A 235,574-nucleotide genomic window follows, 5' to 3' on the forward strand; every position below is an offset into this window, starting at 1 on the left:
AGTGCAAATGTAATGTTGATAGGAGGCTATTCACGGACGCGTTGTCATCGGTGATTTATGCTCTTGGAGGCTGCGCTGTGCTGTGGGTCAGCAGGGCGAGGGGTGCGCCCGACGGCGTACCACGGACCTTTGCGAGAGAGGAATTGCAAATATTTCAATATTAATTTACAAAGAATTACTTTATAGACTTATTAAAACGACAAGTAAATTTAATTAGTACCTATTCATACGTTGTTTTTAGGGTTCCATAGTCAACTAGAAACTTTTTATATTTTTTTTATGATCACCTAATTATGTACTTTGTGTGGAGATTGAGACGTGACACCTCGGTTATTTTTTATTTAATTCACAAAGCGTCCCATTTTTATATTTACTTAAGTATGTGTATATATCACTTAGTGAAATATAAGAACATAACAATAAAAAATATTGATAACCAAATCACCGTTTAAAGAACGCCAAAGTGCGTTCGTATTGCCCGAATGCGCTGGTGCTCACGTGCTACACGCGCACCGCACGCGAGCAATCACGCGCGTATCTTTTCTTTAGGTTGCGCACATTTCGAGACGGCTATATTACATATAGTTTCTATATACCTACTACCTACATAGAAAATACACTAGGACAAACATTAAATTAGCAGACCTATTCAACGTTAAGTGACTTCTGTTGCACATAATTAACTCGCATTTGGGTGAATGGGGTTTAGAAACCCATGGTAAGGAACCCATAGCCGGAGGCCGCGCCTTTGACCCTCACAAACGACTACCTAGCTTCCCTCCGCACTTTGTTTGCGCACCGCCGCCGCGCCCACCCTCTGTAATTTCGCTAAACTAACCTAGTCTAACCTTGCTCTCTGAACTCTGTCTAACGCTTTTCGCAAATACCACACCGCTCCGCACCTACGTAGATAGTTACAGTGGAAACTAAATATCAGTTAGTTTTAAAGTAGGTACCTAATTAGTATTCCGACTTAGTAATAGTACAGAATGAGTATTCCGATGAAACATTGATTGCGCTAAGTAGGTACATACTTAAATGAGTAACGAAGCACAGACAGAATAAGGAAATACCTACGAAGAGATTCAATTTTATGACTACATAAAGAGCGTTCAGGCTGTCGGTAATGTCTTCATCGAACGCAGTCAACGTCGGGATAGGCGCCTTCCCACGCAGCGCCCGCGCTCCTCCGACACCAACGACACGACCATGTAATGTGGCTCTTATATCCTAGCTAAGGTTGCGACACATGTGTTTCTTACAAGATATCCGAAAATTTTCGGGCGAGTGACTTAAGGCCCAGTAGGTTCATGTTCTTTTTTCACTCTCACTGTGAAAGTGCTCAATAAAGTAATAAAATAGTACATTACTACAGAGGCCGGGACGAAAGGGGTTGCCGGCCGAAGACATATAGACGGCCGAGCGAAGCGAGGCTGGATAGGTCTGAGCGCGGGCAACCCCATTTCCCGCCGAGGTATGTATAGTGCTTTTCTCAAACATGCAATGAAATAAATAAAATAAAAAATCCACGAAACCCAAGTTTTATATAGAAAAAACTAAAAGTAAACTACACCCAAAATATAACCAACACGTACCTATAATCATTATCACGCGTATGTTTTACACGAGTCGTGTATTTTTACTACCCGTATATTTTCATGTATCTTTGATTTTTTCGCCTTGTATCCGCCTGACTGTCGTTTTCGTCACATAAGTTTACATAGTCTTTCATGTTGATATCATGTTTCAGATACATCGTTGCTTTGTGCATCGAGTAAATAAGTATAATTTCCACAGTGTTCGCGAATTTGTAGTTACATTCATTTAAAATATGCCACAAAACTGTTTCTAATAAACTGTACGCCATTCTTCTTAGTTTCTCAAATAATAAAATTGCCATAACCAACCATATACATACTTCGTCTTTGACTTGGCGGCAGAGGCAGCAAGTTATTTAAAATAAATTTTGCTTACGCTGCCAATTCCAACACCTACGATTACAATTAATATTCATTTCATTATTTCGTCGGAACTCATATTAAAGTAAAAAATCAACAACGCACCATAAATCCAATAAAACAGAATGACAATTTTTCAACTTTGCCTCCATAACAATTTAAAAAAAATAACTACGCGTGTTTGAGTAGACCTTTTTACCGTTAACGTTTAGATGAAATATTTTAAATGTTTTTATTTGTGTAGTTAAATTTATAATTTAAAATTATGGAATTTGGTTAATAATGTATTATTTATTAAATTCATGTTGATTTTATACAAATAAAACGGCAAATTATAGCTAACATTGATTTTTGTTTTTTTTTTTATAGGCGTAGTGGCAGAGTGTCATTACGAACCATAAAGCAAATACTGCCTCTAGTTTTTTTTTAATGGATGAATGCCACGATGCTATGTCACAAATATCTGTGAAATGAAAATTAAAAAAGAGGACTTTGCCGGCCTAGGCCTGCAAGATTTGTATGAAATTCCGTTAACGACCTTTTGTCCTAGCCGCACCTGAAACGTCATACTTCGCAGCCTATTATAAGGAACATAACATCAATATTTCATTGCATGTTTGAGAAAAAACTATATACTTAATCGCGAAGTTCCCTCAAGCATAATATTGCATTTTAAGCAAATATATAATTACCATATTATGTATTAATTTTTGTGTAATATTTATTTAAAAAAATCAAAGTTAAAATACACTTAATAAAAGGAGGAGTAGAATATTCATTGCATTACATACTTAATACCTACTTATTATTCTCATTTTCTCTTATTAAATCACGTAAGCAAATAGAAATTTCAACGTTCATTACACAGCAAACGCCGCATCTTGGAATGAAGGCAATTTGTCTCTATAGTTACTTTGAAAACTCCTAAATATCTAGGAAATCATACTTACCTGCTTAAGGTTACTTTTAATTTAACCTTTTAAGACTTACTGGGTAAGATAGTTTTAATTTTTTATTACCTTATCTCATTAAATCCTATATGTTGTTTATTTTTATTACTCTAGGGATAAGTATTTATGTAAGTACCTACTTAGAGATTGAACTGGCTATAGTTTCTGTTACAAACATATAAATATTACTTTTTTACTAATGTCTATCCGTGTGTCCTTTAGTCTGTCCGTCCGCCCGCCCGTCAACCAGTTCTTATGCCACAGCCATTTCACTCGAAAACTATACCCAAGGTATATTGTAAGGAAGTAGGTATTTTATGATATATAAAATTTAATTAATAAAAATACCGTAAACATATATCTTATCAATTATTTCTTAAATTAAGCCTACCTATCCAAAAGCGACTTGGAGGAACTGTCATACGGATCATCCACCTCTCTTTCGACGAGTCAAGTATTTCAAGTAACTATAATTAAAATAGGGATGGGCTGCCGATTATCAGCCAAAAGATGGCGTCAGTGTGCACGAATTGTGGATTTTCACCATTTCTCCCAAAATACAAAGTTTCAAAAGATGTGTTGATATGGGCGAAAACTATAAAAAAATACTAAGTACATCCAAATCGAAACATGTTTAACTCAACAGTGTCTCATTTCGTTATTATCGGAATCCAACTGCAAAATATTGCCATATAGGTTTGTACCTAGCTAAATAGTATAGACCACGTGCAGACAGTACCTTTAGGTAGAGTCTGTGCGGAAAGAGAAGAGTCGTGGGATTTGAGGGCGCGCCAGTGCTATTTTATGGTTTTTGCTATGCTGACAACACTGGTCACGTGATTATAGTACGACACTAAAGGTCATGATACTTGAATCCCTTTTGTTCCGGTTTTTTACCACGGCTTACTAAACGGAGCCTGGTGGTGGTGTCGGCTCGTCAACTCAATCCTCTGATTTAGCGCAGGTACTAGTTTTCTTTTTAAAACACACTTGTTTTTATATTTCAGATACTAAAAAGTGACTGCGATTGACAAAACTGCTAAAACTAGTTAAGAATCTGCCCAATACAACTGTAATTTTAGTACCAAACAAGATAGAGTCTCATTTATGTACTGCCTAATCTGTGCAGTCCAACAGTTATTAAAACCGGGTAGATCGGGTAGAAATTGGGCAATAGAACTGTAATTTTATCTGGGATATATTTCACCCATTGTAAACTTGACTTGTAATGTATGTGTACATTATTAATAATAAATATGAATATGAATAAAAATAGTACATAAGTAGGTAGGCCTTATTGGGATATGTCCGGTTCTCTCATCTCACGATATTTTACTTCGCCGAAAAGTCACTGCTAAATATGAAATAATAATTTCGTAACTAACAGAACCTACAAATAAAGAAATATTTGATTAGAAAAAGTTTTATTCAGAACCTAGTAAACGAACTTACAAATAAAGAAATATTTTATTAGAAAAAGTTTCATTCTTTGTAATCGAAGTCTGAATTAAAATATTCAACGTCACTTATGTTTGAGCTAGCTTCAAAACAACCAGGGACACTCATAGAACTATCTTCATCTGAACTGGATGTGCTTGAATCCGGCACGTACCTAGATTACGAATTATTGCGTATCACCTACTTAGCGGTCTTTTATTCGAGATATCGTAGGTACTTTTGCACAATCCTGAAAAAGAAATTACATAGAAATATGCATAAAATGGCAAGTATTAAGACTATTTCTAAGTTATTTTAAAGATCATGAATGACCTGCATATTTATGAAAATTAATATATTTTGAATATGTTTTGAATGAATATACTTACCGATTATGTACCGGAGACAAGTTACTTAGGGGGCTTATTAAATAGGTAATTATTTAATATTAAATACAACATCAATACCCGCGAATAGCGGAAACACGTTCCGCGACTTTTTGTAAGTCGATGGTCGGCTTTTAGCCGTTTTCTTCCCGCTGACAAAACCGAACAATGTTAAATATAATTTTCCTTGTGGTTTTATGTACGGTTTTATCGTGTTTTGAAAATATTTTATACATAAAACTTGCGGTTTTTGTTAATAAAAATATACATTGACAGAAGTTTGTTTACTTTTTACAAGACAGGTGTCAAAGGTTTGATTGCCATATAAAATTTAAAATGTTAGTTCCCGTTTCTGCCACGACTCTTCTCTTTCCGCACAGACTCTAGGTATATTATGTAGGTACTTATTCTTGTTTAAAAAAATAAAATATAAACTACATACATATTACAAAATCCAAACCGGAGGTAACCGAGACCTCCGTGACACACTCCTCTCATTAGCGGCCTTCACACTTGTTTGTTTCTGAAGTGCCTATTTATACACAGTTCTAAATTATAGGTGGCCAGTGCGCACGCGCTACCCTGCCAATCAGGATATGAGGTCCGCGCAGGAAGTGAGGCTGTATAACCGGATCGTACCCTTGCTATTCTGGCTATTTGTGCCTTGGAGGATATAGCCATACGGAAAAAACTTATCTGTAATTTTTGTACAAAACTGCCGATTTTTGTGGGGGAGGAGCACTCAAACTAAAAAAAGCGTTTTGAGGAATTAATTCCCAGCAAGCTAGAAATCATTTAAAAAACCTGAATTTCGTCCTAAATGCGTATAATCCGAATTTCCTTCATCCCAGGAGGTGTGGATAAATTTTGGGGCCTTGGAAGATACATTTTACATTCGATTGACAAAACCACTCGACGTAGAAGGAACCCACCATCATTACAATGTCACTACCAGCAATAAGGTTGTTGTGGAGACGCTGGTGTAAAAAAAATCGGATCATAACACGATTTTACCAAAAAAAGAAACTCAAAGTGGCGACCATTTTTTTACTCCTGGAATGGAGCAAACTCGGATAGCATAAAGATAGTCATATTTTTTTAATAATTATTTTTTGGTCTCATTAATATTTGTACCTACTTACAAAATTTGAAATTCGTCACTTTCATAGTTTAGGAAGAAATAAATAAAACAGTTTCGAGGTTAATCGGGTGTTTTTCACTCGGTGTTTTTTACCCCAGGGGGTAACAGAGGGATGAAACTTTGTGCAGGGTATTACCTACCTAAGGGTAGTACCTTCTCAAAAGGCATCGTTTGGTTATAGTTTCGACCCAAAAACGCTGGGGGCAATTTTTTAAAGGCTATCCTGCTATACCCTTTAAAACCAAATGAAGGTATTAAGACGATTTCCATCTTGCTGGGAAATAATTCCTGGCAAAAATCTAATTTGACTGGCGTACACGTCAAATGTATTCGCAACGTAAAAATAGCCATGTCAGATAAACGTCAGTCCATACAACGTGTATGACCACTGGCCGCCAGGGGAAAATATTCGACAGGGGAACGCCTGTTAATGGCTACTCCGTTTGGTTATATCCTCCAAGATCGGTGCATACTAGCACGTAGCCGAGGAGTAGGTACCTAAACATCGCATAGCTTTAAATGAAACTGGATAAAAAAATGACAATCGATCGATTGAGTAAAATTCCAACCATTATCCAAAAGTTCTTAAAATTCCTAACTTAAAAAAATTATTTCATCCTAGACCAGTAAAAAAATGCACTCAGAACTTGGAGCTGATAAATTGCGCCTCTCCAATTTATTTTACAAACCTTTGCTGCTGGCTCCAGTACTAGGTGCATCACAAACAGACTCTTTGAACATTTCATGAAGTGCTAAGCAGAGTCGTTAATCTGAACATGCAGTCGTTAATGTGAACATGCCAGCCAGTTTTACGACAAATAAAAAGGATTCATCTTACTAGAACATCAAAACGAGTTAGAGAGAAATGCTTTACATAGGCCATAAATGGTAGAGTTTAGGTCTGTTGAGTGTTGAAGGTATTTAAGTAATCTAATCATGTTAGAACCAGGTGTATTTTAATACATCTTGTCAATGGAACAGGAAAGTAATCACTTGCAGGTAACTTTATCTATCTATACGCTTTTGTCGCAGTTGGAAATCATCAGTAAGTATACATTTCATTGGAATCGTTTGTATTGCTTTCTGATTGCAGAAACGGGTCCCATAACGACTTGTAGCATCATACAGCTATACCGTTGTTGGCGCGGCAACGCAATGGGGCCTTGTCCCTTTGTCTCTATTACAGTTGGCTCCGACAATCGCCCTTATCTACACGTGTATCTCGTGTTAGTATCACTCTATATGGAGTCCGCAGAGTATTATCACATCAGCTTGTTCGGGCGGTCGCACGGTAAGGTCTGCCATTTGCATACAAGTAAATATCTCGATCTGGCGGCGCAGCGCGAGCAGATTACCGCCAACGCTTCCGCACTGTATTGAATTCGGTACCAACGGTCCCACTCCCATTGCCAGTTCGCGTTTACTTGTTAGTGTGATCCCGGTGATAACAATCTTGCGGCGAACACTGAACATTGCAGATCCAGGAACAGCTGTGTTGTGTGCAATTGTACGGTCACATTCGGTTATATTATATATATTTTATTTACGTGGGTGGCTTGCAGACTGCCAGTGTGAATGTAAGTAAATGGTTATCGTTCAGAAATATAAATAAATATATACCTATTTATTGATAGATCTTTCGAAACTAAAGGATGAGTTACGCTAGACCGGGCCGTGCCTGGGCCAAGGCGGCCGACATGTCATTTTCTATGACGGTTGATCGGTGATCAAGTGGTGCTTTCCATAGAAAACGACGAGGAGATAGATTGATAAGAAAACGATACAATTTCAAGTTAAAATGCTTGATGAACTGTATATTTATATTAATTACCTGTTGAAACTGTAAAATAGCAGCGTGAATTTTACAAGCTTATTTTTATTAACTTATATGTAAGTACCTATGTCTACGGTTTCTGATGAAGTTGAAAATTTGCATACATACATGCAGCCATCGTTATTAGTCTGAGCATGCAGCTATTTCGTTCCGCTGTGTAGCGTTTATCGATATATAATCTGATTAAAAATCGACTTTTCACATCCCTAAAAACGCACATACACGTTTTTACACAGCTTGAAACAAGGCCCCAACGCTGTCTGTTCTCTTTGACGGCGCAGCAACTAGTAGTATAATTTCTCTCTTCTTGCTCTTTTAAAAATGCCGTTTATCAAAAAAGGACAACTATACTGTTGACAAGATGGACTTCAAATCCAGGTGTCCCCTTTTTAGGTAGACCCAGGTTGTATATGTGTGCGTAAAAACGTATATGTGTGCTCTTTTAGGGATGTGAAAAGTCGATTTTAATCATGTTGTATATCGATAAACGCTACACAGCGGCACGCAATAGCGATTAATTGAAGCTTCAATATCTTCGTTAAACATAAACATAGCTGAAATGCTAATGGATAATGAATATATTATAAATAATAAAATAATTCAATTATTGCGGAACACATATTTTAGTAGGTATTTATGTATTTTAATTAAATATCTGAACTTTCCCTTGGTTCCTTGCTGGGGCGTGACTATAAAATTGTGATTTGATAACCACAATAAAGAATAAAAGCATTTTGTTCATTTTAGGTATCGTTAAACCTTTGAAGAAAAATTAAAATTGCAAGACATGTCGATAGTTTATCGATATGACTTTATCGACATGGCTACAGCAAGGTGGCCCACCTTGCTAATCGTACATTGTTAATTAGTGTAGTAAATAAAGGTAGTGGACCCCGCAGTAATTCCTCAGCCAGAAAAAGCTTTACAGTATGATAAAGTATCAATAAATAAAAAGTATTGTATAAATTTCCAAAGAATAATAATAATAGTATTTAAGTAAATACCTAAAGTCTTAAATCGTTAATATCTTTTTACGGAAAATTGCTCCGTTTAAACTTTCTTCTCCGGACATGTTCATGTAACGTATTGCAACAATATATGAAATATCAAAAAAAAATCCCTGCAGAAATACCAATATTAACAAAATATAATTTTTTGGCGTGGCTTGGACCGGAAAATTGCTCAGTCTAATTTTTTCACTGGAATGCCATTTTATTGCCGATTTATACATACAAATTGAAAATCTAAAAAATTTACCATGTAACTATACTTTTTTTCAGAAATTGCCTTTTTACTCGCTGTGGAAAATTTCTCTATCCATTTTATTTATTGAATTAAGTTCACAGTTTTCTTTCCATTCAACTATAAAAACATCCAAAAAAATAACGAGCGTATTCAAAACTAAACATATCGGGAGCAGTGTATAGGGAGCGGGGTGTACAAGGGATGACAGTTCTTTTGGATATTTTGGATTTAAGTATATACGTGACTACTTAGTATATATTTAAATTGAAATCAGGTTGAGAAATTTTCCACTCTCAGTTTTTTATAGTTCTAAAATACATAAACTTGGGTATGCATTTTTTTTTTGATTTTCTTACCCACTACGCCAAATTATATTCTAAGATCATATAAGAAGGAAAAAATGGCAGAGCAATTTTCCGATGAAAATGAGCGCCAAAAAAGGAATTATCGTAAAAAAAATATTCTCGTGTTTGACAAAAGTTTTAGATTTTTTTCTAGTATCACATACTGATACAAATAACTTATTTGGTAAAATAATTTTGGAAGGAGGAATTACTCGGTTCAATATATAAACAGATTTGTATTTTTACGTATAAATACCTAACTTAGGAGTGGTTTTTTTTTGGATATTTATATGTTAGTTTCGGCTCATACTATACAATAACCAAGCAAAATTTCATCGACTGAGAAATTAATGCATGGGTCTCCATACAACAACTTGCTTCGTTTACTACACTAAATCGTACACTGAACAAAAGTGGTCCCAGTGACAGAGGGCCTACCGCGAACCACGTTCGACGTGTTGCCTTTCTGTCGCACTTGTAAATTCGTACGTAAGTGTGACAGGGAGGCAACACGTCGACAGTGGTTCGCGGTAGGCCCTCAGCTCGCTTGGAAGGTATCTCTAACCAACCGAAACCACCGAAATCACCGAAACCACCAAAATGGCGATGGCGACACTTTGATTTGAAGTTGGTCGTCTTGTATGGTTGTCCCACTCCCATAGTTGTCCGTTTTTGACAAATGGCATTTTTAAAATAGCGAAGAGAGGAAAGAGATAAGACAACGTTGTATGGAGTGTAGAAGTAATCTCTACCTTCTAGTACAGTCATTATAGATTTTGACCCGTGAATAATTAGTTCTTGGATTTTTTTTTCGTAGGTCCCTCGGGGGGGTCACTGGGAGTGTAAATTCAAAAAGTAGGCTGAATCAGGCTCCTGCGTATATTCGAAAAATGGTTTTTTTCCAAAAAAAACGGTTTTTCTTCAATAACTCGGCCATTTTTGATTTTACAGTAAAACCGTAAGGACAAAAATTGTAGGAAATTTGATTCTCTACAAGTTAGTCCAGTCATTATATCCAAAAAACCGACCCTTCCCGTGAATAATCAGTTCTTGGATTTTTTTTTCGTACGTCCCTCGGGGGAATCACTGGGAGTGTAAATTCAAAAAGTAGACTGAATCAGGGTCCTGTGTATATTAGAAAAACGGTTTTTCTTGAATAACTCGGTCGTTTTTGATTTTACAGTAAAACCATGAGGACAAAAATTTTGAAAATTTGATCCCCTACAAGTTTGTTTCCCTTCATTTATGCCGTAAAGCGTGGAACATAGGAGATAATGATAATATTTCGAATTTGTCGCGTTTTTCAGGTTTAATTTCTAAAATATCGATTTTGGGGGAAAAAAGGTGGGAACCAAAATTGTTCATAATTTGATTCTCTACAAGTTTAGTCCTCTTCATTTATGTCGTAAAGTTGAAAATAAACGAGATGTTGAAAATATTTTAAATTTGTCGCTTTTTTCAAATTTTATTTCCAAACTATCGATCCTAGAAGAAAAATTGTGAGGACTAAACTTGTAGAGAATCAAATTTTCTAAAATTTTTGTCCTCACGGTTTTACTGTAAAATCAAAAATGACCGAGTTATTCAAGAAAAACCGTTTTTCGAATATACACAGGACCCTGATTCAGTCTACTTTTTGAATTTACACTCCCAGTGATTCCCCCGAGGGACGTACGAAAAAAAATCCAAGAACTGATTATTCACGGGAAGGGACGGTTTTTTGGATATAATGACTGGACTAACTTGTAGAGAATCAAATTTCCTATACTTTTTGTCCTTACGGTTTTACTGTAAAATCAAAAATGGCCGAGTTATTGAAGAAAAACCGTTTTTTTGGAAAAAAAAACCATTTTTCGAATATACGCAGGAGCCTGATTCAGCCTACTTTTTGAATTTACACTCCCAGTGACCCCCCCGAGGGACCTACGAAAAAAAAATCCAAGAACTAATTATTCACGGGTAGGGTCGGTTTTTTGGATATAATGACTGTACTATTCCATAAACGTTGGACGTTTCCTTTATTTGAAAAAAAAAATATCGCCATCTATATAACTAAACGTTAAACTTTTTTTTTATTATGGCTACACTTTATTTCTTCAGAACATCTTAAAAGTCTCGTATCCAGGGCATGAAACAAACAAAAAAACATCTAATAGAACAGATTATTTATGGCCGGATGAGTCCGGTCCACACTCGTGCGCGAATCGCGGCGCGAAGCCGCGAACGCTCGCGTTATGAAGTCGATTTCGAATCAAAGAGTAGTATAATAATATATATATGCTGTGCTTTATATAATAGCGATTTTCAAAAAAAAAATCTCGCTTCGTGTATCCCGGCCATAATACTAGAATCCGAAACCACATTAATTAATGTAAAAAAATTAAAGGTCTTGTCTATTGTCCTCCGACGTCAGCGACGTCAGTCGGCTTGACAATTCATTTCATTTAACGTTCATGTGTGTGTGACAAAAATGGTGTCCTTTTACCAGCTGTCGTTCATTTTGTATTGATAAAAATCAACACTATTGTTGACTAATTATTTCTTATATTACGCTATGGCATCTGTACTCGATTTAGTAAAACATTATCAACATGCCATAGAAAAATATCCAAACGATGAGCAGAAAGTGAGTGGCAACTGAGTATGCGTTTACAGGCTATCCTTTCCTATTTTTTTGAAAAATAAGGAAAATCCCAGTCTTCATACTGCGTAGTTATATTTTCACTTACGTCGGTTTTAACTAATATGACCTATACCGACGTAAAAAGGGCAAGCATTGAACCATTTAACAATGTTATTCCTGTATCGCGAGATTAAGTACGTAATATGGCAGTTGGACACGTAGCTTAGGGTGAGTTTTTGATTGTTCAGGTTCTGAAGTCGATCGACAAACTGTTCGGGCTGGGAGTGACGGTGCAGCACCTGCAGGAGACGGGCGTGGGTCGCACCGTGAACGCGCTACGCAAGGATCCGGGCACTGTGGGCCAGGCCGCGCGAGCTCTCGTCAACAAATGGAAATGTATGGTCGCATCTGAGGAAAGCGACCAGGAAGCCGATCAAAACAATGACAGTGAGCTCTCAAGATCCTAGCTGCATGCTTGTGTTTATTTTTCTATTTTAGATAGTATATATTTTCATAGTAACTATTTAAATTTAGTTGTCAATATTGTTATGTGTGCAGCCTGATGTTAAATACACTTTGTGTGTGTGAAAATTATTTTAATAATGAGCTTAATTATCCTGTATCAGCCACTAACTACAATGGGCATGGAAATGGAAAAGATTCTGATGACAGTGCTAGTCGGTCTAGAAGTAGGCACAATGATGACTCGGAAAGATCATATAAATCTGACGGATCCCAGATAAATGGAAATACAAGTGGAACCAAGAGGAAATATCACAGCAGTGAGGTTAGCATTATTTCTTATTACATTTTACCAGAGCCTTATTGCCTAATTAACTTGTATTAATGATGTATGTAGGCCCTCACATTTAAAGCATTTTGCAAATTGTTAAAGATTACTATTGTGCTAAACATTTTGTAGAATGTCCATCATGTATTACAAAAAAGGTATAAATAGGACAGAGTGCAAGGAAACAAGTTTATTTGCATAAGCACACTATACAACATAAGTTGAACATAATATTGCATTTGTCTACCATAAATAAGGATGCCAATTGTGTACAATTGTCTATTGTACAGTCAACGGTAAAAATATGGGTGTAGACAACTTACTCAAAAATATGTCCCATAGTTCTTAATTCACTGACATAAGAGTTATGGGACATATTTTTGAAATGATTTGTACACCCATATTTTTACCGTTGACTGTACATTATAACAACAGTCTATAATGTTTTTGCTCGCAGACAACAGAGAGGGTAATAAGAATCTTTGTAAAGTATGTACTAAAAACTATGCATCATTTTTCAATGCATCAACAGTTTCTTTTTTAATTATTTATGTGATTCCAATCCTAAACAGCTTTTTATTTTAGTTCATGTTTTGTAATCTTGTAGGAAGAAGATTATAGCACTAAAAAGTCCAAATATTCAAGCTCCAGTGAGAGTAATAGCCAGAAAAGACCAGTTAAAGTCAAGCAGGAACCATCGGAAAGTGATGATCATCATGACTCGGAAGATTCACAGAGCTCAGACAGTGAGAGTGAGATGTCTGATTCCTCAAGCGATGATAGAAATCATAGGAATACTAATCAAAAAATAAAAATAGAACCTTCTGAAAACCACAGATCTGCATCAACAAATCATTCTTTGCACAACCATAATGTGGAACCTAAAAAAGAAACATCCTCATCAAAAAAGTTATCTGATAATGAGAGACATTCTAAAAGTCATAGTTCGGACTCAAGAAATCCATCTAGCAAAACCTCGTCTAGTGAGAAGGCTCAGAGCTCACATAAACATACTAAATCCATGGACAAGGAAAGTAGTTCAGAGAAGAAACACAAATCTGATCATAGTGCTGAAAAAGATAAGAAAAGAGAAGACAGCAATTCGTCTAGTAAACATAAGACTTCCTCTGAAAAACATAGGAGTTCTTCTGAAAAGCATAGTCATTCTTCTGAAAAACAAAGAAGTTCCTCTGAAAGCCACAAGTCCAGCTCACAAAAAGAGAAGTCTGATAGAAGTAAAGAAAAACATGACAAGAATGAGAAGCGTGAAAATAAATCTGAAAAACACTCCAGCCAGTCTCATAAATCAGACAAAGAAAAACATAACTCAAGAAAGAGTTCTTCTGATAAAGAAATGCAAAAACACAAGTCAAGAGAAAGTAGTAGTAGTTCTAAGGAAAAGCATAGTTTGTCTAGCACTGAAAAAAGTAAAGATAGGAGTAGTTCTTCTAAAGAAAAATCAAGTCATAGCCATAAGAGTGAGAAAAAGTCATCACATGAGAGTAAATCCAAGAATGACAGCAAAGATAAAAACAAGGTTGATGACAGGAGTAGTGAGAAAAAGTCTAAACATAATTCAAGTTCCTCTTCATCTCACAAAAGTGAGAAGTCAAGCAGTAAAGTGGCTGTACCAAAGACAAAACCACAAACAAACAATATTGTGGATAGTGATGATGGTATTGATTGTGGATCAGGTAATCAATTTTTTTTATAAGATTATATCATTTAGTGCCCTATATTGTACCTTGGCCTACACATTGGAACATTTATCCCATTGTTTTAATATTGTCAGATTTATTGATAGTGGAAGAAGTGTAATGTCAAATATCAACTTTTAACTTTATACCCGAGTTATCACATGATGTGTGGGGCCATTCAGCATTATCTACTTCAGCTGTCAAACTTGAGGAACTGATTTTTCTTAGATATTATTATTTTCTTCTATTCATTACTCATTAGTATTAGATATTAGTTATGGACAGTTTCATCAACCATTATAAATATTTAGTTCCGAAAATTTGTTAATATAATTTATCTTTCTATCTTAAAAACTGTTATTAAATTTAAAGGTGCCAGTTTTGCTGAAGCCCTGGGCATGGCTAGTCCTGTGAAGCCAAAAAAGAAATCAGTTTCTTTAAAAGAAATGTCTTCACCCAACACATTCAATAATGATGTAAGTACGCGTTTTAACTTAAGCCGCCCCCCCCTCCCTCATCCAGCGTCTTTCGAGCGTCGGCGTCTGGTCAGCGCTATGGAAAATGACGTCGCTGTTGCGTCGACGTTGCGTCGAGCAGCGGCCATAGAATTGTAGACGCCGACGCTCGAAAGACGCCAGATGTGGGGGGGCCCTAACTCATACAGTTAATTTAGTTTAAATATTTTATTAGCATAACTACAAATAAAAAAATCGGGGTAAGGTTGAATTCGAGAAAAAAATAAATGTCTTGCTATCATTCTGGCTTACTAAACAATTACTACACATCATCAACTACTACTAAGTAGGTACTAATAAATAATAATAGGGTATTATACTGTATTTAAAATAAATTATTTTACAGCACCAAATAAATAAAGCACCAGAGAATTATTAGATAAACACAAATTGGAGTTATTTTTAAACACAAGTTCTTTTTAATAAATCGGATAGAAATATAAAAAGTATGCGAGTTGACCGTGAGGTCACGATGTAATGTTTCATATAAATTCCATATTAGCAAATCGTTTTGATTGTTCTAAAAAAAGTAACTGATTTGACTAGTAGGAAAATACCCTCTTGCACGCAATCCCCAGACGGCCTGAGCGAGGCGTAACAACGCTAAGAGGATGATGAACAGTCAGCTGAAGATTTAGTTGGCCCACCTGCTTACAAACTTCTATAGCAAGCGGACCAGCTAAATTTGTATTTAAATTTCATAAGTTTCACGTTAAATCCGTGTTTCGACAGCTAAGCCCAGCGGCGTTGCTCGCGCCGAGCGCGAAGCTAGCGCCGCTGCCGGCGCTGGAGATCTCCGCGCTGCCCGAGATCTCGCCCAACTACCGGCCGCGCCCGCCCCCCCGCCTCATGCCGCACTTCACCGACGAACACGCCATGAGCCAAGTCATATCTTCAAAGAACCAAAGGTGATTATTTAGTGCATAGATTTTTAAATCAAATCACTGACCGAAATGTACCTTTTTCAGGTTGTCTGAAATCTCTTGTTCGTTTTTTGGGCATTGAATGCATTGATTAACATTTTAGTGCAACAACGCCTCAGGATCAGGAGCGCCATCTGCTTTGGTTTTTAGTTTTTAGGGTTCCGTACCTCAACAGAAAAAAACGGAACCCTTATAGGATCACTCGTGCGTCTGTCTGTCTGTCCGTCTGTCACAGCACATTTTCTCGGAAACTACTGGACCAATTAAGTTGAAATTTGGTACACATATGTGAAATAGTGACCCAAAGATGGACATATTTTTTATAATATTAAAATACATACAAAAAAAGCCAAAAACTGACCATGACCCCCCTCCCTCCTTTATCTCCGAAACTACTGGGTCTAAAATTTTGAAAATATACACAAAATAGTTCTTTACCTAGATGACAGGAAACCTATTAGAAATGTGCAGTCAAGCGTGAGTCGGACTTAAGTACGGAACCGTAATAGAAACGCGAGTCTGACTCGCACTTGGCCGGTTCTTTTTTCTCGTCTCTAATAGCCACCCCCGTAGCTGTGCTTAATCATGGCACATGTCTCCTATTCTGACTGACACAAGAGTATTCTTCAATATGGTGACGGAGGAAAGCGCGGAATTGATATGTCTTCAAAACCATGTAGTCAATATACTTTTGCGTCTTAACCGTTATGTTTGTTTACAGAACTAAAGTGTACTCCGGAAACAAAGTTATAGGAAAAATTCCCACACTTTACGAGCTCTGTGTCCATGTCCTCCAAGAGCACATAGATGGTGAGTACTTCTCAGTTGACGAATGATTCGTAAAAACTTGAAAACAATTATTTAATTAATTATATAGGTATTGCATCACCTGATCGACAATGACGTCCTCGCGAGGGTGCGAAAATAACTGGGCAATCAATAGTTTATTTTTAAGAACATGGTACAATATTGGTTGGGGTTAGGAGGTGAAAGTCAGCATACTCTGCCGAAAGTACACTGTGGCTCTGAACTTATGTTAGTAATTAGCGAGTTTTGGTTGTCAATGTTGTCATCTGTCAATTTTTTATCGTGTGTTCCCAGCACTCGAGTTCACCGGAGGCGTGCCATACGAGATACTGAAGCCCATCGTCGACAAAGCCACACCGCAGCAGCTGTTCATGCTGGAGTACCACAACCCCTACCTCACCGAGGACACCGACCATTTGTGGAAGGCTTTCTGCGAGAAACACTTCCGTAACAAGAAAAGACAAGAGATGGAAGCGTGGAGAGAGATGTACATGGTCTGTATGATACAATTGATACAACTTGAAATTGTTCTTGCTTTCATGCATTTCCATGTTGTTCCGAATCCGGCGGTTCCATGCCAGGTCGGCCCTGTCGTCTTTTAATGTCGTCCAACATCTGGCTCGTGGCTTACCGACATTTCGGCTTCACATTCGGGAACTCCATAAAATGAACTACAGCCCTATCAGTCGTCATCCATGTTACCTAGATGTTACCAAAGCATTATTATTAGTAGGAAAGCTTTTTTAATAGCTATAAGTGTCCCACTGCTGGGCATAGGCCTCCTCTTTCTTTCCCGCCATTTGGTCCTATCCAATGCACACTCGCCAGAAAATGTCTAAGGCCTAAAAAAATCGTACCTGAATTTGAGAGCTGAAGAAGATGTCGCTGTTAGGCGAAAGTAATACTAGTCTGGCAAATAAGAGTAGAATGCAAAATAGTATACTCATGTCTCTTTTTGGAATAATTGCATAAACAAAGATATTTTAAGTTTTTAGTCCGTAGCGGCAACATACTTGCCATCATACTTAAAACAAAAACGCATCTCTATTGTAAGAATTACGGTTCGAAATCGAATGACTAGAAAGGAATGTCAAATGGTTAAAGTGTTAACTGACGTCCAATTTGCTTTACAGAGATGTCAAGAGGAGCAGGAAGATAAACTCAAGTCTCTAACCGCCAATATCAGAATGACTCAAGAAGCCAAGAAGGCGCCCATCAAGCAAACTAAGATGGCGTACGTGGATTCCGTAGTGAAACCGCCGCGCAATATTGCTAGGAAACAGGTATATTTGAAATCTAATATATGTGTTTTGCTTATAAAGTAATAGATAAACTTCTTAACTCGCGGGCGCTGTTGCTCCCGTGCTAAGCCTACTTTAATAAATATTGCTTTTACAGATTAAGCGTAATAAAAAGAAATTGTTTGCTGCTAATGTTTTTTAAATTATTACTTGGATATTTCTAATTTGAACGGAACGAGGTTTGTTCCATCCGTTTGGGTTTTATTAATGAAACTGGTAAACAATAAAAGTTATCGTTAAGTAGAATTGAAAATAATATTAGGAACAATTTAAGCTCAATCAAAATTGTGCTTAAACCATTTTTTTTACAACAAATGGATAATAATGATTTCTAACGTAGTACTCTTAACGTAACGGCATACCTACGGCATCTCCTACCTAGGGTTTTTCTTGTTTTAAAGCTGTTTAAAAAAGATATGCCCCGGGCTTCAGACTACGCTCGCGGGCATCCGGTCCGCGCATATTTAGTCCGGCAGTTCTGTAATATAGGTAACATTGTGCGTGTGTGGTGTGCAGGCGCAGCACGGCACGGCGTTCGCGGCGTCGGCGAGCCCGGCGGCGCGCGTGGCGGCGCTGGCGGCCGCGCCCAACGTGCTGCGCGGCGGCGCGCGCGCCGGCCCGGCGCCCGTGCTGCCGGCGGGCGCACAGCTCAAGCCCAAGAAGGCGCCGCTCATGGCCAAGGCGCTGCAGTTCATGCGCGGCCGCAAGCGATGAGCGCGCCCGCCCCCCGTCCGTGCGACTCATGCTCCCGCCCGGGGGCCGATCGACTTTTCTTTTGGCGCTTCGCCGCGGTTCGTTCTTAAAACTGTAATTTTGTAAGGTTCCTCTTCGGCGAAATATAGTAAAACCTCCTTAATACTGTGACTCTCATAATTTCCGATTTCGACCGGTTCCCACGGGAGCCGGTCGAATTATTGGTCACGACTTGTTTTAATATTACGCTTTCCCGCTTAAAACGCACATTTCGAGTGATCCCTCCGTAGTTCTCTTAGGCGGGTTGTACTATGTGTGGATCGATGGTATGTTTTGGAGCATATTATTTATAGACTTTCTCAGATGCGTGTTTAACAAGAAAAGTCGACCGTTCCGTAAACATTATGTCTATTTATTATAATTCTAAGTAAATTTCGAACTCTTTTTTTCCCTCGGCATTCATTTGTAAAAATCATTTGCATCACTGTGAACCAAAGATTCATTTATTGTATAGCATGTATAAAGATCTAAGACCAATTCGCGCTCCTAGCTTTACTACTGATGTAGATGAACTTTTCAGCCGCGTACATTATAGAGTAACTATGGTTTTCATAAGATTTAGTACCACCGAATATATAGCGCCGTACAATGGCCTCATCTTCGGCCGTCAAACTTAGGGCACGGTTTGTTCTTAGACTTTACACATCTTAAGGTGGTATTTGCGTCTCACATTTTGCTTAGTGAAAAGTGAGACGCAATGCACATTTGACAAGTGGAATACCACCCTTATACAACCAATGAAACTTTGCTATCAATTTTCTCCTTGCTGTGAACGAAAATGGCCTCTAATATAGAAGGATGCTATTTTCCCTCGAATCTAAAGCTACTCTTAAACTAGCCCACGGAGACCATACCGATTTAAAAAAAATATATGCAAGTATTTATGCAATTTAGACGCTCCACCTGTTTGCAGATTGTTGTACAAGAAACAATGCAACATAAAATATTTTTTTTGTTATTGGCAACTCTTTCCGTGACATCACCAATATACTGCGAAACGTTACATATATTTGAATTAAAAAAAAATTAAAGGGTAAATGTTGGCTCCGTCAGTCTGTTTCGAGTTAGCACTAGTTATCTTGTACGCGTCGAATTATTGTTCCTTAGTGAAACCAAAAATAAGCAGTGTACGTACAAGTTTTTTTTAAATTGAACAAGTAGGTACCTACCTTAAATTAAGGTAATTATTAATAGTTTTATTTTCTTCCGAACGATTATGTAATGTAAGCTTCATTTTTGGATTTGCTTGTCTCCATCCCCTATAGCGTCATTAATTAAGTAGATCAGTGCCCTGTTTATCAAAAGCTTGTAACTTGTAATATAAGTGGAAGTCCCTTTTTGACAGCTTTTGTTAGAAAGGGACTTCCACTTGTATTACAAGTTACAGGCATTTGATAAACAGGGCACAGGGACCCGTTTCTCAAAAGCTTGTAACTTGTAATACAAGTGGAAGTCACTTTCTAACAAAAGCTGTCAAAAAGTGACCTCCGCTTGCATTAAAAGTTAAAAACTTTTGAGAAACAGGCGCCTGACATAAAAATATTTCATTAAATAATGCATTTTAGTTATCCTTATCAATCTTGTGTATCTTAGCAACGGGTTCTTAAGGTTATGGCAGAGTCTAGTAAATAAAGGAGACTGACAACCCCTATCGAGAATCTTAGGCATTGAAGGCGGGGCCAAATATTATTATGCTAAAATAGAAAATGTAACTAGCGCCACCTACATTATTGAGGCACGCGAGCAACGCGGTGATGTATGAAGGGTCTTGAATATTTAGTAGTCTCTGGCCATGACAAGCAAACCTTATGGTAAGAAACTAAACCAGCATCTTTATTACCTATATTTATATTCTAAGGATTTTAAGTAGATATAACATTTTAAAAATGTTTTTGTGTTATTTTATTAGGACAAAAGGTTTGTCTTTGGTATAAAAATCAAATGGAATATCTAACTAAAACATAGGTACCAAATGAATAGGGTTGCTGTGATATGTTTTCAAGAAAACATAAAATGTTGTGATGTAGGCCCATATATTTGATTTATTATCAATGCTGCACATGGGGTATATAGACCTAACTATCTAATCACTGTTATGTTGGACATGAACTACAAGCAAAAAGTAGACAACAAATATCAGTAGTGATAATTAGTGGTAGATCGTTTTATCTGTAGACCCCATAACATTTATTGCAGGTAAGTAGGTATTTAAGGTAGTAAAATAAACTAAAACTCGTAGACAATTTCTGTCGGCCCAACTATAAGTCATCACAATTCTAATTTGTTGAATTCTATTATTAAATCCTAATTGATTTAAATACTACTTAGTTATATATAACCTAGTTACAACAGCAGTTACGAGAATTAATGTCATTGTAAATGTTGCATATTTGTATCAAACATGTGCCTAGCATGAAACTGTCTGTCTACTGTAAATATTTCAATATTTATGTAAATAATTTTATCTGATTGCGAACTTGTGTAACAATTGACAGTTAGAAATAGCACAGTTACCTAATAAACCTATTGGGCAAAGTAATGTTAAAAAACAGCTCCTGATATTTTATAAATGACCAAACATACCCATTGCCTTAAGTTGAGTTCTTTTTTTACATTTTAAAAATAATTGAAGATTATACATATTTAAGAAAAACATTTTCAATTTTATAGAACTGAGGCTTCTTTGGTTTTCTAATGCTATTTGCATACGTACTTACATGAGCCGTGCGATAATTGCATTTATACTTTTTAACTTCAATTGAATTACAAACAGTTGAGGATACTTCAATATTATACAGGGTGTTTGGTACATCGTTTGCCAAATTAAAACGGCAGATAGGTTGAGTCATTTGCTATCTTCTCAGGCCTATACATTTTTAATTTGGTGCAAAAAAAAATGTTCACTTCTATGACAGTTTTTCGTAAATTTCAAATTTTTACTTGCGTAGTAGTAAAAAAAACCATGGCCAATTTTGTTTTTCTAGGCCTGAGAAGATAGCAAATGACTCAAGCTATCTGCCGTTTTAATTTGGAAAACGATGTACCAAACACCCTGTATATATTTACTTTTAATTAGATATGAATAAATACCACTATTGTAATTCATGTTTAAGCGCCACTTGCACCATCCCACTAACCCGGGGTTAACCGGTTAAACCGTTAATCCAGTGTCAAATTGTACTGGTAACCATGGTAACTCCAGGTTTAACTGGTTAACCCCCGGGTTAGTGAGTGGAACAAGTGGCCCTTAGTGACATATATACGAAAACTTCTTTGGAACCAAGGGTGGTTGCAAAATTGTTGAAAATATTCCGCATTACAAACTGTCTTCTACATTGTATGTACATTGTACAGTCAACTACAAAGAGATGTAAGTATCCATTATTTTTTTCACTTTATTACAAAGCAGTTAGGTGAAAAAGTGGATACTTACATCTCTTTGTAGTCGACTCTACCATATCCCATTGATTTATGAAAATGCCATTATAAATTAAGGTAATTATACTAAATGAATTTGAATGCCATGCTTTCTCTTTACTACTGTTCCATTACAGCAAAAAAAATAATTAGTTTAGTTAAATTATTTTATTAATTATATAATATATATATAAATCTCCTAGATAGGTATAACAACAGCAGATGCTTACGACTGTAGCTACTTATTTTTTGAAACACAATTTCAGTTCTTTTAAAACTATGTGTCAGATGAGAAAAAGGCTATGATGATTAAACCACATTACGTTTTTACAGACTGCAAGAAAGTGACAGCCACAATAACAAACAATATAAAAGCTTAAAAGTTGGCTGCTGCTATTTATTTTCGTGTTTGTTTGTAGGTATCAATATGAGACATACCTACATGATCTAGAGTCTGTTCGGAAAGAGAATTAAGAGTCGTGGAACTCGACTCTTCTCTTTCCGCACAGACTACCCAATGACAGATCTTACAATATAATTGGATGTTCCGACTAGGCCATACTGCTGAGGTGTAATAATATTATGATCTTGAACGACATCTCACTCATTATGCATCTCTTTCTTCAGGTGTTCTTTTTAAAATAGCTAAAACTGCAATTCCAGCATGATGTCCTTTATGGTAATGTTTTGCACTATATCAGTTACCTAGATGGAACATCCAGTTTGAATGTAGGTTTGCTGTGTCCAACAATACAGTGACACTAAAGGCTTTGTCACTACCAGAGTTCGATCAATTTATCATAAAAATAAATATAGTATGGAACATGATACAATTTTTTTTACAATTTGAACTGCAATTTTTGAGTACTTATAATCTGGAAATTTTATAAAGATACTACATAATATGAGTTTAATAAATCTTGTCCTATATTGAGATATAAATGGTTTTTGATGGTTTTGCGATGATTTGACCGATCACTGGTCACTACAGCAGGGCAGTAGCGGTGCTTGGCTCTACAAACTACAGTCAACCATGCACCTTTATCCCATACAGTGCAAGCAGGACGAGAGCGTGATACTCGCGCGACGGTCTGTGCTACCGCCCCGCTGCATGATAAAGATTAGATTTGAAAAAAAAAATACAAAACAGGAAAAATACATAACTGATATGAGATGTGGATTATCTCCAATGCTGCCCCCTATAGTTCATGCACACTCCCTATTATTAAGTTAAGTGTTCCGTGAACAAAGTTTTGTACGGAACACTAAAAAACCTACATAAAAACAGTATATCTTACAATAGTATGCTTTTGTCAATATAGGACCACATCTATATTTCTAAATTTTGATTTTAGCTGCTTTTCATAATCAGTCATTACAATATGTGGACATTGGTACAAAGCCAGAAATTTAAGATTTTTATAATATTCCGAAATGATATCCACTATTACTGGTGTAATATTTTTTATCCTAGAAAGACTAAGACTTTCCAGCTTTATGAAAATGTTGCTGCCCAATGTTTTCAGTAGTGCTAATTCAGTAAAGTTAGTGTTATTCCATATTTGTAAATGTTGTATTGTCCTCAGGTTGGAAAGTGCTAACAAACCAACATCGGTAAGGTTCTCACATCTTATTATTGCCAGGTCCTTGAGAGCTGGACACTGTGCCAGCAGGGCGAGGCATTTATCATCCACTGCGTCACCTCCATATATGTGAAATGTGACCAGCATATTTTGTTTGGATATTATTAACTTTTTTATATAATCTACATCCATATCTTTAATTTTCTCTATCAATATATGACTTAAATGATCACAATTCAATAAAGTATCACAATTAAATGGGTTTAATCCAAAGTCTGATAGGGCTAAATAATTTAACTCCTTAAAGTAATCATATTTCACTATCAAGTCATCCTTGCTGGTCATCAGTAAAGAATTCCTTAAATTTAGTTTTTTAAGATTTGGCCATCTCAAAATATCCTCTTCAAATTCTTTTGTAACTCGGCACATCACTAATTCCAGTGAAGTAATATAGTCACAGTTAGCTGTAATGGATTTTATAGTGGCATAGCTGTATACATACTGCAATTTTAAGCAATATATATACTTGCCGTGGGTTGATATGATTTCCAGATTGCGCTCACTTACTTCACTTTGGCCAGGCTTCCCTGAATAAACAATGACAATATGTCTCCACAACGATGCATCTCGAGACAATTTTCTCCAACGCTTGCATACATTCTCACAGGTCAGTATTGATTCCAGTGGAAGGTTTTTAAAGATTAATATTATAATTTCATCCGGTAGATGCTCAATTAAGTCATAGTTGTTTTCGTCTCCAGACACCATCCTGCTGTGTTCCGACGATGTTAACTAAAACAAGTAAAAGATAAGTAAGATAACACAATATTTAGATTAGCACAATAATAAAATTTAACTATTTTCTCACATTAAATCATTTCAAGTAAGTAGTTTTATTTTGGTTGAATCGTACAGACAGCACAAGACAGTAAATCTTTTGCGCGTTGCGCGATCTCTTTGTTTAAACAGACAAGTCATTTGTTTGTCTAATTTTGGCCAAATGCGTAGAATACATGTATGAACTTTAATTTCTAAGTTATTTTGAGAAATTCTTTAATGATACGATTCACTCAAACGTCACAACAAAATAAACAAGTATAACTGATATAGTATAACTTTTTTTATCAATTAAACGTCAGAGTGTATGTGAAAGAGATGAACTTATACGGTTGCCGTTAATTAACAAGGGATGCAAATATGTAGCAAATTACGCGGGCACCTTGACGAAGCGGTCCGAAATGTACTTTTATTTACGCGTTAGCGCATCAATATTTTTATTATGTTAGGCCCCGTTCGCACGGCAGCTTTTTCAACGCGCGTTAAAAAAGCGTTTGAATGACGCAAATGGATAACCATGTATTTATGTATTCACACGAAGGCGGTTTTTAAGCGCGGCGCTTTTTTATCGAGCACTGTTCGATTTTCGGCGTTGAGCGTTGGCGTCAAATTGAATAGAGCATACGGAACTCCGTGTATCTGTTCTCACAAGCGTTAAAAAAGCGCCGGCGCTGCTGTCAGTTGGCTGTCAACTGTCAATTTTTGGTGTCAATCGTCAAGATTATTATTAGTTTCACCTTAAAAATGTCAACTTATGCTTACAAATTCCTGAAATATTCAAGCTATATTCAAATAATACATCGTAAAAGCAAATAAAGTATGGCTTTGCTGAGATGCGTACGTGGCAGTACGACTTACAAGTGATTTTTAAGCGTTCATATGAACACAAATATTGGAAACGGTAAAAAAGCGCCAACGTCGGGTTTTAACGCAACGCTTTTTAAGCTGTCGTGCGAATGGGGCCTTATGGTTAATGGACTGATTAAATTTTCAATTATTAATTTAGATTTATAATGACATATTATTGAGGCCATGTTTTATATATTCATCAAGTTTATTTCATATAAGCTATAAAGCGTTGTTTTTTCAACATGTAAGTATTTTTATTTTTTCACTACTACGTATGCTTACGCAACGTCCAACGCGTCTCGTCGCTTTTTCGATCGTTATTTGAAGCGAGACAAAAAATCCGCATCAAAGCTCTTCACTCAAGGGCCCAACCTTTTCTGTTCTCTTTCACGACGCAGCAACTAGTATCATTTCTCTCTCCTCGCTCTTTTAAAATGCCGTTTGTCAAAAAAGGACAACCATACTGTTGACAAGGTGGACTTCAAATCAAGTGTTGCCTTTCTTGATGCGCCCAGGCTGTGTATGTGTGCGTAAAAGCGTATATGTGTGCTCTTTTAGGGATGTGAAAAGTCGATATTAATCATGTTATATATCGATAAACGCTACACAGCGGAACGAAATAGCGATTAATTGAAGCTTCAATATCTTCGTTAAACATAAACATAATTGAAATGCTAATAGATAATGAATATATTATAATATAATTCAATTATTGCGGAACACCTATTTTAGGAGGTATTTATGTATTTTAATTAAATATCGGAACTTTCCCTTGGTTCCCTGCTGGGGCGTGACTATAAAATTGTGATCTGATAACCACAATAAAGAATAAAAGCGTTTTTGGTCATTTTATGTATCGTTAAGCCTTTGAAGTCAAATTAAAATTGCAAGAAATGTCGATAGTTTATCGATATGACTTTATCGACATGGCTACAGCAACGTGGGCCACATTGTTAATCGTACACTAAACAAAAGTGGCAACAGTGACAGCTCGCTGAGGCTCCGTCTTTATATATTATTAAGTCTATGTCTTCACTACCTGCGGCAGCCGGCAAGTCCTTGTTTTTTTATCGTCTGCGACTAAGTTCATTCAATTCAGTGGTCGAATCCGTCGGGGCGGGTCGTCACTGTAACAAGTAACATCACACCATATTTTTGTGTATTTTAACATTTTAAAAGGCGACCTAACCCGACTTTAGTACTTAATAAAATCAGTCAAAATGTTACACCTTAAAAATATTGCTAAATCCGTAGCTCCGCCTTTAAAAAATGAAGCAGCCAACATGGTCAGAATCGTGCCTGCCGCTGCGAACGTTCTCTGCTGCCGAACTTACGCCAGCCATGAAATACCTGAGAGGCTTAAGGATGTTCCTACAAGTGCAAATCCGAGGTTCTTTGACATGGTGGAGTATTTCTTCCATAGGGCCTGTCAGGTAGTTGAAGACAAATTAGTAGAAGACATGAAATCAAGAGTTCCCGTCGAAGAGAAGAAGAAGAAAGTGTCTGGTATCCTGAAACTGATGCAACCCTGTGACCACATTTTGGAACTCCAGTTCCCCCTAAGGCGTGACTCTGGAGACTATGAAATGATCAAAGGTTACCGTGCTCAGCATTCCTCCCACAGAACGCCCACTAAAGGAGGTAAGTGCCCTTAACATTATATTTTTTTATTAAAATCGCATATGTACATCATAAGAGTAATTATTTGTGCCACAGTTTGTTAAATCCGATAATAGTGGAAATGTATTTATAGCTCAAGAGACACGTGATGTTGCCGGCTGCCGTAATGTTACGTAGGTTTCTAGCGAAATTTACTGGGAGTGAAATAAATTAACATTACTTACTTACCTAAGCTTTTTTCAATTTGTGCTTTATCTGTATTTGGTAAAATGTATCTAAATTTAATTAGGTGGAAATCCATCTAAAATAGAGATAGATAACTTAATCTTAGATGATTGATACACAAAGAAGTAGGTAGATAGATGTCCTATCTACTACACATGTGCTAGTTGTTTAGTCCAACTGTTAGATGTAATTTTCTTAATTACTATTATTCGCACAGTTTACGACAAATAAAAAACAAAAGAGTCGTACATATTTAATTTTGCGAGTGCTAGTGCTAAACTTTTAGGTTAGTTGCTATTGCTAGCTAGCCAATCTAGCCATGTCATGTCTAACCAAGAAATAATAAACTGTCTAACAATAGGTAATTAAACCAGCATGAAAGGAATTATAAATTAGGTAACAATTTTCAGGAAACAATCGATATAGGTAAACAGGATCTTGTAGGTAGGGTGGGGAAATTCCCTAGTTCAGTCAGCAGCAGAAGTTGCTAAGCGGGCCAGGTGTTCAAAATGGTCTTAACGTGACTTTATTGTTAAGAGAATAAGAGCGTGTCAATTTAATTTTTAACTACTCGCCCATTTAGCAACTTTTGCTGCTGACTGTACGTACTCGTTAACATCGTTAAAATGTGATTTGATGTGATTTTTAAGTCTAGAAAGGTCCTATTACTATATAAATACTGAATGATGAAACCAGCCAAGAGCGTGTCAGACCACGCATAATGAAGGGTTCGTCCGTACATGCGTGTATTACGAAAGAAACCGGCCTAGTGCGAGTCGGACTCGCGTTCCAAGGGTTCCGTACATTAAGTCCGACTCACGCTTGACTGGACATTTCTAATAGTTTTTTTTGTCATCTATAGGTAAAGAACTATTTTGTGTATTTTTTTCAAAATTTTAGGCCCAGTAGTTGCAAAAATTTTAGAGCACAGAAAACTGTGTTGCGGAAAAAAGGGGAGGGGGGATGGTAATTTATTGGCTATTTTCTTAATAAACTTCTAACCTATTGTTTTTTAAATTATAGAAAAAATATATTTGAAATTCTCAAAATGAGCACTTTCAATATTATAGTTTGAAAAACTTTATTTTTTATCTTTCTCATTTACCCCCCAAAAGTGGCCCCTATGTTTAAATTGTTTAAAATTCAATGTTTACATTACATGTTCGTCTTTGGGTCACTAATTTACATAAGTGTACCAAATTTCAACTTAATTGGTCCAGTAGTTTCCGAGAAAATAGGCTGTGACAGACGGACAAACAGACGCACGAGTGATCCTATAAGGATTCCGTTTTTTCCTTTTGAGGCACGGAACCCTAAAAAACAACTGGCGGCGCTTTCGCCCTTTTATTATGGGAAGTGTTTTGGAGAAAAGTCGAAAACGGATCTAAAGGGGGCCACAGATTACTTACCAGGACCCCTATTCGACAAGCGACGTTTGACGTATCGTGTTGATCTCCCGTTGATCTGGGAAAAATCATAAGTTCTCGAATACGTACAATGTCAAAATTTGACATTAACAATCCACAGTTAGGGTGACAAGCAAACCAAACCGAACCACCCTTAGTTTAGAGTTGAGTTTTGGTTGTACCAAATGATATTATCCACCGTTGATGGAATCAACACTCAGTATGCAATAAAATCAACTGTTGATTTGACGTGGATGCGAAATCTGACAGTTGTACGTGTCGAATTTGGCCCCAGTTCGCCAGACGATATCAGCCTGTCTGTCAGTAGTTCGGAGCTGTCTCATCGATTGTCAAGTTTTGAATCGTAGGTATCTCCTTCTTTTGCACTACAGATAGAATTATAAGACATTCGGTTCTTCAATCGTTTATCTTCATTTTCGTCTACCGGATTTTGAAGGAAATGAATACCTACTTATTTGTGTTTTTTTTTTAAACATTGTCAAAAAAACTCTTTTTTCGTAACTATTCTAGATTGCTGTGAAGAATCTTACATATACGAAATCTACATATTTGAGTTCGTCTTGGGCGTCTCGAAAAACGTGTCTAGGAATTTAATTTTAAACGAATTAAGTAATGAACCCGAAAGTTATGGCTACAAAACCAGTTTTTTTTTAATTGTTCACTTTAATGCCAAATATCTCGAAAACAATGAACTTTCAAGTAAATATGGGGTACTATATTGCTTAAAGCCGTTGCTGTTAATATGATAATTAATAAGCTACAAGAAACATTAGAATACGAAGGGATTCAGATAATAAGCCATTAAAAAAATATAAATTAAATTAAAATAGGTAGGTATTTTCCGTTGAAAGTATTTCTTAAGTAAGTAGGTAGGTACCTAGACCTAATATTCCTTTTTTTAGACGAAGTCAACTAATAATATTGTTAACAGGCCAGAATCGGCGAAATTTTATCCGTAAAAAATAATGCGGAGCGGAAGAGATGTCAGATCTAAAAGTTCTCCCTTCTTCGGTCGTGTTTAAAATTGAATCGCCACTCGTTGCGTTGAATATATCACAAACTTGTTAGACCCGGGGGCCTACCGCGAAAACCAAAGTTTGGAAATTGCGGGGATCTTTCTTTTACTCCAATGAAGGCGTAATTAGAGTGACTGAGAAAGATGCCTGCAATTTGCAAACCCGGACCCGGGTATGTCCTTAAACTACGACCAAGACCACCGGAGGACGGGCAGCAGCGTCCCTTGAGTGCGGTGGAGATACTGCGATCGCCAACCCGCATGCCAAGCGTGGCGATTACGGCATTCACCCCCCATGAAAAAGTCACATAAACCACGGCCCCGAGGTTCCGGCGACCCCCGGTGCCCTGGTTATGGTAGCGGCCAGGGTATTAGCGGGGTCAGGGGTGCTAAGAATCTCCGGCAAAGGTCCGGCTACCACCATCGACGGCTCCTGGCCCTGGCAACATATAATACGCTTACACTGCGGACCGACGAAAAGATAGTGGAACTGGAGGAAGGATTGAGCAAGTTGCGCTGGGATATCATAGGGTTATCTGAAGTCCGAAGATAGGGGGAGGACACGATAACGCTGAAGTCCGGCAACTTGCTTTATTTCCGGAGGGCGACCAACAGTCCCAGGGAGGTGTCGGGTTCATCGTCCACAAGTCTCTCGTGAACAACGTAGTGAAGATCGAGAGTGTGTGGGCCAGGGTGGCGTACCTTATACTCAGAGTATCCAAGAGGTACTCGTTGAAGGTCATACAGGTGTATGCGCCGACTTCGACACACTTCGACGACGAGGTGGAGGCTATTATGAGGATATTTCGAAAGCCATGCATAGCTTCAAAACCTACTTCACCGTTGTCATGGGGGACTTCAACGCGAAACTGGGTAAGAGAGATGGTGAAGAGGTGAGAGTGGGACAATTTGGAGTTGGAATTCGGAACCACCGGGGCCACCTACTGGCTGGTTTCTTGGAGCAGGAGGGACTCTACATGATGAACTCCTTTTTCAAGAAACGCGAGCACAGAAAGTGGACCTGGATGAATCCCGACGGTGCAACTAAAAACGAGATTGACTTCATCATGTCGACAAAGAAGCATATATTCAATGATGTATCTATGATCAATCCATCACACAACAATCCATCTTCCACACACCGGCAATGTGTGGAAGAGTATTTTCATATGATCTCGTTTCTGGTGACACTGCCACACCCGCATTTGCGTGCAGGGTTAGCTTGGTTCGGTTCTGTGCAAAGGGACTTGAGGTACCTATAAATGTTTGCTATTGTAACGTAGTACATTTTTCTAAATTTGAAATAAATATTTTGGGTCGATTGATAATTAAAAGAAAAATACCTCTTCTTATTTCAACGTTTTTAACGGTGTCCAAAACAAACCTCATTGATTGCATTTCTATGCATAATCTGTTGCATTCAGATGCACCTCTCGATGCTTATCTGTTGTCGGGGTTGTCATATGACTAAAAATAATTAAAACTTGAGATATTTATGTTGTCACTCCAGGAAAACTTTGTATGAAGTAGGTAGGATTTATAAGATAAAAAACAATTTCGATTTAAAACAAAACATAGAAATTACAGACTTACAAAGTGGCTCTGGAATGAAACAATATTAGATTAAATGGTAAAAATATATTTCTTAGGCTCAGGAGTGATGTTGTCTAAATAATTCAGACAGAATTTTCGTGGGATTTGTGTCTTCAAGGGACTGCCACCCTACCTTTTGTTAATAGGGCTCTCAGGGACTCCATATTGGAGATCATTCGAGAATGATAGGCACATTTGATTTGGGAACCCCTCTGGGGACACTCGCTCGCAAGAGCCCAATTTGTGGGAAGACCACACTTTCGGCATGGTGGTCTGAAAGATGGAAACGGCTTGAGTCCTTCGGAAGCTCCACTGAGTGAGTAGAAATTAAATTTCGTGGTGATCAACTCCACAATGGCGCGAGACGTTGTGGGTTTGTTGTTAACCAGATTGTGGTTCTTTGCAGAGAGACTCCTGCTCGAGGGAAGGGAGCGCTCCGCCAGAAGGCTTAGCAGCTACCAGTGCGGTGAGCCAAATTTCCAATGGTTTCATCTCTTTTCTAGCGGCCATAAAGGGCGTAGGCTAATATAACCTTTTCTCGGTTTTCAGGAGCCGGGATTTATTCATTTATTTATTCATTCATTTATTTCATTCGTTGAGTAATTTATCTCAAAAAGCTTCAAAATCCTAGAAGTCAATTTCGTTTTGGAGACCTCCTGGAGCGAGGAATTTAAGCACGCCATCTGCCTCTGCCACGTCACTTTGGTACCACGTGCGCGGCCCCTGAGCTCTACGTCACAGCTCAGCATCTAGCTTCACCGGGGAAAGCAGCCTGTCACCCCGCTGCATCTGAGGAACGTTTAAATTCTGAGGTCGGTCCTTTCCATGATTTAATTTAGTAGGGCATCAGCGCCAGCTGCAAAGTTTAGAGTAAATTTAGAATTTTGAGCAACCACTAAAGTAAGATAAAGACATTGGAAAATCCTGGTACATAGTATTTAGTATAAAAATAAATTAGTTCTTAAAATAAGTAGAATTCTGTGTGAAGCTTTATTCTGGACCTGTTAAGCGGCCCAGCTGTCCACTGAGCTAAGTTCTAAAATTAGGTGTCGTCAAATCAAGTTAAAGGTTCACACAGGACTCGCAGGTTAGGATTAAATCACAAACTTACCACTGGCAAGATCTTAGGTTTAATAAAGTTTCTATAATATAATTTGTGTTCGCTTTTTCATCTCCCAAATTAGGTTCCTATAGCAAGCAATTTTAGACACCACATTTTTACTAAGTATTTAATTTCATTTTTTTGTGCTAACGTGCTATAGCTTTCTTTGAACAAGCCGGAGCTTTGCAATTTATTTAACCCCTTTAAAATAGCACGTTTCACTGGCGCCCTGGGAATAAACTTGCTAAAGGAATCTTGTGAAATTTCATGTACCAGGAAAGTTGTGAAATATTTACTGTGTTACTCACCTTTTTGTTTAGTGTTGGTTGCTCTTTATTCATTAAATAGTCTTTAGATATAATAATTTGAAGATTTGATTGCAATTTTGCTGGTTTGCTGCAATTTATTTGATGTTTTTTGGAAGAGAAAGTGACAAGCAGTTTTTTGATTTTTGAGGTTATTGCCAACCGTAAAAAATAACGTGGTTTTGTACTTTGCACCAAGTACATGCTAGGAAATTTCACTCATTTTAGATATTAAGATTTAATTTCAACATTTGTTTTGAATTTGTGTCGTTTTAAGCGTAAAATTGAAATTTAAAAAGGTTTTTGTGCATTGTTTTGTAGTACGGACTTATTACAAAGATATTCGAATTTGAGAAATAACAATTAATTTGGAGTACTTGCTTACATTTCCCTTAAATTTCTTTAGTGTCAGCTCATTGTTACACATTTAAAGAAAACGACATTGGATTTTGTTGGAAATATTACTTTCTTGGAAGTTTGTGGTATTGTTTGGAACCAATTTCATAGTAGCTTTCACTTTGCAAATTTAAAAAGAAAGTTGACGTTTGAAAGTGTACACCTGTCAGTTAGAAAGTATTTTCGGTAGAAAAAATACTTTACTCATTAAGGATTATTTTGTAGATTAAAGTGGTTTTAAGAAAATAGTACACTATTTAATATTATTTAATCTTATTAGAAAACAACATAGTGATACAGTCATACATACAATACATATTGTTAATACCAGAATTTTCAATACAGTAGTTTATACACTAGTTAAAAATGGAGCGCAGCATTCAATTTCACAGTCTTTTGAAGGATGAGTTGATTTATGAGGTTCAAATTCGGTCGGAAACTCCTGCAACCACGGTTGACGCTTTGAGAAAGCAACTTAGGTCTCTTATTTTAGAAGCGCCTAGCGAGGACATCGTGGAGACTGAACTGTCAGCGGAGTCGGAGCTAGGCATTGTCTCGGAGAAAGTGATCGATTTGGCTTCTATTGTTGACAAATATTGTGAGACAAAGGAGAGGTATTCTTTAAGTCGCGCTAAAGCCCTCGGCTACCATATTTATCACCGTCTGGCTAGGGTTCAGCCGGAACGCAACCAGACATTGCTAGAACTGAAGACTAGTTTGCAATCCAAGCTTGAGAGTTTATTGGCGAAGATTGAGGGGCCAGGTTCAAGTCCAGCAGCACCCAGCGGCAGCGCAGAGGTTTCAAATCCAAATCCTTTGGTCTCCGGCAATAATTCTGAAATGTTAACAAGCGGTATTAGGGAAATGCAGGTTCAGTGCTCTAGTGATTTGAATATTTCAAAATGGCAGGTTAAATTTAATGGTTTAACAGACCCGCGCTCATTTTTGGAGCGTGTGGAAGAGCTTAAGGAAGCAAACGGGGTTTCAGATGCCAAACTATTTAGGGCGGCACCACATTTATTTGTAGACTCGGCATTGTTGTGGTTCAGAGGTGTCAAGGGTTCGGTTTCAAGTTGGCAGGATTTAAAGTTACTTTTGTTGGATGAGTTTGTCCCCGGTGACTATGATTTTAGGCTGAGACAGGAAATTCAAGCTAGAACGCAGGGGGAAAACGAACCCATCCACTTATATTTTGCGGTAATGTCTGGCATGTTTGCTAGGTTGAAATCAGACTTACCGGAGGAGGCGAAACTGGACATCTTGTTGCACAACATTCGCCCACATTTTACTCAGCAGTTGGCATTGGTAGATATTAGTTCGGTCGCCGAACTGAAGGCTTATTGTCGCAAGGTTGAGTTTTCACAGCAAAGGGCGAAATTATTTGTAGAACCGCCAAAGGTCAGCGAGCATACACTTTGTCGTGATCATGTTTATAAAGGCTCCAGTGCCAAGCAACCTCAGGTGAATGCCATCGCTGCTAAACAAAGCTCAAGCTTCGCGACCAAGTCGGATAGTTCCTTTTCACAGCGAAAACAGCAACCAAGGTTTTCGGACGCGAAGTTTTCGAAACCACATCGTGGAGTTTGTTACAAATGTGGTAAACCGGATCATAATTTTAGATTGTGTAAAGAAAAGCCTAAATTAAATTCGTATAGCTGTTTTGGCTGTGGCAAAGCAAACACAATCAGATCGGAATGTGAAATCTGTCAAAAGGGTAACGTTACAAAACCAATGCAACAACAGTCAAAAAACGCCTAAGGTTGAATCGTAGCAAGTGTCAATCGAATCGATTAAAGTTTAAATCGATTGAACAAAATAAAAATGCTAGTTCGATTGCTACGATTCTGTTTGCTCCAAATAAAGATGATATTAGACCATATTTGAAATTTAAAGCGAATGATTTTGAGATTTATGGATTGGCCGATAGCGGTTCAGCATTGTCAGTTTTAGGGAACAATGCACATTTAGATTTTGTCAAATTTGGTTTTACATTTCAGGAAGCGTACTCTAGTTCGTGTAGGGTCGCAAATGGAGTAAATTGCGAGTCGATTGGGTACATTTTTGTCCCGGTTACCTTTGAAAATACTACCAAAGTAATAAAGTTTGTAGTAATACCCTCGATCGTGAATTACGTTATTTTAGGGTATGATTTTTGGAAAGCTTTTGATTTATTGCCTGAATGTTTGAAAAATGCGGAACACATGACTCCACCTGAAAATTATTTTAGTTGTAACGGTTTAAGTGCAGAACAAGTACACACGATTCGGTCTTACGAGCATTTAACTGCGGCCGAGAGGGAACTCGCGGACACCGTCGTAGGGAAATTTAAAAACATTTCGTTCGAGGAGAAGGGGCTTGGCAGAACCAGCTTGACGGAGCATGTTATCGATACTGGTGATGCCACGCCCATTAAAACGAAACAGTACCCGTTATCGCCGGAAAAACGCGCTGCTTTAGCCTCCGAGTTGGACCGTATGTTAAAATTGGACGTAGTTACACCCTGTGAGAGTCCGTGGAATAACCCGGCTCTTTTAGTTAGGAAACCTAACGGTGATTGGCGATTTTGCTTAGATTGCAGGAAATTAAATGCGGTCACAAAGGGAGATTCGTATTCCATTCCGTATATACCCCAGATTTTGGATAGTTTGAAGGAAGCGAAATATCTGACCTCGATCGATTTAAGTTCCTCATTCTGGCAGATCCCGTTAGCTGAAACCTCACAGGAGAAGACAAGTTTTTGCGTGCCCGGTCGTGGAATGTTTAAGTTCAAGGTCATGCCTTTTGGTCTCTGCGGCGCATCGGCGCGTCAGCAGAGGCTGATGGACAGCCTTATTGATCACAATTTGACAGGTGACATCGAAACCGGTTTAGCTTTTTGTTACATCGATGACATCGTGATTTGCTCATCAGATTTTCAGACGCACTTGCTTTTGCTAAATCGTGTGTTGGCGAAGTTGGAAAAGGCGAATTTGACAATTAATTTCGAGAAATCTAAGTTTTTCAGGCAGTCCATAAAATACCTCGGTTACGTCGTGGACGAGTTCGGGTTGCGTACTGATCCTGACAAGGTTTCTGCCGTTCTAAACTTCCCCACACCCACAAATGCGCGTGACGTAAGGGCATTCTTAGGAACGTGTTCCTGGTATCGACGGTTTATCCGAAATTTCGCATCGATAGCCGCTCCTTTGAATAAACTTACGTCACAGGGCAAGAAGGCGCCACCTTTCGAGTGGTCTGCGGAAGCAGAGGAAGCATTTAAAATTTTGAAGAACGCTCTAGTGACGGCACCCATTTTGGCGGTACCGGATTTTAAAAAAGAATTTTCAGTACATTGTGATGCGTCTTCATACGGAATCGGTGGAATGCTTTCCCACAGTGTTGGCCGTAATGGTTAATTCTAATTAACAATTAATCAATTGCATTAACCATTGATTCCGCAATTAATCAATTGCATTACGCATCAATTTAATTAAAGTTAGTTAGAATTGAATCTTGAGACGTTTAATTACATTGATTGTCAATCAAATTGCCTATTTAATGGCATTAAAGTTTCAAAAAAATAATTAGAATTGCTCTCAATTGCATTAACGTTTAATGGAATTAAATATTTTTTTCATAAACTAATAATTAATGTTAATTTTGCTTGAAACTATTAAATGGGAATACACCCATTATTGGTGTATTTTTATTTGTCCCTGTGATGTGTGAGTTGGAGACAAATGGGAAACGGGGACAAATGGGATTTATTCATTTGTATGAAGCGCTTATTCCATCTGCTCCAGGCGGGAACAAATGGGAAAGTATCGGATAATGATGTGTTCCCATTTGTCCCCACACCAATAAAGTGGGGAAAAATGGGAATAATTTATATGCAAACTGCACATATATTTCCTATATGTTCCCCGTGGGGACAAATGGGAATACACCCATTATTGTTAGTTATAATGGGTGCTCATAAAATTAATAAAATTAATAAAATTAATAAAATTAATAAAATTAGTAACATTAATAAAATTAATAAAATTAATAAAATTAATAAAATTAATAAAATTAATAAAAGTAATAAAATTAATAAAATTAATAAAATTAATAAAATTAATAAATAAACAAAATTAATAAAATAAATAAAATAAACAAAATAAACAAAATAAATGGTGACGCGGGCCGTACTTTGTTAATATTTATGACTTTATGAGACATTGTCGTTTGTCACTATTACATACAAAATAGCCAAGGCGGCACTCGGGCCGCAAGTGATAGGTTCACGAGCCGCATGCGGCCCGCGGGCCGCAGTTTGCCGACCGCTGGACTAGACCTTTGATCCCTTGGACGTCTTTATAAAATTACGATATTTATTCTTGTTAATTGTTAATTATCAATCACATGTTTAATTTTCATTAAAAATTGTTTTAGTTTTTAATGGTTTGTAAAGCAATAACCATTAATTCTTTTTAATTGTTAGTGGTTCGTAATAAATTAACATTAATGCAAATTGATGTTCAATGCAATTGATAATTCATTTTCCTTCAATGGTTAATGGCTAATGGCAATTAACCTTTTCAATGGTTAATTTTTAATGGTCAATTGCATTAACGTTCGGCCAACACTGCTTTCCCAGACCATCCAGGGGGTTGAGCATCCGATCGCATACGTTAGCCGCGCCCTAAACAAAAGTGAGCGAAATTACAGCGCCACTGAAAGGGAGGCTCTTGCGGTCATATTTTCAGTGGAGAAATTTCAGGCATATTTAGGCTCGCGTAAGTTTAAAGTGATCACGGATCACGCGTCACTCAAATGGTTCATGAATCTTGAAAACCCGTCAGGGAGGTTAGCTCGTTGGGGTTGCAGACTGTCTCAATTCGACTTTGAGATTGAGCACAGAAAGGGATCGCTTAACGTTGTGCCTGACGCACTGTCAAGACTCATGCAAGTAGATGCAATAAACGTGACAAATGATGACGTTGAGCCAGATGAATGGTATGATAAGATCTTCAATGGCTGTAGATCTTTTCCCGCAAATTTTCCAAATTTTTGTTTAAAAGACGGGAAACTTTTTAGACTTTCAAAGTCAAAGTATAATTTGTTGCGAGAGTTCGATTGGAAGGAAGTGGTGAAGAAGTGTGATCGTAAGAGAGTTTTGCAGCAAAATCATTGCGAAGCAACTGCTGCGCATTTAGGTGTTTTTAAAACTCATCGCCGGTTGGCGTTGACCTACTTTTGGCCCGGTATGTATAAGGATGTAGTCGAGTTCGTAAAAGCGTGCGATGTTTGTGCAGCGTACAAGCACTCGCAGAAACCGACTGCAGGCCTCATGGGACAGCCAAAGGTATGTCGACGACCATGGTTGGTAGTTAGTATAGATCTCGTCGGTCCACTGCCGCGCTCTCGCGCAGGTTATACATTTTTATTTGTTGTTACATGTTGCTTTTCTAAACACACACTGCTATTTCCACTTCGCCGCGCTACAAGCGCTTTGGTGGCGAAGCATTTTGAAAACCATGTCATTTTGGAACATGGCGTGCCTGAAACCGTGATTGCAGACAATGGAACGCAATTCACGGGATCAGAGTTCAAGCAGTTATTGAAACGTTACAACGTACCTAACATTTTTTATGGCCCGCGCTATACTCCGCAGGTAAATTTAGTCGAGCGTTATAATAAAGTAGTGATGACCGCCGTAGTGTCTTACGTAAAGGACAATCACCGTACATGGGACGAAAAGCTGCACCAAATCAGGTTTGCGATAAACAGTGCAGTAAGTGAGACCACCGGGTATTCTCCTTTCTTTTTAGTGCACGCTAGGGAACCCGTCATTAACGGCTCGTTTTATAAAGATACTGGGCCGCTAGCCAAGGTTACAATCGCTATCGCTTCGACAACGAAAAGCTTAATGTCTCTCTGTCACTCTTCTGTATAAGTGCGACAGTGACAGTTGCGTTTCGATCGCTACGGAGCGTTAGCGATTGGCAGGTTGGCTACGCGGTCTGATAAACAGTACGATGTGGGTATGCCTAGAGAGGAGTATGCAGGCGAATTTGGTTGTATGAGAGACATTTTTGAGCAGGTTAGGTTACGTATGCTGCAAGCACATGAAACAAATGCCAAATATTACAATTTGAGACGCCGAGAGGCGAAGTTTTCAGTAGGGGATATTGTTCACAAGCGTACTTATACACAAAGTGACGCCTCTAAGTTTGTTATGTCAAAACTCGCACCTAAGTATGAACCGTGCAGAGTTAAAAAGGTTTTATCTCCTTTAGTTTATGAGCTTGAAAGGCTGGATGGTCACCCAATTGGGTCGTGGCATATTAAAGATTTTAAGTAGGAAATGGAAGTTAGGTTTTGAGGTGGAAGTTATCTCTGGACGCAAGACCCCGAGTCTCTTTAGGCTTGTCGTCTTGCCACCAGAGTTGACAACCACTATCACCTACCTCTCATAACATAACAAAAACGGTTGAGATCGTTAGTAGTGTTAAATATTCGGTAAATATTTAATTCACGAATTTTGTTCGGAACGTGGCGAACAGTAAAACTGTTACGTTATTATTTTTGCATGGGCGATGAATGGTTGAATCTGTTAGTGCGTGATGTATGTGCGGTGCGATCGAAGCTGTGCTCAGTCTCAGAGCGATTTGGACTATAGGACTTAGTATGGTTTTAGAGTTTGGAAGAGTTATCCTTGGACGCACGATCCCTCGTCTTGTACCAGTCGTCGTGCCGCCAAGGACGACAAACCACTCACCTGCTAAGTACCTCTCAACCCCAACATTGGAGCTATCTTTAATATGACCATATGGTAACGCATTGTTACACTTTGTCCGGTACTTACCATACCCGACAAATATCGAAATAGTACTTTATTTTGTTTTTTTAACTTAGCGTTTTTTTTTAATTCACGTGTCGTTAGGCGTAAGTCATAATGATTTTTTTATAGTACTATTTCGCATGTTGCCGTACCTCGGTTTTTTTATTTAGGTATACCGTAATTTTTTGGGGGTGTTGTGCAACATGATTTGGGACGTTTCGTTTCCTCCGACAAGTCAGTCGGGGACAAATTTTTTAGGTAGAGATTAAAACTCAATTTAGCAACTTTGATGGTTTGAAACTTAGATTTTGTTGGATTGTTTTCCGGTTTGGATTTATGGTTGTTGGAGTCGGGTGATGGTTTATTGCCCAGACTTCATCATTTTGCCCGGACAAGGAGAGTTTATACTGATGAATGCTGAATATCGGTCCTGGCGGTTGGAATTGGCTTTCTCAGTACAACTGCAAGCTTTTTCCGCGTTGTGCTGAGAAGGCCAACGGTTTGTTCACTGGTTAGTAAGGTATAACGGAGGTTTTTTTCTATGTGTTGCGCAGATGGCCGCATAGTTTTTTTTTCACCTTCCGTATGTTAACGTGGGTTCGAGAATTTATATTTTGTCGTTTGTTTTTAGATTCGGTTGATCCATGTTTGGGGAAACGGTAGATTATTTTTAAGATATATAGAATAGAGTCCTTAGACTCCTATAGACAAAATCTCGAAGCCGCGTTAGATTTTTGTTCAATTTGATTAGCTTGTTTATTAGGTTAGTTTTCTTGCCTTTGGTGTGTTGTTGGTCTGGTCCAATAAACTTATTTGTAGGATCCGAATCGCTGAGGACAGCGAGCGGTTCACCTACGTTGAACCTTAAAATCGGGGAGGGGGGTATTGTAACGTAGTACATTTTTCTAAATTTGAAATAAATATTTTGGGTCGATTGATAATTAAAAGAAAAATACCTCTTCTTATTTCAACGTTTTTAACGGTGTCCAAAACAAACCTCATTGATTGCATTTCTATGCATAATCTGTTGCATTCAGATGCACCTCTCGATGCTTATCTGTTGTCGGGGTTGTCATATGACTAAAAATAATTAAAACTTGAGATATTTATGTTGTCACTCCAGGAAAACTTTGTATGAAGTAGGTAGGATTTATAAGATAAAAAACAATTTCGATTTAAAACAAAACATAGAAATTACAGACTTACAAAGTGGCTCTGGAATGAAACAATATTAGATTAAATGGTAAAAATATATTTCTTAGGCTCAGGAGTGATGTTGTCTAAATAATTCAGACAGAATTTTCGTGGGATTTGTGTCTTCAAGGGACTGCCACCCTACCTTTTGTTAATAGGGCTCTCAGGGACTCCATATTGGAGATCATTCGAGAATGATAGGCACATTTGATTTGGGAACCCCTCTGGGGACACTCGCTCGCAAGAGCCCAATTTGTGGGAAGATCACACTTTCGGCATGGTGGTCTGAAAGATGGAAACGGCTTGAGTCCTTCGGAAGCTCCACTGAGTGAGTAGAAATTAAATTTCGTGGTGATCAACTCCACAATGGCGCGAGACGTTGTGGGTTTGTTGTTAACCAGATTGTGGTTCTTTGCAGAGAGACTCCTGCTCGAGGGAAGGGAGCGCTCCGCCAGAAGGCTTAGCAGCTACCAGTGCGGTGAGCCAAATTTCCAATGGTTTCATCTCTTTTCTAGCGGCCATAAAGGGCGTAGGCTAATATAACCTTTTCTCGGTTTTCAGGAGCCGGGATTTATTCATTTATTTATTCATTCATTTATTTCATTCGTTGAGTAATTTATCTCAAAAAGCTTCAAAATCCTAGAAGTCAATTTCGTTTTGGAGACCTCCTGGAGCGAGGAATTTAAGCACGCCATCTGCCTCTGCCACGTCACTTTGGTACCACGTGCGCGGCCCCTGAGCTCTACGTCACAGCTCAGCATCTAGCTTCACCGGGGAAAGCAGCCTGTCACCCCGCTGCATCTGAGGAACGTTTAAATTCTGAGGTCGGTCCTTTCCATGATTTAATTTAGTAGGGCATCAGCGCCAGCTGCAAAGTTTAGAGTAAATTTAGAATTTTGAGCAACCACTAAAGTAAGATAAAGACATTGGAAAATCCTGGTACATAGTATTTAGTATAAAAATAAATTAGTTCTTAAAATAAGTAGAATTCTGTGTGAAGCTTTATTCTGGACCTGTTAAGCGGCCCAGCTGTCCACTGAGCTAAGTTCTAAAATTAGGTGTCGTCAAATCAAGTTAAAGGTTCACACAGGACTCGCAGGTTAGGATTAAATCACAAACTTACCACTGGCAAGATCTTAGGTTTAATAAAGTTTCTATAATATAATTTGTGTTCGCTTTTTCATCTCCCAAATTAGGTTCCTATAGCAAGCAATTTTAGACACCACATTTTTACTAAGTATTTAATTTCATTTTTTTGTGCTAACGTGCTATAGCTTTCTTTGAACAAGCCGGAGCTTTGCAATTTATTTAACCCCTTTAAAATAGCACGTTTCACTATCACGTAGGTTCGGATCTTCGGAGATACGTAAATCAATCAACACACCACCTAAAATCAGTACCTAAGTACGTCAACACATCACCTGGATAACATATGAACGTATCTGTACCTAAGTAGTTTTCAGTAGGCTAATAATGATATATGTGATAATGATAAGTAATTCGACCGCGTTACCAAGCCCGCGACATGGGGGCTTGGCTCTGACGCGCCAACCGAAAACGCTTATGTAACAAGAAAATACAATTTCACGTCATTACACTTATATAATTTGAAGGTCGCGCTAGATAATCACTAGAGCAAACTGAACATGAGATGAATTTGTGTAATGTAGGTAGTAGGTACTGTAGGTACCTAACTACTCCGGGCGGTCACGTTTCACTATCGGAGTCATGAAATGTTGACAACATCTTGAAGATGTTTTTCAGATGATATTTTTATTGATAGAAATAAATGGATATCAGAAATATCTGCGATTTCGATGTCGATGTCTGCGATCTACGATGGATATCAGAAATATCTGCACCTTTCGCATATACCTAACTTTGATTATGGTTTAGGTACTACATATTTGTTTTCGCGTTTTCTTGTTTAGTAAACAAATGCAAACCACAAAGAATCTATTGTCATTTACCGATTTCAAAACACCCCGAGTTTTTTTTAATACAACGTCGGTGGCAATCAAGCATACGACCCGGCTGATGGTAAGCAGTCACCGTAACCTATGGACGACTGCAACTCCAGATGTGTTATATGCGTGTTGCCGACTCTTTAAAAAGCTGTAGACTTCTTGATGAACCTCTCTCCCGACGCTCCCAAAACAGCTCCTAAAATCATACGTTGGTTGGTACACTTCACTTGGTATTGGTAGGTACCCATACATGGAAGGATTGTAAATACATATTTTAAGATACTCAATTTCTTAGTTTTGCCACAGATTATAATATGTAGGTCTTTTTTACTAACGGGCAGTTAATAAATAGGTAAGCTTATTGTCACTCGCTACGTTTGCACGTGGGTAGGGTTGCCATCCGTCCGGGTTTCCCCGGATTTGTCCTAGTTTAGAGGGCGTCCGGGGAGCGTCCGGGCGGGGTTTCATTTGTAGTCCGGGTTTAAAAATTTCAAGTGTTCGACCGCCGCCGGGCGACGCAACAAGGCCGCCGCGCCGTGCCGCGTCGCGTCGCGATCAACCGACGAACCGACTCGCTACCGTCCCTTACCCCCACCCCACCCCTCACGTCGCAGTTGCCACGATTCGCACTTCGACTTCGCCGATTACAGAAGATTACAGCTGCATTGATTTTTACAAATTCCTTTTAAAAAGGGAAGATATACTAAAAGCTATCGGAAAAAGTGACAAATACAAAAAACCTGAAAAGTAAAAAAAAGTCAAGAGGCTGAGGAAAACGCTTTAAAGTATTTAATTAAAAATATATACGTGCAATAATTTCTTTTACATTTACGTTGTTAGAGATTATTAGTTACGTAAAAGAAATTTAAAATATGGCTGTTGATTAAAGTTTTAAGGTGATATTAGTATATTACAAGAGTTATTTAGAAAAATAAAAAATGCAAGACTGAAAACAACACTGAGTCTCTGTTTAAGTCTAAGAAGATTTTTTTATGTTTGGTTATTTTATATGTTGTTTTAAGAAATAAATAACCTTAAAACTTTTAAAAGGTTTAGGTTTTGTTTGCGTAAGATTTAAGAACACTAAACTAAAATTTCAAATATGTTAAGGGACTTTTTTGTTGTTAACTTATGGCTGCTGATGAAAACTTTAGAGAATTATTATTGAGTTAAAACTTCAAGATTTGTAAGATTTTTTTGTAAAAAAAAAATAAGTAGAAAGTGGGTAAATATTTTAATAAGGTTTGGTTTTTATAACAGAGTAAGTAACTATAATAATTTGTGTTATTTAAGTATAAAAAACCAAACTGACTATTAAAACAATTTGTGACAAACTGTAAGAAGATTTTATTATGTTACTTTTAAAATGATGATAAAAGATGATTAGACTTAATTTTAATGCCTTTAAAAATAAATAAAAAGTTGATTTATGACATTTTAAACCATTTTTTATTATATTGATTAAGTTTTAAAAAAAACTGTTGAAATGTCCGGGTTCTGGGCTCCAAAATCCGGGGTTTTTACACGTCTTGTCCTGGTTGCTAAATTTTAGAGATGGCAACCCTACACGTGGGTAAAATATATCCATTCACTCACCCGCGCAGTAGATATTTTTATCTTCTAGGAATTTAGTGAAACGATTATAATTTCATACGTTTTCATAAAATTTAGGACGCCTGATATTGGACAATACCATATGTTATATTGTATTGCGAACGCTTATCATTCCGTCTGAACGTATGTTTTGACATTCCTGTAGCTTTTGTATTGTATTACAGTGCATTTAGTAACGCATTTAGTATCATATTAAGTTAAACGCAGGGTCCCGTACTTCAACCTGCGTAGTTTCTTTTAAACAAGTCTATAAATAGTTGTTAGTATACACATAATTCACATGTAATATTTGGTTCAATTATTTAACAAAGCTCTTCCTGTCGTCATTCACGCTGGTAATTTCGAGTAATTACCCAAACGTAGCAGGCCACGGGTGATAATACTAGCAATCTAAATGGCAAGGACCTGTGGTTTAGTGTAACAGTGTATGTTTTAGAATTTTAGTTATTATACAATACTCTTTATAGCATGTAATGTAACACCTCAATAGGTACATACAAAAAAATAAAATAGCAATTTTCTTGTATTACATACTTCGTGATCGTGACGTCACGATCACGTTCGATTTAGTAAGAGACGGGGCGTTTTTTGTGTTGATCAGGTTTTAACTGCCGTTTCTGAATTGCGTTAATGTAATGGGTCCCATATAGACATTTCATCCTCACAAATGGATACTTATGTTAGGGAATCGACTGTACCATAAAAAAAACTTGTCAACTAGCTTATTATGGGATAGCAGGATTCTAGGACAAATAAACATTGATTTTTAAAACTATACTCATCCAGAATTAGGTAGAGTAAACTGACTTTAATAAGTAACTGAATTATTGCTGATTCTGGCAGGTTCTCGTAAAAAAAAATAGATAATGGTAGATTAGGTAGTAGAGCTAATCAGGTGAACTTTTCGATTTGGGCAGGTGAAATGAAAAAGCTCATCAATATGATCTCATTAAATGAGAGGAGTAGAGACTGTGCGGAAAGAGAAGAGTCGTAAAATGTATTGGTTCCTTTATATTCCACGACTCTTATCTTTCCACACAGACTGTACTCGTATGCATATAGAACCATTAGAACCGTGGAGTAACATTAACTTGAATCCATAAAAAGCAGGAATATTAAAATTTACCACAAAATGATGTTGTTGAAATGATGGTGTTGTTGTGTTGTCGTATAAATATTCCAGCGACACGTGTAGATAGAACGAGTAAACAACGTCACAAACTCATGCACCTTCACGCTCCGCGATTGTTGTCCTAGATAAATTGGTTGTTCAATACTTAGCTATAGAATTTCGAATTTAGCAAGAACCCTAAATGGTATAACAATCCCGTGTGGTGACTGTAGGTACATAATCAGGCGTGGCTCACTCCGCGATTTCGTCGCTTTGCAACAGGTAGCTAAAAGTACATCCGTTCCACACCAATTTTGGTCATGGCCATGACCCGCGCGTGGCGCTGTCGCCACCTAGCGGACATATCTGTCCTGATCGTAACAGACGCCCTTTGTTAGAGAATGAGTCTTCTGTACCTAGTACTATTATTTATTCTGTGATATTAATATAAATGATGTCACCCGCAGGTATTCGATTCTCAACGGATGTGACCAGGGACGAAGTGAAGGCGCTGTCCGCGCTGATGACCTTCAAGTGCGCCTGCGTCGACGTGCCCTTCGGCGGCGCCAAGGCCGGCATCAAGATCAACCCTAAGGAGTACTCCGAGCACGAGCTCGAGAAGATCACCCGCCGCTTCACGCTAGAACTGGCCAAGAAGGGATTCATTGGTGAGTTCACTTCAGTCACCGTCGTGACCTTCGTATGTTTCACGGCCGCGGCGCAATAGGCGAACTGGTTGGTTGGTGGTGGTGGTTGGTGGTTGGTGGTGTGGTGGTGGGTATGATAGTATGACGCACGATAGTTTCAATTAAATTTGATAATGAGGTTCGGGACGGAGTGCAATGACCTGTACGGTTAGTCGCATTTTTACGACACTGGGTTTGAATCTTCATTGTAGAATACTGGTCAATAATAATACAACCAAACGACTACATAATGGCCATTGGCCAGCTTTCTTTCCTTATGGAAACGCACCAGGGTCGGTTCGACAGTATTTGGAGTGGCACCGACTTCGAACATATCAGTTGCTTTGCTAGCGCATATAAAAGGGATAATATATTTTTGTACCTTTTTGAAGTCTGTTTTTTTTATTATTAATTGAACTCTGTACATCATATCTTTACGGTGGTCTTCCCTTACGGAGCTTGCTCCTACAATGTTATACTAAAGAGTACAAATTAGGTTACAAATAATAATTTTCGATTCCTTCTTAAAAAAAATAATTTATGGTTTTTCCAGATAAAGTTAATTAAATAAATAAATCATTTACATTCAATAAAGTGTATAGGTATACCACCAGACAAGAAGTTAACAATGTACAGTCGCCATCAGATACATCGGAGCGGCTAAGGCGCTCACAAATATCTGAACACGCCTCTATTGTCAGTGCGTTAGAGTGCGTGTTCAGATATTGTGAACTCCTTGGCCGCTCCCATATATCTGCTGGCGACTGTATTGGAATAGGTCAAGTCGGCATAACCGGCACACCTACTGTTGGAAACATGCCAAGTGTGCTCCCACCCATGATCGATTATAGCTTTTGAAACTTTCAAACAACTACTTTTCTCTCGAGCTCAGTTTTTGCAGATTCCTCTGAACTCTGAATGATTAGAATTCAGGAATTAGATATGTATTTGTACAGGGTAAAATTATACAGGGTGAACAATTCAAACCGTGCCGTTTATTAGGGGGAATCCGAGTCAACAAGATATACTTTTTTGTAAATTATATTTATTTAAGATACTTAACTGGAAGAGATCCCTCAAAGGGATAAGTTCGCCTTTGTAATTCTTACTAATTGTATGTTATTTTTAATATGTCTTTTTGTACAATAAAGAGTTTACTACTACTACTTAAGCGGGCGGGAATAGAACCCAGTAATTTCTGACATATTTTCAAATCAGATGTTTACAATTTACATTTACGTAGTTTGTTTTGAACTGACTGTTTAGCACGCTAGTCATGTAATTGCTAGATAACATAAGGAACGCTAAGCTAGTTATTGATTCAGGTCAGTGACCTAGATTACCTAGGTTGAAAGTCAACAGTCTAGCAAATTGCATAATGGTTCTAGACTGATGTTCGTATTGTAACCGGACTGTTACAAGCACTGAGGAGAACCAGCATAAGTGGGTCTCCAATGTCATGGTTCTTAAATTTCTTAATACTTTAAAGTTATTGTAATGGGGTTATTATTGTTACATATATCCTCGCTGGACTCTTTTGCTATCTAGATGCTAAGAGGGACTGGGAAACGACAATAATAATATGTGACGATGGGATTTATAGGCCCGTGAAATCCAAAAGGAAATATGTGACGATCCATAGGTATTAAAGACGCTTCGATAACATTGCGGTGCTACGCGACGTCAGCGTCAACCGCCTTATGATATCTTTACCCGTGGAACGTATCTACACATGTATCTTTCTTTGTCGTTCTTAATAGAAAGTGTCTTGAAAATAATAGATTTAATAAACCTTAAATGCTTTGTGAAGTCGTCTTCGCCGAGAGCAAGCGTGTCTCACTCCGCAATTTCGTCGCTTTGCTACAGGTAGCTAAAAGTACATCCGTTCGACCCCAATTTTAGCGGCCATATCTGTCCTGATCGTAATAACAGACGCGTTTTGTTAGAGAGTGAGTTTTCTGTATCTTTTACTATTATTTATTCTGTGCCGAGAGGTGATTTCAATGTTAAGTATTACGCTACCCCAATTATGTGCAAGACGTGAATGGCACATTAATAAGGTATTATTTGGTATGCCAATATAACTAGCCTCGAGTCAAGCATGTCATTCAGTGGCAAAATATTTGCAAAACATGTAGTCAGAGCTAGTGCTAATGCTGTCAACTGGCAGGCGCGGATCCACCGTTGTGGGCACGGTGGGCATGCCCACAACCCACAACCCTAATAGGGTGCCCGATTGTTTCCCCGAGTAGAATTACGCCGATTTTTGTTTCGCAGACGCTTTGGCAGAGGAACATTTGGTAGAATTTCATTAGGTAAATATAAATACGCAGAGTAGGTAGTCAGTTGATCGATAGGTAAGCAGATTTACTTATCGTAGAATGATCGTTGAGTTTGGTAAAAGTTAAAATCTGAAACACGGTAGGTACCTATATACCTATGAAGGTACTCAGTTAAATAGAACTACCTGTTATAAGTATTTAGTATCAGCTGACAACTCAAATTATTAGTGATACAGAATATAAACAGCATTTTTTTTTTATTGTTAACTTATGGAGTCTTAAATTTAAATTTTAAACGTGCCATGCCAGCTTTTAATTGACTTTGACTGTCATAGGAGTTTTAGAGCGCAGGTCTATATGGGCATGGAAAGGGCTCCATAGACCTTACAAAAAATCGCATGCCATTTTTGGTAAAATTCCGACTACTTAAGTGTAGGGGCAAGTGCTCTACATGTAGACATTTTCCAGATTTTGGCCTTATTTTGTTCATAAATCATAAACTATTGACAATGTCATAAACTTATTTATTTCTTTTGAATAATTATTATATAGTCTATAATTGCAGACTAGTTTTCCCACGTTAGCTAAATAGGAACCATAGATATAAAATAAATGTTAAAATTGATATTTTTGTCCATAGGTACAACTACTGTTTGTATAGGCAGGGTTTGTACCTATGCACAATATTTTTGGTACAACTTTTCAGCAATTATTATGGACTTGATATTGTCTCCAGGGTCTACAAAGACCTCGAAATCATCGTTTAGTATGCAAAGCTTTAGACGAATAAAGCTTGATTTTTCGTTAGTCAGGGTGTCCTAACTTCGCTTCACTTCGGAGTTTTAGGCCCAGATGAAGATTGATACCCGGCCTTTTTGCGATATTGTTAACAAAAAATTCACAATTTTTTGTTAACAATATCGCAAAAAGGCCTATTTTCACAATTTGCGATATTGTTAACAGAAAATTTCGCGCTCGCTGCGCTCGCGTTTCTTTTTTGGTTCTTTAGATGACCCTGTATCTACATATTAGCTTGACTAGTAAATGAATAGAGAAAGACCAAGAAAAGTCTGCAATGATTTTGATAGGCATACGCAGTGCAAGTGCTAATTATAAGTCATAATTTCATAGAAGTTTTGAAGATTAAAATAACACTTGCTCTGCGAGTGCTATCAAAATTGTTATTGTATATAAATTAAAAACGCAAACTTATTTCCCTGTACTGAATATTGTGTGTGCAGAATTGACTGTAAGGGGCCCCGTGCCTCGCACTGCCTAGGGCCACATGCTTAATCCGGCCCTGGCTGCGTCCCTTGTAGTGGCCGGCGTTGGCCCATCGTGTAGAGGAGCCATAAGCAAATGCATTTTTTTAAGTTCACGATGGTAGTCTATCTATCGTTAGTAGTTCTTTAAATACCGGCAGTGTCCACAGGCAAAACCGTCCACAATACTTATATGTAGTGTGATCGAGTGCCACTTGCCAAAAACTTAAAAAAAAGTTATATAACGTTACTCGACTGAAGGTTGCTTGATGAAAAGATTACTCTACCAAATTGGTCTGCTATTAATTTATGTACACAGAAGGGATCTGAATGATATGTGAATCAAGAGTCTACCAGAAGTTAGTCGACCAAAAGTTACATCTACGAATAATTGACTCTGCGAAACCATTTTCGGCGAAACGTTGCAAGCGAATCGACAATTTGCTAAAAATTGATCGGAGAATTATTAGGCTAGGTACCCCAGCTGAATACAGAGCCCCAATTATTTGCAAGATTATATATTTACTAACAGGGGCAATTATTTCTAGCTTAGTTTTTAGCTTTTTAGCGTAGTAATCTATCTAAGTGTGTATAAGTAGACTGAAATAAATCGCTTGCGATCCCTCTGCGAATTTATTGGTCGGGGATCATCAGGTACCCTCGACTCGCACTTGGCTGTTTTTGGAGTGGCTGTGACCACAACCCTTTTTGAGGGCTGGATCCGCGCCTGTCAACTGGTCAACACAACAGATAACTAAATTAACACTGATTTATGATTTTCAGATTTATTGTTATTTGTTATACCAGTGGCAAAGCGCCCATATATATGTATTTAACTGCGTATTGAAAAACGGGTCAAGACCCGGATACGTGGAAAGGGAGACCTTTGCCCAGCAGTGGCACACTAGGCTCGTATAAATAAATAAATAAAAATGATTTTGCAATTGATTTTACAAGCTATTAAAAATAATAACTAGCTCCTTGCTTGACTCCTTATTCCCACTGAAGGAAATAATTAGGTTATCAGTTAAAATGCCTAAATATTAATTCGAATAGCTTTGATAAACTGACAAGTTTATCTTGACCGATCACTCGACCTTTACGTTTTTGCTTGGTAGGTAACCGCGATATCAGATAGTAAAAAATAAAAATAGACAAATATGCCCACGAGCATACGATAAAGCCATTATCACATTCACTGCCAAGAACACGTATGTGTGTTCATTTTGTACTGGAAATGGGGCGCCCGACACCGAAACTTAATTTACATATCCGCTATCAATTTATTCTGCGGTATGATGGAACCTGTTATCAGCGTGATAAAGCTGATGTCACTTTAACATTACGCTGTCACGTAGTCCACTACGTCACTGCGACCATGATAAATGTTCTGGTGAGCGCATGGTAATAACTGTGTAACTAGGCAAGGTACAGTTGACCCACATTGCCATATTTATATTTCACGAGACCTACCTATTTATTAATCAGTTATAATTATCGACTCCCGCAGGGCCTGGTGTGGACGTGCCCGCCCCCGACATGGGTACCGGCGAGCGCGAGATGTCGTGGATCGCCGACACATACGCCAAGACCATCGGCTACCAGGACATCAACGCGCACGCCTGCGTCACCGGCAAACCCATCAACCAGGTCGGTACTGCTTGACGGACACCGAGAGCGCAATGTCGTGCATCGCCGACAGCTAAGGATCTTCTTCCTCGTCGAAACCTCATGACTAAGGGTCGTGACCGCCATAAGTCGCTTTATCTTAGATTGCTCCTAGCTCGTTGAAGATAGTCAAAGTTAGCCCAGTTTACAAGGGGAAGGGATTGAAAGAGGAAATAAAAAAACTTTCGTCCCATATCACTAGTACCGGCTCTATCGAAAGTTGCTGAGCTAGGCCTTTGTAATAGGTTGATGGATTACTTTGAAACTAATAAGTTACTTCACGATCGCCAGTATGCGTACCGCCACGGCAGGTCTACGGTAGATGCTGCTCGTGCGGTTTATCAGCGTGTCCTTCAGTATATTGACCAAAAGAAAATGGTTGCAGCAGTTTTTTGTGACTTGTCACGTGCGTTTGATTTAGTTGATCACGGATTATTATTACATAAGTTGCAAAGGTACGGTGTACAAGGTAGTCTTCTAAATTTTATTAAATCGTTTTTGAAGGGCAGGGAACAGGTTGTGTCCGTTGATGGGGGGGCAACTAAATCTGAGATGGGGACCCTTGATGACTGTTCTGTCCCTCAGGGTTCAGCGGTTGGAAATTTCCTTTTCTTGGTGATGATTAACGACCTCATTAGTTTATTTCAAGATGGCGATTTTATAATGTTTGCTGATGATGGATGTGCCATCATTACTGGTGATACATTCGATGAACTAAAAGAGAACATTTTATATACATTAGTAAAATTGACAAGTTGGTTCCAAGTAAATGGGTTTTTGATTAACTTAAACAAGACATCTATAATGCATTTCTGGCTAAGAGGACTATATCCGACCCCCCTTGGCATAACGGTAAATAATACTACACTGCCACAGGTGCAGAACACGCGGTTTCTTGGTTTTGTATTTGACTGTGGCTTGAAATGGGACAAACATATTGATGCACTTACCAGTAGACTTACTAAAGCGTCGTTTGCACTGTCTCGGCTTGCTCCTGCACTATCATGTAAGAATCTCCGTATGGCATATTATGCGTATGTGAACTCAATATTAGCGTACGGTATTGACCTTTGGGGGCTGGCAGCCGATAGGGATAGAGTATTTTTGCTACAAAAGAGGGCTGTTAGAATGTTGTCTGGGGTGCCGCCATTTACTCCGACTAAAGAATATTTCCGCGAATTAAAAATTCTAACGGTGCCCTCGTTATATATTTTTGAAGTGGCAAAGTACATGTATAAACACAAAAGTGAATATGTGATGCGTCGACCTGAACAAAGGAGAACTGATAGGGACATTAAGTCTGTCTTTGTTAGGCTTGCGAAAACATCCAACTCATTGGGGGTAGTTGGAATTAAAATCTTTAACAGCCTGAGCCGTGAGATTAAAGAGGCGGCTTCTTATGACCTGTTTGTTGAGAAGTTGAAAGCCTATTTAATTGATAAGGCATTTTTTACGGTTAAGGAATTCTACAGTAAATTTAACATTAAATAATTTCGTAAATAATGACATTTGTAATGTATAAGTTTTAATGATTTCTTCTTCTTTCCTTGATCTGGTTATGTGTGTTTATTTTGGTGTTAGTGTTTTGTAATAGTTGATAGTTTAGTTTTAGTTGTATATTTTGTAGTTCTATTGTGATTTTGTTTGACATGTGTTATTTTGACATTAAAGAAATTGAATTTGAATTTGCTCTCCAACCTGGCCGATCTTCTGCCTTCCGCATAGAGCCCTGGAACTTGACGCGTGTGACTTCCTCAATAACATCAAACCTAAACTAAGGATACTTGGCCCGAAATGGGACTGCCTATAAGTGATGAATGAGGATAGTAATTGACGTAGCTCAGTCCCTTTTACGTCGCCTTCTGTTGATGTCTTGAGACAAATGATCCCAGAACTTTGTTCATTCATTCATTCAGATCCCGGGACTATGAATGAATAATGAATTTTTTTTCGTCAGTACATTATCGTTTTCTTTGTCACTCAGTTATTGAAAATAAGTAAATCTTCTTTTCATGAAATAAAACTATTTAAACAGACAAGGAAATATGAAATTTTCTTTTGTCAAGTCTAGAATATTGATAAAGTTTCAGTTTCAAAATGGCTATTTTTGATCTCACAGGGAGGTATCCATGGCAGAGTGTCGGCCACGGGCAGGGGCGTGTTCCACGGACTCGAGAACTTCATCAACGAGGCCAACTACATGAGCATGATCGGTAAGTTATCGTGTTTTATCATACCGCTAGGCTAGAGCCTTGATCATTTCTTGTCATCAAATAATTTTCTTATTCCGATAAAAGGGAACAGGGATTCTTGAAACGGGTACCAGGTATCCTACCTTGTTGACTTAATGAGTTCCATTTTATTCTATCTTTTTTAGGTCTCTCTGATCTGAATGAATTAAAATTAATGGGATTTTTGTAGATGTTTCAGATGTGTGTTTGGGCATGTAAGGGTTTTCAATTATGAAAATTGAAGCTTTTACTAGATGCCATGAGAAAATTAGCAAGAATTACCCCAACATGACATTACATTATCATTATAGGCGGCATGCAAATAAAGAATTTACTTTACTTTTTTTTTTATTTTATTTATTTACACAAAAGGTACATGCTCATAAACAAAATTTACAATATCGCCAAACTGTAACCAGTTTGTTGGCGAATGAAGCGCTCACTTAACTAATCGAATCATGCACCTAAACAAAACAATTAGTAACTTAAACAATAGGTAATCCTTATTATAATATAAAAAACTAACATGCATAGATGCCTAACAAGTCTTCACATTGTTTCAAAGTTTAATTTTCTAAAAGGTATGTTTTTAATCTCTTTTTGAGGATCGGCTTACTTAACCTAGGTTTACCTCTTAACCACCCTATTTCGTTAAACAGCCTAGGCACTAAATATTTATTTAACCTTTTCCCATAATAATTAACCGCCGCAGGCTGTATTAACTTCCCTTCGCGTACCCTCCTCGTGTTGTATTTATTAAATGCTGGCCGTTTATACTCATCTAAGTAATAGTTTTCTAAAGCAATCAGGTATTTAATTTTTTTTTGTACAGGTAAAATTTTACAAAGTGGGAATAACTCGTTATAATCATTACACATATTTTTTATTTTACTGTCAACTAAATATTTAACTAATCTTATTTGCAAATTTTCTACATCGTTTATATAAGTACTAAAGGTGCGGCCGTACACACTTAAACCGTAATTAATTATGGAATCCGCTAACGCATAGTAAACCACTAATAACACATTTTTACTCACCACTTTTTTCAGTTGATACATTTTTCCCAAGACTATTCGTAGTTTCTTACAAAGTTCTTCTATGTGAAATTTAAAATTGAAGTTATAGTCCACCAGCAGCCCCAAGTGTTTACATCGGTCAACATATTCTAAAAATGAACACTCACAGTCTAATTTGTTCCTATGCAAACAGTCATAAGTATGTCCTACAATGCCAATTTGTGTATAATCCACTTTTTTTGCTATGCTGTTATACGGAGAGTGTATATGTAGGCACTTCGTTTTTTTTATATTGATTATGATACCGTTGTCATGTGCCCATTTTAGTATATTTTCAAAATCATACTGCAACTGACAGCGAGCCTCGTTAATATTTTTTGATGAATAAAATAGGCACATGTCATCGGCATATACAAACACCTTGCATTTCTGCACTACATTAACGACACTGTTTACAAACATTATGTAACCGACCGGCCCGTACACCGAGCCAGTCGGCACACCGAGCGTCACACTCGCCTCCGCGCCTTTTGTACCCGCAATCGCAGTTTGAATTGATCTATTGTTTAGGTAATTTTTAAACCACATGTTTGTGGGTCCACCTATGCCACATTCCGCCATAGCTTGTAACAAAACCTCGTGGTCCAAGGTATCAAATGCCTTTTTATAATCAATAAAAAGGCATAATACCTGTTCCCCACTATTTAAGCTATTGTTAATCACCTCCGAGAAGTGTGTCAAGGCCGTGGTTGTACTTCGGCCTCTCCTAAACCCATGCTGGTGGTCAGTTATTATATTATGCCGCTCCAAAAACGTACTAACTTGGCCGACAATCACTTTTTCGACGATTTTGTTAATAATAGACAATATAGCAATCGGTCTGTAATTTGTATACTCATAATGGCTACCAGATTTATAAATCGGTCGTATAATGGGTTTTTTTAACATTTCAGGATATAACCCTGATGATAAGCTTAAATTAACAAAGTTTGCTAGTACAGGGCTAATTTTACTTTTTATACACTTTAAGTCTTGTACTCTAATGTTATCCAAGCCTGGTGATTTCTTGGAATTTAAACTGTCAATTATTTTTTCAATATCATGCGATGTGATTTTTACATATCTGAATGAAACGTCGTTCTTGGTTACATACGATTGTCTATCTAAGAACTTAATATTACACACATGCTTAATATTTAAAATTTCTTTAGTAAATGTTTTCGCAAATTCACAACAAATATTGTATACATTTTCTTTTTTCCCTAGGTATTTTATTATTGTACTATCCAGGCATCCCTTTTCCCGTCCCAACCAGTTATTTATACATGCCCATATTTTTCTGTAGTCCCCTTTACAATTTGTGATCTCCGAATTTCTGTAATTATTTTTAGCTGTATTAATTAATTTATTTAATCTATTACGAAATTTAGTGTACTCGAGCCTTTTAGTCATATTACGAGGCGACATTTTCCATGCCCGAAACAACATATCCCTTTGTACTATCATTTTATACAAATCTCGGGTCACCCATGGTTGAGTTTCCCGTTTATGGTTAACCGATTTCTCCTGTTTACATTGATCATAAATATTATTAAACACCTTATACATATTTTGATACAACATTAGTGGACACATAATACTTAGCAATTGCGACCAGTCGTACGTATTAAGTTTATCGCGCACCAACTTATCATTTATTACTAATTTACGTCCATAGCACGTTTTATCATAGTTTATATTATTAATCTTCAAATTTAATGTAATACCTACAATGTGGTGGTCCGATATGCTACTCTCGATAACAAACGCCGACGCAGGCGCAATGTGCAAGCCGTGGCCACGCTGTCCCGCTCGCACCCACAGGTGGTCGATGCATGACTCATCCGCCCGTTCTTCAACTATCGCTTGCCGCGTTATCTCAGTATCTGGTATTGCAGATAAGAGGCCCAGTTCACACAACGTGTTTTTATAGCTGGATACATAAGAATGAATTCTCGGTCTAAGAACATCAATATTCGTGTCACCAATAATAATTAAACCATCAGTGCTCGGAATCTCTCGTAGAATTAATCTTAGTTGATCTAAAAATAGGTTTTTATTATTTTGAGGCGGCCGGTATAATGCAATAATATGCAATGTTTTGCTGTTAGAAATCAACTTTCCTTGTAATCCTTCAAACGCAGTGGCTTTTAAAATTTCGATTTGATTCGATTCGATTTTACTTTGGTACTACACTGTAAGCTTAATTGTAATTGAATAAATAATATAATGACCCATTTTCACAAAGCAGATGCTTTCGTAAAATCTATTGCCTACGGATCTTGGTTCCTTTTGGGTGTAACCATGACCCCTATTCGACAAGCGACGTTTGACGTATCGTGATGATCTCCCGTTGATGTGGGAAAAATCATAAGTTCTCGAATACGTACAATGTCAAAATTTGACATTAACAATCCACAGTTAGGGTGACAAGCAAACCAAACCGAACCACCCTTAGTTTAGAGTTGAGTTTTGGTTGTACCAAATGATATTATCCACCGTTGATGGAATCATGATTCAGTATGCGATAAAATCAATTGTTGATTTGACGTGGATGCGAAATCTGACAGTTGTACATGTTGAATTTGGCCCCATGATAATCCATCACTTCATTCAGTCACGTATTTTAATTCCGTATCACGTATTTAATAACATTTACTAATAAGGTAATATATCCATTCAATCTAGTTGATATGGCGATAAGTTACCAATCAGGAGCAGTCATGCCCTAATTACTAGCAGTATGTTATCACGTCATCGACGTCATCGAATCGGGGCGATTATAGTTCGTAGATTATCTCTGTTTATGATTTTTTTTTCATGTTTTTGTTTCATGTTCATGTTTTTTTTTTAATCAATGTAAATAATTTACTTGTGTGTCGTTGGCGTAATACGTGTCGCCATTCAATTTTAGATTAAGTCAGGTCCCCACAGAAAACCAGCGCCACGGTCTGCCGCGGCATCATGCTGAGTGGGGATCCTATTTTAGCGTCCTAATCTGTTTTATGTCTGCATACTTTTCTTTTTTTTACATGTACTATGTTGTGACGTTAAAATAAATGTATTTCTTCTTCTTCTTCTTCTTCTGTTTACGATCTCACATGTGGCACTCATAAATTAACTACCTACCTACGAAAAATACTCTACTACATGGGTAACCGGTTAAACCTGGCATTACCATGGTTACCAGTACAATTAGACACTAGGTTAATGGTTTAACCGCTTAATCCCGGGTTAATAGAATGGTGCAAGTGGGCCTTAGGAGCATAAAACGATGTGACAAAAGCGATATGTATAACAAGGATCAGAACCGGTTTTTTTGCAATAACTGAAATAATCATATATTTCCAATTATTTTATGCTCGAAATGTTATGTAGGACTCAGTTGTGTTTTTAGGTAAAAACTTCGTATTGTTAGATTACCCAATTAGAAATGAAATAATTAACAAAGAACGAAAAAATACAGTTTTTTGTTCCCATACGAAAAATACCGGTATTCGATCCCTGATATGAAGACCGCCTAAGCAAGCATGAGCTGTGATTGTCGCAGGCACGACCCCCGGCTGGGGCGGCAAGACGTTCATCGTGCAGGGCTTCGGTAACGTGGGCCTGCACACCTGCCGCTACCTGGTGCGCGCCGGCGCCACCTGCATCGGCATCATCGAGCACGACGGCTCCATCTACAACCCCGACGGTATCGACCCCAAGGTACTGACCGGCCTGTCACTACTGCCATGGCAGACATCATTATCATAATTTTTTGTCACCCAATGCGATTTAATTACCCTGATATATTGTCATAATCTAAAAAGTTAGACAATAGTTACTTGTTTTACTAGGGGGGCAAAGTTGTTGTTGAACCGCTCGTGCTAATGTTGATACCCGAGCAAGCGAAAGATTCCAAAATTCGAAAAATGGAATATTGAGCGTTGCGAGGGTTTCAAAGCACGAGGGTTAAACAAAATTTGCCCCCGAGTGAAACACAAAATTTTTCAACACACCAACCCGAAGCAAATTTTAAATGTAAAATTTTAAACAAAATCAAGCCAAATCAAATCCAAATGAATGTTATTAAATATTTATCATCCCAAATCATCATTTAAAAGTCAATTCAATCAGCAAACATAAGAAAACAACTCAAAATTGGCATTTGCTTACTTTGCCTCACATGTGAATAAAATGCAACTTTGCTATCAGTTTTTGAAGTGCAAAGTAAGCCTTTCCGAGCTGGTGTGGCGAAAATCATTTTAAATACGATTACTTACAACTGTGTGTATAAAACAGATTAACCGTCATACAAACAGACCATTTATTTAAAAAATTTCGTCATTGGCCCTTGAGAGCTAGAATGTTCGGAAAATTATAAGGTATATTAGCTAAACAGACATATATAGCTACATAGGCTTAACAAATAGATGATTGGAATGCTCTGCAAAGGCCGAAGCGTATTGTTCTACGTATGCATTACGTAATTGTTTAATTTTCACTTGTTTGTGAAATGATAAAGCACCTTGTTATCTCAGGAGTATGGTATTCATATCAGTTTAGGCATATCAGATATTCATATCAGTTTTTAATATTCACGGTCAAGTAAATAGCACTGATTGTATCGCCGAACTAAAAATAAAAGGCTTGAAAAGGAAAATTGTAGGTACTAGTAACTACTAGTAGCTACTTGTACCTAACTCTTAATTTTTATGGTTCCGTACCCAAAGGGTAAAACGGGACCCTATTACTAAGACTGCTGTCCGTCCGTCCGTCCGTCCGTCTGTCACCAGGCTGTATCTCACGAACCGTGATAGCTAGACAGTTGAAATTTTCACAGATGATGTATTTCTGTTGCCGCTATAACAACAAATACTAAAAACAGAATAAAATAAAGATTTAAGTGGGGCTCCCATACAACAAACGTGATTTTTTACCGAAGTTAAGCAACGTCGGGCGAGGTCAGTACTTGGATAGGTGACCGTTTTATTTTGCCTTTTTTTGCATTATGGTACGGAGCCCTTCGTGCGCGAGTCGGACTCGCACTTGTTAAGTCTAATTTTACAGACGCCGTTAGATATATCGAAACGGTGAAGGTGCTCAAGAATATCTGAACTATTCTGAATATGAATTTTAACGTTTTGATAACAGAGCCTTTTGTTCCCTACTTCCTCATTTAACATACTATTTTGTTCATTCATACTTTTTATATCACACAGAATATGACATAAATTTCTCGATTAATGTTATTCGTCAAACTAGGTTATGAGGGATGCGAGTAGGTAAAAATAGATATCAAACATTATACGCTCGAAAACTGCCGTAAATCAAATAAATATAATCGAATTTGTCTATGACTTAGTAACAAATATAAATTGAACGTACCGGAACAAAACTTGTAGTGTAGTTTTGGACATCATATTCATCCCTTATTTCAACTACACAGGCCGCGTAGCCAAGATGCCGATCGCTTACGCTTCGTAGCGATCGAAACGCAACTGTCACTGTCGCACTAATATGGAGGTGTGATAGAGAGACATAATGGTTTTCGTTGTCGAAGCGATAGCGATTGTAACCTTGGCTAGGCCGGCAGGTATAATAGTTTGCATTGAAACAAAAGTACACTGGCGTTCAAAAGTGCATGGACTTGTTTCAACCGTAATATCAAAAAGAATAGATAGTATAGAGAGGTCCTGTCATTGTCAATTTTGTAGTCACGGTACATTTACTGCCATCTATCGACACACAATTAAAACTTAAAATAAAATTGAAAATGTATAAAATAATCAAAATATGTTTACGGATAAAAGATTCTTAATTTTTATTGTTCCATACTGACCCATGTTCTTTCACTGATATGTGTTAAAATTGTTAAATACCAAACGGTGTCGTTAACGCCATCTAGCCGAGAATAGGCCAAAGGTAATGGCGCCATCTATTCGAGAATGACTTTTCCTTGGCCGTCCGAGTCACGTTTTTTTCTTAGACTTTATTTATCTTATACGGAGTTATATATATCTCTGGTAATATTAAGGCATTACGGTCGACATCTATCCATGCACTTTTGAACGCCACTTGTACATGACACAAAGTGAAACATATGTCATTCACAGGCCCTGGAGGACTACAGGATCGACAACGGCACGGTGGTGGGCTTCCCCGGCGCCAAGCCGTACGAGGGCGAGGGTCTGCTGTACGAGAAGTGCGACATCCTGGTGCCCGCCGCCGTCGAGCAGGTCATCCACAAGGAGAACGCGCACAAGATACAGGCCAAGGTACGCACACTACTCACTGTTGTACACCTTATCCGGTTGCAATAAGGTTGCAAATCGCTTACGAATAATAAGGGCATAACACAGTCTATCCTTACACGCAGGTCTTACGTATTTGGCCTTCACGGTCATAATTTATTTTTATACTTGGTTTAAACACCAAAGGTACTTAGTAATACATACAGCACATACCTACCTACCTAGCAATGATAATATACATATACATAGTCATCATCATTAATAATTATGTTTACTTTGTATAATTCTGTATCTCTATATTATCTCCTAAGAATATTGCTATTTATTTATTTATTTATTTATATTTATTGGTTCACCAACAATTGTTTACACTTTGTAAAGTATAACTACAAACGTTTTAACTATTATCGCTTAGCGTAACAATTACTTAAAGGTAAACACCACATGCATTGAATAAAGTAAGATAATTGCATTTACGTTACATACCTAATATACCGTTTACAATAATAATGCAGGCATTAACTATTTACTATTGATTATTAAGTATACATATAATATATAACATTGAGTGGATATCACTAGCTTATGATATTATTTTTGCTAAGCAGGAGCGAACAGATTTTTTAAAGTGATGCGCAGAGTCAAAGTGTATATCCATTACATGGCTACAACTATTTATTACCTTGCATAATCTTGGGACAGGTGAGTTACTGCCGTGGACCGTCCGTCGGAGCGGGGGGCACAGGGGTGTTATCGGATTACGGGGTATTCTCTTTGGAGCACGGAAGTGCAGAAGGCCAAGAAGTTGCGGACAGTCTATGTCATTATTCAATAATTTATACAAAAACATAGCATCCGCAATGCTTCTGCGTAGCGATAATGACTCAAGTTTAAAAAGTTTTAATCTTTGGGCATAAGAAACGGCTGTTTTGGCTTTGCCATCTGCAAAAGTCAGGTGTCGCAAGAACCGCTTTTGAACCCGCTCCAGTCTTAAAGAGTGAGTAGCATAGTGTGGGCGCCACACTACACTACGATATACTATAGCTATTGGAATGCTCACAACTGAAACACTAGTGTTGCATCTATTTCCGGAATGTGGCAAACGAATTGTCCCTTGTCACAGGGCGGACACGCCATACATCAATAATCATTTGCGTTTATATGTGTGCGCGGCACGTCTGTACACGCGTCATTGTGTATGTGTGGGTAAGTCGCTTTAAGGCCCATTTACATGGTTCGAGTTTCTCGCCCCGACCGTGCGATTATCGTAGCACGAGGAAAAATATAGTATCATGTAAACTATACGTACGATATCGCACAAGACCGAGCGATAATCGCCTCGCCCTTGATGATTGGATGTCTCCGTGTAAACAAAATTTGAATGCGAGAATCGTACTTCGAGTTCATGAGCTATGCAGTCGCTATCATGAGTGTTTTAATCTTTATTTTATTTTCATTTTGGACCAAACTCTTTAATTGCCACCTCATGCAAATATGAATAAAGTGCTGCTTCTCTTGCATCCTTGTCTTTGTAATTGATGTCTTCCTGGTTTCATATTTAAGCATTCGTAGTTTTTATACATCTGAAATAACCTTACGTATGTTGAAGTTCCAAATGTGTACGTTTTTTTGGGAAATTTCAAATGTTTTATTAATTGCCATAACTCAGAACAAAGTTTTTCTTTTCAAAATGCTGTTGTCTCCCGCTAACTTTATTTTTCTTAAAGTCAACGCCATTACATTTTAGCTAAGAGCCATAATAAAATAAATGTAACTTAAATTATATTAAAATTAAAAATAATGTGAGTAATAAGTAATATAATTACAAATATTGACAGTATGGTGGTAATCATTAGTAAATAATCACGTAAGTTGACAGGTAAAACTCGTATGAAAATCGGTTCGCACCGATTCCTGCGATACTCGCACGTACGTGAAAAAATGTCATACGAGAACCAGTTTAGACAAGTCGAGAAATCGTATGCGAATATCTCCCTAGAACGCAGCTCCCCGTGTAAACTATTTCGCCTGGCGATAATCTCCGTTCGAGTATCGCATGACATAATCGTAGGCGAGTTTTTATTTCTCGCATGAGTGTAAACGTTTTTATACGATAATCGCCTGACGATTATTGCATACGATAATGTCATACGATTTCTCGCCCCAAAACGTGCGAGAAACTCGCACCATGTAAATGGGCCTTTACTGAGAGGACGCCATAAGTCCGCCAGATTCAAGTCGCGGCCAGTCGCGGGGCGAGGTAATATGAGTCGGGGCGGGGCGGTGCGTGGCCGTTCTGTATGATAATACTATTACTTATTCTGTGCCTTTGTGTATGCGCAGATCATCGCGGAGGCCGCCAACGGGCCGACGACGCCCGCCGCCGACAAGATCCTGATCGACCGCAACATCCTGGTGATCCCCGACCTGTACATCAACGCGGGCGGTGTCACCGTCTCCTTCTTCGAGTGGCTCAAGAACCTCAACCACGTCTCGTACGGCCGCCTCACCTTCAAGTATGAGCGCGAGTCCAACTACCACCTGTTGGGTAAGTTCAACCGATCTTCCAGACTTACACTTATACTGAAACTGGTAACAACGATAGGCCGCAGACTTGTTGATTTCTTCAATGTAAACAAGTACTGAACCGCGTCCATTCATCTAAGTTTTCCCATTCGCCATTAATGAGTTTTAGATTTTAGTCTATCGATTGATAGTGACTACTAATTTGCGTCTAATTTTAGCATAAAGCTCCAATCACAATGTTACTTTAAACACTGTCAAATGATCAATGACCTAAAGCAGCCATTCTCAAAGTGTGTTCCGCGGAACCCTAGGGTTCCGCAAAGCCTCTGTTGGGGTTCCGCGACAATACTTCTAATAATAAGAAAAAAACAATAGTTATATCTAGTCGACAGTGACGAACGAAAATATTTAATTTGGGGTTCCGTCAAATATTTTGCTTTCCAAAAGGGTTCCGTCACCTAAAAAGTTTGAGAACCGCTGACCTAAAGAAAGCTCAAGTCATTGACACGACGATCTAGAACCAAAGAGTACGTCACAGACGTAGACGTACGGCAGAGTACGTAGGGCAAAGATTGACGAAAGGCGACCCCAAATAAAATGGGATGTGGCTAGGCAAAGAAAGAGATTGCCCGATTCGAACTATAAGATACTTCAATTAATAGATCTAGAAACCATATGGATTAGATGTGTCAGTGTCAAAAGTAATGTTTTTGTTTGAAAAACGTCACATTTGACCCTGACATCCATATCGTTTCTAGATCTATTAACTGACGTATCTTAAAGTTCAAATCGGGCCGAGACTTTAAACATTGTCCGTTTTACAGCTCATACGTTGTTAGCGTGTCGTTGTAATTCACAATAACAAAGTTCATTTTGTTTTTAGCTTTGGCGCTCCCTCTTTAGCCTCTCTGAGTGTCGCACTGCTAGGCAAAGGCTCTGCCCTGGTTTTCCATAACTCGCGCGATGACATCTATCAATATTAAAAAACTTATTGAATGCTTTCAGAGTCCGTCCAAGAGTCGCTGGAGAGGCGCTTCGGTCGCGTGGGCGGGCGCATCCCCGTGACGCCGTCCGAGTCCTTCCAGAAGAAGATCGCCGGCGCCTCCGAGAAGGACATCGTGCACTCCGGCCTCGACTACACCATGGAGCGCTCCGCGAGGGTAAATACCACTCCCTGCTCGATTTAGGGCCACCCCACATCTGGCGTCTTTCGAGCGCCGGCGTCTACAATTCTATGGCCGCTGCTCGACGCAACGTCGACGCAACTGCGCAGCGACGTCATTTTCCATAGCGCTGACCAGACGCCGACGCTCGAGGGACGCTAGATGTGGGGTGGCCCTTTACGCTTCAAAGTCGAATTGAATAGAATTGGACCACGCTAAGTTTTTTAGCCAAGGGCTCTGTCAAATATGAAGCTAAAGTATTTTTGAAACTCGAAGGTACGGGTGATTTCCATATAATTAATTACCTAAAAAAAAGAAATCTTAGTAAAAAAAAGTGTATTTTTCACTGCTAATTCAAATACATACAAGAATCTAATTGATCTTAATTATTCTAGAAAGAAAAATTAACTACCTAAAGGATCTTCTTCCTTGTTCCCTCAATGCTGAGGATCGCGACCACATGCAACATGTCTCCATTGATTGCGGTATAATCCAGGTGGACTGCACCTAAAAGATACATTGCAATGGCTCGCTTGCTAACTCGCCACCCCTAATTACTGTTAACTGAAAAAGCATTTAACTTTTATAACCGAGTTAAATCTGACTGGGTTTGCGCGCCCTTATAAACGTTAAAACTGGTATTTACCATTTACGGTTTCGCAGGCTATCATGAAGACGGCGATGAAGTTCAACCTGGGCCTGGACCTGCGGACGGCCGCGTACGCCAACTCTATCGAGAAGATCTTCACCACATACGCCGACGCCGGCCTCGCTTTCTAAACGCGCTCTAAATTACCAAGTATTTTGTGCATTTTTAGATCCTCTAGCTCCTATGCACTTAAGTGTACCTATAACTATTAAGACATTATATTCACAGTATTTTTATCTTTAACCCTTTGACCGCTAAACCTTCGTGCATTCCACCAAGGTTCACGATGTCGCGCCGCGCGCGAAAGGCATGGCGTTCAAAGGGTTAATGGAGTCATGGGTTTTTTACGTTAATCTAAGTGAATCTTTGTTAAACATTTAAGTGAAAATCTAATTTTCTTATTGTATTGTCATGAATTTTCGAAATAAAATATTGTTTTATGTTATGTGTCTCATTGTTTAATTTATTATTTATTTAAGCATTTAATAACCCTCATAATAATGTTAATTCAAACTGTACACTGCAGGCAAACTGTAATTACAGTTTTGCAGGGATCTGTATAGTTTTAAGCTCTGTACGGTGTATTAATAAATAATAATAAATAAATAAAAAAAATTGTGTTGTAGTTGATTGAACAAGAAAAGGACTTAAAAAACCTTTAGCACACAAAACGTTAGAACCTAAAAACATCGTCCGAACTCAAACTTGTACTTGGCGGTTTTTAGTGTTCCGTACAAAACTTTGTTCACGGAACACTTATTATTTTATGTAGACCGCTCAAATATCATCATAAATCTAAAATTGGAAATTGACGCCAATTCTTTTCGGATCAGATCGGTTGATTTGGTTATCCCGTCTGGACTGGCCTAAAATCGTCACTATACAAATTAGTTAATAGAACAGTATGTGGTTCATACATTTAAAGCCGTAACAGACTACCGCACCGCGACCTTGGTATGGTCAAAATATCCCTTTCTCCATCTAACTTAGGCCTCATCCCCACAAACCCGCGTTGAAAAAGCGCTTGAATCTGTCCGCACTCCAAATTCGATTTTACGGCCAAGGCTTAGAGTCGAAAATCCAACAACGCTTAATAAAAAGCGCCACCGCCGTCGTGTGAATAAATACATATTTGTGTTATTTAACGCGCGTTGTAAAAGCGCCAGTGGGAATGAGGCCTTATAGCCACAGTAGTGACCACCTTAAAGTTGCTAACACACTATCGCACCGCACCAAGGTCATTGTGGGACGCACCCATAAGTAAAAGGGAGAAAGCGATATCTCTTTCTCCCTCTTACTTATGGGTGCGTCCCACAATGACCTTGGTGCGGTGCGATAGTGTGTTAGCAACTTAAGCCCCCTCCTGACTATGCGCGTGAATCGCGGGCGAAGCCGCGAACGCGAGTGTGGAGTCGATTTCGTTGTCTGCGAAAATCGACTCCACACTCGCATTCGCGGCTTCGCCCGCGATTCACGCGCATAGTCTGGAGGGGGCTTCAGAGAACCTACCGCGAACCACGCTCGACGTGTTGCGTCCCAATCACACTTACGTACCAATTTAGAAGTTCGACAGAGAGGCAACACTTCAAACGTGGTTCGCGGTAGGTCCTCTGTGTCTTAATAGATTTAAAACCGTACCCATTATAACGTAGTGATTTAATTATTCTCTTTGGCCGTACCTTGGTGCGGTACGGTAGTGTGTTAAGGCTATAATGTACAGAAATTTTCGAACGCAGCCAATTACGTGTATTCGTTTAGCACGAACTGTCAGTCACGCAAGTTCATCATAGACGACGTCTAGTGTTTTCCCTTCAGGAAATTTACCGATTATTCATAAAATGTTAAGTAAATTTATATTCCTTAGCGTCTTAGCTACATTATATAATGGAATCGACTCCAAGAGTGTTGAGCTTACTTTCGAATTGCCGGATAATGCCGTAGAATGTTTTTATGAGCATATAGAAAACAATACATCTGCATCCTTGGAGTATCAGGTAATAAGCTACAAATTATGCCTTACAATACAGTTTATTTCTTTAAATTTAATATTTGTAATGGCTTGTTACAAGTTTATCAATATCATTTTATTCGCATGCCATTCACACAGTTATTGTTGACAATCTAACCTCTTGACATTTTTAAATACTAATGGAGTAATTAGAAGACCACTGGTAAACTGTCCATTACAATTTTCCGGTTGACTCACTTCAGTATAATATTTCAGGTTATCACAGGTGGCCAGTATGATGTGGATGTCAAGGTGGAAGGACCCAATAAGCAAATAATTTATCAGCAGCAGAAGATGCAGTATGACTCTCATCCTTTTACAGCTACTCAAACTGGTATATTCTTAGTTAATGTAAATGATATTCAAAGTAGTAATAAAATGGAAATATTAAATTTTAGGTAGGAATAGTTGGCAAGCTGAATGCCAAATATTCAGCAAAGTGGCTGAATAGCAAATAGTTGCCGAATTTTCTTGGCATCTCTAAATATTATTGTGAATGTTTACAAATAGGCTTGCATCACTAGGGTGTTGCACAATGTGTGTTTATGTATTGTGTGAAATAAATATCCTGTTTCAGGTGTATATAAGGTGTGCTTTAGCAATGAGTTTAGTACATTCTCTCACAAGCTTGTGTACATGGAACTGAATGTTGGCCCTGAGCAGCCCCTGCCTGGTATTGGTGAACATGCTACGGTACTTACTCAGGTAATATTACTTTTACCTGCTACTTACATGGTTTAGCATTATATTTGCACAACTGTGACAACTAGCTGAATATATGTATACCTAGTAATGTGATACCAATATTTCATTTAGCATTTGAGGTTAATTAAGTATTTATTAAGACTGATAATCTCCATTGAACAGCACCTGCCGTCTCTCTTGTAGATGGCATTACATATATTTATTTTTAACATTTTTATTTTAGCATTGTCCTGCAACTGCTATGTATTGTGGTTACTAATATACCACTAGTAGTAGTAAGTTTCCAAAATTGTAAAGTTTCAGAACCATTTCCAACTTTTTGGAAACTGTGCAACTTGCACATGTGTAATTATGGTTCAACTGTACCATATTGTACCATAGATATTTCTCTGCTCCATGCAAGACAATTACATAGAGATTTTTGGAATAAGAAATTAATATAATGTCTCTTTCTTACAGCTTGAAGCATCTGCTGAAGAAATTCACTCTGGATTGAACAAAATTATTGACCACCAAACTCACCACAGACTAAGAGAGGCTCAGAGCCGTAAGAGGGCAGAGGACCTTAATGAAAGGGTGTTTAACTGGTCTATGATTGAAACTGTGGCCATTGTAATAGTTACATTTGGGCAAGTCGTGATTCTGAAGAATTTCTTCAGTGATAGACCTACTCTATACAACCGATTGTAAATTTAGTAATACCTAGTTTATTTATTAATATATTGTGATTTGGTTAATTTTGTTTCATTTGAACCCGCATCATTTAAAAACAAAAAAGAATAATATACGAAATTTATTTACATTACATAGTAGAAATTTATAGTGTTACAAATATATGGATAACAATAACAATCATCAGCCTGCTTAGAGTAAATAAGATGCTGGTATCTGTCATGATTATTTTACAACGAAAATAAGATGTGTTTACTACCACTAATGAGATAAAATTGCATTAATCAAATATGAAATACCATAACATAAGCAAGGTAAACATACTGGTGCTCGATGTGGTCCCAGTACATGTCATCTTGAAACTTAAGTCATTGTCAATAGAGGTGACAGCAAGGTGTCATCTATTGGGCATTAGCATGTCAAGCACTAGTATGTTTACCTTATGTACACATGTTACTGTCAATCTTTGTAACCGCACTGGCATTTTAGAAAATAAGCCTAGAATTTGAGTACTGGAGTAGTGAAGCCACATTTACTGAGTTTTGGCAGTGACAGTGGCACTTGATTATTGTAATAGCAAAAGATATAGTGATATTGTTGCTTCACTTAACACTTTGACTACCGAGAACCCGCCTGGTAGGCACTCGCAATGTTTGCTTAGATGCCGGACAACCCGCCCAGCGGGTTGTTTTGTATGCAGATATAGATGACCGGTTTCTGGGGTAGTGCGCCAAGCTGCGAAAGTGTTAACAGGTGCTCTAGGTTTTATTGTTCTAATACGGCCATGACAATAAACTGAAATATCATTCTTATCAACAACTAACAATCTGCTCAGCTTTTTTAGCCTTTTCCCCAAAAACATCACAATATACATGCTATACTGCCAGTGGTAAAAAATAGGTTAGTAAAACAAACTACAACTAGAGGTGTACAACTTTGTATGGTTATTCTAGTTAGAAGGATAAGATAAGATATTCCTTTTAAGTCGGTAACAAAATGAAGTACCTAATTAACTTATGTTGTAAATTAAAACAGTACTAATAAAGCAAATACTCCATTGACTAAAGCACAAGGGTATGCTATTAGTGGCCTCTGCTCAGCATCTCCAGACATGGTCACAAACAACCTGCTTGCAGATAAGGCGGACCAAATTACAGCCACAGCTGACAGGGTAAGCCCTATTGTTCCCTCTAAGGAAATGAATATACCCAACCCTGCCAGCACAACCATAGGTAACATACAGTAACCCAGCACACTGGCAACACTTAGTAATGTAAATACACCCTCAGAACGGCTCATCAGTGAAAGCAAAGAATACATCAATATAACAGACATTACAGAGAGACCATAAACATAACCAAAGTGAGCTTTATTTCCTGATAAAAATAGACACACAGCCAATGCTAAACAAAATGTTATTGGCCCAGCGATATCTGTGTCTCTTAACAAGAAATTGGCATCATCAGCTTTTGATTGTCCGTGGAATGGATTCATGACAGCCAGAGTTTTCTCTAATATCCTATCAGGATATATTTCTAGCTCGTCAAGCAGAGGTGGCTCATCAAAGTCAGTGGTTTCCGTTGCTGGCTCGCCAGGTATTGGTGCAGGTTGGAACATATTTGGGTTGTAGTATTGGTTGTTGTTTGGAGGATATGCATTCTGTCCTGCTTGGTCAAATGAGAAATCTTGGTGGTCCGTTGGAAAACTCTGAAAGTCTAAACATGTCATATTTTTATCTGTTCAACACAATTAAATACTGAAATTAATTTATCTGGCCCTATACTTACCCAACGTTTGAGCTTGATCGCCAAAAGCATTGGAGGCATTGAAAGAGTAATTCTGGCTGTTATTTTGGCCCTGCCAGGAGTAATCATTTGGATTGTTGTAGTTAGCCATACCTTAAAATTAAATTAAGTAATGAAACGTACAAAACTGTTTCTAATCGGTGCGAAAGCACAGCAGCAAAAATGCACAAATGTTTTTTTTTTTTTTTTTTTTTTTTTTTTTTTTTTTTTTTTTTCTGGCTTACTCCCTGCAATTTTGCACAGGGTGAATTTGCCAATGTCGGTGTTGACTTTCACACGTGAGGAGAATGTTCGGTATAATAATTTTGCATTTTTGGGAGGATGTAGTTGGGGAAACCTAAAAACAAATAATTGTTATGAACATCACAGACAAACACATGACGAATACAACGATTAGCAAAAAAGCGGGAAGCGGATGACAGAACGTTAGTAGTGCCAACATGAAGGAAGTGGAAGAGAAGAAAACGATATATATATGTAGATAGAAATAGAGAGTATAGAATAAAACGAGTATAGATTGACATGAATTATACGCATTAAATTAGAAAAGATAAGACAATATTTAGAGTTTTATGTTATTTGTTTGTAAATATTTAATTAGAATAGAAGTTAGCTTAGTATCCATGTGGCAAAGAAGCGAGCTAAAGCATATAGGTCGCGGAACATTATCGGGTAATACATCGTACAGCGAGTAGCTACATTTTGTACAAGCAAAGAAGAAGAACAAATCTTCTTTGCACAAATGTTGTACAAATATGAGTTGTCAATTATTTGTCAGTGTCAACATGACATATCACTAGTTTACAAAGAAAGCTATTAGGAGTATCCCACACCATCTCAAATTAAAAGCCGTAACACACTACCGCACCGCGCTGCAGACATAAGTATAATAAGAGCAAAATAAATTTACACTGATTGATTGTATAATTTTGATAATTTTCTTTTACTACAAGACCTTAGCAAATTATACACCTAAACCTCCATTAAGCATCACTCTATTGATAGGTGAAAACCGCATGAAAATCCAATCAGTAGCTTTTGAGTTTATCGCGAACATACATACAAACAGACAGACGCGGCGGGTGACTTTGTTTTTAACCTAAAGTTAAGACCTGTAACTAACCCTTTTTCTGCAAATAAATATGAATCTGATGTAGTGATAATGATAAGGGTCAATGCAAGGGCCGAAATTTCGTTTCGTCCCCTCCGCCTCTCTACAGCTCATGCGTATTCAAGCCTCCTGCAATCCTCTCTCCAAAGAGGTGTTACATGCGCGTTGCCGGTCTTTTAAGGCCCCTGTACATATTGGGCCAGTCTGGGGGACGCATTTATGCGTTAGAGGGAGCAAGTGATATTGCTATCTCATTCTACCGCATGGCTACGTCCCTTGGACTTGGCCTGTGTTGGCCCAATGTGCACAGGGGTCTTTAGAAACCTGTACACTTAGTTTTGAAGAGCCTAGCCTAGCCTGAAAATTCATTTAACAGCCGGAGCGTTCGCGGAAATTTCCTCTGAAACCGAGCGAGGTGTTCCAGGGTGCGAGTATGACCACAGACGGCGAGCGGTGTGGTGGAAGAAACTGTCCGTGGACAACATATCAAACAGTTTTTCTGAGAACAACCTGAGGGCTTACCGCGAACCACGTTCGACGTGTTGCCTCTCTGTCGCACTTGTAAATTAGTACGTAAGTGTGGCAGGGAGGCAACACGTCGAAAGTGATTCGCGGTAGGCCCTCTGAGCCTTCTGTGGCAATCTCTTCTTAAAATGCATGGTGCAATTATCTGGTCGCATGAAATATTTTCACTGCTGCCACATTCACTACAAGTGACTTAGAAATAAATGCAAAGTACCTACAAAAGAATTGAATTAGTAGAAAATGTAGAAATAGAAAAAAGAAAAACCGTTTATGGCATATTTTTAATTCCATTAAATATTATTTATAGTCATTGATGGATCTATTAAATATTACACCTGGAATGATTTGTTTTGTGGAATATTGTACAATTTTAAGTTTTTTTAATTAATACTGCACTATAACTGGAAATTTTATAGGTATAAAAATGGTGTTCGTTTATCACATAACTTATACATATTAAAAAAGCTATAAATGTTACAAAAAGGTAGAATAATATCAATGGCATTGTGCTGTTTGGAATCAAGCTTCCGATAAATGAGTACAAATCAAGGGCACAAGCTTTTTATATAATTTAATGCGTGAATGTAGAGGTGTCAGTCCATTATGATGAAAGTAAAACAATATGCTCAGGTACTATTCACAAAAATCAACTCTTACCAACAAATGTAAAAGTTATGACACCAAATAATTATTTAATACTCTTAAATAATATTTCAATAACAAATTCAACATAACAACATGGAACATAAATTATTAGAAAATATAATAATAGTCACCACTAAATAGAGGTCGGCAGAGCAAACGAACCATGCTACATAGGGACTCGCAAATATAAATTTGTACGTAAGGTTACCCAGCGCAGTATGATGCATTTACTGTGCCACTCAGATATACATTTAAGTGATATAAAATAACATCTCTACTCGAAAGCGACAATCAATTGGAACTTTAATACTGTTTGTTAAGATTGCTTTGCAGACGTAGTTTCGAGTAGGATGTATTTGATCGAAGACACAAGGCAGTGTTAGGCGAATACTGTCCCTTCCACTCAGTCCCTCCTCATGTCCCCTCGTGTCACCAACACTATGCAAACTATCTTAACACTCAAGACACTAAGTATCTCCGACACTCCAAGTACGTTTAATCTTAAGTAAATAATCAGATATATCATAAATTACATTGTCGTCATATACAATCTATGTTTGTACATGCAGTATACCTACATCGGTATACAGATCTCGTAATCGTAACTCTTATTTTATGAACACACTACTTTATGGAGATTACGAACGAACATAACTCACCACGTTACTCATAATATATTCTACCGCGTCATCTTTCAAAAGTAAAATAATCATAATAATATACATATATCACAGATACCTAGCGAAGATAATTCTCGATTAAATCTTCCATCTTTGAGGTATTACAAATTGTAGACAATTTAATTTGTATAAAATATGACAAATAAATTAAAAAAGCACAATCTCAAAACTCCTAATCGTTCGGTGTTACGAAAATTTCATATTAAAATCTCGCACGACGGGTAACCGTCAAGGTGTAGGGCACGGACGGCGCCACCTCCATCGTCGGGTGCTTGTTTAGACTTGAAAGTAATCGCTGACGTGGTCGGTGCCGGGGCCGGCGGGCTGCTGCTGCTGGTGGTGCTGGTGGTGCTGCTGCTGGTGGTGCTGGTGGTGCTGCTGCTGGTGGTGCTGGTGCTGCTGCTGCTGGTGGTCGCGCGGCGCGATGCGCTCGTAGCCGGCGCCCGAGTCCGAGCGCTCCACCTGGGCGCCCCCCGCCGCGTTATTTACCTCCTCGTACGGCGGTTCCTTTTTAGACAACTCGAAATACTTAACGCTCTCGTAGTTCGGATCCTTCTTGGACCTCATCGAGTCGCTTTTGGAGGCTTTCGACCGCACGGATTCGTATTTCGGGTCCTTGAGTCTCAGCGATTCGTAGTCGGGGTCCCTCGTCCGCACGTCGTCGTAGTTGGGGTCCTTCGGGCGGACGGACTCGTAGTTGGGGTCGGACTCGCTGCCGCTGCCCTTGTAGAGCGGGTCGTGCGGCATGGACTCGTAGGTGGACTCGACGAGGTCGCCGTTGTTGTTGGGCCAGTCGGCGTACTTGCCGGGCCGCTTGTTGACGGTGGAGTAGGTGGGCGCGATGGTGGCGTAGGGCGGCGTCGGCGGCTGGTTGCGGAGCACCTCGTAGTTGGGCTCGGAGTCCGAGGCGCCGTTGTCCATCTTGGAGATGTGCTCGTACCCGGCGTCGCTGCCGACCAGGCTGTCGGGACCGCCGTCGGAGACGTGGTTCGACTTGCCGAGCATGTTGTTATTGGCGAAGTTGGAATTGGGCGCGGATTTGTTAACGTCTTTTACCGTCTCGTAGCCGGGGTCCTGGTTCTGGGACACCTTGCGCTCCTTGTGCGCGATGGTCTCGTAGCCGTGGTTGGCCTTGTTCCTGTCGATGGTCTCGTAGCCGGGGTCGTCGGCGCGGTAGTGCGGCGCGCGCGGCTCGGCGTGGTCGTGGCGGGGCTCGTCGTGGAGTTTCCCCTTGGCCTTCTTCACGACCTTGGCGTACATGTCGTCGAGGTTGCGCGCGGGGCTGCCGCGGGGGTCGGGCGGGTCGGGCCGCTCGATGTCGATCTCCTTGGCGACGAGCGGCCGGATGAGGTCGCCGGAGCTGAAGCGGTGCTTGTCGACGGGGTAGTTGCAGCCGTAGAAGTCGGACGAGCTGACGCAGCTGTTGTTTCGCTGGTGCTTCTCGTTGAGGCTCCGGCGGAGCTTGTCGTTGTTGAAGAGATCACCTGGAGACAGAGGAAACTACTATGAAGCCTTAATAAACATTCTTTGCACAGATCGAATCTGAAGTACCGACCGTATTTTTCCGACCACGAAGTATTTTTACTTCAGATTCGATCGGTGAAATCCGTTTTTGATCAGGTAAAATAGGATTTTATAGGTTATTGATCGGAATAATTTCGTATTAATTGACTGACCGGTGCTAGAGATGCGTTGGTGCTTGGCTTGGGGATGGGCGGTGGCGGAGGCGGTGGCGGTGGCGGAGGCGGCCGGCGGAGGCGGCAGCGGGGAGTTGGCCTGGCGCTTCTCCGGCTTGGGCGAGCCCAGCGCGCCCGTCGAGTTCGAGCACGACGACGATGAAGCTGTAAAAGCATTACACTTTGAGTATTCTAGTAGTTTGTAAATCACAATTTTGAACGATGAATCTATCCAACAAATGATACACATAGTTGATTAATTAAAAGCAAAGAGCATACCTTGTCTCGAATGAGTCCCGTTAGACGAGGATGCGCCTATCTCAGGCGGCGCACTTCTTCTAAAAATAGTAAAAAAAGTAAGGTATATAATATATATATATATGAAAATGATAAAAAAATATTTTATCTACATATAAATATTAATGTCATGTCAAAAAATTCAAAAAGTATCGCCATCTACTCGAGAGTAATCCAAATGTATGACGCCATCGCTCGAAAAGATGGCACCATACGTTTTGCCTATCCTCGAGTAGATGGCGATACTTTTTGACATTTAACAAATTGAACACATATCAGTGAAAAAATAAGAATTAAAGTCAACTGGCGTTCTATAAGTTTTACCTAATCATTTGTGTCGAAAGATGGCGGTAAATGTACTGATTGCATAATTTACTTTGACAATGTTCCTCTAGTTTAAATTCTCTTTAGTAGAGCCAAGCTTCTAACTCCACACGCCCTAATATCACAAACCCTACCTTAAACAAAATACGTGGCTTGGCCGTTTCGTTACTACAATAACTATTTTATAACAGAAAAGTAATGAACATCCTTTACCTTCCGCCCATATGAAACGGCCAAGCCATATATTTTGACTAAGCATATATTAATGTAAAAGGAATACGAACTTCTTATACGGTAGTCGCAATCCGCATCCATGGGAAAGCGCTGCATCTCACAGTGCCGTTTTATACTGGAGCAGTCCACGGGCTGTCCCGTACAAACGCATTTTATTTCCTGTGTTGCGACTTTTTTTTCGGCATTTAAAGTAGTCAATTATTTTTCTGTGCATAATTTTGACCATTTGTCATAGAAAAGGAAACTCTTGTACCTGCAAATCTTCAGAAATTCGCGTTTGTACGGGACAAATGGTAGACAATTTCATGGAATGCTCCTACTGTAGTTACATTATCGAGGGTGTAATCCGTGTAATTTTATAATGGAATAGTCGCTTTTGCTTTGTTTCGTTCCATTTTTATACAACGCAATATCAACTCTATTTCCTACACTATAGGTTCAAATTTTTGTGCCAAATTTTGGTTTTTTCAATATATGGCTGGGCCTAAGTGTAAGGCCTGAGTGGACGCTCGAAGCGGAGCGTTCGGCGGGGCGTGCAGCGTGGCGTCGGGCTCACATGTGATTTGAGCAGCGTGCACTAAGGCCGCTCCTATACGTTTGCATTTTGTTTAACATGCACGCCGCACGGCCCGCCCCGCTGCACGCTCAACTCGAGCGTCCACTCAGGCCTTACACTTAGGCCCAATTGCACCATTCCACTAACCCGGGGTTAATCGGTTAAACCTGGCGTTACCATGGTTACCAGTACAATTTGACATCAGGTTAACGGTTTAACTGATTAATCCCGGGTTAGCGGAATGGTGCAAGTGGGCCTTAGGAGGTTAAGCAGTTTGATGTGAATAGAAAATGGGTGAGCGTAGTAGGTGAGTAGGCGGTAGTTATCAGCAGTGAGTACCTGGCGTGGTGGTCGTCGGGCGGGCCCCGCGCGGAGCGGCGGCGCGGCTCGGGGATCTGCGCGTACGTGTCGGAGCCCGACCCCGCCGCCGCCTCCTCGATGGCCGCGTACATCTCGTCTGCACACAAACTGCACTCTGACACCGTATTCAGATTAGAGCAGCGGTCGGCAACCTTTTAGCAGCCAAGGGCCACATAGTACTAAACGATGTTGACACGGGCCGCATTTTGTTAATATGTATGACTTTATTTTTTTTACTCGTTTGTTAATATTACATGCAAAATAGCCAGGGAGGCTGCCGGCCGCTGGATTAGAGGTAGGCTCCGATGAAACTTTTTACACATGCGGTATGTTAAACATTCAGATGAAATAAAATCCCACGCATATATATTCGCATTGCGATTGGAGATTAATAGAAACTATATTGTCCACATTTACTTTCACATAAGGTGGGATTATTTTTAACGATTAAAAGAATCGGCTTTACAAAATAGTTTAATATGCCAAATTGCCAACGTTTGTAATATATGTATTTAGTGTTTATAATATATAAAGAGTTCGCTCCAAACCGTCCCATCGTCCCGAGATATCGAGGAACACACAGTAGATTAGTTTACCTGAGTCGTCGGACACGGTGGCGTAGTGCGGCGCGGCGGGGGGGTGCGCGGGCGCGGCGCTCTGCGCGCGGATGTTGCTGAGCGGCTCGCGCACAGAGATGCTCGTGTAGCCCTCTGCGGAGGACGGCTATATTAAGCGAACTCAAAACGGAGCAATGTAATGTTTTGTAAGGTTCCGTAATACAGGCGCGTTTCCGGGCGGGACGTGAGCGTTTTATATGTAAAAACGGCGCGCCCCGTTCATACCCCGCCGGGAAAACGCGCCTGTGTGACGAAGCCTTTATGGGTACTAGGCGACGATGCATATAAAAAATACAATATTAATATATGCGGCGTCTTCGAACACTATACTGCATAGCAAATGGATTGCTGCGCATTTTATGTATTTATGACACTACGTGCGTGCGTACTAAGCACTAGTGCTACGACAACTCACTGGCCGAGTCGGTGGAGTCGCCGCTGAAGTGCTGGTTCTGGCGCGGCGACGGCGGCGTGATGTACGGCAGCTCGTGGCTGGACGGCAGCGCGCCGCTGATCGCCACGCGCGCCGATATCACTACCGAATCTGCAATCGTACATAAGGTAATGCAAGTTTTACTATACCATCAGTGATCGGGAGCAGTTGTTTCTTATTTCTGCAAGAGAACATGGTTGTTTTCGCCCGTGACTGCTAAATTTGAGTTCCGAACAAGCGAAAGTGTTTAAAATAAACCCTAAACAAAATAAAACTTAAGTTCGCTCTAGATCCATATTAGCAAAGTTGTGCGAGGTGATTAGGTAGGTCAAACTGAACAACTTTTTCTATGGGACCAAAAATGATCCTGTATTTCTTTGTTTTAAATATAAATGATACCTATGCCAGTAACAACAAAATGTTCGTCGATAAATCGCGAGCATTAATAACTCTGACCTATACTACGAATCAGACCGTCTAGCATGAGTTACATTCTCGAGCGCGAGTCCATACTTAATGAAGTCGCGCGCGAGAACTCATGCAGCTCAGGTATGTTTATATGATTGGCCAGACTAAATAAGTGTAGACATCCTATCCATGTTTATATTGTTGATTGTAATTGGAATATCGAATGCATTTGCAGCATTCCATACATGCTAGAATGAGTAATAAAATACAATTAGATATATGTAATACATAATTCAAACCGGTACCTGGTCCAGACTGGTTCGCATCTCTCTCGTCTATTGCTATCTCATCCTCCCGGTTGTCAGGTGTTATTTCCACAGTACTGTAATGAAAACAAAAACAATTAGGCAAGTGTTTAATTTACACTTTTATTTCACGAATTAATCACTTTTATAAATACCCCCGACTTCGCCAACAGAAAAATAATTTATAAATATTATGAAATCTCATGTCAGGAGAAAATTTTACAAAAATGCTCCCGTCAGAAACCCCTTCTTATTCGTTACACTCTTGACAGAGTGATCGTGGCCATTATGTAAACTTTTCTGTGGCCGACACACGGGCTTTGATTTGTCAAAAACCAACGGCAAACTAAAACGACGAAAGTTCAAAATAAATAAAAACACATATTTGACGTGCAAGCTGACGCGATACCATTCAGCGAGTGACTGAATGAATGAAAGCATGTGCTTTGTTACCTAATCAAGCAAGCGCGTAGATAACACTCACATATTATGATTGTCATTCTGTAGCTTAGCGTATGCATGCTCGTACGGATGTTCTCGGCTTGTTGACGGTTCTGCGGCGGCCTTGTTTCCTGGAAGTAAATAATCGACACATTATCTCTTTATCGAAACAATTAAGCAGATTAGCCTGGGATAATAGATGTCTACAACTTGGCTATCAGCTGTGGAACTAATCGATATGGTGGCGGCGCTTTAATGTGCGTCAAATTAATTACAACTAAGCGCTATACAAAGGTAAGACTGAATGTTGTTAGGATGGGCCACTTAGAGATCATATTTTAACAAAGAGGCATACAAATTATGAACATAATAACTCTTAATAATTTTATTTGCAATTCGGGTTTTCTGGCAATTTGAAAATTGTTCGACGCGAGTTATTCACATTTTTCACAAGAAATGTTTCGTGTTATAATTTTATGCGATTAACATTGTGGGCTCAGAAAACAAAAAAGTTACAAAAGCCTTCTGTTATATTTTTATAATGAAGCCTGGATCTCGTGCTACCATTTGCAGTTAGTTTTACAAATTTAAACTTTTTCGTACTTCTTCAACATTTGAATAAATGGCACATCATTAGATAAGTCCTTAATAGAAACTCTGAGGTTTCTAACTGCGCCCACTAACTTTTCAACTGCGTGTACAAAAATTTGAACAAATTCAAGGAAATGTGACTTAATAAATATATTAGTTTACAGTGCTTTTTTATATCCATCGTAAGTACATAGAACAATATAAACTTATCGTACGGAACCCTCCGTTATGCATGACACGCACTTTGCTCATTTTAATCATAAAATATCAAGAAAATATATTGAAGAAAAAGGCGGTAGTACCAGCATCCAAGTTGACGGTGGCGTATATCTCGGAGGCGGTGTCTCCACTGTCGTGGCGGCCGACGGGTTGAGGGATCTCGGGCAGGCTGCGCTGGCTGTTCTGCGTCGACGCCCTGCCCACACGCAACACGTCAGCATACAGGAAAAACAAAATTGTAGAAAGGCTAAACTTTATGTCACTAAAGGCGGCCAATTGAAAAAAAAAGTGAAGGTTCAACCTACAGCGCCTACAACTTTTTTAGTGAAAGCAATGATTAGTAAAGTTAAAACTTTTAAAGAGAAGTGCTAGCCATAGATTTAAAAAGCTTTATGTAGTTAGGTTACATACATGAGATTCATAAGCATAAAATTCTAGGATCTAACCAGATGTTACCTATTTTGGAGTATTGGAAGTAATGCCACCTTTAAAACAAAGTTTTGTACGGAACACTAAAAATGTGTTTGACGACCCCTGAACCCTAAACTAAAGTTGACTAAAGCAACTACAGGCTGTGTGATTGACAGACGGTTTTTCTTACATTTTATTTTCCACCATAACCCGTTAGGGTAACGAAGTATAAATTCAATAATATACTTGTAATATGTACATGCTATGACCATTCTGATACGGTAAAAAAAAATATAAAAACTATCGTCAATCGCAAACTAGAGGTGAATCTAAGGTATACAGACGCCATCGGAGCGGCCGAGGTGCACTCTAACGCCTTGACAACAGGAGCGTATTGAGATATAAGCACCTTTGGCCGCTCCAATTTATCTGATGGCGACTGTAGGGGAGACCAAGGTAAGTTGTGACATCGTCGATTTTTTGGAATCTATTAACTAGAAACTAGGTCTCAACAGTGTGCGTTTGTTAGCTCGTAACATGAACTAACAAACGCGCGCTATTGCGACCTAGTTTCTAGTTAATAGATTCCAAGAAATCGACGATGTTCCAACTCTCCTCTGTCACAACTCACCTCGGTCTCCCCTACATGCGTGTACGTTAAATAAACGTTAGTTAAAAAAATATAACAGAAGTATTTAGATTCGCAAATAAACAAAAATATGATTAGATATACTACTAGAAAGTAGTAAAAGTACAAAAATTACAAAGCCAACATCGATCGGGTGAGTTCCGTAATCGCTTTTACACAATATAGGTACCTAATAAGTAAATTATCATATGCACAGTCATCACTTATAGGTATTTAGTATATCCAATTATTAGACTTATTCGAGGTGTCGTCAAATGGGGTAGGTAATTTTAAGTCGAATTCTACTACAGGCGGTCACAATACGTTAATTATTAAAAATTTATAACTTTTTGGTTAAAACCTTACTTGCGGAAAGTGTTGTACCTGAGAATGAATTAAACACTTAAAAAATGTTAAATTGCGCTTACATTTCCTACTACGTTTTCCCCACGGAACTTTTGCCTCATTTAGAGTCTGTTCGGAAAGAGGAGGGGTCGTGGAATGTATTGGGCCCCATACATTCCACGACTCTTCGCTTTCCGAACAGACTCTAACGATACATTATATTTTAGTTCTGTTTCGTTAAATAAAACTATAATTTTAATCGTAAACATTGTAGGGTCAGTTAGGTTGCAGAAACACCGAAAGAGAAGCGCCCATTTGGGTCATTAACATATTATTGCAGGTGACTGTACCTTATTCCTTAGATCACTCATTACATCATCAAGCACATAAAACAATTTTTTATTGACCAATATCCATGCACATTCAACTGTTATATTAATAAATGTAAGTACCTATGCGAGTTACATTGTTATCAAGTGTTAATGAAACATGCGAAAAATATACTAAACAGGAAAGAGGTAAACCATAAATAAAAATGGTTACAATATTAGCTCGTGCAGCTCAAAGTACTAATGTACCTATAGATAGTACCATTAACGAATGCACGACCCACTTCTTGTCTTTCTGTGTTAATTTCAATACATATTTAGAATGGAAAGACAAGAAGAGAGGAGCGTCGGGGTATTTCTTCTTGTTTACCGACAAATATATGTAATTTGTTAAGAGGTCTGAGAAAGTGTATTTCCACATTTTCCTTTGCGTTGTTGCCACTGGTAGCTTTTAGGGCCAAACTTTTAGGGCTAAAAACGCCAGATGTGGGGGGCCAGATGGGCCCTTAGCGTGTTGGTAATGTTGGTAGTGACTACTACATATAGGACCACTTATCTAAGGCAGTTGGTAGAGAAGTTGCGCTGTGATTTTATAGTAGATTGTAGCTGATTTTTGTGAATAAACCTGGTTTATCAATTACATCTTTTTAATTAACCCCTTACTGCATATAATAAAAAATATTTGTTAATATTTGAACTTTAATAGCTGTGATTAGAGTTAAATATCATATCCGCCATAAATGACTTCATATGCGGTAAGGGGTTTACATAATACAGATCAGCTTCCTGCAGCCAAGCCTTCTACCAGTTTGTAACTGACAGTAATAACTTCTTACCAGTCGCCTCAGTTAAACGGTAGACCTATGGAAGTAGGCACCTACCTACCTAATGGGTTTTTTCTATCAGTAACCAGTGCTGACAACATTGCAACGAAAAAGCACCAAGCGATTAAAGCTAAGAAGTAATTCAATTCCAAATTAATGGGAAATCTATATCTATAATCTAATTGTAGGCTTTTTATCAGACAATCCAGGCCATACTTAATTAATCGCATTACATTCTGTGATTTTTTAGCATATAGTTCGTTTTTTTTAGCATTAGAAATAGGTAAACAATCTTGATGTGTCTTTTAATTGAAAAACACATTTTAAGAATAAGTTACGGCAAATATGTAACAATTATTAATCTAATACGATCATTTATATTCTTCTGCTTTCAGAAGTAATAGTTACTGATTTTTAAAAAGCGTTTTTCTATTAAAAGACGTGTCAAGATCGCTTACCTTCTTTAAAGTTCTTTCTAATGCTAAAAAAAACGAACTATAGTTACAGGCCGATATCTTATTTGCGCGCAGGTATAGGTATTACATAAACGTTAAATTCTAGATACTAGGTTTTAGTATTATGTGTTATAACTGTTATAAGCATTTTATCGTTACATTTTGACCATGATTTAATTCGACTGAACAATGTTCAACTGGATAGGTACATGAATTTACATGATTTAATTTCCCAAACAAAAAAAAATGCATTTCCTCATTTTATCTAAGATACATTGATTAATTTTAGATAGTGATAAGTGGATATTTATTTACGGATTATCGTAAATAATCCATTTTTAAAGCATCAAGTTTAGATAATACCTATTGATATACTATAATAGATTTGGTATTTTAATAAGTACCTAATCTTGCGAATATAGGCAATTGCAAACTATGGAAAGACTAGAGTGTCGTCAACTCAGTGGCGGATTTGCAGTCATTGCCACCCTAGGCCCCAGGCCCTGTGTCTCAAAAATATTTTAACACTTCAATTTCAATGACAAAATAACTTGCATTAAAATTTATTTTTCACCTCAGCAGCTCGAACAAGGGTACTTTGCTTCTTAAAAACAGTGAGCAAAATGCGCTTTTGCTCACTGAGTCATTTTGTCATTCAAGTGACCTTTATAGTCAAATGTCATTTCAACATGCAGGGTCTAATACAAGTTCGATATACTTGGGTTCTATTATCTCTGTCCCTCTAGGTATGTTCTCACTGCTTAGGGTGAAAAATTTTGTGTACTACATGAGATCAAAGTTATTTACATCTCGTGCGCTTTTGAATCCCTTACTACGCTCAAGATTCTAAATTAGATTCACTCGCTACGCTCGTGAATCTATTATAGAATCTTTCGCTTGCACGGGACTCAAAATAAGCACTCGAAGAAATATCAAACTTTGATCACTTGTTGTACAAATAACTATTACCATTTTAACTTTTCAAGTGGGAACATGTAGCTATCCAGTCAAACATGTTACAGCAAAATGATGGAACCTATGATTTTAGTAGATTAGTAGCCCTTTCTCTAGTTTTGAGGGCATGCTGGAAAAACACAAACGACTAAAAGATGTGCTAACGTGCTACGTAAGAAATAATCGTGCCTCGTGCGTGCGTTACTTTATACGAGTATTTACTCTAGGACCAAAGAAGGCTATGAGCCGGTATGGTTTGCGCCCTGGGCGCGAAATCATAAATAGGACAGTGCTAGATGGAGTTGCTACGCCGCCGTATGTTTTGTGGTACATTATGTGCTTGACAAATGTTGGAGTCAAAATTCAAATTCGAGACCCATATCATATCACCCATAGCACCACAAAATTTATGGAGTCGTTTTAGCACCATCTAGTGAGACGTTTTAGAAACTAAACAATTATTTCCTTTATTTAGGTCACTAGTGTAGTGACACTGCGAATTGCAAAATCGCGGTGAAATTCAGTCAGCGGAGACCATTTCGCACAAACATTTTTGGCTCGTTTTCGCGATTCGCAGCACCAGTGTACTGAAGGCATTAGCACATCAATTAGTTCAGTTGTGTGTTGAAAAGGGACCAACCGCTTTATAGACGCGGGCGTCGTGGGTGCCGGCGAAGGGGCCTCCTCGTCAAAACGGATTTTGACTACACCGGCAGTACCAACCAACTCACTTCTGTTAAAAACAATATTTTGCTCATTTTTAAGGGAACTTCCTTTAGGAAGCTAACTTGACTGATCTATTAAAGAAAATATATCTTAAATTTACTTAATTACTAACACATAATTAAATTACTAAAACCAAAAATTAACTATTTTGCAACCACAGATCTCTCTGCAGTATGGGAGAATATAGAAATAAATGCAGCTTCTACGATCTCACACAGTTGCAATGTGTGTTTTAGGTTGGTTTCCACATATTCAATTTCTTGGTCCAATGTGTATTTGCATCTCACATTTTGTTTTAAGAAAGATTGTAGTCCGGGAGCCGGCTGCATGAAACAAACCTCATCAAAAAATAGAATATACCTACCCTGTAGAGGTACCTGACATTTAGTAGATTCCAACGCACTTGGTCGGCCTAGGCTTAACCTGGCAGATTTTGTACAAATGGCAAAAACGTTGGACAAAAATTCATCAAAAAAAACCTCATCGAAAAATAGAATGAAACTTGTATGGTAGGATACCTGACCTTGAGGACAGTAAAAAAAAAGTGGTCGGCCTCACCTTAGCCTGGCAGTTTTTGCAGTCCGACCAGATTTATTGGGTCACGTGAGAGCTACAATTTACCTCATCGAAAAATAGAATGAAACAAACGGATTATAATAGCTAAAATAAGCCTGTCGACGTATGTCTTGGTCGGCCTCACCTTAACCTGGCAGTTTTTGCAGTCCGACCAGATTTATAAAAAAATCATCAAAAATATTTTATCGAAAAATCGTATGAAACTTGTATGGTACGATAGCTGCCTTTTAGAACAGTAAAAAAAAAAGTGGTCCGCCAAATCCTGTGTTGGCAGGTTCCTGTGTCCGACCAATTTTGTGGTACCACGTAAGAGCTACAATTTACCTCATCGAAAAATAGAATGAAACAAACGGATTATAATAGCTAAAATAAGCCTGTTGACGTATGTCTTGGTCGGCCTCACCTTAACCTGGCAGTTTTTGCGGTCCGACCAAATATATAAAAAAAAATTCAAAATTTTTTTATCGAAAAATCGTATGAACCTTGTATGGTACGATAGCTGCCTTTGAGAACAGTAAAAAAAAAATGGTCGGCCAAATCCTGTGTTGGCAGGTTCCTGTGTCCGACCAATTTTGTGGTACCACGTGAGAGCTACAATTTACCTCATCGAAAAATAGAATGAAACAAACGGATTATAATAGCTTAAATAAGCCTGTTGACGTATGTCTTGGTCGGCCTCACCTTAACCTGGCAGTTTTTGCAGTCCGACCAAATTTATGAAAAAATCATCAAAATTTTTTTATCGAAAAATCGTATGAAACTTGTATGGTACGATAGCTGCCTTTGAGGACAGTAAAAAAAAAGTGGTCGGCCAAATCCTGTGTTGGCAGGTTCCTGTGTCCGACCAATTTTGTGGTACCACGTAAGAGCTACAATTTACCTCATCGAAAAATAGAATGAAACAAACGGATTATAATAGCTAAAATAAGCCTGTTGACGTATGTCTTGGTCGGCCTCACCTTAACCTGGCAGTTTTTGCAGTCCGACCAAATTTATAAAAAAATCATCAAATTTTTTTTATCGAAAAATCGTATGGAACTTGTATGGTACGATAGCTGCCTTTGAGGACAGTAAAAAAAAAGTGATCGGCCAAATCCTGTGTTGGCAGGTTCCTGTGTCCGACCAATTTTGTGGTACCACGTGAGAGCTACAATTTACCTCATCGAAAAATAGAATGAAACAAACGGATTATAATAGATAAAATAAGCCTGTTGACGTATGTCTTGGTCGGCCTTACCTTAACCTGGCAGTTTTTGCAGTCCGACCAAATTTATGAAAAAATCATCAAAAAATTTATATCGAAAAATCGTATGAAACTTGTATGGTACGATAGCTGCCTTTGAGGACAGTAAAAAAAAAATGGTCGGCCAAATCCTGTGTTGGCAGGTTCCTGTCTCCGACCAATTTTGTGGTACCACGTGAGAGTTACAATTTACCACATCGAAAAATAGAATGAAACAAACGGATTATAATAGCTAAAATAACCCTGTTGACGTATGGCTTGTTACGGGCGGCTTTCATAAATTCAATGTGGCAGTGTGCGGCAGAATCCACTTGCATCAAATTTGATGCAACACATTGTGGCTGGACATTAAGAGATGAAATGTATAAGATCAAATGGTTTGAAGGACACATAACGCCTTTGCGAGTCGAAGAAATAACAATAAGATAATCACTTAATATATGTGAGGTTATCTTGTGTATTTTTATTTATTTATATTTATTGAGAAGTTCAACAGCGTTTACATTAAATAATATACAAAAAACATGAGAACATATAGCATAGCCAATAACAGAACTTCCTGTAATTTATACATAATAAAAAATCATCTGTGGGTAGACTTGTAAGACTTGTAGACTGTAGACTACCTCCTCAAAATACTTTCTTTAGTCGCTGCAACTATCATCTGCAAAGATGCTGTGGCCAATCATGATGATGACAGGGAATATGGAATAGTGTGGTGTGACGAGTTCGGCGCGTGGGAGCGCGGAGCCCTAACTGTGATAGCAATCCAACGCAGTCTAGATGCCCGTTGAGAACATCGTGAAGGAACATTTTACCATTTATTTAAATTTTGGAAGGATCACGTGCAGTTTTTCCTCTTATATTACAAGTGTCCGATTGAAAACTAAGCTTTGGTGTATACCTGGATCACCTGCACGTACAAGAAGGCGTTTCATATACGCCCGCCCATCAGATAGGTACACAAAGTCATGATGCGTATGGAATACAGCATGTGTGGTCCTATTCTAGCTGTCACGTGGTATCACAAATTTGGTCGGACTGCAAAAACTGCCAGGCTACGGTGAGGCCGACCAAGCCATACGTCAACAGGTTTATTTTAGGTATTATAATCCGTTTGTTTCATTCTATTTTTCGATGAGGTAAATTGTAGCTCTCACGTGGTACCACAAAATTGGTCGGACACAGGAACCTGCCAACACAGGATTTGGCCAACCACTTTTTTATTACTGTCCTCAAAGGCAGCTATCGTACCATACAAGTTTCACACGATTTTTCGATAAAATTTTTTTGATGATTTTTTTATAAATTTGGCCTGACTGCAAAAACTGCCAGGTTAAGGTGAGGCCGACCAAGACATACGTCAACAGGCTTATTTAAGCTATTATAATCCGTTTGTTTCATTCTATTTTTCGATGAGGTAAATTGTAGCTCTCACGTGGTACCACAAAATTGGTCGGACAGAGGAACCTGCCAACACAGGATTTGGCCGACCACTTTTTTTTTACTGTCCTCAAAGGCAGCTATCGTACCATACAAGTTTCATACGATATTTCGATAAAAAATTTTTGATGTTTTTTTTATAAATTTGGTCGGACTGCAAAAACTGCCAGGTTAAGGTGAGGCCGACCAAGAAATACGTCAACAGGCTTATTTTAGCTATTATTATCCGTTTGTTTCATTCTATTTTTCGTTGAGGTAAATTGTAGCTCTCACGTGGTACCACAAAATTGGTCGGACACAGGAACCTGCCAACAAAGGATTTGGCCGGCCACTTTTTTTTTACTGTCCTCAAAGGCAGCTATCTTACCATACAAGTTTCATACGATTTTTCGATAAAAATTTTTTGATGTTTTTTTTATAAATTTGGTCGGACTGCAAAAACTGCCAGGTTAAGGTGAGGCCGACCAAGACATACGTCAACAGGCTTATTTTAGCTATTATAATCCGTTTATTTCATTCTATTTTTCGATGAGGTAAATTGTAGCTCTTACGTGGTACCACAAAATTGGTCGGACACAGGAACCTGCCAACACAGGATTTGGCCGACCACTTTTATTTTTACTGTTCTCAAAGGCAGCTATCGTACCATACAAGTTTCATACGATTTTTCGATAAAAAATTTTTGATGATTTTTTTATAAATCTGGTCGGACTGCAAAAACTGCCAGGTTAAGGTGAGGCCGACCAAGACATACGTCGACAGGCTTATTTTAGCTATTATAATCCGTTTGTTTCATTCTATTTTTCGATGAGGTAAATTGTAGCTCTCACGTGACCCAATAAATCTGGTCGGACTGCAAAAACTGCCAGGCTAAGGTGAGGCCGACCACTTTTTTTTTACTGTCCTCAAGTTCAGGTATCCTACCATACAAGTTTCATTCTATTTTTCGATGAGGTTTTTTTTGATGAATTTTTGTCCAACGTTTTTGCCATTTGTACAAAATCTGCCAGGTTAAGCCTAGGCCGACCAAGTGCGTTGGAATCTACTAAATGTCAGGTACCTCTACAGGGTAGGTATATTCTATTTTTTGATGAGGTTTGTTTCATGCAGCCGGCTCCCGGACTATTGTCACTCTCAGAGTTAGACGCAATGCACATTGGACGAAGAAATTGGCCAGGTGGAATATCACCTTTTGTCACCAGGCCTTTAATTTTGGTCTTGAATTGAACTTGGTTTCTTCAGTTATATATCTCTTTACACACTATATTTGAAATTTTACTATGTGCCAAAATTTATATACATTTAAATGGATTTTGGGTGTATATGTTCACTTAAATTCCTTTGGGCATCAAGAGGTTAAATATAGAACAATATTATAAACTAATATGCTTATACGTCTATAATATTTCCTGACAAAAATCCTACCATATATTTCAACAACTCATTACAGAAACAAGAGTATTTACTCATGTCCTGTCCTGCTGTGACATTGTTACTGGTTTCTGTCTGACATGTAAATTAAAATCACCATAGGGTCATTCCATAATAAACGCTACCAAGGGTTCAAAAATTAAAATTGGTTTAAGAAGTCAACACTAACCTATTTCCATAGAAAACATGCCAAACCTTCATGTCAGAAAAAATACCCGAAAAAAAACCATTTTTTACATGTTTTCCATGTACTTGATCGCAACGTTTTAAATGATAGGCGTAAAACTAAATTTATACAGCGATATTGGCAAGACTAATTAAAAAGAAAATAACTGTAAACTGTTACAAATTTCTCGCAGTTATTTCAGGTAAAATATCGTAATTTTATAATTTGTCTTTAAAAATATAAAAAAGCATGGATTAATTGGTTTTTAGAAGAGTATTCTAGACTGTGGTCTCAAAGTAACACCCGAAACGAAAAAGAGATAAAAGTATGTGTAACTTTTCCCGTAATTAACTACAGCCAAACATGTTTTGCCAAAGAAAGGCTATGATGTGAACCTATTCAAATGTGTAATAATTATTGTTTTAGCGTCTGCTTTAGTCGTATGTTTTAAAGTTTGAAGTTGTGTAACACCCGAAACGTGGTGACCGTCCGCCTGTCCGTCCCCGGCTTTTCTCCGTGGTGGTTAGTGCTAGAAAGCTGCAATTTGGCATGGATACAAAAATCAATCATGGCGACAAAGTAGTAACACAAAAATTCAAAATAAAATTTTTTTTAAAGTAGCTCCAGTACAAAATATTTTTTATTTTTTTCGCCTTTAATCCTGTGGTGTGGGGTGTCGTTGGATAGATCTTTCAAAATGAATAAGTGTCACCATCGACCATTTTTTGATTAAGTGAATATTTTCGGAAATATTCGAATCGAAAGAAAAATAATTATGATATCTTCGAGAAACAATTTTTATTGTTAAGATTAATGTATTTAATACTAATTCAGCATCTATTACTTATGATTTTAATCGAATTTATTTAAAATACAATAATTTCAATAAAATGAGCCATAATTTCGTATAAATCTGTCGTAATTTCGTACTCGTAACACCCGAAACGAACCATGAGTAACACCCGAAACAGGTAATTTATTTTATTAAAATTAAACAAAAAGTGATACTAAGTGTTACTTCAGTGTTTCAGTAGACTATACTAACTATTACTACTTGACATAAATAAAACTGGAGGTTACTTGACAAAATTCGCTAAAATATGCATTTTGGTACTGATGGTCAGAAGGTATAGGCCAATTCGCGTAACGGCCGAAACAGCTACTTTTTAGTGATTCTCTCGTTATTGGTCTTCTACTTTAATTATGTGTGTACAGGAAAAGAAAATATTATTAAAGTGGTAGATGAATCAATAGTTATACCTCGTAGTTCCTGTTACAATATCAATTAAAACCTTATTTTATGAGTTCAAGTGTAACACCCGAAACGGTGGAATGACCCCATAATAATAAAATGGTGAGTGCCATGAAGGCTCTAATATCAGTCCAAGGTTGTTGTCACTACAGAAACATGAATAGAAAGAATGTTTATTGTTTGTATTGTTGTTTACCATAACATTATTGAACTTCTTATAAGAAATGTATGAAAGGTAAGGAAAGATGAATAGGATCAATGTATAACAGTAAACTTACTTCTGATTGGAATTCTTGCATCCACAAACACATGCGGAGAGTGCAGTAACGAGACTGACGAGCACTCCCACACTAAGCGCTATCTCAATTAAAGTATACATAACCAGAGTTTCTCAATCTATCAAACACGACTACGAGACGAGATGCCATCCATTCCCGGCGTCTGTTAAGTCACTCCCTTAAAAAGACACACTTCGTATGCATAACTTTCTTCCATTTGAGTAAAATGCATAGGAATGTAGGACACTAGAGTTAGCGACCACATAAACTTTAACCAAGCGATGAGAAAACGTCACTGTTTATGAAATACCCTAGCCCATAACTCCGACCGATATCAATGAAAAACATTTATAAAATGTTGCATTTAAAAGATCTTTGAAAACAAAAATTAATGCGTAAACACGTCTTCACGGGTGTAAATGTAAAGTAAGTAAATGTCATAAATATTGACCAGTGACCACAGATTCCTTACATGTTGAGTGACAATCTAAGTCAATGTGAATCAAGGCCTATTGACTTCCTTGGAATGACGTGACCCTTCATAATTGTACATGTGTGCTCCGTTTCTAGAGCTGTATTGCCAGTAATTACCATAAAAATATTTTACTACAGCAACATTGCTAGAACTGGCTATGTCTATACGATTTCTAGGAACAAATCCAATTATTTTATCAAATATATTTTGATTTGTATTTTATGAAGTAGTCAAAGTCATATGTAAATTATTATTTATTTTTTGAAATATGTAAATTATTATCTATTTCAGTTTGTCTTTGTCTATGTTCATAAAATCTATGAAGGGTAGACGTGCCTCTACCCTCCTTGATAAAATTTAAAAAAAAAACTTTGTCAATAGGCATCAATAGGCCTCTTTGATAGGCCTTGATTTGAGTCTGGCCGGTAAGAACATAGACAAGACAAAAGTCTGTAATGTCAATGCTGTCATTTAAGTCATTTAACGCCAAAAATATAAATTTTCATATAAAACGATTTATTCACTTGAAATATATTTATTTACCTATTAATTTAAAAATAAAAACTATTCATATGTACGAGCAACATATCTAAATGCGTCTTCGCACAGACTTAGTTAAATTTAAACCGTCGTCGCTCTTCCTTCCTTGCTGTATTATGTATCCGGCAATGGCGACTTCATCAACAATTCTTATCCGGATTATGAAAAGCCCTAATGTGTGTGTGGAAACCGTTGTAGTAAACCAGAAACAGCGATAATTTCAAGGTAAGAAATATATCAATCTTTAAATAAAAATGAGCGTACTAATTACCAAATTCAAATATAATAATTTAATCTTACTATCCCCGTAAGTCCCGCGGACGCTATATCGCGTCCGAAATTATAATCTAAATTCATCATAGATGTAAAACCTCTCATTGTTTACGAGTAAGCTGGTAAATTTAGACCTTAGGAATTAGCGACGGTAGTAATTAGGAAGTTAGATTATATTGTTTAATTTGTGACTATTTTGTTTTAGAAAGTGAATCATGGCTTGAGCGTGAGATAATAATATAATCCTGGCCCGTCATATGATTTCTTGGAAAAAGCTCAAAGGGCACGTATCTGCTGCATATACAGACTAGTTTTCCGGTGACCAAGAACGCTGCGTGGAGCTGTGGAGCAGAAATGTCCGATAACCGGATAGATGTAATAACAACTTGTAACCATTTGCCATATCAATGTATGTATTCATATGTATTGCTCCTAACATATATACACTAATCATAATAGGAATGAAAATATTTATATCTTAATAATACGTAACTTTTTGTAACCTTTTATATTTGACGAATTTTTAAATATAGTACCTAATCATTATCTTATAACGTATTTCTTTATTTATTTGTGATATGCTAATTTAAGAGCCCAACAACGTGCACACTAGCACCACTGCTAAAATAAATAATCGTGATTATTTAAGTTAAATTTAAATTTTACAGGTATTTAAAAAAGTGGCCGCTACTGACTGTATTGTGTATTTAAGTACCTTTTGAATACATCAAACTAGTTTTTATGTTGCTGGATTCGTCAATCTATGAGCTCAAAACAAAAACGGCCGCTTTAGTTTTGACGAATCCAGTAACATAAAAATTAGTTTAATGTATTCAGCAGTGGCGCTAGTGTGCACGTTGATGGGCTCTTAAAAACCTGACCCCAACAAAAAATAAAATAATACAAAAAGAAATTCCCTCTCCGGGATTCGAACCCAGGACCATTAGCTTCCTGAACTGGATTACTGCCAATACCCGCTAGGGGCGCTAGGCTAAACGGGTTGTCAATTCTAATTACAATGGTATCCTACCGAGCGCTAGTAGTATAAACGAACTTTTGAAGGGGACATTTTTTTGTATGGAGTTAGAGTCTGTGCGGAAAGAGAAGAGTCGTGGCAGAAACGGGAACTAACATTTTAAATTTTATATGGCAATCAAACCTTTGACACCTGTCTTGTAAAAAGTAAACAAACTTCTGTCAATGTATATTTTTATTAACAAAAACCGCAAGTTTTATGTATAAAATATTTTCAAAACACGATAAAACCGTACATAAAACCACAAGGAAAATTATATTTAACATTGTTCGGTTTTGTCAGCGGGAAGAAAACGGCTAAAAGCCGACTATCGACTTACAAAAAATCGCGGTACGTGTTTCCGCTATTCGCGGGTATTAATGTTGTATTTAATATTAAATAATTACCTATTTAATAAGCCCCCTAAGTAACTTGTCGCCGGTACATAATCGGTGAGTATATTCATTCAAAATATATTAATTTTCATAAATATGCAGGTCATTCATGATCTTTAAAATAACTGACAAATAGGCTTGATACTTTCCATTTTATGCATATTTATATGTAATTTCTTTTTCAGGATTGTGTAAAAGTACCTACGGTATCTCGAATAAAAGACCGCTAAGTAGGTGATATGCAAGAATTCGTAATCTACGTGCCGGATTCTAGCACATCCAGTTCAGATGAAGATAGTTCTATGAGTGTCCCTGGTTGTTTTGAAGCTAGCTCAAACATAAGTGACATTGAATATTTTAATTCAGACTTCGATTACAAAGAATAAAACTTTTTCTAATAAAATATTTCTTTATTTGTAAGTTCGTTTACTAGGTTCTGAATAAAACTTTTTCTAATAAAATATTTCTTTATTTGTAGGTTCTTTTAGTTACGAAATTATATTTCATATTTAGCAGTGACTTTTCGGCGAAGTAAAATATCGTGAGATGAGAGAACCGGACATATCCCAATAAGGCCTACCTACTTATGCACTATTTTTATTCATATTCATATTTATTATTAATAATGTACACATACACATTACAAGTCAAGTTTACAATGGGTGAAATATATCCCAGATAAAATTACAGTTCTATTGCCCAATTTCTACCCGATCTACCCGGTTTTAATAACTGTTGGACTGCACAGATTAGGCAGTACATAAATGAGACTTCGTATCTTGTTTGGTACTAAAATTACAGTTGTATTGGGCAGATTCTTAACTAGTTTTAGCAGTTTTGTCAATCGCAGTCACTTTTTAGTATCTGCGATATAAAAACAAGTGTTTTAAAAAGAAAACTAGTGCCTGCGCTAAATCAGAGGATTGAGTTGACGAGCCGACACCACCACCAGGCTCCGTTTAGTAAGCCGTGGTAAAAAACCGGAACAAAAGGGATTCAAGTATCATGCCTTTAGTGTCGTACTATAATCACGTGACCAGTGTTGTCAGCATAGCAAAAACCATAAAATAGCACTGGCGCGCCCTCAAATCCCACGACTCTTCTCTTTCCGCACAGACTCTATCGTTCTTCTCCTAGTGAGTATTATATTCTTTGATGTGAATTAAGAGAAGTATAGATTTAAATTACTAATTTATTGGAGCATTTAATTTACAATAATTTGGTCGATATTTAAGAAGTGAAAAGAATAATATTGTTATTTATAAATGTTAACAGCTCATAGCGTCAACGTTTTTAGATAATACCCAAATAGCGTAGATACTGTAAATTTAGACGACCGTTTTGTTATTACCCCAAGTTATATAAATTTGCGGAGCCATGTTCAGAATTTTTACATGAATTTTATTTATCAAATTTTTGCATGAATATAGTTATAAAATAATATTATAATTGTTGATATAAAAGGATTTGTCATATTATTTGTATTTTTAAAATCGAATGGTTTCATTTCCCCTAAAATGTATATTTGGGGTTTAACAGATGATAACATCTGAAATCTGAACACACCCTAAATATTGTTTGATGTTTTTTGAAACGCTGTCAATCAATCTGTTCTAGCGAGCGTTGTGACCGTTGATTTTACTTTACTTTTGTTATTCGTTAGCAAAAACGCATAAAATACTACATTTTCTGAAATTAGTGATGTTTTAATTGATCGGCAATATTTGACGATAAAACTAAATGTTCGGATGCTATGAAAATTGAACATTCGTCAAAATAACCTAGTACGCCGGTATGGAGTGTAAAAGTGAAATTTTCTCCAAAAGACTGGTAACAGCAGTGCTATGGAATCTCGGACTCCAAATATTTCTGGCTGTTGTGTTGGTGTTTTTTATTCAGGTGGATATTCTACATCCACTTTCTTGGTTCACATCGACCTTCAATGACATATTTGGATGGAAAATGAGCCTGAATATTGCGCTGCTTGGATTGGTTTCGTTTTTTCAAGCATACATTTATGGCAGCTACTACATGGTCCCTTTGCCTAAGTACTTCACCAGGTTTTCAATGTTTTTGAATTTGTTCACAACCCAAAATGCCATATTCAGCATTTTGTATGCATTAAGTGGTTACTTTACAATGAGCCTGTATTCATCTCTCGCTAAAAGCAACTTTAATGTTCTGAAAAAGAAATGTGAACATTATGATGGCCAATGTCTCATGGAGCAAAGTCTGTTTTTACAGTTTGGCGGGATGTGGATGGGTCTGTATTATTTCTTAAATGCACATATTTTCAGTACGCCCATGCTAATGTTTCCACATGTGTATCAAAATAAATTCCAACAGTTAAAACAAGCTATTGGAAGAATATTGTCTATGGGTTTTAAGAATTCTGTAATGCCTGTTGTGTATTTCTGCTTGTTTTATTACTTGTGGGGCCACAAGCCCCGGAGTGTTGTTTCTGATGTCTACAGCCTGTATTTGGAAGATCCTCCATTGGATAATATATTCAATTTGATAAGATCTAGCATTTGGATTGGACTCTGGTTCTACACCAGTTTGTTTTTCATCTCAGTGTATACCATGAGAACCATCTTTAACATAGTGCTGACAGAACCAATGAAGTTTCAAATTGAATCAGAAACTGGTCTGACCCTGTATGCTGCCTTAGCTCAGAGGACACAATTTACTGGATATTTAGGGGCTCAAGACTTGAAGATAGTGTCTCAGATGGACTCTACAAGAAGAATGCAGCTCTTTACACTGTCACAGCCAGGAGGCCATCCAAGAAATTGGAATCATATCTTAGAAACTTCTCTAAACATAATTAATAGCTTTACAAAGGAATTGGAAAATATTAATAGTGATGGGAAACCAACTGAGGTCGGCAACTCACAAAAGAATATGAACATCACACCCCCTTCAGGACCACTTTATTCTGGAAATTTAAGAAACTTGGCACAAACTCCTGATATGCCAAAAGATTATAATTATAATCTTAATAAAAATAAAGTTCAAGAGATGACATTTGCAAAAGCTCTTAAAGAAGAGTTCCATGGTTTGCTACAGAGGATCTGCCAGAAGCCAGGAATCAGTTACTTCTTTGGGGAGCTCACAGACACTAAACTTAAATTCCTGCTAATGCAGGCTCAGCCAGTGATGTGGACGTGCGAGGGGCTGGCATTCATAGTGGCGGCATCCTTAAAGGAGGATAAGTATGGCGTGGTGCAGAATGACTTGCCAATTGTGATTACAGCTTTAATAAATCTCAAGATCAATTTAGACAAGTTAACTAAGCTAGGACTGGTGCCAAAGAAACACATCCTGAATGATGTGTTTGCTATCAAAATGAAGTCTGCTCTCATGACTTCAGTTAAAAGGAGTATATATAAAATAGTTATCACTTTTTCGAAGTATTTCCATGAAATACCTATAGATCCTGATATTCAAATTGCTGTTCAACCATTCTTATTATGTAAAGAACCCTGAGTGTTGTAGAACATTTTATCTTTTTACTGATAATGATTAATGTTTAGAATTGCTGGGTTTTTTTAGTTAAGTATGTGGCAATTAACTATTTGTGTACTTTACTGAAATACTGTCAAGCAAGAGTGTCACCAGCCAATAGTTGATATTGCATAGTATTTCTCCTACCTAGGGCTTGCCCGGGGGGAGAGACATGTACAGTCATACATTTAGTTACCTGTACCAAGGCCTGTACCCTTCAAGAAACACTTCAAATAATTTCAAGATAATTAATAAAAAAAGATTGTGTTTTGAACATATTATTTATTAAATCTTCTACAACATCAATAGACAACAGATAATTATTATCAAACATAATATAACTACAACATCTATGAATTCGCTCAGGTAGTTAAAAATTAGATGTTGTTTATATGTTGGTACTTAAAACAGATGTATTTCTTTGCTTTGATCATAGACTTGTCAAACAGTCAATGAAACTCATGTGTCATTAATTATTGAGCTTAACTTAGGTTTTGGTTTCATCAAATGGAAAGTTCTAAGATTCAAACACTTTATTTTTATGTGATATTGATGAATTTCAAGTTGAAACATCTGTTTCTAAGGCTAATTTTCTAATCAGTATGTTTAACTAGTTCACATTTATTGCTTCAATTCATCTTTTAATAAGACACCTTCCTTGAGAATATTAGTTTAAAATATAAATGTAAGTGTTTGATGTAAGGCTAGCATGATTAATTAAATTATTGAACAAATTTGTGCTTTTGTTACTTTCTGCTATGCTTACAAGTTACACTATCCTATTTTCGTAAATCCTCATATACTCGATGAACAAGTTCTCATTGGTAGTTAAAAATCTTTAAAATACTGTTAAGACTTACTTAAAAGTCTGTATGTTCATCAAAATTAATCTTTATATAATAATTTTGTCTGCTTGCAATAACAGAAGGGTGCACTTGTTTTTAGATTTTTGTTATTCAGTTTCTGCATGTACTCACTGTGCAGGAACTGCCTTTGCACTCCTCCCGATGACCATGAATCACTTAGGCAGAGCCATTGAAATTATGTTAGATAGATGCTCAACAAAATTGGCACCCCAGTCTATTGTCAACAACTACCCACCTATTTATATTTAGAGACATAATAAGTCATGCTTACATGGTGTGTCTGACCATGGGGCTTTAAATCCAGGGCTTGATTTTACTCGCTAAACTGAGCTACTTTTACTATGGGACCAACCCTAAAATCGGGGAAAATGTTTTGGCTTTTCCATAGAAAACGTCGACATCTGATCAGCCAAAATGTATGAAAAAGTAAAATTTTTTTTTGGGATTTCTGGGTTGGTGCCATAATAAAAGTAGCTCAGTTTAGCGAGTAGAATCGAGCTCTGGATTTAAAGCCCCATGGTCAAACATACCCTGTATACCTTTCAAGTACTAAACATGTTAATGTATTTAAAAAAGAAACTACAATGACAAATTTAGATTAACATAAATTGACAAATATTTGTTATTACAACTTGAATGATTATTTATAGCAGTAAAGTCATGTTCAGCTCAATTATTTTACCTTTGTTTGCCCTCTCAAAATTAACTTTGATAGTAATAATTATCGCATAAGCATGTTATATTTTATTATTTTACGTTATATTAAAAAATCATGTTCTTGGCGTTATGTGTATGCTGTAGGTATATTTATTTTTATTCTAGATTGCGTTAGTTGGCAGTGTCATTATTACACACGAATTATATTTTCATTAGGTACATTTCGTCTTATGTCCTCATATACGAATTTTATGTCTCCTTCAAATACCCAACTGTAGCAATATTTTTATTTCAAGACCTAAATAACTAACTTGGTGAAGTAGTCCAGTAACCTCATACCTTATTCCAGATTCGTTCTTTGTAAATGCCAAGTGATGATGGAAATTTCCATCGCGATTCAAAGAAGGGTTAAATTAAAACGTTTCCCAAGTTATCGAAGTCTTACAAAGACGTTCTGTGGTAGCCAAAGACCTAAGAATCTTCGAAACGACCCTTGGCCGTCGGGTCAGTTTGTCGCAAACTTCGCTTGCTTTCGCTGCGTGATCGGCTCTGCGGAACTCCAGTCTGTAGGTGTGGTGATTACAGCAGCGTGTCCTCGTCGCGCAGCTCGCTGCTGAGCAGGAGCGAGCGCTGGCTGGCCGCGCCCAGTAGCGCCGTGCGCTCGGCGGACGACGTGCCCGACTCGCTTATAGATGCTGGGAAATTATTCATTAGAAATTTATTTTAAAAATAAAATTTGGCTGAATAGCAACTATTTATGTTCCAATAATACCCTTTTTTCTAAATTAAATAAGTACCAAAATTAAACAGTAACAAAAGAAAAAAAAATTGTATTGACGTTCCCAATCCCACATCGCCTCACAAAACATTATTAAAATAAATGAGTATAATATACCTACATAAAGTGAGCGCTGGTGGCCTAAGCAGCGGTAAGAGCGTGCGACTTTCAATCCGGAGGAGGTAGAAACCCTGGCTCGTAGCAATGATTTTTTCGGAACTTATGTACGAAATATCATTTGATATTTACCAGTCGCTTTTCGGTGAAGGAACATCGTGAGGAAACCGGACAAATCCCGATAAGATCTGGTTTACCCTCTGGGTATCAAGGTTGATGGCAGCCGCTTTTGTAACAATTATTAGTGCCTACGCCAATTTTTGGGATTAGTTGCCATTAAGCGGACCCCAGGCTCCCATGAGCCGTGGCAAAATCCCGGGACAACACGAGGAAGATGATGATGATTTGATCTCTCATCTAACCTAGCTTAGTAATATCATGCGTCTTAGAGAAAAAAAAAACATATTCAACACCCCATGCATACAAGTCAAATTGTAGATATAGTTGAAATTTTATAAACTGACCTGAAATAATTAACTTGAAGTAATATTTTGGTTTTAATTGACATGAAATAGTTAATAACAAAAAATGCATACAAATAGCTGACATATTATTTAACTCATAAAGTTGTAATTGCAATTAGGTACTTAACGGCTTTAAAGGTTTGTCATTACAGGAGTAATTTTATTTAATAACATTTTTACAACTTTATAACAAATCACTAAAACTTATAAATAAAAAATTTGCCCTAAGTCATGGTCCGTAGGTAGGGTGCCCAGAAGGCTAGCCGCATTGCCCCGCTGGATGGCAATGCTGATCCTTTGGGCAAAATATAGGCCAGCCCTCTGGTCACCGGAGGCCTCTATGAGGCGCTTTGATAACTCCCCATAGAGGCGACGCGCGCTAGGTCCCCACGGCCCCAAGGTTTCCACACCAAACGCCGCAAATATATAGCTACTACCTAGTGTGACATATTTGACGGCTTTAAATGTATGGCTTTCAATTCAAAGTCCATGTGTCACTGTTGAATGTCCTATGCTATTGCGATTTCAACCTCGTGACTTAGAGAAGATTTTTGTATGGATTTTTGTTACTTTCTTAACCGACTTCCAAATCCCAAAGGAGGAGGTTATCAATTCGGTTGTATGTTTTTTATTTTTTTTATTTTTTATGTTTGTTATTTCATATCTCCGTCATTACTGGACCGATTTTGAAAATTATTTTTTTGATTGAATGTATATGCATACACATTGGTCCCGTTTCTGTCAAAACCCAGTTCTGATGATGGGTTCCATGAGGAATCGAGGGAACTCCTCAAATGTTAAAGGCATACATATAGTGATTTTTGGGTTTTTATCATCAAATCAAGCATATACATCCAAAAGAGTGACATTTGATGAAGTGGAACTGCTGATGATGATCAGAACGGAACTCCTCAACGATGCATAGTTCACGGTTTGCGATTTGTCCTCTTCGTTATGTTTGTTAAGCAAGTTCAGTTTTTAATGCACATTTTTGTCAAGCTCGAGTTCTGATGATGGGATCCATGAGGAATCGAAAGAACTCCTCAAATCTTAAAGGCATGCGTATAGAGATTTTTGTATTTACATCAGAAAATTAAGCATTTTCATTAAAAACTGTCGCATTTGATGAAGTGGAACTGCTGATGATGATCAGAACAGAACTCTTCAACGACGCATAGTTCACGTTTCGAGATTTTTCCTATTCGTTATGTTTGTTAAGCAAGTTAAGTTTTTAATGCACATTTTTGTCAAGCTCGAGTTCTGATGATGGGATCCATAAGGAATCGATGGAACTCCTCAAATATTAAAGGCATGCGTATAGAGATTTTTGTATTTACATCAGAAAATTAAGCATTTTCATTAAAAACTGTCGCATTTGAAGAAGTGGAACTGCTGATGATGATCAGAACAGAACTCTTCAACGACGCATAGTTCACGTTTCGAGATTTTTCCTCTTCGTTATGTTTGTTAAGCAAGTTAAGTTTTTAATGCACATTTTTGTCAAGCTCGAGTTCTGATGATGGGATCCATAAGGAATCGAGGGAACTCCTCAAATATTAAAGGCATGCGTATAGAGATTTTAGTATTTACATCAGAAAATTAAGCATTTTCATTAAAAACTGTCGCATTTGATGAAGTGGAACTGCTGATGATGATCAGAACAGAACTCTTCAACGACGCATAGTTCACGTTTGGCGATTTTTCCTCTTCGTTATGTTTGTTAAGCAAGTTAAGTTTTTAAGCCACATTTTTGTCAAGCTCGAGTTCTGATGATGGGATCCATAAGGAATCGAGGGAACTCCTCAAATATTAAAGGCATACGCATAGATTTTTTTGTATTTTGAAAGAAAGAAAGAAAAGAAAGAAAATACATTTATTTAACGCCACAACATATTACATCTAGAAAACAAAGACATACAAATAGTAGAAGAGCCGGCCGCAAATTTTCTAACCGACTTGATACCACGATGAAATACACAATGGGAAACCATAAAAGTGATGCTAAGTCCGAATTCGATAGTCTGCCACGGCGGAACTTGCCGAAAGTACGAAAAAGAAGGCCACTTCCGGTGCGAAAAAAGGGGGCTGATTTAACCCATCTGATACCGAAATAATAATTATGGCAGCAGTTAGAAATTTACATGTAGACACATAAAAGCGAAGTCTGCCAGTATTTTTTTAGCCGGAAGTGCTTGGCAGACGCTCTCAAAGGTGGCCAACGGGACCCCTAATTTAACCCATCTGATACCACCATGAAACCAATTCCAGTCGGTAGGTATGAACCCTCATGTCAGGAATATATAAGTCTGCCAAGGCTATTCCTGCCGAAACACCTTGGCAGACGAGATTATGTAAGCAAGGTCGGCATCGGTTACCCTACACTAACCCATCTGATACCACCATGAAACCAATTCCAGTCAGTAGGTACGAACCCCCATTTTAGGAATATATAAGTCTGCCAAGGTTTTTCCTGCCGAAACACCTTGGCAGACGAGATTATAAGCAAGATGACCATCGGTTACCGTACACTAACCCATCTGATACCGCCATGAAACCAATTCCAGTCGGTAGGTATGAACCCTCATTTCAGGAATATATAAGTCTGCCAAGGCTTTTCCTGCCGTAACACCATGGCAGACGAGATTATGTAAGCAAGGTCGGCATCGGTTACCCTACACTAACCCATCTGATACCACCATGAAACCAATTCCAGTCGGTAGGTATTAACCCCCATTTTAGAAATATATAAGTCTGCCAAGGTTTTTCCTGCCGAAACACCTTGGCAGACGAGATTATAAGCAAGATGACCATCGGTTACCGTACACTAACCCATCTGATACCACCATGAAACCAATTCTAGTCGGTAGGTATGAACCCTCATTTCAGGAATTTATAAGTCTGCCAAGGCCTTTCCTGCCGAAACACCTTGACAGACGAGATTATGTAAGCAGCATCCGCATCCGAGGGATCCGTATTTTGGAATTATACAGATTACGGGCATTATTAATAGCTGTAGGCTTATTTATTACTTTATGATTATACATATTTGTATATTATTTTGTTATTAATAAAATATATTTATAATTTATTAAACCTAAACTTAATACATTGGGAATTCATTACCTGCTTACGGCAGTAGTAGGGATTAGTGGGTGAGTTCTGGCTCACTGAGCCAGGCCAACAGTCCCTCCCCCTTTTTTCCCTTGTTGAGGCCCTGCAACCTTGCCTTGAACCCAAACTAATGTCATTGTAGCTCGAATCTAACCTAATCTATTTTTATTGCTTTTAAAATATTTCAATTATCTACTTTTGCAAAGTTAAATGTTGTAATCTCTATTTCGCAAAATAGAATTTTAATGTGACTTTAATGTATGTGCAGTCTACTTAGTAATTGGGTTTAAAGATATAAAAACACACATTTTATTTCCTATCCTAAGTATCCTATCCTAAGTTTATTCAAATAATATTCTGAACATATATAGTAACATCATTACTTATTCTGTGTACAGTGGAGAAAACGAATGAAATCATGCAATTTGATTTTGATATTTTTAAATAAAGAGTAACCAAACAGTATTTTCCACAGTTGTTGGTAATGATACCATCTCTTACAATTTCTCTTCATGAACATTTTATGATACCTAACCTTCCAGTTTTCGCCCGAATTAATCAAAAAATTCACCAACACCATTTACACCAACCAAATAGAAAACGGGTCCGTGTCCGAATTCGCGATCTCGAGTCCGGGTCCGCGTCCGGGTCCAGGTTCAGGTAGAAGTCGAATTCAAAATCTTGCTTGTTTTGCCAGTGGGGTAACTTGCTTAACAATCAATTAGAAAAAGACAAGTCGTCGAGGAGTTCCGTTCTGATCACCATCAGCAATACCACTTCATCAAATGCCACTGTTCTTAATGTAAATCCTTGTTTGCCTGATGAAAATACAAAATTCACTATACAATGCCATTCAGATTTGTAGAGTTCCCTCGATTCCTTATGGATCCCATCATTAGAACTTGAGCTTGACGAAAATGTGACTTAAAAACCTAACGTGCTTAACAAACATAACGAAGAGGACAAATCCCCAAACATGAGCTATGCGTCGTTGAAGAGTTCCATTCTGATCATCATCAGCAGTTTCACTTCATCAAATGTCACAATTTTGAATGTAAAAGCTTGGTTTGTTTATAAAAACACCAGTATCACTATATGTTAGGATGGTTCAAAAAACATTTTTTTCTCCTAAGGGGCCCTTATTTAGTTTCGTAATTTATCTCAACTACAAGGGGGTGCTTCACCACGTTAAAATTTTGTGTTGTTTGAAACCCAAAAAATAGAGTATTTATTATTCAGAATTTTATTTAAATATCTGGTTTCACACTATTTGCACATGTGATGTATAAGTTTTGAAGTAGAAAAACATTTTCTTTCAAAATAATATCTTTTAAATCACACTTTCAAATAATGTGAAAACGACTACTTACATAAAAATCTAAAAAATAGTAACTTATTTTTTTTGGATTTCATACAATTTGAAAAATTTCTAAGTGTTTGAGCACCCCCTTGTAGTTAAGATAAGATTACAAACTTGGTGTATTTTGTCAACATAATAAATGTAACAAAATAAGGGGGTGCCGCTTCTTCTAGCTAGAGTTTGAATTTTTCCCATACAAACGTGAACCACCCTACTACTATATGCAGCACAACGTCCGGAGTGGCGCAGGCTGGTGCATGACAAAGTGCGCGATTACGAGAAGCAACGTAAAGTTGACCTCGACACTAAACGCGATGATCTGAAAGCGCGCCAGCCTGCTTCCATTCACTACCACTATGTGGCTGGTGTTCTCACGTGCCCTTAATGTGCGCGGAGGTTCACCTCCAAGATCGGCTATGTCAGCCATATTCGGGCGCACGAGCGCCGAGCTAACTAGGAGTCGAAGTGGTCGCCATGGTCGAAATCGGCCGGAAGGATCATCATCATCATTTCATTCACCTAGAAGATTTGAAGAGTGCCCTCGATTCGTCCTTAATCTCACCATCAGAACTGGGTTTTGACAAAGACGGAACCAATCTGTATGTATATACTTACAAGTTACAACTCAACTAAAAAAAGAATTTTCAAAATCGATCCCGAAATGACGGAGATATCAAACATTAAAAAAACCGAATTAATACCTCCTTTTTAGGGTTCCGTAGCCAAATGGCAAAAAACGGAACTCTTATAGATTCGTCATGTATGTCTGTGCGTCTGTCCGTCCGTATGTCACAGCCACTTTTTTCCGAAACTATAAGAACTGTTGAAACTTGGTAAGTAGATGTATTCTGTGAAACGCATCAAGATTTTAACACAAAAATAGAAAAAAAAACAATAAATTTTGGGGGTCCCCCATACTTAGAACTGAAACTTAAAATTTCATTTTCATTAAACCCATACGTGTGGGGTATCTATGGATAGGTCTTGAAAACAAAAATGATATTGAGGTTTGTAATATAATTTTTTTCTAAACTGAATAGTTTGCGCGAGAGACACTTCCAAAGTGGTAAATTGTGTGCACCCCCCCCCCCCCTCCCTTCAACTTCTAAAATAAGAGAATGACAAAACTAAAAAATATATATGATGTACATTATCATGCAAACTTCCACCGAAAATTGGTTTGAACGAGATCTAGTAGGTAGTTTTTTTTTAATCGTCATAAATCGTAAACCGCAATTTTGTTATGTTACTTGCTGCTACGGAACCCTTCATGGGCGAGTCCGACTCACACTTGGCCGCTTTTTGGGTTTGCTTTATTATTGAAGTGAAAACTTCTTTAGCGGCGCTGAGCACTTTTTAAGGTGGGGAAAAAAATGATAAACTCGAGTCGAGACAGCGTAACGCGTAACACGCTGACGTCATGGGTGACGGACAATGTGATGAACATTGTTATCTCAGCCATAAGACGTCCGCTGCTGAACATAGGCCTCCCCCTTGGACCTCCATTCGTACCGGTTGGAAGCGACCCGCATCCAGCGTCTTCCGGCGGCCTTAACAAGGTCGTCCGTCCATCTTGTGGGTGGACGCCCTACGCTGCGCTTGCTAGTCCGTGGTCTCCACTCGAGCACTTTTCGACCCCATCGGCCATCTTCTCTGCGCGCAATGTGGCCTGCCCATTGCCACTTCAGCTTGCTAATCCGGTGGGCTATGTCGGTAACTTTAGTTCGTCTACGGATCTCCTCATTTCTGATTCGATCACGGAGAGAAACTCCGAGCATAGCCCTCTCATAGCTCGTTGAGCGACTTTGAATTTTGAGATGAGGCCGATAGTGAAAAACTACGTTTCGGAGCCGTAAGTCATCACTGATAACACACATTGATTAAAGACTTTCGTCTTGAGGCACTGAGGTATGTCGGACAAAAAGACATTACGTAGTTTCCCGAACGCTGCCCTACCGAGTTGGATTCGGCGGTTAACCTCCTTCTCGAAGTTGGACCTACCTAATTGGACTACTTGTCCTAGGCAGATGTACGAGTCAACAACTTCGAGTACCGAGTTCCCAACAGAGACTGGGATGGGCACAACATTGGCATTTGACATAAGTTTCGTCTTGTCCATGTTCATTTTCAAGCCCACCCGTTGTGAAACTCGGGTGAGGTCATCGACCATCATGCTGAGTTCCTCCATCGACTTTGCCATGACTACGATATCGTCGGCAAACCAAAGGTGAGTGATGTATTCGCCGTTGATGTTGATGCCAAGTCCTTGCCATTCCAGGTGCTTGAAGGCGTCTTCCATTACGGCAGTATACAGTTTCGGAGAGATAATATCTCCCTGCCTTACACCTCTTTGCAATAGAATCGCCTTCGCACTCTGCTCCTGACTCGGACCGACATGGTGGCGTAACTATACAAACACTTCAACACTTCGATGTACCGATAGTCAATATTGCATCGCTGAAGAGACTCAAGCAGTCTAGAGGCTAGTTTAGATCTCGTTCAAACCAATTTTCGGTGGAAGTTTGCATGATAATGTACATCATATATATTTTTTAGTTTTGTCGGTGTACTGCCATCTCGCCGAAATATTTTTCGCCTAATTTCACTTCCCAACCAACTTATTGCAGTACTTTTAGTTGGCAAACCAATGCTTAGCATATTATTATTTAGCATAATTTTTATTTGACTACAATTTTATTTAGCAGATGTTCATTTTACCACGATTTATTTAGAAAAATAGTCACTAAGCAAATGTTTTATTATACCTAACTATTTATTGTTACATAACGTTTGCCAAAATTGAAACTTCGCATACTTTTTATTTGATCACAATTTTATTTAGTAGATGTTCATTTTACCAAAATTCTTTAAGACAAATAGTCACTGAGCAAATGTTTCAACTTAGCTAACTCTTAATTGTCAAAAAACGTTTGCTTTATTTATACTTACTTTTCATAATATATTTTGATGGCTATTTGACCTGTTGGTGGCTTTTTTTTTAACAAACGTATCTACATATTTCCATGGACGGGTGCCACTACGCTAATAGATTTGATGACTGTACCAACATGTTTTAGGTTAGATTACTGCAATCCTCAAGAAAACGAACTGTTGCCAGAAAAGTGGGTTAGGTTAGGTTAGAACTGCGACCCCACGAAAACAAACTGTTGCCTCAAAGGTGGGTTAGGTTAGAACTGCGACCCCCGAGAAAACGAACTGTTGCCAGAAAAGTGGGTTAGGTTACGTTAGAACTGCGATCCCACGAAAACAAACTGTTGCCAGAAAAGTGGGTTAGGTTAGGTTAGAACTGCGACCCCACGAAAACAAACTGTTACCTGAAAGGTGGGTTAGGTTAGGTTAGAACTGCGACCCCCGAGAAAACGAACTGTTGCCAGAAAAGTGGGTTAGGTTAGGTTAGAACTGCGACCCCACGAAAACAAACTGTTGCCTGAAAGGTGGGTTAGGTTAGAACTGCGACCCCCAAGAAAACGAACTGTTGCCAGAAAAGTGGGTTAGGTTAGGTTAGAACTGCAACCTCGAAGAAAACGAACTGTTGCCAGAAAAGTGGCTTAGGTTAGGTTAGAACTGCGTCCCCACGAAAACAAACTGTTGCCTGAAAGGTGGGTTAGGTTAGATTAGAACTGCGACCCCCAAGAAAACGAACTGATGGCAGAAAAGTGGGTTAGGTTAGGTTAGAACTGCGACCCTACGAAAACAAACTGTTGCCTGAAAGGTGGGTTAGGTTAGGTTAGAACTGCCACCCCCAAGAAAACGAACTGTTGCCAGAAAAGTGGGTTAGGTTAGATTAGAACTGCAACCCCCAAGAAAACGAACTGTTGCCAGAAAAGTGGGTTAGGTTAGGTTAGAACAGCAACCCCCAAGAAAACGAGCTGTTGCCAGAAAAGTGGGTTAGGTTAGGTCAGAACTGCGACCCCACGAAAACAAACTGTTGCCTGAAAGGTGGGTTAGGTTAGGTTAGAACTGCGACCCCCAAGAAAACGAACTGTTGCCAGAAAAGTGGGTTAGGTTAGGTAAGAATTGCGACCCCACGAAAACAAACTGTTGCCAGAAATGTAGTAAACAAAATTACTACCTCCATCATTGAACTGCACATCTCGAAAAAACTACCTACGTAACGAAATAAAATGCTACTGTAATTTGTACCATGAGTAGTTGAGTACTATATTATTAGGGTATTTAGTAGTATGCATCACAATATTAGGCGAAAAATAATTTATGCCTATCAATACATTCGACATAACAATAAAAGACATTTTGAAACATGACCAACTAAATATTTTGCCATACAATAATATTGTAAATAATCATTTGCGACATGTTATATATGCGAAACATTGGTTTGCCATCTGATAGTTTTGCCAAATGATACTATGGGAAAAATAGTTTGGGAAGTGATAATTTGCCATACAATTTTCGGCCACATATTAGTAAACCAGTTTTGTCATTCTCTTATTTTAGAAATTAAGGGGGGGGGGGGGGTGCACACAATTTACCACTTTGGAAGTGTCTATCGGTATTAATTCGGTTTTTTTTAATGTTTGATATCTCCGTCATTTCGGGATCGATTTTGAAAATTGTTTTTTTAGTTGAGTTGTAACTTGTAAGTATATACATACAGATTGGTTCCGTCTTTGTCAAAACCCAGTTCTGATGGTGAGATTAAGGACGAATCGAGGGCACTCTTCAAATCTTGTAGGTATACATATAGTAGGGTGGTTCACGTTTGTATGGGAAAAATTCAAACTCTAGCTAGAAGAAGCGGCACCCCCTTATTTTGTTACACTTATTATGTTGACAAAATACACCAAGTTTGTAATCTTATCTTAACTACAAGGGGGCGCTCAAACACTTAGAAATTTTCAAATTGTATGAAATCCAAAAAAATTAAGTTATAATTTTTTAGATTTTTTATGTAAGTAGTAGTTTTCACATTATTTGAAAGTGTGATTTAAAAGATATTAGTTTGAAAGAAAATGTTTTTCTACTTCAAAACTTATACATCACATGTGCAAATAGTGTGAAACCAGATATTTAAATAAAATTTTGAATAATACTCTTTTTTTTGGGTTTCAAACAACATACAAAATTTCAACGTGGTGAAGCACCCCCTTGTAGTTGAGATAAATTACGAAACTTGGTGTATTTTATCAACATAATAAGTGTAACTAAATAAGGGGGTGCCCCTTAGGAAAAAAAATGTTTTTTGAACCACCCTAACATATAGTGATACTGGTGTTTTTATAAACAAACCAAGCTTTTACATTCAAAATTGTGACATTTGATGAAGTGAAACTGCTGATGATGATCAGAATGGAACTCTTCAACGACGCATAGCTCATGTTTGGGGATTTGTCCTCTTCGTTATGTTTGTTAAGCACGTTAGGTTTTTAAGTCATATTTTCGTCAAGCTCAAGTTCTAATGACGGGATCCATAAGGAATCGAGGGAACTCTACAAATCTGAATGGCATTGTATTTTCATCAGGCAAACAAGGATTTACATTAAGAACAGTGGCATTTGATGAAGTGGTATTGCTGGTGGTGATCAGAACGGAACTCCTCGACGACTTGTCTTTTTCTAATTGATTGTTAAGCAAGTTACCCCACTGGCAAAACAAGCAAGATTTTGAATTCGACTTCTACCTGAACCTGGACCCGGACGCGGACCCGGACTCGAGATCGCGAATTCGGACACGGACCCGTTTTCTATTTGGTTGGTGTAAATGGTGTTGGTGAATTTTTTGATTAATTCGGGCGAAAACTGGAAGGTTAGGTATCATAAAATGTTCATGAAGAGAAATTGTAAGAGATGGTATCATTACCAACAACTGTGGAAAATACTGTTTGGTTACTCTTTATTTAAAAATAGCAAAATCAAATTGCATGATTTCATTCGTTTTCTCCACTGTACACAGAATAAGTAATGATGTTACTATATATGTTCAGAATATTATTTGAATAAACTTAGGATAGGATACTTAGGATAGGAAATAAAATGTGTGTTTTTATATCTTTAAACCCAATTACTAAGTAGACTGCACATACATTAAAGTCACATTAAAATTCTATTTTGCGAAAAAGAGATTACAACATTTAACTTTGCAAAAGTAGATAATTGAAATATTTTAAAAGCAATAAAAATAGATTAGGTTAGATTCGAGCTACAATGACATTAGTTTGGGTTCAAGGCAAGGTAGCAGGGCCTCAACAAGGGAAAAAAGGGGGAGGGACTGTTGGCCTGGCCCAGTGAGCCAGAACTCACCCACTAATCCCTACTACTGCCGTAAGCAGGTAATGAATTCCCAATGTATTAAGTTTAGGTTTAATAAATTATAAATATATTTTAATAATAACATAATAATATACAAATATGTATAATCATAAAGTAATAAATAAGCCTACAGCTATTAATAATGTCCGTAATCTGTATAATTCCAAAATACGGATCCCTCGGATGCGGATGCTGCTTACATAATCTCATCTGTCAAGGTGTTTCGGCAGGAAAGGCCTTGGCAGACTTATAAATTCCTGAAATGAGGGTTCATACCTACCGACTAGAATTGGTTTCATGGTGGTATCAGATGGGTTAGTGTACGGTAACCGATGGTCATCTTGCTTATAATCTCGTCTGCCAAGGTGTTTCGGCAGGAAAAACCTTGGCAGACTTATATATTTCTAAAATGGGGGTTCATACCTACCGACTGGAATTGGTTTCATGGTGGTATCAGATGGGTTAGTGTAGGGTAACCGATGCCGACCTTGCTTACATAATCTCGTCTGCCATGGTGTTACGGCAGGAAAAGCCTTGGCAGACTTATATATTCCTGAAATGAGGGTTCATACCTACCGACTGGAATTGGTTTCATGGCGGTATCAGATGGGTTAGTGTACGGTAACCGATGGTCATCTTGCTTATAATCTCGTCTGCCAAGGTGTTTCGGCAGGAAAAACCTTGGCAGACTTATATATTCCTAAAATGGGGGTTCGTACCTACTGACTGGAATTGGTTTCATGGTGGTATCAGATGGGTTAGTGTAGGGTAACCGATGCCGACCTTGCTTACATAATCTCGTCTGCCAAGGTGTTTCGGCAGGAATAGCCTTGGCAGACTTATATATTCCTGACATGAGGGTTCATACCTACCGACTGGAATTGGTTTCATGGTGGTATCAGATGGGTTAAATTAGGGGTCCCGTTGGCCACCTTTGAGAGCGTCTGCCAAGCACTTCCGGCTAAAAAAATACTGGCAGACTTCGCTTTTATGTGTCTACATGTAAATTTCTAACTGCTGCCATAATTATTATTTCGGTATCAAATGGGTTAAATCAGCCCCCTTTTTTCGCACCGGAAGTGGCCTTCTTTTTCGTACTTTCGGCAAGTTCCGCCGTGGCAGACTATCGAATTCGGACTTAGCATCACTTTTATGGTTTCCCATTGTGTATTTCATCGTGGTATCAAGTCGGTTAGAAAATTTGCGGCCGGCTCTTCTACTAAAACATAAAAAACATTGGACGCTAAAATAGGACCCCACTCAGCATAATGCCGCGGCAATCCGTGGCGCTGGTTTTCAGTGGGGACCTGACTTAAAACTATGAGACGACAACACATACGCCAGCGACACACAAAAAACAGACATAAAAAAGAGAGAGACACTAAAATTTATACATACTGAACAACAACGAAAGAAAAGGAAAACAAAAAAAAAGAAAAAACATACTAATAACATATAAAAAAAAAAACCACACTGAATTATACAATATACATCAAATTTAAAAATATTAAAAATAAAAAGAAAAACTGTAACCTAAAAACTTAAAAACTACCCACAAACAAATTATAGTTATTTTAATAGAATGACGGTATCAAACCGCAAAACAGTCTAAACTAAACTACATACGTCTCCAGAGAGATAAAGTGGTTAAAGTGGTTAACGTCTACGTTTGTTACTTATATTGCAGTGATGTTTCAATTTGTGTTTGTAATAAGTGAGAACGACATTTTGACTTGAAGCCACTCAACGACTTCAGCGAACGGATTTTCATCATAAAATCAAGCATTTACATTAAAAACTGTCGCATTTGATGAAATGGAACTGCTGATGATGACCAGAATAGAACTCTTCAACAACGCATAGTACACATTTGGTGATTACGAATTTCGATTTTGACTTGGACTGGGTCCCGGACTCGGACCCAGAACCGGACTCATACCCGGATCCGGTTCGGACCCGGACCCGGACCTGGACTCGAACCCGGACTCGGACCCGGACTCGGACCCGGACTCAGACCCGGACTCGGACCCGGACCTTGACCCGGAAAACCACTAGGATACCTTAACTAAATAAACCACTATGATTACCTACCATAAAATGTGTAAGTATATAAGTATGATGATGCCAATCTTACTAGCCCCTCCCGCTTAAACCCCCGTACACCGCACCGCATGGGCCGTTAAGTGGGTTAGGTTAGGTTTGAACTGCGATCCTCACAGAACTGAACTGCTATCAGAGAAGTGGGTTAGGTTAGGCTAGAACTACGACCCTTACAGAAGCGAAATGCTAGTAAAAAAGTGGGTGGTTTTACCTCCTTTTCTACATAGTGTACCATCTACAATAATCTTTCACCGGCCCCCATAGAAGTCGGTTTTTTTTTCTTAAAAATTATATTATATTATATATTATTAGCGGTAGGTAGCCTTAACAGAAAATAATGCCATTGTTCACAAGATAACCAGCACTCAAGTGCTAAACGGTCAGTTTATAAAATTTCAACTACAAATGAAAGAAAGTAAGAAATGCGAAACATTATTAATAGCAATAAATAGGTAGAGACCAAATATGTATGTGTGTAAAAAACTAAAAAATAGATAATGTGAGTTAAACGTTTGTACTACAGGTCTGCTATTTTCTCCAGATCTGTTAGGCAATAGTCATAATCATAGAGATAGGAATACGAAGAACTTCAAAAAGGTGCAATTTATTATTGGTACACTAATTGGCACCATTATGTGTGTATTCTTATTTCGTATATTATGGTGCAGTTAAGTATCCAAAAAATACGTCAAAAAATTACTTGTGGGTATCGCCTGTCCGCTTTTTTGAGATCAAGTGCGCTATAGTAAATCTATGACGAACTTGATCTTAGAAATCGGACAGGCATCTTGACACCGACACTGTCATCAGTGACATAAACACAGGGTCCCAAGGTGCGTTACTTGGTGCGTTAGCAGCTTAAATTCTTTTAAAATCGACTCTGCAACGTGATGCATAACGGCCGGCGCATGAAACCGAATGGTATAAGTATGGCAGAGAAGATATCATCATCATTAAATAAGCGGCATTTTTTAAAGTTGTGGCCTCTATCTCGACGTACCCATACACCATGGGTCCATATTGGGTCGCATAATATGTAATTGATTGTCCTAATGGAATGTTACGCATAAAACTCATTTTGCATAATTGTTATTGTGCTGGAAATATTAACATTTCTGAAAATTATAACACAAACCTAACCTAACCTACCCTATTCTACACAACCTATGCAAAATATTTTCGAAAATACTTTGTTTCTGCTGGAGAAAAAATATGCGAAAAGAGATTTATGCGTAACATTACATTATGACAATCAATTATTATGCGATGAGATAGGATCCCATACACCATACAAGTCTGGCTTGGAAGGAGGAGACAGTGTGCAGCGGTACGACGGCGGGTATGAGGTATACATACGAAGGCGTGTTTACCGTCGGGGCTGGCCTCGGGCGTGGCCGTGCGCTGCGACGGCGGCTCGGGCGACGCCAGCGCCGCGCGCGCCGCCGCCGACCCGCCCGGCGACTCCGTCATCGACGCCTGCAGGCTGTAGCTCTCTCTGTCATACCATAAAACCAATGTTACACCCGGAAAATTTAGGCGTTTTAGCAGAACACATTTTAATATTAATTGAATTTAAAGAAAAATGTTATTGACCCTGCCATAACTACATGAAATACACTCAATCGTCACAACGGTAAAGTAAGAATTCGCCTGTAGATATTCTGAGGTGCATTGATGGCGGTCTGACAAGTAGCCGCGGTCAACATCGAATGAAGACTACACTCTATTTACATTTTATATTGAAATCTCATTATCCGTGCTGATGACGGTGGCCAATACTGTGAATTAGATTATAACGATTATAACATTAAGGTGTAATCTCGGCTGCATCCAGAGTTGGAGGTCAGCGAGATCTCGCGTCCGTGTCGATGGCGGCTATAAGTAGCGACGTCTAACATTGTGACTTAGACTCTAACATTATCGTAATAAGGCGTTAACTCGCCTGTATCCCGATGTGGAGGAGGTCTGCGAGATCTCACTGTCGTACGATGTGTCCGTATTGATGGCGGTGGGGGCCAACAGCGGCGGCCAGGCGCGCCGCGCTGGCGTGCTCTCGGGACCCGGGGATGAGCAATCATCGGACTCCAGGCGTGAGTTCTGCTGCTGTGAACAACACACAGAATGTACTGCGAGATACTTTAAGCAGTAATTTAAAGCAGCCTACAAAAGCTTACAGCTGTCAATCCTACTGCGGCAATAATGCCAATCACTTATGTAAGTACACACACACAAAAGTAAACAATTTGTGCATTTTCGGGTAGTTATAACATTTATTGGTTAACCGACCAATTACAAAACCGCCTGGATCAGTCACCGAACAACCTGACTTTCACCTGCATTATTTGATCGTGTAATGTGTACTTCTACCCTCAACTGGCTAAAGCAGCCATTTGAGGGTAGATCTTGTTTACTTTTATTTAAATACCTAAAGATACAGAGTATAGTGCAACCACTTATGCTGTCGCCGAATCAACGCATGATGTTGCCAGGCAACCAACACTGTTTTCATGCAGCGAAAATCCTAGTGTCCAAAATACGTGGCAGCATAGTATTATCTTTTAAAGTAGCGTTCTGGCAACAGTCGTGGCAGCGTCTTGTGTCATCAATTACACCTAGATATAGGAGACAGCGTCGTGTTTAGTAAGTACAAGAAACCTCAGGCTGGGAAAACCTGTATCTGACTGTGCCAGACAGTGTAAGTACCAACAGGGAGAGATGGCGGGAGATCATGCGAAGAGCTGTGTCCGCCTATAATAACGATGCGGACGCCTCAACGTGACGAACTGCAACACGACCGCTCAAAGAGTCAAGAGCAAAACGACAGAGAAGAAGAAAGAGATAGGAGAAAGTGTGGTGTATAGTCTGCAGAACAAACCTCGGGCTTGGCGTGCCGGCTGCGGCGGAACTTGAAGGTCTTCTTGGAGGGCCCGTGCGCGCGCTGCAGGCGCGGCCGGTCGTCGTCGTGCTCGCCGCTGCGGTCGCCCGACCACTCGCCGGGGGACAGCGGGGAGAGCGGGGTTTGGGAGGTCTCACCTGGAAATTAAATATTAGTGACTATGCTTTTAAAACTACAAAACGTAAAAGGGACGTTTCGGCATAGGAGCACAAAGTGGTTAAATTATTGCAACATAATTATGGTGTTTTGGAGAAGAGAAGTACGATTCTTAATTTTTTATTTTATTTGTTGGAATCAGGCTTTAACGCATGGAGCAAATAGTCTGTTGTAGATGGTAGGTATCAATACTCGAGAACTAATTATATTTAACACCGGGAATCTTAGTTCAGGGATTTGTAAACCACTTCTCTCTATATAAATTCTTAGTCTTTAAGAAAAATCACTGTACTATACTTTTCTCAATAAATTTATTGTATTTGTGCCAATTTCTGCTCTCTTTCATGGCATTGAACGGTAATTAAATTTGGCACAAACATTGCTATTTATGCCCTGCCATGCCTCTTCTGAAATGCGCACTTGATTGATTTCGGCTGTACGCACTCGTCGAGAGCCTCTCGCCGAGGGTTTCGGCACCGCTCCGATCAAATTAGAAAAACGCGAGACGAGAAGGGAACAGCATGTACACACTCGTTCTCAGCCTGTCTCGGGGTCTCTCGAATGTGTACAGCCCGCATGCAAATTAACCTAAGTATTTAAGCGTATATGTATGTAGCTTACCGGTGGTGAGTTTAAACTCGACGGAAGAGACGAAACGCAGTTTAGTCTGTGTAGTGCTATATGATGGCGTGCTGGCCGTTTTGGTATCGCTGCCGTACGTCGATGACCCTGCCAATCATTAAGGTTGTTCATGAACAATATGCTCATGTGTATTATTTTCTTCATGGATTTTTAGTACAGTCGCCATCAGATATATCGGAGCGGCCAAGATGCTCACAAATATCTAAACACGCCTCTATTGTCAAGGCGTTAGAGTGCGTGTTCAGATATTGTGAACACCTTGGCCGCTCCGATATATCTGATGGCGACTGTACAAGCTATAGTTAGTTCAATCCTGAGCTCAGACTTTTAGACAGAATTGAAAAACATGGCATAATTCAGGGCCCTCGGGGGTCAGTAAACTATGTAAACTTTTTAGAAGAGTAATCCGAAGTACAGGAGACATGAAAGAGTAGAGATTAAATAAAATGGAACTATAAATTTTTCATACAAAATTGTTGCCATGTTTAAGCAGTTTACGTCAAAAATGTGACGAAGAAAGTGGCGCCCACACTAAATTTTTAAGTAAAGTAAATATTATTTTAATTGGTGGTTATGATGTTTTGTTTAATTGTAATACTTTTTGTATGCATGTGCCTAGATTCAAGATTTCACACACAATGTAATATTGTCATTGAATAAAAATGATGATGATGAGTACGTGGAGGTACCTATGTTGGAATAACTATTGCCGTTGTCGGCGCGCGTACTCGGCAGGTCGAAGCCGACCAGGTGCTGGCTCGTCGTGGAGCTGCTCGACACCGACTCTGCAATGAAGCTCAGGTTAATCCTCCTTCAATAAAGACCATTTAACCTTTTGAACGCCACAGACGGCAATTGACGTCAACGCAAAATCGTGACAACGACGCCAAATATGGCATTTGACGTCGATCGTTTTTTGATGAAAATGTACCGAAAACCACTCCACTGGCATTATTCACAAAACAAAATTTTACCCCCGTGGCGTCAGTGGCAAGGCACCGTTTGCACAGTTAACTGGCAATTTGTAAACCTTTTTGCAAAGACATGGTCCAACAATGGACAGTTGAGCGATGTGGCCGAGCTATGTTCATGTAAAGCAGTCCTATAATTCGTTACAAAAGCTAAAGCGTTTTTCAATGAAAAGACACTGAATGAATCATGATAGTTCAAAAGTTTCAAAACATGAAAATCGGTTAAAACTAGAATGATAGGGGGACGGATCAAGGTAGTTTTTTATTTGGTTGGTAATAAATGTTTTAAGTAGGTTCCTACCTGAAAATTTAATAAACACATTGTTCATATTTATTTAACTACTTACCTAAAGAAATACATTATAGACACATCATGTGTTATACGCGTGTTTTCTTTTTACTTATGACAAGAGATTTATTTCTCGAGTTCTCGAGGCATTGAATATTTTTTTCCCGTCTCGACTTAGGACAAATTTCTCGAGATTTCTCGCCTCGGGAATTCTCGAGCAGAAACCCTAGTTCTGGTGGTTTTTTGGTGACGGAACCTTTTGGAAAGAGGAATATTTTACGGAGCCCCAATTAAAAAAAATCGTTCATCACTATTGTACTGTAGATCAGATATAAGTATAGAAGACTGGATTTTTTTTTCGTTTTAATTCTCGCGGAGTCCCCTTAGGCCCACTTGCACCATCCCGCTAACCCGGGGTTAAGCGGTTTAACCGTCAACCCAGTGTCAAATTGTACTGGTTCTCCAGGTTTAACCGATTCACCCAGGGTTAGTGGGATGGTGCAAGTGGGCCTTAGAACTTTGAGAATGGGTGGTGTATAGTTACCCCGTGGCGCGGAGAGCGGCGCGGAGGGGTGGTCGGGGGTGCGCGGCAGGCCGGAGCGGCCCACCAGCATGGAGATGAGCGAGGGCCGGTGCTGCGCCGCCTTGTCGCCCGTGCGACCGAACACCTCCGACGCGCGCTTGCCGCCCGCGCTTATGTTCTCCGCTATTTGTTCTGAAAATATAATAAACGGTATCGATAAGCAAGATTTCGATTGAGTAAGTTAGAAATATATGTATTACAATTAAAACTCGCTCGGCTATGACCGTTGCGGGTGGCTAATAAAACTGAAACGAAAGATACATATCAAAAGCAATAGTTGAACGAAGGAACTGCATGTGCCGCTCGTTGTGTACAGACCAGGCTCGAAACCGGTATTGAAATACCTGTTAATATCGTTCCCAAACCGTTATATTATTTCGTTCATTAAAAAACCGGTTAATTGCTGGAACGGCAGTTAAAAAATTACGTTCTCTCCTAACCGGTAAGAAGAGGGAACTAAATTTTATGGTTAGCAAGGAACGATAAAATACCGATTACTCTTGGCTTTCGGTCTCTCGGTTCAGACTCTCGGTTAAAGTCGTTGTCTTACTCGCTCTATCTCGCTTTGATATTTTCAATTTAACCGGTTAATTTCGTCCCACAAAAACGGAAGACGAACGAATTTGGCATAAATCAGTATCTCGGTAGAACAATTCTTTAACCGGTAATCGCAAACGGAAACGAAATCATTTTCGTTCCCAAGTGCATAAATGAAACCGGTTTCAAAAGTAAACCGGTTTCTGATCCCTGGTACAGACTACAGTACTGACCGAACTTGCAGTGGTCGTGCTTGTCGCGCAGCGTGCGCAGGTCGCGCGCCAGCTCGGCCAGCAGCGCGCCGCGCGCGCGGGCGGCCGGCAGCTTCAGCCCGCGCACGCGCTCGCGCACCACGAACTGCATGTGCCGCTCGTTGTCGCCGATGGGCGGCTGGGATAGCTGCAAGTATGGGAATGATCTGAATTAGAGCAGTTCCACAATCATTTATTAAGTACATGTCGTCAGCGCACGTATTGGCAATACTTAATAAAGTTTGTGATGTCAACTATGAAACTACTTATACTTTACGATAGGTACACACAACGTAACAAAAACGAATACTATTTCTTCTATTTACAACAAAAATTTAACGCACACGGTACCTTGTGCACGATGAACGGCAGCAGCAGCACGAACAGCGGCGTACGGTAGGTGACGACGTGCTCGAGGAAGTCCCACAGGTGCGCCGCGGCCTCGTTCCGGCGGCCTAAGTCTCGCATGGCGCGTGCGATTCGGCCCCACTCCGAGCAGAGCTCCGAGGTAAAGCATGCGCACAGCACTTTTAGGGCTGCAATATTAATAAGGGAGGGTTAAACGCAGCACAACAAAAACATATATATTTGAAGCAGAAAATATTCAATTTTATTTGCGATCAGTCGTCGAGTGATCTATGAATAATCGAATTGATAGTGACCAATAGTGACGAAGAAAACGATAACATAAAAGTAGTGCGCGCGGCGTAATTGTCGGTGCAAAAAATGAATGGTTTGTTGGGCGCGATAAGTGAAATAGACCATACGTTAAATTAATCGAATTTAAACTGTTGTGAGACATACTAACATTGAATAACTTTACTTGCGCGACATGCTGCTCGCACTGTTAGTCGAATTGATAGTGACCAATAGTGACGAAGAAAACGATAACATAAAAGTAGTGCGCGCGGCGTAATTGTCGGTGCAAAAAATGAATGGTTTGTTGGGCGCGATAAGTGAAATAGACCATACGTTAAATTAATCGAATTTAAACTGTTGTGAGACATACTAACATTGAATAACTTTACTTGCGCGACATGCTGCTCGCACTGTTAGTGCTTGAGAAAGGAGACCTAGGCTCTCCGAAACATGTCGCGCGAGTGACTAAAAACAAGTGAGTCTAAACCGTAAAATTATTCAAATACGTTAAATTGATGTTAGTTAAGAATCACCTAGAAAGGCGATCTTGTAGAGCTGGTGCGACAGCTTGGTGGTGTTGCGCGTGTCCCGGCTGCCGGTGAAGGTGAGCGAGTTGGCGCGCGCCTCGGCCGCGTTGAGCTTGGCGTTGACGGCCGCCAGCTGGCCCGGCGCCGCGGGCGGGCACAGCGCGCTCAGCACCACCGACACGATGTACGAGACATCCGACTGCCGCAGCGGGGGTACGTCTGCGCAAAGAGGAATATCTAGTCTGTCAAGCCATTTCCATTAAACTGCAAAACGTAATTCAAGACCAAAAAAAGTAAGACAATGTTGCCACTGCAACAATTCGTTTGTAAAATAGTAAATTCATTTTGATAAATAATCACGCCAAGCTAATTTATTCATTAGTCCTTTATTCCTACGATTTATAAAAGTACTTTCTTTTACTTATTTTTACAAGACGCGCTAGTAAAAAGTGGCAACATTTCTTACTTTTTTTGGTCTTGAATTACGTTTTGCAGTTTAATTGAAAAAAAAAGCGGCAAATGAAAAAAACATAGGCGCGAAGTGTTATAGTCACATAGAAAATTTTAATTACGCGCCTTTTTCTACTGACAAAGTTGTTTGACAGACTATACACCGTGTTTTTTTTTGATTTCGGTTAATTTCAGGGGTGCATTCCTGAGCTTAAATCAAGTAACTTTCTCAAAGACACCGATATTCTAATTAACTCCATTTCGGAGATAATCAATAATTTATTTTTTCCTATAAGGCCTCTACAAGCGTGTACACTTGCCTTAGGGCCGGTTTACATATTGATTAGTGTTTAGAATGAGTTCATGCATTTGCTACTAAACTTAAGTAAAATCTCGGTCGATCGATGTTCGAAATGACATTGATATGTCACAGATTTCAATTGTTTGGTTGAGTTAAATGTAATGCCCGTGTTGCAACAACGCTATATGCTACATTTAATTACTTTTTAAACGGATTTTTTTTTTTCAAAAAAGCAAAAAAAAGATTTTTTTTTCAAAAATAACTATGCCATTTAGTTCTCTTAAACGTACTTAACTATACCCCGAAGTTAACGGAATTCAATAAAAACACGGTGTATATTGGGCTTTTCCGCTTCCATTCGTTTAATCCTGCTCCCTATCAGCAACCAAACCTCATAAACATACGTCGGACTCCAGCGGGCATTTTCGTGGCATGTCAGAATGATAGGTAAGGTGCGCAAATCAATCAATTCACTTTCGAGTATTTGTACTTAGTATTTTGTACCTAGTATTTCTAATGTGAAATTCCAAATATCATAGCAACTAACTGCGTTATTAATAAACGTACTTGGACTACACATAAGTCAAAATGGCGAAAAAGTTCGTTTGGCTTTATCCGTCACTCAGACAATTGCAGCTGTGAGAAAGGAACAAAACAAATGAGTTAACTGGGCATGTCAAGTTCTATAAACACGGCTCTAAGGCTGTACGTTAGTTAGGTGTTTATTTTTTTTATATCCTTTAAATTTTAAATAAAAATAAGATTGAATAGTCTGATAATGATAACGGGTAACTAATTAATTTAAGTATGTTACAAATACTAGGTACATTATAATACTCGTAAGTTAAGATTTTTTTGTAAACCTTACCTTGCCCTCAAACTGCCCCCTATAGTCCGACGTTTGCTCATAAAGGTTTCGCCTGCGATAGGTCTTGTAAAACCTAAAGGGTGGTATTCCACCTGTCCAATTTCTTTGTCTAATGTGTATTTGCGTCTCACATTTTTTCGCATTATTTTGCTTAGTGAGAGAGTGAGATGCAATGCACATTGGACCAAGAAATTGGACAGGTGGAATTTTCTTCTTCATGAGCTTCGTCATGATTGTCATGATTTCATGAACCCACAGACAAAACATCCTCCAGACTGAGCATAGTCGCGCTACCCCCTCTGCCACGCATACGGTAATTTTACTCCATGTTCGAGTCGAAAGTGTCTTTGTGTGACGTCCGTGTCTTTGAACGGACCAATAATGGCACGGGATTTCGCTCACCTCGTCCCGCGCACCCCCGCATGTTTGGCATCATCGGTTGCATGAAATAATTGCTCTAAACTCGGTCTAGAGGATTCCTAGTCTATGCATGAACCTTTCGCAACGCGCAGACTCACATGTACAATCCACCATTGTAATTTGATTACCTTTCCGCCCGCTTCCCACTCGTAAACAAAGAGGCATAAATAGATTCATTAGCATGTTTTCAGTCTTCTCCGCTGACTGGAAAATAGCGCTGCCCCCGCACATTTGCTCCAACGAGTAGCTGTCCTTGAAGAGAAATAGCAGGATGAGGTAGAACAACTTTTAGAATATAACCTCTAGCCGCCCAGAGACCTGTAAAAAGGTCTCCTGTTCCAATCTAATTTGAACTTTGTGTTGACAAAATAAAATTTCATTTTGCTTGGCAAGGTTTGACGTATGGGGCGGCTAGAGGATAATATAATACTCTTTATTGCACACCTCACACAGTTTACAATATATGTACAGAATCAAATAGATAAAGACAATTTGCGAATTTTATGTGAGTATCAAACAATCTCATAATAACATAATATATTAACTCTCAATAAAATCGGATAAATATTAAATTAATGGATTTAAAAAAAATCTAAATCCGTATCTGAAGAACCGTACTTATGGCTAGAGTCTGTTCGGAAATAGAAGAGTCGTGGAATGCGTTGGGCCTCATACATTCCACGACTCTTCTCTTTCCGCACAGACTTTAACGTTTAACGTGGAAGAAAAACACATATTTAGACGAAGTCATTTGCGGACAGTGTTTTCCACCATTACATTTTTAGATTCCGTATACACTAGGGTGACGAATGTACGCGTTTGGTTATAACATTTTACAATTTTGAATTGTTTAATCCTACCAAATCTATCATCTTGTTGCTAAAAATGAATCTCACTCCAGTATTGATGACTTGAAGCGCTATAAGTCGCACGACAGTGCTGCAGAAGTGCGGCGGCGGCGGCTGCGACATCAGCGCCGCGGTCGCGGACGACAAGTTTTCGCCGCTGTTGTTTTCCGATACTATTAGAGCCTGCAACGGAAATACCGCCCTAGTTCGTTAAGGTACAAAGACGATCTTTATGATATTTTTATTTAACCTATAGCGGGTAGCTTTATTAAAATTGTATTCTACCATATACCTATGTACTCGTATGTTCAGCAAAGTAATTAGCTTAGCAACCCTGCATACAAACATGTTTGCAGGGGTAACCTAATAGTTTTGCTGACTTTACAGGTAAGGATTTACAATTTCAAGATATTCTTTATAAGGCGTAAGATTTTCATAAAATAATGTTTAAAACTGGGCTTAAATAAAGTTTGACTTACTTGAACAGTGTTAAGTAAAGTCTTAACTTGCTGCCAATGCATGACGTACGGACAGCGTATCATAGTTTCGTATACACCTTTGAGTAGTACCGCTGCAGAGTCCCAGTCAGTGTTGCGCTGAAATATACAATACAATACAGTTCAATGAACAAGTTAGGAAACTATAATATATTAGCCAAACTTACTACACTTGCACTCTAGACTTACTCTTATGCTAGGCTTCTTAGCGATCTTAAGGAAGACCTTATCCAGGCGCCTTAGGATCATAATAAGAGCGGGACGTAGGGCGTCATCAGCCCAATCCGCTGCCGGCAGCACCTACAACACAGACACATTTAAGTTTTGGTCGCCATTTGATGCCTACACTGCGTTTAGGGACACATAAGTATGAGTGTTTCCCCACATCTTTCAGCGCGGAATCGGCAATAGCCGATAGAAAAAAGTTTTATATCTGCGCAATAGAGATATATGATATATGTGGGGAAACGCTTAGAAAGAAGACAGCAATATTTCTATAGGAGGCAAACTAGCAGACGGATTACCTGATGGTAAGCGATTACCGCCGCCCATGGACACCCACAACACCAGAAGGGTTGCAAGCGTGTTGCCGGCGTTTAAGATGGGAGTACGCTCTTTTCTTGAAGGGGTCGTATCGGTTACCTTGGTAGTTGAGAGTTGTGGAGTTCATTTCAGAGTTTGGCTGTGCGAGGCAGGAAGTTACTGGAGAAACGCACAGTTGAGGACTGCTAACCATCCACGTGGTGAAGAGGTAATGTTGTCGCTAATTTTCTATATACTAGTATACCTCCGTCGAGCTTTTAACTTGTAAAAGCGGTGTGGACAGCTCTGGGTTGATGATAATAATGGAAATTAATGAATATATCTCACCTGCGTCATATAGCGGTGCAGACCGCGGCAGCCCATTGATTCAGGGTCATACGGCGACACCTTCAGCAGCGAGTGCGCGATCTCTGCCAGCCGCTGTTAATGTTAAAGAGAATTACTTCAGCGCAGATCAGAAGTATTCCAAAGATTTAAGTACGTATTTTACTTGCCAATAAATCAACAAAATACCCAATTTGTCAAACACAGAGTTACAAGAAGAAAAAGAAGAAGAACCTTAGACCAGACCATTTTGACGTCGAATCTCCACACTTATGCGACTTGATATGTCAAGTCGTTGTTCCTAATTGGTGAAATGTGGAATCGAGCCATAAAGAAGACGAATTGTACGATAGAATGACTGGACTCACGGCATGTGACTTGCAGTCGAGCAGCTCGACCGGTTTGCCCTCGCTGCCGCCGCTGCCCTTGGAGCCGTTGAGGTCGAGTAGACGCGTCGTCGCGCGACCGATGAAGTCCCCAACCAGCGACAGCAAAACATCTCGCGGACGACGGTATTCTGCCCGTATTAACTGCAAATAACCAACAAGCTGCGTAGTTACGCAGTGCAGTGTTTTCATCCCACGCTAATGACCTTCGATCTGAATCCCTTAGTTTTCTAATGTTTTTCGTAGCTTATCATATTAACAGCAACGGCTTTAATGAATATAGTATCCATATTTACTTCAAAGTTCATTGTCTTCGAGATATTTGACATCAAAGTTGAACAATTTTAGGCTAAAAAACTGGTTTCTGACCATAATTTTTGTGTTAATTAGTTTAAAATTAAAACGACACGTTTTTCGAGACGTCAAAGACGAACCCAAATATGTAGATTTCGTTCATATAAGATTTTTCAGAGCAAACTTAGATACGAAAAAAGTGGTTTTTAGACAATTAAAAAAAAAAACATAAAAAAATGAGTATTCATTTCTTTCAAAATCCGATAGACAAAAACGGAGATAAAAGATTGAAGAACCGATAACCGTTTGTCTTATAATTGTATCTGTAGTGCAAAAAAAGGAGATACCATTCAAAACTTGTCAAAAGTTTATGAAAACCTCGGGTAGCCCCTTAATAAGGTCGCGTAATACGCTTAACTCTTTCAGCTTGGTGTAAATTTTGCTAGGCAGATTTTTTTATAAAGTAATACAGTCTGGCATAGTGCGTAGCTTTCAAATAGAGCCTGATGGCTAATCCTATTGTCTATTGTTTAAGTAAAACCGCAGGTACTATTTACCTGCAAAAAAGGGTCTTCATTATTCTATTTGGCACCTGACCACGGGCTAGTCCAACGCTCACAAAACCAGTGTAGGTGCGCTCTCCGATAACGCGCCTTTGTTACGCATCTCGATGACACATTTTAGACTGGTTCTGTAGCGTTCGACTCGCCGGTACTCAGTAACCGAAGTACGTATTTTTTATGCAGGTGGTTGTGTGGCACGTGGCACGAGCGGTTTTACTTAACAATAGACAATAGGATTAGCCATCGGGCTCTATTTGAAAGCTACACACTATACCTCCGAGTCCTCGGCGCCGGTGTACTCGGGCGCGGGCTGCGCGCGCGAGTGGTCGCTGACGTAGCGCGAGTGCGACTCGTCCTCGAGCCCGTCCAGCCCCTTGAACTGCGACGTGGGCGCCGTGCGCACCCCGCGCTGCGACGAGCCCTTGTGCTCGGGCGACGTGCGGTACGGCCCGTTGTACGACCTGATATCGTCAAACATGATAAACCGTCATAGCCAGTAATTTGGCTACTTTGATCTTGCCCACAATTTCCCTTTGGGGTAAGATCGTATGCTAGGAATCCTCTAGACCGAGTTTAGAGCAATTATTTCATGCACCCGATGATGCCGAAAATGCGGGGGTGCGCGGGACGAGGTGACCGAAGTCCCGTGCCGTGATTGGTCCGTTCAAAGACACGGACGTCACACAAAGACACTTTCGACTCAAACATGGAGTAAAATTACCGTATGCGTGGCAGAGGGGGTAGCGCGACTATGCTCAGTCTGGAGGATGTTTTGTCTGTGTCGTATCCACTTTTTTGAACATGATTATGCAAGTCCTTTAATTAATTTGTGACCAGAAACGGAAATAGTAGGTGCAATTTTCCAATCTTCCATTTGTTTTCAATACAAACTTCGGAGTAAATAAAAACGGAAAGTTCTAATTTCCAAGTGTAATTTAAGTCAGGAAATTCTTTGAGACACTTACTTTGACAATCCTTCGCAGTTATTGACGAGAGTCTTGATAGCAATCGCCAGTTGTTGTATGATCTCCTTCTCAGTCTTTCCTTCTCTATTGTACGTTGGTAATTGAATCTGTTTCACGTAGCATGGCAATATCGCTTCCAGTATTATCTGAGGAAATTATACATTATGAAACTATAAAATGATGTACAGTGTGGGCCAAAAGTATAGAAACAAGCTATATGACAGTAAAAACATGTGATTTTCATGCGATGGATTTTTATTGGATTACGGATTATTATGTGATGGATTCTCATTGAGAAATTACAATTAGAAAAACAAACAAAAAATTAGTAAAGTTTTATGTCTGTCACTATGTTTTTGATAAGATTTCTATCGCTTCCCTTCTACAGATAAGTACCTACTGAAAATAATCGGTTTGTATTGCAAATATTTAACACATTCAGGGCCAAGAACCCGACCGACAGTCGGGTTCTTGGCCCTGTTCGCTCCATACGGCAAATACGTGGCTACGCGCTACGAGCGTAACCCGTAGGACTTAGTGGCAATGAATGTGTTAAAAGAGAGGAGGCCAATATAATTTTATTGCCTAAGTTACTTTTGCCTACTCAAATTAGAGTATCAGAAATGACTTACAAGCATCTGATAGCCCCGCATACTCTCCGAGGAGTATGACACGACCATGACACACAGACTGATGCAGTCCAGCACGTTGACCATCTCGTCTTCGTCCCGGTAGCAGAAGTCGATGGGCTTGAGCGGCTTCTCCTCTTTGATCAGTTCGGCGATGTGCAGCGGGTCGGGGGACGGCGTCTCTAGGCTTAGCAGCAAGTTGAAGAGACAGCTCGATTGTACCTGCGAGTCAAATGTACCAGATATTAATGTACTTGAAAAGATTTTTTAATTTGAAATGTTATGCTTATGAAAATTGAGGTTTTGTATCTCTGCGTCTTTTGCAATATGACCACGGAATTTGATTTCTGTGCCTTGTCGTAACTTGCCACAGTGACAATAAAATGAGATTACTGGCGGAAAATTTCTTAAGTGTTTCTATTTTTTTTAAACTAGCAAAGTTTGTCTGATGTGATATAAAGCGATGAATAAGAAAAATTGTATCATAGCAACGTGTTAAAATTAAAGAGGCCCTTGGAGCAGGATGTTATATTTAATTACATATTTTTGTTTACGTAATAGTAGGTTGAGAAACGTAAAAAGGCTGGAACTATGACGAGAAAGACGAGGACAAAATCGAAGAAAAAATAGCAACAAACAACAATGTGTAAAGGAAGAGATTGTCTTAATTGGGGCCGTGCGCGTTGGAGGGCCTGCCATCTTGTGGCCTGAATCGGAAACATACTGGACATTGACACTTCAAGCCCAAGCAAGTGCTGCCCTCCACAGTTCATGTACGCTCCCTATAACAATAAGTAACAATAGTGTTTTCGTATTGCGTGTAATTAAGTACCTTACTGGCATCACCATAAGCTGATTCCTCGTCAGTATCCAATATGGCGGACACGGAGCCGAACATCTGCAGGATGAACGGCTTCCTGTTCAGCAAGTAGAACTGCTTCACAGCGTACTCTATCGTTGTGGTCACTAGCTTGTTCGTTTGGTAATTTGAATAGATCTGGAGCAGTGTCGGCATGATGAGAAGGTAACTGAAAAATAATAACAGTAGAGGTTCAGCTTTTGAAAATCGGCAGTTACTAAGTCTCTGAGATATAGGGTAATTCGCCAGTAACTGGCCGCCCTAAACTAAAAATGAATTCTATTCACCTATAAATAGAGTTCATTTTAGTATAAGGTGGCCAGTTGTTGAGATCTAATACTAAAATAAATTGTTTATAGGTGAATAGAATTCATTTTTAGTTTAGGGCGGTCAGTTACTGGGTTATTTCATGAGATGTTATCTAGAATTTAGATCATTCAGTTAATAACATTAGGATTTTTAATACGGTAATATTCTGTGCCTCGGCTAGTCTGTGGCCATGAGTAAGCCCATTCATTATATATATAAAAAAAATTAGGTTTGCATGTCCGATAAAAACAAAATGGGTACCAATCTTGTATCTATGGTAAGAAGCTTTTAACGAAGTTGCGGTGCGCGGGCGGTAGCATCAACACCACATACGCTACTTATTATTATAACGCGTGTTAAAATGTCGCAAATCGACTGTGAAACGCTAAAAACATTAATTGCAAGTGCACTTAAACCTTTAGAACAAAAAATTTGTGATTTACATAAGATAATAGACAGTTTAAACAGTGAAATAAAATCCGTTGTTCAAACCAAAAAAATTGAGAGTGCAGCCAAGGTAGGCAACAAAAGTGATTCGGTTATTACGTCTGCGCCGTCGACCCCGATGTCGACAAGCAATGCGTCAACACCGACCAGCCGTCCCGCTCCCGCATCCACACATGCACCACAGCGGGCACAGCGACCGGCGGCTGCACAAACGAGACAGCGAATTGCAGCGCAGGCTAAACTGCCCATACGGGCGAAGCGTAATAACCAACCAGCGAAACATGGACCGCAGCAAACAATGACCGCCGATATCATTACAACGGCTTCAAATCATGATACGGCAAACAAATCAACAGATAAACCGCTGAAACCGACCATCGATTTACAAGCTAATTCGGCAGAACCCCCAAAAGTACTACTGCCTATTGACAAATCAGCTGATGATGATTTTGAGCCCGTCCAAAGCCGCCATCAACGCCGCAAAATTCGAAAATCAACGATTATGATTAAAGGAACCGCGACTGACTCATCCATCACAGGGGTTGAGGTTTATAAATTCCTACATGGATGTTATTTTAAAAAGGATACGACGCCTGAGAGTCTTAAACGCCATCTAAATAGCATTCATGACGGTGCCCAGTATAAGGTAGAACAAATAAAATCCAAACGAGACAGTTATAACTCCTTCAAAATTGGTATTCCCGTTGCAGTCTACGATCGTTTCCTTTCGTCGTCTGTGTGGCCTATAAACACCAACATTTCTGAATGGCGGCCCTTTCTCCGCTATAGGGAGACCCAGTCTCCCACCGACGACGACACCACCGGCCAAATCAGACGCTTGCAAAAAGAGGGTGAATATATTACACCTGAACATAAATAGATTAGCCAATAAAACATGCAGGTTAGAAAGCGAACTCCAGCTCCAGGAAAAAATTGACATATTGTGCCTATCTGAGCATTGGCTCGAGTCGAGCCAAATATCCTCGGTAAATATACTCAATTATCAGCTCCTCGCGGGTGGGAGGAGGTGTCTGCATATATACTGCCACTGACATACTGACCTTAGAGCGCCGCGAAGTGACTGACCTCTCCGTAGAAATGCATTTTGAGACATGTGCAGTTGAGTGTATCGGCCTTGACCTAATTATTATATGTATATATAGACCGCCTAGTGGTGACATCACGATGTTCTTAAATAAGTTAAATCTATTGTTAAATTTTATTGCTATTCAAAATAATAATGTAATCATAGTAGGCGACATTAATATTGACATATTAACTAATTGTAACATTACTAAACAGTTGTTAGATACTATTAAAATCTGTGGGTTTAGAAATCTTATAAATAAACCGACTAGGATTACAGAGACATCTAAAAAATGTATTGATCATGCATATTCCAATATAATTAAGTCTGACATAAATAAAATAATGTGTAATGAAATGTATTTGTCTGATCATTTGTCTTTAATTATTAGTATTAATATTAATAACCGAACCCAATCGAATTGCCATGTATTAAAGCGAAAGTTTTCACATTGTAACAAACATGACTTCATGCGAAGTCTTGATTTCCAAAATTGGGATGACATCCTAAGTAAGAGTACCTACCCAGGTGAAAAGATAAAATCTATTATAAATGTTTTGAAGCATTATTTCGATGTTCATTTCCCAATTAAGTATCATCCGGTTAAAAAAACCAACGAGGTCTGGGTCAATGACACCGTAAAAATACAAAGAAATAACATTCATAAACTTAAGGTAAAACTAAGTTTTAACCCCTATGATACTGAGTCACTTTCTAGCCTTCAAAGACTAGAATGCTCGTACTGGTCCCTTATAAAAAATATACGTAGGAGTTATATAAACAGACAAATTTCAAACTGCGATCGTGATATGTCACGTAGTGTTTGGCGCATAATATCGAATGAGACGTGCGGGGGTTCCAGGAGCGGGAACAGAGCAATCGACATACTTGTTAGCAAGTCTGCAGGCGACTGCCAGGACGCGCGTGCCGTCAACCGCCACGCTGCTAAACAGGTACTATCTAGATGCGAACGTAAATAATACGAGACCGTGCACTCCCACTGCCCTAGAATATCTCCACAGCTATTTAGACAACCCACCCCCGCCTCTGGTTTTTACTCCATTCACCCTTCATGAGATGATTAATGCCTGCAAACATATAAAACGTAAAACTTCTAAAGATATAAATGACATGACAACGTATATTCTGGATTGTTTGCCGCCTATTGTTATATCCCTATTTTTGTCCGTATTTAATGACTGCGTTAAATTTGGTGTATATCCAGATATCTTAAAATTGATAAAGGTACAGCCGGTGTACAAGGGTAAGGGCGAACTGCACTCGCCCAAGTCTTACAGACCAATATCACTGGTACCGGTCATCTCTAAAGTATTTGAGCGGTTGCTTAGCAACAAACTTATGCAACATATTACTGGTAACAGGTTATTAAATCGTCAGCAGTACGCCTATCAGCCCGGTCGGTCGACAATAGATGCCGCTAGAGACATTGTGATGCGAGTGTTGGGGCATCTGGAAGACGCGCGGCAGGTTGCTGCGATCTTCTGCGATCTGTCGCGCGCCTTCGAGATGATAGACCATTCCCTTCTTATCAGAAAGCTTGCCGTTTATGGTGTTACTGGTAACTTTCTGGATACAATCTCATCCTTTTTAAATAATCGAAAGCAATGTACTTACGTCCTGAACGCGAAGTCAGAAATGGAGTCGATTGGTAACTGTGCAGTCCCTCAGGGATCGATCGCCGGGAATAACCTATTCTTGATCCTCGTCAACGACATCACGACCGCTTGCCCAGGTCAGGAGTATGTCATGTTTGCCGACGACACTTGTATTATTGTCAATGCTAACGATTTTGAGAGCTTAAAATCTAAACTCTGCAATGTCATAAGTCAAATGGTAAGATGGTTCTCCGCCAATGGCATGCTATTAAATTTAGAGAAAACTAGTATAGTGCATTTCCAATTAAAAAAAACTAACAAACCTAATCTCAATATTGTGCTAAATAACACCGAAATTCCGCAAGTTGATTCCGCGAGGTACCTAGGATTCCAAATTGACTCCGGACTGACTTGGGCCCCACATATACAGACAACATGTGACAAATTAGCCTCCGCGTGTTACGCATTGTCCAGAATAGCACCCAGTCTGTCTGCTGAAAACCTAAAAACGGCATACTACGGGTATTTCCACTCGATTTTATTGCAGGGTGTGGATCTTTGGGGCATGGCTGCTGAGCGCGACCGAATATTCAGGATGCAAAAACGCGCCCTGCGTATAATCGATGGAAAACCTGTAGACTACCCAGCACAGAGTTTGTTTAAAAAACATAAGATACTCACTTTACCGTGCATATATATACTCACGGCATGCATGCATGTAAGATTGAACATAGATATGTATAAATCTAACACTCATGCCAGTGGGTCTCAAATGCGCAGGCGACCCAGGTTAATTGCTCCTAGACGCCGACTCGCCAAATCGCGACGGTCACTCAGTATCATGGGGCCAAATATTTATAATGCAGTACCGAATGAGATACAAGACTCAAAAACAGATTTAATATTTAAAAAGAAACTTAAGATGTTACTTTTAGATGAAGCTTATTACAGCATCGATGAATTTACTAAGTAGTATACGGTAAGATCATTGACCCAGCGCTGTACCAAATATTATATTAACTATATTGTAAATTGTATACACATATGTACCTATAATAAGTAAAATGTAAATAGTAATTAAGTAACAAAATGACGTGTAAATGTATATATTTCTTTTACCAATAAAGTACTGTATCACTGTATAGATTTTTAAATAATCACATGGTTGAACCGGGAATCGAACCCGCTACACGAGAAAAAAAATCAGCCTGTAGTTTTATCATACCGATCGAAAGGATTCATCATAAGGATTATTTTTTGCTAAATAACATAGTGTCAGAAATAAAAGGAAGACCATGACATTTGATGTGAAATTTAGCGAAATAATCAATAGAGTGCGACTTTGTATTCAACAGAATGGGACTCATTTTGAGGATTTGATAAATTAAATTGTTATTTTTGAATTAAAAATGTTAAAATTCATGGTCTTCCTTTTATTTCTGAGACTATGTTATTTAGTAAGAAATAATCCTCATGATGAATCTTTTCGATCGGTATGATAAAACTACAGGTTGTTTTTTTGTCTCGTGAAGCGGGTTTGATTCCCGGTTCAACCATGTAATTATTTTAAAATCTATGAATGCAGTTTAAATTGTTTTTTAAATTAAAATAATGTCTTCTTTCGGCAAAATATCCTATCTACAATATTTAAGGTACTTTCCCTTGATGTTCCATAGTCTTGGGACACCCTGTATATAAATGTTATTGAAGAGAGATTAGGTTTTGCAACGTTTAGCCTAAGTTCGTCGGAAAGGGTAAATTGGAAAATATAAAAATTTTACCTTCCAATAAAATTATTATTATGTTTCCTATCCACATCGGATATCTTCATTGAGAGAGTAACGCGATCGTTGACTAATGATGCCGCTAGCGTCTATGTAGTCGCTCCGCCCCACGCCGTGACGTAGTTCCGCTTCCACTTCCTGCGAACCGTTGCTCGCTTCCCGCCACTCGCCACCGCCATGTCATTGTTGAGGAGAAGTACCGCCGGCATAAAAGTAGCCTAGTAGCCTGCCAGGAAGGCATTACTCAGATATCCGATGTGGATAGGAAACATAATAATAATTTTATTGGAAGGTAAAATTTTTATATTATGTGTTCCGTACTCCACATCGGATATCTTCATTGAGACCTGTTTATTATCTCCTGGTGGCGAGTTAGCGGGCGCGCAAGCGATAGGGCTACACCTACTGTCATAGAACTCAGAGAACGAATAAATATGTATACACCATATTGCAACCCATGAAATCACAGTGACTCGTTATAATGTGAATTACAGGAAATTGAGAATTGAAATTGTAATCTCAGGTTCGAATCTGACGTTAAACTGGTTTAAGAGAATTCTCATTCGAAATCGCATCCGATCCGCAGAATCTCGGCGAGTCATGTTCCCAATTAACATAAGCGAAAATATCGCTAAGTGAATAGCTTTCCAGCCAATTTAGTTATTAAGTACATCGTGGATCAAAAGCAATCGTAGGCGAGGCCGGCTTGGATGAGACTGTGGCTGAAAGAAATAAGCGAAGTGTCCCCTAACATTTTGTGTAATTCTCGCAAGGTGACGTACCCAGACTACCTACTTATACTGGGTCTATACTTTATTCCGGAGCTTCTAAGAGTCCAGTCGGTAAGACACGTTATCTGGTTTAGAGCCGAATTTCGGACACAAAATAATAGCGTTAAAGTTATCTATGTAATTGCCCGGGCTACAGTGTAGTAGAGTAAGGTCATTGACCCTGCTGCCTGATGCTAACAGCAAAAGTGCGGCAGCTATTCTATCGTACTTCTTCTAACGTACCTAACGTTGTAGGGCTATTTAAATTAGGGCAAGTAGATGTCTCGCGTCCCAAGCTGGTGCTTTGGGAGGCGCTGGTCTCGCTATTAATGGCGTTGGAAGAAGGCATAGTGTCCGATAGTGGTTCATACACAGCACTTGTGAGAGGCTTATGAACGAGTATCGTTCTGAAAGCTAACATGGATAATAGAAATAGACGTCTGAGATAGCTCGCTACTTCACTGGATAGAGGTACCTGGCAGTTGATCTTATTTTTGATGCACCATAAAGACCGTTTCTACATTGTGGCCGTACATGCAGCCTAGACAAGGGGACGATCTAGGGGCTCCCGTTACTGTTTTCTATACAAACACAGTACCGGAATCGGGAATATCCGGTTCTTCCATATTAGTGAGACAGTGACAGTTGCGTTTCGTTCGCTACGTAGCGTTAGACCTTGGCATGTTATATGCATGCGCCAGTCACGCCAGTAGCGGACGTCACTCCTGATCCCGCCAGCTCGGTGTTGGAGCGTCCTATCTGACAGGAGCTACGCCTCATTCTTAAGGTCGTTGACTCGTAAGGGAGGGCGGTCTGACGTTGTGTTCACTAGGACCGCCAGTAAATTGCAAGCTTACCACAGCTGCTTTAAGACTCCTTATCACGCCGTCGCAGTACACAGACTAGGCTGGGAGGTGGAGACATCCATGCCAAGACTCACAGGCAGCTGTCAAAGGTCGTGGTAGCAGTTCAATGAGTCTGTTAAGAAATACCGTGGCACAGTGCGAGGGCTCTCGAAAGCGGAGGCCGGCCAACAAGGCGCCTGTCAGGTGAAGACAGTCTCGGCGGCTGCTGGGCGCAGCTGCCACTCGGGCGCGCAGTGACTTCTTGATAAACCGTTGCCCTCGGGGGTTGTACCGACCTCTGGCAAGTAGCAAGCAACCAGCGCGACCTGTAGACGATCTGCTGGCATCAGCAGTTTTTGCGACAGCCGTAGTAACGGAAGGGATGTAGTGTCGCCGTCGTTTTATGTATACTGTACCGGTGCGGTTGTATGTTTACACTTCTGTCGTCAGCGCTGCAGATGCGGCCCGTTAACGGTTACTCTTCGCTGAAAGGGCCTTACCTCGTACATTGTCTACCAATATTGGAGATTGTAACGGACTGCTTGCATAAGATGAGGAAGAAAGTGGTGCGAGGCTTTCGGCAGCTCCGTGTTGCTGGGGACTGCGAAGGCTTCACCTTCCTCCATGAACTAAAGTTTGCGAATTTGAGACTGAACAGAAGGCATTGAGTCTCATTTCGGCGAGAAACTCTGCAGCAAGGCAGGCCTGTATGTCGCGAAAAAGAAAACTTTCAATCGGTGTGTTGTGCCGCGTGTCCCACGTGATGTCTAGGAGCGTGATGGTCTAATTCGCTTTATCCGAAGAGACACCCTATATCGAGTTAGTATAGGGCATCGAGTTAGTAGCATGCTTTTAAGGAAATCGAACTGATGAAATCAAGTCTAAAATCGATTTTGGCGCTTTGCGTAACAAAACTGTTTCGATAAAGTCGAATACAGACAGATGGAAACTGCTGGAGTCCTCCTGGCCCCTTTCTCTTAGCACCGGAAACTCAAGCTTGTTCAGGCGCAGCGGGTTTATTTGTCCCATTTTGTTTATTATGGCTTTTCGCACGAGTTCGTCTTTGTAAGACGGAACTTAAGCTGGAGAGCGCGAGCAAGCAGAGATAATTATGTGAAGTCTGCAGACCTTTTCGATGCCTTTCACCTCGGTTTCGAGCGGTCGCACAGGGCCTTGTCGCTAGCTGTTCTCCGGTTGGACCACTCCATGGCCTCGAGAAGTCGTAGGAGCTTCGAAGCGACACAGCGAAGTCGATCAGCACCTTTATGAAGCCCGGGAACACGACGTATTTTCCTCTGAGTATCGACATATCTTACCGCTTTCAACTCCGGGCAGTCGAGCCGCGCTAGGACGGGGCTCTTTACGACCTTGTCTGCCGTCGCCGGAGGATTCTTTAACCGAAACCAAGAGCTTAGCGGTCTGTTCGTGCTGTACCATACCATACCTATACCTGCACCATAGCTATAGGCGCCTGCGTACCTCAATGGAACCATGTGGACAGGACAAAACTGATACTGTGGCGCCCAGCGAGCAAGGGACGACATCGTCGTAGTTGCAGCATCGGTGGACAGCATCGGCGTGATTGTGGCAACCGCCGCCGCTCGGGAGGCGCCGGTGCGTGAAGCTAGGCCGCCACTGGTTCGGGAAGCGCTGGTGCATGAGGCGAGGACCCATAGTGGCGGCCCGCTCTAGAGGCGTTGTCGCGTGCGGCGAGAGGCGCCATCGTGGCGGCCAGCTCGGGAGGCACCGGTGCATGAGGCGGTCGCCGTCTGGCTGGCTGGTCTGGGAGGCACTGCTGTGAGGCGAGAGGCGCCATCGTGGCGGCCAGCTCGAGAGGCGCCAGTGCGCAGGTGGTGGTGCCATCGTGGCGGGCGGCATCATCGTGGCGGGCAGCGCCATTGTGGCAGCCGCCGCCGCCGCGTCGATGCGTAATGCGAGAGGCGCCATCGTGGCGGCCAGCTCGGGGGGCAGGCGGTGTCATCGAGCGGGCGGCGCCATCATGGCGGCCACCGTCGCCAGGCTCAGGTGCGAGAGGCGCCGTCGTGGCGGCCAGCTCGACAGGCGCCGGTGCGCGTGACGGACGTTACCGGCACGGGAGGCGCCGATGGCTAGGCTCGTAGTTGCACGCATCATCACGGCGACGCTGTTGCCCTCGGCGGTGCCATCGTGGTGGCCACCACCGGCGCGTAGGTCACCAGCGACGTCATGACGGCCGGCAACCAACGCGGCGATCGTCGCTGTACTCGTAGCATTTCCACTGCATACACGTAACTTACCTTCCTTCCGCTCGAGCAGTCGGGACGCAGAAGCGGTCCGCCTTCACCTTGGCGCGATCCACCCGCGATGCGCCCGCAGCTGCAGGAGCGGGCGTGTGACGTCTCGCAGAGCCACGCGGATCTCTCGGAGTCCCGCTGGACTGGAAGCGTCCGCACCGCAACTGCAGCAATAGGAGCGGGCGTGTAACGTCTCGCGGAGTCCCGCGGACTGGAGGCGTCCGCACCGCGACTGCAGCAACAGGAGCGGGCGTGTGACGCCTCTCGGAGTCCCGCGGACTGGAGGCGTCCGCACCGCGACTGCAGCAACAGGAGCGGGCGTGTGACGTCTCTCGGAGTCCCGCGGACTGGAGGCGTCCGCACCGCGACTGCAGCAACAGGAGCGGGCGTGTGACGTCTCTCGGAGTCCCGCGGACTGGAGGCGTCCGCACCGCGACTGCAGCAACAGGAGCGGGCGTGTGACGCCTCTCGGAGTCCCGCGGACTGGAGGCGTCCGCACCGCGACTGCAGCAACAGGAGCGGGCGTGTGACGTCTCTCGGAGTCCCGCGGACTGGAGGCGTCCGCACCGCGACTGCAGCAACAGGAGCGGGCGTGTGACGTCTCTCGGAGTCCCGCGGACTGGAGGCGTCCGCACCGCGACTGCAGCAACAGGAGCGGGCGTGTGACGTCTCTCGGAGTCCCGCGGACTGGAGGCGTCCGCACCGCGACTGCAGCAACAGGAGCGGGCGTGTGACGTCTCTCCGAGTCCTGCGGACTGGAGGCGCCCACCGTGGCCCGCAGCGTCGCGGTGTCTCGGAGTCACCTTGGACGACAGCAGAAGAAAGACGCGGCGCGCGCGGGCGGGGGCGGGCGCCGGGCCCGCGCCCCCGCGCCGGGGGACGGGGCGCCCCGGTCGCGCCGCAACTAACAACACGAGGTACTCCCAGGCTACTGCCTGAGAACCCTCCGCGAGTGACGAAGTAACTTCTGAACGCCAATAAAATTAGAATATCTTAAACTGGCTCACCGGATGGTTCGTGACAATCCAAACCTCCCTATCAGCGAAGCGCGGCACCCGGCAGCGGCGCGCGCAGGCCGTCCGCCGCCGCGCCGCCCGGGCGCCGCCGCCGCCGCCGCAGGCACGATGACCGCACGTTCCCTCTCCGATGCGGAGCGACTTGTTACCACTTGTTAACAAGAACCACTGACGCACTTCCTACTTCGATCTCGAAAATGCGAGTTAACGGTAACAATTTTAGCAGCATGGAATGTGAAAATTAATTTAGCGAGAAAAAAGTGGGTAGAATCGAAAAGCACCGTTCGATGACTTCGATCGCGAGACCGCCAAAAGACTAATAGTGGCGATCTCTGCCATATCTCACTATTTAATCGACCGAGCTTTGGATCGGAAATGTTAAAGCACCATGCTGCAAAAATATACGCAAAAAATATTTGCGGACCATCGGTCAAGACGGTCGACGAAACAATGACATGGCGGTGGCGAGTGGCGGGAAGCGAGCAACGGTTCGCAGGAAGTGGAAGCGGAACTACGTCACGGCGTGGGGCGGAGCGACTACATAGACGCTAGCGGCATCATTAGTCAACGATCGCGTTACTCTCTCAATGAAGATATCCGATGTGGAGTACGGAACACATAATAACTAAATTATGCCTATCTACATAATCTAAAACGATTTAAATATCCTAACCTACTACAGTGCCTCGTTGGTTGTAAAAAAATTGCTGTACCCATTAGTAGAAAAGATGTTCTTAAAATTGAAGGCAGCGTTGACGTAAGTAGCGATAACGTAGCGGAGTATGAGCGAGTCCTCGCTATGCAGCATGAGCGCGCCGTTCAGCACGTTGAGGAACAAGTGGATGTCGCGCGACGACGTGAAGTTGCCCGCCATTGCCTCGAACATGCGCGCTATCAGCCGGACCCACCTGGAATCCATTTTAAAATTATAGGCTCAATCAGAGGGTGAAGACATCGGCTTGCATGATCGGGATGCATTTTGGTGATAGTCGTTTAAAAATTACGTATAAACAGCTAAAAGTCAGTCGGTCAGGGAAAGTGCGGCTACTGGGTTAATTTTGGAACATAAGTATGCAATACTGGCCCTTTCACAGTGTTTGCGCTTTTCCACTTAGGTAACCCTGTAGATATCACACTTACTTTCTAGATAAGTCGCAGTTCCTAGGAGGTGGCATTTGTCCAAACTGAACTTTCAGCTGGAGACCTTAACCTTTTGGTCAGGAACACCTAAAGTGGTATCTGGTGGTTGTATGCTCAAAGATTTAGGTATTTATAACAACAACCCACATCAACTTGTGTAGCACATCTGCTGTATATAGCAGATCGGCCTCGAGCCAGGCGTGTCTCACTCCGCGATTTCGTCGCTTTGGTACAGGTAGCTAAAAGTAAATCCGTTCTACACCAATTTTATTGGCTAGCCATTAGCCGCGCGTGGCGCTGTCGCCACCTAGCGGCCATATTTGTCCTGATCGTAACAGAAGCGTTTTGTTAGAGAGTAAGTCTTCTGTACCTAGTACTATTATTAATTCTGTGCTCGAGCGCCTTGCGCGGGAACACCTACAGTTCTATGCTTCTATGGGTGGGATGCTGAGGCATTCAAAAGTTACTTACTTATTAAGTTATTATTTTTTACTAAATACAGTGTGGAAAGATAAGTCGGGCCCTGGAGGGAAACTGCCTTAAATCCTTAAGCTGGCTCATTTTACTTAAAGGAGACATTCCTTTATTTTTAAAAACAAACAAAACTGCATTTAATTATTTTTTTCTTCAATTTGGCTTGTCTAAAAAAACGTGAGTACTAAATATTAGATTTTATGGATATTTTATACGACAGACAAGTGTAAGACCTAATGTTTCTTGGAGAAATGTTATCATTAACATTAATTGTAAGTATCGACAAGTAGAATAAAATTGCGAGTGTTTATTTTTTGGAATTTTTAGTCGGTTCGAGTCCCGGGCGAGGCAAGCGAGTTTTAGAAAATCTTTTAATGCAGTTTTGTTTGTTTTTAAAAATAAAGGAATGTCTCCTTTAAGTAAAATGAGCCAGCTTAAGGATTTAAGGCAGTTTCCCTCCAGGGCCCGACTTATCTTTCCACACTGTATATTATATATTAGCAATAACATACATGAACTTGTGAAGCACATCCAAGCCGAGGAGCGTGGAGCCGAGCGCCCCTCTGCTGTACAGTTGCAGGTCAGCCTCGAGTGCCTTGCGTGGGAATGCCGGCAGCTTCATCAGCTCGTCATGGAGGAACACCACACGTTGGACCACCTAAGAAAAAAGTCTGTTCAGACGAGAAAATATAGGCTCAGTATTGGGACTTTGGGAGTTACTAGGGGTTACTTCAGATATTCCTTACACTATAAACTTATTGGGGGTAGCTTCAACCCATCTGATCTGGTGCCGCAGTAAGACGAGCAATCGACGACACTTCTATATTCGACCGTTTCATAAAGAACTCCCCAAACTGTTAGTTGGAAACAAAAATAAACGTTTTAGTTGCTCCTGTTTTGGGCCGCTTGCTAGTTTTTATCGCATATATTTGATTTGAAGCGGTGGTGGCCTAGTGGATATGACGTCCGACTTTCAATCCGGAGGTCGCGGGTTCAAATCCTGGCTCGTACCAATGAGTTTTTCGAAACTTATGTACGAAATATCATTTAATATTTACCACTAGCATTTCGGTGAAGGAAAACATCGTGAGGAAACTTGGATACATCTGCGAAGAAATTAAAAGGTGTATGTGATGTGCCCGCATTAATCCGCATTGGGCTAGCGTGGGGACTATAGCCCAAGCCCTCTTGCGCATGAGAGCAGGCCTGTGTCCAGCAGTGGGACGTATATAGGCTGAATTATTATAATAGTATTATTTAATTTAGTAAATATGAGAAGGTTACCATGTCGACGTTCTTGAGAATGGCCCAGGTGAGCAGCACCTTGCCGATCTCCACGAACTTGGAGAGAAGCTCCTGCTGCTGCAGCTTGTCGAAGGCCACGTCCGGCGCCATGTGCACCAGCCCCAGCTGCGGGTACTGCGAGCGCTTGAAGAAGTACCAGTCGCGCACGTACGACTGCGGGTTGTGGATCTGACCTGCAAACATTTTCCGTGGTTAAGGGCTGATTTGTGGCCTGTGCACACCGGCTACGTGTGCGTGACGTGCCCGTGCGCGTGCGGCGTTGTAGTAAACAGATCCTTATGAGAGATGGCACACCGCTTGCGTGACGTGTGCGTGTGGGGCTCCAACATATTAGCGCACGCACACGCGCACGTCACGCACACGCAAGCTGGTGTGGCTCAGCCTTTAGACGATCCATTGCGGGTTTTGATCGGTCGGTTGAATTGGACGTAACCAATAAGTCCGCAATGTAACTAAAATCGCATGCGAGTTCGCGCGCCGTCTAAATCAGCGCTAACAAAATAGCCAAGGTGTGAGTTCTTTGGCCATATTGTTAAGCCTTGGCTTCTTTGGAAAAAAATGTAAATGGAGGATCTAAAGTTATGTTGATCCTAACTAACTACGTAATAAAGGGTAAAGGTGGATGTCCATGGGCAGATGATTAGTGTATCTGAAACTACAAAAATGTCTACATCACTAGTTGAGTTCTGAGTATCTTATCTAATACTTTTATTATTTTATTACCTGCATTTTTAATTCAGTCGTGTTAATTTATTGGTGCCAATACAAAAACATGGGAAAACAGGAATATATTCCAAGACCAAGCTAGAGGTTGCTGTCTGTACTTACGAGTTTTAAAATCAACCAAGAAGTGTTCGTTATGTAGGTTCTCTGGTATTCCAAAGAAATCTAGCGATTCCTTCAATATTTGACCAAACTGAGTGTCTTCTTGAATAGGGAACTGTGATGGAATACAACCCTCATTGTCAGCTGTAAGAAATGAACTAGTATTTTATATTGAAAGTTGTCAGGCATTTTAGTTATAAGATCTTTAAGATTCTAAAGGAACGGTTACAAATTAGGGTGGTGTTCCACTTGTCCAATTTCTTCTGTCACTGTCACTTTCTCATTAAAGCAAAATGTGAGACTCAATACACATTGGACAAAGAAATTGGATAGGTGGAATGCCACTTAACTGGTGACCGAAGAGCTGGCGGCTACCATATCAGTATTGCGATACGTGTACAGCAAGGATATGCCGCCAGCATCCTTGGTACAATGCCTCGAGGGCCTATTTTAGATTTCAGCTATTAATTTCGTTTAGTAGTACCACTGTACATATCTTGTATGTAAATAAATTATTTTTCACCACACCAGCTCGGAAAGGCTTACTTTGCACTTCAAACACTGATAGCAAAGTTGCATTTTATTCACATGTGAGGCAAAGTAATCAAATGCAAATTTTGAGTGGTTTTCTTATGTTTGCTGGTAGAATTGACTTTTAAATGATGATTTTGGATGATAAATATTTAAAAACATTCATTTGGATTTGATTTGGTTTGATTTTGTTTCATATTTTACATTTAATATTTGCTTCGGGTTGGTGTGGTGAAAAATTTGTGTTTCACTCGGGGGCAAATTTTGTTTAACACTTGTGCTTTGAAACCCTCGCAACGCTCAAGATTCCATTTTTCGAACCACTCGCTACGCTCGTGGTTCAATTTTGGAATCTTTCGCTGGCTCGGGTATCAATATTAGCACGAGCGGTTAAACAACAACTTTGCCCCCTTGTAAAACAAATAACTATTTCCTTTATGTACTCATAAAATGTTGTAAAGATCTTTTATGACTTTCCATATTAGTCCATAACTATCTCAAAGAGTCTAGTCTCATTAAAAGCAGGAGACTGCATGTGTTGCTGTTTCTCACCTGGTCCGTGTACAATAATTTTCTTGGCAGCGGGCACGTTGGCAGTTAGCAAAATAGACGCGTCACATTGCTCCTTCCGTAAAATTTGTTTTAGATCTTTAAACATTATACCGTGCACGCTATGAACGACCTGAAAACCAAAATTTGAATAGTCATTCTGTTTCTTAACCAATGGGAGGAAATATAGCAAACATACGTTGAAATATACTGTGAGAAATGTGAGTTTTGGCTAGTACTTCACGATATGGAGAGAATATACGACTACAAGTAAGTTGTAGATGATCAAAAGTGTTCAATGTACATAGAGGTAGAGTAAAGAGAAACTCTTACCATCCAAAGAATAGATAGAGCCGCTCCAATAAGCCTTTGTCCCTCCTCATGCGGCGACCGAATGTAGAACATGACATAACCAATGATGTAGTTGTATAGCGCGAATGCAGCTTGTTGCGGCAGCCGCGGTATGAAGCGGATGAGGTGTCGGAGCAACTTGAACATCTCGTCTTGATGATCGCGGGTCAGACGTTCCAGTACGTGGCGGAGGAATAGGGCTGAGTCTTCTACTAGGCAGCCCCATATGACCTGCATAAAATACAATAAGGTTCCTAGTCATGGGAAGTATATAGGAGCACCCGAACCGAACATTCTTACTGTTATTAAAAATAAGTGTGAATAAATAAAGAGGCACACTGAAACGCACTCTGCTAAACATTTCCTTTAGATTACGCTCAGTCTTGTTTAATTACGCTAATTTTACTTCTTTGCTTATACGAGTCGGTCCTGTCACAGAATAGATAATAGTACTAGGTACAGAAGATTCACTCTCTAACAAAACGCGTCTGTTACGATTAGGACAGATATGACCGCTAGGTGGCGACAGTGCCACGCGCGGCTTATGGCTGGCCACCAAAATTGGTGGGAGATGGATGTACTTACCTGTTGCAAAGCGACGAAATCGCGGAGTGAGCCACGCCTGGTTTTGTGATCTCTTTCAATAGAAATACACACACAAATATCTGACCTGATAGGCAACTTCATAAACCGAGCAGCCCTCGGCGGAGACCGCTGCATCGTCTAAAAGCGACACGATCTCGGCCACGGCCGAACACAGCGCGGACGGAAACAGCGCCGACGCCACCTGTGTGTGGTGCGAGCCGCGGACGCCTTCTGATATCTCTTCGTCGGCTGGCGCTGCAAGTGATGGAGAGACAGATATTTCAGGGAAATACTAGGTGGTAGAATTTTGAATTTTGGTGGTTTTAGGTGGTAGTGATTTAAACTCATATTATGCCAGATAATAGTTTGCAACATTTGATAGTATCTTTTACGAGTAGTCGGGAGCTGGCTATGTAATTATTGCTGTAGAAAATTTACGCCCTCTGACTCGAAATCCATGTGATCTATAGGGTCCTCTACTTAAGGCTTTAAATTGAGATCAGAAAGGGAAAATAAGTGTATATTCAAACTCCTTTATTAAATTGAATTGCGTTTATAATCTGAGGAGCTAAGAGTTCTATAAGTACACATACCAAAGGGTACGTTACCAAGGCTCCCATTTTCAGTTTAACGAACCTAAGGATACATTTATAAGAGCATATCTTGTATGTTTAATAAGATAATCTCACGTTCGATGTGGTCGTCGGCGGCATGGTCGAGCGCGGGCTCGCGCGCTGCTTGCCGCGTGATGGGTATGGTAGTTATGAGGAAGCTCTCCCGCTCCGCGCGCTTCTTGTCGTTCCGCTGTTGCAGGGCGCGCTTGATCGCTTCCGTCTGCTGCTTCTTGCGGGTCTTGGTTGCTGTTACTAGCGATCGCTGTGAATGACGTTACAAGTTAGTAAATAGTAGTGCGTAGTAGCTAAAGCTGCACAGATTACAAGTAACCCAAAGAGCGATGGAAAGAAGAATGGTAGGAATTTCATTTAGGGACAGGTAAACAAACAAGTGGCTTCGAGAACATAGCAAAGTCACCGATGTAACCAGGCGAATGGCGAAACTGAAGTGGGAGTGGGCTGGACTTGTCGCCCGGAAAGACGGCTTGTGGTGTAAGTGGCTGGTAGAGTGGAGACCTTGGGCAGAGTCACGCCCAGTAGGAAAACCAAAGATGCGTTGGTATGACGACATCAAAAGAACAGCTGGATCAAAATGGGTACAAAGGGCACAAAATAGACCAGAATGGCAAAAATTGAAGGAGGCCTACATCTCAAAGATTGAAAAGGGCTAAAAAGAAGAAGAGTAGCTAAAGACTACGAATAAAGCGTTGTAAAGGCAGGGAGATTTGTAGACATCTATAGGAGTGAGACAAAGTGGACCGAATGAGGAGTATTGTGAAATAATAGTGTCTTCTATGGAATTGGAGAGTGTAGTTGGGAAAGGATGTCTATAGCCCCCTAGAAGCACACACGTAAAGAACTAGGTAGAAATGGGTTTTTCTATTAAAGTAAGATGTTAAAACAGTACTCACATGCCGCTCCTGGTTCAAGGTCATCTCCATATCCTTGTCCTTGACCTGCGGCGTCCACGGCGGGTCCACGACGGCTAGCGACTCGATCCCAATCTTCGGCGATGGCAGCGTGAACTCGATGCCGGGGGGAGGCACTTTGAACGTCACGGAGGCGCCCTCCTCCATGCGAGGCCACACTTGGTAGCGGAGCTTCCACATCACTTGGAATTTTAAGATCGCCTTGATTCTGTAACGTCAAAATTACTTCAGACTAAAGATCTAAAGGTAAGACCAGATGGAACGACGTAATAATAACCTAGTCAATTTGTTAGAAATGGTAACTTGTAGTGAAAATTTGCAAAGCTAAATACTCTTTTAAGTGTGTAGAACCACAGAATAAATAATAGTACAGAAGACTCACTCTCTAACAAAACGCGTCTGTTACGATCAGGACAGATATGGCCGCTAGGTGGCGACAGCGCCACGCGCGGCTTATGGCTAGCCCCCAAAATTGGTGTGGAACGGATGTACTTTTAGCTACCTGTTGCAAAGCGACGAAATCGCGGAGTGAGCCACGCCTGGTAGAACATTAGAACTTGCTGCCTGTTGCACTTAATATTTATGAGTTATGTTATGGTTATGAGTATTATGACTTATGAGTACCAACCTGACCGCAGGGTCGGTGTGCTTCAAGTCATTATGCATGATCTCAGAGGCGGTGAGGGGCGCTTTCACAGCAGCTAGTATGAAGAGCGACGCGGCACAGGCGCTCAACTCCCGGTCCGGTTCCAGTAAAAGCTGCCACGCCACCGTGGCGCTCTCGGCGAATAGCTGCTCGTCCATCGTGCAGGCGCCTTTGATCAGCGCTGCCAGCGGCGCGTGGTATGCGTCGCGGACCTGAATCAACCACGAAGGCAGTTAGGACAGTAGAACATAAAGGTTGAGAGCAAAAAACTCAAGTTTAAATAATCGTCAATCATCTGCCGAAGCATTCCACCGACTGTGTCGGTTACATACGTGACGCAATTTGTAAAATTATGATGATAACATTTGATAACTTAGTTTTAAACTCAACGGTATATCCTAATGATTATCGTATTGATTGTATTTTGTTAAGGTAGCTGCTATATGCATCACGGCGCTGACAAAAGTTGACGTTTTGGCACGGTCTTGCGACGGCGGCAGCGACAACCATAGGTGGGAACGAACCTATGGTTATCGCTCAATGTCGTGGCCGAGCCGTGAGACGGGCCGATAGTAGCCGCAGGCGACGCGTCGATCCTGCATGTGCTAGCTTCAAGCTACTGACGGCTCCTCTACACGATGGGCCAACGCCGGCCACTCCAAGGGACGCAGCCATGCGGTAGAATGAGATAGCAATATCACTTGCTCCCTCTAACGCATAAACGCGTCCCTAGGAGTGGCCGGCGTTGGCCCATCGTGTAGAGGAGCCATGATACTGAAGGTGACCAACCTGCCCCTTGAGGTACTTGAGTATGGCGGGCGGCTCGGGCGGCGGGTAGGCGGAGCACGCGGGCGCGGCGGCGGGCTCCGCGGACTTGGCCGCAGCCTCCACGCCGGCCGCGTGGTACGCCAGCCCCGCGCTTTCGATCACGGACCTGTCGATTCTGTATGCAAACATAAAACCATCTATTGAAATTAGGATAAATAATAACTGAGATAATTTAAACCGTAAGATGTATTTTAAGACAAAAATGCTAGACAGTTTCGCTTCATAACGAGGAGCTTCAACTAGAGCGTTACAATTAGGTCTTAATACAGTTTTAGATTCAGTATTCAGCGACATAAAGCCAACATGAAAAAGTTTGTAAATTACATTTACTAGTAGTTTGCTGACCGACGTAGGCTGCTCAATTGAATCTCCTTGCTATGGAACGAAGCATATCAAGTAATTTTAGACTTAAAATGTGAGTGACCAGTCTTAAAATATTCCTGACACTCACGGGAGAGTTTCATTATAATCGTACGATTCATGGCGCATTTTGAAAGGTGTCAGAGGCTGTGCTAGCTTTAAAAATTCAGTGGCGGCACCATCATCGCGATTACATTTACGACTATTACGAGCATGGAGCTTTTTAGGGATGCTTGACCAATTAATCGCTCACAAACCTATCAGTGGCGTGTTCCGAAGACTTGCGCGTTCGGCGCCCTCGGCGCGCTCCGCCAAGTCCATCTTCGCTGTTCGTAGCGTTCACTTCAGGGCCAAACTTCTCCCCATATATCTGAAACATTCATACGAAACTTTAATGCCACGCCACTTTGACGCGTCAAAACGCTAACCGCAAATATAACATTATTCAGCTAAGAAATAATCATATGTTTCCGATTGGCGCGCATGTTGCGACGGAAGCAATATGAATGGCAGAAGTTCAGCACACGTAGTTGCACGAGTTCAGGAACTGTACCGTCACCTGCACGAGTACCTACTTCATTTGCTTCACCTTCTGGACGGACTTCATGAGGAGAGCGCTGGCACGCATGTTGCGACGGAAGCAGTACGGATGGCAGAAGTTCTGGTGGCAGCATACGTAGTTGCACGAGTTCAGGAACTGTACCGTCACCTGCACGAGCACCTACTTCACTTGCTTAGACATTACCTTCTGGACGGACTTCATGAGGCGAGCGCTGGCGCGCATGTTGCGACGGAAGCAGTACGGATGGCAGAAGTTCTGGTGGCAGCATACGTAGTTGAACGAGTTCAGGAACTTTACCATAACCTGCAACGCAAATATCGCTATATTTGATGTATACGAAGAATAAGGGTAATATTGAAAAAAAGTTGTACCTACTGATCATAATAAAATTAATAACGTGAGTAATTTGATGTAAAAACTTCATTCACTAGTCAAAATTCAGTTTTATAAGGATCCAATAAATTGTGAGTGAATATTAACAAATGTACTGTCAAGAGAGGTTTACATCAGGTCAAATACTGTCTACTACTAGACCTAACGTAAACCTTTCTTGACAGGTCTCGAGGTTTAACAAAATGCTAATCGATACAACTTTTTTAAATATCACTCCCAAAAAGCGTTCACTACATTAAAAATTCAACTATTAGTATTTTGTTAATTAGTTAGAGTCGGACCAAGAAAAGTCTGCAGCGGATTTGATAGCCCACGCACTGCAAGTGTCATTTATACGTCATAATTTCATAGAAGTTTGACGTTTAAAATAACACGTGCACTGCGTGGGCTATCAAATCCGCTGCAGACTTTTCTTGGACTGACTATCCAACGATTTTAAGCTTTTTTACTTTATTTAAACTACGCTAAAAATGATTTCGTTCATTGCTATTTAAGTAGGTTGTTTTGTTTAGTGTACTCTTTAAATAATTCTCCAACAAATGCGCAAAAAATTCTGTTTACAAACCCGCATTCTCAAACATACTTTACGCAATGGATATACACGGTGGCTAAAAAATAACTGCATTCCTGTTACCAGGGAGGTTTTGGGATTATTCTGAGCAACGTTTATTATAGTATAAAATATTTAAGAAACTCACACCACAGGTGTGAACTATGTGTGAAGACACAGCGCGCGCGTGATATTTTAGCTTTTCGAGTAATAGTAGCTTTAAGACTTTTACTACATACGGCACGACACACTCATACACACACAACAAAAACACACACGCAAAACTGAACACATCTCAACGAATCCAAACACCTGTGGTTAGGTAAGTTTTATAAAAAAATATATGATTTTTGCTGCATCGTTGGAGAAATAGCTACATTTACTCGTAATTTGGCAGGCAATGGGATAGCCTGACTTGCTTACCCTGTGAACACCATTCAGCACCTATCTCCAAAGATGTTACTAACCCGGGTTTTAATCAGTCAATATCTCAATATGTTAGCGTGTGACCAATGTTTATCGTATTTTAATATGACGTTCAAAAGGTTCACGCAAGTTAGGCGGTCCTAGAATCCCCATTCTCTAAAGTAATGTACTACTACAAGTATTCAACGAATATGAGGCGATCAAATGTCACAGCGATAACCAGACGGTGACTGCGAGTGATTGAAATGACCGTGCTCACCTTAAGCCAAGGGAAACCCTTATTATTATCAGGTGGATCGGTGGAGTTGCTATCCGGACTGTCCGGCGGGTGGTCGTGGTCGTCCGACAGGACCCCGGGGCTCTCTTCCCCTCCACTGTCCACCTCGTTTGGCATAATTACTGTGCCCCCTAAAATTTGTTTAAGCGTCAGTCGCGGCAAACCTCCAGACGCCATCTCACTAAGGGCGGGCTAGGTCCTAGAACTAGTTGTCAAACAATTACCTGCAGGGGGATATATTTCAGATGTGTCACTCCTGTCAGAAAGGGACGATACCTTTCGCCTGCTTTGTATTGATTCAGAGCGCCGATTAACAACTAAAAAAAAGAAACGTAAATGATCTTTGGCCGTTTATTTCAACATCGGTTTAAAACTTCGTGGACAATCTTTTGGATTATATAATTTAATATTTTTACATTTCTTTTGTTTGCCAATGGTAGTGCTACACATTTATATGAGTTACAAATTATATGTATTAAGAAACTCATATGCTTCTACTAGACTTGACTGCAGAATCACTTGTATGACAGTTGCAAAGGTTTGCACAAAATTCCTCGCGTAGTGCGTTTATAATTACAATAACGTGTAGAGACATATAACAAGGTCACTTTTTAGTAGGTACTTGTATTCGTAACAATGATTCCATTGTCAAGACTATACAGAATGTAGAGCATGGTATGATATGATTAGGACTAAGGCTTCTCTATAACCTCCGTTCAAGATTGATAAGATCGACATTTGTTTAAAAAAATATAGGCCGTCCGCTAACTGGCACGGTAGCACGGAGCGGGTAAACGGCTAGCGAAAAATTGTATGAGCAAAGCTAAGGGTTGATATAGACCGCGCGCGAACTCGCATGCGATTTTAGTTACACTGCGGACTGTTGGTTACGTCCCATTCAGCCGACCGATCAAAACCCGCAATGTAATTAAACGAGCCCTAACTCGCGCACCCGTGCGACAGATTTTACCTACAATGGCACCCACGAGGGCCAGTTAGCTTAACGTCCGCGCCAGTTAGCTTTGCTCATATGTACTATTTTCTCACGACCGTACGCCCGCTCCGTGCACACGCGCCATCTATCGGACGCTCATAGGCTTTAGTTATTCGAAGGTTATTGAGAATCTAAAAAACAGATATCCAAATGCGGCTGACTGATTTAATTTGGAAAACATATGGCATAACAAAGCATATGGCATTTATGAAATTTGAAGTACAATTACAATTACAAGGACATGCCCAATATGCACAAGTATACTTTAGGTCGTATGATTAATATTTGAAATTATCATGTTTTAATGACAGGTTTAAAAAAACTGATAATTTTAAAATACCTTTCATGTATTTTTAAGTATTCGTCAACCGAAAATGATATTGTCTTTACGAAAAATATTGATATGGTATAGGTGTCGGCTGAAGAGTTGAGGTGAATGATTACACACCGAGGTGAATGTTTACATAGAGTATAGGAAAACGGTAGTGAATGAAGGAATGAATTAATGAGATTTAAATGCATGATACTTAAGCTAAACACCTGGTAACTAAAACTTTTCGCGCAACACTAATTTAATGATTCCGCTTTCATTTTTGTGTGCGTGAGTGACTTCAACTCTGGAGGCGATGCCCATAGCACATTAGGAATACGAGTAATCACATTTTACAAACGCGCAGACGTTTGTAAATTGACGATGCTGTTTGTAAACGGCGGATTCTTACAAAATGCCTGCGACATATATACATACTTCAATTGTGTATACACATTCCAGTCAGCAAAAAATAAACATATTCTCTTATTCCTACGGTATCGAATAAGGGTGTGTTGCAATATATTCCGTCGCTTTGGCTTTCATTATCTATTTGATGCTGACTGTATGTCAGCTATTTTTTTGTTTATGTGTACAGTTAACATCAAACAGACTGTGACGGCCAAAGTGGCTAAATATCGGAACACATCCTTATTTCTATGGTAATAAACGTTTGTTACGATATAATTTGCCCACTTTGATTGTCACTATCTAATTGGTGATGACTGTACAGTTATAGAGTACAATTAAAATTACAGCAGAATGCGTACAATTCGTTTAGCGCTTCGCTAGGTAGATCTGAGTATAACAAAGCATACTGTAAGGCTTCGTACGTACATTCGTCGACTTCCCTGGCGTCCTTCTGCCGGAGCTTGATGGAGCGCCGCTTGAAGGAGCCGTAGGCCTGGTGCTGCTGCGTGCTGCGGCGGTGCAGGCACGCCTTGCCGCGGGACCCGAGCCGCCCCTTCTTGTCATCTACGGCCGTCGGTGGAATCGCGTCCGCCAACTGTTGGTACACAACACGAGCTATTTGTTTATCATTAGAATTATATAAAGTTTACAAAATTTAGTCAATGCAGCGTCTTGTACTGTCACTTGATATTAGGGATATGTTGAAATTAAAAACAGAAGAAATCAGTCTAATGACGATAGTACGAGTAAATATATGGTGTATCCTTGGAGGATATAACCAAACGGAGACACCTCGTCTTTAATTTTCTGTATAAAACAGTCTGCCGATTTTTGCGGGGAATGGGCACGTCTAATGTATACGTAACGGATTTTTGCGGGGATGGGCACGTCAAATGTATGCGTAACGTAAAAATAGCCATGTCAGATAAACGTCAGTCCATACAACGTGTATGACCATTGGCCGCCTATTTTCGACAGAGGGGAACGCCTGTTAATGGCTACTCCGTTTGGTTATATCCTCCAAGGGTGTACTTACCGTGACGTTACTCCCGCCGGAGACATTTTCGGGCTCGTGTATGACGAAAGAGATCTTGCGCTCAGGTTCAGCGCCCGCGATGGACTGCAGGCTCTGCGCCGACGCCTGCGAGTGCCCCATCGAGGACAGCGCCATACTCCACCGCCGGTTCGCTTCCCTACCACACACACACCGTATTATACCACTGCACCCGATATAGGCCTTGGCTCTTGGCGTAGCGTTTAGCTCTATTTTCTTTACTATACTTGTCAAAATTTCAAATCTTCTTTACTGAGCATGCCAATGTAGCAAAGCGATTACTTTTACTTGTTATACTAAATACTATACTACCTATTTGCATATTTTGATTACTACCTTTATTCAGTGATTTTGTAAAGTCAGTAAGGGTGAGCTCATAAAAATATTAAATTTATTTAGTGTAAATTTAAATTGTATTTACTGTTTTATTTAGGTAAAAGTTAGGTAGGTAAGTTATTAACATACCATGCAGTTAAGTGTGCTGTCGGCACGGATTACCGGTATCGTACTCGTATACGGTATCGGTACTGAGTCGTGCCGGGCGCGATTAGCGCATCTCTAGATAAACAAACTCATTTTCGAGGTGAGGTTTTCTGAATCGTTTCGTAAAGTCAAAACACTTTGACGAAACCTATGTAGTTCTATACGCATGCACGCTCTTTGCAGTATGCAACATGCATTATTTCTTTAGAACACATACTCGACTGGCATTAATGTGTGTTGACTGCTAAGAGCCCTGTTAAAATAAAAGTTTCATCAAAAATATGCACTCTCGACCGTACAATACAAAATAACGTAACATAATGAACTCACTTATTCTTACAACACAAACGTCTTCGTTTTTCCATCCATCTTCGCATAACATTAACAAAAATGATTTATTTTTTAAACACCGAACACATGTACTACCCACCAATATGTCATTCTAGAGGTGCGAGAATGAATCGTACCTATAGACGCGGTCCCAGGGCCCGCGCTCCTTGAGCGAGGCGCGGCAGGACTTGGGCAGGTTCTGGTAGGACTCGCGCAGGAACGCCGTGATCTCGCACAGCAGCACGCACGCCACCAGCCGCAGCGCGCGCCCGCACGCCGCGCCCCACGGCCCGCCCGCCGGCCGCAGGCTCGCTGCCGGCCCACACACACCATCACTATCACTAACACAGATCCAGACTTACAGACCGTTCAGCATATTATAGAGGATTGCCCCATAACGCGCTATGCCAACGGACCTCCTGAAGACCTGATCGTCCTTAGCGACGAGGCCACCAAGTGGCTGATAGGACTTAATCTGAATTTATAACTGTTTGTTTTCTGTTTATCATACTATGCCATACGATTAAATAAATAAATACTATCACTAACACGCTCCGCGCGAGCACGCCCGACACCCATGCATTCAATAAAACAATTGTATGGCGGTCGGCGTCGAGCTTGCGTTTGTAGCCGAGGCATAAACCGATGCCGAGAGGAGAATACTCTCGACGCTGACCTTTGCAGCGTTGAGTGTAATGTACCAAAAATTTACAACATTAATTAGGTACGAAGCCCACGAAGTCGCAGTCGCAGACTCAACTGCTGCATGTACAGTCGCCATCAGATATATCGGAGCAGCCAAGGTGTTCACAAATATCTGAACACGGCGCCTCTATTGTCAAGGCGTTAGAGTGCGCGTTCAGATATTGTGAACACCTTGGCCGCTCCGATATATCTGATGGCGACTGTATCACGCTGGAGCGAATTCATTCGAATCACCTTATAAAACAAAGTCCCCCCGCTGAGTCGGCTTTGTATATTCGCGAAAAACTCAAAAACTGCAGAATGGATTTTCATGCGGTTTTCACCTATCAATAGAGTGATTCTTGAGGAAGGTTTAAGTAGGTATAATTTGTTAATCCGTGCAAAGCCGGGGCAGGTCGCTAGTGACATAATTTTCACAGTATACTTGTAAGTAGAAATGAGTGACTAACCTTCGTCGAGGAAGTCTTCCTCTTCGTCTTGCTGCAGCAGGTCGCGCTGTCCGTCGGGGTCGGTGACGACGTTGATCACGTTGTCAATGTATTTTTTGTCCTCTATCAACATCTCTTCCAACCGATTTCCTATAGCCTGCATTAAAAATAGCCCAACAGATAATTATCGCCATAAAAAAGAAGAAAAAAAAAACAATTCTATTTATTAACGTCATGGAAAGTCATGGGGTCAAAAGGTCAACAAGGGTTGTAGATTGAATTTCTGAAAACTGCAAAAAAAACACTTACTTCAGCCCATTGATAAAATAGTTTTGCAGCTAAACGTTGTCTTTTCAGGTGCGGACTCGTAGTGACTAGAAAGAAATAAAACAATCTTAAGATATATGAATATCTCTCAGCAAGTAAACATTGATAAAACTAGTATTTACCGGTTGCTTTAGACATATTGGACTTCAACCAGTAGGGCCACTGGCCTTTGTTGCAGTTGTGGACCAAATGTGCACACTCCAGCAGCATCGCGGCTCTACCCACCACCACCGTGTTAGGCTGAAACGATACACCATCGATAATAATAATAATTCTCTCCAAACGGCCTCTACGTGTTGGATCCATATCCCCACGCACGCCTTATAAATGACCGGGCTCGAAAGACCCGAGAGTTTTAAAACGGAGATACAAATAATAATAATAATATTCTTTATTGTGCACAATGATGATGATGTTATTTACTGGCCAGATTTTCATTGACATTTTTTTATAACACCAAATTTCCCTACGGGAACAATCCGCTGTTCTGTTTTCTATAGCTCTGGGCCCCATATCTCGAACGGTTTTAGTCTAATATTATTAGTGTGTTGCCATGGTAACCCATACGACTTGACAATTCGTGCACTAATAATATTAGTCTAATATCGTTCGAGAAATGAGCCCCTGGTAGTGTACACAAATCTTTATTGGTAATGTGTTCATCAAGTCAAGTGACACGGTCACGAAAAGCGCATCGGTTATGGCACCGCGCTGCGTGGCGTCGAGCACCAGCATAAACCTCATCCTCCTCCTGAATATAACCTCCTAAGTCCTGAGTTACAATGGAATAAAAGAAGGTTCCAAATTCAAAATTGCAAAAATAACTCTGGGTCTTAAGAGGAGGTAAAGTGCTCACCAAGTCCAGCAGCGCGGCCATGAAGAGGGCATCAGGCATGTGGCGTCGAGCAACAGCTAGCACGCCAAGCTGGCGTACAGCGGCGCCGTCGCTACCGCACCACTCCTGATTAAAAAGGTAAAGTGCTCACCAAGTCCAGCAGTGCGGCCATAAAGAGCGCGTCAGGCGTGGCGCCGGGCTGCGTGGCGTCAAGTAGAAAACTGAAGCGCGCCAGGCCAGCGTACAGAGGCGCCGCCGCCACCAGACGCCGCCGCTTTAGCACCACCACCTCCGACTCGCCGCCGCCCGACCCGCCCTCGGCCGAGCCGCGGCGGGACATATCTGTGGAATGTTGCTACGGATAATAACAGGGATCGCAGACAGCTTGGACATCGTCTTGTCCATAAATTGCGATATGCATTGGCACTATTAAGAGCCCATCAGCGTGCACACTAGCGCCACTGCTATAGTATTTTATACAACCGTTGTTTAAGAGAGGTCAAAAAAGGCGAGTGGATGAGGCGAAGCCGAAAATTGTTAATAAAAACGCCACTTTTATTTTTTACTCAGTTAAACAACGTTGCATGCAATACTTTTTCTACGACCAAGCACTTACTTTGAAATAAAATTGAAAATTTAACAAATCTTTTTAATTCAAGAAGTAGCAAAATAAGAGGGGTACGGGCGGGAAAAGAATGAATGAAATAAAAAAAAATGTCTATGGTTCACTTATTTGTCAGAGATGACATTTAAAATAAGGTTGGCAACACTGTATTTCATTCAATATTTTTTAAGTGGTCATTACACGAAGTATCGTAAAATCGCCAAAAAGATACTGCGTGTATGCACAAATTATTTTTTGGGGAATAGACTAAAGACTTGTCTTGACAACTATAAGGTAGGGTTTTAAAGGTGTGTTCACGACCCTTTAAATGACAAATAAAAGTACGAGAGAAGAAAAAAAAATAAAAAAAGGGGGCCGCTACGTACTGTATTGTGTATTTAAGCACCTTTTGGATACATCAAACTAGTTTTTATGCTGCTGGGTTCGTCAATCTATGCGTCCAAAGTTAAAACGGCCGTTTTTGTTTTGAGTTCATAGATCGACAAATCCAGCAACATAAAAACTAGTTGGATGTATTCAAAAGGTACTTAAAAAATACAAAATACAGTACGTATCGGCCCCCTTTTTAAATATCTTTCGTTAAATCTTATTTAGATTCAATAAATATCACAGATCATTATTATTTAGCAGTGGCGCTAGTGTGCACGTTGATGGGCTCTTAAATGGAACCTTCTTGTAGCTATTTTTCGAATGTTTTTGGCATTGAATTTGTATACAATTTCAAAAAACAAGAAAAGCAAAATGGATTCCGCATTTTCTAAATAAAATATATATAAGTGTGTGTAAGGGTACCCTTACATCCGCCACTCGTTTCCTCGATGCTGCCGTCTCTTTTCTTCCCCATCTTTCTCAGACCGAATCTGTTCAATCTGTCTTCTACTCGTTTGCGAGCTCTGGAAATAAATGACCCAATTTAGGAAAACACAACGAGGAGCTTTGGAATAATTCCGAACATTAATTTGACTACTTGAAAAAAAAACTATTTGTACCTCTGGTGATAATGACACTAAGCGCCACTTGCACAATCCCACTGACCCGTGGTTTAAGGGGTCATCGAGGGGGAGGGAGGAGACACAAACATTGTGACGTCACCTTAACTTCATCAGTAACCAAAAAAATATTTAAACTATTTTATTCACTGTACGGTTAAAAAACAAGTTTTTGGAACGATAATCGTTTAATTTTCTGTCCCAATCAGTTTTGGGTTATAAAATTACTAATATATGTTTTGTCAAAAATATTTTGATAACATTTTAAATAAATATTTGCCGATTTCGTTGCAAAAATGTGACGTCACATCAGGGAGGGGTTTGCCAAATGTGACTAAGGCCCACTTGCACCATCCAACTTACCCGGGGTTAATTTAACCGTCAACCCAGTGTCAAATTGTACTGGTAACCATGGTTACTCCAGGTTTAACCGGTTAACCCCGGGTTAGTGGAATGATGCAAGTGGGCCTAAGTGTGACAAGGAGGGGGGAGGGCGCAAAAAACCTAGAAATTCGTGTGATGTAATTATGGATGACCCCTTTACCGGTTAAACCTGTGTGTCAAATTGTACTGGTAACTAAGGTAAATCCAGTTTTAACCGGTTAACCCCGGGTTACCGAATGGTGCATATGGCCCGAAATGTTAAAAAAGTACTTTATAAAACTGACTCGTAGAGCAGATTTTTTATAGACAAATATTCGGAATTGAGCCAAAGCACCTGACAGTGTTTTCTAAAATCATTAGTATCATTACCACAAATACAGAGCGTATAAGTACAAAGCTCGAATCGTGTTAAGCGGACTACGAAGTATAATAAGATAGTAACCTATAAAATTTAAGCGTAGATACATTTTGGTGAAAAATATAGTTGATTGCAAAATGTTTAAATTAGATAATGTTAATACCTGATACAAACCATTAGTCCAGCAGCTTAAAATGTGCTTTATATTTCACGAGAAATATTAAAATGATCTTTTATAGAGAATTTATATAAAATGTCGCCTGATGGCGCCACTCTCAACCCAAATATAATAAACATATGATTCCATATTCCATATTACCGACAAACATTTATATTATAGCATCCCAATGTTGTATGTTATATATATCGCAGTGATATTTTGAAAATATATATATATATAGTCCTCCATGTCGTGTCCGACAACGGCGACCTTTACAAATTCCTCTGATGAGCACGTATATGGCTCGCAAAACCGAACTTAATTTTAAATGTCCGATCGCACTGTGCACAATAAAGCTGCCCTTGGTCGTTATAAGTGTAAGAATAGGACGGCTTAGGTCGAGACTTTCGTTGAAGGCGCGTTACATAACACATAACAGATAACTAATTTGCAAGGAGGCGTTGTTTTTAATACAACACAGGGTGAATAATAAAGGGTGAGTAATCCAAATAGGTCAGATTGGCGACAATGAATGCATGTCAGAGTTGTAGTTGTTTTTTTATTTTATCGGGTATTATAGTAATACGAGTCTCTTATTGGAATCAGATAAGTAAATGCCTGTTTTTTTAAGAATGTCATATTAACTTCAAAAATTGTTGCCAGGATCATAACTCACAACAGTAAGTCGCGCGCACCTCCGACCGCACACTGACCCGTTTGGATTGGCTACAGCACAGACAAAACATCCTCCAGACTGAGCATAGTCGCGCTACCCCCTCTGCCACGCATACGGTAATTTAACTCCATGTTCGAGTCGAAAGTGTCTTTGTGTGACGTCCGTGTCTTTGAACGGACCAATCACGGCACGGGACTTCGCTCACCTCGTCCCGCGCACCCCCGCATTTTTGGCATCATCGGTTGCATGAAATAATTGCTCTAAACTCGGTCTAGAGGATTCCTAGTCTATGGGTCACAGTAGCGCAGCAACCGTACCTATTAAGCGTGTAGCCGACGCGGCGCTTGACGTGCACGGGGCGGCTGGGTAGCGGCTGCGCGGCGAGGTTGGGCCGCGCCAGCGAGATCATGCTGCCAGAAATGGGCAGAGATTCGCCGGAACCGCCGCCGTTACGCAGCAATGACGCCGATTGCGGCTTATGCCGGAACCAGTTCACTGATGAATACACAAGTAAGTAACCGACGAGTTAAAGCCATTATTTAAGTATTGATTAACTAAAGTACCTACATAGAATTAAAAAAAAACTGTCCTTGTTGCCGAATAGATGGTTAAATTGTGTAAGATGCAGTGCTCCTTTCAATGATAAAACAAGGTGGAGTGATCACGCTCCTGCTATTCACTCCGTGCATGACTGCGGCGCCGCCCTAGCGAGTGTGGGAGATATTGCTTATTTGATAGTTGGCAGCGACCAAACAGTATGAAGTTGTCGTATAAGACGAAAGATCATATTTTCACAGAGTCGTGCATTGGCGTGGCTTGTATTACCCCCACTAACAACGTCGCACATAGCCAATACAGCAGATGAAAAGTGTCAATACTGTTCATGTGTGTCATCTTTAGTGTTTGATGATCCAAAAAAAATGGTTTCAACTATTACAATAGTGAAAATAGTTATTCAATATTTATTAGGTTTTAAGCTGGTACAGGTTCCGAAAATAAAGTAGATTGTGAATTACACGTTTTCTGACAAGATTTGCTTCACCATCTATATTTATTGCGCGTTACCTAAACCGCTGAAGTGGAACTTGGAGGGCACAGATTTGGAGTGCGATATCTTATGGTGGGGCGTCATGTCAGCCGACGAGGTGGAGGGGATGGTGCGCTCGGACTGGCGCGGCGTCAGCGGGTAGCGGCGCGTGCGCACCGACAGCGGCGACTGACTGGCCGACTCCGACCCACCCTCGGTCTCCAGTAGACTCTGTATACAAACAAAACCCTTAGAGTGGCATTAAGTCAATAAATTAGAAAATTTAATTTATTGCCAGAAAGATATCCTTTCAATTCAACTATGTACTCAAAAATGACGTATGCCATCTGAAGGGCTATATGACTCTTCTCTCAATGCATTTGTAAAGTTGGCATATTGTGTATAAATCACGCATTTCAAATAAAAAAAGGCTTGACAAAACTATGAAGCTCGCCTCCAGCCACATAATTTCGCCAGAACTAACCAATGGTAGCTGATAATTCAACATGTCGGATTTCCCTTTGGGTACTTTCACAGTAAAATATCAAACACATTATTACAAAAACATAGATAGCAGTTATTTGTGATGATATATGAGTTTTAAACACAATTACTATTTAATAGATCGGATGGAAGTATAATAAGTAGGTGAGTTGACTGTGACGTCAGTACACACGTTTTCATATAAATTCCATATTAGCAAATCGTTTTGACAGTTCTAAAAAAGAAGCTGATATGACTAGTAGGAAAGTAGCCAATACCTGCTTAGTATAATTCCATTTCTTTTTCGGGTATGCGCAATTGGGAAGAACACGAAGTTAGGGTATCTGAAGGGTTTAATTTTGCGCGGTGCTATTTATTCTGATTGTAATGGTTATCAATTTTTTTTTATAAAATTATAATTTAAATACATATTTTATTCGGGCAATATTGTGCACAGAAGGCACAATTAGGGTGCTTTCCCTTTAAATATTTTCTGTAACTGTCGCTTTCATTGGATTCCTTCATTGATCACGGGGTGTAATTATGATATTTTTGTACGCTCGAGTAACTTACATGTGCCCCCGTAGAAGAAGTGCTCCTCTTCTTGAAGGTGAACTTTTTATGACTCCTGTCGTCAGCAGCGCAGCCCGAGTCCGCTCCCGTGTCGGAGCCGCGCTCGTCGTCTTGACTGCGAGGTATATGCCTGTGAATTGGTACTTTACATTAATAATCTAAACATTTACTCATATTTGTACTAAAAATATTCAAAAAATTATACGTGCATGAATAGAGTGATATACTAGTTTCTGTACAGTCAGCCAAGAAAGTGGTCTACCACTTTTCGACTCTATCATCTGATTGATAGAGTCGAAAAGTGGTAGACCACTTTCTTGGCTGACTGTACCTGTAGGTCCGACTGAGGAGTGCAATATATAGTTGTGTATTGTATAAACGTACTTAAAAGATAATAAAATATGACATCAGTGGTCTTTTCACTTTATCTCCCGCAGAGACAGGCCTAATGTCTCTCCAGAAAATGGCAAGTGGCGCTCCTTTCCTGAATGGTCATGAAAAATTTATGGAACCTCGTCCTTGATTGACTCGTTAACGTAACTCTGTGAGATACCTTATGACGCGAGTGGTCTGCATGTTGGCCTCCTTCGGTTGGCTGTCTGGTCGCTCCGCGGTGTCGAGCAGCCCGCTCAGTGCCACCACACGGAATTCCCCGCCGTGGACTTGTTCAAGTATCTCTGTGAAGTACCTTATGACGCGAGTGGTCTGCATGTTGGCCTCCTTCGGTTGGTTGTCTGGTCGCTCCGCGGTGTCGAGCAGCCCGCTCAATGCCACCACACGGAATTCCCCGCCGAGGACTTGTTCAAGTATCTCTGTGAAGTACCTTATGACGCGAGTGGTCTGCATGTTGGCCTCCTTCGGTTGGCTGTCTGGTCGCTCCGCGGTGTCGAGCAGCCCGCTCAGAGCCACCACTCGGAACTACCCTCCGTGGACTTGTTCAAGTATCTCTGTGAAGTACCTTATGACGCGAGTGGTCTGCATGTTGGCCTCCTTCGGTTGGCTGTCTGGTCGCTCCGCGGTGTCGAGCAGCCCGCTCAGAGCCACCACTCGGAACTACCCTCCGTGGACTTGTTCAAGTATCTCTGTGAAGTACCTTATGACGCGAGTGGTCTGCATGTTGGCCTCCTTCGGTTGGCTGTCTGGTCGCTCCGCGGTGTCGAGCAGCCCGCTCAGAGCCACCACTCGGAACTACCCTCCGTGGACTTGTTCAAGTATCTCTGTGAAGTACCTTATGACGCGAGTGGTCTGCATGTTGGCCTCCTTCGGTTGGCTGTCTGGTCGCTCCGCGGTGTCGAGCAGCCCGCTCAGTGCCACCACACGGAATTCCCCGCCGTGGACTTCGTGAACGTAACTCAGCAGGAGTCGCACTTGCAAGTACAGGTTCTGTGAAATAAATGCTACATTTAAACAGATTTAAAAAGAAAAGGCGGTATGTACGGTATATTTTTTGGAAGGAGTGTCACATGGATTCTGATTATTATTGATATGATTGATTGTTATGTTGATATGGTTCCCTAAGCTTTATGACTGAAGAGTCATGACCAGGCCTTAGGCACTCGGTCAAAATCTTACGGTGACGGTATTTTTTGTAAGTACTTTAATTAACGGTGTAGTGTGGAGTATGTACCTACCAACAATAACTTGTCCTGGCAGGGTCGCCATGTGACGTGGGAGATGTGTAAGCGAAACACAAGTTATTATTGGTAAGAGGTTTATTATAAGACTGTCTAATTAAGTTGGGTACATGCTTATGTACCTAGTATCGTAACGAAGAGTGAGAGGGGAACATATCACACTACAACGAAGATAACTTTTTTATTAAAATCTCACCGCATTATCGAGCATCTTAAGCTCCTTGTGCATGGCGGCGAACCGGGTGACGAGCACCCGGAAGGTGGACTCGACGACGAAGGTCTCGACGGCGCGGCTGGCGTTGGGCCCCTGGCCCGCGCCGAAGTTGGTCGCGTACCCGCTCTGCAGGTGACTCATGTCCGGCGACTTGGACATGTTTCGCTTTTGTTGATCTGGACGGGGAAATGAAAAAAACTCAGTTCATTCGGGTACATCAAGAACATTGGAATTTTATTTCATTATCTGATACATTTTAGATATTATGTATGTATAAAACCTTAGAAACTAAAACCCGTTCTGAGCCATGCCGGGTCCAAAGGTGCCCATCACACTAGCAGCGTTACCCCGCTGTATGGCGATGGAGACCTGTTGGACAAGCCATGACTCAGAACGGGGGTCATTCCCCTTTTCTCTGAAGCGCTTTCCAAGCTCCCTGAAGAGCTCACACGCCTCCCGTTCCCAGGGCCCAGAACATTACATACAAACTGGATATTGCGTCTAGTCTTATAGGGTATATAGCGCGAAATAATTTCAAAGGGCATAAGTATTTCAACGCCGTTAAAAAGCTAGATGTATTATTGTCCATGATGATATGTAAGGCGTAATTCAAAAACGTCTAAAACACATACAATTTAAAATGCACAATGTGTTTGTTAGAAAAAAAATTAGTTAACACCGGTATTATTCTAGTATGAGTAAACAATGCATTATAAAATTATTGGCATTGGGAGATCAATTTTAGATGTTGCATATAAAATATACCATTTGTAAGTACGAGTATTACAAAAAAAAATACATAAATAATATATGTGAAGCCTAAAAGTTGTTGTAATATTAATTTCGTATTATTTTTTTGTACATCAAATAGTCTTATTGTAATTACTGCCACTTGTTTAAGGAGTAGACCCGAACCTAGCTTTAGCCTTACCCAAAAGTTATTGGCAGACACAGATCACGGGTAGCATTATAAGTAATGAACTTACTCATAGGCGATACCATCGAAGGCTCGGCGCAAAACCCGATGGTAGAGTGCAGGTTATCCAACACCTCTTTAATAGGAGCAAACTTCGTCATCTCCTTCAGTCTTAGCGTAAACTTGGAGACAGACGCTGTTCTCAGTTGCCGAAGGGACTTCTTGGCCTGGATTCGAAGGGTGTCAGCTATGGGGCAGCGGAGAGCCGTAGCGCAGCCGTGAGAACAGCCTAGCTGGCGGAGTAACCTGGAAATATACGTAGATAGGTATCGATAGAGACATAGATTTTCGTATAGCGTGTCATAACGAAAAACGGCAGACAAGTAATTTCGTCAGAAAAACAATTTGTCTGTCAATTTGTCTTTATGGATTAACAATATTTTGTTGAATGTGCGGAATTACCCTGTAGTTGACTCTGTTCACCCAGCTCAAATTACCTGGGTTAAGTAAAAAAATTCTGGGAGACTGAGCTTTGCTCGGAAAACATGTAAAAACTAAAAAATGCGCGTTTTCTCAGAGATACCTAGCTAGATCGATCAAATTTGAAACATATTTTTCGTGTCCTCTGTTCACCCAAGGTGGCATGTGTGTGCATTAGATAACGATCAGCTTTGTTAACTGAACAGTTAACTCCGTGGTTACCTGAGAATGATATGCAGTAACATATAATAAGGGCAGTCTAGGTCTTCTTCCTCTCTCTTTTCCCTAGTGCTGTCCCCAGTTTCCACGTTAGTAGAATCCTGGCTTTGCGCGCAAGGTAGTCCGGAGTCTCTTCCCTAGAAGAACATACGAGAATTTAGTAACAAAATACATAACATTTCGATAGATTCATTCACATTTGTATTTTTGTTGCTTGGTGTTAACGAAGTCTTGGGTGAGGTGTTACTGGTATAACTAATAGGTATTTACCCCCTTATTCATAAACGTCTGCTAAAGTTGACAAGCCGATAACAATACGCCGGCATATTGGTATGATGGAAAGGGACAAACGATTATTATCGGCTTGTCAACTTTAGTAGACGTTTATGAATAAGGGGGTAAGGCGCTCAAAAAGATAAATTGAAGTTTTCACTTTACCTTGTTATCCTTATCCTTCATAAACTCCGTCAAGGGGTCGACACTGCCCGGCAGGTTGTCTTCCACGTTGGTGCTGTTCCAGTTCTTATGGACCCCCAACTCCATCAGCGTGTCCACCAGGTTCAATATCACTTCCATCACTCGAATCGATATGTAGTGACTGTCCATTACACATACTGAGTAAACAGCCTGAAATGGATTTTACATTAAAAATGTTAAGGTTCCGTCACACAGGTGCGTTTAGCGGGCGGGGCTTGAACGGGGCCCGCCGCTTTTACATATAAAACGCTCACGGCGCGCTTATACGGGTACCTGCTTCAACAGTTTTTACATATGAGAACTATAGTCACAAACTCATTTAAATGTTTCAACATGATAGTAGTGATGGTCTACTTTAAATTGGCAACATTACCATGCAACAACATCGTTAATAATTTTAAAAATTATTTTATAATTCAAATTTTAGAGCAAAGTAGGCACATTTTACGGTAAGTAGTTCATTTTCATTACAATGATTACTATGTTTAGTCCAGGAAGCAGCAAGGAGCTATTACTCCAGGAAGAAGCAGTTATACACTGTTTCAGAAATAACACATTTCTCTAACTATAATCATACTAAATTCCGCTAATAACTCCCTACCCTACCCTATTGGACTTTAACCTTATTGTGTAAACTGTAACCTTAATTTCTCTTTGTTCGATTTATTACTGTAAATTTTGTTTGCGACGATAAATGACTTTTCTTTTTTTAATAACTGACTGATAAGTTATATAATACCTTTAACACGACTTGAAAGTCAATTTCCCCGTCTTTAGTGATATAGTGTATGGAGCCGGGTGCCTCCTGCACCTCCTCGACGACGTACGTGATGTTGGAGTCGGTCTGCGAGCGCGTAAGGCTCGGCTTGCGCTCCGGCGAGACCATGTGCTGCGACCCCACCATGCTCACGGAGTCCATCTGAGATTCTAGCGAGCCCTGCGTAAATTACATGATTACCACACTGCGTATTATAGAGCCCATCAACGTGCACACTAGCGCCACTGCTAAATAATCGTGATTATTTAAATTTTAAGGTAGGTATTTAAAAAAGGGGACCGCTACGTACTGTATTTTGTATTTAAGTACCTTTTGAATACATCAAACTAGTTTTTAAAGTGGTACATGGTTTTTATGTTGCTGGATTCGTCAATCTATGCATCCAAAGTTAAAACGGCCGATTTTGTTTTCAGGTCATAGATCGAAGAATCCAGTAACTTAAAAATTAGTTTGATGTATTTAAAACGTACTTAAATACAAAACACAGTACGTAGAGGCCCCCTTTTTGAAACAATCGCGATTATTTAGCAGTGGCGCTAGTGTCCACGTTGATAGGCTCTTAAAAGGCGCATTCATATCTGGTGAATGCCCCACTAGTGTTACGAGTATCTGCGAAACGAAACATTTTTTAATAATATCGCTAAATGCTTGTGTGAATTTCTGAGTGCATCGAGGTTGCGGTGAGTGGTTCGCGAATGGCGCGCGATGGGCGCATTCAGCAAGTCTGGACAGACCTTGAAAAATCGTCGAAAATGAGCTTTACAAGTAGCAAAGAGCTGTTGTGGATTACCCAAACTAAATAGATAGATAAATGGGAAGTTTTGGAAATTAAAAACTATTTGAGGTATCGGCAGCGTCACTGTGCTGTTTAATGACCCGTTTAGTTATTTGACGCGTCATATTATGAAAATTCAATCTGCATGCGCGTGTGCTATAGTCGCACAAAGATTAAAGCATAAACGCAATTATATTTACCTGTTGAGTTTTGGAAAGATAGTCCGGTGACGGAGTGGGCGTGTGCTCCGTGACGGTTATAATCGGGTTCTTCTTCTTTTGCATGTTTGTGGGCATAGCACCCGCGTACCCGTGCGCTCGCTCCGTCTTTATCTCTCCAATGTACCTGCAATACCGTTCTCTTTCTAATTAAAAGATAAACTAAAATTTTGATGAACTAGCACTGGCCGTCATATCGCAAGAGGTGGATGGTTTTTTGAGCTCAGGACTTCAGTCACGCGATCGGTTGTGCTAGTCCCGCTGTGACACCAATTTCATTTGTTATCATATATAAATTTAGAATCACAAAAGCCAATACGATTTTTATAACGGGTTGTCCCGTGGTTTAGATACGTTCTACTGTATTTACTGTGCTCATGCTATGAAGTATTGCTGCAAGTATTTCTCTATAACATGCCATGTTTTGATTTATTCGAACACAGCAGATTCTTATTTACATGTTCTTAAATAAAAGCGATTTAGTGCCGAATGCAACCCACATCCTAACTAATATAAAAGTGAAGAAAGCAGTTATAGGCTAAGCAAGATAAATAAATACAGATACTGTCGCTTACACGTATAGGTGCGTCTCTATCCATCACCTTGATCATTAGGCGTGATTGTTTAATATTATGTTTATCTGTTTAACTACAATTTAATGCGGTTATTAAGAACTAAAAGACAGTCTACAAAAAACATAGCACTGAAATATACGCGTATGAACTGCATGTTACCTGGTGAATTTTGTGCGTGCATACAACCACTTTGATGTTTGTGCGTGTTTAGCAGGTGTTTAGTTTGTGTTCTTGTGCTAAAGTTCTATCAAAGTAATTGTTACCTTGTCTAAGCCTAATCTGATAGCGCGCCCGCTCTAAATTACTTAATTAAAAAATCTAGGCGTAAAGTAAAATACGCGACAACCGGAAGAGCCGGCAATGATAGGCTTGCATCTACAACGAAGCGACTACCTACGGTCCTCGGAAATACTTCACTTACCCATTGGAGGCTAGCTCGTCTATCAGACAGCTAGCAACCCAACGTTCGTCCACAATAAAGTACAGGATAAAGCGTTAACAACACGGGAGAAAGAGAAAATACATATGTTTAAACAGGAAACGTCAGAGAAATGTGAGGAGGTTTAAATCATGCTGTGCTGGATTAGAAAAAAATATAATAAATACAAATTTTTAGCTCTAATTCGATGGAATGTAAAATCCGCGCTAATTAGCATTTAAATCTAGCGAATTAAAGGTCCTATGGAATGGAAAAAAGCTTCTATCATAAATACCATAGCTCATAACTTCAAACGCCTTAAATTTTGTAACTTGCCAGAATATGTTTAAAATTACTAGTTCCACCTGCCTTTGGTTTTGACCAATGATATATGTACTTTGCAAATGCATGGGTAATATTGGAAGGGGATAGCCAAACGGTAAAAATATTAAACTATAATTAAAAGACATCTACTCACCTAAGACTAGGCATACTTTTGCCTTTGATCAGATTACAGGGCAGGAGGTCGCCGGTCAGACGAGGGGCTATCGCCGGGAAATGGGATCCTAAAGCAGAATTCGGTCTATCTTCATTATTGTCCAAACTTCTATGATACTCCTGAAAAAGTACCCGCGTTAATTTACACCCTGTAAGCGAATATAAAGCAATAAAGAGGTAATAAAAAAAAATATCTACAGATAGCATTCTTACGGCAGTATGAAAACTGAACTTGTGATCATCGTGTCCAATTTTCTCTAATGCCTTTTCCGATTTCGAGAACATTTTTGTTTCCACAAATGCTTTGAGATCGGCCATTTTCATTTTCCTTTTAACTTTTTCACTCGCCCGTCTCGTCAGGGGTTCTTCCTCGAGTTTGGGAGATGCGGGAGGGTAACATATTTCAGTAACCGGGGACTCCTTCAAATCGGGGACGTCCATTAAGTTTTTTAGAGAATCCCTTTTCTTCATTTCGGGGCTTTGATATATGGAAACTTCTATTTTGGGAATGGGTAGAGAATTACTTCTTCTTCTCGGTTGTGTTTGTTTAGATAGGTCATCGCATATATCACGTAGTCTGAAAAGTGAGAAGACTTGTAAGTGAGTCAAAAAGTGTACTGGTTCAATAATTTGCCAATCCCAATTAGGGCAAAGGTCAGGAAACCTTAATGAAAAGGAGGCCAGTGGCAGTTACATTTTAGTTTCTAAAATAGGCCGGTAAGAGCTAGCCGGTGATCCTACCGCTGATTTTGAAAGATAAATATCTAATAGCGTTCATTTGGATTTGATTTGTAATGTTTTACAGTTAGTATTTTTTGTTTCACACTTGGCAGCACTTTTCGAACCACTCGCTATACTCGTGGTTCAATTTTAGGATATTTTCTCTTTTACGGGTATCAATATTAGCACGAGAGGTTAAACAACAACTTTGTTCCATCGTAAAACAAATAAATCTTATAGTTAAAACGAGCAATTCTTGTATATTTATTTATTTATATATTTCGGTGATCTCGGAACGGGTCTAACGATTTCGATGAAATTTACTATTTAGGGGTTTTGGGGGGCGAACAATCGATCTAGGTTGGTCTTATCTCTGCGAAAAAGCGCGTTTTTGTGTTTTTTTTTGTCTCCCAGATATTAAATTAATAAACACCTGTTATATAAGTAGTGCAGGGCCCAGTGGACGCCATCCTCGGTCCACTGCGTCGTGAACAGGCATCTAAGCGTAGCGACGTCTAGGAACGTAGCTGATGATACCTGCCAAAGTTAATAAACGTCATTTGAGATCATTCTTCTTATTTAAGTCTTTAGGAAATGGTAGATAGGTAAATAGGTATCAGTATCACAGTTTGTAGTGCTGTAATATCAGGCGCCAATATTTAGGATGTTATTAGGAGTACATATATATTTCATTTAGCTCTCGTATTTTTCACTGACATTCAGCATTTTAGCTACACCTACTGTTATAAGATTGAATGGTATTTTTTGTGCTGAAGTTTAATCGATTATATGTGACGTTCCACGGCAAAAGGTACCTTATGGCGGCTGGCGCTTACGTCGCATAGCGCCGCTATAATATTGGAGCGGCGTTAATAATAGCGTAAGCGCCAACCGCCACAAGGTAACTTTACCCGCGGGATGTCATATATTTAGCAGTATGTAACTTTTTAAATTATGTATGTATATTTATTGTATTCGAATCTATATAATCACATACATGTGCCTGCTTAGCTGAACACGGTTTGTCCATGGGACTCGGTGTTGGTTTAGGCTTCGAGGCGGAACCGCTATCCGACAGAGACTCCTTATCTGACGAGCTGTAAATTATTATTAATTGTTAATAACTCTCATTTTTGTCTTGTGTTCTTCTTGTACTAAATTAAATATTTGTAGCTTTGAAATGTTGAAACGCCTTGATGCCCCAGGTTAAATCCCCAGCGTCTTAAGACAGTTTTTTTTTTAAATTATGGCCAGATTTTTAAATACGTTATTATATATTTTAATATAAAAACATACAAATTAATCAAATTATACACTGCACATTTTTTATACTCGTACATGATAAATTACCTCATCTTTGTGACCTGTGGTAGTGGCTTGATGCCTGGTATTGGCTGTTTAGTTCCATCAGATTTGCGAACTTGAAAGAGACTCGGATCAGCAGAATATACTGTATACGCTTCTTTAACGGCCCCACTGCATACCTCGCTGGGTAGACGGTAAATAAACTGTAAAGAAGTACGAATGTTTTAGAAAGTCACAGTAAAATAATACTTATTTACTCAGTGGTAAGAGTTGAAGTTTGACTCACCACATGCTCCTCTTCAGTACTTGAGCTTTCTTCTGGTATAGTTTCTGGGAATATGGTGTCTTTTGGAGATGAAAGCCACTGCTCGTCCTCTGTACTGCCTTGTTTAGATGGAACCTCTGATTGGGACATAGATACGGTTTGACTCGGAGGGCTACCATTTAATGTTCCCCCATCCTCTTTTGAAGGTTTACCTAAAAATAACATGTGAATCTAATCATAATTCAATTATAAAACAAATTATAAACAAAATAAATAGTTTTAAACAATAATGGTATTATTAACTGCATATTAATTATATTCCTGACCAATCAAAATTAAACATGTTAAAAGAGTAGGTAACAGACCAAAAAATTTTTATCTATTTTCTTAAAATAATGGCATTCCCAATATGAGAATTTAAGAAATGATTTCAAAAATTTCTAATTTGAGATTTAAGTAACAGTCCAGGGCAATAGGAAATTTGTGTGCAATGAAACTGACGATGATATCCTGTTATCCCTCATCAGGGGCACAGGGCTCTCAGAAGGAATTTCCATTTTTCGCGGTCCAGCGCGGCCTCCTCCAGCTCCGCCCAGCAGAGGCCAACTGGTGCAACCTCTTTTTCGACTATGCGCCTCCAGGTATGTGGGCGACCTTGCCCTTTTTCCAGAAAAATCATTGTCACAACAAGAATTCAATCATTATTGTTGTCGTGTTGTGTTGATGAAAGTCAAGAGATTGATAGAGCATAACTCTTAAGTATTGATGATACATGATCAAGTAATTCTATAAATATCGTACTTACGCCCTAAAAATATATCTCCATGTTGTGGCCTTTTGGTAACCTTACTCCCTAAAGGTTTTGGTTTGGGCTTCACAAGTGTGGTGAAGCAGGGGGCATCAGGATGCCTGTACTCCCAAAAGCCTTGCCAAATCTTCAGACCATTCTCCAAACGGAAGTTATTTGTGAAATCTGACTCTTTTAAGTTACCTGCTATCGGAGCAAATAGAAAAACAAATAGCTGAAACAAATAAAGAATGAATGAACTACAAAATAAAAATGATTTCTGTTTACTTAATCACATGTATTGAAGAATAACTATTAAGCCATTAGGTACAGTCAGCATCCAATATAAAGTGATGATGGCCAAAGTGGCGAAATATATCAAGACACATCCTTATTTCAATGATAAGAATCCTTATTTCAATTAGGTATGTTACAATATATTCTGCCACTTTGGCTGTCATTATTTCATGCTGACTGAACCTAGGGATTATCTTAACTAAGGTATTTACCGTCATTATAGGAATGGAGAACAGGTAGTGAAAAGGGTTTGTGTGAAAAATGCCAGCCTCATAGTCAGCCTCGGAGCACTCGTCAGATGCGTCAAGTATGATCCAGTGCATTGTGTACAGAAGTTTTGTCTCCACATTGCCGAGGCTTGACATATTGTCTTTTACCCTGGATAAAATAAAAACTTATTATATATCTAAATTAAGAGTTACAACTTACTTGTATAACTAAAAATTTCTTATTTTGCTGAGTGTACTAAACTGTTTTGATTTCATTGTGTCAATAAAAAGCTACCTTGCTTGTATATACATTATACTAGATTATTAATGTCACAATAATAAATGACATATGATAACTATGCTCTACAGAGAAATAATATTGAAGTTACGAACGCGAGTGTGGAGTCGAGATCGCAGATCGCAGAAGTGTGGAGCGGGCTAAATTTCTTTATTGTAGTGATGATGATGATGATGATGATGTCCTCCCAGACGTATCCGTCGATGGCGACACCCAGACAAATCAGTATCAGGTATTCAGTAAAGCCTGACGTGCATGGGCTCGAACGTGACTCGCGAAACCGAGTTTTGTCTTAAACTTCCGGCCGCAAGACATGCAGTAAAGCTCGCCATTTGAGTCGTAAGTGTATGTGTAGGAGGGCTTGGGCCGAGATTTTCGAAACTAGCGTTTAGCGTCAAGATTGTAGTACCTGTTGTGTAGTACGGCAGCTAACGAGTGCATAACGTGTGGTAGAGCAGCCTGAACAAAACGCCATCGCGGGATCGCTTCTATCGCTTGCGAGAGACTGATGGATAGACCAAAACGCAAGTTTTGGACCAGGACCTTTTCAAATGACTGCAATAATAAGATATTTCATCAGGAACTTGAAAATATAATCTTTAATCAAATCACAAAACAGTGGCACTACGATAACTTTAAAGAAATTGACTAACTGCAATTTTGTCTTACCTTACAAGCCTCCTTTAGCTCCTTTTTGAAAGAATTGAAAAATTATTCATTAATAATAGTGCATTTATTCCAGTTTTCTTAACAATATAAATAAATAAACAAACATATTCATCTGTTAATTTTATCATCCGACTGTCATTGTCATTGTGACATTTAATACAGACAAATTTCGCGCAAATTTTATGTGTTGCTATGCCAAAATTTACTTAAGTTTTATTTATAATGGGGCGCCAATTTAATTAAGTAAATGAAAGAACCTAACTAGTTGTTACAATATCTTATCATTTAGAGTCCACCCTCCACTCGAATGAACACGCTCGGACCATTCCAAGGTCGTGGTCCGGTACGCTCGTCTGTTAGTGCTTGAAAGGACGACCAGTTTCATAATTTTTTAAGTCTGTTTCAGCAACACTAGACGAAATACCTTTCGCCATTGGTCAAGAGCATGTCAATCGCACCAATGTTGCTAGTTCACACTTGTAAAATCGTAACTTTTGTTTGTGGGCCTGATTTGATTTGGTTCCATAAAGTTCCTCTGGTTTGGTTCCATAAGATTTGGCTTAAAGCATCCAGGTCATAAAATTCACAAAAACAAACAAGAATTTTTTTTTTAGGACAAACAGATAAACCTATGCTGGCGCCAACTGAACACTGGGAACTGTACTTTTATCTTAACAGGGTACCGATTTTTGAATTTCGATCGCTCGATTTCGTCAGTCGAAAATCGGTAGAAAACGGCGAAATACTAATTTTTGAAAAAAGAGCGATCGAAATTTGGAATCTAGTGGTATTGACCACTCGTTTTCAATTCTATTAGTAGAATTTAAATGCCTAGTAGTGGAGATATTATTGAACGAAATACACGAAATCGAGTGGTCGAATTTCGTGTATTTCGATCAATATTATCTCGAGTATCCGGCATTTAAATTCTACTAATACAAACTATAGTTCTACTTGTAGAATTGAAAACGAGTGCTCAGTACCACTCGATTCCCAATTTTATCGCTCGTATTTCAAAAAGTAGCATTTCGCTGTTTTCCACCGACTTCCGAGTGGCAAAATCGAGTGCTCGAATTTCAAAAATCGGCCTCCAGGAGGTGTATTCTGATTGTATTGTATAAATGTTAGGGGTATGGGTATGTATATGTAGATTATTCGGATTGTATTGTATATGTATAAATGTTAGGGGTATGTATAAGTAGATGGAATAGACTTACGTGATGGCCTTGTGCTCGTTGGCAAAACTGCGGGCAAAAATATTAGATATCCTTAAATGTATATAAAGCATAAAGTAATTATTTATTCATTAGAATCAACACACAAATTCGTCAAAATTATAATAAAATACCTACCTTATGAGTCTAAGGAGAAAAATTTACAATACCTACCTACTTTAAAACCTACCACACGTAACATACTTAGTTACAACGAAAAGCTATAAATAAAATAGGTCAGGGGTTGCCAATCTTCTTCAGTCCACAGCGCACTTGCAAGTTAAAAATTTTGGCTGCGGTGCCCTAACCTAGCTAAGCTATTTGAAATAGATAGGCAACTCGGTGAGGAGGATTGGCTCACGACGCCCCTCTCTACTGCTACGGTGGCGCCCAGGGCGTCACGGCGCACAGATTTCGAATCCCTGAAATAGTTAATTGTAAATAATCTTGAAAATGCACAATAACATTCAGCGCCTGCCCAATTTGCTAAATCAGGCAACACAAAGTTGTCATGGATTAGGATATATTGCAGTCGTGGGCCATCAAACTTAGGGTAAATTACCCAATGGTTGGTCCTGTAGGCTGTTATTTGTTGTGGTTTGTGTGTTGGAAAGCCACCACCGAGTTGTCTTAAACATTTTAGAGTTGAGCGGCCATGTATTGGAGAGGAACTAAAATAATAATAGTCCCGAATACCTAATTTATCTTAGGTATTCCTTGAGTATTCGGAGTTAAATAGTGAACTTTTTTTTTAACCTTAATTTTTGAACACAAAATGCTAATGAACTTTTATGTACGATAACACTGATAACTGGATTCTGGTCGGCCACTTACCATACACGAAGCATCGTGGACCTTTCCAAGCCGTGGCCGCACGAACGGCGACGACTGTGTCCACAGAAATATCTGCACGGGGATCGGCACCAGCTCGTCCGCGCTTGGGTCATCTTCCGGCATGATCACCCCCTCATGTTTCATCTCCTTATCGACCCAGAAACGACATACGTAACGATTAGATAATCCGCTCAGGTTTAACCATCACACTGGAATAATGTCACAAAGAATCTCTTCTTAAGAATCTCTTTCACGTTCTGTTTAACTAATCGAATTTATGTGTTTAAGAATTAAGGTATTCGCACTTGCCTCCCGCCGGTCACGTGTACGAAAACTTGACTGCTCTCCAGTCAACCATTTTCTTAAGTAATATAGGCTGCTTGAGCCACCACGTATAATCGATTTAGACTTGCTTTAATTTAGATGTGTATGATTTTTACCAATATTTACGCAAACCAATAATTAAAGAAATGATCACATACGTAAAAAAATGTTTAATAAGTTGAATAACCCTATTTTGTACTATCGGCGGACATCCTAGGTACTTAGTGGTCGGAAACTTTATTCGCACGCACGTGATTAAAAATCCGATTCTGACAAAGATTTTTGATTTAAAATCTGTGCGCTGTCACTTTTGAGTGTCATCGAATACACTGATGTATTGCTATGGGTGAGACTTAGAATAACACGCAACACGCACTAAAATTAAGTTTAGATATTTAGGTTATTAAAAAAATCTAGTATCGGCACTTGTTTACATTTTAGTGAAGGATAGGTGTGCGCGGAGAGGAAAGGACGCGCAGTCACCGGAGGGAAGCGAGGGAGAGTGAGGCTCTGCGCAACCCATAGCCTGTAGGGTCAGCAGCCGCGAGAACGCACGGGGAAAATACTTAATAGTAGATTGTTAACCTAGGGATGAAATGATGCCATTCACCCGAGTTAAACACTCTACTTTTCATTTCGAATACGAAGAAAGTAAAATGTATGTGTTTTTTAAGCATAAATTTTTGTAGTATTTTTTGAGGATACTTTCGATTAATAATTTAGGCAAAAGTATATCGTTATAATACAGAATGGGGAGTCAAATATCAGAATGGAAATTGTATAACAAATCCATCATTTATACCCAAACTTCAATTGTTTATCGTGAAAAATAAATAAAATTGTACTTGGATTCTAAAATGCTCTAGTGCAGAAACGTATCATTTTCTGCATACCTTTTAGAACAACAATGACCTTCATTCAGAGCATGAGAAATGAAAAAACTTAAAATACTTACTGATAATACGTAAATGTAATTTAGTAACAGCCTACTTACTTGTTGTGGAAGAATTCAATAAAAAATAATAAACCTGCGTTTTAGGGAACTGCGTAGGATCGATAGGTGGTACTTTTCACACTGAGGAGGAGTATTTATTATATTTGCCATCTCTGAGGATAGAATAGGTCACCATCTAAAATTGAACCGATACTGAACACTCAATTGGTTTTCCGAAAATAAAATTGAACAACACAATCTGTAGTCAACTGTAGAAATATTGGTGCACAAATCATCTCAAAAATATGTCCCATAGCTCTTATAATGTCAGCGAATTAACAACTATGGGACATATTTTTGAATAAGTTGGATACACCTACACCCATGTTTTTACAGTAGACTGTACCTAGGTACCTAAAAACTGAAAAGTTTACAAAATTATTCAGAATAAAATTTAATTTTAATTTTTAAGCCGACTTTATCATAAGATGTATGGCTTATAAAATAAATAAGAATAAAAAAAAAAATTTTTTTAGCTAAGCATTATTTGTTAACAAGACCACCTACCGCGTGTTTTGTTAACAGTACCTACATTGATTTGTGCGCAGCCTCCCGCACCCGGAGAGGGGACAACATGGCGGCCGATTCACAACCAGGCCGAGAACTAGGTCACTATCTTGTCCATTGAAGATCTCCCCTATCTTATTCACCTGCTTCGTGTAGAATAATTTACATGAAACACTATATATATACTTAATACATAAGTAGTCAGGCGCAGGCGACCATACCGTGATGTCAAGATATCGGGTGTTGTAGGTTAGGAAAGGTCGGCGCCGTGCTGAGAGGATTGTCACTTCATAATTAACTAGGTAGGTACCCATCAGGTCCTGGTTTGAATTCTGATGGTCAGTTATGAAAAGCACTACCTACATCACTACAAAGTCCCCCGCAGCGTCTGTCTGTTTGTGTGTTTGTATGTTCGCGATAAACTCAAAAACTACTAAACGGATTTTCATGCGGTTTTCACCTATATGAGGAAAATTAATTAGTCACTTTACTTACTCTTTACGGAGTTGCTTACGAATTTGTATCACAAATATTCCTAAGATGGTCATCAGTAAGTACTTCAAATTTAAAACTGGCAGGCCCCTATTCAAGAAGGCCCCTACAAGTGCATTCTTTCACAATATTTGTTAGTTGAAGTTGTTTACGTATAAGTATAGGTAGTATGGCATTTGTAAGATAGTGTGGTATTCCACCTGCCAATTTTTTTTTGTCCAATATGTATTTTGTCTCACATTTTGCATTAATGAGAGAGTGATACGAAAATCCATTGAATCAAGATATTGGACAGATTCTTTAGGTCAACCGCTGAAATGAACAGCATATTTTCCACAGAAATAGATATTTTCGTAGTAATGGATGGTAATGGTTAAGTAATATGACAGGTGACATGTCCTTGATGTGATAGTGGCAGCGCGACAGTCTTTGTTAACGAGATTGGTGTGGATATCGCCGTGCGGTGGCAATTTACTTTATAAATAGAGACCGAGTGGGAGCGGCAGCCACTAAACTGTTCCCACTTTATAGATTGTGTTCAGCATACGTAGGTAACAGGTATTGCCGTCAGCACACCTACCTACATTGTAAAGAGTCGTAAATGTCGTAATGCAAAGCGACTTTGTAATCCTTAGGTATTCTAATAATTAAGTATCTATTATTTCTCACAAGCTTTTGCTTTTGTACTTGTGTATAATTTTTCGCTGCTAATTTGTAACTTTTTTTTGACGATTGCTACGTCGGTTGAGATATGTAATAACGAGTTTAATTTGTTTGAGAAAACGTAGTTACGATAAATTATTTATATAATTTTTGATTGAATTTATTTTAAATCTACACAATATTTTAATAAAGTATTATATCTCTATGCTATTAATACTAGGGAACACCGCTTGAAATGTAGTTACGATGTTTGGTGTTTGGTGGCCAAGAGGCCTGTTCTTGGCATATATATATATTTTTTGATTGAATTTATTTTAAAACTGCACAAAATGTAATTAAGTAGGTATACAGTGTGTATGGAAAGATATGTCGGGCTCTGGAGGGAAACTACCTTAAATCCTCAAGTTGGCTCATTTTACTTAAAGGAGATATTCCTTTATTTTTAAAAAGCAACAAAACTGCATTCAAAGATTTTTTTAAATTAGCTTGTCTCGACCGGGAATCGAACAGAGTAAAACTTTCAAAAAATAAACACTCGCTATTTTTTTCTACTAATCGACACAGTTAATGTTAATGATAACATTTCTCCAAGAAACATTAGGTCTTACACTCGTCTGTCGTACAAAATATCCATAAAATCGAATTTTTTGTACTCAAGAATATTTTTAGACAAGCAAAATTGAAGAAAAAAAGAAATAGCTTTGAATGCAGTTTTATTTCTTTTTAAAAATAAAGAAATGTCTCCTTTAAGTAAAATGAGCCAACATAAGGATTTAAGATAGTTTCCCTCCAGGGCCCGACTTATTTTTCCACCCTGTATATCTAGGCTATTAATTCTAGGGAACACCGATATACTTAGAAATTAATATTTCTACTCAATTTCTACCAAGGTAAATGCCTAGAATTTCTATTTTAAAAACTTACTGTTAGAATGACATTTTTTCAGCAATGGCTGGAAAAAAATTAAGGCAAAGGTAAAAAACAAAACAAGCATGACATACGTACATAAGTCAAGCCAAAGTTAGAAAATTGTGCACGAAGAAAAAATTAGTACTGAAAATATTACAAAATAATGGAAGAAAGTGACAATAATTCCCATGTTGCAGGCTTGCTTGCCTATCATTTAGTTAATCTAGTTCTTCAGGAAGGTTGCATGATTGCAAACGCCGCCTTAGAGTCGGGTATTCGTAACTTTTATATTATTTTAATATATATGTTTACACTACCTATCGTTTGTTACGGAGCATATCGAACCATGCATTCACAAAACATTTTTATTTAAAAATGTAACATATGTAAGTACTCAGCTTCGAAAACGATCGTTTTGTTCATAAATTTGGTCTCTACAAGAGCATTCATTCATAATAAGTTTACGAGTATGCTGAGGCTAGACGGAGGCGTTCGTATTTTAAGCAGAGGCTAATGAATGACAGCCACAGTTGGCCACTGGGCAAAGTCGCATGCTCCGTTAGTAAATTACGATAAATGACATTTAATGAGACCTGTGTTTGTTATCGTTATTGTCTAATTTTAAAGATGTCTTATTTTATGATTCTTTACCCGACTACGGCAACGCAAAAGGAGGGTTATGATTTTGACCGGTATGTATGTGGGTATGTATGTATGTATGTTCATTGGTTCCCTCATAACTTCTAAAGTACACATTATAATTTCTATTTTAATTTTATTAATAATTTGAACTCATGTGCGTCCAATTTTATATATAAAAACTTTTTACAAAAAAAAGAAAACCGACTTCAAAAAGGATGAAATAAAATATTATCCTTTTTAAGTCTATGCGTTACCAACTGATATGTTTGAAGTCGGTGCCAAGCCAACTTTATAAGCATACCATGATTTTGGTGCGATTCGATAAGGATGTACGTTGGATTGCCTTACAATGAACGTACTTGCTGTAGGTACAGTCGACGTTAAAAATATGTTTACACTTTTCGTCATATTACAAAGGAGTAAGGTGCAAAAGTGTATAATACATATCTTTGACGTCGACTGTACCTAAGAACACACCTCAGAACACACGATCAAATCAAACCTTCTTGGCACAGTCCGTACCATGTTTGTCGGCACGCAAGCGTGGGATTGGGAATGAAGTTATTTCCCGTCCCTTATTCAGAGGACTACATTTCAAAATATAAAACAATTCAAGGCATTTACGTTCTTGCCAAATTTCACCTAAAGCGGTTCAGTTGTTTAGCCATGAAAAGGCGACAAAGAGGCAGACAGAATTACTTACACATTTATAATAGTTCTAATGGTACAGTTCTAATGGGATTTATAGTCATAAAGCTGATTATTTTTGACGGGTATTCTTTACTACTTGGCTTGGCACCGACTTCAAACATATCAGTTGGTAACGCATAGACTTAAAAAGGATAATATTTTATTTCATCCTTTTTGAAGTCGGTTTTCTTTTTTTTGTAAAAAGTTTTTATTTTTCCATTTTTAGTTTTAACGCATTATTGTTAATAGGGCGACGCATGAATGAAAAACAACATCATGATTAACACTTACTTCGTGTATCTACTTTAATAAGGTCGTTTCTCAAAAAGTTGGCACCGCCAGGTTAACGTTAACGTTTTTCAAAAATTTTGCATTTTCGCATTTTTTTTTATTGGGATCGTTAAAAGGCAACTTTAACTATTAGAAAATGTGGAAGGGAAGCAATTCCTTCAATTAGTTTAGGAGATATAGGCGTTTGAAATTCAGGTTAATGATATCAAGGACAGGTGAAAGATATTTTGTCTCCAGGTTATCGATAGTAGAAGCAGGTTATCGAGAAATAAGTACAAATTCCAATGAAAATATTGACAGGTTATCGAGAGGCGTCATTAACCTGTGTCCGTTGCCGTTAACCTGGTTTCTTGTCATCGTTCACCTGTAATGAGTGTCATCCACCTGTCCACCACATCATTTTCAATGCCTTCTAAAAATAATCGAAAAATGTGTCATCTTCTGTAAAAAGGGACCTTATTGTCCACCACGATGATTAAAATTTTGGATTCTGACCCACCTCACCTTCGATTCGATTCCCAATTTAATAACAAGTTTCTGTGAATAAGTAAACATTCAATCTTACTGTCTATTCACCCTGGCAGTACCTAGTGGAACTCAGGTTTGGTGCAACATAGGCACATGCAGTTTTGGTCATCCAACTCGTCTTGGTGAGCACTTGGGAGAGCAGAACTCAAGATAGAGCTGATGCTGGACCATCGCAGTACCTAGTGGAACTCAGGTTTGATGCAACATAGACACACGCTGTTTTGGTCATTCGACACGTCTTCATGAGGACTTGGGAGGGCAGTACCCAAGATAGAGCTGATGCTGAACCCTCGCAGTACCTAGTGGAACTCAGGTTTGGTGTAACATAGACACACGCTGTTTTGGTCATTCGACACGTCTTGATGAGGACTTGGGAGGGCAGTACCCAAGATACAGCTGATGCTGAACCCTCGCAGCACCTAGTGAAACTCAGGTTTGGTGCAACATAGACACACGCTGTTTTGGTCATTCGACACGTTTTGATGAGGACTTGGGAGGGCAGTACCCAAGATCGAGCTGATGCTGAACCCTCGCAGCACCTAGTGGAACTCAGGTTTGGTGCAACATAGACACACGCTGTTTTGGTCATTCGACACGTCTTGATGAGGACTTGGGAGGGCAGTACCCAAGATACAGCTGATGCTGAACCCTCGCAGCACCTAGTGGAACTCAGGTTTGGTGCAACATAGACACACGCTGTTTTGGTCATTCGACACGTTTTGATGAGGACTTGGGAGGGCAGTACCCAAGATCGAGCTGATGCTGAACCCTCGCAGCACCTAGTGGAACTCAGGTTTGGTGCAACATAGACACACGCTGTTTTGGTCATCCAACACGTCTTGATGAGCACTTGGAAGAGCAGTACCCAAGATAGAGCTGATGCTGAACCCTCGCAGTAACTAGTGGAACTCAGGTTTGGTGCAACATAGACACACGCTGTTTTGGTCATTCGACACGTTTTGATGAGGACTTGGGAGGGCAGTACCCAAGATAGAGCTGATGCTGAACCCTCGCAGCACCTAGTGGAACTCAGGTTTGGTGCAACGTAGACACATGCTGTTTTGGTCATCCAACACGTCTTGATGAGCACTTGGAAGAGCAGTACCCAAGATAGAGCTGATGCTGAACCCTCGCAGCACCTAGTGGAACTCAGGTTTGGTGCAACATAGACACACACTGTTTTGGTCATCCAACACGTCTTGATGAGCACTTGGAAGAGCAGTACCCAAGATAGAGCTGATGCTGAACCCTCGCAGCACCTAGTGGAACTCAGGTTTGGTGCAACATAGACACACACTGTTTTGGTCATCCAACACGTCTTGATGAGCACTTGAGAGAGCAGTACCCCAGATAGAGCTGATACTGAACCCTCGCAGTACCTAGTGGAACTCAGTTTTGGTGCAACATAGACACACGCTGTTCTGGTCATTCGACACGTCTTGATGAGGACTTGGGAGGGCAGTACCCAAGATACAGCTGATGCTGAACCCTCGCAGCACCTAGTGGAACTCAGGTTTGGTGCAACATAGATACACGCTGTTTTGGTCATTCGACACGTTTTGATGAGGACTTGGGAGGGCAGTACCCAAGATAGAGCTGATGCTGAACCCTCGCAGCACGTAGTGGAACTCAGGTTTGGTGCAACATAGACACACGCTGTTTTGGTCATCCAACACGTCATGATGAGCACTTGGAAGAGCAGTACCCAAGATAGAGCTGATGCTGAACCCTCGCAACACCTAGTGGAACTCAGGTTTGGTGCAACATAGACACACGCTGTTTTGGTCATTCGACACGTCTTGATGAGGACTTAGGAGGGCAGTACCCAAGATACAGCTGATGCTGAACCCTCGCAACACCTAGTGGAACTCAGGTTTGGTGCAACATAGACACACGCTGTTTTGGTCATTCGACACGTTTTGATGAGGACTTAGGAGGGCAGTACCCAAGATACAGCTGATGCTGAACCCTCGCAACACCTAGTGGAACTCAGGTTTGGTGCAACATAGACACACGCTGTTTTGGTCATTCGACACGTCTTCATGAGGACTTGGGAGGGCAGTACCCAAGATAGAGCTGATGCTGAACCCTCGCAGTACCTAGTGGAACTCAGGTTTGGTGTAACATAGACACACGCTGTTTTGGTCATTCGACACGTCTTGATGAGGACTTGGGAGGGCAGTACCCAAGATCGAGCTGATGCTGAACCCTCGCAGCACCTAGTGGAACTCAGGTTTGGTGCAACATAGACACACGCTGTTTTGGTCATTCGACACGTCTTGATGAGGACTTGGGAGGGCAGTACCCAAGATACAGCTGATGCTGAACCCTCGCAGCACCTAGTGGAACTCAGGTTTGGTGCAACATAGACACACGCTGTTTTGGTCATTCGACACGTTTTGATGAGGACTTGGGAGGGCAGTACCCAAGATCGAGCTGATGCTGAACCCTCGCAGCACCTAGTGGAACTCAGGTTTGGTGCAACATAGACACACGCTGTTTTGGTCATCCAACACGTCTTGATGAGCACTTGGAAGAGCAGTACCCAAGATAGAGCTGATGCTGAACCCTCGCAGTAACTAGTGGAACTCAGGTTTGGTGCAACATAGACACACGCTGTTTTGGTCATTCGACACGTTTTGATGAGGACTTGGGAGGGCAGTACCCAAGATAGAGCTGATGCTGAACCCTCGCAGCACCTAGTGGAACTAAGGTTTGGTGCAACATAGATACACGCTGTTTTGGTCATTCGACACGTTTTGATGAGGACTTGGGAGGGCAGTACCCAAGATAGAGCTGATGCTGAACCCTCGCAGCACGTAGTGGAACTCAGGTTTGGTGCAACATAGACACACGCTGTTTTGGTCATCCAACACGTCATGATGAGCACTTGGAAGAGCAGTACCCAAGATAGAGCTGATGCTGAACCCTCGCAACACCTAGTGGAACTCAGGTTTGGTGCAACATAGACACACGCTGTTTTGGTCATTCGACACGTCTTGATGAGGACTTAGGAGGGCAGTACCCAAGATACAGCTGATGCTGAACCCTCGCAACACCTAGTGGAACTCAGGTTTGGTGCAACATAGACACACGCTGTTTTGGTCATTCGACACGTTTTGATGAGGACTTAGGAGGGCAGTACCCAAGATACAGCTGATGCTGAACCCTCGCAACACCTAGTGGAACTCAGGTTTGGTGCAACATAGACACACGCTGTTTTGGTCATTCGACACGTTTTGATGAGGACTTGGGAGGGCAGTACCCAAGATAGAGCTGATGCTGAACCCTCGCAGCACCTAGTGGAACTCAGGTTTGGTGCAACATAGACACACGCTGTTTTGGTCATTCGACACGTCTCGATGAGGACTTGGGAGAGCAGTACCCAAGATAGAGCTGATGCTGAACCCTCGCAGTACCTAGTGGAACTCAGGTTTAGTGCAACATAGACACACGCTGTTTTGGTCATTCGACACGTCTTGATGAGGACTTGGGAGAGCAGTACCCAAGATAGAGCTGATGCTGAACCCTCGCAGCACCTAGTGGAACTCAGGTTTGGTGCAACATAGACACACGCTGTTTTGGTCATCCAACACGTCTTGATGAACACTTGGAAAAGTGGTTACTAAGATAGAGCTGATGCTGAACCTTCGCAGTACCTAGTGGAACTCAGGTTTGGTGCAACATAGACACACGCTGTTTTGGTCATTCGACACGTCTTGATGAGGCCATGGGAAAGCAGTACCCAAGATAGAGCTGATGATGAACCCTCGCAGTACCTACTGGAACTCAGGTTTGATGCAACATAGACACATGCTGTTTTGGTCATTCGACACGTCTTGACGAGCACTTGGGAAAGCAGTACCCAAGATAGAGCTGATGATGAACCCTCGCAGTACCTAGTGGAACTCAGGTTTGGTGCAACATAGACACACGCTGTTTTGGTCATCCAACACGTCTTGATGAACACTTGGAAAAGTGGTTACTAAGATAGAGCTGATGCTGAACCTTCGCAGTACCTAGTGGAACTCAGGTTTGGTGCAACATAGACACACGCTGTTTTGGTCATTCGACACGTCTTGATGAGGCCATGGGAAAGCAGTACCCAAGATAGAGCTGATGATGAACCCTCGCAGTACCTACTGGAACTCAGGTTTGATGCAACATAGACACATGCTGTTTTGGTCATTCGACACGTCTTGACGAGCACTTGGGAAAGCAGTACCCAAGATAGAGCTGATGGTGAACCCTCGCAGTACCTAGTGGAACTCAGGTTTGGTGCAACATAGACACACGCTGTTTTGGTCATTCGACACGTCTTGATGAGCACTTGGGAAAGCAGAGCTGATGCTGAACCCTCGCAGTACCTACTGGAACTCAGGTTTGATGCAACATAGACACATGCTGTTTTGGTCATTCGACAGCGACACGTCTTGATGAGCACTTGGGAGCGCAGTACCCAAGATAGAGCTGATGTTGAACCCTCGCAGTACCTAGTGGAACTCAGGTTTGGCGCAAGGTCAGGTCAGGTTAGGTCCGGGTTCAGGTTCAGATAAGAGCCGGGATCCAGGTCCAGGTCCAACTCCGGGTTTGAGTCTAGGTCCGGGTCCGAGTCACAGTCCGGGTCCGAGTCCGGGCCCGAGTCTGGGTCCGGGTCCCAGCCCCAGTCCCAATCCAAGTCAAAATCTAAATCGCCAAACGTGTACTATGCATCGTTGAAGAGTTCTGTTCTAATCATCATCAGCAGTTCCACTTCATCAAATGCGACCGTTTTTAATGAAAATGCTTGATTTTCTGATGTAAATCCAAAAGTCACTATACGCATGCCTTTAAGGTTTGAGGAGTTCCCTCGATTCCTCATGGATCCCATCATCACAACTCGAGATTGACAAAAATGCAGCTTATAAACTTATCTTGCTTAACAAACATAACGAAGAGGACAAATCGCCAAACGTGAACTATGCATCGTTGAAGAGTTCCGTTCTGATCTTCATCAGCAGTTCCACTTCATCCAATGTCACTTTTGTGAATGTATATGCTTGATTTGTAAATAAAAACACAAAAATCACTATATGTATGCCTTTAAGATTTGAGGAGTTCCCTCGATTCCTCATGGATCCCATCATCAGAACTCGAGATTGACAAAAATGCAGCTTATAAACTTATCTTGCTTAACAAACATAACGAAGAGGACAAATCGCCAAACGTGAACTATGCGTCGTTGAAGAGTTTCGTTCTGATCTTCATCAGCAGTTCCACTTCATCCAATGTCACTTTTGTGAATGTATATGCTTGATTTGTAAATAAAAACACAAAAATCACTGTATGTATGCCTTTAAGATTTGAGGAGTTCCCTCGATTCTTCATAGATCCCATCATCAGAACTCGAGATTGACAAAACTGCAGCTTATAAACTTATCTTGCTTAACAAACATAACGAAGAGGACAAATCGCCAAACGTGAACTATGCGTCGTTGAAGAGTTTCGTTCTGATCTTCATCAGCAGTTCCACTTCATCCAATGTCACTTTTGTGAATGTATATGCTTGATTTGTAAATAAAAACACAAAAATCACTGTATGTATGCCTTTAAGATTTTGACAAGAACGGGACTAATCTGCATATACTTATACTTTTTACAAATCATTTTAATATATGTCTAAAACTAAAAACCCTCATAATAATAATAGTTTGAGTATATGTAACGTGGATTTTAAATAATTATCGATCACCTGTCATATGGCAGGTGAATGACGCTTCGTTCACCTGCCATTGCATCATTCACCTGACTTTTTTAGACAGGTTAACGAGACTTAAGACAAAAGTACAAAAATTTCAATAATATGCAGCTTTAACATACAGGATAGTTTTTATTCCTAAATTAACACACAAAAGCGATATAACCGCTATATAATTATATAGTTACGAGTATTAGTTGTGGTATCAGTGACATTAACCTGCCACAAAATCTCATCCACCTGGCAGTTTTAGCCAGGTGGACGATATGCAGGTGATGGGGAAAATGGCAGTTATATCGCGAATACACAAAATGTATTAGCTTGATGAACTCCATACTTAGGCATATAAAACTAAACTATTGTTTACGTTACATATCTTGATAGTAATGCGATAGGTTACATAATTAGCAAGATATCGACTCCAGGATAAAGAGTACTTACCCATTACAAACTCCAATTTCCGATACTTTGTCGTTTGTGTTTTATTTGCGAAGCACAATAACCACGTCTTCGTCCTACCAGGTGATAGCTGATGAGTGACGGCTTCAGCTCGTGCGGAGTGAGACGGGAAAGGTGCGGTGGGGGTTATACAATCGTCGTGAATGTGACGCGCCAGGTGACTGTTAAGAATTGCCTTGGACAAACTTTGAAGCCGAATAACTTAAAATATAAGTATAATATTGTTATGCGATAGTAATACTTTAAAACTTAAGGATATATGTTAATAAAATACGGTAATGCCGTTAAATTAAGTTAATATTTTGTGTGGTTTTCATAGCTCGGAACATCAGTACCTCGCGTTGGGACACGGCAGGTTAACGGATAAACGTAGTTACAATATTTTTTTTTGTAATCAATATTTATTAATTTTTTTTCAAAGTATTAGGCCTCTGTGTAAAAAGTCTCTCTAAATATGTATTAATTTTTTATATATAAAAATAGTACATTCAACATTCATACACTTGCACTACATCAAATTAGCGGTGTTCGGAAGCAAATGCTCGAGTTACTTTAGAAAACACCGAAATCACTTTACACGTGCCTTTAAAAACTGAGGAGTTCCCTCAATTCCTCATGGATTCCATCATCAGACCAGAACCAAAAATAATACGGAAACACCTTGGAGGCAACTCCTTCCAAACAAAAAAAGAATTACACAAATCGGATCACAGGTGCCGGAGTAATCGCTGAACGTACTACATTTAATAAATCATCATCATTATCATTAAAACAATCATCATCATCGGGTCTACTTCATCAAAGTGGTGGTTTTCGGGAGAAAATGCTCGAGTTGCTTAAGAAAACACCCAAATCACCATGCATGTGCCTTTAAAAATTGAGGAGTTCCCTCAATTCCTCATGGATCCCATTATCAGAACAGAACCAAATTAAAATGGGACCAACTCGGAGGTAGCTCCTTTCAAACAAAAAAATAATTACTCAAATCGGACTACGGATGTCGGAGTAATCGGTGAACGTACATAGAAAAAAAAAAAAATAGCCACAACCGAATACAGAACCTCCTCTTTCTATGAAATGGAAGTCGGTTAAAAATAGGTAAATATTTTCTGATATGATGATATTTACCAAGTACGTACACTGAGGGGCCAAGCAAAACCTTACTTTAAAAAACTATTCCATCAGATTTAACTTCGTTTCGCAGGACGTCCTCGTGAATATTTGTCAACAAGAGTGAACGCCGTAAGGTCAGATTTGACGTTCGTAATTCGTGCGGGCGAAGACGCCACACATGTCGACCCCGTGGCCGATAACTTCATCGAGGGGGCTGATAATGCTAAGATGGAGTTGGAACCAAATGTCTTGATGACGTCCACACCGCAAAAAGTTACTGGTAAACAACGTAAACATTGTTTTGACACAAAATCTAATGGCACCTATTCGCACTTCAACAAACACGCTACACACAAAATATATCGAAGTTACCAGGCGTCTTATTAAATTATTAAAACAGGAACGGAACAGAAACGGAAAATGTTTATTAGATTTTAATGGTTTTCAACTTCGATTTTGCTGTGCTTGTTACATTTCAAATGTTTCAGACGATAAACCTAAAAAAGAAAATGGGCAAGGAGACGACTATACAGAGGACGTAAGTCATAGTCACTTTTAAAAATAGGACAGTAATTTTTATGTAAATGTATGTAGAGTCTGTGCGGAAAGAGAAGAGTCGTGGCAGAAACGGGAACTAACATTTTAAATTTTATATGGCAATCAAACCTTTGACACCTGTCTTGTAAAAAGTAAACAAACTTCTGTCAATGTATATTTTTATTAACAAAAACCGCAAGTTTTATGTATAAAATATTTTCAAAACACGATAAAACCGTACATAAAACCACAAGGAAAATTATATTTAACATTGTTCGGTTTTGTCAGCGGGAAGAAAACGGCTAAAAGCCGACTATCGACTTACAAAAAATCGCGGAACGTGTTTCCGCTATTCGCGGGTATTGATGTTGTATTTAATATTAAATAATTACCTATTTAATAAACCCCCTAAGTAACTTGTCTCCGGTACATAATCGGTAAGTATATTCATTCAAAATATATTAATTTTCATTAATATGCAGGTCATTCATGATCTTTAAAATAACCGACAAATAGTCTTGATACTTGCCATTTTATGCATATTTATATGTAATTTCTTTTTCAGGATTGTGTAAAAGTACCTACGGTATCTCGAATAAAAGACCGCTAAGTAGGTGATATGCAAGAATTCGTAATCTACGTGCCGGATTCAAGCACATCCAGTTCAGATGAAGATAGTTCTATGAGTGTCCCTGGTTGTTCTGAAGCTAGCTCAAACATAAGTGACATTGAATATTTTAATTCAGACTTCGATTACAAAGAATGAAACTTTTTCTAATAAAATATTTCTTTATTTGTAGGTTATGTTAGTTACGAAATTTTATTTCATATTTAGCAGTGACTTTTCGTATCGTGATTGACGGCGTAATATCGTGAGATGAGAGAACCGGACATATCCCAATAAGGCCTACCTACTTATGCACTATTTTTATTCATATTCATATTTATTATTAATAATGTACACATATACATACACATACATTACAAGTCAAGTTTACAATGGGTGAAATATATCCCAGATAAAATTACAGTTCTATTGCCCAATTTCTACCCGATCTACCCGGTTTAAATAACTGTTGGAATGCACAGATTAGGCAGTACATAAATGAGACTCTATCTTGTTTGGTACTAAAATTACAGTTGTATTGGGCAGATTCTTAACTAGTTTTAGCAGTTTTGTCAATCGCAGTCACTTTTTAGTATCTGAGACATAAAAACAAGTGTGTTTTAAAAAGAAAACTAGTGCCTGCGCTAAATCAGAGGATTGAGTTGACGAGCCGACACCACCACCAGGCTCCGTTTAGTAAGCCGTGGTAAAAAACCGGAACAAAAGGGATTCAAGTATCATGACCTTTAGTGTCGTACTATAATCACGTGACCAGTGTTGTCAGCATAGCAAAAACCATAAAATAGCACTGGCGCGCCCTCAAATCCCACGACTCTTCTCTTTCCGCACAGACTCTACTTGACCTTAACATGTTGCAATTTACTAATTAAATTTATACCCATTTTAGCAACAACACGAGTTGAACAACTCTACATCTCTATTCATAAATCAGTTGTTTGACATAAGTGACGTGGAATTAGGAATTAGCGACCATGCAAGTCATGCACAGAACACTGAATACAACGAATTATTACCTTTCTCTATAAGAAATGTAATGGATTTTTACATGAACGCCGCACTTGATGCGTTCCTTGTAACAGAAGAAAGAGAGAGAGAGCCTATAGAGAAACGAGTTAGGATTTCAGGAAATTCTTCCTTTTCTTACATCGAAGAAGCACTAGAAGATTATGAGAATGACATAGTGTTCTACGTAGATAATGACGATTCACCATGCACGGAAAATGTTTATCAGATACCGCAAGATCCAATGACGTCACAAATGGCATTACAGGTTTAACTTAGCTTAGTAGGTATATTTAAATGTTCGATGTGACAGAACGCAATGTATAGGTACATTGCGTTCTGTTCTTCAGTTATCTATACTTACATGTTATGTGTTTCAACAGTGTGATCTTGAAAACAAGAACGAAAATTCGGAATTATATGAAAATACGTATCTTACTCTGAACCGTAAGTTATTATTTATTACTGTTTTGTAATTACTTAGTTACTCTGCAGTACTAAGTGGATAAAATTGTTAAAACATTTATTAGGTGATTACGATCAATGCTCCGACGAAGAGGAGTTTCCTATACTACAAGATCCCAAGGGAATGTTGATGCAAGAAATCGCATTGCTCACAGCAAATACTTCTATCGATACTGGCCGCTCGTACGACGAACCCAAGGAAGACATACATAACGTAATGTTGTTAATTGTTAATAATTAAGATCCTTTGAAATTTTTAATCCATTTCCATCTTACACCACGGACGATTGATTGTAGGTATTATTGATCAGAATATTATTTAAGTGCCATCAATATTCTCACTGCTTGCAAGGTGCATTAAGTAACTAATAGCGCAAAAAGGTTGGTAGTAATGATAGTGGTTGTGTTCTAATTGAAATATGTATCTATTATTTAGGATCATAAGAAGCCGCGGGAAGAGTTAGCCGGCGTTTCTACGAGTTCCCGCAAAAGTAAACTCGTTCGTCGGTGGCGCCTGCAGGGTGCCAGATTCTTGGCCTGCATCCGGGGCTGGTGGCGACGCAAAGCTACTGGAAAACGCAAGGTTTACTTTTAGAATCATAAAGCTGCGCGAAGGTTACTGCGAGCTCCGGCGTCTCTGCGAGCTGCCGCAAAAGTAGGCTCTTTCGAGGGTAGTGTCAGGGTGCCAGATTTCTGACCTGCCTCCGGGACTGATGGCGACGCAAAGCTGCTGGAAAACGCAAGGTTCACTTTATTTACTTATATTTTATATTTAGCTATAAATTTGTATCAAAAAATTGATTTCTAAAAATTAGAAATCACAAAATTAGATGAAGATAGTTTCATGCAAAACAGGGCAAGGAAATAGGTCACACACACACACACATATACACACACCTGTATCATTGATTCGAGTTCGAGTGTAAATATAATAATATCTTCGACAAATATACGCTGAGGCGTACAACTCTTAGCCGTGTGGAATACATTAAAATACTTGTTAATTTTTGCTTTAGAAATTTTAATTAACGGGGTGTTATTAAACGCGTACAGCGTAAACAAGACATAGTGTTGCTCGTAACATCGTTTGATCTTATTAATCAGTAAAATGTCAAAATATTATTTAGTATAACTCATGTTCTAATTATATTTACTACGGGAATCTGAATCATATGTTTAGAAATATGCTCGACGAGCAAGTTCACACAAGCATACATATAAGTATATATATATCCGCACTTGCAGTTTCTACATGTAAGCTTGCACATGTGTGTCAAGTGACTTATTTTTTTTACGTATAGTAAACTTGCACGCTAAAGATAGAATAGGAAATATATTTCGTCTCTGGACTTTTTTTTTTGACGCCATTTGACGTCAAAGCGAGGTTTAAGGTTCAGCTGCGGAAAGGTAGACGACGAATGTTTAATAAAAACTAAGCACTCCGAGAACTTGCGAAGGCCAAGTTCTCCCTTTGTCTAACACTTTTTTTATGCAAGATCGAAGGCAGTAGGTGCTGTTATTGTAGGAGGATTAATAGACTCTACAAGGCGTTTTATGTAGGATCATTGCGAAATATTACTTGTATGTAGTGTAGATAGGTATATTATTTAGACGTTAAGGATTGTAATAAGGCAACATTTGTGCGGCAAGGTCAAGCTCAACTCAAGTGGACGAAAACTAGAGCTGGACGGAAACTAGAGCAATGACTCTACTCTCTAGTGATCGCATTTCTGATACAGCCTTATCGGTTACTTTTTTATACCTACTCAATTAGTATTTGTGTTCATTAATGGTTACAGGCAGCGGGATCGCCTAGTCAGCGGCCTCTGTCGCCAGGTGTGCGGCGCCGAGCCGCCAGCCTGCTGGACCAGCGCGTGTCTTCCACCGTGCTGCCCGGCCACGCCAAGTGCAACACCATCAACGAGGCACTCCTCAACTCCCAGCACTGGATGGACTATACCTTCGAAACTAAACCTAATGATTGTGGTGATGTCTAATAGCCTCTGCCGTGAGATTTAAATTTTATTTATTTACATATATTAAATGATACGAATCCCAACGTCTTCTAAATAAAATGTTTGATCGAATATTAAACATTGTTTGAATTAGGTATTATTAGACTATAGACGTTTAAATCTTCATTCAATCGAATCATCTACGTGACTAACGTCAGTAACCGAGGATTTGTTGTAATCATGTTCCTTTAACAGATGCTTTAAAAAAAAATCATTAGCAATGGCATCGGCATTAAATCAATCAACGCGGGTCGAGCAGGTAGCTGTTGAACACCTCGATTTCCGAAAGAGATCCGATCAAAATAGTTATCGAAGAAGTAGATTTATCATTGGAATAGTGTGCGTTTGGTGTGTTTGGCGAGGGCGGGCGGGAACGCTCCTCGTCTCGCTCGCGCGCGTGAGAAGGACGCTTGCCTGAAGCGGTCGCGGCGACGGACCGACTCCGCTGAAAATAGAACGGTTGCGGATTCCTGGGCTAAATCTCAAATATCCAGACGGGTGCGCCATCTAAGCCAGTTAAAACAGTCCCGCGAAAAGTTGCCGAGCCCCACTTCTTGTCTGAACGTTCGCCAGTGAAGACCGGGAGGGAACCAACTACCACCACACAAAATGGTGAGTCACTCCTGACGTCAGTGAAATTGTGATAAAGGAGTTCAGTGAAAAAACGGACATTTGGCTCGGCCAGTGATATCTACCGACGCGTGTTCTAATCTCGCGAAACATATTCCGCAGACCGGAAGACTTTCAAAGTTTTGGAGCGACCAGCACATAGAACCACGTTTAAAATCAGTGTTGTGCTTAAGAGACAGTGAATTAACATGGTATTGTATGCTTGGACAGATAACACAAACACTCAGTGCCCTGACGCTGCTACACAACTAATCCTACACATAGCATGATACCATTGAACATGAAAAGTAACGAAATGTTTTTCGTCATTTTCAGAGCGACCTCAGCAAGAACGACGTCGAAAGTGAGTATTCTTTTAATTTAAACTTACTTATACCGATAAGATTATAACAACTCTTGTTTCGCGGAACAGTTCAAACGGCCGCATACATCTAACATTTGTGTATTGATTTTCATGGAAATGATCGAAGTAGACAATTTTTGTATGCGTTGGATCATTGACGGTTGTGAATGGTAACAAAATGAATGTAATGCGAGCGAGCATCGTAACATCTAAGTATAGAATCGTTTCTCTAATAAGGTTCGCGTAATCGTTGCTAAGAGATGCCGGTGGTGCGGCATTGGCATGGCCACGCTGCGCGCGCGCTGCGTTCTATATTTATCCCGCGGTCACGTGGCGCGCGGCCCGCCCGCCCAAACAGAGAAACTCCGCTCAAATTTCACTGCAACCCTGCTTTACGTTTTCGGCGCCCGGCCAATATCTACCTGCGCTGTGTCTACGTATACGGATACTCGTTTATTATACACTCGTCATTTACAATCTAGCTTACTGTCAATATCAAGGTCATCGTATGCTGTCAATCAGCTGATCTCTACATATGCACCGGGTTATTATGGTATACCACAACCTCAAGTTAAAGTGTTATAACCTACACTTTATTATATTTAAATATGAGCTTATATTTCAGAATAATATATAATTACTTTAATAATTACATCTATTTTTTATTAGGCAGTTAGACAAAAAATCCTACAGTCAATATATTTTATGAGGAATGTTTACGTAGGTATATTGATATTAATTATATGATGAAAAAAAAACAAGTATTTGTACAAAAATATAATTCAATATTGTTTTTAGTTTATTTAGTTCAAACCCTACTTGCAGGATTTAAAGCAGATATCGATGTCCGATTAAATTTATACCTATAAAATAAATATGAACTTATAGTTTACAATTAGGTACATATCTACACTTTGGCAACAATGCAATGTTATTGTAGGTTATCAATTATCATCTGCCTTGCCTGATAATGAAGACTGAAGGTGGATATACATAATTATGCACTCTCTAATAAGACAACGCAACCTTATTGAGTTGGCATGTTAGAATTGTCGTAAGAAGTAGTACATTCGGCGATAAAAGTTTGTTACTAATAGTACCTATTGTATTATTAAATGATTTGTTTGAATATAATTCTGATAACCTTGTAGTTGATTTAGAATTTATAAACCTCAATCATGAATTTTACATTAGAAAGAAGTTCAAAGGAGTTGGGTCTGCGCCACAATTAGGGCACAGAGCTATGCTCTAAAATTAGAATGTGAGTCAGAAGTCGACACAGTGAATATATCGAAACATGCGAGAAAAGAAAATATTTTCGGCGAAGAATGTCCGCCCACGCGGCCGCGCCCATGGTGTTGTCTGAGCTAAGGTGCAAATATAATAGATAGTTCTGGAAACATTTGCGTAATTATTTATAGCTTTGAATCAATGTTTAACTTGTATCAATTTAGGTTTCCAATCGTATTCTATCATGACAGGGTTAGACGATAAGGATAATATTGCCGTAATACTGTGCGACTTGTCAAAGGCATTTGACGTCATTAGTCATGAATTACTTGCTCAACAAATTGAAAATATACGGGATCAAAGGCACTGCCCATGAATTGTTTAGGTACCTCATCAGACCGCAAACAAGTCATGAAATTACTCACTGACGACAAGTCAATCCAGTCCGATGTAGGATATATAAATAACTATTGGTATTCGCTAAGGTTTATCCTTTGAAATTTTTTATTGTTATTTGTAAATGACCTAACAATCGAATACTGGAGGTGGCTTGTCTGTTTTGTTTGCAGATGAGAGATGACACAACTGTGTTATAGTTGGTTCAAGCTCTTATGATATTATTATTGCAGGCATAGTTCTCAATACTAACTTAACCGGCGTTTTCAGTTTTCGCGGCTAACGCCGTAACCTCTAGGTAGCACATCTCAATTTCTTCAGTAGGTATATTATAGATGTACAGTGTTTTAAATGGCGCCTTTAAGCGTGTACTTTAAACAACTATATTTGTATCTCAGGGGCATCCTTCGCCTTCTCCATCTACGATTTCGACGGCAGTGGCAAGGTGGACGCGTTTAACCTAGGCGATGTCCTGAGGGCGCTCAACTTCAACCCCACACTCGCCACCATCGAGAAGCTCGGCGGCACCAAGAAGAAGGGCGAGAAGCTCCTTACCGTAAGTTTTATTGTGTGTTTCAATGGATTTTTAAACCTTAAAAAAGTAGAGTCTGTGTGGAAAGAGAAGAGTCGAAGAATGTATTGGTTCCCTTATAAATGTTGTCCTAAAATGGCTAAAATGTGTTACAATTGCTTAGTTACTATTGTTGTTACTTATATTATTATCAAATGTTGTTTTTTCTATTGTATTTTATTGTAATTGCATTTTATGTGCATTTCAAATACAATCTTCTATTGTTGATGAATAAATATGATAATTCCACGACTCTTCTTTAGACTACATTTATAATTTTAATAATGTTAGTTCTATGTGAAGATGAGGCTAGCCTCACCACCACACACCACAATAGACAGAAGTATTCCACCTAATTGTGAACATTTGAAAATTTCTTCTTAGACTTTCTTTCTTTCTTCTTACGGTGTAGACTACACTCAGATGTGACGTGTCTAGTCACGAATTGTCAATATTTTATATCATATCATATCTTATTGTATACTAGCCTGCAATGCCTGCATCATAGCCAAGAACATCGTATTTTGCGCTTTAAATTTTTTCTGTAATGATTAAATAATGGTAGTTACAGAAATAAAATTATTCTTAAATTGTGATGTGGTGACAAGTTTCCAACTTTCAATTGCAGGTCGAAGAGTTCCTTCCCATCTACGCCGCAGCGAAAAAGGACAAAGACCAGGGAGGCTATGAAGACTTCCTGGAATGTCTGAAGCTGTACGATAAGAACGAGAACGGCATGATGCTCGGCGCCGAGCTTACACACACACTTCTCGCGCTAGGTGAGCTCGCGTTAACTGTAAAGGCCTGTGCACACCGGCTGCGTGTGCGTGACGTGCATGTGCACGTGCGGCGTTGTAATATACAGATCCTTATGAGAGATGGCACACCGCTTGCGTGACGTGTGCGTGTGCGACTCCAACATTTTAGCGCACGCACACGCGCACGTCACGCACACGCAAGCCGGTGTGGCTCGGCCTTAATGGTGTTACTAAACAAACGTGTATAGGAAGAATATTAATCCGAATTCGCCTTTTCTGTTTCATACTTAGATACGGTGGTTTTATAATTGAGCATGGTCAATAACTCGTTAGTTAAGGGGAAAATCGCTCGTACGAAGAAGTAATAAAACGAATTTGAAAACTTGAAACTTTTCTAATACTAAATAGATATGTTATGTACATGTGTTTGGCAATGAGATCCGGGCCTAGATTCCGATGGGAGTGGGACATAGGCAAATAGCCAATAAAAGAAAAACAAAATATTTCTGGTTGTGTTTTTCTGATGGTACCTTTAATGCTGTGTTTCTATCGTCACCAGGCGAGAAGCTTGATGACAAACAGGTCGATGAGGTCGTCAAGGACTGCATGGACCCAGAAGATGACGACGGCATGATTCCCTATGCGCGTGAGTATCTTCACTCGCCTAAAAAATTGTAGTCTTTTTACTTTTGACTTTTTAGGTGATAGAGATGACTCAAAGTAGGTTTTCATTTATTGGGTGCATTAGTTTCAGTCCGACTTTATTCTTGAAATAGCCTTCATAATAATAATCTAGAAAAGTGAAAGTTAGATTTTTACATAAACACAATTATTTACTACTCGTATTTTTTCAATCTCAGGATGGAAATAATGCACCTATTTATTAATTTATTGTAGTGTAAATAAGCAATTAAGTAGTCTGATTTATGCCTTATGTACTCGTAGCTCATTGCATACGTGCACCTAGTAGTTGAGTAGTTGAGTTGAGGCAAGAATGATTTACCCAAAATTCTTAACCAAATTACTTATTTATTCCTACTAATGCAAAAACTTCACCATTTGAAATTTTATCTTACTGTACATAAAGTATTTAGAGTCAGACCATTAATAGTCTGCAGCGGATTTGATAGCCCACGCAGTGAGTGTTATTTAAAACGTCAAATTTCTATGAAATTATGACGTAAAAATGACAAATCCGCTGCAGACTTTTTTGATCCAACTTTAGCTGAAAAGCAAAGTATTATGGCCCCTAGATTGAATGGATGATATTAGCCTTTTCCGCATGTGTAGTTTCGTGGATGTGTGTGCCCCTGTTTTACCTTTTATCCATTTACAGCATTCCTGAAGAAGGTGATGGCGTAGAAGATTCACGTCCCGTCATATATTTAGTTGTAAGATCGTAAGTGGATAGATATATTAATAAAGGGTGCCGCTATCGCTGCTCTTCGTTCGTGCTTTGCTATTGTTTTATACTTTTTTCTTGGATGTTTTCATTTTACTTGGTGGTCAATATCAGGTAAAGTTTCGAGTTTATTATAACTTTCAGGATACCAGCGATTACTGTAATAATATCACTATTCTTGCACAATTACCTACTTATGCTCTTGATGTTTTGTCTAAGTTGTCTCAAAGATTCTTTCTTCTTTGAAAAGTATCCTAATTTTCTGTGTGACGCTATAACTTAACGTAACCTGTCTAAAATCATCTTTATAACTTAATTCTCAAAATATTGACTTAGTACTAGGTAGCAACCAAGGTATTCAAATAGTTCGGTACACCATACAAATTTGAATGGTGTACCGAACTAATTTGATTACTTTGGATACTACCTACTATATGAAGCTGACCTAAATAGCACTTCATAATAATTCACCCGAAATATAAAAAAACAATCCTTTTAGTATTTTTAAGTCGGTTAAAAATTATACGACATCTGGTGGCACTAACTACGTACCCACCATAAATAAACCAATCATTCATCTACTTAACGCATTTCAACGCAGTAATACTTCGTGCGGGTTGCACCATGCACAATAATTGTCAATTATTAACAACTGACAAACGTTATTCTATATAGAGGACTAATTTTATTGTACAATCACCATCAGATATATCGGAGCGGCCAAAATGTTTACAAATATATGAACGAAGGCTTTAAAGAATTTTATCTAACTCCTTGATCTAGAATTGGTCAAATATAGGAGTGCCATCGTAGGTATACGCTCCTCTGCTTTATCGTTCCTCCGTAGCCGTCTAATAAACTTATAGCGTTTTCTATTTTATGGAAACGAGGCTCCAGGTATTGCGTTTGAAGGCCTGTTATACCAACAATACTTGCCAAGTTATTAAAGTGCATGTTCATAAGCACAGTTTTGAACACCTTAGCTGCTCCGATTATGTGATGCAATAAAACCTAATGTTTTTACGATGTCAGACGGCTTTGTGCAATTGGCCCTTAGTAGTGTGTTTCTACATATTAATATTAATTATACTTTTTGCTATTTCAGCTTTCCTACAAAAAATGTGCGAAAAGGCTTTGGGCGGCGAGGAAGGAGAGGCGCCTGCGGAGGGCTAAGGCCGGCGCTGCAGGCGCCCGCCCCGCCGACCGCGACCAACAACTACCCGTATTCACCATCTCGCATACGGACTATCTCCCTTTTTTATACGACGCAACAACACCTACCAAATTGTACAACTATCTATCTATCGACTGTATGTACATACTTAAAGTAAGATTAAATTACTGTAAAACACGTTGTACGTGTCTTTTAAATTTATTATTATTTATTAAGTACATTTTATAATGACAAAAACATAAAAAAGCCGTAAATTATTTTATAATAAACTGATAAATATTCTTTTGTTATCTTCAATTCTTTCGGACAGTTCTAAACACCCGAATGCAAAATACATAAATTTTCTTCAAGAGTTCAAGCCACGAGTAGGTAGGTAGTCCTATCCCACTGATCGGAAAGCTAGTCAAAGAGGTAAACACGAACCTTTAGATTATTTACAATAGCTAATATACAACCCTTACATCGAAATTTTATTTCCCCACGTGACTGAAAACCTTTTAATGCTTAAGTATCTGAGCATGCGACATGCGAGGATGAGACCATGCGAAAATTCTCGCACATGAGTATTAGTACTCGTTGTGCCTGCTGGAGTAAAACCAATTTAACCGTTACGTACAATTTAACTGAATTTAAGCTAAGAGTCACACGAACCTATAACCGCCGCCATACAATGTAAGTTACGCTCTCCTTTTAAAACGACTTTCTGAAATAAAATGATGACAGTGAACATTCAAGTACCAATCATATATCTATGTCTGGTACCTACTAGTTTTTGTTGCTATGCTAGGTAGATATATAGTATTTAGAAATTTAGAAATAAAATAAATAAGAGCGGTGCCTAGAAGTTTTACATACAAAACTTCTATTCGCTCTATATTTTTTGTAAAAAAAAAATTTTTGCAATGAGTTCTACTACCGGACATAGATGGTAGAGTTAGACCAAGAAATGTCTGCGGCGATTTTGATAGCCCACGCAGTGCAAGTGTTACTTTAAACGTCAAACTTCAATTAAATTATGACGTATACATGACACTTGCACTGCGTGTGCTATCAAACCCGTTTCAGGTTTCTCTTGGTCTAACTCTATTTATTTGTACTTATGTTATAAGTTGAGCATGTCGTTTTAAAAAGAGTGCCTAAATTCGATTGTATGGAAGCGGCTTTACATTGCAAGCGAGTTCTCGCACCATCTCACGAGAGATCCACGAATTGTAACAAAATGTAAAGCTGGAGTTAAAAACGTGCCTCCTAAGTTTAACAGCTGAAATAGATGGCACTGTAATGGGCCAAAAAATGTTATGTGGTTACATGTGTACCGTCATGTACCGTACACAGTGAACGGAAATAACAACCGTACAACGTTATCTTAGATGAATTGACACACCCACAATCAATAAATCTATGGACAAAGTGAGCCTTAACCTTCTTAGGCCCAATGTGCATTAAGGTTAACAAATAAAGTATTTCTTTTGTTTTATTGCTATCTGAAACAAATGGAATTCGTCCCAATTTACTATACGACAAGGTTCTATTTACAAAATGTTTTTTTTCTGCTTTACGCTACAAACTAGTGTACTAGCGTAAAGCAGCTTTAGTGAATTTTTCTTACACTACAGCACAGAATAAATAATAGTAGTAGATACTGAAGACTCACTCTCTAACAAAACGCGTCTGTTACGATCAGGACAGATATGGGGCTAGGTGGCGACAGCGCCACGCGCGGCTTATGGCTAGCCACCAAAATTGGTGTAGGACGGATGTACTCTTAGCTACCTGTAGCAAAGCTGTATATGTATGTTACACACACAAGTGCGAAAAGGCACCTACTTAATTCGCAACTCGTGTCGGGCAATGTGCCCCGCCCACTGCCACTTAAGTTTAGAGATTCGGAGGGCTACATCGGTTACTTTGTTTCTGCTGCGGATGGCCCATTCCTGATGCGTGCGATCACGCAGAGAGACTCTCAGCATAACCCTCTCCATATTAAGGGTGACTTTGAGCCTTCTTATGAGGCACACAGTAAGCGGGTGCGTTTCAGTTACATATGACTTCGTCATCACGGGCAACACACACTGGTCTATAAGACTTTCGTCTTGAGACACTGCGGAATATTGGACAAAAAGATGTGCCGTAGCTTCCTAAACGCTGCCCAACCGAGAAGGATTTGTCGATTAACCTCTTCCTCGAAGTTGGACCTACCTAATAGTCCGGGAGCCGGCTGCATGAAACAAACCTCATCAAAAAATAGAATATACCTACCCTGTAGAGGTACCTGACATTTAGTAGATTCCAACGCACTTGGTCGGCCTAGGCTTAACCTGGCAGATTTTGTACAAATGGCAAAAACGTTGGACAAAAATTCATCAAAAAAAACCTCATCGAAAAATAGAATGAAACTTGTATGGTAGGATACCTGACCTTGAGGACAGTAAAAAAAAAGTGGTCGGCCTCACCTTAGCCTGGCAGTTTTTGCAGTCCGACCAGATTTATTGGGTCACGTGAGAGCTACAATTTACCTCATCGAAAAATAGAATGAAACAAACGGATTATAATAGCTAAAATAAGCCTGTCGACGTATGTCTTGGTCGGCCTCACCTTAACCTGGCAGTTTTTGCAGTCCGACCAGATTTATATAAAAATCATCAAAATTTTTTTATCGAAAAATCGTATGAAACTTGTATGGTACGATAGCTGCCTTTGAGAACAGTAAAAAAAAAAGTGGTCGGCCAAATCCTGTGTTGGCAGGTTCCTGTGTCCGACCAATTTTGTGGTACCACGTAAGAGCTACAATTTACCTCATCGAAAAATAGAATGAAACAAACGGATTATAATAGCTAAAATAAGCCTGTTGACGTATGTCTTGGTCGGCCTCACCTTAACCTGGCAGTTTTTGCAGTCCGACCAAATTTATAAAAAAAACATCAAAAAATTTTTATCGAAAAATCGTATGAAACTTGTATGGTAACTTGGTAAGATAGCTGCCTTTGAGGACAGTAAAAAAAATGGTCGGCCAAATCCTGTGTTTGCAGGTTCCTGTGTCCGACCAATTTTGTGGTACCACGTGAGAGCTACAATTTACCTCATCGAAAAATAGAATGAAACAAACGGATTATAATAGCTTAAATAAGCCTGTTGACGTATGTCTTGGTCGGCCTCACCTTAACCTGGCAGTTTTTGCAGTCCGGCCAAATTTATTAAAAAATCATCAAAAAATTTTTATCGAAAAATCGTGTGAAACTTGTATGGTACGATAGCTGCCTTTGAGGACAGTAATAAAAAAGTGGTTGGCCAAATCCTGTGTTTGCAGGTTCCTGTGTCCGACCAATTTTGTGGTACCACGTGAGAGCTACAATTTACCTCATCGAAAAATAGAATGAAACAAACGGATTATAATACCTAAAATAAACCTGTTGACGTATGGCTTGGTCGGCCTCACCGTAGCCTGGCAGTTTTTGCAGTCCGACCAAATTTGTGATACCACGTGACAGCTAGAATAGGACCACACATGCTGTATTCCATACGCATCATGACTTTGTGTACCTATCTGATGGGCGGGCGTATATGAAACGCCTTCTTGTACGTGCAAGTGATCCAGGTATACACCAAAGCTTAGTTTTCAATCGAACACTTGTAATATAAGAGGAAAAACTGCACGTGATCCTTCCAAAATTTAAATAAATGGTAAAATGTTCCTCCACGATGTTCTCAACGGGCATCTAGACTGCGTTGGATTGCTGTCACAGTTAGGGCTCCGCGCTCCCACGCGCCGAACTCGTCACACCACACTATTCCATATTCCCTGTCATCGTACCAATTATGGCCAAAATTCTATTCTATTAAATTCTGAGTAGAATCGCACGTACCTATAATAAATCGTTCCAAAACATTGACCCTTTCTTGACTTTCTTCTCCTCCAGACGTGTTTTCAAATCACAAATTGCAAAGCAACTTTCCTGGTAGTCACGCACTATCACACCCACTTACACACATACACCCACCCACCCACACACACACACACACACACACACACACACACACACATACACACGAACACATAAATTCCAATAAATGCACACAAACTAATAGATTCGCTCGTTTATGTAGGTACTGTATGTATTTTTATTTTACTATTTTTTATTCATTGTTTACGCAAAATTAGAGCTATACCTACTATTTTAGGATTTTTTTTCCAGTTTACAGTTATTATTAATTTTTTCTCTTTTTCCTTGTACCTTAAAGACTTACAAATTAAGTTATATTTACGATTCTTGTACAGCACAAGTTACAAGTCTACCCACAGATGATTTTTTATTATGTATAAATTACAGGAAGTTCTGTTATTGGCTATGCTATAAGTTCTCATGTTTTATGTATATTATTTAATGTAAACGCTGTTGAACTTCTCAATAAATATAAATAAATAAAAATACACAAGATAACCTCACATATATTAAGTGATTATCTTATTGTTATTTCTTCGACTCGTAAAGGCGTTATGTGTCCTTCAAACCATTTGATCTTATACATTTCATCTCTTCATGTCCAGCCACAATGTGTTGCATCAAATTTGATGCAAGTGGATTCTGCCGCACACTGCCACATTGAATTTATGAAAGCCGCCCGTAACAAGCCATACGTCAACAGGGTTATTTTAGCTATTATAATCCGTTTGTTTCATTCTATTTTTCGATGTGGTAAATTGTAACTCTCACGTGGTACCACAAAATTGGTCGGAGACAGGAACCTGCCAACACAGGATTTGGCCGACCATTTTTTTTTACTGTCCTCAAAGGCAGCTATCGTACCATACAAGTTTCATACGATTTTTCGATATAAATTTTTTGATGATTTTTTCATAAATTTGGTCGGACTGCAAAAACTGCCAGGTTAAGGTAAGGCCGACCAAGACATACGTCAACAGGCTTATTTTAGCTATTATAATCCGTTTGTTTCATTCTATTTTTCGATGAGGTAAATTGTAGCTCTCACGTGGTACCACAAAATTGGTCGGACACAGGAACCTGCAAACACAGGATTTGGCCGACCATTTTTTTTTACTGTCCTCAAAGGCAGCTATCGTACCATACAAGTTTCATACGATTTTTCGATAAAAAAAATTTGATGATTTTTTCATAAATTTGGTCGGACTGCAAAAACTGCCAGGTTAAGGTGAGGCCGACCAAGACATACGTCAACAGGCTTATTTTAGCTATTATAATCCGTTTGTTTCATTCTATTTTTCGATGAGGTAAATTGTAGCTCTCACGTGGTACCACAAAATTGGTCGGACACAGGAACCTGCAAACACAGGATTTGGCCGACCATTTTTTTTTACTGTCCTCAAAGACAGCTATCGTACCATACAAGTTTCATACGATTTATCGATAAATTTTTTTTGATGATTTTTTTATAAATCTGGTCGGACTGCAAAAACTGCCAGGTTAAGGTGAGGCCGACCAAGACATACGTCAACAGGCTTATTTAAGCTATTATAATCCGTTTGTTTCATTCTATTTTTCGATGAGGTAAATTGTAGCTCTCACGTGGTACCACAAAATTGGTCGGACACAGGAACCTGCAAACACAGGATTTGGCCGACCATTTTTTTATTACTGTCCTCAAAGGCAGCTATCGTACCATACAAGTTTCACACGATTTTTCGATAAAAAATTTTTGATGATTTTTTTATAAATTTGGCCGGACTGCAAAATCTGCCAGGTTAAGGTGAGGCCGACCAAGACATTCGTCAACAGGCTTATTTAAGCTATTATAATCCGTTTGTTTCATTCTATTTTTCGATGAGGTAAATTGTAGCTCTCACGTGGTACCACAAAATTGGTCGGACACAGGAACCTGCAAACACAGGATTTGGCCAACCACTTTTTTATTACTGTCCTCAAAGGCAGCTATCGTACCATACAAGTTTCATACGATTTATCGATAAAAAAATTTTGATGATTTTTTTATAAACCTGGTCGGATTGCAAAAACTGCCAGGTTAAGGTGAGGCCGACCAAGACATACGTCAACAGGCTTATTTTAGCTATTATAATCCGTTTGTTTCATTCTATTTTTCGATGAGGTAAATTGTAGCTCTCACGTGGTACCACAAAATTGGTCGGACACAGGAACCTGCAAACACAGGATTTGGCCGACCATTTTTTTATTACTGTCCTCAAAGGCAGCTGTCGTACCATACAAGTTTCACACGATTATTCGATAAAAAAATTTTGATAATTTTTTTATAAATTTGGCCGGACTGCAAAATCTGCCAGGTTAAGGTGAGGCCGACCAAGACATACGTCAACAGGCTTATTTAAGCTATTATAATCCGTTTGTTTCATTCTATTTTTCGATGAGGTAAATTGTAGCTCTTACGTGGTACCACAAAATTGGTCGGACACAGGAACCTGCAAACACAGGATTTGGCCGACCATTTTTTTTTACTGTCCTCAAAGGCAGCTATCGTACCATACAAGTTTCATACGATTTATCGATAAAAATTTTTTGATGATTTTTTTATAAATCTGGTCGGACTGCAAAAACTGCCAGGTTAAGGTGAGGCCGACCAAGACATACGTCAACAGGCTTATTTTAGCTATTATAATCCGTTTGTTTCATTCTATTTTTCGATGAGGTAAATTGTAGCTCTCACGTAACCCAATAAATCTGGTCGGACTGCAAAAACTGCCAGGCTAAGGTGAGGCCGACCACTTTTTTTTTTACTGTCCTCAAGGTCAGGTATCCTACCATACAAGTTTCATTCTATTTTTCGATGAGGTTTTTTTTGATGAATTTTTGTCCAACGTTTTTGCCATTTGTACAAAATCTGCCAGGTTAAGCCTAGGCCGACCAAGTGCGTTGGAATCTACTAAATGTCAGGTACCTCTACAGGGTAGGTATATTCTATTTTTTGATGAGGTTTGTTTCATGCAGCCGGCTCCCGGACTATAACTGGAGAGTCTGTCCTAGGTATATATTTTAATCGTCTACATCAGCAGTCGGCAACCTTTTAGTAGCCAAGGGCCAAATAGTAGTTACCGAAGTTGACGCGGGCCGCACTTTGTTAACATTTATGACTTTATCAGACATTGTCGTTTATCAATATTATATGTATACAAAATAGCCAGGGAGGCTCGCGGGCCGTTTGTTGCTGACCGCTGGTCTACATCTTCAAGTGTAAAGTCTTCGATTGTAACGGGAGTTGGTTCTACACGGGCATTTGACATGATCTTCGTCTTGTCCATGTTAATCCTCAGACCAACTTGCTCCGAACCTTTACTGAGGTCATCGAGCATCATAATTAAATACCTACACAAAAACAATGACTAATAATCATATTTCAGTGATCCCTCACAAACTCATGTCCCATTTATGTACCTAATAGGTAACGTAAGATAGGTACGAACATTAAAGTAGGCATTGCGTAGTCAAAATACTGGTTAAATACCTATGTTTCAAGTAATTTCCAATTTTATTAAATGAGATTCAAAAGTACTTAGTGCATAAAAAATATAATATATTTAAGTATTAATCGCACCACAAATAATTTTGTGTGAAAATTTTAACGTTAGTTAAATATAAAGTCATTTATCGTGGATTTACCCATGTCCTTAACCCTTAAAACATATTGGAAGAGCGTGGATTTTCAGTTGTTTCAGGTATATTAAAATAGGTCAAAAAATTCACTCATTATAACTGAGTCACTATTTAATACAGAACGGTGCTTAACTGGGCAATGCCCGCTCGGGGTTCGTTTGCCAAATGGTGCTCTAAAATTTTTGAAATACAATAACATATCACTACATTGTTTGCAGATTTTAACCTTCTTTTATTTAACATAAGGTTTCTATTTAATTGAATAGTTGAGCGAGATACGATATAAACAAAGTACGCAGCGTGATTCCTCCCCCACACTAGCCAAAGAAAATGGCGCGGAAATGTTTTGCCGGCATCAATACAACGCATTCGGGTATATTCGGCAACGTTCGTGGCTCCTCGGGAAAATGAAGCTGCGAAATAATGTTGCCAGTAGTTCGTTTATCTACATTTTCGTATTTTCATGGTAAGCTAAAGATTTATTTTTTAATGTTTTTATTGGTATTTATTTATTAGGTATCTATTTCGTTTAATATACTAAATACAATAATGTAAAAAGGAATAATAAATTAAATTTTATATATGTATGTAACGTTGAGTAATTTATAGTCAATTACGTGTTGTTTTTACAAATGTTGATTATTGGTTTAGATTACTAGTAAAAAGACTTAAATTAGTACTTAGTAGTAATAGGCAATTTACTCAGTTAGATATTAATAAATTAAAATGCGCATTTTTTTCGAAACGATTCTTAAAAAAAATCTTATTTATTAACATCATTTTGTTTGAGTACAATGTGCTCGCTTACATCGAAGTATTTTTATATTTAGGTCCTTAAATAAATGTGGTGTAATCTTACATTTCAGAATTTCATTTCATTTCATTGCATTATCGTTGGTTAGAACACTTGTATATAATCTGATATTTTGTTTCAATTGATATAAGTACGATTTTAATTAATTTCAAATGCATTCATAAGTTTTAATTTTTTAATACCACATCGGTGACAAAGAAGCACACAGCCCGCCTGATGGTAAGCGATCACTATGGACTTTAAAAACCTGTAAATGTAAATATGGAGAAAGTAGTTAAAGCTAGGTTAGTATAGTTCATATGATTAAATACATATTTGTAGGTACAATACTCATGTGGAAAAAATGGTGGTACTAATTTAAGTGAATAGATAATCATCTATTCAATAAAAAACAAAAATGAATAATCTAAATCGATATTGTTAACTGTTAGTGTATAATAAAGAGGTTGTTCATTAGGGATTTTCCTATAGCAAACATGGCAACCCCATTTCAGTCCGGGCGCGAGTCTGGCCGCAGCCTTGTGTTTATCTCCGCCGCGCGCGTACGTCTCGCGTGTTTACGTGTGTGATAACGTGATAACTGGTGATAGCGAGTGATACCGGTTTCAAGACTATACAAAGGTACGAATATCAATACCTATATCTCCCGTATTTTTAATTTTTTTTTAATGGGAAATTACTTAATCGAAATTAACGATAATACTATTCTTTAGAATTAGATGAACAGAGGTGTCATTTAATGTTACTTAATTATGATTATGACACTGGTTTAGCATTAAGGTTATTGTCAAGTAAGAAAGTAGGTATAGGTATGCATAACCTGAAATGATATACAAAGTTCTAAATAACTATAGAAATTTTAGGAAATTAGATTAGTTGTATTTGGATAAAAATATGCGCATAAATACTAAGTAGGTATAGGTAGTATTCATATTTAATTTATTTACCAAAACTGGTTAAGGTTAAGGCGTTCGTTCCTTACTTATTTGTATAGGTAACTTATTAAAAAAAATTAAATCTCACTTTACCTTAAAAGTATGGCATCTAATTTCAGTTACGTCTACAGACAGGCACAGTTTATTTCAAAAATTAAATTCCTACTTAAACGATTTAACAAAGCAATTAATTACAAAAAAGCTTAAGAATATTATTAAATCAGATAAAATGTCAGACCGGGCCGGAAATTGAATATCCTGCCTCCCCCGCGAAACCCCCTTAAGCTGAAAACCACAGACAATGGATCCATCCCTCCGAGCGAGCGGTATAGAGAGTTTATCTGCAAACATCTACCCCGGGTTCACCGACTTCAGATGATGCTTGATGTCGTTGCCTGCATGATCAGCGTTTTCGAACCACATTGGCGTTTTCTCACATATAAACTATAATACAGTGAAACCTGGTTAAGTGGGACCTGGATAAGTGAGAAACCTCTATAGCTGGGACTCATGGTGCGGTCCCGACACTTTAGCACTGAATTACCTCTGTTACTGAGAAAAAACGAACCTCTATAACTGGGATTCGTTGTTGTGATTTTATAGTCACATTTACCTCTATAAGTGAGACGGAGAGTGTATTTTACCTCTTTTACTGATACTATATTTATAAGATTACATTTTCCTAATTGTTTTTTAGAATTTTATAGGGAATTGACTTCTGTATCTGAGATAACGTCAATCTATGACCTCTCTAACTTGGACTTCATTGAACGATTTCCGTATTCTTACTAACTTTTAGTCTATCCACAAATTCCGCATTTGCCTAATTGTGTCTAAACAACTTCAAACTTTGATTTAGTTAATTTATCTAAGTACCTAAAACTACCGAAACGAAAGCTGAAATTTTGATAAGTAACACGAAAAAATTAATTTTCATTTATTAAATTTCTAATACGCAATGAAGTCCGTATCAAATTTAATTTAATTTTGATATATCTATCCATTGGAGAATCATTCAAAATAAATTCAAAGAAATATTTAAACAGGCTTAAAACATATTTAGGGACAAGGATTATTTTACCTTATTTAGTTTTAAAGATATTAATTATTAAATACCTTATTAACCACCTCTATAACTGAAATATACTCTATTCTCACCTCTATTAATGGAAACCTCTGTAAATGAGACAGAAATTTATCTGTACCTGGCTAACTGGGAACCTGGGTAAGTGGAAAACCTCTTTAAGTGAGACAAATTTGCTCGTCCCTTGAGATCTCACTTATCCAGGTTTCACTGTATTATGTAGGTACCTAATATGATTAATTCAACAACAAAACTTATAAACTAATTAAAATTAAGTAGGTATAACTAATAAAGGGGGAGGCCTATGTTCAGCAGTGGACGTCTTATGGCTGAGATGATGATGAAACTAATAAAATAAAAACTAACAAAATAAATAAAACTTACCTGTAGGTACTTACCTTACTTAAATGTAGGTACTTACCTATAATTTCTTTTTTTTTCAAAACTGGAAATTACTAGTAAGTAATTAATTCACCCCTTTGCACTCCTTCAGCGCCTATGCTACTATACGGATACGAACAATATTTCCTGCTAAGTTATTGCTAAACCATGCGGTAGTTGGTAATTATAATTAACACCCTGCTTCCTAAGTATGTCAGTAAATTATGTAAAATTCATTTTCTAGCGCTGTGCCGCTGCCGTGTCGTCAATCCCGCTGGTAAATATTTCGGTTTGTATCAGTACAATGTTTGTTGACATTCTTTATCTCGATTAAGGCTAGTGAACCTCACACGGTGTGAGATCAACACTTTAATACCCATGTTTGATTTTAAGATTTTTCTTGTAAATATTTGTGAAGCTAGGAGTAGTTAAAAAAATCGTGGGTGATTCATAAAGCAACTTATTTTATAGCGCATGTAAATGTTCTTAGTTAAATTAAAATTTAATTAACTTATTTTACATAGGTATGTGTGTTTGGCTAGACTTAAATACTTTGTAGTCTCTGGTACTGCAACCCCTAACTTTGTAGTGTTGAGCTGTAAAGGGGTTATCCATCTTCCTCTTCGTCGAATACCTAGATACCTACCCTTTGCCGAGAGGGACTGAGAAAGGTATATGTTATTTCTTTGTTCCTCATGTAAGCAAGCAGCAAGAAAGCGACATAAACCCTTAAGATTTATTATTTAAGAAAGGGCAGATATTAGGTACTGTAATGAAAATGGAAATGTGTGTTTGATTAATCTTTATGTGTTGCAGGTGTGAGAGCTGATCTTTGAGCCATGGCTGAAGTGAAGCACGAGGTACCGGCGGGCCACGTCGACAAACACAACACAGGTACGTGTGCACTACAGAAGTCCCACTGTCTTCCAAAACCGATGTTTGACAGCTAGGTCAAGAGTCATTAACGCGTAAACTCTCTAGGGTTACCAACATGTATTAATGTCATACACTTAGCCCACGTAGGTACGCAGCGCGTGCAGCCGCCTCAATGTCCTCTAAATAATCTATGCTTACTTACAGAGACTGCGATAAGTAATCGAACTTATACTTTAAAAATATTTTTTTCAATTGGTTTTATCGGTAAACATTGCTCTTTGATTGCTATTTATGTATTTGCTATAATGTTATCAAAGTGTCAATAATGATAAGAATTGTTTTTATTTTTAATAATCAACCTACAGGTGTTTTGTTGTATGAAGCGTTTTGTTCACAACAGTAATTAATGATACAACAGTAGGTGACCTAATACATTTTTTTGGAACAAGTGGCTTGTATAGTTGTTGACATAAAAGGCATTTTAACATGTTACTTACCTATTGTAATTGAATTGCATAAAAATTACATAAATTTCCTTCGTTACGGCGGTTGAGCATTAGAACATTCATAACATGCAGCAGCTATTCGCTATTAAGAAAACAAATTGTCCGCATTCTGGATATATTATTACATATTTTAATTTATTAGATCAACAAACAAGTTTCGTGGGATTCAAGCTTATGTACATTACCTACCAAAAAACGGAAAGCAAAAATGCACGAGTTGTATAAATAGCTACCTTTTAGATCCCGACAAATTAATAACGTAATCTTAGTTGAAGTCAGTTACCTAATCATAAAATTATAAAAATGGATAAATATTTTGTATTTTTAACCGACTTCCAAATCTCCAAGAAGGAGGTTATTAATTCGGTTGTATGTTTATATTTGTTTATTTTTATTTTGTTCGTTCCACCTGGTTATTAAGTGTATTCAGTGTGTTAGTATTGTCATAGCGTCGTGCGTAGCGTTGAAATTTCTAATCCTATTTTCATGGTTGAGGTGCCAGCCAATCAATTCAATTTGTCCCGGGTTAGGTACTTAGCTATTTCTAATAAGTTTGTATTTATAGATGCCGCTCAGCTATCCTAAAATATTGCGTACGTAATCACTCAATAAACTTTATAAATTGCCAGTAGTTTACGAGATTCTAAATTACGATCTAGATTAATTGTTAGTCACTTCGTTTTATTAAGTTTAATTCGTGTCCCCATTCTGTTTTTATAACAGTTAATAAGTGGCGCAGAGACTAATAAAATAAAAGCATGAGTGCAATCTATTACAACAATTTGGTAGTTTTATCATATGGCATCTCTTCAGCAGTCTAGTTTAGGTTGTATGGTTCAACACAACTTTAGTTACTTTTATGGAACAGTTATATATTTATTTTGGTATCACCTATAGATATTTCATCCCATTTTTTTATTAATAGGGTTTTTATTTAATACTGTTGCACTTAAATTTTATTGTAACCTAGGTATTAACCTACCTAATTCGTGTCTCAAGGCTATCAAACGTAGAAACTATTTCTAAGAAAAGCATCTTGAAGGTTAAACTGTAAAGTTTTTCGTTTTAGTGAACTATTTTAAACTGCAATAAATAATATTGCATTTAAGGTGCTTTTTCTAAACATACCATAATAGAATGCGAACGTAAAAATAACGAATATTCATTCGTACAAATAAAGCGCTATATTCGAAATCATATCTGCACGTAATCTTAATGTTAAAGAAAATAATCTAATTTGTATATTTACCTACGAGTATATTACCGGGTGTGACCTGTTGCATGAGCAAATAATTAAAACATAGATTGTACTCCTCAAATTCATTAGCATCATAATAATCCTGCTGGTCACATTTAGTTCAATGTTAAGTGTAATGCTATAAATGCTTACGAAAGTACCACAAATTGACTTCGGTTACTGCGATTCATATAAGTTCTTACTTACGTTTAAACCAACTTAAACGAATTTCCTACACATTATATAAATCGTTTAAATTGTTTTATTTAATGTAATTTGTTATAAAATGCTAAGTATAAAGATCCATAGAAAGTGCCTCGTGAAAATAAAATAACAAACGTATCAATATTCATACGATATTCACGTTAGCGTCGATTCGGTTGGGTCGGGTTGTTGACTTTGCGCCAGCGCCGCACCGCAAATACTGCGTGTAGGTGGCATTCTAAATATTATCACACTTTTACTGATTTCTTTTATTCAGCTAAGTGTACTTCAAATTTGAAAATATTATCGTTAGTTATTTGTGGAAATAACTCTTTTGAGATTCGCTTGGTTCTACCGGTTATACCTCGAAAATGCTATGTCAGAAATTTTTATTTGATATATTTGTATAGGTATTGAATTAGAGTTACTGTATGTATATTTACTTACATTATGGTCTAGGTTATGGGGAGTTATTCTATGTAAACGTCATATTTTCATAGAAATTTGACATTTATGATGACATTGTCACACTAAACTTTGTCATTGCAAATGCCATGCAGAGTTAGCTTGATCCGGTTCTATTGGTTTTCTTAGATTTACAATTTATTTGTTACGGACCATTAATTAAAAAAAGTCGAATCTATAATTATAATTGTATTGCTACTTGAACCAAACCTTACTTAGGTATGTCAGTTAAGATATCAATGTTTAAATAGTACCGAGATACCTACAGTGTATACAAATTAAAGGCGGCAAACAAGAAATAACGAACGAGTATGAATTGAAGCCTGAAGCCGAGGTCGAGTTCGTAATTCCTTTACCGCCAGTGGTACACACAATGTTTTTCATCACATAAAAGTTCTGCCTAAGTAATTTTGGTCGTTACGTCGAAAGGTCGAAATTTAGGATTTCCGAACCGCATCGCCTACGTTTAATTAACACCTCTTATGACCAAGTGTTATGGCCTTGTAACCAGTAACGACAACGAAAGGAGCGATTAATTGATTATTCAAGTTATTCAATCACAATCGTAATTAGTCATACGCTAGTATTGACATTGCCCCGAGTTATCTTTATCCCGAGCGGGCGCCCTACTTCAGCCCGGTGATTTATTCATCAAAACAAAATAGTGCCCGCACTTGTAGTGCCCCCATCATAAATAAGTATACACTTTTTCACCTTATGTCATTGTAATAAGGTGTATATGTGTATATAAGTTTTAGACCGTGATTGTACCCGTTCGCTTGTAACACCTGGGCATCCTGGGGCCGCAATACGCAGTCAGTTTGTGACTCTGCATAAATACTAATCTAATCTACATAAAATGTTTTCCGCAGAGAATATACCTACCTACTTAAGTATAAGTACTCGTAGTATATACGAATGCATTGTTTAGGTGTATACTTAGTTATATTATATTTCTTCGTTTAATCTTGTAATTATACGATACTGCCTAGCCCGAGACATATCTTATTTATATTCACTTGTAGATGTTCAGAGGTTGGAGTTAACAGAAAGGGAGATAGGGATGAGTTCTTCTATAGAAATAACATATCAAACATCATCAAATAAAACCTTTTAATAATATATCTATTATTGTATCTATTGTAAATCAATAAATAAATAAATAAATAAATAAATAAATAAATATTTTAGGACATTCTTACACAGATTGACTAAGTCCCACAGTAAGCTCAAGAAGGCTTCAAACAACCAGAACAAAACAGAAGGGATCAATAAAACAAATTAGGTACAATCGAATTTAGAGTCGATCGTTACGGATCGAAGTTGTCGGCAAAAGTTTGCAACGAATTCTTATTTTGATAATGCTTAAAAAATGAGATAGATAATTATTACAGATTAAATAAGTAGGTACCTACATACTCCTAGTTGTTAAAATCGTGACATCCTCTGTATGAAGTATCTAAAGTAATTGTATAAAACACAGACAAAGGACATTAAATCTACCTACTTACGTTACAGCGAAAAGTTACGGTAGCTAGCTATTAGATGCTGCTTCCTTATTTAAACCAGTTCGTGCTTCATTTAATTAAAACCATTATTTTTCTAATGAATTATAGGCATAGCTGGGTTCGCTAATTACCCGTGGTAACAAAGGGTATCAGTCGCGACACTGCAAGTCGCAGAAAGAATTTCGTGCCTGACACAGCGCGCGCCAAGTCTAGCCCTGATATTCCCTCATTACCAACCGTTTTAGGGAATCCAGTATAAAATGTCCTGGAGTTCCTTATCAACTGTGCGAAGCCAGAGATCATTTTAAAACTGGTCTGAATGATATGAGTATTTAAGTGATAGGAACACCAGCATAGGTCTCCCGTACCCGCCTGACAATTACGAAGTCTTCGCGTAATTACAACTGATTACGGCCATTTCTCTGTAATTTGTTACGCATCAATGATTCTATTATACATTATCGATTTCTTATCACATGATTACGTTGAATATTGGCATTGGTAATTTAGATGTCAGGTAAAAAAGACTGCATGGTTGGTGTATGAAAGTATGTATACTTCATAGTTAATAATATGTGAATGAATCAATGATAATATGAATTTTAGGTTATTAATGATTATGAATGTTAATATGTAGTATGTAGTTAAAGGTTTGGCTGAGTGTGACTGTTAGGTATGTACTTTCATGTAGGTACTCAAAAAAATCCTACTAAACCGACGCAAAAATGTGGTATCAGAATATTCAGACCTTATTATTAAATCTAATTAAAACAACTCCCATTTTTTCCCCGTTTCATTTCCTTTTCATAGAGAGCCATTAATGATATGTTAAATTAATAATAAAAGATTAATTATTTTCTGTGGAGTTAACGTGATTGGCATACCATGAGTTGCATTATTTTAGTATCAAGCAATTTACTAAAATGCCTGCGTATTACTTGCAGAAAACAGTGTTAACACTATTAACCTACAATGCGAGTTAATAAAGTTAACAACAGTTACCTATTTGTTACTTTTACAAGGTTAACGCTGCTTAGAGATAGTTAAATGTCATAGTTACATTACAGCTCATACTGCAGTAGTTATCTATTTTCATTAACTACCTACAGGATAGACGTTTATTACAATTGTTATTTTTGACTTCAAATCAAGTTAGTTTAATCGAGCAATAAGATAAAATTTAGGAATGTTAAGTATGTGGTATAGGGTGTGAGGCAAACTCTTGTAGGTAGGTACTTAAATAGTTGTAGTTATTGAGTTAATAACTAGAGACTGATAGCCCCACAGTCAAACTCATTACTGAGTTTTACTTATGCTACTTATGACTATTTTTAAGAATAACTCTGTATTTTATTAAATAAATAAATAGTTAAACATTTAGATTTGAAACTATTCAGATGATGCATTTTAATTTTATAAAACAATGTTATTATTATCTTTTTCACCAAATTGGGCTAGCTACTACTCTACTGAGTGTCACTGATAACTTTGTACGCAAAGCGTTAACTGTACTCAATGAGCACCTCATTTGTAGTGCAGGTCTGAAGAAGTTCCTTTCACACGCACTTTCTCACTGTTTTTATTTTAGAATACAATGAAATGCTTCGGTTTCGAGCATACCATTCACAAATTCCCACTGCATGGGCCTGATAGGAAAACAAACAATAGTGATTAATATACTCTGATAAAAACGCAACAATCAGAGCATGTAGTGGATCATAAACTGAGCTTATTATTAGGAATTTGATGGGTTGTTTAGCATCTCGGGGAAGGTGGCTGTGCAATTTTACTATCAAAGAAGATTGATAACTAGATGAGAAAATGTTAACAAGTTTTGTAACCTAATAATAACTAGGTAATAGGTTACTTACCTACTACGTAACATATTTACATGTTTTAATGTACTTTACGTAAAGCCGCTTGTCGAAGATGTTATTTAGGTAGAGGGTGAATTTTGAGCAGTTTGTTTGCTTATTTTTTTGGTCAGTAATATGTTAAGTTCAGTAAAATGGTCGTACTTTGAGGGTTATCTCGACGAATTCAGAATTTGATAAGTAGTGTTGAAAGGGTTTTGATAAACTACCTCTTTCTGCTATGTAGTTGGTGTATGTATTAAAAATTATTACCGATTTTCTCTATTAAGATGTTCTTTGCTAAATGAGAAACTCTCAAAGTTTTACGTAAGTAGTTAAATGGGTACATAACGGAGATTTTCGGCGGAAAATACATTTGTTACTTGTAACAATGGCGAGTGATGTGACGACTACGCCTGGGCCTATTGTGTTATGTTAATGCCATAAACACAATTAAACTCACTTACTCTCGTTAAAGTGATAATGTGGTGTCTTTGCCCTTAGCGCTGCCGGCCCGGCCTCGGCCACTAGGGCTGCCAAATGCGCTCTGTGCTATGATAATTTACTTTGTAACTTATATGTAAGATTAGAATATTATAACTCAAATTCTTCAAAGTTTATATGTAAGATATATACAAAGTAAATTGTCATAGCACAGAGTGCATACCATGCTAATACATTTAGAAGGACTTGTTATAATGTTTACACATTATATAGACACATGTCTACTTGACATCTTGATTGACATTTAAAATCCTTGGATCATCTAGATCCTCATGGCGGCAAGACGTGTTTTGAAAACTCTTGTGTAAAATTATTAATTTTATATTCAATTAACGCGTGTCTTTCAGTTATTTGTGTTTTAAGATACTCTTAAATAATTAACTTTCTGGTTTTTCATAAATTTGAAGCGGTCCCGACTGTTACAGTCGGGATCCGAAACCAATGTCCCACAATAAAGGTTGTGACGTTTAGCGTCGCATGAAGTAGGTAGATTGCAAAATGAGACGAAAGAAAACTAACCAGAGTAAATTTTACGAAATATAATTAAAAAAAAATAAAAACTAAAGGAAAGACAAGGTCGTGGATCTTTTCTGAGCTGGCAATTAACAGTGGTGAAACGAGTCCTTGATAGGGGTCACTTCCCTGCACTACGTCGCAGAACGTTGAACTTGGAGGTGGCCGTCTTCAAAAAAAGGGGTTCCGGATCCAGCACGGGAACCTTCCGGAACGAAGCGGCGCATGCGAATTCAGGTTGGTAGGTTCCGACTCCAACTCCAGACTTGGTCCCTGGAATTCCGGTAAAAATGGCCATTTCAAGAAAAGTCCAATTTTGTACAAGTGACTGCGGCATCCGGATTTTAGGCCAAATTAATGCGCTAATGAGAAAGTAGGCTGGTGTAGTGAACCCCAAAGAATTAAAAGGTGATCAATGATGTGGCAGTCACAAGTAGAATCATCATTTTAAATTTAAAACAAAGAAGAAAGTGAAGTTAAATTTACTAAATGTACTTCTACAACTAAAAGCTTTATTAATGCATGTCAACTACAATTTGGCATGTAATTTTATACATTTAAATTAGAATTAAGCATAACTTTGATTATAATCTACAAGATTTTTATAAAGTGGGTAGACTCATATTTCCAGAAGGTTCGAGAAGCTTGTTATTTCCAGCGTTATTTTTATAGGAAAATTACAGTTAATAAGCAGATAGTGATAGCCAAATGTACCCAGAAAGAACTAAATGAAAATGTGATGGCAAGAAGAAAATGATTCCTTAATTTACTACTATGAAAGTTACCTTTCTCTTAAAACTACAAAATATTCAAAACACTCACCCTATTTGGGGAAATACTGGAACTTAACACATTTAATATTAGAATAAATTTTACACCATATTAAAAATTTGTCACATCATGACTGTAAAATTGTATCTTTGAATTTAGTCGATTTGACCTCTCGCTGTCAAAGCCGTGATAGCAATGTCTCGGACGCGTATGTGTCTCATTAGCTGGCCGGTGCACATCGCTTATCGCGAGCCGGGTGACGTAGTCCTTTGTATTCACATCTAGTTTTACCTAATAGCAAATGCAGTCGTCAATTCTGTTTGTTCGTAGATTTATTTTGTATATATTAGTTTTTAAGGTTTTTGTATATATTTTTTTAGATAATAAGTATGAAATGTGTATTATAGTAGTTTATAGTTATATTTAGGTTTAAGTTTATTTCTTATTTTATAGAATTTTAATTGGAAATAACGGTAAACCGTTACAAGGTGATGGCGCGAATGAAACTACAAATCACGTAAATAGCTCCGAGACAATCCTACAAAATGATTCCATGGACTTAACACAACGTGATATGGACTTCGAGTTACAGGAAATGACGACTGATAATGGTGAACCGAATCCATCAGTTGACCTAAGTTCACCTAAGGTCAAGGGTAAGCTTAAGGCAAGACAGTTTCCCAAGGTTAGTACTGAGACAGTTATTACGACAGAACATTCCTATGCAACCAAGAGGAAGGACGACGCTGAATGGACATTAGTTACCAAAAATCCAAAACGCCGTTATGTGTTTAACCCAGAATTATCCGTGGGCACAGAAATAAGCATTACTTGCAAAGATATGCTGCCAAAACAATTTGCGCTAGCGAAGCTGCTAAAAAGTCATGATATTCTAGGTATCATTAGAGTCAGGTACGTTAATTCATATAAAGTGCTTGTCCAATTTGATAATGAAACCAGCGCTGAGCGGCTTATGTCCAAGGTTGCTATGCATGAGGAGTTGGGCTGGCGGTGCCAAAAAACATACGAGGTTGGTGTTTCTTATGGCATTATTAAGGATGTGGATTTAGATTTAAGTGAAAAAGATATGATAGAGAGTATGACATGCGGAGTAGAAATAGTTTCAGTAAAAAGATTAAGTAGAAAAAGTTCAGATGAATCAGGATGGAAGGATAGTGAGACCGTACGTGTATGTTTCAAAGGTCCCATATTACCACCTTACGTTTATATACATGAAATGCGAGTTAAGGTTGAACCATACTTATTTCCAGTATCACTTTGTGCCAATTGCTGGCGGTATGGTCATACAAAGAAAACGTGTTCCAAAAAATCTACTTGTCCTAAGTGTGGAGGCCAACATTCAAATTGCGAGACAACTGTATTCACATGTCGTAATTGCTTAGGAAATCACATGGCTTTAGACAAAATTTGTCCACTCTACCAAAAAGAAAGAAACATAAGGAAGATTATGGCTGAATTTAATTGTACATATAAAAAGGCGTTGAATAAATATGAACCAGGTTCTAGTAGCCCGCCAGCCCCGGCGGCATCAATGTATCAGGAAAACTTTCCCCCTACGCTTCGGACAACTGAGACGACTTCAGTGGCTGAAAAATCAACAGTGGAGCCTGCGGTAATCGAACCAGCATATGCAAAAGTAGTGGTGACCCAAGCTGAAGTTCATAGTGATGCCCCAGGTAAAAAAAATATATCGTTTACTCCATCTAAAAAGGCAAGCCGTACTAAACCTAAACGCAGGAAGGCCGAAGTGAGAGAAAAAGATGACAGTATATCTGATAATAACTTATCAAGTATGGAAACTGATGATAATGACGTTCTACCAGAAATAACGAGCAAACCCAAGGAAGTAAGTGAAAATAAACTTAAGTTTAGTTCACTAATTGATAAGTTAAAAGATATCATATTCATGAAAAACTTGACGATAGTTGAAAAAATAAAATTAGGGGTTCAAACTGGATTAGAATGGCTTTTATCTTTTGTTATGAAGAATATACTTGACATGTCCTGCTTAAAATCCTTTTTTAACGCCACAGATGGCTAGTAATTTAAAGCAGTGCAGACTTAACATGTTGCAATGGAACGCACAGAGTATTAGACCAAAGTTAGTATCATTTGAAAATCTACTTATTCAGGAGAAAATCCATATAGCGGCACTTAGTGAAACATGGTTAGATTCCGACTGTTATTCGCATTAGTAATTATAATATATATAGGGCGGACAGATCAGATGGATATGGTGGTGTTGCAATCCTTACGCATAAATCGATTAAGTCTGAGCATTGTCGTGTTCAACACCCTAATCCTGGTGTAGAAGTTGTCTACGTTAAAGTGTTTAATTGTGATCAAATTAAAAACGTGATTTCAGTTTACTGTCCGTCTTCTGTAGTGACTCAGCAGAGTGATTGGGATTTTATTTTTTCAATCGTGCAACATAACGTGATTATCATGGGTGACTTTAATGGCCATCACACCAACTGGTCATATAAAACGGATACTCGCGGCACTCAAATATATGATTCTCTTGTGGACTGTAATCTAGTTTCTCTTAATGATCACAGCCACACAAGAGTGCGCCTAGTGAATGGAATGTTACAGGAGTCGTCTCCAGATATTTCTATGGTATCTACTGATCTTTATTTTGCATTTAATTGGAACGTTATGAAAGAATCACTAGGAAGCGATCACCTAATTATAAAGATTTCTACATATTTAAATTCTTGTGTTAACTCTGCTGTACCAAAGAGAAACTATAAAGAGGCTCAATGGAATGAGTACAGAATGTATTTAGAAAATAAGTTTGCTGATTTGTCTTTGCCTGAAGCTCCTCAAGAATCATATAATTGTTTTTTAAGTATTATAAATGAAGCTGCTGATCTTTTCATACCATATATTAAAATTAACAATAATCCAGCAAAAAAATTCCAACCAAAACCATACTGGAACCAGGCTTTATCCAAAGCCGTTGCCGAAAGACGTTTAGCTCTCTCATTGTTCAGACGAAATCCTACACCACAAAATCTTGAGGAACTTCAGGCTAAGATAAGAGACACTCAGAGACTTATTAGAACGCGTAGAAATGAAAGTTGGCAACAATTTTGCAACTCCATAAGCGAGTCCTCATCAGCCTCTGAAGTTTGGTCTCGGATGAAATGGGTAAAGGGCTATAGGTCTTCTCGGCCTCATGTTAGTGCAGAAAAAGCTCATAATCTTCTTTGTTCTCTCACGCCAGATTATGTATCTCCGCCGACGCCAGTGATTGAGTCGGGTGGCACGGTTATAGACGAACCATTTACATTACATGAATTAGATTCTTGCATTAAACCAAAAGATACTGCTCCGGGTCATGATGGGATAGCTTTTTCTATGATTAAAAATCTTCCTGAGAAAGGAAAACTCTTACTATTATCATTGTACAATAATTTCTACTCCATAGGTTTTGTCCCTACTCAGTGGAGAGAAATTAGTGTAGTCCCGATACCTAAACCCGGAAGAGACCCCTCCTCTGACTCTGCTCTTCGACCAATCTCTTTAATTTCATGTGTGTGTAAAATATTTCATTCTATGATAAATAGGAGGGTGGAATGGTTCATAGAAAAAAGATGTATGTTTGCCGAAGAAACTGTTGGTTTTAGAAAGTGTCGATCATCTTTGGATAATTTAAGTAGCTTAGTTAGTCGGATTCAGACCGGATTTTCAAAAAATATGATCACTTTGGGGTGTTTCATAGATATTGAAAATGCATATAATAATGTAAATGTTCCCATTTTAATTGAAATACTTGACAGGCTACGAGTTGGACATCATATTTGTCGATATCTATGGAATTTCTTAAAGGAAAGATACCTCACAATACAAACTGATGCATCTATGTTAAGAAGATCAACTGGGCCCAGTTTTATAAAGTTACAAGTTACAGGTTACAAGAGTACAGGCTACAGGCACCTGTAATGCACTGTGAACGGCTACAGGTGTTTTATAAATACACATAAATAATTACAGTTGTAAAGAACCACGGTCAATCTCGATTACATGTGAAATCTACAGGTGTGAAGGACATCACTATTTAAAAAAAAACGTGTGTCATAGATACTCGGTTCTCTACTAAATTATGTGTTTTTGTTTGCTGTAAAATATTAATTACTGGAAAAATGGCCAGAAATGAAGGAAAAATCGAGTGGTTGAGAGCGGCGTTCCATGCCAAGGATATACTTTTTGGGCCGTTTTCAGATTCAGATTAAGTTAGATTTAATGAAATATTTACGTAATAAGTAAATAACATGTAAATAAGTACTCTTTCACATTCTTACATTAAAATGTATCGTTTCGGTAGCGGCTGTATCGAAAATTATGAATAGTACACTTTACCATAATGTGAATGCACTATACTTAAATAAAGAGACGAATGCTAATAAATCAACGACAAATATCGGCAATAATCCCTTTCCATTTCCTAGTAGATAAAATAAAACAAATCGTCAATAAAATCAATATCAAACATATTGTCACTTTATTTCCTATTTACTATATATTTCAGATACATTAACAAAAACTGATAAGGTCAGTGCATGGAAAAGTATGCATGCCCTGGCACAATCGTTGGCGTTGGTGCTTAACAATAAAGAGTAAAGTTTAAAATCTCTCAGAAAACGAGTCTACAAGTAACTGCTGTTGTGCTGTTACAGGACTCAAGACGTATGTAAGTTTTTGTTACAAGTGTACCAATCTACACTTGTAATTTACAATATTTTTATAAAACGCTTGTTCGATTATGAGTTTAAAACTATAAAACTCCCGTATTTTCGTCTATGGTTGAGCTACAGGCACTTGTACCTGTAACCTGTAAAATTGTAACACAGTACTTTTATAAAACGCAAATTGTAAAAAACGGAGCAAGTGTTGCCAGTAAACGCCTGTAAACTTGTAACTTGTAACTTTATAAAACTGGGCCCTGGTCGCGGGTTGGCTCAGGGAGATCCTACTTCGCCATTGCTTTTTAATGTTTATACTTTGCATATTCAAAAATCAATTACAAGTGTTTACTTTTCACAGTATGCAGATGATTATATTTTATATGTTACAAAGAAATCTATAGAGGAGGCCGAGGATGTATTACAAAAGTCCCTTAATGTTTTTAACAAATTTCTGAATAATCTCGGTCTTGAAATATCTTCATCTAAAACTAAGTTATGTGTATTTAAAAAAGGTATTAATAGAAAACCTGTAAGCATCAAAATTAATGATAAAAAAATAGAGTTAGTCGAGTGTGTTAAGTATCTAGGAATGTGGTTGGATCGATCTCTTAGGTGGGAAAAACATATTAACGAATTAGCTCAAAAGATTCAGAAATATTCCAATGTTTTAAAAGTTTTAGTTGGACCGGGATGGGGTGTCCATCCAAAACATCTCCGAAGATTATACTTTGCTGTGATTCGTAGTCGAATAGATTATGCGTCTTTTCTTTACGACGATAGTTGCGATTCTCATTTGTACAAACTCGATAAAATTCAAAATCAGTCATTGAGGACTATCGGCGGTTTTATTAAGTCTACTCCTATACACGCAATGGAATGCGAATTGTGTGTACAACCGTTGTACATTCGTCGCATCTATTTGGCATCCAAGTTTTGGCTAAAATCTAGATCTTTTGAAGATAACACAACTATCAAACTCTTAGATGGATTAAATAATGACTTACAAGTTCGAGACACTTTGCGAAATAAAAAACCTCTGCTTCTTACCATTCATAATATGTATAAGTTAACAACTATGTATTCCAGTAAAGTATTAGAAATGTTTACTTTGGACCAATGGGTAAATCATATAGATATTTCTAAATCTATTAAGTTAAACATTACTTCTATTAACAAATCTAAGCGCGAGTATGACAAAGTTTCCCTAAGAACTTTTGTTAACAATTTTTTACGTACCAATTACTCTGGATTTTATTGCATATATACCGACGGTTCTAAGGAAAAAAACTCATTAGGTGCTGCGATTTATGACCCTCAATCGAACGTATCTGTTAAATTACATATAAAATATGATATGTCAATAATGCACGCCGAGTTGGTTGCCATTGCTGAGGCCTTATCCTACATTCAATCCCTAGATTGCAATCATATAGCCATTCTGTCCGATTCTAAAAGTGCTCTGCAGCTTATTGCTCGGTGTACCACGAAACATCGATGTCTCCCGGTTGCCTATTCCATTTTAAATATCATTGATAAATTACAATCGCAAGATAAGACCATAATTCTGCAATGGATTCCATCTCATGTAGGTATAGCCGGTAATGAAGTAGTGGATTCCATAGCCAGGCTGGCTTGTCATGGTGGAGTAGAATGTAATACCTTGCCTTTTTATACGGATTGTATCATTTTAGCCAAACAGAGAACCTATACTTTATGGAAAGAATACTTTGATAAGAGATCAACAGAGAAGGGTATTTGGTACAAGACGATCCAACCTCATCCTTTAATGACACCGTGGATTGATTGTTTTCTTAATAGACGTGACATTGTATTGATGATGAGACTACGTTCTGGACATATCCCATTGAATAAATTCGGTTATTTAATGAAGAAAGTTCTTTCTCCTAATTGTGATGAATGTGATGTATTAGAAGACGTGTACCATGTTATAATGGAATGTGTCCGGAATGAAGCTGCTCGGATACAACTGGCTTTTTCAAGCCATAATAATATGTTTGATGTTGGGGGCTGCAATAGCGTCCTGGCTGCTCCTCTGTCGGACGCCGCCATGGCGCTATTGCAGCTTGTACGAAAGGCTTTAGTATGTAGAATAAGTTAGTTGTAAGAATATATTAATTTGTGGTTTTTTATGGAGCGACATGTTCACCTCGGTGACAAGCTCTAAAAATAAAGAGAAAAAAAAAAATCTAGATCCTAAATAAACCCTGTTAGCTTGTTCTATATAAACTTTTCTTTAATAAGAGTTGTGCCGTTCTCGAGAACGTTCTCCGTTTACTAAATATGGGAAATATTCTCTCGAGCTAGAAAGTTTCCCATACAAACCGGAACGGCACAAATCTATCCTTAATCAATCCATGCGTTGATGGGAGCAGCATTAGCTAAATCTGCGCCAGGCGCCAACCCTGACGCATGCATTGTTTCAGATTTCAAACGCTGCTGAGCTCGCGACGTATTGTTGTCTTTTAGAGCAACATTTCAACTACATACATACTACCTACCGGCTTATATCTTGCTTATACACCCGTTATCCTGTTTTTAGGATTAACTCATAGGTATGGTACGTTCATAATAATACAATTGAAATGAAAATTGTGTTTTTAAACATCTCCTAAACTTCATCTAAATTATATAGACTTAACTATTTAGTTACTATTTAAATTCAGTATATACATATAATGACAACTTAGGCAGCAGACTGTATGCATGATCAACTCATCTAATTGAATCTCAACATTAGGCGAATTAAACAAAGCACAGAAGGACTATGACGAACTTATACTCATCAAGTCATCAGTTTCAATCGTTCTATAGTACGAATTCCAGTTAAGTGTAACATAAGGCTGAATGTTAAAACCGGAATGTAGATTGTGTCATTAATCTAATTAGTTAATTTGTAGCCGATTGGACCACTGGCTCTAACTGCACCGCTTCATTAAGGTCGATTGAATATTCCAAGAGAGTTGACTGTAGTTGCATAATGTGGGGTCATCCGTGCGACACGTTATTAATTTGTATAAAGACCGCCGTTCACTCACTGACTATTTAACTACGTTTTATGAGATGTGCTTAACTTACTACGGGCTTAGTCGGGAAAACCTTTGACAATCCGAAATAAAAAGATGAGTTTTTGGATTTTTCGTGAGGTTTTGTACGGAAACGCTTTCTTCGCGCCACCAACTATTATCGGTACCTATCGCCTTTCTTGAACACATAAATAGTAAATGAGGCATGGTTATATGGCAAAGCAGATTGTTAATAGGAGTTTTATAATATTAGATCCTTTATGCTAGATGGGCTTTACCTAATGCAGCGTATCCGCTAGTTGGGACAGCGGGCCGGTAAATGGGAAACGGGTCGGGACATCCGTTATGTTATTTTTAGGGCAACTCTATAATTTGCAGCCATATAGGAATCGAGGAGAGGAAGTGCAACCATCCATCATTTAACTGCAGGCAGGTAGCATCCATGACTTGATTGAAAGATCTGCAGAGTGCAGATATGCCTATTCCACTGAACTAAAAATTGCGTGATGATGTGATAGATACTCTGCCGTATTCGAACTTCAAGATATTTACAAGAGACGACACGTACTAGATCCATTTTAGATACGTTATAGTTTAAATATCAACTAGTTCTCTTTTGCAGCGCAATTCGGGCAACCAATGTCACTTTTACGTTAAATAGCGTAAGATATCTATTAGATGTGAATTCGATCTCTAAATCATATCCTGAGGAAATCGTTCAAGAGTATCTCCAGAATCGCACAAATGTCAAATTTGACAGGTTATATCTTAAATACTGGGTGTGGCCTGTAACATGAGCAAATAATTAAAACATAGATTCTACTCCTCAAACGGTGATACTTTTGTTCCACAACTTTTAAACATTATGAAGTATTTTGACTCCCTATTTTTCATACAAAAAAATATTATCTTCAACGGACGCCATCGCCGCGCCATATCATTGTGATTGACGTTGCTTGTCACGCCCTAAACATAACAAAATTCGCAATACATTGCGTCTTAGAATAAACTTTAAAGTGTACTAAAAATCAAACCATAAGTTATTTTTAAAGTCGCTGAACAAATGTTGGTCAGTATGAGGAGTACAGCCTACAGTTTAATTTTTTGCTCATATTACAGGCCACACCCGGTATATCGTTATCGTATCTTGGTGATGTCTAAAAGATATCTAATAGATGTCTATTTCAAAATCCAAATCGGGCCCACTATCCTTTCGAATTAGTACCTGTTAATATAAGCCCCTGCTTGTACCGGCTTGAATCCAATTTAATCAAGCAATAGATACATTTACTAATAATCTTCATCAGTCCTCTGCATTTCTAGCGAGCTTTTTTTACATTTCTGTTTATTATTTGTTTCGATAAATACCTATTTCATTATGTCAATGAGTTAGCTATTTTTTGACCCATGCTCCAGGCCCAAAGTGATTAAAAAATGGTTTATTAAATTACTAAGGTACGGCCGATATGGGTGCGCCGAGATCCCGAAACTTCGCACAAATGATGCTGTCTTTTTGTTAAAGAGGCATAGGAATGTATGTTTTCTAACTCCTATACGCCCTTTTGATGTTACATTAAATTATACTGATTAATGAACTGTAAATCGAACAATAGCGGCTCGAAGATATATAAGAGCTACCGTTTCTACAAATGACTTCTTGACGTTGAGCAGCAAGAAAATAAAACTGCGGTAAAGAAACACTTGTTTTTAGGTGGCGGAAAAAATAGTGGGTTTCTTTTGACATGCCTAAATAAGCATTCCTTATTAACATTAGTCATTAACATTCATACAATCCTGTTAACCAGTGTTACCTTACATCATCGGGAATTGTTATGACTAATAACATCTTCAGTTGCGGTTACCTCACTATCTTCACTTGTGCTCCTACTTCACTGTCCTATACCGTACATAGGTGACATTAACTAATGTCTCTTATCCAGCTTCAGGGGCTAATTCTCGTTTAGTGACATCTCTCGTGATTGTTAAATTGCCGGACGGGTTTGGCGGCCCACGCCGTAGGTAGAAACTCGAAGTACCTACTGCTATATACTAACAATTTATTTTATATCTAAGTACATCTGTTTAGAGACTAGGAGGATGTGTAGACGAGATCAAACGTCGTATGGCAATCAGTAGAAGCGCTATGGACAAGTTACGAAAAATATGGCGGAATCGCAACATCACAAAAGCTACAAAAATCCGGCTCGTTAGAGCACTTGTATTCCCCATATTTCTCTACACCGCTGAGACGTGGACCCTGCGGGAGAGTGAGAGGAAGAGGGTGGATGCCCTGGAAATGTGGTGCTGGCGAAGAATGCTTGGGGTATCGTGGACCGAACACCGCACCAACATCTCCATACTCCAAGAGCTCAGCATCAAGCAGCGTCTATCCTCCATCGTTCAGGCTCGCATCCTCACTTTCTTTTGACATGTTTCTCGACGTGGAGATGTATCCATAGAGCGACTGGTGGTGCAAGGCAGAGTAGAAGGTACTCGAGCGCGAGGAAGGTCGCCCATGAGGTGGACGGGCCAAATAAAGGAGTGAGGAGTGGAGGCGAGCCGTCAAACGTGTCACAAAGGGAGACTTCCAGTGATGACCACGACCGCTCTGTCAAGAGTGACCCGATCAAGAAGAAGAGTTTAGAGACTGAAAAGTCCTTTTTAACGATGTCGTTAGCCTCATTGATGCTTGATTTTGCTTAGGAAATATGCAAAAAGAGGGTCAAAAGTTAAAGTTATGTCAAGTGTTTTTTCAGATCATTAAAATACGGTTGCCAAAAACATGATTAGAATCTTTCTCTAGTAACTAGAGCATAGGTCTAAAACGCACCATTAAACATTTGTATAGTAAACACCCCTATTATGGACGTGGAACCGGTAATGGGACAAAAAAACCACAAATCCTCTAAAATAAGTATCTAAAAGTAGTTTATAAACACTGGTAATATTTTACTATAAATTAGAGTCATAGAGCTGTTTAAGTTCGACTTTTTATTGAAGTCGGTTATCTTTTAGGAAATTGGTGTCAACCCAAAAGTTGTGTTACTGAAAAAAAACAATAAGAATTCTCAACAACTTCGCTAAGAGGGGTGAGTTCACATATTAAATTTATTTTAAAGAACCAATCAGGAATCGGGGGAACTCCTCAAATCCTTTTTTGTATTTTTGTATTTTCATCCACAAATGAAGCGTTTATTTATATTAACGTGAAAGATGAAGTGGAGCTGCTGATTTACTGGTGGCATTTTCCTTCCATATTTTACGTTTCATTAAGTTTGTTCAGCAAGTAAGGTTTTTAAGCTACACTACTTGTCGATAATTAAAGATACACGAAGATAAAAAGAACTGTTGTAGGCGACGGTAATTTAGCATGTACGAGTACGTACCTAAAGGATTAATCTCACAACAAAATGTCAAATAAAATTCGAAGAAAATACATAAGAATACGATTTATCCGTTTTTGTAACAATTGGATTTAAATTAAGGCAATAAACCTCGCCCACGGAGCGAATTTCCGACTGTTTGTAGATATTATCGCTGCGATTAGTACAGTTTAGTGCGCGGCGACTTGCGTGCGCGGCGGGACTTACAATTAAAACAACAGCGATTGCTTGCCTTCGCAGTCAAAGAATTAGTCATTTATTTATTTTAGTCTGGCGAGTTTCAAGGATCCTTTGACATTTAGCAACAAGTTTTGTCAATAAGTCATTGTTTTTTACATTTTGTCTATATCAACTAAAGTTTGTTTTTTTAGCATTACGAATAACGTAAACAATCTTGATGTGTCTTTTAATTGAAAAACACGTTTTAAAAATAAGTCACGGCAAATTGTAACAAAATAAATAATCATACAAGTAGCAGAAGGCATGTTCAGATATTTATGAGTAACAGAGAAACCTGAGGTACCTTATTGTGTACCTCAGGTTTCTCTGTAGGTACTAATAGTATACATATGTTTGATTTCGTCAAAGTTGTCTATAACTACTATACCTACAGGATGCACATTGCTCAGTAGCATTTACGTAGGTACCTAGTCTACTAAAATTTGACGTTTATAATACCGCTTTGGTTAGATCCCGTAACAGATCAAAAAATACAATTAAAACCTAAACTAGCCGAGGCAATTGGTCAACAGTTCAACACTGTCCGTGATCAATTGTATGTTATTGTCTAATGGGTGTCCATTAGTCTCAATACAATTGTGTTTCATAAAACCGTCGTAATGCTATGTATGTCTCGTTATCTAAGTTAGCGTGTGAGAGCTAGCGTAAAGATTTTAGCACATCGATTCGAACATACTTGTAACACGTTACTAGAGGTACATTGCGTAAGTTGTTTGTGACGCCGCCTAGGCAAGGACAGTTTTTAGTCATAGTTTAAACTACGAAGTGCTCGCTATTACTTCACTGTGTACTTTTGTGCAAATAATCTTTCCACGACCCACATTCATAACGTCATAGAGTAACGAAACAAAAGATAAACTCTAGGGAGGTATCAGCAAAGTAGGGCGACCAAGCTGTTCATCTATCAAGTCAGGCGGTAGCTTCCAAAGAAAACACAATTTTAAGATGAACGCCCCGTCATTAGGATTTGCAGTCCAAATGCAAATTGTAAACGATATTTCGGGTTGGATCCGATTGAGCCATTACCTTTATAGATAAGTATACATATATAAAGAAGAGTAATTGACCAAGGAGTGGTCATTTTACTATTAATATATGCAAACATAAACAAAATAATATCTAAAAAAATACTTTAAAAAAAAATCAGTTCGTTATAAAATTTGGCCACAAAGCTCATCATCATCATCGTTACATTAGGTACACCCGTTTAGTGTTGCAATTACATTTTGAAATCAGTTCAGTGGGCCCAGGATTATCGGGAGCCCTACTGTAATCAACTTGCACGTATGCCGCGTTCCACGTGATAACGCTTGCATCAATGCCGTTATCTTTACGATACGGCGGATGCATAGAGTTTTTATCTAATCTTTAAGAATATTAGATTAATTATGTGGCAGAATGTTTTTGCGCTCGGTGTGTCAGCGATGATTGGGCAAACTTAACTCTGTGTATGTGTAATTTTGCCGATGATGTAAGTGATGCCACAGGTTTCTATCATGACGCCATCTTATGGCATTGGTCCCACCGCGAGCTAGTAAGCTATGAGCTATCGGCTATAAACACGAACAAAAGATAAGCACTCCCGTGTAAATAAAAGAGACACGGCGATATTTATAGTTACTCGCCCAGCGGTGAGCTATAAATATCGCCGTGTCTCTTTTATTTACACGGGAGTACTTATCTTTTGTTCGTGTTTATAGCCGATAGCTCATAGCTTACTAGCTCGCGGTGGGACCAGTGCCTAAAGCTGATCTGGTTATTTTGCTTACTTACTTAATCACTGATTCGCATATGAACTGATTTAAAAATCGTAATTTTAACTACTGTAATTTTCAGTATTTAGGCTCTTTTTAGGATCTTTTAATTTCGTCATTTATTCAATGCAGTTTTAGCTCAAGCGTAAATACTTAAACGCGGCAATTAGCAACAATCCATTAAATTTGAAAATAAAGTAGAGTATTTCAGCAAGGCAGTATTTTTGCCTGTACCTTTTTCTTGTATTTGCCTCTTGCGGTGAACTGAGTCAGATAATTTGGCAAATCACTGTCCCAGCCGGCTCGTCGGGTCGGCAAGGGTGCTTTTTAGCACCACTGGGGGTGCGTTACTAGGGGTTGTGAGTACTCTTGAAACTGCTTGCTATTGCTTACCACACGGTAACCTGAGTAACATGTCTAACGTGTGAATGAATGTGCTTGTTTGAATGAATTGGAATGAAAGTCCCAGAATAAATACTGAAAAGGATTTACTTATTTAAAAAAAAATGTACTTACGTTTGGTTCAGGCATCTAAATGAAAAGATTATTATTTTTTACTTACCGAAATATAAACTTTGTATTTAAAAAAAACATACTCCATTATTACTTATTACCTCTTCAATTACTTAATCAGTATAGGTATTTAATCAATAATCATAATACTTAACGGCATACTGAAAATTCCTGGAACTAGCCACTTACAAAAAATAAGTCGTATCATTAGAAATAATAAGTCGTCTCATATATCAGAATCCAGACTCTTTCAGTATGTTCCACGTATATAGGTACATTTTAAAGCTAGAGTCTGCAGAAATAGAAGAGTCGTGGCCCACCCTGTATGGGGCCCAATACATTCCACGACACTTCTCTTTCCGAACAGTCTCTACAAGTGTATAAATAGTTAGTGTACTTTATGTTTAATAAACTCTGAATATAAGTAGCTAAGTATGAATTTCCACCCTACTACTACTCGTATCTTGAGGAAAATCGTTTAATTATGCAGTTTTGTCGTTTACCATGGTATGTCATGGCATAGAGTTTCTATACATCATCCTCGATTATTTGTAATTTCTTAAGGTTATGGGTCCACACGGTTTTACTATCTGGCCAGAAGTACTTAAATATGACACATTTAATAAAGTACCGGAATTGGTTACATTTATTTACTATTTACTACACGCAAAGACATATGTAACTTCGTATTAAATGAATAAAGTCTAAGAAAAAAACGTGCCTCGGAAATCAAGAAAAAGTCATTCTCGGATAGATGGCGCAGAGTCGCACATACCTTTAGCCTATTCTCGGCTAGATGGCGTGACAACACCGTTTCATATTTAACAATTTTAACACATAGATATCAGTGAATGAACATGGGTCAAAATGATATAAAAATAATAAAATCGTTTATCCATATATATTCATTTTTTTTGATAATTTTATACGTGTTTATTTTGAGTTATAGTCGTGTGTCGATAGATGGCAGTAAATTTAGAGTGACTACAGTATTTACTATGACAGGACCCCTCTATACTATCTATTCTTTTTGCTACACGGAAGAAAGAATGACCGTTTCGCGCTCATTTACTATGTGTTCGTGTTATACAAGTCATTTTATTATGCTTTAAGTGTAAAGGGTGAGTCGTGAACTGTTTTTATGCATAAGTATGAGAATTGCATTTTATGTGCGATCCACATTTCCACTATATTTTAAAGTAGTATGTATTGTTTATTTTTATAATGCCTTATTTTTATTTACTTCCATACTTACTTACTCAGCGCCATCTTGTGGCTCGTAACAGCAGTTTTAGGGCAGAAAATACCTTGGTTAGCTATATAATGTAAACTCTATCAGCGCCACTGCGGAAAACCCAATATGATACGTAGTGCCTGTATAATAACTCAGATGGCGCTATCACGTCGGTATTCATTTGTCTAAAACAAAGTAACATCGGTGCTTTATAAAACGTATAGATGGCGATGGTTGTTTGTTTACGGATGCAAAAATCTGTATTACTTGTCGGAGCCGCGTTGTCGAAAACGACTAAATACTTATCCCAATATTGTATTAATATTTAATCTATAAAGTTTTAGTTCCTGAAAATAATACCTTGACTGAGTTAGCAGCGTAGCAGCATATATTTTTAATGCCTTCTGACAAAAAACGGAGCTGCCTGAACTGAATTAAAATTTTAGATTAGAAAAAGTCAACGCAATTTTGTATGTACCTACTTCCGTTACGGTGTTATGATGAGACACTCACATAGGCAACTGAAAGAATAAGTAATAAGGAGTCCCAGGCGATTAACTGCGAAATCGACATGACAAGTCCATTTAATTCTCAGTAGCATCTCACCTATGACGGCTATGACTCTATGTTATACCTAAATGCAGTTGTTTGCGTGATAAAAAGCTATAAAAGTTGTAAGAGGACGCCTTGTTTTAAAAAGTTTTTGACCTACAATTTTAATTGGTCTCAAGTGGGTGATAAAGACTGTTAGGTCAATCAAAAGTAAATATTTGTAGGTATATACCTACAAGTGCGCCAATAGTAAAATCTGCTTAGGTAATTAAAATTTAATATTTTTGTTGGGTATTTAAATTTAGCCCAGTCCCCAGCAGCGCTTCTTTTGTGTGCGCAAATGGTGTAAAAAATAATTGCATTCTTTTACAGTTGAGTAGAAGAACAGCTTAACCAATATTCTTTATACATACTAAGTCGTAAGTGTCGTAACGCAATAAATTTGTTTCGTTTCGTTAAGCTTTATTTATCAGGTAAAATAGGTATAGGTATAATAAAGTAATATTCATAATTCTTTTCTATCTCCATAACATCTAAACGTGGTACCGACTTAACCTCCAGTGAGCCGAAGCTTGAACGCCTAGAGACAGTCGAAACAAAAGCTTGCTGCGCATTTACCCGGCGGGCTAGGAACGCACGTCACGGCAGATAGAGGCCACGCGGCCCGTGCATGCGTCCCGGCACGCACCGTGCATTAGACCCCGTGTGGCCAGCGCTAAGGAATGGAAAATCTGGGAAAACGATCACTGGGGAAACGAACGTAGGTCAGCCTGGAAATCCGTGCCACCTAGATTTCCAATAAATAAAAAATAGGCACATCTTATACTTTTAAACAAGCAATTCTTGTATTTATTTATATATTTCGGGGATCTCGGAAACGGCTCTAACGATTTCGATGAAATTTGAAATATGGGGGTTTTCGGAGGCGAAAAATCGATCTACCTAGGTCTTATTTCAGAGAAAACGCGGATTTTTGAGTTTATATGTAGGTACATAATTATTTTCCGAGCGAAGCTCGGTCTCCCAGATATTTATTATATACCTACTTAAATACGGCACTTGTAAATTCTGAGAAATGTTATTAAATAAGTTACTTGTAAGATACATTTTCAGGCTCTTATTGCAGTTTTATAACAGATTTTCGTGTTAAGTAGCTCTAGTTTTAGTATGAGGATTAACTTTAATATTAAATCAAATCAAATATCATTTATTATCAGGCAACTAAGGCCCATAGATACATACTTTACAAAGTAACATACATACAATGGTAAAATCTTACAAGCTAAAAATTATTTCGGCGGGATTAAAGGGTTACACTATTCTTACATAGCGTAAAGTAGTTGGAGAATACCCATAGATTATGCG

At 39.1% G+C, this 235,574-nt stretch overlaps 10 protein-coding genes across 14 annotated transcripts; 6 read left to right on the top strand and 4 right to left on the bottom strand.

Moving 5' to 3' along the window:
- Positions 1-11,746: 11,746 nt before the first annotated feature.
- LOC134675319 (transcription elongation factor B polypeptide 3) lies at positions 11,747-18,673 on the top strand. The gene is made up of 10 exons (XM_063533528.1): positions 11,747-11,921; positions 12,167-12,365; positions 12,545-12,705; positions 13,316-14,402; positions 14,778-14,881; positions 15,653-15,828; positions 16,565-16,653; positions 16,945-17,144; positions 17,784-17,933; positions 18,468-18,673. Exons 1-10 carry the CDS (start codon positions 11,850-11,852, stop codon positions 18,663-18,665), a joined length of 2,436 nt encoding a protein of 811 aa, XP_063389598.1. The 5' UTR covers positions 11,747-11,849; the 3' UTR covers positions 18,666-18,673.
- A 2,045-nt stretch (positions 18,674-20,718) lies between these two features.
- Positions 20,719-24,800, bottom strand: LOC134675436 (F-box/LRR-repeat protein 7-like). 3 transcript variants are annotated; one of them, XR_010099743.1, is made up of 3 exons: positions 24,573-24,800; positions 23,381-24,496; positions 20,719-23,340 (listed from the first exon to the last, which is right to left on the bottom strand). XR_010099743.1 is itself a non-coding variant. In XM_063533716.1 (2 exons), the coding sequence occupies exon 2, from the start codon at positions 24,470-24,472 to the stop codon at positions 23,435-23,437; it is 1,038 nt and encodes a 345-aa protein (XP_063389786.1). In that variant the 5' UTR covers positions 24,473-24,496; positions 24,618-24,800; the 3' UTR covers positions 20,719-23,434. The 3 variants fall into 3 exon arrangements, 2 of the variants coding, with proteins under 2 accessions (XP_063389786.1, XP_063389776.1); XM_063533716.1 differs by having other exon boundaries at positions 20,719-24,496; positions 24,618-24,800; XM_063533706.1 differs by having other exon boundaries at positions 20,719-24,496.
- A 1,655-nt stretch (positions 24,801-26,455) lies between these two features.
- On the top strand, positions 26,456-65,970 carry LOC134675199 (glutamate dehydrogenase, mitochondrial). Its single transcript, XM_063533411.1, has 9 exons — positions 26,456-27,031; positions 46,232-46,432; positions 51,505-51,644; positions 53,782-53,875; positions 58,502-58,659; positions 61,050-61,211; positions 63,531-63,735; positions 64,719-64,873; positions 65,540-65,970. Exons 1-9 carry the CDS (start codon positions 26,611-26,613, stop codon positions 65,654-65,656), a joined length of 1,653 nt encoding a protein of 550 aa, XP_063389481.1. The 5' UTR covers positions 26,456-26,610; the 3' UTR covers positions 65,657-65,970.
- Positions 65,971-67,291: 1,321 nt separating this feature from the next.
- LOC134675218 (transmembrane emp24 domain-containing protein 3) lies at positions 67,292-68,975 on the top strand. Its single transcript, XM_063533434.1, has 4 exons — positions 67,292-67,519; positions 67,750-67,867; positions 68,111-68,238; positions 68,698-68,975. The coding sequence occupies exons 1-4, from the start codon at positions 67,364-67,366 to the stop codon at positions 68,926-68,928; spliced, it is 633 nt and encodes a 210-aa protein (XP_063389504.1). The 5' UTR covers positions 67,292-67,363; the 3' UTR covers positions 68,929-68,975.
- A 40-nt stretch (positions 68,976-69,015) lies between these two features.
- LOC134675209 (protein YIPF7) lies at positions 69,016-70,886 on the bottom strand. The gene is made up of 2 exons (XM_063533422.1): positions 70,698-70,886; positions 69,016-70,625 (listed from the first exon to the last, which is right to left on the bottom strand). The coding sequence occupies exons 1-2, from the start codon at positions 70,804-70,806 to the stop codon at positions 69,937-69,939; spliced, it is 798 nt and encodes a 265-aa protein (XP_063389492.1). The 5' UTR covers positions 70,807-70,886; the 3' UTR covers positions 69,016-69,936.
- A 1,727-nt stretch (positions 70,887-72,613) lies between these two features.
- Positions 72,614-91,631, bottom strand: LOC134675226 (uncharacterized). 2 transcript variants are annotated; one of them, XM_063533444.1, is made up of 11 exons: positions 91,199-91,631; positions 84,724-84,816; positions 80,221-80,333; positions 79,371-79,458; positions 78,887-78,963; positions 78,156-78,284; positions 77,720-77,833; positions 77,103-77,220; positions 75,632-75,690; positions 75,353-75,517; positions 72,614-75,160 (listed from the first exon to the last, which is right to left on the bottom strand). In XM_063533444.1, the coding sequence occupies exons 1-11, from the start codon at positions 91,297-91,299 to the stop codon at positions 73,953-73,955; spliced, it is 2,265 nt and encodes a 754-aa protein (XP_063389514.1). In that variant the 5' UTR covers positions 91,300-91,631; the 3' UTR covers positions 72,614-73,952. The 2 variants fall into 2 exon arrangements, with proteins under 2 accessions (XP_063389514.1, XP_063389524.1); XM_063533454.1 differs by lacking the exon at positions 84,724-84,816.
- Positions 91,632-95,525: 3,894 nt separating this feature from the next.
- On the top strand, positions 95,526-97,563 carry LOC134675403 (nucleoporin NDC1). The gene has a single exon (XM_063533614.1). It carries the CDS (start codon positions 95,691-95,693, stop codon positions 97,383-97,385), a length of 1,695 nt encoding a protein of 564 aa, XP_063389684.1. The 5' UTR covers positions 95,526-95,690; the 3' UTR covers positions 97,386-97,563.
- Positions 97,564-97,665: 102 nt separating this feature from the next.
- Positions 97,666-175,219, bottom strand: LOC134675484 (protein unc-80 homolog). Its single transcript, XM_063533750.1, has 68 exons — positions 175,029-175,219; positions 174,198-174,224; positions 172,981-173,001; positions 172,721-172,866; positions 172,017-172,182; positions 171,526-171,742; positions 170,742-170,932; positions 170,501-170,658; positions 170,148-170,247; positions 169,584-169,687; positions 168,629-169,007; positions 168,411-168,550; positions 167,936-167,965; positions 166,922-167,066; positions 165,908-166,105; positions 165,130-165,318; positions 164,695-164,828; positions 164,063-164,298; positions 163,059-163,252; positions 162,457-162,611; positions 161,229-161,358; positions 160,211-160,403; positions 159,463-159,640; positions 157,377-157,471; positions 156,105-156,295; positions 155,241-155,358; positions 155,101-155,165; positions 154,813-154,948; positions 153,796-153,970; positions 153,659-153,697; positions 153,546-153,581; positions 152,828-152,984; positions 152,218-152,386; positions 150,301-150,393; positions 150,059-150,207; positions 148,614-148,733; positions 148,126-148,238; positions 147,470-147,623; positions 146,663-146,892; positions 146,017-146,242; positions 145,181-145,367; positions 144,577-144,746; positions 143,889-144,137; positions 143,559-143,688; positions 142,479-142,619; positions 141,630-141,823; positions 140,858-141,003; positions 139,445-139,639; positions 128,558-128,753; positions 127,729-127,947; positions 127,097-127,242; positions 126,406-126,592; positions 125,257-125,418; positions 124,892-124,984; positions 124,211-124,321; positions 124,004-124,120; positions 123,573-123,707; positions 122,805-122,928; positions 120,644-120,856; positions 119,823-120,007; positions 119,454-119,619; positions 118,645-118,815; positions 117,530-117,625; positions 116,820-116,927; positions 116,022-116,179; positions 115,085-115,249; positions 114,517-114,637; positions 97,666-99,621 (listed from the first exon to the last, which is right to left on the bottom strand). Exons 1-68 carry the CDS (start codon positions 175,170-175,172, stop codon positions 99,506-99,508), a joined length of 10,242 nt encoding a protein of 3,413 aa, XP_063389820.1. The 5' UTR covers positions 175,173-175,219; the 3' UTR covers positions 97,666-99,505.
- A 3,815-nt stretch (positions 175,220-179,034) lies between these two features.
- On the top strand, positions 179,035-193,081 carry LOC134675420 (uncharacterized). Its single transcript, XM_063533671.1, has 8 exons — positions 179,035-179,189; positions 188,469-188,657; positions 188,866-188,915; positions 190,429-190,812; positions 190,928-190,991; positions 191,075-191,223; positions 191,446-191,592; positions 192,809-193,081. The coding sequence occupies exons 1-8, from the start codon at positions 179,081-179,083 to the stop codon at positions 193,004-193,006; spliced, it is 1,290 nt and encodes a 429-aa protein (XP_063389741.1). The 5' UTR covers positions 179,035-179,080; the 3' UTR covers positions 193,007-193,081.
- Positions 193,082-193,495: 414 nt separating this feature from the next.
- On the top strand, positions 193,496-199,710 carry LOC134675452 (myosin light chain 1). Of its 2 annotated transcripts, XM_063533733.1 has the most exons (7): positions 193,501-193,636; positions 193,970-193,997; positions 196,022-196,179; positions 196,823-196,973; positions 197,512-197,598; positions 198,289-198,351; positions 199,460-199,710. In XM_063533733.1, the coding sequence occupies exons 1-6, from the start codon at positions 193,634-193,636 to the stop codon at positions 198,312-198,314; spliced, it is 453 nt and encodes a 150-aa protein (XP_063389803.1). In that variant the 5' UTR covers positions 193,501-193,633; the 3' UTR covers positions 198,315-198,351; positions 199,460-199,710. The 2 variants fall into 2 exon arrangements, with proteins under 2 accessions (XP_063389795.1, XP_063389803.1); XM_063533725.1 differs by lacking the exon at positions 198,289-198,351 and having other exon boundaries at positions 193,496-193,636.
- The last annotated feature ends 35,864 nt before the right edge of the window (positions 199,711-235,574 follow it).

Source organism: Cydia fagiglandana, chromosome 2 (assembly GCF_963556715.1).
Source record: "Cydia fagiglandana chromosome 2, ilCydFagi1.1, whole genome shotgun sequence".
Taxonomy (NCBI): Eukaryota; Metazoa; Arthropoda; class Insecta; order Lepidoptera; family Tortricidae; genus Cydia; species Cydia fagiglandana.

What these genes read in the sequence shown, in the direction of transcription:
- LOC134675319 (XM_063533528.1), top strand. Translation starts at nt 11,850, where the DNA reads ATGGCATCTGTACTCGATTTAGTAAAACATTATCAACATGCCATAGAA. An exon ending in TGGTATTGATTGTGGATCAG is followed by an intron (nt 14,403 to 14,777) that starts GTAATCAATTTT and finishes TTAAATTTAAAG; the next exon opens with GTGCCAGTTTTGCTGAAGCC. An exon ending in ATATCTTCAAAGAACCAAAG is followed by an intron (nt 15,829 to 16,564) that starts GTGATTATTTAG and finishes GTTTGTTTACAG; the next exon opens with AACTAAAGTGTACTCCGGAA.
- LOC134675436 (XM_063533716.1), bottom strand. Translation starts at nt 24,472, where the DNA reads ATGGTGTCTGGAGACGAAAACAACTATGACTTAATTGAGCATCTACCG.
- LOC134675199 (XM_063533411.1), top strand. Translation starts at nt 26,611, where the DNA reads ATGTTACACCTTAAAAATATTGCTAAATCCGTAGCTCCGCCTTTAAAA. An exon ending in CCGGCAAACCCATCAACCAG is followed by an intron (nt 51,645 to 53,781) that starts GTCGGTACTGCT and finishes TTGATCTCACAG; the next exon opens with GGAGGTATCCATGGCAGAGT. An exon ending in CCATGGAGCGCTCCGCGAGG is followed by an intron (nt 64,874 to 65,539) that starts GTAAATACCACT and finishes ACGGTTTCGCAG; the next exon opens with GCTATCATGAAGACGGCGAT.
- LOC134675218 (XM_063533434.1), top strand. Translation starts at nt 67,364, where the DNA reads ATGTTAAGTAAATTTATATTCCTTAGCGTCTTAGCTACATTATATAAT. An exon ending in TTTTACAGCTACTCAAACTG is followed by an intron (nt 67,868 to 68,110) that starts GTATATTCTTAG and finishes ATCCTGTTTCAG; the next exon opens with GTGTATATAAGGTGTGCTTT. An exon ending in ATGCTACGGTACTTACTCAG is followed by an intron (nt 68,239 to 68,697) that starts GTAATATTACTT and finishes TCTTTCTTACAG; the next exon opens with CTTGAAGCATCTGCTGAAGA.
- LOC134675209 (XM_063533422.1), bottom strand. Translation starts at nt 70,806, where the DNA reads ATGGCTAACTACAACAATCCAAATGATTACTCCTGGCAGGGCCAAAAT. An exon ending in CGATCAAGCTCAAACGTTGG is followed by an intron (nt 70,626 to 70,697) that starts GTAAGTATAGGG and finishes TGACATGTTTAG; the next exon opens with ACTTTCAGAGTTTTCCAACG.
- LOC134675226 (XM_063533444.1), bottom strand. Translation starts at nt 91,299, where the DNA reads ATGTATACTTTAATTGAGATAGCGCTTAGTGTGGGAGTGCTCGTCAGT. An exon ending in CACCGTGTCCGACGACTCAG is followed by an intron (nt 77,221 to 77,719) that starts GTAAACTAATCT and finishes GTTTGTGTGCAG; the next exon opens with ACGAGATGTACGCGGCCATC. An exon ending in CGGGACTCATTCGAGACAAG is followed by an intron (nt 75,518 to 75,631) that starts GTATGCTCTTTG and finishes ATGCTTTTACAG; the next exon opens with CTTCATCGTCGTCGTGCTCG.
- LOC134675403 (XM_063533614.1), top strand. Translation starts at nt 95,691, where the DNA reads ATGGAGTGTAAAAGTGAAATTTTCTCCAAAAGACTGGTAACAGCAGTG.
- LOC134675484 (XM_063533750.1), bottom strand. Translation starts at nt 175,172, where the DNA reads ATGAAACATGAGGGGGTGATCATGCCGGAAGATGACCCAAGCGCGGAC. An exon ending in GCTGCCGTACTACACAACAG is followed by an intron (nt 172,183 to 172,720) that starts GTACTACAATCT and finishes TATTTTATCCAG; the next exon opens with GGTAAAAGACAATATGTCAA. An exon ending in CACACATTAATGCCAGTCGA is followed by an intron (nt 152,985 to 153,545) that starts GTATGTGTTCTA and finishes TGTGTGTGGTAG; the next exon opens with GGAAGCGAACCGGCGGTGGA.
- LOC134675420 (XM_063533671.1), top strand. Translation starts at nt 179,081, where the DNA reads ATGGAAGAAAGTGACAATAATTCCCATGTTGCAGGCTTGCTTGCCTAT. An exon ending in CGTCACAAATGGCATTACAG is followed by an intron (nt 190,813 to 190,927) that starts GTTTAACTTAGC and finishes GTGTTTCAACAG; the next exon opens with TGTGATCTTGAAAACAAGAA. An exon ending in TACGTATCTTACTCTGAACC is followed by an intron (nt 190,992 to 191,074) that starts GTAAGTTATTAT and finishes AACATTTATTAG; the next exon opens with GTGATTACGATCAATGCTCC.
- LOC134675452 (XM_063533725.1), top strand. An exon ending in AGGGCGAGAAGCTCCTTACC is followed by an intron (nt 196,180 to 196,822) that starts GTAAGTTTTATT and finishes TTTCAATTGCAG; the next exon opens with GTCGAAGAGTTCCTTCCCAT. An exon ending in ACACACACTTCTCGCGCTAG is followed by an intron (nt 196,974 to 197,511) that starts GTGAGCTCGCGT and finishes TATCGTCACCAG; the next exon opens with GCGAGAAGCTTGATGACAAA.